The sequence below is a fragment of the Pelodiscus sinensis genome, chromosome 31, assembly GCF_049634645.1.
Source record: "Pelodiscus sinensis isolate JC-2024 chromosome 31, ASM4963464v1, whole genome shotgun sequence".
In the NCBI taxonomy this organism is placed as follows: domain Eukaryota; kingdom Metazoa; phylum Chordata; order Testudines; family Trionychidae; genus Pelodiscus; species Pelodiscus sinensis.
In genome coordinates this window covers 10,932,326-11,211,197 of record NC_134741.1, presented here as the reverse complement: position 1 = coordinate 11,211,197, position 278,872 = coordinate 10,932,326, and the positions used below count along the sequence as shown (strand labels likewise).

The window sequence follows — 278,872 nt, the reverse complement described above, 5'->3', positions numbered from 1 at the left end:
TCCCCCGCGGATTTCCCTACGACGACTGCTGAAATTTACATGCCCCTTCCAGAAAAGGGGCCAGTGTAGACGTAGCCACTATGTCTACACTGCACTGTTCTCCTGGAAAAACCTATGCAATTTCAAAACCCAATTTGTGTAGCTTTTTCTGGAAGAGGCTTTTCCGACATTTGGCCTGTTACACTGGGCTAGTCACACAAGGGAGGCAGCAGGCAGAGACGGCCCAATGCACCAGCCTCCCAGGGCAGGGGAGGCCAAGCCACAAGCCTCTAGAAGCTGCCTGGCCTGATTCATCTCCCTTCCCCAGGCTGGCACCTAGGGGCATTATCAGCTGATGTTACTTCCCTCTGTCATGTGGGAGTTGGGCTCATCCCAGGCACAGGCTGGTCAGCAGCAGCTGCACTTACATGGGCACCCAGGGGAGCGGCAATAAGAGAAGATCCTCTGCTTCTGAACCAGGGCCCTTTTGGAGGTTAATCAACCATGATAACCACTACAGCACAGAATCACACTTCAGGGGATGGAACTTGGCTGACTGTTCTGTTCCTAGCTCTTTCTAACACCCTGCTCTGCAGGGGAGGGGAATGCACCTTGTGAACACTCCACCTCTTGCTCTCATGGAAGCGACTAACCCGAGCTGCCAGCTCCTCATTTCCTCACCAGCCCCTTGAGATTTGTAGCTCAAAGCTGGAGCTGCTGTGGAAGGAGGTGAAGCTACAGAAGCTGACGGGACAATCAGCAGGCGGAGGGTTATCTTTTCCCCTCGCTGGGGCTCATGTGGCTAGAACTGAGGAGAAGAAAATCCTCTTCCCTTCTCCTCAGAAGATGGAAATTGCAGTTCCTTCTCTCTTTGGTTCTGCTAAAGCTGGACCCAGGAGCAGCCCACATTCTCCAGTTAGAGGGGCAAGCCCCATTCTACTCTTTACTGGCAGAGCTGGCCAGGGGGCTAAGTGAGTCCAGTACTTACTTTTCCCAAAAGCCAGCCACACTGGGGCAGAGAGCTGCTGGACACCAGCCCTCCTGGGCTAGGCAGTGGCAGGAGCACTGGAGGCAGGTTGCTGGTGGGGCAGAATTAGCTCCACTGGAAAAGTGCTTCCCCTGCACATGAGAGGTAGCAGGATTCACTCGCAGGGCCAGCCCCTTTCCTGCTGCCCCAACTCTTATTCCCACCATGCACTTTGTACAGGGGCCAAGGCTCCTGGCTGGGAGCCAGGACTCAGGACTCTTTTCCAAAATATATGAATCCCTCCTGTCCCCAATCCTCTGTTCTGCTCACACAGAAGGCACAATGATACACATAGTACATGCCAAGGGCCGCAACTTAAGTGTAGTTGTGTTATGCTTAAGAAAAGCACCCGGGATTTTTTTCAGAGGGATAAGGCAACATGCCACATTTATTGAACGTACATAGATTAATCAATATTTATCATATGCATATGACACATTACTCTCTCTCACACACACAAGCAGACTCCATCTTGTTGTTACCTAACATTGCTCCCCCTCACTGCACTGGTCAGGTGAGTTAGATGTGGGAGGGGTGGAGCTGGGCTTCTGCGGATCGGGATCCACGCTCTCATGTTGACAAGATGAAAACCTAGGTCCCTCTGCAAGACACCTCCTATTTATCCCTCTCATGCAGCCAATTAGTCATCGCCTCGCCCTTCCTAATGCTGCTTCAAAGAGAGTTCTTCCAAGAGCAGGCACTTACTGCTTGACTCTGTCTGTATGTCCAGTCTTCTTAATGAGCTCACTTTGCAGGTATTGTCTTGGGTCTGGCTCCCAGACCTTCTTCGCCCTTGCAACTGCTGCTGGAGGTGCTCCCCTTTCATTTTCCATTCACACCTCATTCATTTCAACAGGGCAATCAAGGAAAGGGGAGAGCTCAAAGGATGCACTTAAGGCTGTTTCTGTGGTGTCCCTGGCTTTCACCTTTGCTTCATGGGCAGAAAGTCACTGACTCAAAGCCAGACAGAAACAAAAAATCTTCTTTTATTGTGGCTCCCTTTGGAACCCACAAGGCAGTTCCAGGGCCTGCCCCCTAGTGCAGGGTGGCATGTGTATGCTGATTGTCAGGAGCACGAGAGAGACAGCTGGGCAGGTTAGGCTGAGATGGGAGGCCGCAGCACTGGGGTTGAGGCTCCTCAGTGGTGCCTTGGCAGGGACCAGGGCATGGCAGCCACATAGTCCAAGGCCAATGGCAGCACCTCCAGCTTCTGGGACATCTGTAGCCTTTGCTGCAAGGGGACACAAAACCAGGTAAGGTTCCCCCCTGATGCTCAAATCCCCCAAGACCCGGCAGCCCCAGCTTGCTCCAACACCTACCGTTCTCCCGCAGCCTCTCTCCTGGCCACACACAGCACTTCTTGGCGCTTCTCAAGCCAGGCCCTGCATGGAGCCACAAGGCAGGAACCAGCCCTTGGAGCTCGGCTTGCACCGGAACCGGCAGTTTCCCACCACGTCTCACTTGAGAAGAGGCGACTTGTTCCCCTCCCTCTCACCTCACGTCTCCCTTGTCTCTGTTCCCTTCAAAGGTCTCCTCCGCCTCAGGACCTGCCTCCTCAGGGCGCTGCCCCTCTGCCGGGAGTGGGAGACTCCACAGTCTCTGCACTTGGGCTGAGAAGTCTAATTGGGACTCGTCTGTTGATGGCGTTAGTCACCCCAATGGCCAGCCAGATCCATTCCGTAGCGCTGCCCGAGAGGGAGCTTTCCCAATCTCCACTGGTATTTCCTGGGGCTTTGTGTAGGGGGATTGGGCTTGGCCATTTTCTCTGCTGGAAATGCCTCTTCTTTGGAAAGCAGCTCCCAGGAGTTCATGGAACTTCTTCTTCTCAGCTTGGGAAAGGGACAAGCAAGGGGCGATGGGACAGAGGTTTATGTAATGATGACAGGGGTGCAGAAAGCAAATAAGAAAATATTTTTTCGTCTACTTAAGAACCAGGGTGACAGAATGAAACTGGTAAGTAACCAAGTTAAAAAGGAAACATTTTTGCACCCAGTGGAACTCCTTGCCAGACGATGTGGGGAAGGTAAAATCTACAAGAAGGTCCAAAAAAAGAATTGGATAATTTAATGCAGGGAAGGTCAATCAATGGAATTTAACCAGGATGGACAAGGCAGGTGTCCCTAGCTGGTGTATTCCAGAAGCTGGGAATGGGTGACAGGAGGGATCATTTAATAACTGTGTGAGGATTCCTTGGGAGGATGAAATAGTCTGCTGTTGTGAGACAGGATCTTGGGCTAGCTGGACAACTGGCATGGCCCAATCTGGCTGTTCTGATGTTCTGTTTGGTTTCTGTTCTTGTCCCCTCTGGGCAAGAGAGAATGGACTCCCTCCCCCAGCATCCTGAAGTGGACAGAAAATGGCCTGCAAAAGGTTTGTGTTGGTGAGCAAAAAAAGCTCATTTTACATGTCCCTGATGGTCTAGTGGTTAGGCACCAGGGCTCTCATTGCTGTGGCTTGGGTTCAATACCCAGTCAGGGAAACCAGCCTCAACTTCCAGGTAACAGCTTCCCTAGTCATTTTTCTCACCTCATTGCTACATATTACAGCAGCTGTGACCCAAGAGGTTAACTCAGGGACCCTTTCCCCCCCTCTCCCTCACTGCTAAGACAACACCTGCCATTTTCAGAAGGGGCCAAGCTGGGTGACTCTAACTGCCCCTCCCCTCTCCTGCATGGGCAGCGCTACAGGAATCTCCATGGTGCACACAAAACTAGCCCAGCACAGTGTTCAGTTTTGCTGTTGAAGGAGACAACACAGAACTGGCTCCAGCCCCCACTCAGTAACCTGGAGAAATGACCCACCAGGCCTGGGCCCCCCTGAGAGGCAACGATTCCCCACTGGCAAGGGCAGGGCCTCCCTCTGACACAGTCATGGAGCCTTCTGCCCCCGGTCCTGCCTCCCCCTTCACCCAGCTCTCACTGCTCGGTGCTGCCACGGAGGGGCCTCACTGCGACAGCCGCCTGGGCAGGTTCCTGCCACAGAGACACGTCCTAGAGCAGGACGGATGCTCAGACCAACACTGAGTGTTGCTCAGCGCTGGGGTGAGACAGGGAAGGGCAAAAGGGTCTAACGGTGCCTGCAGCCTTTCAGAACAGCCCCCAGCCCCACCCCCACGTCCCAGCCCTTCCCTCTGCCCCTGCTGGGCTCCGCTGGGCACTGCCTGGACTCAGGCCTCCCCAGTGCCAGCCTAAGGGCTCTGGAGAGGACAAGGCAGTTCCAGGGGCAGAGTCCGCTTGGCACATCTGGGTGGAGGGGGGGGGGGATGAAAGGACCGTGGGGGGGGGGGGGCAGCAGAGGGAACAACTCACCAGTTGCCCCGCCCCCCCAACCTTGTCAGTTTTATCCAGCGTCAGTGTCACATGATCTCTACCCCCGCCCAAGCCTCACCACGCTGCCCCGCAGTGATGTATCTGCCCACCCCCATGTGAAATGTCACCTGCTCCGCCTGCATCCTCCTGCCCACTTCACCTCAGCTGCTCCGAGTCCTCCTGCCCCGCCCGGCGAGTAACGGCTCCAACAGCTCCTTCAGAATTCGCGCCACAGAGTCAGACGCTCAGGTGGGCGGGGCAGGGAGCGGCTGGCGGGGCGCACTGTGTTCAGCCCGATGGGGCCTTTCCCCGGGGTGAGAGCGGAGCGGGGCCCGTGGCCTGATGGGGGTCCAAAGCGGGTCACAGCCCGTGTCAGAAGGGGGCAGCTGGGGGGGCACAGAGCGAGTCTGGTACCTGGGGGACAGGAAGGGGGAGGGGGTCGGATTGAAATGGAGTGACCCAGGCAGCAGGGCGCCCCGGGGGGACATAGTCACAGGGGCAGGGTGGGGGGGATGGAGCCAGAAGTCTCCAGGGCAAGGGGGGGGAACAGCAGCAGGGGAGGGGCAGCAGCTGGGAGGGGCAGAGTGGGGCTGAGTCTCAGTGGGGGGGGTGTGGCTCTGCCCTCGACCCCAGTGACCCAGTTCTGCCCTGTCGCTGGCACAGAACAGCCACGTACCCGCCCAGGCCCTGGCTGTGTCTGAGAACTGGGGGCAGCCACCCCCTGGGGTCACAGGGCCTGAGCTTGTGAGGCCAGAAGGGAAGGGAATGCAAGGGGCTGGAGCAGGCGTCTGTGGCCTCTCGAGTCCTGCCCTGGGAAACGGGGCAGCAAAGCAGAGAGCAGGCCCTTGGGGTGGGGTGGCCCTTATCACCCCTATTCTCCACCCCACCTGGGGCAGTAAAACAACCTGTCGGGGGTGGCTACCCCTGCCTTAGCTGCTGGGAGATACTGGTACCCAAATGGGTCCTGGCTCTGATGATCATTAATGATGGGGTGAGTCACGTGCCTCAGCAGCACCCCAGTATTATTGGGGGCAAAGGGGAACAGAATTTGATTGTGAAACATGAAGGGTAAATAGGGGGGAATTAATCCCGCTGCCCCTTCAGGGTCCCTCCCCAGTCCCAGCTCGCTGTAAGGGACACAGTCCTTCAGCTCCTGCTTACGCCTGTAAACGGGAGCGGTGCCGGCTTCTGGGTGCCTTAAGAAACCCCTGGCCCTGTAGCATCTGAGAGACTAGCAAAAAATCTGGAGAATGTCATGAGCTTTTGTGGCACAACCCACTGCCTCAGATGGCAAACCCAGAGCAGTGGGCAGTGCCCATGAAAACTTGTTGGTTTTTAAGCTTCTTTTAGTTACAGACTAACACGGCTCCCCCCTGAGACTTTTAAACAAGCAAGGTTCTGTGTGTCTGTAACTGCCTGGGAGTTTTCTTAGGTAGCTTGGTGCATTTCTGGGGTCTGACTTCTGTGGTGTTTTTTTCTTTCTTCATTTCCATCCAGCAAGTGTGATTGGCTCCCAGTTGTGCATCTTGCTTAGAGGGAAAAAACAAAACAAAAAAAACAAACAGCTGGAACAGGCTACGCTGCTTCCTCCATTTGATCAGGAAACAAAACCAACCCTCAGAGACGGGTTGCAGAGAGGCCATGGCTGCCGGGGACCTGGCCAGGAGCTTCCAGGATGAGGTAACGTGTCCCATCTGCCTGGAATTTTTCACAGACCCGGTGTCTATTGAGTGTGGGCACAACCACTGCCGGGCCTGCCTCAGCCAGTGCTGGGGGGAGTCGGAGCCCAAGTTCTCCTGCCCCCAGTGCAGAGTCACCATCCTGCAGAGACACTTGCGGCCCAACTACCAGCTGGGGAACCTGGTGGAGCTGGTGAAACGCCTGCAGCTCCCGGCGGGGCCAGAGCCCAAGGGGCAGCCAGGGTGCAAAAGACACCAGGAGGCCCTGAAGCTCTTCTGCCAGGAAGATCAAACCCCCATCTGTGTGGTGTGCGACAGGTCCCGGGAGCACCGCGCACACCCGGTGGTGCCCATCGAGGAGGCTGCTCAGGAGTACAAGGTAGGGACCAGGCTCTGCAGGGTGGGTCCTGGGGCTTGGTTCACACTGTGGTGTTAGGGCGACATGGGCAGCTCACATCAACCTAATTATGGCAGTGCTGATGCTACAGCCAGGGCTGTCCCCAAGAGGGTATGGGATCTAGGGCAAGACCCCCCCTCCCCTCCTGGATGGGATCTAGGGCAACCTCCTTTACCCCCCAGCTGCACCCTACCTCTGCTACCCTACCTCTGCAACCTACCTACCTCCCCCCAATCCCAATTCCTGCTCCACCCCATTGTCCCCTGACATGAACCAGGTGTCACTGGGTGGCTTGATGTGGAGCAACAGTAGGGGTTGGCCCCCATTCCTGCACTTGATGTGGTGGTGGGATCTGAAGTGGCCCAGCAGCCTGCTCTGCTCCGCTCCGTCGCCCTTCTCCATGGTACGGGAAAGTGAAGTAACCTGGACCTGGGTCGCTCTGCTACCACAGCGAAGCTGGGCACCACCATCTGGAAGACGATGGTGCAGTAGAGTTGGAGCAGGGACTTCCTCGGCATCCTGTCTGGAGCAGCCTCTGTTCCCGGCGGGCCCAGGAGCTGGAGCCAGCAGTGAAGTCCCATGTAGTCTGGTTAACTGGTGAAGCGTTAGGTTAACTGGACGTTTGATGGGTTAGCACGGATTTTACAGCCCTCGCTTGGCATGGTGCTGCGCTGGGTGAATGAATCACAGGCTGCCCAAGGGGGCGAGAACGCCGGGTTACCACAGCCCAGGAGCAGTTACAATTATAGGTCAGCTCCCCCAGACCCAGGGCTCCCTTGTCCCTCGCCGGTCTCCAGCCACATCACAGCCTCCTGCACGGGTAATGAGGCTGCTCTGGTGTGAGGCTTTTGCTGTGAGGGAGGCCCCCTGGGAGTCTGGGTGCACATGGGAGAGCAGAGTGGGGATCTGGTTCCGGGGATGGGTCTGGGTCCAGGGCACGGTGCAGTGAGGTTCCTGCCCCAGCTCCTCTCACCCTCTAGCTGGAGGGATCATTCAGAGGCTCCCCAGCCATTTCCCCTCTAGCCCATGTGTAGGGACGTGGCACCTGCGCTAACATACCAGGGCGGAGTTGCCCTGAGTGGCTGCAGTAGGCAGAGCCCCTGCTCAGAACTGGGCATCTCTGCTCCCAGGGTCCCTTTGGGGCTGGCAGAGCCGAGCGGCTGCCTCCTTCCAGGCCGGGTCCCTGCGTGTGCATACGGAAGGCCGGTGTGTATGGCACTCGCCGCCTGCCAGACAGGCAGATAACAGCTGTTTGTCGCCCTGGATGCCCTGCAGGAGAAACTCCAGGGAGCCCTGGGCCCGCTCAGGGAGCAGCTGGAGGAGGCCCTGGTGCTGAGAAGTGAAGAGGAGGAGAAAACCGCAGAGTGGCAGGTGGGCGTCTGGGTTAATCTCCCTGGCTACATCTACCCTTCAGGCTTCTTTTAGAAGAGCCTTTTTTTGGAAGAGATCTTCCAAGAAATCATCTTCTGAAAGAGAGCGTCTGCAAACAAAAGCACATCGAAAAAGCGATCTGCTTTTTCAAAAGAGAATGTCCAGACTGAATGGATGTTCTCTCATGTGTCAGCTGTGATTGCTATGGGCGGAGAGGCTACCAGGGCTTTTTCCTCTTCTTCTGAAAGAACTTCCTCTTCCCCGTCCACACATGCCTTTTTGTGAAAGCTCTTTTGCAAAAAGGCTTCTTCCACATAGAATAAGGATTACAAGTGCTGGGAAAAAACCCCTCTGTTCGTTCGATTTAATTTAGAAAGAATGCGATCACAGCGTGGATGTAACTGGAGGTTTTTTGGAAAAATGGCCGTTTTTCAAAAAAAAATCTCTCTGCAGCGTAGACGTAGTCTCTGAGCCCTTTCCCCAGCAGCGCTCCCAGGCATGAAGTAGCTGAAAGCTCCAGGATGAGGCTATGAACCTGTTCTGGTAAATCAAAACTAGCTGGGGTATGTCTGCACATGGTGCACTCGGCACCCCACAGCAGCGGGGACACCCCCTGAGTGAGCAGAGCTGGGGGCAGGTCAGAGTAAACCCAGGCAGAGCTTGGCCACTTCATAGCCTCTGTTGCCACATGGCCATCTCATCCCGGTCACCTTCTGCTGCTCCTGTTACTGTCCCAACGAGACATACAGAGGCAATAAGACAGAGAATACCTTATGGCCTTTGTATAAAACCATGGGATGCCCACAGCTTGAATCCTGCATACAGATATGGTTGCCTCATCTCAAAAAAGATCTCTTGGCACTGGAAGAGGTTCAGAAAAGGGGCAACAAAAACGATGAGGGGTTTGAAACAGGTCCCGTATCGAGAGATGAAAAAGACTGGGAATTTTGAGCTTAGAAAAGAGGAGACTAAGGGTGTGTCTAGACTACAGGGTTTTGTCAACAAAAGTGGACTTTTGTCGACAAAACTAAACCTGTGTCTACACTACCGCTGAGTTCTGTCAACATAACGTTGATAGAACTCAGCAGTTTTGTCGATGCTGGTAAACCTCATTTTACGAGGAATAACGCCTTCTGTCGACAGAGTTCTGTTGACAGAAGTCATTATTGCATCTAAACTGTCCTTTGCGTCCACGCTGTTATGTTGACAAAGCAGCTTGCTTTGTCGACAGAACTGAATGTAGTCTAGACACTCTTTGTCGACAGAAGCTTTGTCGACAGTATCTGTCGACAAAACTTCTGTCGACAAAAGCCTGTAGTCTAGACGTAACCTATGGTGGGATATGATAGAGGTCTATAAAATCATGAGTGATGTGGAGAAAGTGAGTAAGGAATAGTTATTTACTTGTTCCCATAACGTAGGAACATGGTGTCACCAAATAAATGAATAGGTAGCAGATTTAAAACAAACAAAAGGAAGTTTTTCTTCATGCAGCACACAGTTAACCTGTGGAACTCCTTGCCAGAGGATGCTGTGAAGAGCAGGACTTTAATAGGGTATAAAAAAGAACTAGATTGATTCATGGAGGTTAGGTCCATCAATCACTGTTAGCCAGGATGGGTAGGAATGGTGTGTCTAGCCTCTGTCAGAGCTGGGAATGGGTGACGAGAGGGATCACTGGATGGTTCTCTGTTCTGTTGACTCCCTCTGGGGCACTTGGCATTGGCCCCTGTCGGCAGAGAGGCCATTGGGCTAGATGGAGTTTAGGTCTGGCCCAGCCTGGTTGTTCTTATGTCCCCGGGCTTGTCTGTTGCTGGGAGATGAACCCAGGGGACAACACGTCCGTTCTGGTTCCCCTGCCTGTTACAGCGAGCTCCCCGCTGAGGGTGTAGGGTGTGACAGGGACACTGGCTGGTCGCTGGGCATATGGGCCTGGGGAGCATGGTAAGGCTGGGTGAGGCCAAAGCCAGCCCTGGCAATGCTGCGAGGGCCCAACACCCATGTGAGCCCCAGGACGGCACCCACGGGGCTGTTGGACCAGCCCTCGATGCTGAACATACAGCCCTGGGAGCAGGTTGTCAAGAATGAGCATTGCCCACACCCTGCTGTGACAGGTCCCTTGGGGGGCAGAGGAGAGAGTGTTCAGCCCTGTGCACCCTGTGGGCCCCCCCACCCTCCGGTACATCTCTCCTTTCCCTCGATTTCTTCCCTCCCCCCTGTGCCCATCCCATGTCGCCTGCTATAACAGTCTGCAGCTTTACCTAGCACCCTGGACAACCTCCCCACGGGACTGTCCCTGTTCGCTCTGAGCTAAAACCAGCCCTTTATGGTACATTTCCCAGACTTCACACTGTCCTCACAGTCCCTGCTTCACGGGCAGAGGCCCCGTTTGTAACTCGGCACTGGCCTGTGGGTTCCTCTCTCCTTTCCTTTCTCCAGAGGAAAGTGCAGGCGAAGCGGGAGACAATTGCCGGTGAATTTAACAAGCTGCACACGCTGCTGAAGGAGGAGGAGCGTGTGAAACCTCTTCTCGCCCTGGCATGGGTGCCCAGTGGGAAGGGGAGGCAAAGGGTCTCCCCTACCCACAGACCAATAATGGTCTGTGGGTGGGAAGCCCAGAAGCATCATGGCCTGGCTCTGCCCTTCCAGTTTAGGCCCTGCCCCTTCCAGAGAAGCCCAGGGACACTTCCAAAATTTAAGTGGGCCCCAGCCAAACATTATTGCCCACTCCTGAGAGAGTAAACTTGTTCTGTGGCCTCCTGACCGACAATATCAGGCCAAGGGTTCCCTCAGTTCCAGACGGTGCTGTTTGGGTGGGAGGGGAATCGTGGAGATCCAGGGGTGCCCTGCGAGATTGAATGTTTGGTGCAAAAATGATGCAGAGCTAAACCCATCCGTGCTGTGACTCCAGAGCATTGGCCTCAACCAGTCGCTAAACACAGATATAGGGGCGGGGTTGCTAGAAGGAAGAACCATTTAACTAAATTCCCATCTGACCTACAAACAATGAATTGAGTGCAAATGCAAACCAGTGCAGGAGGTTTTGCCACAGAATAGTGAAACCCGGGAGGGTGAATCTATTCTCTAGGGCTACGTCTACACTGGCCCCTTTTCCGGAAGGGGCATGTAAATTTCAGCAGTCGTCGTAGGGAAATCCGCGGGGGATTTAAATATCCCCCGCGGCATTTAAATAAAAATGTCCGCCGCTTTTTTCCGGCTTTTAAAAAAGCCGGAAAAGAGCGTCTAGACTGGCCCCGATCCTCCGGAAAAAGCACCCTTTTCCGGAGGCTCTTATTCCTACTTCAAAATAGGAATAAGAGCCTCCGGAAAAGGGCACTTTTTCCGGAGGATCAGGGCCAGTCTAGACGCTCTTTTCCGGCTTTTTTAAAAGCCGGAAAAAAGCGGCGGACATTTTTATTTAAATGCCGCGGGGGATATTTAAATCCCCCGCGGATTTCCCTACGACGACTGCTGAAATTTACATGCCCCTTCCGGAAAAGGGGCCAGTGTAGACGTAGCCTCTATGAACGGCTGATACCCAGATGGGGAATCGCTCCGGCTTCTGCCCCCGGTGTTCACACAGAGCATCAATTCTCTTTCTCCTTTCAGGATGTGAAAAGCACATTGAGCAGGTGCGTGTCCCGTTTTCGCTGCCCTCATATTCCTGGTGGGAGCCCTGCAGTGATGCAGAGCAGTTGCTGATGCTGGGACGTTTGCTTCCTAGGAGTGAAAACATGAAACTCCAGGAACCCGAAGCTGTTTGCACCGACCTGCAGCGCAAGTATAAAATTTGTCTTGATTTGAGGGAAACTCTGAACAGATTTGCAGGTGAGTGGAGCCCCTGGGACATCGAGCTGTTTGGTGCCGGGGGCTCTGGGCAGAGCCTGGGGCCCCAGGACACACGTGGACCTGGCTGGGAGCTGTGTGGTAGCTGGAGTCTGATGGGCTCAGTGCTGGGGAGTTTGCCTGCTGCTCACACCCACCTGTCACTGGGCCTGGGCACCTCAGCTGCTCAGGCAGGTTTGCAGAGGGGCTGGGGAATCGGGTGCTAATGGTTTATTGGCAGAACAATTCGATTTGAGGCTCAGTGAAACCGTTCCTGGCCCCAGGCTGAGTTTGCTGGCGAGTGTCCATGGTCAGAACCAGGTGCTGCCGTTTCCCTTCCAGCCTGTAGCCCAGAGGCTGGGACCCGGCTGGCACCCTCACATGTGACTTGCCCCACCTCCCACCTTCCTCATGCCCCCCTCCTTTCACCCCCACTGCTCCCTCCCCTCCCCTTTCCTTTTGTTTGCCCCTCCCTTCCCCCCTCTTGTGCCCTCTAGTCCCTGGAATGCACCTCTTTTCTTGCCCCCCCACCTCCTGATGCCCACCCCTCCCTCAGCCCCGTTTGTCCCTTGTACCTATCCCATTCCCACCCCTCCACTGACTGTCCTGCTGACATTATCTCTCCTCCACTCTGTCCCCACCCCGCCTACTCCTTCCTTCTCTTGCCCTGGGCCCCACCTAGGCCTCAGCATGAGCCCTTCCCTCGCCCCCCCGCCTGTGCCTGCCCCTGCCCCTTCCCTCAGATCCACCTTTCTCTTAGTTCTGCCCCTCCCCTCCTCTGCCTTCTGACTCCTGCACCGTCCCCTGCACCAATCCAGTACAGCCAACCCCTTTGTTCTCCCCTCCTCTGGCCCCCTAGCCCCATCTCTCCCAGCTGCCTGCCCCGTGCAAATCCCCTCCCTTGCCTTCCTTTGGGCCCCCTGATGTTTGCCCCTTCCCCTCCCTCCTCCTCTAGCTCATTGGTGCTCTCCCCTCCACTTTGGGTCCTGCCCCTCCACTCACCTTTCCTCTGCCCCCCCTTGTGCTCTCCCTTCTCCACACCCAACTCTGCCCCTCCTGTGTTCCCCTGTTCCCTTGTCCCCCTGGTGCCTGCCCTGCTCCTCTCTGCCCCTCTGCTCAGCCCCCTTCCTCCCGAGGGACTGCTCTCTCCCTTGCCCATCTCTGTTCTCCTGGCACCTGCCATACATGCCCCTCCCCCCCTTGATAACCACCCTCCCCTTGCTGCCCTTTTGCCTCCTGGGGTCCCCCCTATGCCTTTGTGATACCTGTTCTGCCCCTCATTTCTCTTTGTCTCCTTGTCACCTGCCCCGTCTCCCACCTCCTCCTTGCACCTGGTGCCACGTAAGGCCTGGAGAATGTGGGCAGGTGAGGAGAACGTGAGTCAGGAAGTGTCATTTCCCCTTCACTGCACACAGGAGCCTGGGGCACCCAATGACGTGACCAGGCAGAGAGACTGACCCACACACAAGGCAGCATTTCCTCATGCAGCGCAGTCGGCCGGCGGGGCTCTGCTGGGGGTGGGGTGAAGGCCAAAGTCACAACATGGCTCAGAAAGGGCAAGATCCATTCATGGAGGGTCGCTCCGCCAGTGTCTCTGAGCCAGGATGGGCAGGGATGTGCCAGCCTGATCTGAGTGTCCCTGACCTCTGTGCGCCGGATGCTGGGAGTGGGAGAGGTCTGGATTGGAGATGAGGAAAAATGATTTCCCTGGGTGGGTGGAGAAGCCCTGGGATGGGTTCCCTAGGAAGGGGGTGGAATCTCCATCCCTAGAGGTGTCTTTGTCCCAGCCAGGACTTGGTCAAGCCTGGTTGATTGTGTTGGGGTTGGTCCTGCCTTGGGCAGGGGGCTGGACATGATGACTCCTGAGGTCTCTTCCAGCTCTAGGATTCTATGACAGGGCAGGGATCACTAGACGATTCCCTCCTCTGCTCATTCCTTCTGGCTGCTCCAGGTGCTGCAGTGGCAGGAGGCAGGACACTGGGCAGAGGGACCAGGGGTCTGGCCCAATATGGATGATTTTGCATAAAAATTAATTATAATAACACAGTTAATACAGAAACTCCCCCAGACACTGGCCTGTCACACTGGTGATGTTGTGACACAACGACGTTGGCAATTAATGGATTTTAAAAGTCTTGGTGTCCTAGGAAATGTGGTGTGGGTTTTTTTCCACCCCCCCCTTTCCCCGCCCATGCGGTTCCCAGGCACAAAGCAGGGTGCTGGAGCAAAGTCTCTGAAACCCAGTCCCACACACCCATGTTCTGGCTGCTGCTGTTTCTGCGGCACTGTTCCCTCTACTGCTCTGTCCCCAATGGCCCGGCACCGACACCTTCTGCTGCCCCCTTCCCCAGTGACCTTAGCCCATCCCTCGAGGTCCCACCAGCTTGGGCAACAGCAGCTCTGAGTGGGGAACCTTGTGGCTAGTGCAGGCCGAGCACCCCAACCCCGCCCCTCCCGGCACACTGTCCCCAGAAGGGCTCAGCCCTGAGAGCTCCGTGACTGAAACCAGCCAGTCACTGAAACAAGCCAAAGGCTTCCTCTGGCCCAGGCAGCTCTGTCTGCATGGGAGAGAGGGGCCGGCAAACCCCTGGGCCACCCGCCCTCTCCTCACCAGCCCCCGGCAGCCCCACCCCTGCTCTCCAGCACAGGGCGGCTGGGGACGGCCAGGGCTTAAACTGTCACCGTAGAGGGGCTGGTCTCCAGCACGTTTGTTATTTTCCCAGCTGATGGGCTGAGCCCCGAGGTTCCAATTGAGTATGTATCTTAAAAAGAAAAAAAAACAAAACCTTAAAAACCAATGAGTGGTCCTGTAGCACCTGAGAAACCAACAAGAAATCCAGTCATCTCTCTTTTAGGCTGTAGGGTGCTGCAGAACTTTTTATGCCCAGGGCTGGGAACTGACAAGCGCCGTGGGTCCAGAGCTGAGCCCTGAGCAAGCCCCAGCACAGATTCCCCCGGGCAGGCCCAGCCCAGCTCTGCTGCTGCCCGTCACTCAGACACTAAAAGGGTCCCAACATTTCCTGACCCCACATGGCACCTCAGTGGTTTGTGCCCAGCCCCAGGCAGAACGGATCCCCAGCAGCCCAGCTCTGTGGGCCAGGCCCCAGGCAGGGCAGGCGTGTCCCTGGCAATACAGGCTGGGCCTGGCACCTCCCCGACCCGGCTTCTCATGGGGGGCTCCTTCAGATCCTGTTTACAAACTAGAACCAACCCCACTGCCACAGACAGCAGCCGGGAGAGCTCATCCAGGCCCTGCTGTCACACCTGCCCTGCGCGCTCAGGAGATTCAGCAGCTGCCCAGTGGATCAGCAGAGCGTTCACATGGCCACAGCCAGTGTCTCTCCTGGTTGTGCCTCAGTGCACGTCATAAAATGTATTTCACACACAGCTAGGAACAGTTGGAGGGAGCACTGGTGTACGCCCCCCGGAGTCCTAGGGAAACCCTGGCTGGAACCTGCCCCTCCCTTCACCATCCTCTGTCCTCATGGTGCCTGCTCCTCTTGCCCCCTTCTGCTCCGTCATCTGCCCCTCCCCTCACTCAGCATCAGCCTGTCCCCTCCCCCACCACTGACACCTTCCCCCCCCCCTGCCCTTTCTCCTCACTGTCTCCCCTTGGCCCCTGTTAGGCCTGATGCCTGCCCCTGCTACTGCCCCATTGCTGCCAGCCCACCTGCTCCTCCTCTGCCCCCTACCTTTAACCCCTCCCCTGGTACATCTCTAGCCTCCTGGCACCCACCCTGCTCTCGCCTTCCCACCCACTGAGGATCAAACCTTCCATCTCACCCTCATCTGCCCTGGTGACTTCTCCATCCCTGTCCCCAGCATTTGTCTCTGCCCCTTGGTGCTTCCCCTTTCTCCTCCTGCCCTGCCTCCCTCCCCTCAGCACAAGCCCCTTTCCTCTCCCCTACCCCCACCCTGGTACCTATCACCTCCCCTCACATTCCCTCCTCCTTCCCCTTAATTCTTCCCTGCCCCTCTGCCTCCCTCATCATGCACCCCTGGAGCCAGCCCCTCTGGTCACCTCGTCTCTGCCTCCCTGAGGCCCCTCTCTGCCTTCACTTCCATAGGAATCACAGAACTGGCAAGGACCTTGAGAGTCATCGAGTCCAGTCCCCTGTCCTCATGGCAGGACCAAGCACCATCCAGACCATCCCTGACAGGTGTGTGTCCAACCCGCTCTTCAATATCTCCAGGGATGGAGACTCCACAACCTCCCCAGGCAATTTATTCCAGTGTTTCACCACCCTGATGGGAAGGAAGTTTTTCCTTATGTCCAACCTAAACCTCCCTTGCTGCAGTGTAAGCCCATTGCTTCTTGTCCTGTTCTCAGAGGCCAAAGAGAACAACCCCCCCCCCCCTCGTGACACCCTTTTAGATACTTGAAAACTGCTACCATGTCCCCCCTCAATCTTCTCTTTTCCAAACTAATCAAGCCCAATTCCTTCAGCCTTGCCTCCTAGCTCATGTTCTCTCAACCTTTCATCATTCTTGTTGCTCTTCTCTGGACCTTCTCCAATTTCTCCACCTCTCTCCTGAAATGTGAAGCCCAGAACTGGACACAAGACTCCAGCTGAGGCCTGAGCAGAGCGGAAGGACAACTCGTGTCTCACTCACAGGATGACTGCCTGGTGTCTCTTCCCTGGCCCCCCCCCTTTGGGTCCTGTGGTGTAGGCCTCACCCCATCTCTGTCACACTGGTGCCCACATCTCCTCACCCCTCTTCCTCCCTAGGACTTGGCCTTCCCCATATCCCTTTGTCTGTGTACCTGTGCTCCTCTGCTCCCTTCCTCCCCCTGGTGTCCCCTCCCTCTCTGCCCTCCTTGCATCTGCCCCTCCCCCTCCACCCAGCCCTCCAGGGGACTGCCCCTTCCCTCACCTCTGTTCCCTTGTGCCTGCTCATCTTTCCCCACATTGGCCCTATGGTTGCTCCCTCTGCTCTGCCCCTCCCCCTCTGCCCCATCATCTGCCCCTCCCCTTTCCTAGCATTATCCTTGCCCCTCCCCCCACCAACAGCTTGCCATCCCTCCCCAGCTCCGTCCTGCCCTTTTCCCGCTCTCTCTCCTCCCAGGCAGAGGGTCCCTGACTCCCCTCAGAATCCCCCCCGTACAGGGCTTAATGGGGGGGGGGGGGGCAGGTCAATTTCCCTCTGACCTTAGAGACATGCCCCTGCTCCCGGCCCTGACTCTGTGACTCTCTCCCCAGTGGAGGTGACGCTGGATCCAGACACGGCAAACCCCTGGCTCGTCCTGTCTGAGGATCGGAAATGTGTGAGACTCAGAGACACGCACCAGGATCTGCTCGATATCCCCAAGAGATTTGATTATTGTGTGTTTGTGCTGGGTGCCAAGGGGTTTGCAGGCGGGAGGTGTTACTGGGAGGTGGAGGTGGGAGACAAGACAGGATGGACTCTGGGGGTTTGCAGGGAATCTGTGAGCAGGAAGGGGAAGGTCACACTCACACCTAAGAATGGATACTGGGTCATGTGGTTGAGGGACGGGGGATACAAGGCCTGCACCTCCTCCCCGACCCCCCTCCCCGTGAGCACCAAGCGTAGCCGGGTGGGGATTTTCCTGGACTACGAGGCGGGCGAGGTCTTGTTTTATAATGTGACTGACAGGTCCCATCTCTTCACCTTCACCGACACCTTCTCTGGGACGCTGTGCCCTTTCTTCAGTCCCTATCTCAACATTAGGGGCACCAACACTGCTCCCCTGACCATCTGCCCAGTGCCAGCAGAGGCGGGAGGGAATCCTTGGTAGTGACCCTGCAGCACTGACTGGCCCCTCCCAGCGCTGTGCCTCTTCCCTCAGGAGGCACAGCACTGCAGGTACCTGGATATTTTGTGCCAACTGGTCACTGCCCCTTTCCCTTTGCAACTGGAGCCTCCAATCAAAAACCAGGCACTTGGCAGCCCAACCCAGGCTGGGTGAATGGGACCTCCTGGCTGCAAGGAGCCCAGGCTGCCTTTCCTCCTACCCCGGGTTTGCTCCACCCCAGCACACGGTGAGGCTGGTAAGAAATGTGGCCTGACAGAGGGTGAGGTTTACTGCCCTCACCTCGCTCCATCTCCTGCCCCGGGAGAGCAAATGGTGGGAGACGGGGGAGGGGACTTTCATTCTTGTCAGTTTTCTAGTCCTGTGACATCTCAATGTCAAATATGAAAGAAAAAACATGTTCTAATTTAGAAACTGTTATTGTAACAAGGTGTTTGCACAAGAATTTTTCCCTTTTTTAAAAGAAAAATCTTCTTAAAAATGGAATTATTGAAGTTTAATTCTTCCCTCACATCTATATTGATGTGTGATGTGTTTACATTTGTATACATCCTTGGTATTTCAGCTGTGGCACTTCAAGAAATCCAAAACATTTCTCCGAACCCAATTCATTATTGCATTGTCAGACTGTTCAGTGAAAATGTCTGTGTGTAACAGCACAGGTGTTATAACCAGCACAGTGACACACGTATACAGTCAGCTGCTCCCTCATTCTCGTCTTGACCGTCTCTCTCTAGAAAGCAGGGCTTATCCACCCCATCCTGCACTGCACCTTTAAACATTCATAGATGAAAAACACCCAAAATGAATTAACCTCTCGATTTAGGTAATTTTATAACATTCTTTGGGCTTCTGGCTGCATTAATTCATGTGATTTTCAACTTTCTAGCTACAGATTACGGGTAATCAAGATATGGCCCCTTCTTGCCTGCGCCTGCATCAATTAACACCACTCAGTCCCCAACCTCACATCCTGTCTTCCTCACCTTAGAAATCTCTGCTGCAATATCCTCTTTTCAGTTTATTTTTCTGTAGAAATTTTATTTGCAGCAATGTACTGTCAGTGGCTGCTGTTGATTTTGGGGCAGCAGCGGGCTCTTCATGTCCTTCGTTACAAAGACACAATAAATGTAGTTTGGTAAAGAAACAGAAAAAGGATCCTGTGCTGGCAGGTAATGACACATAACATGGAGTTCCATGAACCATGCTTTCTTCCCAGCCATAAATCGATGGAAAGGATGATTCTTTTCTTGTCATACCATACCTTTAGGCTAGGTCTACATTGGCATGATCTTGTGCAAATACTCTTTAACACAAGAGTTTTTGCGTTAGAGTGTTTGCACAAGAGAGCATCTATATTGGTCTGGGATTCATCATAAGAACTGTGTGCTTTTGTTCAAAAGAGTGTCTATATTGGCGAGATGCCTTTGCGCAAAAGCAGAAGTCTGGAACCATTTTGAAGAGGGCAAAAGTGCACCAGCCCTTTCCAGGGGCACAGGCTGGCGCTCCTTTGAAACACATGCTTAAACCCTCCCTTGGGGGGGGGGGGGGTTGCTGCACTCCATGCCCAGGGCTAGGCAAGACTCCAGGCTGGACTGATGGGGACTGCTCCGTTACCTAGGGGTTTGGGCCATCCCTCCCTTGCACAGGCCTGCTGGTGGTTGGGGGCAGGAACTGTGGGGCGAGGGGGCCCTGGGTGCATGTGAGTGTGAGGGCAAAGGGCATCATGGGGGGGTGGGAAGCCCCCAAGGGAGCACGCACTCACCCTGCCTTATGTGATGGTTCCCCTGTGTTTCTGTGCACCCTTCTGCAGGTTGTCCATGCCATCTATGACATCCTGCTCCAGCGAGTCATCCGCTTACAGGACGTGGAGGCTACGGTGGCTGGCTTCGCTGCCCTGGAGTTCCCTAACTGTGGGGGAGCTCTGGATGCAACCCACATCCCCGTCCATGCCCCAGAGCATCGAGCAGCCCATTTTATAAACCAAAAGGGGTATTTCTCCATTGTACTCCAGGCCCTCATGAACCACTGTGGCCACTTCCTGGACATTTATGCGGGCTGGTCCAGCAGGGCACACAATGCCTGCATTCTACACAAGTCCGGCCTGTTTGGTAGGCTGGAGGTGGGCACTTTCTTCCCCCAGTGGGAATTTACTATTGGGGATGTGCCCATGCCCACATGTGTTGTGGGGGACATGGCCTATCCCCTGCTGCTCTGGTTAATGCAGGCCTCCACAGGGCAGACAGACCACAACCGGGCACGATTCAATGACCGCCTCAACCGGGCCTGCAACTTGGTCGAGTGTGCCTTCGGCCGTCTGAAAGCCTGGTTTTGCTGTTTGCTCACCTGTCTGGAGGTGAGTGAAGGGAATGTCCCCGAGGTAGTGGCCAAGTGCTGTGTGCTCCACAACATCGTGGAGTGGAAGGGGGAGGCCTTCCTGGCATGGATGGCAGGCGAGGGCCAAGCCTTTCAACAGTACCACACAGCTGCCATCCACCAGGCGCACCGTGATGGGGTGTATATCCGGGAGGCCCTGACAGAGATGTTTTCCCAGGCCCCATGGTAGGGTTACCTCTGGCTCCCTTGACATCTCCTTCCCATCACCAACCCTTCCCTCCTCTCCTCCCCATATCTCCCAATAAACAATGAACACAGGTTTTTTTGCAACACGTTTGCAACTTTTTATTTACAATGGATGGGGAGATGTAGGGTGGGAGGCAGGAGGAGGCTCTGAACTGGGAGGGGGGAGCTACTGCTGGGAGGGGTAGCCCCTGCAACTGCCTCTGCAGAGGCGGACCTGGACATGGGGGTCAGGCCGTGTCAGGGCAGGCAGCATGGGGAGGTGGGTAGGAGGGGCAGCAGCAGGAGGGGGAATTGTGGGCGCAAGAGGGGCAGCAGCAGGAGGGGGAATTGCAGGAGCAGGGGGCACAGGCATTGCTATGGGAGGGATGGCAGGTGCATGGGGCAATGCCATGCCGTAATGTATGGCATAATCGATGTGCATGGTGAGGACAGAGATGGCATCTGCCATGTGGACACATTGGGCCTGTAAGGGGCCCCAGGCCTGCTGGCACGACTCCAGGTCCACCTCCACACGTTTGACGACCTGCACGTGCTGCCAAAGAAGTTAGTCCCCCTGCTGGCTTGGTACTTGGGTGTGCTGCTGCTGTCACAGGCCTGGAGGGTCCCCCACTCCTCCTTGGTCCTGCTGCAGGGAACAGAGAAACGGATGGGTCAGCCAGGCAGCCCAGCCACCATCCCTGCCACCATCTCCACACCCCATGCCTTCCACCCCTGAGCCCACGTGACACCACAGTAGTGTGGCTTGGGCCCACTCAGTCGTGTCCCCCCCATGTTGTATGATTGATTGCATACAGGACCGCCCCTGGAATAGGGTCCTCCTCCATGTATTGTAACCACCATCCTGGCCCCTTGGAGGGATGGGGGAGAGAGAGAGAGTGTGTGTGTGTGTGAGAGAGAGAGAACCTGTGGAACTCCCTGATGGTAGAGGCTGTGAGGCTTTGAGCTAATCAATGGTGTTTGACAGGGAGAAAGATGAATCCCCACACAGTGCCTGGGAGCATATATGGTAGACATGGTCTGGGCTCTCAGATCCCCATCACATGGGATGTCTCCTAGACAGAACCAAGAGAGTGACTGGGAAGTGTAAAATCCTTGCAACAAAACTCAGGTGGGCCCTAGGGCTGGCCCGAGTGTTTTCCCCCTCCCCCTCCCATTTGCCCTCACACATGTAGCCCAGGGACATGTGTGGCTGCAGTGGGGACTTCCTTCATGGGGTCAGCCAAGGCACCGGGAGCAGGCGAGGGGCTCAGTGGGGGCCACGGTCACAGGGCTGTGATGCTGCAGTTTTACCAGGAGCAGCTGGCTGTGCCTCACAGCCAGGCATGGAACAGTGTGCTGTTCTGTGTGCTGCACCCTTGCGGAGGTGTGGGCTCTGGCCTGAGCCCCTGGGACCCTGGCTGATTCCAGCCAGCATCCACCCTTCCCCCCTGGTCCGGATGTGAGTGAGCAGCACGGTCCCAGGTGTGCCCTGGAGGTGTCTGCCGTGGCCATGTGCCATCCGGTCACCAGGCTGCACGTGGTTGCATGTGCTGCATACTGCTAATGCTACACCGCGTGTAGCTCACACTGCCTAAGTAACGCTCCCTTCCCCTCCTGCCTGGATGCCTGGCTTCCCCCAGCCCTTGTGAGTGCAAAGTGCAACACTCACCAGTGGATCCTTCCGCGTCCTCTGAGGACACACAGGAGACATCAGGGCTGCTGGAGAGGGCCTCCACCTGAACAGCTTCGCTGCTCTACTGGTCCTCCTCGTCCTCTGACCCACTGGGCAGCTGCTCCCCCACCATGCTGGGCCTGGTGATGAGGGGATCACCTGCAGGTGTCCACAGGAACCGAGGGTTTGTGGGGTGGTACCTGGCCCAGGATGCCATGGAGCCACTGGTAGTGGGGGCAGGTGTCCGTTCCTGCACCCTGGCCCTCGCTGGCCCAGACATAGCCCAGGCACAGCTCTTTGACCTTAGTCTGGACCTGCTCAAGGGTCCAGGCTCGATGACCCTGGTCAGAGAGCGCCTGGGCCATGCGGCGGAAAATGTCTGCATTGCACCAACGAGAGCGGGTGTCGTGTAGGGTCTCCTTGTCAGCCCACAGGTCCAGGAGGACCTTGACTTCCTCTGAGGACCAGGATGGGGTGTGTTGCTTCGTGTGCCTTGGGGCCTCCTGTGCTGGGGGTACAGGTGACTGTTCTCCCCCACCCGAGCGACCATCCTGGTCTGGTGGTCTGGTGGCTGTTTGGAGATGGAGAAGAAGCGCACAGCAGAGCTGGATGGCAGAGTTTGCAGAAGGGCTTCTGCCTCGTGGCCTCTGCAGGCTGCGTCTGCCTTTAAGGGGGCTCGGGTTACCATGAAGTCCGGGAGCTGCCTGCACCTACAAAACATTCAAGCGGCCACTGGAGCTTTTTTCTGTTTGGACAGCTCTTGCGCAAAATGCCTTGGCTGCCTGTCTATACTGGCCTCTTGCACAAGAATAGTTGAGCAAGACGGCTTAGTCCTGAGCGGGAGCATCAGAGTTCTTGCAAAAGCAGCACTGATTTCATACATTAGAACGTCAGTGTTCTTGCTCAAGAACTCGCGGCCAGTGTAGACAGGCAGCAAGTTTTTGCACAAAAGCAGCCACTTTTGTGCAAAATCATACCAATGTAGACATAGCCCCAAAGTGCAGCCATTCCCCGTTTCCTTCCAGCCCTGGCAGTGTCTGGCTCCCTGGGCACAGAAAGCTACAGCTCAGTGGGCAGAGGCTCTAACATGCAGATCTCCCCCAGCCGCTGGGGCTGTAGAGCTGGCCTTGAGGTTTGGCACAGTTGCAGGGAAAGAGAAATGCAGCAAACATTGATCATCTGGCTTGTAAACCCTTGCATCTCAGGATTTGGGTTGGAGTCCCCAGCCTCCTTTGCTTTAGTCTCTTACTGAGAGCATAGAATTAGAAGAGAGAATTCCTTTCCCCGCAGCAATCTGAGTTGGCCAAAGGGTTAGTAACAGAATATTTGCCCAAGTTTAAGTGTACAGGTCATTGTGTTTGTTTAAGATGCACCAGGTCATTGGTTCAAAGCCCAGCAGAAACACAAGCTCTTCAGGTGTTCCTATTGATAGGACAGGCATGTTCTACTCTGAGCCAGGGATTTCAGGGCTTGGATAAGCTTGCTTCCCTACTGAGGGTTATATAGAGGTATCTTACAAGCTCTGGTCCTAGGTGCTTTTGGAGGAGAGTTCTTCTTTTCAGTTCAGAAAAAGGAGACTGAGGGGGATATGATATAGGGGTATAAAATCATGAGTGGTGTGGACAGAGTTGTGACGGGAGTGGTGTGGACAGAGTTGTGACGGAGGGCCCACCCCCACACTCTCGGCCCCCGGAGCCGAGGCCCCGTACCCCGTGTGGCCGATCAGCTGGCGCCGGGAGGCCGGAGCGGCGTGGCAATGCAGGCTGCACAGCTGGGGGAAGCCGGCGCACATGCGCAGGGCGGCCCGGGCGATAGCCGGCGGGCGCTAGGACCCAGGGGCGGGAAGGCAGCCCAGGGAGGGGCCGACAGGACGCCGAGCGGGGAATTCAAAAGGGCGGTGGGAGGAACAGGCAGGGGGAGGACTGGGGAGAGCAGGGGAGTTTCTGCTCTCAGCCTCCTCCGCAGGGCGCACAAGGGACGCAGCAGGAGACTGTGCGGCGCCCAGAGCCCAGAACCCAGCACCTCAGGTGGACGGCTGGACCGGTGAGGAACGGGGCAGCGCAGAACGGGCCCGGACTGGTGGCGACTGCTGGGTGGCCCATTGGGGGACAGCGGCCCCGAGACCCGGGAGACGACCAGGGTGAACAGGGGAGTGGCGGGCTCAGCGGGAGCCGACAGCAGCAAGAGGACTGTGGAAACGGAGAGGTAGAGGCCGGGAGCAGGGGCGGCTCAGGACCTATCACGGCCAAGGCCCACGAACTGGGGGTGCCCCAGGACCCCTGAATCACAGACTTGGCTACACTGGTGGAGAATGTGGGCATTCCCCCGAGGGAGTTAGGGGGAGCGTAAGAGTAGCCTAGCGAGCACCCAAAAAAAAAAAAGAGAGAGAGAGGGGCACTGTATATATGTATAGACCCAAAGGGAGGGGTAGATTAAGGACAGCTCTGGGTACGGAGATGGATGCAGGGAAGCTGCTGGAATGGCTGGCCGACAACCAGCATCAACAACAGCAACAGCAAAAGCAGCTCCTCCAGCAAGTGGCGTAGCAACAGAAAGAACAGCAAAGGCTGGTAAGGGAGTTAATGGAGCAGCAGCAGGGCCAGATGGACCGGTGGCTCCAGCGAGGGGCAGTAGGAACCGGGGGCCCAACCGGGGCTACGGGCGAAGTAGCAGGTGTGGGTTTGGCCCTAGCTCTACCCCTGAGGTTGATGAAGATGACCCCGAGTGACGACCCATAAGCATTCCTCATAACTTTTGAGAGGGTGGCTACAGCGGCTAGGTGGCCGGAGGAAAACTGGGCGACCCTGTTAGCCCCGTACCTCACAGGTGCCGCGCAAGGGGCCTACCGGGGACTGTCGGCCCAGGACGCGCTGCACTACCATAAGGTAAAAGAGGCTATTTTAGATCAGGCAGGGATTACCCCGGAGACACACCGGCAGAGATTTAAGGCAGAGAGATACCAGCCGGGGGAGCGCCCCAGGGCCGTGGTACAGAGGCTCAAGGAGGCAGCTGTGCAGTGGCTAGAACCGGAGAGAAAATCTGCAACGCAAGTTGTAAAAATGATAGTGTTGGACCAGTTCTTGCAGATCCTGCCGCCGGACAGTCGCCTGTGGGTCCGCCGCCAACAACCTACCACCCTGGGGGAGGCAACCTCCATCCTGGAGAATTATATGGCGGCGGCAGGGGGAGAGGAGAAAACAGAGAGGGGCCCAGAGGGCTCTGGCGGCCGAGGAGAGCACGGAAGAGCCCGTACCACAAGGGCACGTGGATCCTGGGGCGTGCCGACTATACCGTGACAAAGATGGGGGGAGAACTCTACCACAGCACCACCTGGGCCCCGGAGAAAGAGCACCTGTCCCGGGAAAAGGAAACGGTCACCCTGAAACCCCCAGAAGCGCCAACCCGCGGCGCCTGCTTCGAGTGTGGACAGGAGGGGCACTTCCGCAGAGACTGCCCATTCATGGACTGTTCATACGGAAGGGCCTTGATGGCTGCCCAGCGGGCAAAGGGTCGTGACGACGGCAAGATTACTGTCCAGGTAGGCGTTGCGGACAAAGCGGTATGGGCCCTGGTGGACACAGGGTGCAACCAGACGATGGTACGGGAGGAGTTGCTGCCCCGGGAAGGGGCTGCGGGCCCTACAGTGGCGATGCAGTGCATTCATGGGGACGTGAAGCACTACCCTACACGGTGGGTCCCACTTACAGTTGGAAGCTGACCACAAAAGTGCCGGGTTGCCGTGGCCCCGAGCCTGGCTTACCCCGTAGTGCTCGGGCGGGACTGGCTGGGGCTACCGCAGCTTATCCAAGAATGCGGGAAGACACACCACACCCAGCAGGCGGGCGAGGAGACGGGGCGCGATGGAGAGCAGCCCACGCGGGAGGCCTGAGCCGGAGACGCGTCAAGCGACGGAGCTGGGAGAGAACACCCGGCGGACAACCCAGACTTCGTACGGAAGCAGTGCGAGGATGAATCCCTAAAGCACGCCTGGGAGCAAGCGGGGGCCGCACCAGGTCTGGCCAGGACAGGTGAGCAGGGACCTCGTTTTGAGGTAAGAGGTGAACGACTATATCAGGTACTCCCCCAGCCAGGCCGACAAGAGGAGGTGCGGCAGCTGCTGGTACCAACCCAGCGGCAGTGGCAGGTGCTGGAAGCAGCTCATGCCAATCCCTGGGCAGGGCACCTAGGGACCGAAAAGACACTGCAGTACATACTGCAGTGCTTCTACTGGCCAGGGGTTCACAAGGAGGCCAAAGACTTTTGTAATTCGTGCCCTGAGTGCCGAGTGGCCGGGAAGAACGTGGCACGGCCCCCCCTCGTACCCTTGCCAGTGGTGGACGTGCCATTTAGAAGGGTAGCATTAGACCTAGTGGGGCCCTTAGAGCGGTCGCGGAGGGGCAATCGCCATATTTTAGTATTGATAGACTATGCCACCCGCTACCCGGAGGCAGTCCCGCTCTGCAACACAAAGGCCTCGGTCCTAGCCGAGGAGCTGGTTAAGGTGTTCTCACGGGTAGGGTTACCCCAAGAGATACTAACAGACCAGGGAACGAACCTCACGGGGCGGGTCATGACAGAACTTTGCCATCTGCTAAAGGTGAAATGGCTCCGCACCTCCGTATACCACCCCCAAATGGATGGGTTGGTGGAGCATTTTAACAGGACACTTAAGGCCATGCTCAGGAAATTTGTAGACATAGACTCCCGGGACTGGAACCAGTTCCTCCCGGCCCTCCTGTTTGCAGTACGGGAGGTCCCCCCGGCCTCTACCGGGTTTTCCCCATTTGAGTTGCTCTACGGGAGACAGCCCCGGGGGATATTAGACCTAATCAAGGAGGAGTGGGAAGAGCAGGCCTCCAGAGTACAAGGGACGGTCCCATATATTTTGGAGCTGCGGGAGAAGCTGAAGGTGGTCAGAGAGCTTGCCCAGGAAAACCTCCGCAAGGCCCAAGCGAGACAAGCGCGCTACTACAACCGAGAGGCGCGAGTGCAGGTCTTCGCCCCGGGAGACAGGGTCCTGCTGCTGCTACCATCGGCAGAATCGAAGCTGCTAGCGAAGTGGCAAGGCTCCTATGAGATCATTCAGCAAGTGGGCCCGGTTGACTATGAGATCAAGCTCCCCGACCGGCGAAAGGGGGCCCAAATCTATCATGTCAACTTGTTAAAAGAATGGAAAGATCGAGAAGGCCTCATGGTCAGCCTGCAAAGGGTGGAGCCGGAATTGGGACCCTGGGGCGGCGATATTGAAGAAGTAGGGGCGGAGGCAGCCCTGGGAGCAGAGCTGACAGAGCCCCAGAAGGAGGGGATGAGGAACCTGCTGCGGGAGTTTGCAGCAGTACTGTCAACCCTGCCGGGGAAAACGACGATGGTCTACCACCATATCCAGACGCCGCCGGGACAAAAGGTTCGAGAGCCGCTCTGCCCATTACCGTGAAAGATGTGGGACTCAGCGCAAGATGAGGTAAACAAGATGTTACGGATGGGAGTCATACAAGAATCCAGCAGTGGCTGGCGAAGCCCCGTTGTGCTTGTCCCCAAGGAGGACGGGACCCTGCGATTCTGCATCGATTTTAGAAAGGTTAACGCCATCTCCCGACTGGATGCCTACCCAATGCCCCGGGTAGAGGGGTTACTGGAGAGGCTGGGGCAGGCGCAGTTTCTGTCAACGTTAGATCTGACCAAAGGATATTGGCAGATCCTCCTTACGCCTGCATCACAGGCAAAGACCGCCTTCGCCACACCGTCAGGACTATATCACTTCCTCATGATGCCCTTTGGGTTGAATGGAGCGGCGGCCACCTTCCAGAGGGTAATGGACAAGGTGCTGCAAGACCACCAGGCATACGCTGCCGCTTACGTTGATGACATTATCTTTAGCGCATCATGGGAAGAACATCTAAACCACAAACCGCATTAGAGGAGGCGCGGCTGACAGCTAACCCTAGCAAATGCACATTCGGCCAAGCAGAGGTGACGTACCTGGGGTATGTAGTAGGAAGGGGCTGCCTGAGACCGCAAGTAAACAAGGTGGAAGCGGTACAGAAGTACCGGGCACCGTCCACAAAGAAGCAAGTGCGGCAGTTCCTGGGCTTGGCTGGATACTACCGCAGGTTCATTCCGCAGTTCGCCACGAAGGCAGCCCCCCTAACAGACCTAACGAGAAAGGGCTACCCGGAAAGGGTAAAGTGGACGGCGCAATGCGAAGAGGCGTTCCAGCAGCTAAACAGAGCCTTGTCACGGCACCGGTATTGACGCAGCCGGACTTCACCAAACCCTTCATTGTACAGACAGACGCATCAAATATAGGGGTGGGGGCAGTCTTAGCCCAAGAACAAGGAGGGGGCGATAGGCCCATCGTATACCTGAGCCGCAAACTATTGCCAAGAGAGCAATGCTATTCCACCATAGAAAAGGAAGCCCTGGCCGTTAGGTGGGCTGTAGAAGCATTGAGATACTACCTCCTGGGCAATATGTTCCTCTTAGTGACAGACCATGCACCATTAACATGGATGCATAACATGAAAGAAGCTAATCCCCACATAATGAGATGGTACCTGTTTTTGCAGCAGTATTCATTCAAAATAGCGCACCAGGTGGGACGGGAACATACTAACATAGACTTTCTGTCCAGGTGCGCGGAGCAGGAGGAGACGAAAGAAACCAAGGGGGAGGGGTGTGATGGGGGGCCCACCCCCGCACTCTCGGCCCCGGAGCCGAGGCCCTGCACCCCGTGTGGCCGATCAGCTGGCGCCGGGAGGCCGGAGCGGCGCGGCAACGCAGACTGCAGAGCTGGGGGAAGCCGGCATGCGCAGGGTGGCCCGGGCGATAGCCGGCGGGCGCTAGGACCCAGGGGCGGGAAGGCGGCCCAGAGAGGGGCCAATAGGATGCCGAGCAGGGAATTCAAAAGGGCGGTGGGAGGGACAGGCAGGGGGAGGACTGGAGAGAGCAGGGGAGTTTCTGCTCTCAGCCTCCTCCGCAGGGCGCACGAGGGACGCAGCAGGAGACTGTGTGGCGCCCAGAGCCCAGAACCTCAGGTGGATGGCTGGACCGGTGAGGAACGGGGCGGCGCAGAACAGGCCCGGACTGGTGGCGACCACTGGGTAGCCCCGTTGGGGGACAGTGGCCCCGAGACCCGGGAGACGACCAGGGTGAACAGGGGAGCAGCGGGCTCAGCGGGAGCCGACAGCAGCAAGAGGACTGTGGAAACGGAGAGGTAGAGACCGGGAGCAGGGGCGGCTCAGGACCTATCACGGCCAGGGCTCACGAACTGGGGATGCCCCAGGACCCCTGAATCACAGACTCGGCTACAAGAGTGAATAAAGAAAAACTATTTACTTGTTCCCATAACATAAGAACTAGAGGACACCAAATGAAATTAATGGGAGGCAGGTTTAAAACTACTAATAGAAAGTTCTTCACAGTGCACAGTCAACCTGTGGAACTCCTTGCCCGAGGAGGCTGTGAAGGTTAGGACTGTAAGAGTTTAAAAAAGAGCTAGATAAATTCATGAAGATTAGGTCCATAAAAGGATATTAGCCAGGAGATAAGGAATGGTGCCCCTGGCCTCTGCTTGTCAAAGGCTGGAGAAGGATGGCAGTAGACAAATTGCTTGATCATGATCTTTGGTCCACCCCCTTTGGGGCACCTGGTACTGGCCACTGTCGGCAGACAGGATACTAAGCGAGATGGACCTTTGGTCTGACCCAGTATGGCCATTCTTATGTTAAAGTTTGACATGTGTTTGAAGCCTTTTCTGCAATCAGAGCTGTTATGAGGCAACTCTCTTGTATGTTTTATCTGATGGTTAGTAAGGCAGGAGCACCCACTAAAGCGTTCCCTGCAGTCAGAGCAGGTGAAGGGTCTCTCTCACGTATGGGTTCTCCTATGTCTAACAAGGTGTGAGCTTCTACTGAAGCTTTTCCCACAGTCAGTGCAGGTAAAGGGTTTCTCCCCTGTATGGGCTTTCGTATGTCTAACAAGGTGTGAGCTTCTACTGAAGCTTTTCCCACAGTCAGTGCAGGTAAAGGGTTTCTCCCCTGTATGGGCTTTCCTATGTGTAACAAGGTGTGAGCTTCTACTGAAGCTTTTCCCACAGTCAGTGCAGGTAAAGGGTTTCTCTCCTGTGTGGGTCCTTCTATGTCTAACAAGCTGTGTCTTCTGACTGAAGCACCTCCCGCAGTCAATGCAATTGAAAGGTTTCTCTCCTGTGTGAGTTCTCCTATGGAGAATAAGGTCTGATCTCCCGATAAAGCTTTTCCCACAGTCAGAGCAATTAAAAGGTTTCTCTCCTGTGTGTCTCCTCCTATGTGTAACAAGGTTTGACCTCTTCCTGAAGCTTTTCCCACAGTCAGAGCAATTGAAAGGTTCCTCCCCTGTGTGGGTCCTCTTATGGATAACAAGCTCTGAACTTGTACTAAAACTTTTCTCGCAGTCAGAGCAGTTGAAAGGTTTCTCTCCTGTGTGGGTTCTCCTATGTCTAACAAGGTGACACTTCTCATTGAAGCTTTTCCCACAGTCAAAGCAACTGAAAGGTTTCTCTCCTGCGTGGGTTCTCCTGTGTCTTACAAGGTGATCACTTCTACTGAAGCTTTTCCCACAGTCAAAGCAGTTATGGGGTGTCTCTCTTGTATGTATTTTCTGATGGTTCATAAAGTGTGAATGCTCACTGAGGCTTTTCCCAGAGTGAGAGCACTTAAAGAGCTTCTCTCTCATATGGGCTCTTCGATGTTCAATAAGAGTTTCACAGTCACTACAAATACAGGGTGAGTGTTGATGGGGGATTTTTTGTTGAACAGTTTCTGTATTTCTTTTCTCCCCTCTACTCCTGTGACTGGATTTACCCTGTCCCTCTCCTGGATGGTTTCCATGCTGCCTTTCTGGGCTATGCTGACTTTCGCAAGTCTCGCCTTGCTCATGTATCTGGGAAACATGCCCTTCAGGTCTTCCCAGTAACATCCCACATGGAGACACTTGCACCGATCTATTCTGCTGCACAAGATCAGGATTCTCAGTCAGCGTCCCATCACCTGTTGGGATAGAGAAATAATCCAGACAGGAGTTATTGTCTATGATGAGCTGAAAGAAAACTCTGAAAAAGGAACAGAAAAGGGGACACACGCTCAAATGATTGAATTATCATGAGCTTAGCCCCCCTTCACAACTCTTCCACAGAGGAGAGACCCCAGCCTTTCCCCACCCACCATGCTCTGGCTCAAGTTGAAGACAGGCTGAAGAGTCAGACAGACGTCATGAAAACACACAAGTTACCCCTGCTATAAGCTGGTTTCTGAGGCAATTTAACTGATTGCTCCCGTGTGTGGGTGCCACTGATGATCTCCCCTTCCTCACAGCACTGGTGATCTGGGACCTGCAACTCCTCTCGCTCCACCCAGGAGATCACATGAGTTTCAGAGACTGGAAATCCTGTTTGGAGAGCAGTTAATCAAGTGCTGATCTTGTTCATTAAGGTCTCTGCCATTGCTGCTTCCAGAGTCAGAATCTGAGTCACCCATCCAGAGAGGCTCCTTTCCCCACCTCGCAGAGACTGGGATCTGGCTAGTACAAGAGCCCAGAACACACACACCTGCAGTAAAGGTGCACCCCCCCACACGTTGAGAATGGCCCAGCTCTTTCCCCAAGGGAGCTGAGCGCTCTGCTGCACTCTCTAGGGTACAACTCAGCCCCCTCAAAGCCCATTCCATCCCCCCCATCCCTAGTATCTCAGAGCAGGACAGGAACACACTGCTCAGAAGGGGAGCTCTAGGGAGGGCTGGCAGGTCTGACACCAAGGCCCCCAGACAGGGCTCAGACTGTAGCGGCCACATGCCAGGTCACTAGGACTTGGGAGAGGAAGGACTAGCTCTAGCTCCCCAAGGCTCTGTCCACAAAGCTCCTGGCTGGGTGGCTGGGCTCCCCCTGCTCTTTGGCTCAGATTTTCTACTTGGGCCAGAAGGAGGCAGAGGAAGTTTTTTGAGCAGCTAAGTTCCCGTGGCTGCCCAGGGTGGCGCTAGGCTTCTCCAGCGACAAGCCAGGGTGGAGCTGGGCCGTGCTGCTTCTCTGATGCTTGTGGCTGTTACTCAGCTCCCCATCTGTAGCCTTGGTTCTACTCTGGGAAACCACACAAAGGCTGCTGCCGGCAGTCTGCCTCTTCTGGCGGGCCTGGCCTTTGATTTGGGGCTGCTCCAGGAAGGCACAGAATCTACCACATTTGCACCTTGTGACCACCTTCCCCTCAGCTTTGCCTCCACCCCTTCTTGGACCTGAATTTAGTGTTTGGAAGAGCCACCTGTGATGTGACCATGGAGATCATTGTGCTACCACTGTTACACAATCGCAAGAAACCTTGTGCGAAGCATGCTGTGTGCCGAGTCAATGGGAAAATTCTGATCTGATGACTATGATTATCTTGTTTATGTCCATTATTTTTTAACTAAAACAAGCCAGGCTTTGGCAGAATGGTGGAGCACTGGTACCAACTAACCAAGAAATCACATTCCTGAGCAGGAGGAGGGCAATCAACTCAACGCTCTCTGCAGTAACTGCAAACACACAGTCCTACCAAATAGCTCACTGACCCTTGTGCACATGAACAGGATGACGGGATAATGGATATGGATGTTTTGTTCAAACAAACAGGCAGAAGGCCAAAGGGGGTAGCAACAAATGGAATGCAACATGCATTTTGTTTGTGTCAATGTGAGAAGAGGGGAAAAGTCACAGGAGGGGCATGTTGATACTGGCTGAGGGGCAGTGTTCTAGCTGCTGACTGAGCTGGTACCATTATTGGGTTGAGACAAGTCTCACTATACCTGTGCCTGAGGAGCTGGGACACTAACACCCTGCTCCTTTCACAATAAACCTGGCCAAGTGCCTTAGCCTCTGAATGGAGCCTGGGTCTTTCTTAGCGGCAACCCTGTGGTATGCTGCATGGATAAGTTGCACGCCCTGCCAGTGCTGCTGGAATCAAAGCTCCAGAAAGAGCCACCCCGAATAAGCCATATCAACGCTCTGTGACGCTAGCAGCAATTCTAATGGCACTACAGTCGCTGAAGGAAGCAAAATTATCAATCACAGCACCACCTGGGAACTCTGGTGTAAATCAGGACCCCATTGTGCTATTGCAGTGCTCATATGGAGCTAAGCATCACCCCTCTTTAGTGCAGGTATCCTTCCCAGCCCTGAGAAACAGGGACACTTTATAAAAGCTAGTAAAAGAAATGACCACACATAGAGAGTCTAAGGGTATGTCTACACTACAGCGCTAATTCGAACTAACTTAGTTAGAATTAGTTAATTCGAACTAAGCTAATTCGAACTAACACGTCTAGAACTAAAAACTAGTTCGAATTAGCGTTTTGCTAATTCGAACTAGCATGTCCACATTAAGTGGACCCTGAACAGGGCTTAAGGATGGCCGGAAGCAGTGCCGACAGGGCATCAGAGGAGGACTTAGAGCGTGGAGATGCTGTCTCAGGCTAGCCGAGGGCTGTGCTTAAAGGGACCCGACCCCCACCCCGGACACACAGTTCTCAGGGGTGCCCCGCTTGAAAACCAGTCTTGGCTTGGAGTGCCCGGAGTGCCCACACTGGGCACATCACACCACTCGGCCATCAGCCCGGCTGCACTTGCCGCAGGCTGCCATCTGGGGAGAGGGGGCAATTGGGGGGCTGCAGGAGAGCTTCCACCCCCAGAAGCCCACAGAGCCAGCCCAGTCCTCCCCATCGGGGGCTCGTGCCCCATTCCTCCCTCACCTCCTGCCACTTACCCTTCCCTAGCCCCTCTTCTTGATGTACAAAATAAAGGACAATTGTGTTCAAAAATGGAATCTGTCTTTATTGAACAAAACTGGGGGAGACTGGGAAAAAGAGGTGGGAGAGGGGAAGAGAGGCTGGGAGAGGGGAGGGGAACTAAAATGATCAGGGGTTGGGAACAGGTCCCATATGAAGAGAGGCTAAAGAGACTGGGACTTCTCAGCTTAGAAAAGAGGTCTCTAAAAGCAGGAGTTGGGTGGAGAGGGTGCATACAGAAAAGTTCTTCATTAGTTCCCATAAAGAAGGACTAGAGGACACCAAAGGAAAGGAATGGGTAGCAGGCTTCAAACTAGTAACAGAAAGTTGTTCTTCACAAAGCAAAGAGTCAACCTGTGGAACTCCTTGCTGCAGGAGGCTGTGAAGGCTAGAACTAGAACAGAGTTTAAAGGGAAGTGAGATCAAGTCATGGAAGTGAGATCAAGTCATGGAGATCAAGTCCATGGAGTGGTATTAGCCAGGGGGTAGGAGTGGTGTCCCTGCCCAAAGTTTGTGGAAGGCCGGAGAGGGATGGCATGAGACAAACGGCTTGGTCACTGTCTTCGGTCCATCCCCTCCAGGGTCCCTAGGGTTGGCTGCTGTCAGCAGACAGGCTACTGGGCTAGATGGACCTTTGGTCTGACCCAGGACGGCCATTGTAAGCTCAGGGCTCAGGGTCGGGGGTCTCAGTGGACCCCCTTGATTTTCATGCACACCTGCTCCTGGGTGGCCAGGCTGGCAGCTCTCCTGCCCAAGCCGGCCACTTTCCTGTGCCTAGTGCGGAGATCGTGGACAAGGTCCACGATGTCCGCACTAGCCCAGGCGGGTGCCCGCCTCTTGCGGTCCCGGGCAAGCTCCCGGGAGCCGCCAGCCTGGTCCCGGGAAGAGGGGGAGGGCTGGGGGGCATCGGGTGGGTGGCTCAATCCGTGCCAGGTGCAGGGTCTGCTGGCTGGGTGCTGGCAGGCTTGCACCTGGCACGGGGACCGTAGCCAGCCCGTGCCCCTTTAAGGGGTCCGGGATCGGGAGGGGGGCATAGAGTTTCCCTGGTGTTGCCCAGAGTGGCCACCAGGGAAACCTGGGAAGCCTTAGCATCCCACTAGTTTGAATTAAGGGTCTACACAGCCCTTAATTCGAACTAGCTAGTTCGAATTAAATTCGAACTAGCGGAGTGCTAGTGTAGCGCCTATTAAAGTTAGTTCGAACTAACGTCCGTTAGTTCGAACTAACTTTGTAGTGTAGACATACCCTAAGAGACTTGATCAAGGTCACAGAGAAAGACTGTGACGGGCAGAGAACTGAATACAGGACTCCTGAGCATGAAGCCAGACATTCACACAGGAAGAAAAAGTCCCTACTCAAAGATATTTCACTCTAAAAACACAACACAGATGATGTGATTTATCTCCACTGCACACAGAGGCAAGTGAGCCCCAGAGAGAATGAAGCTGAACTTTTGAAAGGAAACCCAGCCTGTGCCTGAAATACAAGGGGAGCTCTGCTCATGTTTCTCTACTACAGAGCTACCTCCGACAAAATACTCGCAGAGCGTGAACTGCCTCAACCCCAGCATCCAGCCCCTCCCACTGGCAAGTACCAGTATGTCACAGAGATTAGTTACAGGCAGGGAAGGTCTCTGGGAACCGCACCCTCCTTCCAGTGGCTGAGCACACTGCCACGTGGGGACCCTGCAGCCACTAACAGCAGCCAGACCCAGACCCAGACCTCTGGTACCTGCTGTTCCTGCCTGAGCCCTTCTACTCACACCTCTGGTCAAGGCACAAGATGGGCAAGATGGGGGGAAGAGCAGTGAGACCTTAGATGTGGGAAGAGCCACATCATTGTTACACCCCTGAACCTGCTTTCCCTGGGAGGGGGTACAGAGGGAACAGTCTTTCACACAAAAGCCAGGATTATTATGGCAGATACTCCTGACATTGGGGGCAGAGGCAATAAATAACCCTGAACCAAACCCAACCCAGATGCTCCAGAGCCCACACAGCTGCTGTTACCCGAGGGGACAGGAATCCTTACTCAGCCAGTTCACAGCCTCATAATTCTCCTGCATCACATCCCTGTAGAGGGCTCTCTGGCCCGGGTCCAGCAGAGCCCATTCCTCCTCAGAGAAATACACAGCCACCTCTTTGAAGCTCACAGACTCCGCCACAGCCATTTCCTGTCCCTGGCTCTGCAGGCCAGGGGCTGAACTGGAGTCAGACATGGGTGTTCTGCAGCCTGGTAGGGGGAGAAGAGGAATTGGAGACATTTCAGAAGAGGCTTTAATCCTTTCCACGCCCCATTCTGCCCAGACTCTGTCCGTGGTGACACACATGCTACACTCTGCCATTGTGGGAAAAAGTTTTAGTCTAGATATTCCATAAACAGTGCACAGGAGTTAGATCCCAAATACACATTCATTTCTGTCTGTACCTGGCTTGAGTTACATTACTACGTCTGCAACGGTGGGATTTAGTTCTCAGCACCCAGTGTTTCTGATAAGCCACATATTCATCTGCGTGACCATGGACGTAGGTTAAATGTAGGCTGCTGTATTTAAAACCCTTAGTCTTAAAACTCGTGAAGTCATTCTGCCGCGCTACTCTGCACTAGTTAGGCCTCAGCTGGAGTACTGTGTCCAGTTCTGGGCGCCACATTTCAAGAAAGATGTGGAGAAATTGGAAAGGGTACAGAGAAGAGCGACAAGAATGATTAAAGGTCTAGAGAACATGACTTATGAAGCCAGGCTTCATGAACTGGGCTTGTTTAGTTTGGAAAAAAGAAGATTAAGAGGGGACATGATAGCGGATTTCAAATATCTAAAAGGGTTTCACAAGGAGGAAGGAGAAAATTTGTTCCTCTTGGTTTCTGAGGACAGGACAAGGAGTAATGGGCTAAAAGTGCAGGAAGGGAGGTTTAGATTGGACATTAGGAAAAAATTCCTGTCAGGGTGGTCAAATATTGGAATAAATTGCCAAGGGAGGTGGTGGAATCTCCCTCTCTGGAGATATTTAAGAACAGGTTAGATAGACATCTGTCAGGGATGGTGTAGACGGAGCTCGGTCCTGCCTTGAGGGCGGGAGGCTGGACTCGACCTCTCTAGGTCCCTTCCAGTCCTATGATTCAAGAACCCCATATTGAAACAGACTGAGCAGTGAAATCTGAGCCTGAAGGTTCTGTCCGTTGTGTGCTTTAACTTCACCCCTCTAGCATCACAAACCCATAGACCAGTGTTTCTCAAAGTGTCCGCAGGTCCCCATGCAGTGCCCCGTGGGTTGCCTCTCTGATCAGTGGGTGAGATTTAGGGCTGTGCTCGCCGTGGTCACTGGGTCTGGTTGGTAACTTCAATGACAATCCCATGAAGATGTTTTCACAGGAATTTTCTCATCATTTAAAGAATCTCCACCTGCAAACTCACCCTGTCTGAAAGCTCCCAGGGATTTTCTTCCTGCTCTCTCCAGTGCAGAGGGCAGCATGTCTGGTGGGGGAAGGGATAAGAGAGGTGAGATTCCAGGCTCTCCAATTTATAACAATGTCCCCACTCTGAACTCTGTGTTTCAATTGTATCAGAGACCAGACAGAGACAAACTCAGGTATTTACTATGAAAGAGTCTGAAACTTTTGTTTCCTCTCTCACTTGGGCACCTCCCAGCAATGGAGCCAATATCCCTGCAACCTCACACCCGTCCCAGGAGAGACAAGCTGTAAATGAGATTTACTCTTCCCTCCTCACCCACTCACACTTGCTTTCTCATTCACTTACAGACTCTTATCATAACCTGGAGCTGTGGTGGCGGAACACGTGGCCATCACAGTAACTTTAGCCATTTTGATCTCTGAATGGGAGGTTCAGAGTTTGAAAACGGCTGGCTCTATCTGCAAGTAGTTGGGTCTGTTCAATCAGTGTCTCTAAGGACAGCAGAGTGATGGGGCCGTCATTCTTTGTGTGTGAATTGAGGCAGGGGAAGGTTGGCTTCAGAGGCCAGATTCAATGGTCTCAGATACTTGAACCACTTTCCCCTCATCCATCCTTTGATGAAGGGATGGTTTGATGAGATAACATGATCTTGGTAACTAATTAACCATTCATTATCAGTGGGAAATAGGTCAATGGAGGGATGATAGGAATTACTATAGAGAACTTTCTGGGTGTCTGGCTGATGAGTCTTGCCCACATGCTCAGGGTTTAGCTGATCGCCATATTTGGGGTAGGGAAGGAATTTTCCTCCAGGGTAGATTGGCAGAGGCCCTGGAGGTTTTTCACCTTCCTCTGTAGCATGCGGTAGAGATCACAGCTGGAGGATTCTCTGCATCTTGGGGTCTTCAAAGTATTAGAAGGCTTCAATATCTGAGATATAGGTGAGAGGATTATTCTAGGAGGGGTGGGTGAGATTCTGTGGCCTGCACTGTGCAGGGGGTCAGACTAGATGATCATAATGGTCCCTTCTGACCTTAAAGTCTATGAGGTACCTTTGAACTGCCTCAGAGTCCCCGACAGCACAATCATTTGCTGAGAGAAACCTCTGACTTGTTCTTCCAGTTCAGGGGAAATCTCCTCTGGCAGCTGGAACTGCCCCGTCTCACACCTGGACAGAAACAATTCCATGTGATTGTATTTCATTTACTTCTGATAAGATCTGGCTAGTGAGTCTCAGCTCTAACAGGCTTGGAGTTAGAATCCTCTAATTTTCCCAGCCTGAGAGCAGGGGCAACACAGTCCATGGCCATGCAACCTTCCCCTGAAAGGCCCCATTGCTGTTCTTCACTTCTGGCCTGAGGAGACTGGCTGGGGGAGAAAAGGGGAATTGAGTCTTCATGGGCAACTCACTCCTTCGCCTCCAGGCACTGAGAGGCAAGAGGTTCTCAGGTGAAGGGCTAAAGGAATCTGTCCAATAGGGACTAGACAAAGACACCAGCTTCACCCTCCCCAGCTCCTTCCACACAGGTCTCCAAATAGCCCTCAGGTGGAACAGACTCTTGGTCCTTGCTGCCCTGGCCTGACTGTGCCCAGTGCCCAGCAGTGCCAGGCCCATGTTCCACCCCACAGTTCTGAGGTAGCCAGTCCAAGGGGAGGCGACAGCTCCAGGAAACACTTGAGGTCAGATTGTGCCCTGAATGGAGAATTCCAGAGTCTGCTTTGTGAGGGTGAGACTCTCAGAATTAAATAAATCAAAAATATTCGTATCTAACATCTGGCTGTAGAGACCTGTGGAGATGTGGTGCTAACATCAGATCCAAGCTTTTTCCCTGTGCTGTGCAGAGTGAGGGGAGTGAGAGCCACATACCTACTCAGGGTGCTTCTGACGTCCTAGAAAAAAAAACACAGAAAAGATTCTCAGCCCCATTGGACACACACAGAGTACCTCAGAGAAGGGATTTTGCAAACATGGGAAGAGAGCCCCTGCCCTGGCCCCAGGAAAATGGATCCCCTGAGAAAATGGGGCTTTACAATCTCTAGTAGCTTTGTGCCTGTAACTTTACAAAGCACAGCAATTACTCATATGGCAGCAATGCACATGGAGTTACACCCAGATCTGACAGCTGGACCTCAGCACTTGTGATTCAGGAGCCCGCATTCCCTGCTTGGGGAGCTGAGACGTTTCTCCCTCAGTCTCACCTTCAGGAATTCATTCGCTGGCTTCTGACACTTCCCCTCCAGCTCACTGATCCACTCGCTGATACGGGAAATCTGCACAGAGAGTTTCCTGACAGTGTCAGTCTGGAGCCTCCCAACCTCCTCGTCCAGCTTCTCCAGCTGGGCCAGCAGGAGTCGCTCTTGTTCCTCCAGGAACTGCTGCACCTGCTGAAACTCAGCCACAATCATCTGCCTCTCTGCTTGGGTCCATTTCTGTATGAAAACAGGGAAAGGGCTGGTCAGGGGCATAAAAGGAGCCCAGGGCCCTTTCATGGGGAGCTGAGTGCGTAGCAGGGAGAATTTCTTGGAAAACTGTAAAACGTGTGACATTTGACTCTACTTTGTGGTTACTAGGCAGAAGTAGCTCTCCCAGCATCTCCTTTGGCCCCCGTGTCCCTTTGAAAGGGATGTTCCCATGTCTGTCATGGGCAGCATCTTGTGTTATTCACGGGCTCTGGAAATTCAGACCCTGAACAGCATGAGGCAGGAGTCAGCACCACCCTGACAGAGATACCCAGGGAGGAAAAAGAAGGAAACATGTTAATGCACCAAGTGAGCAGAGAGCCTTTCAGGGGGACACTCAGCTCCTTTGGGGAGGATGTCTGGGAAAGCCACAAAGGCTGGACCCATGCAGGGCCACATTATGACTTTTGTGGGCCCTAGGCACTTTTGCCTTCATGGGCCCCTTCCTCCATAAAAAAAAATATATATATTAAAAATTATATTTTACGGCTACATTGGTATATAGATTAATATAATTCAGGCTGGATTATATTCGTCTTTATACCAACACAATCGAAGTATCTCTCTCGCTTATTGCAAAAAGTAAACTGTGCTGAGGCTAAGTGGGCCTCCTATCCGCCATCATTCAGTTGGCGTCTATGGCCGAGGCCATATTGGCCATACAGTTTACAGTCACTAAGCTTCTCACTATAGTACAAAATAATAGTGCATATATCAAAGCATTCTCTGTTTTGATTACTTAAAAGGAATGTATTATAAGTAATTTCATCAGTAAGTTATCATCTATTTAGGTTAGTGATGACCTTATATAAATAATTTATTAATTTTGCAAATACAGGATTGTTATTCACTAAATACCGGTGAATAAATTTGAATGGAATGAAGTGCACATGTATATTTCATTGTGTTTATATTGGGTGCTTAGTTATAACATTTTTAAAAAACCATTACATCTCAAATATACTCACCTTATTTCATAATTGATAAGTAGTTCCATAAAATTATTATATGTATACATGTGCAAGAAAGTATTCAGTAAAAATGCAAATGTGTATTACTGATGGAAATTCTGTTACGGTGTAATATCCGATTGTTGAGTTGAGCTCTTTCGATTTGAATTATTACAATTAATAATATAATAAAAACAATTAATTTTTTAAATACTGGTTTTTTTTGTATTTTAATAAACATTTTTGTGAGCTCTAAAAATGTTGTGGGCACAAGGTACTTATGCCTTCATGGCCCCTTCCACCACAATAATATCAATATTAAAAATTATTTTTGATATAACTTTAAATACTTCAACATTTTATTTTTTTCTGTTTTAGGCAAAATTTAATAGATTTTCATGGGCCCTAAAAGTTTCATTTTTTTCTGATGTGAGAAAAAGTTAGAACATTTTCTTTGACCCTAAAGTTCATTTTTTTTCCTTCTGATTTTAAAAGAAATTAAAACATTTTGTGGGCCCCTAAAAGTATCATGGGCCCTAGGCACTGTGCCTACTGTGACTAATGAATAAGTCAGCCCTGGACTCATGCACTGACATGGATGCTCAAGGCCTTTCTACACATGGATCTCATCCTGCAATCCACAATCCAGGATAAACACAAACAAGCCCAACCTCACCAAGGCCACACAGGAGTCTGCCTCCTAACACAGCCCTCCCACTGCCAGTCCCTGCTGGTCCATAGCCACAAGCACTTACCAGATACTCCTGGCGTTTCCCTTCTGCTGTTGTTTTCCTTCCCAGTACCTGATCTCTCTCTTCCCTCAGAGTCTTCAAATGGGCCTCCAATTTTTCCTGAAGAAACAGATATAAAAGCACAAGGGCAAACCCCATCAGATGTTGGGAGCCCATTTGTCTGCCTTTAAGAGAGTCCCTGTTTTGTGGAGCTCTGCCCCTATCCAGCAGGGACTCAGCCCTGGACATGGTTTTGTCCATAGAAAAAGACACAGGAGGAGACTGCGGATGCAGCAGGACACCTGCAAGGATGGGGAAAGGATCAGTGGTGGCACCGTTATAAAGAATGATGCAGGTGGATATTAGGGAGGTAAAAATGGTTAACAATACTAATCATGTAACCAATTACAATTTTATCAGTGACAGGAGTTTTTTAACCGGCTGACAGGCAGGGCTGATAGCAGAAATGGGCTCTCCTGGGCCAGGGATCTCTCTCGAGGTCTGCCTGGGGTGGCCACAAGGACTGCTGGCTGATGGGAACTCCCAGCAGTTGCAGACTGATGCTAGCTACCAGAGGGAAGCAGGCATTGGTGGGGCAATGGGGAGTTCAACCAATAACTAGCACCGATAATAAAAACACATTGGACAGCAACTCTGTACCTTGTATTCCTGGGCAGTTTCCTTTATGGGCAGCTCCCTGTGAGCCTGGGATCTGTCACACACCACACAGATGGGAGTTTGATCCTCTTCACAGAACAGCTTCAGAGCCTCCTGGTGCTCTGCACACACCCCATCCCATCTTGCTCTCTTTGCTGCCTGGAAACTCAGAGGCTTGGCTAGTTCCACCACATTTGCCAGCTGCTGATCAGGCCAGAAGGGTCCCTGCTGCTCAGTGTCTCTGCCTTGAGGACTGAGGGTGGCCTGGCAGAAATTGCGCCCACACTCCAGAGTGACAGGGGCTGTGAAATCCTCCAGACAGATCAGACGTGGTGCTTCCTCCTGAATACTTTCCATGGGGCTCTCTGCAGCCATGGCTGCCTCTGGGCTGGGGGACCGGGGCCGTGTCACTTCCCGGAGCTCAGCAATGGAGGGGCAGGTCTGGGGGTGGTGGCATGAGGCACCAGCACTGAGGATACAAAAAAAAATCAAAATTAAAAACAAAAAAAGCCCCAAAATCCCTGCCAGGGCCTCCCCTGGGCACCTGCCCCAACCAGAGCCCCCCCCTCGCCGTCTCTGCGCCCCTCAAATCCCCCCCGCACACTCTGCAGCCCCCTCACAGCCCCTCTGTGCGCCCCCAGCCCGCACCCAGCGCTACGGGCCCGCCGGGAGCATCAGGGAGTCCAACGGGCGCGCCCCGAGACCCAGAAGCAGCACAAGGACGGTGGGTCAGAGCCCCCCTCCCCAGCTCCCTCGCGCTGCGGCCTCCCCCGCAGCAAGTAACGGCGCCAACGGTCCCCCCCGAACGGCTCCCGCGGGGTGGGCGGGGAGTGAGGGGCGGGGACGGTCAGAATGGGGCGGGCGTGGTCAGACCGCGCATGCACAGCGGGTTTGTGACTCCGCTCACGGTCCAGCGCCCGGGGTTTAGCTCAGACCGCGAGCTGCCCGGCCACGCCCCAGTGCTTCGCCTGTGGGAGCCGGGCCGGGGCGAGATTCTACAGGCCCCGGGGCAGCCGCTCTGTGGGGGAAGCCTCCCACGGGACACCGGAGCGGCCCCAAACCAGCTGCTGCGCTGTGGAGAGCCCAGAGCCCCGCGCTAGGGCCAAGGGCGCTGCAGATGAGGAGCCAGCGCTCCTACCGCCGCAGTGCAACCCCCGCCTCCTCCATCGCCCCCAGCACGCCCCTGGCCCCAGCCAGAGCCCAACGGACCCCGCCCCCCACTGTGACGTTGCTTCCAACGCTCCTTGCTCTCGCTCCGATTGACAAGGGCTGTCACGCATCCGTGGCCGCATCATCAGTGACGTAATTGCCCCGCCCCTTGCTCTCCCGCCAGGGTGACGGGGATTCCTCTGGCCCAGCTGTCAGGCCGGGAGTGATGAAGCCACCCAGAGACACTGAGGGCGGGGCAGGGAGTCGGAAGGAGGCGGGGCCACGAACCAATGAGAGCGCGGAGCCCAGTGACGCGCCTGCGCGCTGCCGCCTGCCCCCCTCCGGCGCGAGACACAGACCCGCCTCTCCGGACACTGGGGCGGGAGCGCGCGGACTCGCCCGGGCTCGGGCCCCAGAACGTGTCACCTGCGGGGGGCGCCTGGTCCTGGGCTCTGTTTGCAGGACGCTAGGAACGGGTCACTGGGGATCCCTGTTTTGTTCCCTCCCTCTGGGGCACCCGCACTGGGCAGACAGGACACTGGGTTGGGGGGCCTTTGTCTGACCCGGCCTGGCTGCTACTGTGTGGGAGACCCGTAAAGTCATTAATATCGGCAGCGCTATGGACACTGAGGCTCCTTTAGAACGAGCCAGAGCAGCCTGAGCGCACGTCAGAATCAGGCCCCTGAACATGGATTCCAGCTGGAATAAGTGTTTGGCCTGAGAATTGCTTGTCAGTGGGCCTGGAGGGAGCAGATGCCAGCGAACCTCGATTTCACTGTCCATTCACAAGCTGAGGGAAAAATCTTTCCATTCATAAGAACTGAAAGTTCCACACAGGCCCAGGAAGAGCCAGGCGGCTTGAGAACTTGTTATCCTTGAAGGACTTTGACTTACTCTGTTTTGAGAGTCACATTAACAATTTGTGGTTTAATAATAAAGAATTTACTGTTTGAATCTCAGTGTCTGTCACTGAATAGTTACTGTCTGAGCCAAGTATTGCCTGCCCCTCCCCCTAGCATTTCCCACTTCTGTGAAAATCGAACATGGTAAAACTGCAAGTGAGAGCATGTAACTAGATCCATATAAATACTCAACTGTTACTTTATCTGTCAACATCAAACACAATGAATTCTGCACAAGATTCACTCTCGCTCCTTATAGGCACAGTTCTGGGAGCTGAGCAGCCCAGCCTGGTGAATTCTGGGGAACATGTGACACCCCAAAGACCCTTCACACCAGCCCAGGGGCAGGTGCCAGAGCCAGAGTGTGGGACATTTCTCATCCTCCAGGGCTGGGGTGTCTCCTGCTGGCTCTTCCCTTTCCAGGAAACAGCCTGAATCAGCTCCAGGGAGGGGAACAGCCAGTTGTTGCTGGAGGCAGGTAGAGCCTGAGCTCAGGAAATTGAAACTGATCCTCTTCCCCAACTCAGAGGGAGCCATGGCTGCAGCGAGCACAGTGGAAAGTCTCTGAAAGGAAGTAACTTGTCCTGTCTGCCTGGAGTATTTCACGGACCCGGTGATCACAGCCTGTGGGCACAATTTCTGCCGTGCCTGCCTCAGCTGGTGCAGAGAGGGACCCAGCCCAGCTAACCGCTGTCCACAGTGCAGGGCCCCTGTGCAGCAGGGACCCCTTGGGCCCAACAGGCAGCTGGCGAACGTGGTGGAACTCGTCAAACAGCTCAGTTTGCAGGTAATGAAGGGAGCTGGCAGGGGTGGGCTGTGCAGGGAGCACCAGGCAGTGCTGAAGCTGTTCTGGGAGGAGGATCAAGACCCATCTATGTGGTCTGCAGAGAGTCCTGGGTGCACCAAGCGCACACGGTGCTGCCCATCTGGCTAATTTCCCTGACTGTTCTCTGGCCCAGTGTGACTCAGCAACTGTGACAAAAGATGTTCTCTGGCCCAGTGTGACTCAGAGGCTGTGACAAAAGATGGTCTGGCCAGGGGGCAACAGAGGCCAAATTCCAAGTCTTTAAAGACACTGGATGTGAGAAACTTCTCGGAGATGCTCAGCGGAATCCTTCTGAACCTACCCCCCTCGCCCCGGGAGAAATGAGGGCCCATTACCGCATGGGAGGGGTATGGATCAGCAGCAGGCTGGCCTCTGGGAATGTGCTGCCTTCAGACAGGAAAAGTGGAGTTACAAGCTACTGTTGTTGTTACAGATTTGATGACTAGAATTTAATGTTATTACTTGTATTTGCATCACAGTTGCCATGTGAGATCCGGGCTCTGCACAAAACACAACCAGGGACAATTCCTGCCCTCAGCAGTTTACACTCTAGATAGACAAAAGTTGGGAAGGAAATTGAGGCCCAAGGGGAAGGGGAGAGAGAGAGAATCAGCCATGCAGTTAGTGGATAAGGTCTTTTTAGAACCTCAGTTTCTCCAGACACAGTTCATGATCCTAACCACCAAGCCATGCTGCCACCTTAGCCCCAGGGTTGAAACATGTTGGTTAGGTGAGAAAGATGCCCAGCAGAGAGCGGCGGTTTCCCACTGAGATGCTGAACTCCTGGGCTGCTCCAGGAGGGGTTAAACTCAGAGGCTACGTCTACACTGGCCCCTTTTCCGGAAGGGGCATGTAAATTTCAGCAGTCGTCGTAGGGAAATCCGCGGGGGATTTAAATATCCCCCGCGGCATTTAAATAAAAATGTCCGCCGCTTTTTTCCGGCTTTTAAAAAAGCTGGAAAAGAGCGTCTAGACTGGCCCTGATCCTCCGGAAAAAGTGCCCTTTTCCGGAGGCTCTTATTCCTATTTTGAAGTAGGAATAAGAGCCTCCGGAAAAGGGTGCTTTTTCCGGAGGATCGGGGCCAGTCTAGACGCTCTTTTCCGGCTTTTTTAAAAGCCGGAAAAAAGCGGCGGACATTTTTATTTAAATGCCGCGGGGGATATTTAAATCCCCCGCGGATTTCCCTACGACGACTGCTGAAATTTACATGCCCCTTCCGGAAAAGGGGCCAGTGTAGACGTAGCCAGAGGCTATGACTGGCACTAGAGCAGATCGCTCAGCTGAACACTGTGTGGGACCCAAGAACCTCGAGTTCACCCACAGCAGTGCTCCAGGCAGTGCAGGGCCACGCCAGACACCACTGGGAGCAGACTGGGTTGGAGCAAAACTACCCCCTGGCTGGAGCTGCCCGGTGCTACTCTGACCTGTGCCACGCAGCCTTTGGGAATCTCCAAGAATGCACTGCTGCCAGGAGCTGTACCAGGCACCGGGGCAGTGGGTACCTGCCCAGAGGGTGTTACCACTGCAGGCCAGCGCTGGGGCAAACCTCAGCCACCCTGAACAGAAATCAGCCTGTTTAATTAAGGGAGTCACAGACCCACCTGCAAAGCACAGGACATGCCCACGCCTGCCTGCCAGGCCTCCCCCACCTGCATTGGTCGGCCTCTGTGGGCCTGTCCCTGCCTCTGTCAGACCATCCCCACCTACCTTATTCTGTGTAGAGGTGCCGCCCTCTCCTGCCCCTACCCTCAGCCTCAGTCTCCTGAGCTATGGCTACACTGTAGCCATCTTCCAGAAAAGCTTATGCAAATGAAGCGCAGCGTGGAATATCGCCATGCTTCATTTGAATAATTAATTAGCATCCCCATTTGTGCAAGAGGCTTTTGCGCAAAAAGGAGCTGTGTAGACAGCAGATAGAGGCCGCAAAGTGGAGGGGGAAAAGAGGGTACTTGAAAGCGGCAGTGATGCACAGCTAGGCCTGGGATCAGCTGTGTGACGCTGCTGCTTTGAAACGCCAAGACAGCGTTCAAAGGGGCAGCACTGCTGAGCTGATCCCTGGCTCGGTGTTTCAAAGTGGCAGCGCTGCAAAGCTGATTCCAGGCTCAGCTGAGTGTCGCTGCGCGTGTGGAGCCCGGGGTCAGCTGGGGACTCCACAGCTGATCTCAAGTTCCACGTGGCATTTCAAAGCAGCAGTGCAGCATGGAGCCCAGGGTCAGCAGGGGACTCTGACTCCCACTGGGGACTCTTGTGCATTTCAAAGCTGGTACCCACCTGCAGCCCGGAGTCAGCGGGACTTCCTACTTGCCCTGGGCTGCACGCGGAGTTCTGCATTCCTCCTTTGAAACGTACTAGAACCCCAGCGGAAGCTCTTTTACATTTAAAAGGAGGAATGCAGAAGTGTCTATCAACTAATCAAGTGGTTGATGGAAATTCTATTGACTACTCGACTAGACAATTAACCACTAGTTAACATCCTGAGTTTCTCCATGATCTTGGGTGTGGAGAGGCCCTGAGCTTCCATGTCAGGGGATGAGTTAATGTCCAGCCCTGGTGGCTTTCCCAGAAATCATCCCCCAGTGACCAGCATGTCCCTGGCAAGGGCTGTCTGCTGGGTCTGTCATTTCCTGCACTAACGGGTTTGCTTCTGTGTACTCCCTGGCTATGTGTAGACTGGCCAGTTTTCCAGAAAATCAGCCGCTTTTCCAGAAAAACTTGCCAGCTGTCTACACTGGCCGCTTGAATTTCTGCAACAGCACTGACTTCCTACTTTAAGAAATCAGTGCTTTTTGCGGAAATACTATGCTGCTCCCATTCGGGCAAAAGTCCCTTTTGCGCAAAAGGGCCAGCTGAGATTTCTTTTTGCGCAAAAGCGCGTCTAGATTGGCCACGGACACTTTTCCACAAAAAGTGCTTTTGTGGAAAAGCATCCGTACCAACCTAGACGCTCTTTTCTGAAAATGCTTTTAACAGAAAACTTTTATGTTAAAAGCATTTCCGGAAAATCATGCCAGTCTAGACGTAGCCCCTGGGTATCTGCACCAGTGTGACGCCTCAGCCTAGTACCCATAGGATAGAGCCTCGTGTCAGAAATCTGTGGGTTTGCCAAGTCCTCCCTGCTGTGCACTCAGCTCCTCATGAAAGGGCCCTGGGCTCCATCCATGTCCCTGACCAGCCCTGTCCCGGTTTTCATACAGAAACAGACAGAAACCGAGAGGCAGAAGATTGTGGCCGAGTTTCAGCAGCTGCAGCAGTTCCTGGGGGAACAAGAGCGACTCCTGCTGGCCCGGCTGGATGAGGAGACTGGGAGGCTCCAGACTGACACTGAACTGGAAGAACAAGTCAGGGGTTTCTCCCAGAAAACCACTGTACTGTCGGAGACTCTGAGGGAGTTCACAAGTACCTAAAAGGGATGGGGGAGGGGACAGTGAGCTGGGAAATCAACAGCGGCAGCCTCGATCTTCCCTGCAGTGTAAACACACCTGGAGTGTGTCTCTGCTATAATGAAAACCCAGGTCTGTGTGTTAGAATTGGGAGTGTTGTGGGCAATATGGACTCATGAAATCTCACCTCTCTTCTCCCTTCCCCCACCAGACATGCTGCCCTCTGCACTGTAGGGATCAAGAGGAAAGTCCCTGGGAGCTTTCAGACAGGGTGAGGTTTCAAGTGGAGACTGAAAACACCTTCCTGAGCTTGTAGCTCAAGTCACCAACCAAACCCCCAGTGACCACGACAGGCAGAGCCCCAAACCTGCCCACTGAGCGGTGAGGAGCCCCAGGGGCATTGGGTCAGAAGGACGAGGGGCCGTGTCCTGACCCCCTTAAGCAATGGGATGGCCGGACCCCCCCCCCCCCCACTTCTCACTATGGGCACAGTTTGTAGGCAGGGTTTTTGCAGGCAGGGGCTGCACTTTGTGTCGGGGCAGCTGATCGGTGCAGCCCCTCCTTGGGCACCAGCCTCTGCCCTGTGCTGGCCCCTCCCAGTGACCCCACCCCAGATCCCCTTCCCCAGAGGCCCTGCACCCGGCCAGGCCAGAAGCCAGACCTGGGCTCTCCACATTGAGCCCGGCTGCCCTGAGGAGCCCTGGACCCTCCACCTGTCCTGGGGGTGACAAATGCTTAGGCCCTGCTCTCTGGGGTGAGGCAGCTCTTCCCCCGTGCTGCCCCCTCCCCTCTGTGCCCTGGGTGGGGGGTGGAGGCTGCAGCAGGGGAGGGAGTTTCCCTCTGGGGGATAAAGCTGGTACCTGCCTCCTCTGCCCTCTCCCCCCCCCCCCCCCCCCCACTGAACCCTCCTGCTCTGGGCCTGACCCTGAGGGTGGAGCAGCCCGAGTTGGGGGGTAGGAGGCTGCAGCCTCTGCACACAAATGAGAAGCTGATGAAGCGGGTCCCATTGCCCAGGCTGAGCCGCTACAGTGACAGCTCAGCTCAGTCTCAGGGCCCAGGGCAGAGGCAGCTCCCTGGGGCCCAGGCCTGTCCCAGCCACAACAGGGCTGCTGGGGAGGGTGAGAAATGGCCCCAGCCGCCCCCAGGGCTGAGCTCTGCCCCTCACGCCCTGATTCTCTCTCCCCAGTGACTGACTCTGGATCCAGACACGGCAAATCCCCAGCTCGTCCTGTCTGGGGACGGGAAACGTGTGAGATGGGAAGACACACGGCAGCCACTGCCCGACAACCCAGAGAGATTTGACACTTGGCCCTGTGTGCTGGGCCGTGAGGGGTTCACCTCGGGGAGACATTGCTGGGAGGTGGAGGTGGAGGTGGGGGATGGGCGAGACTGGGCTGTGGGGGTGGCCAGAGAGTCTGTGAGCAGGAAGGGAGGGATCAACATTAGCCCTGAGGGGGGGATCTGGGCTGTACAGCGGTGGGGGAGTCAGTTCCGGGCTCTCACCTTCCCTGAGAACCTCCTACCTCTGAGCCCCCCCCCCCCCCACAGGATCTGGGTTTGTCTGAACTGTGACCGGGGGCAGGTGACATTTATCGATGCTGGTGCCGAGGCCCCGATCTTCACTTTCCCTCCGGGCTCCCTCCCTGGGGAGAGAATCCAACCCTGGCTCTGGGTAGGGTGGAAATCCCAGCTCAGATTGTGTCCCTGAAATTAGCCTCTCTGGCTTCACACAACCCAGTCTCTGTGACCACACAGGACACCCCATTACCCAACCTCTGGCCCCTCATCTTTATGATGCCTGAAAGCTTCTCCCCCTCCCTCCCTGCAGCCCCAGAGATAGGAGAGGTAAGGAGAAGGCTCCTTTGGGCTGCTACAGGGGCAGAGGTGGGGATTGGGCAGAGGCTGAATTAACAGCTGGGCTGGGGACAGGTGGAGGTGGGGATGGTAGGATGCAGAATTAACCAATCAGGGTTTGGGGGGTGGGGGGAAGCTGGAAGCTGCGCAGCAACAGGGAACGATTTGTACCAGTCTGTGTCCTGAGATCTCACTGGGGTCTCCAGCCAGAGCTCCTGCCACAGTAGCCAAAGTCGCCTTCCCCTGTGACTGTGGGGCAGCCGGCAACACTTGTCACCAGTGTCCCCCTAAGTTTTTCCATCCCTGAGTGGAGTTAGTTTGGTCTTATGCACCAATACTGAAGTCATGGGCGCTTGTTGGGACGTGTGCCATGAACATTCATGTTTAAATATGAGTCTTGTTACTTCTGTACAAATAACTTTTTAATAAATGTTATTTGTTTCTATTCGGTTCATGTGGGTATTTCCCTTAAAATGGGCGTTTTCATTGAAGTTCCTTTGAAGAAATCTGCTGATAGATTTCCAAAACTGTGACATGTTCCAAAAAAAACCAAATCACTTTTGTCCAAGCCCTACATGTACCACAAAATGCAAGTCTCAGTTTCCTCTTCCCTGTTGAGGGCTTACTTTAATATTTGCTGCTATCTAAAGGTTATGTCTATACTGCAGAGCTATTTTGGGATACCAGAAGTATCCCAAAATAGCTATTCTGCATCTATTCAAGCAGCCCATTTTTTTTATTTCAAAATAAGGGGCAGGTTATTCCAACGTCCTGGTAACCCTCCTTCCACGAGTGTTAAGGGCATTTTGGAATAGTGAGTTATTTTGAAATTTGGTTCTGTGAATATAGCACCAAATTATGAAATAAGCTATTTCGAAATAGCCTCGAAATGCTACGCAATTTACTTAATGCATATTGCATAGCTTATTTCCAGCTAAGGATGCTCTATAGACACAGCCTAAATGTTTACAGGAGATCTGTACTGTGGTCAGGAAATTTGTCTTTAAAATAGTGCTTGTAATTTTACATAATACAGATCTATGACACGTACGTAACAGCACCCCCCAAGGTGATCCACAAACTCCTCTGATACAACGTAAGAACAGGGGCAAGATGCTGTTAATGTTGTACTATACGCGAGACACTTCCCAAAGGGTAACGTGTAGCATGTCACCCCTGGACTCCTGTAGCAGGAGGGCAAGACCACACTCCACCACAAGGAAATTCTGATGGGCCCACTGTGCTGGGCAACAACGGAGCTTGCACCTGGTGTGGCCTGGTCGTCTTGCTGGAGCTTGGCTTGTTTTGCAAGGTATTTACAGGCCCTAGGTCACCTCTTCAAAATGCTCGTTGAGGTAGAGCTGGAGGGAAACTGTTCTTTGTTTATTTGTTTCAACAGAGTTGAAAAATGCTGAGTTAGAAAAATAGCCTGTTCCTAGGTGGCTGAGAATCAGCTGAGCCACGTCCTCCATCCACGAGGTTTTTTTTTTACTCTCCTTGGCTCAGACACATCTCCTACTGAGGCCAGACTGAACGGTGGATATGGCATCAGTGGGACCTGAGTGGGGGCCGCCCCTTTTCCTCAAGTGTCTCTCACGAGAACACTCCACTGGCTATGGCTGTGTGAGAGGATCTATAATAAGCAATGACGTTGAGGAGCCTTTGGTCAAAACCAAACCTATAACGTGCTTTGGACAGAACCACGCCAGTGAAACACACACAGACGAGAACCCTCGTCCAGCCATCACTTGAAAGCTGGTTAGGCACAATAAGGTGCTGTCCGTACACCACAGACTCAGCCCTGGCCCCAAGTGCAGCCACCACATGGGTTTGACCCCCACTCTCCCACCCAGCCCACCACCTCCAACTTACTTTCCAAAGGAGGGGTTGCTGCACAGTGGTTCTGCTGAGGAGGCGGCGGGATTCAAATTCTTTGTGCACCCCCTGGAGGTAACTGAGGTTGCAGCCTGTCCCTGGGCTCAAGGGGAAACATTGTCATTGCCAGGCAAGGACAAAATCTGGCTCTCGTGGTGGAGGGAGGGTTTTGAGAAGTCTGGTTCATGTTTCTGGAAACTCCTGGGACCATCCCGGCTTTTACTCTTCACTAGAAGCTCAGAAGCACCTGATGAAGCTGGGTCCATTCTCCACTGCCACAGGGGTCAGAACAGGGAGTCAGGGGTCCCTCCTCTGCTCAGGGTCTGCTCAGAGAGGTCTGGGTCGAAGAGGTGACCAGTGGACGGGCCTGAGCCCAACCAAACCCACTGACACAAACTCCAATTAACCTCCAGATTCATCCACCAGGGTCACAAGATCAACCCAAACAACCCCCTGAGAGGAGCCATTGTCCTCTGCTTTCATTTACCCCACAGCAAACCCCTGTGCTGCTTCTCCTGCGTCTCTGGGGGCTCATCCTGCAGGACACATGGAGCTGGCAGGATTTCTCTGCTAGCAGCCAAGGGCGGGGCTGGGACACCCCCTCCCCTGAGCCCTCAGGAGTTTGCTTCCATGGAAGCCCAGGGAGCCCCAGGAGAGTCAGAGAAGGGAGCAGCTCCTTGTCCTGGGAGGGGTTTTCTGTTTCTCCTCCACATCAACTCACCGTGCTAAACCCCCGCAGAGAGCAGTACGGGAACGAAGAGTTGAGAGCTTGTGTGTGCAGCGTTGGAAGAAAAACAAGAGGTTCCATGTGACAAGGTGTGATGGGAAAATGGTGATTTGAAAAGGGAAAAGTGATGTTTGTGTGGCCGGATCAGAGATCCCCAAGGATTATTTTCAGATTAAAAAAAATGAAAGAAAAAGCAATTTGCAATGCAAAGGAAGCTCTTCTTGCTTCTGTACCTTGCTACAAGCTAGACCAGGGTCAGCAACCTTTTCGAGGTGGAATGTCAAAATCTGACTTATTCACCTCTATGGATGGGTCCAAGTGCCTTTGATAATTGTAAAGTCAATAAAAGTCCTACTTACAGCAGCTTCATTAATAAAGAAATTAAGACGCAGATCTTATCTTTCAGTAAAAAGTAAAACAATAGTCTGGTAGCACTTTAAAGACTAAGAAAACATATAGATCATATCATGAGCTTTTGTGGGCACAGCCCACTTCTTCAGATGACCGGTCGATCTGTGGCCTTGCTTTGCCTTGCCGACTTTTCTGATCTTGGGCTCGTGGTTTGATACTTTACACAGCACACAAGCCTCTGAGTGTTCAGTCATTAACCGGCTCCGGGATGGACATATGTGAAAATATCTGTTCACAAAGTAATGTCATCATCCCGTTTGGGGTAGTTTTGACCTTTTCCTGGCAAAAGGATCTTGCTTGCAACAGGAGAGTCCACAAAACGCGTCCAAACCTTCCCATGGCTTCACCAACGAACATTGCTGGGAAGCGGAAGGTCCTTGTGTGCATTGTCCATCTCCTCAAGCAGGACTTGGAACTGCCAATGCATCCAGGCAGATGGAGCAATAAGAAAATTCACCATCTTCACCCCGTAGCCATCCCATTTTTAAGCTCAGCATCAGAAATCTCATCACAATGATGTTCTTGGTGAATAATACAATGAAAATGTTCCGTTGGGTGGCCAATGGGCTCCTCAATGATCCTTAGAAATCCCTTCTGTTCTCCCACCATAGTAGGGCACCATCAGGTGTCAGAAAATATTTTTGTGATGTCATTTCCTCTTTCCTCAACAAGTTTGACAAACGTCTTTGCTGAATTGTCCCCTGTTGCGGTGCCAGGCATGGGCTTTAGACAGCACTGCTCTTCTCAAACTTTTCTAAGGCCCAGTGTCTCACAAGAACTGCTAACTGTGGTACATTGTTTATGTCCACGCACTCACCAAGCACAATACTGATACTGCTGCATCTTTTAATGCCACCGTCTGCTGTTTGTTAATATTTCCTGCCATTTCACCCATGCCACTCGCCCCAACCTGGCAGACAAAGGCAAGTCTTTTATTCTGGAGACAATTGTGTCTCTATTGGGCAAGCCATTGAACAAGCATCTGAACAGCCGGAAAAAAAAGTCTCTTTTATATAATTTCCGTCTGTAAATGGCTCTCCATGTTTTGCAACACAAAGTGCAATTTTGTAACTTCCCTCTGTGGCTTGATTTTTACTGACAAAGAAGTTAGTGAAGACGCTGCTTTGCTTTTCATACCTTGCAATGGGCCATTTGATTGACTCAGCCTTGTCTGCTTCATCCTTGACGTGTTTCTCATGCTCTGTCTGAAAATGTTCATGTGCTGAAAACAGTTGGAATTGGCTTCCTCTGGACAAGGGGAGGGGAAAGGTGCAAGGTAGAAAACAGAGACAAGGCAGCAGAAAAGAACATCCAGGAATGTCAGGGAGAGGCAGAGGTGGCAAAGTGGCAGCAGCATTTTCCACCATAACACTTCTGGAAAGGGGCAGCCCCAGAAGGCAGCTGGACTTTCTTTTCTCCTCCCACTTTGCACTGCCTTGTGTATGTTTGGCGGCGCTGTGGGTGGGTTCCAAGCACAGCTCCCTGTTGTGCAAAGACTTGGAGCTCCTGGTGGTCAGCCATGTTCCTCTTCCCTTGTTTTAGACCCGTTTGGCCACATTCACGGCCTATTCAGCAGAAGGCTGCCCTGGAATTCAGGGAGCAGCTAAAGTGATTTTGGTGGGATTTGACTCCATAACCTTTGAATGTTTGACCCACACTGAGCATCCCAGCTGAGGCATCTAGCACACTTTCTGTTGTGCCACAGAGTCCCACATGTTGTATTGGTCAGCATCTCCTCCCTCTGCTTTGTAGCAAGGTGATTGCTGGGGTAGAAGAAAGGGAAGAGCTGGGCCAGAGCCTGCTTGGCTGGGAACTGACCCCAGCCTGACTGCTTGGATAGCAGGTGGGGGTAGAATTGAAGAACAGAAAATCCCTTTTGTTCTCCTAGGCTACATCTCCAGTGCAACGGTCTTTTAAGATACCTGGAGTATTCCGAAATAGCCATCCTGCATCTTCACAGGAGGTCCGTTATTTCACGGTCGCTATTCTGACATCCCTGTAAACCTCGTTCTGTGAGGAGTAAGGGATGTTTTGGAATAGTGCCAGATTTTGCAATAAGCTATTTTGAAATAAGATCTGTAGTGCAGTGTAGACACACCCCTAGAATCAATCTGCCTGCTCTTTAGTTCAGCTATAGCTCAGTGAGAGAAAGAGACTTTTCCTGCGTAAGACCCTGGTGAAAGCTAAGAGTACGTCCATGCGGCAAGCTTATTTTGGAATAAACTATTCCAGAAGATATCTTCCAGAATGCACTTATTTCAAAATAGAGCATCCACACTACAGGGAAACCTCAAAATTAGCCCCGGGCTTCCCTAACGTGGACATGCTATCTCGAATTAGAGTCCCAGGAGGCAGTGGGGAGGAATAAGTGAAAATGACCCTGGGGAGAAGTTATTTTGACATAGCAGCAATGGACTGTCCACACATCCCCTCCCTTCTGAAATAGCTTTTTCTGAAGGGAGTTATTCCTCATGGAATGAGTGTTGCCAACATCAGAAAAAGGCCTCCATTATTTCAATTTTCTTTCAAAGTGACAGAATTGCTGTGTGGACTCAAGTAGGGTGTGTCTAGACTGGCAAGATTTTGTGCAAAAGTGGTCGCTTTTGCACAAAAACTTGCCAGCTGTCTACACTGGCCACTTGAATTTGCGCAAGAGCACTGACTTTGTAATGTACAAAATCAGTGCTTCTTGCACAAATACTTTGACACTCCCGCTTGGGAAAAAGCCCTCTTGCACAAGTGTTCTTGTGCAAGAGGGCCAGTGTAGACAGGGAAGGAATTTTTTGCGTAAGAAAGCCCAATGGCGAAAATGGCCGCTGGAGCTTTCTTGCGCAAAATCGCATCTATACTGGCCATGGATGCTTTTGCACAAAAGCATCCATGCCAATCTAGATGCTCTTTTGCGGTAATACTTTTAACAATACTTTTGTTGCAAGGGAAAGTAAAGTGCCTAAAGTGTCCTTCTGCTATGTATATTGGACAAACTTCTCAGACACTTTGCCAAAGAATTAATGGCCACAAATCAGACATCAGACATTTTCACTAGGAAAAAACTGTTTCCTTTCATTTTAACCAACCTACGCATAGTCTTAACGATCTTACTACATGTATCTTACTTCAAAGAGACTTTAACACCAGACTACAAAGAGAAATCTCTGAACTGTCATTCATGCTTAAATTTGACACTTTACGAATGGGCCTTAAAAAGATGCTAATTCCCTTACCCATTACAAAGATAGCTTCCACAATTATCACCCAGAGTATCATTATCTCATAGATACTATCCCCCTCCCCCCTTGCCCCGCTTCTGTTCTAAATCTGATTCGTCAGTGTTTGCTTTTTTTCCCATTGTATTCCTTTGGGATATATGGTCATGCCAATTCTCTTCCAGAATTTGATCTGAGGAAGTGGGTCTGGCCCACGAAAGCGCATCACCTAATAAACCATCTTGTTAGTCTTTAAACTGCTGCATAGTCCTGTCTTTTGTTAGGACAGGAGAGACAGCACCACACGCCCTTGTGATTTCTTGGGGGTGTCAGTGCCCAGAGAACCTGTGAGTACAACCTCTACAGCTCCTGCAGCCATGGAGAGTGACTCTCTCCTCCCTTGGGATGGGCAATGGAAACACATGGAGCAGCTGGAGAAAACTCCCAGAAAGTAGCCCCATGTCTAAGCTGGTCAAGGCACCTGCCAGGTACGGTGGTGGTGAGAGAGGCAGCCCCCTGGGGGGTGAAGGGTCCTCTGGCCCCATAGCTCCTGGTAGGGAGAAGTGGAGGGACCCCGATCCTATATTTCCTGTTGGGCAGGGGTGGAGGGACCCCAAGCCCTATAGATCCTGCCAGGAAGTACCCTGACCCCTTATCTCCTGATAGAGTTTTAGTTTTTCCCTGGCGGGACACTCCAGACATGAAGGATGCCAACGCACTGGCCCAGCCTGGGCTGGCAGTGATGGTTTTTACACATGCAGGGAAATGCCCCGGCTTCTCCCCCTCACAGAGCTGTTACCTCAGTTTGTGTGTTTATTGGTTGTGTGGAGGGGAAATGGTGAAGTAGTGTGTTATGAATCCTGATTAAACCAGACTAAGGCAGTTGATTCGAACCATCTATCTTAGTTCGAACCAAGGAAGTTTGCCAGTTGGAAGTTTCCCGCCTTTCCAAATTGTACATGGTACTAGTGCTCTGCACCCCATTCTAATTCTTTGCACTCGGTACCAAATGTTGTGCACACGGCCCGAATTGCTGTGCACTCGGCTCAAAATAGCTGCACACAGTTCAGAATGTTATGCACCCCACCCGCAAAAGAGTGCACTCAGCACCTTTGGAATCTTCCCACCGGAGAGTGCTTAAATACCCCAGTTCAGTAGCAGTTTGGGTTCCCTTTTTCTTGTTGGGTTCCTGATTGCGTTTGGTTCTGTAGAATGTCTCTCTGTGGTAGCGTGAATGGTAGAATGAGTGTGAGAGTGTGAGCATAGTCAGTGTAGTGTTTGTGTGAGTGTGGTGGGTTCTATTTTTGGGTTTTTTATGCCTGTGGAAAATTCCTGGGTGAAAACCATTTGGATCCCATTGGATTATTACCGGAGAGCGGAAGGCCTTCGACTTATAGTCCATATCCCATCCATCATCAAACCAGAGGGTCTCATCCTGAAGTGACATCGAGGGATCCCCTCACTGTTCCTCTGCCACGGCTTGCAACTAGCCAATGCATAAAGGTCGTGAGTGCCTCAGCTGTTCTAGGCCATGTGAATGTAATGTACAGTCCTATTGTTTAGGGGTCTTTACTATCTACTTTGTCTTCGGGGATAGGGAGGATTATAGAGTTATTGTTACATGCTGTTGTATATCTTAACTTTATAATATATGGTTTGGCCCTCAACTGAGACTCGAAGTTTTATTTGGAAAACCACGTGCCAATGATAGATACGGCCACGAGTAATCGGCCTCAGGCGATCCCTTCTTCTGGGACTTGGGATATTTACCATCTTCACTACAAGTCAGGGCGCGTCCAATTAGGGTTTTAAATTAATCATTACTGCATCCCAGGGTAACAGCAGGAGCTGTGCTCACAAATGGCCCTTTCAGAAAGGCGCCTCTTCTCTGACAGGACCACTAGCAACTCACTGTGATGTGGGCTCACTAGTCCAGATGCTTTGAGGTTTGGTCAAGGTGGCTGGTGGCTGGCATGGCACACTGAAACCCAGGGCAAAGAGGCAGCTGGAATCTCTTGCTGCCAGCACCTTGCCTCCAGCTTCTTCCCTGTCGGCAGCAGCCGCAGCCCCTTTTGGCCACTGTGAAGAGAGGCAGGAATGGGGCCAAGTAGCGAGTCAGGCTGAGGGGGGCAGGCAAAGCTCGTCTTGCCTTGCAGGGCCACTGGCAACAGATTCTCTCTTGTGCGCTGCTGAGGAGAAAAACACCCTGAGCAGGACCATAAAGACCAATTTAAAAGAGCATTTAGGGGGGGCACGAGTCAGAGCCTGGCAGCTTCTGGGATACAGAAGAGGCCTCCCGTGGACACCCATGGAACTGCTGGTTCAGGAAAAAGGCTGATTGGGGAGGGGTATTGGGAAGAAGGAAACCACAAGCCTGGAGCAAGTTCAGATGCTGCTGTGACTGGCACTGGCAAGGCAGGGCTCTGACTGCAATTGCTGGGACAGGAGAGCCAGCACCACATGCCATTGTGATTCCCTGGGGGTGTCCGTGCTCAGAGACCCTGAGGGTGCAACCTCTGCATCTCCTGCAGCCATGGAGAGAAGGTGCTTCTCACTTGTGGTTTCCTTCTTCCCAACACTCCTCCCCAATCAACCTTTTTCTGAACCAGCAGTTCCATGGGTGGCCAGGGGAGGCCTCTCCTGTGTCCCAGAAGGACCTGGGAAAATGTGAGCAAAGGCTGCACTAAGGCACCCCTGGTCCTTGAACCCAGGATCTCCTATTTACAAGGCAGGTGCTTTAGCCAGCTGAGCCATGGTGCACACAACACCTTTGCCTCCCAAAGTGTCTGTGGCTGAGATGCACAAAGGAAGATACAAGATCCCTGGGGTGGTCTTTGCTGGATGAACGTGCCTCAGGAAAGACACTGGAAGCGCAACAGACACACAAAAGGGGACGAGGGACAGTTACACGGCAGGTGGCGCAGCTCAGCCAGGGACCTTATCCACTCACAGAGCTTCCCAGCTTCTCCACCCCCCAAACCCCAGCAGGCAAACTGCCCCATGGGCCTCGCCCGCACCATGCTCAGGGCCTGGGGATTTTCTGTCACTTTGCCAGACCAAATAACTAAGCCTCCTCTGCCCCCGCTCTGGAGTCTCTGCCTCCCATGGGCCTTCTCATCCTCAGGCTCCACTTTGCCTGAAGACAGACCCTGCTCTGCTACAGCCACAGCCACCTTCTTCTGTCTGTATCTCACTCTTGGGCCTTCCAGAGCAAAATGTGCGCCTGTATTCTAACTTTGGTTTCCTGGACTTTTAGCATTCAGAACTGAACCTAACACCAGAATTTGCTAATGAGGGGTGTGAACAGCTTCTGTAGAGAGGGAAACAGCCACCATGGAGCAAATTTGCCAACTGTCTCAGAGAGAGGAAGTTCTTTGCCAGTGAGAGAAGACTAACCCTAGGTGGGACTTGAACCCACAACCCTGGCTTAGGAGGCCAGTGCCTTGTCCATTAGGCCACTGGGGCACACAAAAAAAACCTTCCCAGAGACAGAAATTCACTCTTCTAAATGGCCCATTTTCAACTTTTAGCTCCTGATGAAGCCTCTTTGAAGAAGCCAGATACACAGGAAGGGCTGATCACACCCCTCTGAAAATCAGCTTTCTATGGGTATCTGTAGCTGGCTCCAAATCAGAGATCTTGAGGTCTCGTCTCCCTCCTGAAACCAGGGAACTGTCTCCCACCACTGCAGCCTCCTGAGACTCTATGGCCGTGTCAGTACAGCAGGGGGAGCAACACTCACAGGCTCCAATGTGTCCCCCTGAGCAGCCTCTGATGTTCCCTGCTTGAGCCCCAGAACCAGCCCTGAGTCAGTGGGGGGAGGGGGAGCAGCTCACACATGCCAAGGGGTTGGCCAGGGGCAGGACATGAGCCCTGGGAGGCAGCAGTGACATCATAAGGGCCTTGTGCAGCACCTCAGCTCATTGGTTGGGAGGCAGTGACCTCACAGAGGGTCCATGGCAGCAGCCAGGTGGGACAGGCTACAGGGCTGGGGCATCTCAGAGACCCCCATGGCCTGGCTGCCTGGAGTCTCCTTTGTGAGGTTTCCCCTTGAGGGCAGAAGGGATTGAGGGTCCCATCTGGGAGTGTCTCTGTGGAGATTTCCCCTTTCCCCAGGCTGCAGTGGGAGGGGCTGGGGCAGGCAGGGTTTCAGAAGGAGCTGGCACTGAACCTCTGGGAGAGGCTAGAGAGAGGGCTGCAAACACATTGGCTATGTCTACATTGGCATCCCTTTCCGGAAAAGCGATGTTAATGAGACAAGTCGGAATTGCAAATCCATGGGGGATTTAAATCTCCCCCGCGGCATTTACATGGCTGACGCTTTTTTCCAGCTTGGGGATAAGCCGGAGAAAAGTGCCAGTCTAGACGCGATTCTCCGGAAAATAAGCCCTTTTCCGGAGGATTTCTTATTCCTACTTTCCTACTGCCTCCTTGTGGATGAGTTATTGCGCAAGAAGGCTTATTCCTCGTGGGGAGAGGAATAACTCTTGCGCAAGAAGCCCTGTTGTCTGATGCTATACTATAAATCTACTTGCGCAAAAACGTGCCTGCAGTGTAGACACTCTGCAAGATTTTGGGCAAGAACAGCTGCTCTTGCACAAAAAGCCTGCAGTACAGGCAGTCCCCAACTTACGTGGATCCGACTTACGTCGGATCCCTAGATACGAACGGGGTGAGGCAACTCCCGCACATGCGCAGCAGCATTCCCGGGGCTCGCTCACCTGGGTCCTAGGATCCTCCTCCTCCTCGGGCCGGCTCCGACTGGGGTCCTGGAGAGCTGCCGGGCAGAGGAAAAGTGCCTCCCCACGCCCGCTGCCCCCTCCCCTGAGCAACAGGCTGCCGAACAGACAAAAGCAGCCTCTCTGCCCCTCCTCCCCTCTATACATGCCAGCTCCCGGAGCGCAGCAGCGTCCCTGGGGCTCGCTCACCTGGGTCCTAGAATCCACCTTCTCCTCCTCTTCGGCCGGCTCCAACTGGCCTCTGCCTGCAGCAGCTGGCCACAGGGACAGGGATCCCGCAGAGCTGCCGGGCAGAGGAAAAGTGCCTCCCCACGCCCGCGGCCCCCCCCCCCCCCGCGGCCTCGCATCCTGCACGCCTCCCCTCTCCCCCCCTGCCAGCAACAGGCTGCCCCCTCCCCTGAGCAACAGGCTGCCGAACAGCAGACAAAAGCAGCCTCTCCGCCCCTCCTCCCCCTATACATGCTGGGCTCCCTGGGCAAACAAAGACTCCACCAAAACAAACAAAGTGCTGGCCTCATTGTGTTAGCAAAAAAAGGACCCTCCTCCTAGAACCCTGGGTGGTGTGTGGAAATAAAGCTATTAGCTCAAAGCATGGTGCAGAGCTGTTTGGTATTTGATGAGTTACTCCTTTAGTCCTGAGTTTGTCACAGGGACAGAAATAGATGTGAAATCTTCTGAACAGGGGAACAGACAGCAAAACAAACATTAGAGGGGAGTTAACCTTTCCCTATGCTATCCAAAACTAAAAAAAATGTTTGGCTAGAGTTTCCCCTACAATATGTACCAGTTCCGACTTACATACAAATTCAACTTAAGAACAAACCTACAGTCCCTATCTTATACGTAACCCGGGGACTGCCTGTATAGACGTAGCCCTGGAATATAGACATAGTCTGAGAGAGACAAGGAAAGGAAGTGGCCAGAGCCTCCCCGCAGCAGGCTGGCCTTCAACAGGCTGGGTGTATCTACAGAGCACCCTCACCTCAAAGTAAGCTGTGCAGTGTGAGCGGGCTAACCGAGACCCCAGGGGAAGGTCTGTGGGGAGTTTCCAAGGCAACAACAACAACAACAACGTTTCATATTGTACAGTCATCTGTCTCTGAAGGGATGCGAAATGCAGGGCTCAGGTGCAGGGAGCCAGGCCACATTCTCCTGCCTCAGTCTCAGTCCTGGCAGAAGCCTGGCTAAAGAGAGAAGAGGCCAATGCAAACAGCCCCATGGCAGCAAGGGAGTCAGTACATGTGTGGGTGGGCAGGGAGCTGGGGGCAGAGCTGGACTCTAACTCACTAGGGGTGTGTCCCATAGCTCAGAATAAGCGATACAATTGTGTAGCTTATTTCGAGTCAATTTTGAAATAGCTTATTTTGTAATTTGGCGCTGGCTGCACAGCACTTAGTTCCAAATAAATTGCTGTTCTGAAACATCCCTCACTCCTTGCGCCATGATGTTTGCAGGGATGTCGGAATAGCGAGCCCGTTATGGCTTGAAATAAGGGGCTTGCTCTTAAGACGTGTCCGTGTGATATGAGCTCCACATCCTAAACCTCCGAGCTAGCCGGCCCACGGGTCTCAGGCCCACAAGTAGCCCTTTCAGAAAGGAGCCTTGGGCAGCTCTGGAACAAGGTAGGTGAGGCAGTCACATCTCTCACGGGTAGGAGAGCTAGCTCAGCTGATAGAGCACTTACTTAGCATGCAAAATGCAGTGGGATCAATGCCCACGTTCTCCAGGTGCAGTTCAGTTCTTGTCTCTTATTTTCTCTGGCGGGGGCTCGGTAGCCCCCTCCCTCTTTCAACCTGCTCTCCTAAAAGAGACAAACCTGCCTCCCCTTTCTTTTCCCCCAGCAATTTACATGCTACAAAGCAGAGTGGAGATATCAAGTTTAGAAGTTCATCAGGCTCTGTGGTGCAATAGAAAGCATGTTGGACTTCTAAGCTGCAGGGAGGTGGTGTATGCCTACCTAGATATTCAAAAGTTGTTGAGCTTTTGTCCTGCCCCCCTCAGCTTGGCCTCCCTCCTCTGCCCCATTCCTGCCTCACTTCCTCCTTGGGCAAGTCACACAATGGAAGCAGCAGGAGCAGCCAGCCCCAAACGCCAGCTTCCGAGGGCAGGGGAGGTTGAGACACAAGTGTCCATCAGGTGCCTGGACTGACCCATCTGGCATCCCCAGGCTGGCACCAAGGGGCATTCTCAGCTGATGTCACCCCCTCTGTCGCATAGGAGTTGGGCTTATCCCAGGCACCGAGAGGAGCAGAAATAAGAGAAGACCCAGTGTTTCTGCCTGGCTTTGAACCAGGGACCTGTTGCATGTTAGACAAACATAAAAACCACTACACCACAGAAACACACGGCTGAGTATGGAACTTGTCTGACTGTTCTGTTCCCAGCTCTTTCTAACACCCTGCTCTGCGGGAGAGGGGAATGCACCTTGTGAACACTCCACCTCTTGTTCTTAGGGAAGCCACTAACCCAAGCTGCCAGCTCCTCATTTCCTCACCAGCCCCTTGAGATTTGTAGCTCAAAGCTGGAGCTGCTGTGGAAGGAGGTGAAGCTACAGAAGCTGACGGGACAATCAGCAGGCGGCGAGTTATTTTTTCTCCTCCCTGGGCTGATGTGGCTAGAACTGAGGAGAAGAAAATCCTCTTCCCTTCTCCTCAGAAGATGGAAATTGCAGTTGATTCTGTCTCTGGTTCTCCTAAAGCTGGACCCTACGACTAGACTTTTTCGTTCTAAAACCCTGGTGAAAACTGAGTGAATTGCTTGTAGGCTGAGAATGTGAATTAAAGAAGAGAATCACCCAGCATAGGGCTTGAACCCATGACCCCGAGTTTAAGAGTCACATGTGCTACCAACTGAGCTAGCCAGGCTGCATGCAAAAAGTTTCCTAATATCCCATCACAGCATAACAGGAGCCAAGTGTTTTCCACTGCCTGGCTCAAAGCTTTTTCTTGCCCCTAATGTGGGGTTCTGGTCTGTGGGGAGGTTCGAGCTCAAACCTCACTCTCATCACACCCACTTCTTTCCCCAAAAGGAACAGCCCCATTTCCATCTCTCCAGGGACAGGAGAAGGGCTCTGGCCTGTTCTCTGCAAAATGCTCAGCCTGTTTCATTTTCTGCAGGAACAAGTGGGATCCATGCGCCCTGTTCCCCAGTGACAAGTGAGTGTCCTCTTCCCCCTTTCCACAGATACAGCAGGCCAGGGGGCTATGAGCCTCCAGAGGCCCCTTCCTACTTGGCCTCCCACAAAGCTGGGTGAAAAGCTCCTAGATCCCAGCTCTCCTGGGCCAAGCCATGGCATAGGTAGCAGGATTCACTCCCATCTTCTCCTGCCTACGCCCTACAGCTGGGGCAGAACAGACATATTGGCCAGGCACCACTGGGGGCTGCCTTCCTCACCTCCCCCATACCCAGCAGCTTCTTGGCCAGCTCAGTCATGGGGCTGCTCTCTGGGACTTTTCTCCCAGTTCCTCCACCTGTTGCCATTGCCCATCCCAAAGCAGGGGGGACAAGAGTCACGATGGCGAAAATGGCAATCGGGGTTTGCTTGCACAAAACCGCGTCTAGATTGGCATGGATGCTTTGCCGCAAAAGGTGCGTCTATGACAATCTAGACACTCTTTTCTACAATGGAAAAACTTTTCTGTTAAAAGCATTTGTGGAAAATCATGCCAGTCTAGACGTAGCCAGTGTCTTCTCTTATTGCAGTTTCCCCTGATGCCCACAAAGCAGTTCCAGGGCCTGCCAGCTGGTGCAGAGATGAGCAGCATGTGTTCTGGCTTTCAGGAGCATTTGGGAGACAGCTAAACAGGTTAGGCTGAGATTGGAGGAGGCAGGGCTGGGGCTGAGACTTCTCAGTGATGCCTTTCCTGAGACCAGGTCGTTGCAGCCACACAGTCCAGGGTCCACCCTGAAAGTGCCACTGCTGTAGCTGTGCACCTTTGGGGCAGTGTGGCTGTGGCCTTTCCTGGAAGGAGACACAAAGACACATCATGTTCTGTCTCATGCCCAGGCCCCAGCCACCCCATTCCCCTTGCTTTCTTCCCACCCAGCACCCCCAGCTTCCTTTGACACCCTCCCTTGTTCCTGCTCCCCCACCCTGCTCTTTTATCCACGTTCCTTCTGCACCCTTTCTCCTGGCCACACACGGCTCCTTGTTACTTCTCAACCCAGGCCCTGCAAGGAGCTACCAGGCAGGAACCAGCCCTTGGAGCTCAGCTTGCACTGGATCTGGTAGTTTCCAACCACATCTCACCTGGGAAGAGGTGACTTGTTCTCCTTCCTTCTTACCTTACGTCTCCGCTCCCTTCAAAGGTCTCCGCTGCCTCGGGACCCACCTCCTCAGGGCGCTGCCCCTCTGCCACTGGGCTGGGAGTGGGAGACTCCACAGTCTCTGCACTTGGGCTGAGAAGTCTTACGGGGACTCATCTGTTGATGGGTTCGTCAGCCCAATGGCCAGCCGGATGCATTCCGTAGCGCTGCCCAAGAGGGAGCTTTACAAGTACCCAGTGTCCATTGGTATTTTCTGGGGCTCTGTGTAGGGGATTGGGCTTGGCCATCTTTTCCATGGGAAATGCCTCTTCTTTGGAACAGCAGCTCCCAGGAATTCATGGGACTTCTTCTTCTCAGCTTGGGAAAGGGACGACTCAGGGGCGATGGGACAGAGTTTTATGTAATAATGACAGTGGTACAGAAAGCAAATAAGAATTTTTTTCTCCTACTCAAGATCCCGGGTGACAGAATGAAATTGGTAAGTAACCAAGTTAAAAAGGAAGCATATTTGCACCCAGTGGAATTCCTTGCTGGAGGATGTTATGACGGTGAAATCTACAAGAAGGTCTAAAAAATAACTGGATAATTTAATGCAGGAAAGGTCAATCAATGGCATTTAACCAGGATGGACAGGGCAGGTGTCCCAAGCTGGTGTATTCTAGAAGCTAGGAATGGACAACAGGAAGGATCACTTAACAATTGTCTGTTCTGAGGTTTCCTACTGGGCAATGAAATCGGCTGCTGTCATGGGACAGGATCCCGGGCTAGATGGACAGCTGGCATGGCCCAGTCTGGCTGCTTTGATGTTCTGTTTGGTTTCTGTTCTTGTCCCCTGGGAAATGGAAAATGGACCCCTGTCCTGAAGGGGAAAGAAAATGGCCTGTGAAAGGCTAATGTAGGTAAAGAAAAAGGCATCTTTATGTGTCCCTGATGGTCTAGTGGTTAGGATTCAGCACTTTCGCTGCTGAGGCCTGGGTTTAATCCCCAGTCAGGGAAACCAGCATCAATTTTCACATGATAGTTGTTTACTCATTCATCTCATCTCATTGTTACAGCAGCTGTGGCCCAAGGGGTTCACTCAGGGCCCCTTTCCCGCCAAGACAGCACCTGCCATTTTCACAAGCCCTTCAGAAGGGCCAGAGCTGGTGACTCAAACGGTCCCTCCCCTCTCCCATGTGGGCAGCCCTGCAGGAAGCTCTGTGGCGCACACAGCACTAGCCCAGCACAGTGTCAGGTCCGCACAAGATCTATTGGTTTGCTTTTGTTGTTGGAGGAGACAACCCAGAACTGGCTCCAGCCCTCACTCAGTAACCTGGGGAAATGACCCACCAGGCCTGGGCCCCTCAGAGAGGCAACGATTCCCCACTGGACAGGGCAGAGCCTCCCTCTGACACAGTCATGGAGCCTTCTCCCCCTGGGCCTGCCTCCCCCTTCACTCAGCTCTCACTGCTTGGTGCTGCCAGGGAGGGGCCTCACTGCTGGAGCCGCCTGGGCAGGTTCCTGCCACAAAGACAGGTCCCAGAGCAGGATGGATGCTCAGACCGACACTGAGTGTTGCTCAGCGCTGGGGTGAGACAGGGAAGGACAAAAAGGTCTAACGGCACCTGCAGCCTTTCAGAACAGCCCCCGGCCCCACCCCAAGTACCAGCCCTTCCGTCTGCCCTCGCTGGGCTCCACTGGGCACTGCCTGGACTCAGGCCTCCCCAGTGCCAGCCAAAGGGCTCTGGAGAAGACAGGGCAGCTCCATGGGCAGAGTCCTGAGACCCTGGCTGGGCAGGGCTCATTAAGCAGCTGGGGAGGGCTGGGATGCTGCACAGCTTAGGGCTTTCATGGGCAATCACTTTTGATGGGGAACTGCTCCCAGGGCTGCACTTTTCCATGCTATTAATGGAGGAGGTGGGGGTCTGGGATGGAGGCTGGTGCAGACAGGAGCTTGGGGCAGAAGACTGGGGTGCAGGAACAGTTGCAGGGGGTGGGGTTGTGACCTGGGGCAGAGGGTTGGGGTGCAGGATCTGGGAGGGGTGTGGATTCAGGGGGGCAGAAGGTTTGGTTTATGTGGGGTACCATATAAGGATTGAGGGAAAGGAGGGCCTGGGGTGCGAGAGACAGGCTCTGGCTGGGAGAGTTACCTGGCTCACTCACGGCCAGCAGTTCAGCACATTTCTCAGGCAGCCTGGCCTGCCCCTGCACAGGCTCCCAACCTCCTTTATCCAATAAGCTGAGGGGCTGCAAAAGGCCCTTGTGATGTCACTGCCACACCCACCCCTGCCCTCCAGGGCTAATGTCCTGCCCCAGGCAGCCCCTTTGCATGGCTGAGCTGTTCCCAGGGGTGAAAGTGACACATTTCTTACAGGGACTGTTCTATTGGGCACCACTCCTTGTGCTGGGGGAGGCTCAAGGCAGAAACCAGGGGGGTTTCAGTGAAGCTACATGTGAATGGATCCATCTAGCAACCACTGCCAGCCACACGGACAGGGGGAGGTTTTTGTGCAAGCACAACATGCAGTGGAGACGTACTGGGAGAGAAGAAGCAGGCCCAAAGGGGGCAGTGCATCAGGTGCCAAAGTAGCTCAATGGGGAGTGCATTAGACTGAAGATTTAAAGGTCCCTTGTTCAATCCCAAGCTTTGGTAAAAGCCTTTGTTCTTGAGGCTTATCCCTTCTTTGGCTCTTCTGTGAAGAGCCCAGCAGTGCCTCCTGGAAGGGCCTTCTCTGCCCTGCCAGCAAGTCCTGCCCCTCCTCTGCCAGGGAAGGGAAAAGGAGCTCTCCTTAGAGCAGCATCAAGCCAGCCCCCTAAGAACACCTGCCCTTGTTCTGCCAGCTGAGCTATTGAAGCTCCTCTCTCCCTGCTGCTTTGTCCATCCTGGCAGGAACAGAATCTGGGACTCACCCAATCAGGCCGGTGCCCAGTAACCCCAGACAGACGTGCACATCCGCACGCTGGCAGCAGCTGTTGTGGGACTCTGCAAATCCATCACTAGCCCTAATTCCCCACATGCCAGGCAGCCCAAGGGAGGGCTCTGGGGTCTCAAGCAAACAGAGTCTCAGGTAGGTGGTGGAGGGGGGAGGCTCTCAGCAAACTGCACTCTCAGGGCACAGGGGGAGTTTGGGGTCTTGTTGCTGGGCCATGGGGTGAAGCAGCAAACCAGCCCCCTCCTGTGGGGCCTGTGAGTGTTGTAGAATCTGGGCCCTTCCACTTGGCAACAGCAAACAAAAGATCTGGGGGCCACACAGAGACATTAACTGTTGTCGCACTCACAGGTCGTGCCCATGCTGGGCCCCGGCAGCCCCCCAGCCAAAGGTCTGGGGGCCACACAGAGACCCTGCTGGGCTGAGCAGGAAGTGGCTGGGACTTCACTTTGTCTTTGCCTGTGGGCTTGGCTGTCTGCAGCCTGGGAACCTCCTGGCTCCTCAGACCACTGGTCTAGATGGAGCTTTACAGAAGTTGGAATAATGGAATTGCTGTGTAGACGCTCCCATTGTTATTGCAGTATAACAGCCGTTATAGATGCAGCCTAAGAGAAACCTTAAGCAAGCACATCTACGACGGCAGGGGAGACATCAAAATCAGTTCACTTCTCTCAACAGAAGGTGCCAGGAGTGGGATTTTAACCCACACTTCCATTTAGAAACCAGCACACCCCACTAGGGGAAAGACAGTAGCTTGAGTCTGGTGTTTCAGACCACTCAGCTATCCTGACACACATGCTGGTGTCTTCAACTGAAGTTTTCTTATATGTGTGAGTAGCTTAGGGTGGACAAAGGGGACCCTCTTTTTTACCATCTAACAGCTGCTCTACAGCACAGCTGGGTTTATCCACAGTCACCCTCACTCACCGGTGTGAGGTGTTTTGAAGGGAGCTTCTTGCATGAGTAATATGCAAATGAGGCTAAATGTGGAATATTGCCGAGCCTCATTTGCATAGCCACCATATTTGCGGAAGAAGCTCTTGCACCAGAAGGAGCTGTCTACACTGCCCTTTCTAGCACAACGAAAACCCTCTTGCGCAATGCTGTTACGCCGATTATTTTCAGGCCATCACAAGGGCCTTTTGCAGCCCCTCAGCTTATTGGACTAAACGAGGTTGGGAGGTGGTGACCTCATAGCGAGTCCATGACAGTGTCCAGGTGGGAAAGGCAGCAGGGCAGGGGCCCACTCAGAAATGCCCCCGACTTTGCTGCAGGGAATCTCCTTGCAATCTGTCCTTGAGGCCAGAGAGAGAATGAGGGTCCCAAGCACGAGTGTGAGGAGGAGCCTTGTTGGAGCCTTCTCCTTTCCCAGGATTGACTGACCTGGAAGACAGATGTCCCTGTGGAGAAGGGCAGTCACCAAGAGGTTTGGTGCTTGCATAGCAGAGGAATTAGCTCAAGTGGTAAAGCATTTGCTTAGCATGTGAGAGGCAGTAGGATTGATACATATGTTCTCCAATGGTGTGTGGTCCCTATTTTTTTCACAAGCAGAGACATCTAGAGGGCAAAGAGCCTCCAGTGGCCCCTCTCTCTTCCTATTCACTCATCTCAAAAGTCAGCCACGGCTTAGTTCCTAATCTGTAAACCTCACTGCATGAGGGATAACGCCTCTTCTGAAATATCTATTTTGCAATAGCCATAGTGTGGATGCTCCACTATTGCTATTTCAAAATATCTCCTGCCCAGGGCCATTCAAAGTCATTACTCCCCAGTGCCTCCTGGGGCTCTAAGTCGAGGTAGAGCAGCCACTGGCGGCTTCTTGTGCAACAACTCTTTTGCAGAATAGTTCTTGTGCAAAAGGTCTTGCACAAGAAAGCGTTCACACTGCCATGTGCTTTTGTGCAAGAGATGTGCTCTTCCGCAAGAGCATCCACGGCAGTGGACACTCTCTTGCGCAAGAAAGCACTGATGGTCATTTCAGATAGGGGCTTCTTGCACAAGAAATTAATGTTGCCTGCCAATACTGCCCTCTTGTGGAAGAGCTCTTGCACAAGAGGGTTTATTCCTCATGGGGAGAGGAATAATTATTCCGGAAGAAGACCTGTTTTCTGATGCTATACTGTAAATTTACTTGCACAAGAACATGCATGCAGTATAGACACTCTGCAAGTTTTTGTGCAAAATGCCTGCAGCGTAGACGTAACCCCAGAGATGGATTGCAGCAAAAATCTCCACCTGAGTGAAGGCATGGCCTAATGGTGCAATTAGTTAGATATCCACACTAACAGACCCACTGCTGGTAACTCACAGAGGCCCTTGTTGCCCTAGGAAGGGGTGTGGCCAAAACACAGGCCTCACTGTGATCAGGATTTGAACCTGTGCAGGGAAAGACTATTGGATTACAAGTCTAACACCTTATCCACTAGGCCATCACAGCTGTGTATAATGGGGGACTAGGGAAACTGGTAAATAATTCCAGTGCACAGTCCTAGTCACCTGCCATAGAATTCACACAGCAAACCATTTCAACAGCTGTGCAGAGGAGTTCTGGCTGTTCTCGTCTTAGGATGCCTTGGAGGTGAGTTCTGCTTCAAGGTCTTCTCTCCTCCTCCTTGGTCTTCCTTTCCCTTTTCCTTCCTCTTCTCTTCTCCCCTTTTCCTTCTTCTTGCTGGGCTCCTTCTTGGACCCCAGTTTATATAGAGAAACTCAATACTGCTTAGTTCTTCCTTAATCCATTATTTTAGTATAATTTCACTAACCAAACATAACATACTGTAACAGAATTACCTAACCAATCATACCCCACCGCCTTAGTTGATTTACACCTAGCAAAATCAATTATACAGCAGACAGAAACAGATCCAAACCAGACTATCACACAGACAAACAATAGGAAAGTGAGGACAAGAATCATAGAATGCCCATTGCACAACCACAACTATTGGTAAGCAGTCTTTTGCCAGACAAAATGCTGGTAATTACGTTTTCTCTACTCACCTTGAGATCTGTTTCCTGCCTGGTGACAGTGGGTGCCACTAGGATAAGACACTCTCTTCTCCCCCCCCCCCCCCAGCCTTGTGTAACACTATTTAAATGTCATATAGCTGGAATATGAGCATGTGACTCCAGGCTTTACAACTAATTGCTGCTGCTCTTCCATCTGGCTGCAGAAGAAGGCTTCAGTTTAGACCTAGGCTACGTCTACACTGGCCCCTTTTTCAAAAGGGGCATGCTAATTTTAAACTTCGGAATAGGGAAATCCACGGGGGATTTAAATATCCCCTGCGGGATTTAAATAAACATGGCTGCCACTTTTTTCCGGCTTGGGGAAAAGCCAGAAAAAAGCATCTAGACTGGCCCGATCCTCCAGAATAAAGCCCTATTCAAAGTAGGAATAAGAGATCCTCCGGAAGAGGGCTTTATTCCGGAGGATCGGGCCAGTCTAGACACTTTTTTCCGGCTTTTCCCCAAGCCGGAAAAAACCGGCGGACATCTTTATTTAAATCCCGTGGGGGATATTTAAATCTCCCGCGGATTTCCCTATTCCGAAGTTTAAAATTAGCATGCCCTTTTCGAAAAAGGGGCCAGTGTAGACGTAGCCCTACTGAATACCTACAGGCCTTCCAATAGGGTTACAGAAAAACCACAGTGCTACATAGGACCTTTCCAGGCCAAAGATAGCAGGATCCACAAGCACAGACAAATGGAGGTAAATACAACTACAAAGGGACTCAAACCCTTAATTTTTCAATTTGCAGTCAGACACTTTATCCTTTAGGCCACACACTCTTGTACAGGTTAGTATTGGACTTCTTGAAATGTGTAAGTAGGGAGTAGTCTCCCTAGTCCATCAGGTTTTATTATTTTCCTTGTTTGGGGGTTTAGAAATCACGTCTGAGCTGGTGAATTATTCTTATTTTGTGTAACTAAGGATTGCAGCCCAGGGATTTTTCCTGAATCTATGTTACTTCATAGCTATCTACCACCTAGGCTATCTCCATACTGCACCTCTCTTCTGCAAAAGTTCATACAAATGAAGTACTGATTAGCATATTGCCATGCTCATTTGCATAATTAATTGGGGTCTGTTTTTGCACAAGAGGCTTTTGCGCAAAGAGGAGCTGTGGTTCTTCCTGCCTCCTGTTTCCCCTGGCTCCAGCCTGGCCTTGGGCCTCTTTCCTGTCAACCCCATGGGGCCAGAGGAAATGCAGGGGGCCATTTCAGAGTCTGGTTGGGGGCTGTGACCTGTCCATGCCGTGATGGGGGAGGGGAGAGTGTCACACGGCTTCTACTAGAGCTGGTATTGAAATAAAAGGAAAAAATAAACAAGCAGCTGGGATGAGGCAACTGGAGGGAGCCAGGAGAGCAGAGGCAGCCTGAGAGCTGAGAGCCCCAGGTGCCCACCAAAAACATCAGCTGTTTGTCCCATGCTGCAAGGGGCAGCACTCAGGGCTCTTAACTTTGCAACCTGAGTTTAACTGTCAGTGGAATTTTCCTAGGCTGGTTGTTGCAAAACCCTCCTGCTTTAGATTTCTTGTCCTCAGGCTGGTGAGAAGAGATTTTTGTGCCTTCTTCTGGGTGTCTGGCGCCCACTGGCGTTTGGTCTGTCAGCCTGCTGGCTCAGATGTGTTAGGGCCCTGTAACCTACCAGCCTGGCTAGAGATGCAGGGGGCTGAGTTTGTGTTTCTTGCTGCTTCCCCTGATGCCCTCAGGTCTGGTCCCAGCAGCTGCCAGACTCTGCCTATTGCCCCCAGGCCTCTGCTAACCCATCCATTGGGTGTGAAGCTATTGCCTTGGGATCTGTCCGGGAGAGCGAGCAGCACAAGTGAGAGGCTGGCCCAAGATTCACTCAATCCATTTTTTTTTTTTTTTTTTTTTTTTGTGGATCTGCCCCTCCTGCACCCCTAGAGACATTGAAACAAAAAAAGACCCAGGAGAAGAACCCAGCTAATTTTCTTTTGCTGTGACATGAATGGATCTAGCTCAGGGGTCCTTCTGCATGTGAAGCACCCTTGTGCTCCTGGGTTCTTCTGCCTCTCACCTGCGATGCCATCCACCTGGGGGAGCACTTGCCCTGACACTTGTAGATGGGCCAACATGGACAAACCAGTGGCACTCAGGCACCCTTCAATAGCTCAGCTGGTAGAGTGGCAGACTGTAGTGTGTACTTAGCAAGTTATCCTTAGGTTGCACAGCAATTAACAAAAAGATTGTGGGTATGAGCTACCAATCGCATATCTTGGGCTGCATAGGCCTTGAGACCCCTCCCAGACTGATGGGGAATGGTTGCACTTTGGAATTCAAAGGTGTTGTCTGGGACCATAAATTAGAACGGTTTTAGAGACACTTTTCTTCTTTCAGAAGAGGCTTTTCTGACATTTGGCCCATCTACATGGGCCCAAATGTGCGGAAAACCTTCTCTTTGGGAAGATCCCTTATTCCTCCTAATACAATGAGGAATACAGGCCTTCAGAAAGAACACACCTACTGTTTTGGAAACTGATCTTAAAAAGTTGACCCATTCCATGGACACGGCAGAGTTTTTCCCAGATATAAAAGGTATCCTGGAAAAGATCGATAATTGGTATATAGCCAAGAAGGGAATTTGTCTTTTGTGGGGGTAACTAGCCACAAAAAGCACCATGGCTTAGCTGGCTAAAGTGCCTGCCTTATAAACAGGAAATCCTGGGTTCAAATCCCAGTGGTGCCTTGTTGCAGCCTTTGTCATGTTTTCCTGAATCCTTCTAGAATACAGAAGAGGCCTCCCCTGGTCACCCATGGAACTGCTGATTGGGGAGGGTTGGAAAGAAGGAAACCACAAGCCTGGAGCAGGTGCAGAGGCTGCTGTGACTGGCATTGGCAAGGCAGGGATCTTGCTGCAATTGCTGGGACAGCAGAGCCAGCGCCACACACACTTGTGATTCACTGGGGGTGCCAGTGCCCAGAGATCCTGCCAGGGATGCAAATGTAGACACATGAAATTGTAAATGAAACTGGGATTTAAATATCCTGCACTTCATTTGCATATTCACACACCAGTGCTATTTGAAAATACTTTATTTTGAAAATATAGTATTAAATATGAAATAAGCGTATCTCAACAGCGTTTTGTATTTCAAAATAAAGTATTTTGAACTACAAAATGCTGTTGGGATATGCTTATATCAGGAGACAACCCTTCCTCAGAAATAACCCATAAACCGCATTTTATAAGGATTAAGGGTGATTTTGAAGAAAGGGTTTTCTTTCGAAATAACTGCGTCTAGACAGCGCCTGTTCTTTTAAAATAGCATATTTTGAAATAGTGGCCAGACGTGATTATGCAAATCCCCACTTCATTTGCAATTTCACTCAGCTGAATTTGCATTTGTCTCTCAAAAGAGGAATGACGAGTAGACAAACCCTCACACAGGGGAGATGCAGAGATCAGAATTTCCCACCTCCCTCAGCTTGTTTGGCTCCTTTGCCCCATTTCCTGCCTCCCTCCCTGAGCTGACCCAGTGGCTGAAAGGGACAGCAGCTGCTGATTGGTCGGGGGTGGAGGGAGAAGATGGGCAAGACGACCCTGGAAGCAAGACGGACCAAGGTCCAACTCTTTCTGTGCCACTTGGCCTTAGATCCTAGCCACCCAGCATTCACTCTGATGAGGCCATTATCTGTGAAGGGGGAATTTTCACTGATAGTCTCCTCTGAGCTGGAATCTCAGCTGCCACAGGGTTCACTGGAAGGGGACAGCCCAGTAGGGACTGAAAACCACTGCTCTGGGTGATGTCTGAATTCACAACCTCAGCATGTCTCCTATGTGCACTGCCTTATAAGTACTGTGCATTGATCCACTGCGCCACTGGAGCAGATGTTTGAGAGTTTTCTCCAAAATCCTTACATTGAAAAAGTTAGCACAAAGTAGAACTGAGCAAGAGAGGCAAGAAGATCAATATTCAAGGATTTACACAAACCAACACTTCCCCCGTAGGAGCCATTGAGATTTGAACTCAGCTTGTAGGATTCAAACTCCTGAACCCTGCCCCTTACACTAGGGGACCAACACAACACTCTGTGCTTGAGGTTCTCAGCTGGTAGCTGGTACCCTACTGTCCTTGCTTTTTCCATTCAGCTGCTTCACCTCTCCAGACTCTGCCCCATTTGAACCAGGGATCTTTAGATCTTCAGTGTAATGTTTTCCCCACTGAGCTACTTTGGCTGTTGGATGTGGATTTCTCTGGCCTCTAATTCTCTATCTGGGATGTTTGGCAGCCGTGCTGCACAAAACAGACATCATCATGCCCTGCCCAGGAAGGCCAGACTGGCCTTTCTACAGCATCCCTCCCCCACAGCCTACATTCCCTCTAAGCCAGGCCTGGGCAATATAGGCCAGTGGGCTGGATCCAGCCCATGAAGCCACCCAATATGGCAGCAAGACCCCTCAGGCAGATTCCCTGCTTCCTCTGCCCCCCACACACAGCTGAGAGAAGGGGCTGCATGGCCCTTTGTTTTTCATAGCTGAAGCCCTGGCACATCCCAACAAGCTCTTATTCACCCAGCCATACAACCTGTGCTGCCCATGCAGGGAAGGAGCTGCCTGAGAATTGTGCTTGGCAGGTCTCCCCAGCCACAGCCTGCCTCTGGCACCCCAGCACCTCCACCTCCCTTCCCTCAACCCACTGGCACTCCCTGTGACAGAAAAGGGCAAAGACCAGACAGGTTTCATGACAAGGCTGGTTTCCCTGACTGGGAGCCGAACCCAGGCCACAGCAGTGAAAGGGCTGAATCCTAGCTACTAGACCATCAGGAAGACAAGCACCTGCACAGCTTGCTCAGCTACACTGGCTCTTCTAAGGCCACTTTCTGTCCCTTTCAGGATGTGGGTCCATTCTCAGTGAAGGCATGAGATGCCTACGTATTTTGCAGCTCCAGGTTCTACTAGAAGGTGCCTCCCAGCACTTTTCCCCTGACCTCATTCTCAGGGCTGGAGACGTGGACCTGCCCCGTGCATCGTTGGGGATGCCGCCTGCCCTTTGCTCCCTGGGCTGATGAAGCCCTACACAGGATAGCCCTAAAGCAAGGATCGTATCTCAGGCAGGCTCAGCAGGGCCCATATTGGTGTGGAGGAGCCTTCGGGTCCTTTAAAGAGAGATTCCGCTGTCTGCTCCCCTGGCTGGAGCTTGGCGAGTCGAACGTCCCCCAAGTGTCCTCCAGAATAATTGTGAGAACAAGGCGGAAACATTCCTGCCCCCCTGCGCAGCTGGCCTGATCACTCCAACCCTGCTGCTTCAGCCCCCTGCCAGTCTCATTCCTACTCTTCCCTGCCGCCCCATCTTTTAAGTGGCATACCGGGCAATGTTCTCATGATGATCTGACAACCCTTCAATGACGGGAATGCCCAGCCTCTTCTTCTTAGTCACCCAGCCTGCCTCTTTCTAGTACAAACTCCCTGTGACAAAGGCAGAGCTACAAGCAGCTCAAACTCTGTGGCATTTAAGAGCAGCCTCTGGAGTCATATCCTGCAGCTTTAAGCAGAGCTCCAGCATGAAATCCAGGGAGTTCAAACTCTCCCACTGCCTTGCCAGTCACAGTGGCCTCTGCAACCACTCCAGGCTTGTGGTTTCCTTCTTCTCAACATTCCTCCCCAATCAGCCTTTTCCTGAACCAGCAGTTCTATGGGTGGCCAGGGGAGGTCTTCTCTGTGTCTCAGAAGGACTTAGGAAAAAGTGAACAAAGACTACAACAAGGTACCACTGAGAGTTGCATCCTAGATCTCTTGTTCACAAGGCAGGTGCTTTAACCAGCTAAGCCATGGTGCCTTCCCTGGACAGGGCTATTCTGGTTTATGGTCCAGGACAACACTTTGGACTCAAAAAATGAGAAGTAACATTAGTTCAAACTAAGGGCTTTGGTTTGAACTACCGTGTCCAGGCACGCACTTACTGGTTCAAATCAGCTGTGATCTTGCTAATGAAGCAGGGGATATTTAAATCTCTGCTTCATTAGCAATTTTGGTCACCTACATTTGCATCTCTAGTGCGAACTAGGAAGCAAATGTAGACGTACCCAAGCAGCCCTCCAAACTGAGTCCATTAAATAACAGAATATTTAATTTCCATCATAAAGTGTAACAACGATTTCATTTCATGTAGCAATATGAATCATCATAGCTAGTTTGCTAAATCAAGAAGATGGACAATTTTGTTTTAGAACTCAAAGGACCAATTCCCGTAAGATACAAAATAGCTATGGAATGTGTTGCAGTGTTAATGTTCTTTTTATTTGATTTCATACTAAATATATGAAGTCATGTACCTTGTTAACTATCCCTTGATTCAGAATTTTTTCTTCATCAAATTATAAAACTATATTTAGCTAAGCTCTTTGTGAGTAACTGGCGCGTACCACAGTAGCACACATCTGCACAAGCGCAAAAAACCTCACTAGCGGTGCACATTATGGGTATGTCTACACTACAAAGTTAGTTCGAACTAACGGATGTTAGTTCGAACTAACTTTAATAGGTGCTACACTAGCGCTCCGCTAGTTCGAATTTGAATCGAACTAGCGGAGCGCTTAGTTCGAACTAGGTAAACCTCATTTTACGAGGACTAACGCCTAGTTCGAACTAGCTAGTTCGAACTAAGGGCTGTGTAGCCCTTTAGTTCGAACTAGTGGGAGGCTAGCCCTCCCCAGGTTTCCCTGGTGGCCACTCTGGCCAACACCAGGGAAACTCTATGCCCCCCTCCCGGCCCCGGACCCCTTAAAGGGGCACGGGCTGGCTACGGTGCCCGTGCCAGGTGCAAGCCTGCCAGCACCCAGCTAGCAGACCCTGCACCTGGCACGGCACAGAGCCACCCACCTGATGCCCCCCAGCCCACCCCCTCTTGCCGGGACCAGGCTGGCGGCTCCCGGGAGCTTGCCCTGGACCGCAAGAGGCGGGCACCTTCCTTGGCTAGTGCGGACATCGTGGACCTCGTCCACGATCTCCGCACTAGGCACAGGAAAGTGGCCGTCTAGGGCAGGAGAGCTGCCAGCCTAGCCACCCAGGACCAGGTGTGCATGAAAATCAAGGGGGTCCACTGAGACCCCCGACACTGAGCCCTGAGCTTACAATGGCCGTCCTGGGTCAGACCAAAGGTCCATCTAGCCCAGTAGCCTGTCTGCCAACAGCGGCCAACCCTAGGGATCCTGGAGGGGATGGACCGAAGACAATGACCAAGCCATTTGTCTCGTGCCATCCCTCTCCAGCCTTCCACAAACTTTGGGCAGGGACACCACTCCTACCCTCTGGCTAATAGGACTCCATGGACCCAACCACCATCACTTTATCTCACTTCCCTTTAAACTCTGTTCTAGTTGTAGCCTTCACAGCCTCCTGCAGCAAGGAGTTCCACAGGTTAACTATTTGCTTTGTCAACAACAACAACTTTCTCTTACTAGTTTGAAGCCTGCTACCCATTCCTTTCCTTTGGTGTCCTCTAGTCCTTCTTTATGGGAACTCAGGAAGAACTTTTCTGAATGCACCCTCTCCACCCAACCCCTGCTTTTAGAGACCTCTATCCTGTCCCCCCTCCGTCTCCTCTTTTCTAAGCTGAACAGTCCCAGTCTCTGTAGCCTTTCTTCATCTGGGACCTGTTCCCAACCCCTGATCATGTTAGTTGCCCTCCCCTCTCCCAGCCTTTCTCTTCCCCTCTCCCACCTCCTTTTCCCAGTCTCCCCCAGTTTTTTTTCAATAAAAACAGAGTCAATGTTGGAAGAAACGTTATCTTTATTTTGTACATCAATAAGAAGGGGGGCTAAGGAAGGGTAAGTGGAAGGAGGTGAGGGAGGAATGGGGTACGAGTCCCCGATGGGGAGGACTGGGCTGGCTCTGTGGGCTTCTGGGGGTGGAAGCTCTCCTGCAGCCCCCCAATTACTCCCTCTCCCCAGATGGCAGCCTGCGGCAAGTGCAGCCGGGCTGATGGCCGAGTGGTGTGATGTGCCCAGTGTGAGCACTCAGGGCACTCCAAGCCAGAACTTCTTTGCAAGCGGGGCACCCCTTAGAACTGTGTGTCCGGGGTGGGGGTCGGGACCCTTTAAGCGCAGCCCTCGGCTAGCCCGAGACAGCATCTCCATGCTCTAAGTCCTCCTTTTATGCCCTGCCGGCACTGCTTCCGGCCATCCTTAAGCCCTGTTCAGAGTCCACTCAATGTGGACTTGCTAGTTCGAACTAGCAAAACGCTAGTTCGAACTAGTTTTTAGTTCTAGATGCGTTAGTTCGAACTAGCTTAGTTCGAATTAACTAATTCGAACTAAGTTAGTTCGAACTAGCGCTGTAGTGTAGACATACCCTATGAAACTCTCTGCCCATTGGTAGCCGCTGGAACACCCTGAGAAAAGCAGCAGGAATGGGGCCAAGTGCAAGTCAGGCTGAGGGGGGCAGGCAAAACTCGTCTTGCCTTGCAGGGCCACAGAGAGCAGCATCTCTCTTGTATACTGCCACAGAAAAAAACATGCCTGAGAGAAACTTCGGCCTTAGACAGCTGCAGACACTTGCCAAAGTAGTTCAGTTGAGAGAGTGTTAGATGTAGATTTGAAGAGTCCTGGCTCAGTCCCTGGCTTTGGCAAAAGCCTCTCGAGATGGCTTAGTCTATTTTGGCATCTCTGGTAAGCAAACATCTGGGCTATGTCTACACTTTTGGGTTCCTGTGCAAGTTTTGCACAAGAACACATCCACTCTGCCATGTATGAGCTGTGCTTTTGTGCAAGTGCATCCATGGCGGTGTGGATGCTCTCTTGTGCAAGAACTTTCCAATGGCCATTTTAGCCATAGGGCTTTCTTGCACAAGAAACCCCTGCCGAGCGTCCACACTGCACTCTTGTGCAAGAGCCCCTGTGCAAGAGGGCTTACACCTGTTAAAAAAGAGCATAGATCTTGCACAAGAAGCCCTCTCTTACCACGCCGTACTTTAAATCTTCTTGCACAAGAGCAGGTGGGCAGCGTGGATGCTCTGCGGATTCTTGCACAAGAACAGCTATTCTTGAACAAGAACCCGCCCGTGTAGACAGATCTCTGCAGTCAGAGTTCAAAGGCTGTATCAAGAGGCCAGGAATGACGTTAAAGATGATATTTCAGGGTTAGAAACTGGAGAGGGGATTTTATGCCACCTCAGAGAGTGTTGACACAGTAGAACAGGGCTCTTGCCTTCGACTGCTCCCAGCTGTCATGAAATAAACACACGCTAGCTTTAGGGTTCAAGACAGACAAAACCAAATTAGTAACCCAGCTGTGGGGGAGGGGGTTGTCACAGATGGCAGGGAGTCACCCCTTACCAATACAAGCCCCTTCCTTACACTCAAATGCCTGAGATATTTATACCTTCTTACAAAGTCACAGTGGAAATTTACAGAGAAAAGAGAATGTAAGGCACTTTATCCTTAAATGGTAATCTCTGCTTGACCCGATAACAAATTGCAAGCAGTGCGATTTTGTTTAACAGCATTGTGGTTTCTTGCTCAACTTGCTTAGGAAGCTCGCTTCTGACACAGGACACCCTGTGTACGGTTCAGTCTTTGGCCAGGCTAGCGAGGCCTACCTCCACAGTATGTATTGGACATAAATATTTTACTTAATTTAAAATAAAGTTTGATCAACTAACATGAGAAAGTTAAAAGGTTTAATCTCTTTAATAATTTAAATGCAACTGCCCAGATGCAGTCCTAGCAAAATGGCTTGACTAATTACATAATTAACAGTAAGTTTCCATTAGCAACAGTAATCTACAGAAGGCTTGGAGAGGGCAGGGCTGTGATTGGCCAGGCCAGGCCTGAGCACCGCTGAGGGAATCCACTCAGGGGAAATTGCTGACAGCCCTTGACTGGAGACCTTTCCAAAACAGGCCACAAACCAGTCACACTGAGTACTTCAGCTGCCAATCCAGCCTGCAGGAAGCCTCATGAGCAAAACCCCTCAGATACCTGTGTGTAAGCCCAGGGCTGAGTGTGGCACAGGAAGAGCTGGGGTGAGGGGTTATACAGCCCAATCTCTCCAACCCAGAACAGATCCACCCGGTTCCAAAGAACCAGCCATGAATCCCTGGTCAATTTATACTTTAGATCTTACCCACAAGATCACAGTGGACCAATCCTTTAGAATCAAAAGGTTTATTAATAAAAGAAAGAAAAGGCTGAGAGTAAGGCTGTTAAGGAGAATACATTGTATACATCAATCAGCAAGTTCTTGATGCAGGATCTTAGCAGAGATGTTACAAACTGCTAGCATAAAAGTCTTTGGCATACATTGTATATCAGGATGAGTCAGAAATCCTTCCCGTGTCTCTGTACTTGGCAAGGCAGATGGAGCTCCCTCATGGCATTTGATATTCATTTCTGGTGTCTCCCAAGCTGGAGCTAGTTACATGGTCAAGTGACCTGTTTCATATGCCAACAGCCATTGTGCCCTGGCTGCTTTGCAGCTTTCCACACGCATTCCTCAGCTGTGTATTGGCCACCCTGAGACCCATTGTCCTTGGAGCCATACGCATTAGCATAGTAACTCATTGCACATTCCTTCCTCATGACAGGCAGTCCATACGCAGAATCAGCAGAGCCCATAGTCTTAACTTCCCATACAAACTCCAAACAAGTACATGAAAACCACACAGAATCAGCACAATATCAGCTATCATTTGACACCTCGCATCACCCAATCTGTACAAAATTTGGGGCAAACAGTTTCCCGTGAGTACAGCAATGATCTTAAGGTGAGTATGCTCACCTTAAAATCCAATAAAGTAACAGGGGCCTCAAGAAAGGGTTGGGGTCTTGAAGAAGGAACTAGGATGCAGAATCAGGAAGGTGTCTGGCCTGGGGGAAGGTGCAGTGTCTGGTCAGGAGAGAGGGTGCAAGAAAAAAGGAGGGTGTCAGTGCAAGCTGGGGGTGCTGGCTGCTGGGGAAAAGGGAATTGAGGAGATTGGGAGGGAGTGTCTGGGAAGGACAGCAAATATTAACTGGCTTTGGGATCCCTTGCAGCAACATCTCCAGCCACACTGTCCTCGTCACCCCAGAGGGAGGCTCTACTGCTGCAGCAGCAACCATACAGTCTAGGACCAGACACCGGACACCAGAGGCACCACTACTGCTCCCATTCAGTCCAAGGCTAGAGGTGTTGCTGCTGCAGCCACGCAGCCCAGAGGCACCCTTGACATGGCCATGTGGCCCCTGAGGCCAGCAGTGCAGTGGCAGCAGTGCCTCTAGTGCCGGCCTCAGGTTGGGTGGCAAAGACTCAGCCTAGCGCTGCCTCCTCTAGTGGCTACAAAGCATGAAGAGGGGGTGGGGCTAAGCTCCTTCCCCCTCAGTACATCTTCATTTGGAGGTGGGGCCTGGCACTGCCTTGTGGACAGGATCAAAGTCTTAGGAAGGCTGGAGAAAATTCTGCCAGAGAAAATTTTGCTCAACCCCACTATAGGGTTTCTTACCTGTGTTGGTTCAACTATATGCAACAAGGCTTGAACTCTCGCTATAGCATTTCCCAAAGTCAGAGCAGTTAAAGGATTTCTCTCCTGTGAGAGTTCTCACGGATAACAAGGTGTGACCCCTGACTGAAGCATTTCCTACAGTGAAAGCAGGTGAACAGCTTCTTCTGTATGGGTTTTTCTATGTCTAACAATGTATGACCGCCGACTGAAGTTTTTCCCACAATCAGAGCAGCTGAAGGGTTTCTCTCCTGTTTGGGCTCTTTCATGTTTAATAGGAGTTACACAGTCACTGCAAGCACAAGGTGAATGTTGATGGGGGATTCTCTTTTGAACAGTTTCTGTGTTTGTTTTCAACCTTCTGATCCTCTGACTGGATTTATCCTGTCCTGCTCCTGGATGGTTTCCCTGCTGCCTTTGTAGACTACGCTGACTCACAAGTCTCTCCTTGCTCAGGACTCTGAGAAACATGCCCTTCAGATCTTTCCACTAATACCCCACATGGAGCCATTTGCTCAGGTCCTTCCCCCTGAAGACTCCTCTCACTGTTCTCATTCAGCATCCCATCACCTTCTGGGATGGAGAGAGAAACCACACAGGAGTCATTCCCTGAGCTGAGCTGAAAGAAAAATTCTGAATGGTGAACAGAAAATGGTGGACAAACCCAAAGAATAGCTGGAAAGATTCAATAATCATGAGCTGAGTTCACCCTGCTCCCCCATAACTCTTTCCCCACCCAGCTCTCAGACTGGAGTTGAGACAGGCTGAAGGGCCAGTCAGACTTGATGAAAACACACACAATCAACATCTGCTATGAGAACACAAAAATAGGTTGAGTCAGTTTAGCTGATCTCACCTGTGTGGGAGTCACTGATGATCTCCCCTTCCTCAGAGCCTTGGAGATCCGGGATCTGCAGCTCTTCCCTTTGCTCCACCCAGGGGAGCGCATGAGCTTTGGAGATTGGAAATCCTATTTCGGGAGCAATTAACCAAGTGCTGATCTTGTTCATTAAGGTCTGTGCCATTCCTGCTTCCAAAGCCAGGATCTGAGTCTCCTACCCAGACAGGCTCCTTCCCCACCTTCCAGAGACTGGTCTCTGGCTGGTACAAGATCCCAGGAAAGACTAATTCCATCCTCCCCCTGCCCTACCACCATATTGGGAATAACCCAGCAGACTCCCATGGGGAACTGGGCGCTCTGCTACACTTTCCAGGATACAACTCAGTCTCCTTTAGCCTGTTCCATACTTGGGCAGGAGAGGAACACACTGCTCATAAGGGGAGAGCTCTAGGGCTTTCAGGAATGACAGACACCCCTAGCCAGGACTCAGATTTGAGCTGCCACATGAGGTCACTAGAGCTGGGAGGGAAAGGATCCAGCAGAGCTCTAGAGCCCTGTGGGTTCTGCCCACAGAGCTCTTAGCTTGGGGCTGGACTTGTCCTGCTCTTGGGCTCAGATGCTCTACTTGAGCCAGAAGGAGGCTGGGGAATTGTCTGATCAGGAGAATGAATCTTTGGTTGGCCACTTCAGGCCTTGCCTATGCTCCATATTCCTGATCCTGACTGACTGTGCCTGGGTGCCCACAACAGCTGTCAGCCCTGCAGACAGCCAGGGCAGTGCCGGCCTGTTCCTGTGGCCAGCCAAGGTAGAGACAGGCTGTGTTGCTTCTCTGCTGCTCATAGATGCTCCTGATGTTCAGCTCCTTCTGCAGCCTTGATTCAACTCTGCCAGCAGCAGCAACCCTCCTTTTGTGGCCAGTCGGGCCTGCCATTTGGTGCCCCTCTGGCTTGCACAGAATCTACCAGAGGCAGGGAAGGACTCTGAGTTGGCGCCTTCCTTCCAGGGGCTCAGCACAATAGCACAAGGGGCCCTGCAGACACAGAGGCTGTGTCTAGATTGGCTGATTTTCCGGAAAAAATGGCCACTTTTCCAGAAAAGCTAGCCAGCTGTCTACACTGGCCGCTTGAATTTCTGCAAAAGCACTGACTTCCTACTGTAAGAAATCAGTGCTTTTTGCGGAAATACTATGCTGCTCCCGTTTGGGCAAAAGTCCCTTTTGCACAAAACTTTTGCGCAAGAGGGTCAATGTAGACAGCTGAGTTTTATTTTGCGCAAAAAAGCCCCAATTGCGAAAATGGCAGACGGTTTTTTTGCGCAAAAGCGTGTCTAGATTGGTCATGGATGCTTTTCGGCAAAAAGTGGTTTTGCCGAAAAGCATCCGTGCCAATCTAGACACTTTTCTGAAAATGCTTTTCCGTTAAAAGCATTTCCGGAAAATCATCCCAGTCTAGACGTAGCCTAAGGGTGTGTGTAAACTACATGGCTCCGTCAATGGAGCCACGTAGATGAGGCTGATCGGCCAAGGGAATTGAAGCCGCGATTTAAACAATCGTGGCTGTTACGACGCATTCGGGTTTCCCTGAAAGCTGCCCCCCCTTAGTGGCACAAACAGACTCCACCAGCCAGTAGAATAGAGGGAGTTTATTGCGTCTCCAGGACACAGTAAAGCATAGATGTAATCGGGTTACAGGGCAGGCCTAGGATGCCTCAGCCCCCCTAGAGATGGGGGAGATTGGGCCCCTAAATTCCAGCCCCTTCCTTAGGCTGCCTCCATCATCCCCAACAGAAACTACTTGACTCTCCTCCAGCCCTGCCGTGCCGTGCCGCCAGGGCTGACTTCGCCCTCCTTCCTTTGTTCCACTCCCTGGGAGGTAACTGGTCACACAGATTCGGAGCCCCTTGCATAATAACTCACCCCCTACCATATAGTTTAGACGCACCCTAAGAGCAGCTGCACCCAGCCCTACAACTCTGGTACCTGCTGTTCCTGCCTGGGCCCTTCCACTGACACCTCCGGCCAAGGCACAACATGGGCATAATGGTGAGAACCACAATGAAACCTTGGCTGTGGGAAGAGCAGCACCACTATTATGTCGCTGGACCTCCTCTCACACAGGAGCCAGGATTACTGGGGCAGATACTGCTGATATTGAGGGTTCGGGCAATGAGGGACCCTGAACCAAACCCAGCTGCTCCAGAGCCCACCCAGCTTCTGTTACACAAGGGGACAGGAATCTTTACCCAGCCAGCTCACAGCCTCATAATTCTCCTGAATCACATCCCTGTAGAGGGCTCTCTGGCCCGGGTCCAGCAGAGCCCATTCCTCCTCAGAGAAATACACAGCCACCTCCTCGAAGCTCACCGGCTCCGCCACGGCCATTTCCTGTCTCTGGCTCTGCAGGCCAGAGGCTGAGCTGGAGTCAGACATGGGTGTTCCGCAGCCTGGCAGGGGGAGAAGGGGAATTGGAGACATTTCAGAAGGGGCTTTAATCCTTTCCACACCCCCATTCCACCCAGACTCTGTCCCTGGTGACATGTGCTAGATTCTGCCATTGTGGGCAAAAGCTTTCGTCTAGATATTCCATGAACAGGAGTTAGATCCCAAATCCACATTCATTTCTCTCTATACCTGACTTGAATTACAATATTACTGCATCTGCAACAATGGGATTTAGTTCTCAGCACCCAGCGTTTCTGATAACAAGCCACATATTCATCTGCCTGAACATGGACATAGGTTCAATGCAGGCTGCTGTATTAAAAACCCTTAGTCTTCATTCATGGATTTGCAGCACAAACTTTGCTCTCTCATCTGACAAAGAAGATAAAGCCTTTTCACAACAGAGCCAGTGAAATTACCACCACCATTCAGATACTCAGCGCACGCGTTTAATAAGTGTTTGCAGGATGAGATCTTAAGATTCATGGGATCAGAAGATATCTTTAATCATGAAATCGGACCCCCTGAGTGGCACAAGCCATTACATTCAGTCCAGTTACCCAGGCACAAAGCTCCATTTCCCCAAAGTGTATTTTCTAGAAAGTCCCCATGATTTGAAGACATCAAGGGATGGAGAATCCACCAGTTCTTTGCTCATTTCTTTCAGCAGCAAATCTTCTTCCCTATCAAACATTCATGCCTCTTTTCTAGCCTGAAATAGTCTGGCTTCAGCTGTCCCTTATTGGCTCTCACTGAGCCTTATCCACTCGAGAGCATGGGCAATACATTTTGATGGGGGGCCAAATGCAAAGTGGCTGAGAGCTGCACTCTTCCATGACATTAATGCAGGAAATGCAGGGTCTGGGATGGATGCTGGGACAAAGAGGAAGTTTGGGGCAAGGGTTTGGGATGCAAGACAGAGGGGTCTAAGAGGGAGTTTGGGTGAAGGAGGCAGGCTGTGATCTAGGACACTTGATTAGCCAACTATTCATTATGTAAATTAAAGTTACTTTAAATATCTAAGTGGTTGAGTGGACAAATAAGGGGCTGTGGGTTTCTGACCACAGAGAGTTCTTGCATTGATAGCTGCAGCAGGAGGACAGAGTTTGGGTATGCAGAGTGCGGGGCAGGAGTGGGGAGCAGAGATTAGGAGGGGAAGGGAGAGGTTGGGGTGTCAGAGGTAAGCTCTGAACAGGAGCCTTATCTGAGTGACTCCTGAGCAGAGGCCAAGCACCTCAGGCAGGCAGGGAGCCTGCTCGACCCTCTCAGACTGCAGGGCCATGTGAGTGTGTAAATATTTATGACCCAGAGGGGAAGGGGCACAGTGCTTTGTTTCTGGCCATAAACCAGTGAAGATTGTTCTGGGGGTGGAAGCAATGTCTGAACCCTTTCCTCCTCCCCTCTAGGCTCACAGTTTTTTTCTGAGTGGTTTGCAGATGGAGAGTGGCATCTGTGGGCTGGATCAAATGGCTTGGTCGGGTGGATCAGACACATGGACTCTATTTCGCCCAGACCCTTGGGAATCCAGCAGTTTCTTGCCTTGAACTACCTGATATAGTAGAAGCCTGGCAGCTCTCAGCCTTTCACCCTATTTATTGTTTGAAACCAACCCCATATTGAAACTGAGCAGTGAAATCTGAGCCTGAAGGTGCCGTCCTATGTGTGCTTTAGCTTCACCCCTTTAGCATCACAAACCCATAGACCAGTGTTTCTCCAGCTATGCACAGGCCCCCATACAGTGCCCCTGGGGCTCCTCACTGATCAGTGTCTGTGATTTAGGTCTGAGTCATGCTCGCCGTTGTTGGTAACTTTAATGAAAACCCCATGAAGATGTTTCCACAGTCTGTATGGGTTGCTCATCATAGGCACAAAGCAGTATATAACTGGCCCTTTAAGCAAGGCTACAAAGCAGTTTATAACTGCTGTAGCAGGGCACACCCCAGGTAGGGGGACCCGGGCCCACCCTACTCCACCAGGTCCCAGCCCAGGGCCCTGTGAGCAACCAGGTAACGGGTAACTCCCTCAGCAAGGCCATCCAGCCGAAACAAACCGAGGTTCTCAGGCCAGGAGGGGCAGCTCCCGCTCCTGCCCTGGGCCACTTCCTACCTGGATCCCCAGGCTTCCTTCCCCTGGGCTTGTCCAGCTGGCTGCAATCTCCAGGCCAGTGTCCCCTCGGCAGGTAGTCTCCAGGTGGCACCCACTCACCTCTGCCTTCCTCCCGGCCCCTCCTGGAGTCCCTGGCAACCACTGGGGAAGAGCTCCCTGCTCCAGTCCTTCTCCTTCGGTTGCCTCCCTCCAAGGAGCTCCTGCTTTCTCTGCAGTCAGCCCTCCACTAGCTTCCCCTAAGCAACCTGTGCTTCTCTATATATACCTGCCAGCTGGGCTCTCACTCCCCTAATGGATTCAGCTGGCTTCCACAAACCAATTGTGCTGGCCTAGATAGTTGCCAGCTGGGCTCTCACTGGCCCTAAACCGCTCCAGCTGGCCTCTTTCTTTCTAGCCCTGGCTCAGGGCCTGAGTCCTGGTCTTAAAGGGCCAGTGCAGGGCAGGCGCCCTGTCACACAATGTCTACACTGCAGGCTTCTTGCACAAGAAGATTTTTGCAGAAGGGATCTTCCACAAAAACGTCTTGTGCAAGAACGCGTCCACCTTGCAAAAGCGCATCGGAAGAGCAATGCGCTTTTGCGCAAGAGAGCATCCAGACTGCATGGACACTCTCTCGCAAGAAAGCTCTGATTGCTATTTACAGAATAGCCTGTGCTTTTTTCGAGTAGCACTTTTTGCACAAAAAACCCTGTTGCCCATCCACACACACCTTTTTGCACAAGAACTCTTGCACAAAAAGGAGTTATTCCTCATAGAAAGAGGAATAGCTATGCCACAAAAAGCCCTCTGTTCTGCCGATCTGCTGCACATTTTCTTGCGCAAAAATGCTCTTGACGTTAGGACGCTCCGTGCACTTTTGTAAAAACAGCAAATGCTGATCTGATAATCAGTTGACTAGTTGATTTCTACCCCCCCCCCATCAGACAGAGGCAGCAAAGGGGGGAAGAAGGGGTACTTGAAAGCGGCAGTGCCACACAGCTGAGCCTGGGATCAGCTGTGCAGCACTGCTGCTTTGAAACACCATGGCGGCGTTCAAAGGGGCAGCACTGCACAGCTGATCCCAGGCTCAGCTGTGTGGTGCAGTGTATGTGGAGCCTGGGGTCAGCTGAGGACTTCCCAGCTGAGCCGGCTCCACATGACATTTCAAAGCGGCAGCACAGCATGGAGCCCAGGGTCGGCGGGGGACTCTGACTCCCACTGGGGATTCTTGTGCATTTCAAAGCTGGTACCCACACGCAGCCCGGAGTCAGCGGGACTTCCCGCTAGCCCTGGGCTGCACGCGGAATTCTGCATTCCTCCTTTGAAATGTACAAGGAGGAATAGGGAAGTGTGTATCGACTAGTTAATGGAAAGTCCATCGACTACTTGACTAGTCAATTAATCGCTAGTTAACATCCTTAGTTTTGCCATGATCTTGGGTTGCTGGATTAGATTCATATCTGGACAGGCCCTGAGCTTCCATGTCAGGGGATGGTTTATATCCAACCTTTGTGGCTTTCCCATAAATCCTCCTCCAGTTACCTGAATGTCCCGGAGAAGGGCTGTCTGCTGGGTCTGCTCATTTCCTGTTAATGGTTTTACTTCTGTTTTCTCCCTGGGTATCTGTGTCAGTGTGGGGCCAAGCAGTGTTCCCAGTACACTGAGTGCTAGGGCAGCAGCTCAGGAGAGTTTCAGATGCTCCCCAGGTAATTGGCAGAATGTCAACAGCTAGGTGTTTCAGCTGGTGGTGCATATTTACACTTGCCTCAGTGCACATAGAAAAAATGTTCCACACATTGATGAAGAAGTTTAAAGAGAATCTGGGTTTTGAGTCCTGCCCCCTACTGCTCTGGATGTGAATTCCCAGAGCCCATGGATAGCAGAAGATGCTGCCCATGACAGACTCGGGGGTCTCCCTTTCAAGAGGGACATAGGGGCCAAAGGGAAAACTGACCCACAGAACAGAGTCAAATGTCAGAAATCTGAGGGTTTTCCAAGAAGTTCTCTTTGCTGCACACTCAGATCCCCATGAAAGGGCCCTGGGCTCCATCCATGTCCCTGACCAGCCCTTTCCCCATTTTCATACAGAAACAGACACAAGACGAGAGGGCGAAGATTGTGGCCGAGTTTCAGCAGCTGCAGCAGTTCCTGGAGGAACAAGAGCGACTCCTGCTGGACCAGCTGGAGCAGTTGGACGAGGAAACTGGGAGGCTCCAGACTGACACTGTCGGGAAACTCTCCGCACAGATTTCCCATCTCAGAGAGCGGATCGGTGAGCTGGAGGGGACGTGTCAGAAGCCAGCGAGTGAATTCGTGCAGGTGAGACTGAGGAAGAAACGTCCCAGCTCCCCACACAGGGAAGGGAGTCTTGTGTATCACAAGTGCTGGGGTCCAGCTGTCAGATCTGGGTGTAACTCGGAGTGCGTTGCTGCCATGTGAGTGACTGTTGTGCTTTGCAGAGTCACAGGCACAGAGCTATTAGAGATGGCAAAGCCCCATTTGCTCAGGGGATCCATGTTCCTGGGGCCAGGGCAGGGCCCCTTGTTCCCATGTTTGCAAAATTCTTTCACTGAGTCCCTTGTGTGTGCCCAATGGGACTGAGATTCTTTTCTCTCTCTCTCCTCCAGGATGTGAGAAGCACCTTTAGCAGGTAGGTGTCTCTCACTCCCCTCACACTGCACAGCGCAGGGATAGAGCTTGGAGCTGATGCTGGCACCATATCTCTCCAGGGCCCTGCAGCCAGATGGGAGGGAAAGGTCACAGGCTGGGCACAAATCTTTGATCAGCGTCAGCCTGCGGCTCTCCCCTGGCCCAGCAGACTCTGGAATTCCCCATTCAGGGCACAGTCTGACCTCAAGTGTTTCCTGGAGCTGTCACCTCCCTGGGGACTGGCTGCCTCAGGGCTGTGGGGTGGAACATGGGCCTGTCACTGCTGGGCACTGGGCACATTCAGTCCAGGGCAGCAGGGACCCAGAGTCTGTCCCACCCGAGGGCTGTTTGGAGACCTGTGGGAATGGGCTGGGGAGGGGGGAGCTGGTGTCTCAGTCTAGTCCCTAGTGGACAGATTCCTACAGCCCTTCCCCTGGGAACCTCCTGCCCCTCAGCGCCTGGAGGCCAAGGGGTGAGTTGGCTGTGGAGACTCAATTCCCCTTTTGTCTCCCAGCTGGTCTCCCCAGGCCAGAGCTGCAGACTGTTCATGGGACCTTTGAGGGGACGTTGCAGGGCCAAGGGCCCCTGCTCTCAGGCTGGGAAAACTGGAGGGATTCGAACTCCAGGCCCAGCAGAGCAGTGACTCACTGGCCAGAGTTGGAGAACTGAGTCACTCGGTGCAGTGTCCCCATGTGATGTTGTCTCTCCCCAGGTGTGAGACGGGGCTGTTCCAGCCGCCAGAGGAGATTTCTCCTGAATTGGACGAGCGAGTCAAACGACTGCGCTGTTGGAGATGCTGAGGCAGTTCACAGGTGCCAAGAAGGGATGGGGAGGGGAGAGTGAGTGAAGCGTCTGAGGCCATGGAAAGAGACCGATGGTGGTTATTTAGTTCCTCATTAGATTAAGCTTCTGTTGATTGTGAGGTGAGAATGGCACCCACTTGCCATCCCAGACACTCAGGTTGATTAATTGAAACTTATTTGTTCCAAAAGCTACTTTGTAATTACAGCTACTGTTAGAGCACAAAATGGCCGACACACAGACAGACACACGCCCAGCTCCGTGCTGCTCTCTGCAGAGACGCTGAGTACACAGACCCCACAGCTCACAGGTAGAGCCAGAAGTTCACAAACTCTGAACCGCTCGTGTCAAAGGGACCCAAGTGGGTGAAGTTCCTTTGAGGCCAAAGTCTTTGCAGGATCTGGGCCTGTAGTAAAATATAGTAAAGACTGTGTGCTTCTTCCCCCTTCCATTACTTAAGCTTGAAACAGCACATATCATTTAGCTAATTGCGCATGTTTTAGAAGCTGTAGTAAAAAGGGGAACGAGCTGTTTAGACCCATTTCTCAAGGACTGGATTACACGTATTACTTGAGTTAGGGAAATTTGCTAATTGCTATTGCTTAAGCTATACTGGTGGTTGTTACTGAGTGGAATAAAGTTGAAGTATGCTAACCAATAACGCTGCAACACGAAGCTAAGGTAACAAATCAAGACATGCCAAGTTAGATAAGAAAGTTAAAGAAAGTATAAAAAAGGATGCTTAGCCTACGCCCGAGGTCGGCTTTGCTTTGAGCACTGAGCTTCTTAGCCGAACCTTGGTTGCAACCAATAAAATTGAGTTGGACCCAGCCTAAAAGTGTGACTCTCTTCTGTGGGCAAATTGACTTAGCCTCCAGGGGACGAACCTTGCTATTTATGCAACAGGCCTAGGCTGTGACAAATGTCAGGAAGTGAATGAGCCAAACCCAGCGGAGTCTGCAGGGTGGGAGGGATGTTGAGGAGAAAGCGAATCTCTTCACAGATTGCCCTGGGGTGGCTGTGAGGCTGCAGGGATGTGGGTTCTATTGCTGGGAGAGGCCTGAGTGAGAGAGAAAGGAGGAGGCTTTAAACCTTTTTAACTCCATTAATTGCCTAGTTGAAGTCGAAGTAGCTTAATTTGGCTCTTAGAACCATAGAATCACAGAGCTGGAAGAGACATCAGGAGTCATCGAGTCCAGTTGCCTGCTCAAAGCAGGACCAACCCCAACTAAATTTTCCCAGCCAGGGCTTTGTCAAGCCAAGACTTAAAAATCTCTAGGGATGGAGATTCCACACCCTCCCTAGGGAACCCATCCCAGTGCTTCCCCACCCTCTTAGGGAAATCGTTTTTCCTAATCTCCAACCTAGACCTCCCCCACTACAACTTCTTGTTCTGTCATCTGTCACTATTAAGAACAGTCTCTCTCCAGCCTCTTTGGAACCGCCCCCCCCTTTCAGGAAGTTGAAGACAGCTATCAAATCCCCCCTCACTATTCTCTTCTGCATGCTAAACAAGCCCAAATCCCTCAGTGTATGTTTACATTTGCATTCTGTAGTAGGGGACCCAAAATTGGACACATTACTCCAGATGTGGCCTCACCAGAGCCAAATAAAGGGGAATAATTACTTCTCTAGATCTGCTAGGAATGCGCCTCCTAATGCAACCTAATATGTCATTAGCCTTCTTGGCCACCCTGTGGCCTCATATCCAGCTTCCCATCCACTGTAATCCCCACGTCTTTTGGCGCTGTCCACACAGCAGGAAGTGGAGAGAAGAGCACTCTCCCTCCGACTTTCCTTACTCCTTGTAAAAGCAGGTCTACCAGCATCTACAGAAGCCCCTCTCAGTTTGATTAGCAGTCCTCAGTTGATCGTTAATTGGAACCTGGGGAGATCAACAGTAGCAGCCTCAATCTTCTGTACAGTATAGATGCACCCAAGAGTGTCTCTGCTGTAACAAAAACCCAGGTCTCTGTGTTAGGATTTGGGATGTCGTGGGCAATATGGACTCGTGAAATCTCACCTCTCTTCTCCCTTCCCCCACCAGACACACTGCCCTCTGCACTGGACAGAGCAAGACGACCTTTCAGACAGGGTGAGGTTTCAAGTGGAGACTGAAAACACCTTCCTGAGCTTGTAGCTCAAATCACCAACCAAAACCCCAGCGACCACGACAGGCAGAGCCCCAAACCTGCCCACTAAATGGGGAGGAGCCCCAGGGACACTGGATCAGAAGGATGAGGGGCCGTGTCCTGCCCCCCTTTAGAAATGGGATGGTAAAATCCCCACCTTCCCCCCCCCACACACACACTTGCTATGGGCACAGTTTGTGGGCAGGGGGCTTTGCAGGCAGGGGCTGCGCTTTGTGTCGGGGCAGCTGATCAGTGCAGCCCCTCCTTGGGCACCAGCCTCTGCCCTGTGCTGGCCCCTCCCAGTGACCCCACCCCAGATCCCTTTCCCCAGAGGCCCTGCCCCCGGCCAGGCCAGAAGCCAAAGCTGGGCTCCCCGCATTGAGCCTGGCTGCCCTGAGGAGCCCTGGACCCTCCACTGCCGTGGGGGTGACTAATGCCCAGGCTCTGCTCTCTGGGGCGAGGTGGCTCTTCCCCCATGCTGCCCCCTCCCCTCTGTGCCCCGGGCGGGGGGTGGAGGCTGCAGCAGGGAGGGAGTTTCCCTCTGGGGGTTAAAGCTGGAACCTGCCTCCTCTGCTCCCACCCCCACTGAGCCCTCCTGCTGCCCCCAGGACTGAGCTTTGCCCCTCACACTCTGATTCTCTCTCCCCAGCGATGGTGACTCTGGATCCAGACATGGCGAATCCCCACCTCGTCCTGTCTGGGGATGGGAAACGTGTGAGATGGGAACGTGCACAGCAGCCACTGCCCGACACCCCAGAGAGATTCAACACTCGGCCCTGTGTGCTGGGCCGTGAGGGATTCACCTCGGGGAGACATTGCTGGGAGGTGGAGGTGGGGGATGGGCGACACTGGGCTGTGGGGGTGGCCAGAGAGTCTGTGAGCACTAAGGGACAAATCAGCCTGAGCCCTGACGGGGGGATCTGGGCTGTGGAGTGGTGGGGGGAGAGTCAGTTCCGGGCTCGCACCTGCCCTGTGACCCCGCTGCCCCGGAGCCCCCCCAGAAGGATCCGTGTTTGTCTGGACTGTGACCGGGGGCAGGTGAGATTTATCGATGCTGGTTCTGAGGCCCAGAACTTCACTTTCCTGCCGGGCTCCCTCCCTGGGGAAAGAATCCGACCCTGGCTGGGGGTGTGGTCAGCATCCCCACTCAGCCTGTGTCCCTGAAATCAGCCTCTCTAGCCTCACACAGCCCAGTCTCTGTGACCCTGGAGGACTCCCCTGTACCCAGCTCCTGGCTCTCTGTGACCTTGGAGGATTCCCCCCTACCTATCTCCTGGCTCCTCATTTCTATGATCCCTGAAAGCTCCTGCCCCTCCCTCTCCAGAGATTGGAAGGGTACAGAGAAAACCCCTTGAGAATGCAGATGAGGCAGAGGTGGGGGTTGGGCAGAGGAGGCACTAACAGCCGGGCTGGGGACAGGCAGAGGTGGGGGCTGGGCAGGGGTGGCACTAACTGCTGGGCTGAGGACAGGCAGAGGTGGGGGCTGGGCAGGGGGCATATCTAAGAGTCGGGCAGGGAACAGACTGACAGGAGGGGGGGAGGACACAGAATTAATCACTGATGGGTTGGGGAGAAGCTGGAAGCTCCACAAACGCAGGGAGTGGTTTGTACCCATCTGCCAGCCAGAGCTCCTGCTGCAGCAGCACAGTCACCTTCTTCCCCTGTGACTCTTGGGGAGCCGGTGACACTGACTGTCACACACAGAGTGCGGAGGAGGGTGAGGGATGTAGACAGACCAAACCCCTTCACACAGCCAACTCCAGCCATTGGAAACAGAAGATCACAAATTTAATTTAAGTCAGTCCAGGAGTTACCGCAACCCAAGTACCCTTGCCCTGCCCCGCCCTTTCTCTGAGGCTCTGCCCTTGCCCCACCTTTTTGCTGAGGTCTCACCCTCCTCACTCTGAACAGAAGGAGAGGAACAGAGTGACATCAGCGCCCCCTGCCTCTGTCTCCCCCACCCTGCACAACAAGCAGGAGGATCCCGGGGGCAACGCTGAGGCTCTGGGCAGGAGCAGCAGGGCACTTGGGGGAGGGGAGCTGACGTGCCAGCACTTGATAGGCTCCCAGCCAGACCAGTCAGGATCCCCTGTCAGAGCCTCCAAGCTCTACTGGTTGGTGACCGTCCCCCTCAAAATCACTGGGCATGAGGGGCTTTTATTATTATTTTATTTTTTAATCCTGAGGCCTGAGGGAGGCAGGAAAAGGGTTTGTTTAACCAGAGGGGAATAGAAGGAAAATGCAAATGAAAATAAAACAAGACTAAAGGGAAAGTCCTGGAGACATGGTGAAAATCTCCTTCCAGGCTGAAGCAAAATGCAGGACAATGTAGCACTTTAAAGACTAACAAGATGGTTTATTAGATGATGAGCTTTCGTGGGCCAGACCCACTTCCTCAGATCAAATAGTGGAAGAAAGTAGTCACAACCATATATACCAAAGGATACAATTAAAAAAATGAACAAATATGAAAAGGACAAATCACATTGCAGAACAGAAGGGGGATGCGGGGGGGTGTGGGAAGGGGGAGGAAGGAAGGTAAGTGTCTGTGAATTGCTGATATTAAAGGTAGGGAGAGTGGGATGTTTGTGAGTTAATGGTATTACAGGTGATAATTGGGGAAACTGTCTTGGTAATGGGTGAGAAAGTTCAAATTCTTGTTAAGTCCTTGTTGGCAAGTGTCGAATTTTAACATGAATGACAGTTCAGAGGATTCCCTTTCAAGTGCAGATGTAAAAGGTCTTTGTAGCAGAATGCAGGTGGCTAAGTCATTTAGAGAGTGTCCTTTCTGGTTAAAGTGGCAAGAAACTGTTTTCTCTTTGGGTACGTCTACACTACAGCGCTAGTTCGAACTAACTTAGTTCGAATTAGTAAATTCGAACTAAGCTAGTTCGAACTAACGCATCTAGAACTAAAAACTAGTTCGAACTAGCGTTTTGCTAGTTCGAACTAGCAAGTCCACATTGAGTGGACTCTGAACAGGGCTTAAGGATGGCCGGAAGCAGTGCCGGCAGGGCATCAGAGGAGGACTTAGAGCGTGGAGATGCTGTCTCAGGCTAGCCGAGGGCTGCGCTTAAAGGGTCCCGACCCCCACCCCGGACACACAGTTCTAAGGGGTGCCCCGCTTGCAAAGAAGTTCTGGCTTGGAGTGCCCTGAGTGCTCACACTGGGCACATCACACCACTCGGCCATCAGCCCGGCTGCACTTGCCACAGGCTGCCATCTGGGGAGAGGGAGTAATTGGGGGGCTGCAGGAGAGCTTCCACCCCCAGAAGCCCGCAGAGCCAGCCCAGTCCTCCCCATCGGGGGCTCGTACCCCATTCCTCCCTCACCTCCTTCCACTTACCCTTCCCTAGCCCCCCTTCTTATTGATGTACAAAATAAAGATAACGTTTCTTCCAACATTGACTCTGTCTTTATTGAACAAAACTGGGGGAGACTGGGAAAAGGAGGTGGGAGAGGGGAAGAGAAAGGCTGGGAGAGGGGAGGGCAACTAACATGATCAGGGGTTGGGAACAGGTCCCAGATGAAGAAAGGCTACAGAGACTGGGACTGTTCAGCTTAGAAAAGAGGAGACGGAGGGGGGACAGGATAGAGGTCTCTAAAAGCAGGGGTTGGGTGGAGAGGGTGCATTCAGAAAAGTTCTTCCTGAGTTCCCATAAAGACGGACTAGAGGACACCAAAGGAAAGGAATGGGTAGCAGGCTTCAAACTAGTAAGAGAAAGTTGTTGTTGTTGACAAAGCAAATAGTTAACCTGTGGAACTCCTTGCTGCAGGAGGCTGTGAAGGCTACAACTAGAACAGAGTTTAAAGGGAAGTGAGATAAAGTGATAGAGGTTGGGTTCATGGAGTCCTATTAGCCAGAGGGTAGGAGTGGTGTCCCTGCCCAAAGTTTGTGGAAGGCTGGAGAGGGATGGCACGAGACAAATGGCTTGGTCACTGTCTTCGGTCCATCCCCTCCAGGGTCCCTAGGGTTGGCCGCTGTCGGCAGACAGGCTACTGGGCTAGATGGACCTTTGGTCTGACCCAGGACGGCCATTGTAAGCTCAGGGCTCAGTGTCGGGGGTCTCAGTGGACCCCCTTGATTTTCATGCACACCTGGTCCTGGGTGGCCAGGCTGGCAGCTCTCCTGCCCTAGACAGCCACTTTCCTGTGCCTAGTGCGGAGATCGTGGACGAGGTCCACGATGTCCGCACTAGCCCAGGAAGGTGCCCGCCTCTTGCGGTCCAGGGCAAGCTCCCGGGAGCCGCCAGCCTGGTCCCGGCAAGAGGGGGAGGGCTGGGGGGCATCGGGTGGGTGGCTCTGTGCCGTGCCAGGTGCAGGGTCTGCTAGCTGGGTGCTGGCAGGCTTGCACCTGGCACGGGCACCGTAGCCAGCCCGTGCCCCTTTAAGGGGTCCGGGGCCGGGAGGGGGGCATAGAGTTTCCCTGGTGTTGGCCAGAGTGGCCACCAGGGAAACCTGGGGAGGGCTAGCCTCCCACTAGTTCGAACTAAAGGGCTACACAGCCCTTAGTTCGAACTAGCTAGTTCGAACTAGGCGTTAGTCCTCGTAAAATGAGGTTTACCTAGTTCGAACTAAGCGCTCCGCTAGTTCGATTCAAATTCGAACTAGCGGAGCGCTAGTGTAGCACCTATTAAAGTTAGTTCGAACTAACGTCCGTTAGTTCGAACTAACTTTGTAGTGTAGACATACCCTTTGTGATCTTGTCTGATATCTGTTTTGTGGGCATTAATCCTTTGGCGAAGTGTCTGAGATGTTTGTCCAATGTACATAGCAGACGGACACTTTCGGCACATGATAGCATAGATTATATTTCTGGATGCGCAGGAATATGTGTTCTTGATCTTATAACTCACTTGGTTAGGTCCAATAATGGTATCAGCAGAATGAATATGTGGACAAAGCTGGCAACGGGGTTTGTTGCAAGGGAAGGTACCAGGGTTGGTATTAGTGTGGTATGTCCTGTGGTGGTTGGTAAGAATCATCTTGAGGTTAGGTGGTTGTCTATAGGAGACTATGGGTCTGTCTCCCAGAGCCTCTTGGAGTATGGTATCCTGTTCCAGTATAGGCTGTAGTTTATTGATAATGTGTTGGACAGGTTTAAGTTGGGGGTTGTAGGTGATGACAAGTGGTGTTCTATTGTTGGTTTTCTTGGGTCTGTCTTGAAGTAGATGGTTTCTAGGTATTCGTCTGGCTCTTTCAATTTGCTTTTTTATTTCTCTGGGTGGGTAGTTGAGATTTATAAATGCTTGGTAGAGATCCTGAAGCTTCTGGTCTCTGTCAGTGGGGTTAGAGCAGATGCGGTTGTATCGAAGGGCTTGGCTATAGACGATGGATCGTGTGGTGTGTTCTGGATGGGAGCTGGATGCATGTAGGTAACTGTATGAGTCGGTGGGCTTTCTGTAGAGAGTGGTGTCTAATTTTCCATTGTTGATTTGTACGGTGGTGTCCAGGAAGTGGATCTCTCGTGTAGAATGGTCCAGGCTGAGATTGATGGTGGGGTGTAGGTTGTTGAAATCTCTGTGGAATATCTCCAGTGTTTCTTGGCCATGTGTCCAGATCATAAAGATGTCATCGATGTATCGTAGGTAGAGGAGGGGTGAAAGGGGACGGGAGTTGAGGAAACGTTGTTCTAGGTCAGCCATAAAGATGTTAGCATACTGTGGGGCCATGCGTGTACCCATGGCTGTGCCGCTGATCTGGAGGTTTTTTTTCCAGGCTGGGTTTTGAACCCTCCTTCTCAGGTCCTTTCACTGTCCAGCATCGGTGACTTACTGTAAATAAACTAGACAAGCAATTCTTGTTAGTGCCACTTCACTGTCCCAGCTGCAGCACCTGGAGGCAGAGGCCAGGGATTTGATGCCTGAGGGGGGGGGGCATCCCCGGAGTGCCCACAGGGAATATCTCACCCCTAGGAGGAGAGTTTGGGGTTTTCTGCACTGTGTCCCTGCCCAGCCTGGGCTCCTCTCTATCCTGCCCACACCTTATCAACCAGCAGCTCCTCCACAGGGCTCTGCAGGGAGGTGGCTGGTGCAGAAGGTGCAATCCAGGAAGGGTCCAAGGAGTTACAATGCTGAGTGTCATGGGGCCTAATTTTTAGGCCACTAGAAAATCCCAGGAAGAGACTGTGACCTGCACAGCTGAGTTAGGGGCTTAAACTCCCTAAGCAACGTGTGGGTGTCACCACACAAAAGCCAGCTCAGCAGGCAGGGCCCGGGGAGCCGTCTAAGCCAGCCAGGGGAGATGCTGACAGGAGGGGAGGGGTGCGCTAAGCCCTGCCCCTCTCACAGGGAGGTGCCTGAGTCTGGGCTGCAGGGGGCGCCAGTCCCTGCTTAGCAATCCACCCGCAGGAACCCAGCGCCGGGGTTGGAGGGCTCAGGCGCCTGAGGCATTTCTTGCCAGAATGAGGCAGGCACCTGCCTTGCCCCACATGCAGTGGGGAAGGGGGAGGGAGGGTTGGTGATTTCACCCCCTGGTTAGAGCCCCTGGCTAGAATGTGGCAGAGCCAGGCTCAGGGCTCCCTTCCAGCTGCTCCCAGCCACACAGCACGGCCCGTCCCCAGGCTGGGGGGTGGCTCTGTATTGAGACCTCATGCCCCAGCTATCCAGCGTGAGCCCCTCAAGCACTAACAGCCTTGAGGTGGGGGCGGGGGGGGGAGAAGCTTCCCCAGGGGAGGCTGGTTCCCTCCCTGGCCCATCTCAGCCACCCACGTCCCACCCCTGCTCCACCCCAGGCCCTGCCCCAGAGCCGCTCCAGGCCCTGCTCATCCCTGGTTAGCCCCACCGCTGCACCCTTCCTGCCCTGCCCCCATGAGTGCGGAGGTTGGGAAGGGACACAGCAAGGGGGTGGGGTCAAGGAGAGCTGAGGAGAGATGCGGGCGAGAGGGGGGAGTCTCTCAGGGTTGGGGATGTGCAGACAGGAGGGACATGACAAGTGAAGGGTGGGGGGTCCTGCGGGCAAGTGCTGGAGGAGAGGAGGGACACAGCGAGTGGTGGGGGAGGTGTCTCGCAGGTAAGGGCTGGATGACAGGAAGAACATGGTGAGCAGAGCTATCCCTTGGGGGGGGAGCATGGGACCCACCCTGCCTCTGTTCCACCTCCCCCTCCCCCATGCGCCACCCCTGCTCTGCCCCCTCACACCCCTTCTTCCCCTGCTCCATCTCTTTCCCTGTGCAACGCAAGTCAAAGAATTATCTGGGGCCTGGTGTGGGGTGGCAGCAGGGATTGTCCCCCTCTCCCCACACTCACCTCCGCTGTGGACCTGGAGCAGCCTGGGAGCCTGTTCCTCTCTGCCCCACCCCCACTCCCCTGGCCTAATGGGCTGAGCAGAGACCCTGCAAGTGCTGGGTGGGAGGGTCTATGGCCCTCAACAAGGAGTCACAGACAGGCCCCGCAGGGACTCTGGTCTGTCCTGTCGCCGGGGCAAGCCGGCCTCTGTGACTGATGCTTCCTCACACCACAGATCACCCCAACATTCAGGTTGTGCCCAGTCCCAAAGACCAGCCACTTACCCCAGGTCACTTGTGCGGTGCTGCGTGAATTAGGGGAGACATGCGAGGAAATTGTTAACACCGATGTTATACTCTTGCCAGGACTCAAAGTAGAAATGCCAGGGGGGGTATCTGCAAACACGCTGCTTTGCAAGTATCCTGTCGGTCCGTTTGTCTCCCCTTTGCCCTGGGAGCTCTGGGTCTGTCTGAATTTCATACTTGTGCTGTGCAGCTGGGCCCCACCCCCAGGCGGATCGGCATGAGCACGACCTCCCCCGCTTGGTGCTCCAGCCAGGGACATGGGGTGTGCCATAACCCCAGTGACATACCAGGGCCGACACCTGCTGAGCCAGCGAGCCAGGCAGGGGCCTGTGTGGTGAAGCTTCTGTTTGGGGACAGGAAGTACCAGCCTCATGGCAAAAGCACATAAAGGCACCTGCAGCCTCCCACTCCTGCTTCCTACCTCTGCAGTAACTTTGCTGCAAACCAACCTCTGGGGTGAGGCCCACGGGGTGGGCGAGGGTTTGTTTTTTTGGGGGGGCCAGAATGGGAGCAATGGGCCACCCATCCCCAGCACTGGCACAGGAACCTTTCCCGTGCATGGTGAGCAGCAACACCCAGAGCCCTTCCCCCAGCCGGACACTGCCTGGCAGGTGCCCTGTTCCGGGGCACGCTGGCCTAGGGTCCCCTTTGGACCCTCCTCCCCGCTGAGAGCCACAGCAACAAGGGCTGGTCAGTGCCCAGGGGTTCCTCTTCTGCTACGGCCACAGGACAGGCCTCTCTACTCCACACAGCAGGTCCAGTCCCAGACTGGGTTTGGACGAGAGAAGGGTGCCCCAGCCACGGCAGGTCCAGTTCTGAGCTGAGGCAGGGGAAGACACAACAGGTCTGGGAAGAGCATTCCTGCCTGGGCTCCAACCAGGCAGGGGCCTGGTAGGGCTGAGCATGGGCTTCTGTGGTAGGAAGGGGTGACCAGGCAATGGCAGGTGTCAGCTATGGCAGGATCAGGTGGACATGGCATGCCCAGGCTGCAGCTCAGTGCAGGCTAGGAGCCAGCAAGCCCTTCTTTTCTCCTTCTCTGCTAGAGGAAGGGAAAAGAAGCCTCCCCTTTGAGCTGGAATTGAACCAGCCCCCTCACAGGCACTTGCTACAGTCCTCTGCTCTGCCAGCTGAGCTATTGCAGGGCCTGGATAGGGCTGTGAAAGGGCCGTCACTGAGGCAGACATCTCGGCTACATCTAGCCTGGCATGATTTTCTGCAAATGCTTTTAACGGAAAAGGGTTACAGGAGGGGCTGGCACTGAACTTCTAGGAGAAGCAAGAGAGAGGGCTGCAAACAGCCGACAAGGATGGGATTTGAACCCAAGTGTGCAGAGCACAATGGATTCTCCAACTGCAGCTCAGTTCTTATCCCTTATTTTCACTGTCAGGGGCTCAGTAGCCCACCTGGCTCCTAAGCTCAGTTGGTGCTAGAGGCAGCCAGACAGTGTGAGCAGGATAGAGGGGGGGATTTGTGTATTTGGGGAAGGGCCCGGAGCCTTCACTCCCAGTCACGCACCTTGGCACAAAGACCAACGGCCCATGCACAAAGTGCATTGTGGGGAATAAGAGTTGGGGCAGCAGGAAAGGGGCCGGCACTTCAGCACCAGGGCATGGGCAGGAGAAGATGGGAGTGAATCCTGCTACCTCTGCCATGGCTTGGCCAGGAGGGCTGGGGTCTAGCAGCTTTTCATCCCAGCTTTGTGGGAGGCCAAGTAGGAAGGGGCCTCTGGAGGCTCATAGCCCCCTGGCCTGCTGTGTCTGTGGAAAGGGGGGCGAGGACACACACTTGTCACTGGGGAACAGGGCGCATGGATCCCACTCGTTCCTGCAGAAAATGAAACAGGCTGAGCATTTTGCAGAGAACAGGCCAGAGCCCTTCTCCTGTCCCTGGAGAGATGGAAATGGGGCCGTTCCTTGTGGGGAAAGAAGTGGGTGTGTTGGGCATGGGGTTCGAGTTCAAACCCCTCCACAGACCAGAACCCCACATTAGGGGCACGAAAGAGCCTTGAGTCAGGCAGTGGAGAACACTTGGCTCCTGTTATGCTGTGATGGGATATTAGGAAACTTTTTGCATGCAGCCCAGCTAGCTCAGTTGGTAGAGCATGTGACTCTTAAACTCGCGGTCATGGGTTCAAGCCCCATGCTGGGTGATGCCCTTCCTTAACTCACTTTCTCAGCCTACAAGCAATTTGCTCTCAGCTTTCACCAGGGTTTTAGAAAGCAAAAGTCTAGTCCTGGGGTCCAGATTTAGTAGAACCACAGAGAGAACCAACTGCAATTTCTATCTTCTGAGGAGAAGGGAAGAGGATTTTCTTCTCCTCAATTCCAGCCACATCAGCCCAGGGAGGAGAAAAAATAACCCTCCGCCAGCTGATTGTCCCCTGTCAGCTTCTGTAGCTTCACCTCCTTCCACAGCAGCTCCAGCTTTGAGCTACAAATCTCAAGGGGCTGGTGAGGAAATGAGGAGCTGGCAGCTCGGGTTAGTCGCCTCCATGAGAACAAGAGGTGAAGTGTTCACAAGGTGCATTCCCCTCTCCCGCAGAGCAGGGTGTTAGCAAGAGCTAGGAACAGAACTGTCGTCCAAGTTTCAGCCTTGGTGTGTGCTTCTGTGGTGTAGTGGTTATCACATTTGCTGAACAGGTAGAAGGTCCCTGGTTCAAAGCCAGGCAGAAACAGATGGTCTTCTCCTATTGCTGCGCCCCGGATATATGCAGCTCCTGCTACTCAGACTGTGCTTGGGATAAGCCCAACTCCCATGCAACGGGGGAAGGGGTGACATCAGCTGAGAATGCCCCTTGGTGCCAGTCTGGGGAAGCCAGATGGGTCAGGCCAGGCACCTGATGGACACTTGTGTCTCAGCCTCCCCTGCCCTTGGAAGCTGGCGTATGGGGCTGGCTCCTCCTGCTGCTTCCCTTGTGTGACTTGCCCAAGGAGGAAGTGAGGCAGGAATGGGGCAGAGGAGGGAGGCCAAGCTGAGGGGGGCAGGACAAAAGCTCAACATCTCAGTGGGACTCAGTAGGGTGAGCAGAGCCTCCCCCCTTTATTCTGCCAAAGCCTGTGGGGTGGGGCTGGCTGTGGGGAGGCAGAGTCTTCAAAATCCACCTTCTTTGGCTCCCTTTCCTGCAGGCTCCCTAGAGAGGGATTTTTGCCCCCTGCTGCGAGTCTGAAGACACCTGCCACCTGGCAGCTCTGTCTCGTGTTGGGCAGTCTGGGAGGGGCTGGGGCCCTGGCGTTGCAGGGTCAGGCTGCAGACAGCAACAAAGACTTCCAAGAGCAGAAAGCTGAAAATTCAGCATCAAACCTGCCCCTTGCTGTGGTCCTATAAGGTGACCTTGACCCTGCAGCGCTATTTCGGGGTACTAAGGCATCTGTAATATCTACCCTGCGTGTTAACAGTGCCCCCTTATTTTGAAATACAATGGGCTCGCTAGTCCAACATCCCTGTAAACCTCATTTCATGAGGAGGAAGGGACATTTCCGAACAGCAGGTTATTTCGAAATGTGGTGCTGTGTAAACACTGAAGCGTTTTTCAAAATAAGATGAAAATGACAACTTCTGTAGCTCAAAATGTTTACTATATGTCAACCCTCTGTCTACGCTGATCCCTAAACTTGAAATAAGATGCTACATCAGGGTTCTGTTTGCACGAGAGAGACAACGCTTTAGTCCAGAGAACACATCTGTTCTTCCACAAAATTTTTCAGAAGAGCAGACATGCTTTTTTGGCATCTCTGTGAACTTCATTTTATGAAGAAGGGATGTTCCAAAAAAGGGTTTTTCCCCCACATTTGGCCCAGTGTAGATAGGCAAAATGTCGAAAAAGCCTCTTCCGAAAAAAGAAGCAGAAAAAGCTATGCAAACTGGGGTTCACAAGTTACCGAGCTTTTTCAAAAGAACAGTGTAGCGTAGACATAGCTCGAATGTTGCACAGCACTGGTAGGAGAGATGGAGGGACAAAAGGGTCCATGGGCATCTGCAGCCTTTCAGAACAGCACTTGCCTCCACCCTTGCTCTGGTCTGCTGGACTAACGCTCATTCTAGTGTCAGCCTAAGGATTGGCTGTTGTGTAAAAGCTGCCCTGGAAATGAGGAAACAGCTAAAGCGACTCTGGTGGAATTTGAACCCCCAACCTTTGAATAACTGACCTGCATTAGTACACCATAGGCCAACAAGCTTTCCATTGCACCACAGAACACTAGCTTTGCTGTCTCTGGTATCTGCTTTGCAGTATGGCAATTGCTGGGGGAAAAGAAAGGGGAGCCAAGTCTGTCTCTTTTGGGAGAGCAAGTAGGAAGAGGGAGGGGCCACTGAGCCCCCTGACAGTGAAAACAATTGGGCTATGTCTACGCTGGCAGGTTTTTGTGCCAGAAATATGCAAATGAGGCTAAGTGTAACGGCATTGCGCAAGAGGGTTTTTCTTGTGCAAGAAGGGGCTGTGTAGATGCTCCTTCTGGCACAAGAGCCTCTTCCACAACAATGGTGGCTCATTAGAAATGCAAATGAGGCTCACCCACTCCCTTGGCCACTTGCCACTGCTCCTACCGGCCGCCCGCCAGCCACTCCCTCCAGCCACCCCATCCATGCTGCTGTGGGTGCCAGTGTCTCACCACACTGTGAAATCAGACCAGAGATGGACACTATCAGTAAACACTCATATCGGAAACGCCCCTCTGGATGCTGGGCCCACCAGAGCTGTGTGCCCCTGCCATCTGCCTGCTCCGTGGACATCTTCCCATTGCAGAGTGTGCGCCGAGCCAGACTGTGACTAGACAGCCCCTCTCTGGGCACCCAGGGGCTACCTCTACACTGCAGGCTTCTTGCTCAAGAATGGCCGTTCTTGCGCAAAAACTTGAGAAGCATCTACACTGCACGCGTGTTCTTGCACAAGTAAATTTATGGCAAAACATAGGAAAAGAGGGCTTCTTAGGCAAAAGTTATTCCTTTCCCCATGAGGAATAAATCCTCTTGTTCAAGAGCTCTTACACAAGAAGGTAGTATGAATGGGGAACAGGGCTTTTTGTGCAAGAAACCTCTGTGGCTAAAATGGTCATCAGAGATTTCTTGCACAAGAGAGCGTGCACACTGCCACAGACATTCTTGTGCAAAAGCACATGGCAGTGTGTACGTGCTAGTACACAAGACGTTTTGCGCAAGAACTCTTGCACAAAACAGTTCTTGTGTAATAGCCTGCGGGGTAGATGTAGCCAAGGGGTGTTTGAGTTTGTTACCAGCACTGAGCTTTGTACAACAGCCCAGGGAATACTGTGAAAAGCCAAAACCTTCCCATCCTGGGTGTCCCCAGCCAGCCAGCAAAGTGACACAAAGATTCCTGGCAGTGCTGGCTTTGAGTACTTTGAAACAAACCCCCACTGCTCTGGGGGGAAGGGACAGGGTGGACTGAGGTTCAGATTTACTTTTCTGGGGCTGCAGAACTAGTGGATTTTGTGGACCTGCTTAGCCTATTGGTTTCTAATCAAAAACCTGAACCACTCAGCCCTGATCTTAGCAGTGTCAGAGGGCCGGGGAAACTAGTAAATAATCCCAGTGGCCAGGCCTGATGACACCTGCCCCACAGAATTCACAAAGCAAACCTGGCTCCCTGAGCACAGGGGGAGTTGGGGGCTCATTGCTGAGTCATGGGGTGAAGCATCAAACCAGCCCCCTCCTGTGGGGCTGTGAGTGTTGCTGTCCCTACTGTACAGACAGGGCCATGGAGGCAGGGGAGATTCACTGAACAGGCCAAGGTCACTCAGTGAGTTAGAGCCAAGATCTGCCCCCAGCTCCCTGCCCCACCCACCGACGTGCTGACTCCCTCTCTGCCATGGGGCTGTTTGCATTGGCCTCTTCTCTCTGGAAAGGCTAGTGTAGGTCATCAAAGAGGACTATTTTATGTCCCCCTGGTGGTCTAGTGGTTAGGGTCTAGCACTCTCAGTGCGGTGGCTTGGGTTTGATTCCCACTCAGGGAAGCCTCCTGTAACTTTCACAAAACACATTTGTAGTCAATTTTCTTGCCACATGTTACAGCAGCTGAGACCCAAGAGGTTAACTCAGGGCCCCTTTCCCACCTCTCCTTCACTGCTAAAAAAAAGGGTCTAATGGTGCCAGCAGCCTTTCAAAACAGCCCCCAGCCCTTCCCTCCCCCTTGGCAGCAATATCCGTGCCCCAGATGGCCCCGGGCCTCATACACAGGTGGGGGGTCCTAGCACCCAATCCCACCTACCCCGAACACGTCCTGTCCGGTTCCAAGAAACCAGCCACAGATCCCTGGTCAATTTACCCCCTGGACCTTACCCACAAATCACGCTGGGCCAATCCTTTAGAATCTATATCTAAAGGTTTATTATCACAAGAAAGAAAAGCATGAGAGTAAGGTTGTTAAAGGATAGTACATTACATGCACCGAAACTCCCAGTCCTCGATGCAGGCTCTAGCAGAGATGTTACAGCTGCTGGTATAAAAGTTCTTGTTGCACATCCTAACATCAGGATGGGTTCACAGGTCTTCCAGGCTCTTCGATCCCTGCAGTGCTGCCTCTGGGATGAAGTGCTGAGCTGAGAACAAAATGGCATCGACCACATGGCCTCTTTATACCTCCTTCCTGGCCTCTTCTTGTATGCAGCAGGTCACCTGGTCAGAGGCCAACCTCTGTGTTTCCTGCTGGCTGCTCTCAGGTGACAGTCCCCATTCTTTGGGTGTGTCCTTGGCCCATCAAGTGCCATTGTCCTACAGGGCCTGGCTAATCAGCCTGTCCATAGCAATGCTTAACCACATTCAGAGAAATATTCAGCTTCCACACAGATTACAGATTCCTACCTACACACACAGACATTATACACTCACATAAATAGCGTACAAAAGATCAGCAAACAATAAGCTCCCATTCAGTACCCCACATGGCTCCCTTTTATACCAATTTCTGGGACCAACACCCCCACCTAGGGGTGCAGCAGCGATCTGGCTGCTTCTCTCCAATTCGGTAATGTGACAGGGGACACTTGGAGCTGAACTAGGTACCACTTCACCTGTAATCAAACACTCTACCACTGAGCTACACACCAATTACATCTGTTTGTTTGCATCCAGTGTTAGGAAATTAGCCGCTGGCAGCACATTCTACAGGAGCAGGTGGTGCCTTGCAGACATGGCTGGGGGAGGACGTCCCTCTATGGGGTCAGACATGTGTGGTGTCCCTCAACCTATGATCAGCATGACGTGTCACAATAGCGCATCATCCCCTGTGCTTCCGCCTGCCCTTTGTGTGTTGCAACCTCACAACACTCACCTGATGTTCACTCCTCGGTGCCCAAAGACATTTGGGAGGCCTCCTTCATCTGGGGGACCGGTTCCAGGGGGAGGGTCACAACGTTCCGTGAATCCTCATCCTCATCCTGGAGCTGCTGGTCATCTGGGTTGTCATCCTGAAGCTGCAGCTGCTGCTGCCCAGGTGTCTCCATCCCAGACTCCACAACTGTCCCTGGAGACAGGGTTCCCCAACCCCCAGGACTTGGTCCAGTTCCTCACAGTATGCACAGTGCTGCGGTGCTTCCCCAGTGCGGGAACTGCACTCACGGGTCCTCACATACCCCTGCAGCAATTCCTTGACCTTGGCTCTGACTTGGTCTGGGGAGGGGGTAGGTGGCCTTTCTTTGCTAGGCCATTAACCATTTGGCCATAAATATCCACATTCCTCCACCTCGACTGCCGGGCCTGCAGAGACTCCTCCTTAGACCACAGCTTTATCTCTGGCCTGGACCATGAGAGTACCCAGCACTTGCTGCCACTTGCTTGGTCCTGTGATGTGTTCCTGGAAGGGCCAGAGGGGTCTCTGGGGGCTTGTGCCTGTGACATGGCTCTCTAAGAGGCTGGAAGCGCTCCACTTAGCCGAACGGCCAAGAAACACTTTATGACAAAAAACATGAGGGTAGCTCTTGGTCTGTATCCCTGTGCCACACAGAGGCTATGTCTACTCTCGCGGCTTCTTGCGTGAGTAATATGCAAATGAGGCTAAGCTTGGAATATCGCTGAGCCTCATTTGCATACCTAATGAGCCACCATTTTTTTCAGAAGAGGCTCTTGTGCAAGAAGGAGCATCTACACTGCCCATTCTTGCACAAGAAAAACCCTCTTGAGCAATGCTGTTACACCTGTTACTTGACAGGAAGAACGGCATTTCGCAAGAAGGGTTTTCTTGCGCAAGAAGGGGCAGTGTAGACGCTCCTTCTTGAGCAAGAGCCTTTTCTGAAAAAAATGGTGGCTCATTCGGTATGCAAATGAGGCTCAGCGATATTCCATGCTTAGCTTCATTTGCATATTACTCGCGCAAGAAGCCACAAGTGTAGATTTAGCCACAGTGTCTGACAGCCACTTCCCGGCCTCTCCCTTTGCTGCTCTTGAGCTTAGCCCAAGAGCCAAGAAGCTGTACTCGCCCACACAGAAACCTCTGCTACTCCTATGCCACCCAATCCCTCACACCACAGAGAGCCACAGGGCTGTTTCTGCCCCAACATCACACCCCTTTCTCCCTCCCCACGATTTTAGCCAATCGGGCAAGAAGTTATGCTTTACCCCAGACCACATGGGCACCCTTTCGCCTCAAGTGCGCGTCATGGCAGATATGGACTTTCCTCACTAATTTTCACAGATGTGCTCAGCACAGGCATTGGTGGTATAGTGGTGAGCATAGCTGCCTTCCAGGCAGTTGACGTGGGTTTGATTCCCAGCCAATGCAATGTGGTGAAGTAGGAACATGATTCTCTGCAGAGGTTCTACTTTAACCATGGGGGGAAGGCCCAAGTGGGTCCTGCTGCCTCTCATCTTGGCCCCTACAGCTGACACCTAATGGGGACCCCCCTTGGGCTCTCAGGTTGGCCTCTGCTCTCCTGGCTTCCCCTTCATTGCTCAAAACTCTCTGTTGTGCTCCAGCTGTGCTGCTTTCAGGGCAAATCCCTTGTTAGGACCAATCACAATCTGGGGTCAGTGAGGGTCCCTCCCACCTGAGATGTGTGTTACACAAAAGTCTCTTGTTCCCTGCCCAGTTCTCAATAAGGGATGTAGAAACCAAATTCCATGGGGGTGCAGTGGTAGAGTGTTTGACAGCAGATCAAGTACCTCTTGGTTCAACCCCCCAAGTGGCCCCTTGGAAAAAATTCCTTCAGGTGAAAATGTTTTCCTTTCCAGTCCTATCACACTCTGACTTTACATTGCTTGAGGTTCTTGACATTAATAAGAACCCTTAATTCAGAGCTACTCAACTTTGGAAGCCCCGGAGGCCACAATGAATGGCATTTAACCATGATGGGCAGGGAAGGTGACCCTAGCTGGTGTATTCCAGGAGCTGTGACTGGAGGGATCACTTAATAACTGTCTGTCCTGAGGATTTCCTCAGGACAATGAAATTGGCTGCTGTTGTGAGACAGGATCCTGGGCTAGTTGAACAACTGGCATGGCCCAGTCTGGCTGTTCTGATGTTCTGTTTGGCTGTTCTTGTCCCCTCTGGGCAAGGGAGAATGGACCATCCCCCCATCCTGAAGTGGACAGAAAATAGCCTGTGAAAGGCTAGTGTGGGTGAGCAAAAAGGTATACTTCTTGGCTGTGTCTACACTGGGCCACTTATTCTGGAAAATCAGACGCTTTTCCAGAATAAACTGCGAGCTGTCTACACTGGCCCTTGAATTTCCGGAAAAGCAATGATGCTCTACTGTACAAAATCAGCCACTATTCCGGAAAAACTATTCTGCTCCCGCTCGGGCATAAGTCCTTATTCCGGAACACTGCTCCGGAAAAGGGCCAGTGTAGACAGCCCAGTAGTCTTTTCTGGAAAAAAGCCCTGATTGCGAAAATGGCGATCGGGGCTCTTTTCCGGAAAAGCGCGTCAACATTGGCCACAGACGCTTTTCCGGAAAAAGGGCTTTTCCAGAAAAGCAGCCTGCCAATGTAGACGCTCCTTTTCCGGAAAAACTGAAAACGGAATAGTATTCCGTTTTAAGCATTTCCGGAAATTCATGCCAGTGTAGATGCAGCCCTTGTGTCCCTGGTGGTCTAGTGGTTAGGCTACAGCACTCTCCCTGCTGTGGCCTGGATTTGATTCCCAGTCAGGGAAACCAGCCTGATGTTTCACATAGACACTGCCTAGGCATTTTTCTAACCTCACTGCCACATGTTACAGCAGCTGTGACCCAAGAGGTGACTTCAGGCTCCCTCTTCCTCGCTGCTAAGACAACACTTGCCATTTTCAGAAGGGGCAGAGCTGGGTGACTAACTGCCCCTACCCTCTCTTGCATGGGCAGCGCTACAGGAAGCTCCGTGGCGCACACAGAACTAGCCCAGCGTGCAGTCAGGTAGGCACAAGATCCATTGGTTCAGTTTTGTTATTGAAGGAGACAACACAGAACTGGCTGCAGCCCCCACTCAGTAACCTGGGGAAATGACCCACCAGGCCTGGGCCCCTCGGAGAGGCAACAATTCCCCACTGGCCAGGGCAGAGCCTCCCTCTTACATGTCCATGGAGTCTTCCCTTCCTCCCCCCCACCCTGCACCCAGGTACTGCCTCTTCCCTTTACTCGGCTCTCTCTGCTCGGTGCTGCCAGGGAGGGGCCTCACTGCGAGAGCCACCTGGGCAGGTTCCTGCCACAGAGACACGTCCCAGAGCAGGACGGATGCTCAGACCAACGCTGAGTGTTGCTCAGCGCTAGGGTGAGACAGGGAAGGACAAAAGGGTCTAAAGGCACCTGCAGCCTTTCAGAACAGCCCCTGGCCCCACCTGCAAATTCCAGCCTTTCCCTCCACCCTCCCTGGGCTCCCCTGGGCACTGCCTGGACTCAGGCCTTCCCGGTGCCAGCCTAAGGGCTCTGGGGAGACATGGCAGCTATGGGGCTGGGCTGTTGCACAGCTTAGAGCAGGGGTGGGCAATGAGTTTTCAAGGAGAACCACTCCCAGGGCTGCACTTTTCCATGCTATTAACGGAGGAGGTGGGGGTCTGGGATGCAGGTTGGTGCAGACAGGAGCTTGGGGCAGAGGACTGGGGTGCAGGAACGGTTGCAGCATGTTGGGTTGTGACCTAGGGCACAGGATTGGAGTGCAGGATTTGGGAGGGGTGTGGGTTCAGGAGGGGGGCAGAAAGTTTGGTTTACGTGGGGTACCAGTGGCTTGAGGGAAGGGAGGCTCTGGCTGGGAGACTTACCTGGCTCACTCCCGGCCAGCAGCTCAGCACATTTCTCAGGCAGCCTGCCCTGCCCCCACACAGGCTGCAGGGGCCATGTGGGTTGGTGAATAAGAGCCTGAGTGGAGGGGGGATGGTGCTTCATGTGGCCTGAAACCAGCCAATGGGATTGTGCAGTTGGGAGCATGTTAGACTGAAGATCTGAAAGTCCGTGGTTCAATCCCAGGCTTTGGCATGTGTTAATAGTGGCTAATAACCCCAAGTTAATGGCTTTGCTTAGAGCTGTCATTGCAAGCTACTCTGTAGGAGGACAGTTGAGCTATAGCCTGGGTATCTATCCTGCCAGGGGGAAGGTACAAGGGCTACACTTGCAGGAAATCAGGTGGCCTCCTAAGAAACACTCCCCTGTTGGCCTGGCTGGAAGATGGCACCACATGAGCATGTTGCTAGCACTGATGTGCCCCCCTGGGCTTGATGAGTGCTAGAGATGTCAGGCAGCTCTGTCTTCCCAGCCTGGGGCTGTCTGTCTAGGCCATGAACTCACATACATTGGCCCCTCCCTTTCTAGGGCAGGGCTCCTGCTGTTCCTTGGTTTACTCAGCCTGGAGTTGGGCTTATCCCAAGCAGCAGGAGCTGTGTTTACCTGGGGAGCCACAAATCAGAGCAGAACTCCCAGTTTCTGCTTGGCTTTGAACCAGGAGCCTTTTGCACATTAAACAAACACGATAACCACTACCCCACAGAAACATGCTTGTAGGCTTTTTCTGTACATAAACTTGGACAAATATTCTGTTACTAATTCTTTGGCCAAGGCAGAGCAAGGGAACAAGACCCCCCCCCCCCAATACTTCTCTAGACCCTTTCCTCCCAACACAGGGCGGGGGGGGGAGGGGGCTGTGTGCCTTGGGAGGAGTGACCCACATCATATCCTCAACATTTCTGCCCTTCATGGATAGACCTTTGGGGGCAGGCTCAGATGCTCCATCCTCTCAACTCCTATCATCCACTGGAGCAGGGCAGCCCCCAGGGGTAGGGCTGAGCCATAGGGTGCTGGGCAAGGGGCAGAGACTGCAGGAGCTGAGAGTTTCCCTAGAGCTCAGGGACCCATAATGAGGCACCAGGACCCGTCTCTCTCTCGGAAAGGCGCAGAAAGGGATTGACTGGGGATAGGGAGAGTGGCTGTCCGGTTGTGCAGCTTGTTGCCTGGTTAGGAGTGTGGCCAAAACTCAGATCTCGCTATGAGCAGGACTTGAACCTGCACAGGGAAACCCTATTGGATTTCTAGTCCAACACCTTAATCACTCAGCCATCACAGCTGCAAGCGCAGTAGTGCCCTGGGGCCAGAGAAACTGGTAAATAATCCCAGTGCCCAGGCCTGATGGCACCTGCCCCACAGAATTCACACAGCAAACCTGGCTCCCTGAGCACAGGAGGAGCTTGGGGGCTCCTTGCTGGGCCATGTGGTGAAGCATCAAACCAGCCCCCTCCTATGGGCCTGTGAGTGTTGCTGTCCCTGCTGAACAGACAGGGCCATGGAGGCAGAGAGAGGTTCACTGAATGGGCCAAGGTCACCCCGCGAGTTAGAGCCCAGCTCTGCCCCCAGCTCCCTGCCCCGCCCACGGACGTGCTGACTCCCTTGCTGCCAGGGGCTGTTTGCATTGGCCTCTTTTATTTACTTTTCTGCTGTGAGACATTGGGACAATTGGCCAGGGCGTCCCGCAGTTGCCATCTTCCTCTGTGCAGGTGCTGTCCAGAGCCCCGACTAGCAAACGCTGACACTGCTGTTAGGTCCAGACCAGAGGGGAGTGTTTAAGGGTTATTTCGGAAGAAGGGTTTTCTCCCAAAATAACTGCATCTAAACAGTGTTTTTTATTTCATAATAAAGTATTTTTAAACAGCGCCCATCCATGATTATGCAAATGCAGCACGGGATATTTAAATCCCAATTTAATTTACAATTTCAAATGTCTCCATTAGCATCACTCTCCTGAAGGAGACTGCAAGTGTAGACATGTCCTGTGTGCTGCAACCTCCCAGCACTCACCGGATGTTCCCTCCCCGCTGCCTGAAGATGTTTGGGAGTCCTCCTGTGTCTCCTGGCGCTGCAGGTCAGCAGCGTTGTCATCCTGAAGCTGCAGCTGCTGCTGCCCAGGTGTCTCCATCCCAGACTCCACAACTATCCTTGGAGACAGGGGCTCCTCACACCCCTGGATTCGGTCCAGTTCCTCACAGTATGCACAGTGCTGCGGTGCTTCCCCACAGCAGGACCTGCCCTCACGGGCCCTCACATACCCCTCCCGCAATTCGTTGACCTTGGGTCTGGCTTGGTCTAGTATGCAGGAGGGGGGAAGCAGCCTTTCTTTGTAAGGGCAACAGCCATTGGGCCATATGTTAGATAATTTCATGGAGGTTAGGTCCATAAAAGGCTATTAGCCAGGGGATAGAAATGGTGTCCTTGGCCTCTGTTTGTCAGAGGCTGTAGACGGATGGCATGAGACAAATTGCTTGATCGTTGTCTTTGGTTCACCCCCTCTGGGGCACCTGGTGCTGGCCACTGTCGGCAGACAGGCTACTGGGCTAGACGGACCTTTGGTCTGACCCAGTACGGCCGTTCTGATGTTTTTATGTTCATAAATGTGCACATTCCTCCGCCTGGACTGCCGGGCCTGCAGAGACTCCCCCTCAGATCACAGCTCCAAGAGGGTTTTTATCTCTGGCCCAGACAATGACAGTGGCCATGTTTCTGCCCCTTGCTTGGTCCTGTGACCAGGGCCAGATTAAGGCCTGGGCTAGCCGGGCAGCCGTCCTTTATAGCTGCCATCAGGCGCTGCGTGCCCGGCTCCCGGATTGTGGGCTGCAGTAGCTCCCAGCAGCCACCCAGCAGCGGCTGCCCGGGGTGGGGGGGGACATGCTTGGTAGCCGGGCTGGGTCAGGCACGTTCATCCTGCTGCCACCAGCTCCGCGTATGCGCCCTCCCCCAACCCGGGGCGCAATTGAACTGTCAGCCCGGGGCACCGGAATGGTGCAGTCCGGCCCTGCCTGTGATGTGTCCCTGGAGGGGTCTCTGGTGCTTGTGCCTGTGACATGGCTCTCCGGAAGGCAGAAGTGCTCCATCTTAGCCAAAGGACCCAGAAACAACACTTTATGGCAAAAAACACAAGGACGGCTCTTGGTCCTCATCCCCGGGCGACACAGAGTATTCAGAAGCCACTTCCCCACCTCTCCCTTGGCTGCTCTAGAGCTTAGCCCAAAGTCTGATAAACTCTACTCTCCCACCCAACAACCCCTGGGACTCCTCTCCCACCCAGTTCCTCACACCACGGAGAGTGCAGGGCAACCACTAGCCCAGCATCACCACTTCTGGTCTTTGCCTAATGGCCAAGAAGTTATGCTTTACCCAAACCACACAGGCACCCTCTTGCCTCTGGCTAGCCGCATGGCAGACATTGCCTTGCCTCACTAATTTTCCTAGCAGCTTTGCAAGCAGGCATTGGTGGTATAGTGGTAAGCATAGCTGCCTTCCAAGCAGTTGACTGGGGTTCGATTCCCAGCCAATGCACTGTAAAGAAGGATCATCAAAGTTCCTTCCTGAGGTTTTTTCACTTGAACCCTACATAAACAGGTCCTGCAGCTGTGGGCTGGCTCCCTCTCACCCTCTCCAAGAGCATGCACAGTAATATGGTTCTTCCCTCACATACCCCTGCCGCAATTCCTTGACCTTGGCTCTGACTTGGTCTAGGATGCGGGGGTAGAAAGGAGGTGGCCTTTCTTTGCTTGGCCATTCAGCCACAAATGTCCGCATTCCTCCACCTGGACTGCAGGGCCTGCAGAGACTCCTCCTCGGACCACAGCTCCAAGAGGGTCTTTAGCTGTGGCCCAGAACATGACAGTGCCTGGCATTTGCTGCCTCTTGCTTGATTTGATTCCCAGCCAATGCAAGGTGGGAAGGGAACAGGAAACCTCCTGGGGGAGATCTTATTTAACCCTGAACAACAGGCACAAGTGGGTCCCACAGCCAAGGGCTCCCTCTCACTGCTTTTCGTGGGGAACAGCTCAAACAAAACTAATTTGGCTATTGTGGGGTCTGCATGGGCTTGTATCTGTGACCTGGGCATTATTAGTGTCAAGTTCTAAATAGCTGAGCCAGCAGGCCCATGAGTAGCCCCACAATAGAGGGAAGAGAAGAGTTTTGCCTGCTATTGGGGAAAGCAGGCCAGGCCAAGGGCCTTTTAGCCACTGGGTCTGTGCAGGCTGGAGCCTTCTCCTACCAGTTCTCTGGCCTGTTTCCTGAAAAGCCTCAGCCTCTTGCCTGTTTCTGCTTCCCTGTCCATAGCAGGCAGCTAAAGGGAGGTGGAACAGTCACCACAGCAAACAACTCTGTGGCCAGCATAGGGCTTGAACGCATGATTTTAGCATTATCAGCACCATGCTCTAACCAACTTAGCTAGCCAGCCAACCAGAACACGGCTCACAAATGGCCCTTTCAGAAAGGCGCCTCCAGCAGCTGAAATCTGTCTCTGCAGCTGCCAAGGGCTCTTCTCTGATAGGGACACTAGTGACTCACTATGATGTGGGCTGGCTCAACCAGCTGGTTTGAGGTTTGGTCAAGGTGGCTGGCAGTCGATATGGCACACTGAGACTTAGGGCAAAGAGGCAGCCGGAATCTCTTGCTGCCAGCACCTTGCCTTCCAGCTTCTTCCCTGCCAGCAGCAGCCTCAGCCCCTTTCGGCCCCTGGGTCAGCCCAGGAAGGGAGGCGGGAATGGGGCCAAGTAGCAAGTCAGGCTGAGGGGGCAGGCAAAGCTCGTCTTGCCCTGCAGGACCAATGGCAACAGCTTCTCTCTTGTGCACTGCTGAGGAGAAAAACACCCTGAGTAGGACCATAAAGACCAATTTAAAAGAGAATTTAGAGGAGGGCACGAAGGGGGCAAGACTCAGAGCCTGGCAGCTTCTGGGACACAGGAGAGGCCTCCCCTGGCCACCCATGGAACTGCTGGTTCAGGAAAAGGCTGATTGGGGAGGAGAATTGGGAAGAAGGAAACCACAAGCCTGGAGCAGGTGCAGAGGCTGCTGTGACTGGCACTGGCAAGGCAGGGCTCTGACTGCAATTGCTGGGGCAGGAGAGCCAGCACCACACACCCTTGTGATTCACTGGGGGTGTCTGTGCTCAGAGAGCCTGAGGGTGCAACCTCTGCAGCTCCTGCAGCCATGGAGAGTGAGGGTCTGTGGGCATCAGGTGCTTCTCTCTTGTGGTTTCCTTCTTTCCAACACTCCTCCAATCAGCCTGTTCCTGAATCAGCAGTTCTATGGGTGGCCAGGGGAGGCCTCTTCTCTGTCCCAGAAGGACCTGGGAAAATGTGAGCAATGGCTGCAATAAGGTACCACTGGGAGTTGAACCCAAGCTTTTCGGTTTACAAGGTAAGTGCTTCAGCCAGCTGAACCATAGTGCCCTCCTCAGGTTGTTGGCTGAAACTGCTCTACTCTATGGTCCCAGACAACACCTTTGACTCTCAAAGTGCAGCAATTTCCTTTCAGCCCTGGCAGTGTCTGCAGCTGAGTTGCACAAAGGAAGATACAAGATCCCTGGTGGGGTCTTTGCCGGATGAACGTGCCTGAGGAAAGACACTGGAAGCGCAACAGACACACAAAAGGGGACGAGGGACAGTTTGAGTCACACACACGGCAGGTGGCGCAGCACAGCCAGGGACCTTATCCACTCACAGAGCTTCACAGCTTCTCCACCCCCCAAACCCCACCAGGCAAACTGCCCCACGGGCCTTGCCCGCACCATGCTCAGGGCCTGGGGATTTTCTGTCCATTTGCCAGACCAAATAACAAGCCCCACTGCTCTGGAGTCTCTGCCTCTCATGGGCCTTCTCATCCTCAGGCTCCACTTTGTCTCTAGACAGATGCTGCTCTGCCTGTCACTCGTGGGCCTTCTAGGGCAAAATGTGCCCCTTTGTTCTGACTTTGGATAGCTGCATCTTACACCAGCATTTGCTAGTGAGGGGTGTGAACAGCTTCTGTAGAGAGGGAAACAACCACTGTAGAGCAAACTTGCCAACTGTCTCTCAGAGGGGAAGAAAGGAAGAAGATAAGCTCTTTGTCAGTGACAGAGAACTGTCACCACAGGTGGGATTTGAACCTACAACCCCTGGCTTAGAAAGCCCATGCCTTGTCCATTAGGCCACTGGGGCATACAGAAAGCCATCACAAGGACAGAAATTCACCCTTCTAAATGTCCCTTCTTCAACTTTTAGCTCCTGATTAAGCCCCTTTTGAAGAAGCCAGATACACAGGAAGGGCTGATCACACCCCTATGAAAATCAGCTTTCCATGGGTCCTAGCAATGTGGCCCCCTGAGCAGCCTCTGATGTTCCCTGCTTGAGCCCCAGAACCAGCCCTGAGTGACGGGGCAGAGGGGGAGCAGCTCACACATGCCAAGGGGCTGGCCAGGGGCAGGATATGAGCCTGAAAGGAAGCAGTGACATCACAAGGGCCTTGTGCAGCCCCTCAGCTCGTTGGTTGGGAGGCAGTGACCTCACAGAGGGTCCATGGCAACGGCCAGGTGGGACAGGCTGCAGGGCTGGGGCATCTCAGAGACCCCCATGGCCTGGCTGCCTGGAATCTCCTTTGTGAGGTTTCCCCTTGAGGGCAGAAGGGATTGAGGGTCCCATCTGGGAGTGTCTCTGTGGAGATTTCCCCTTTCCCCAGGCTGCAGTGGGAGGGGCTGGGGCAGGCAGGGTACAGGAGGGGCTGGCACTGAACTTCTGGGAGATGCAAGAGAGAGGGCTGCAAACACATTGTGAGAATGGGATTTGAACAGTCTATCACCTTAATCACCTCTCAGGTGCAAGGGTTTGTTTCAAACCACCTGAAGTCAGTGCTTCAGGGAACCTTTGTGCCACTTGCTGACTGGCCAGGGACACCCAGAGCTGGAAGGTTTTGCCTTTTCACAATGTTCCCTGGATTGTTATACAAAGCTCAGTGCTGGTAACAAACCCAAACACCCCCTGGCTACATCTGCCCTGCAGGCTTCTTGCTCAAGAACTGTTTTCTGCAAAAGGTCTTGTGCAACAGTGTGTCCACACTGCCATGTGCTTTTGCACAAGAGAAGTACATTTCTGCAAGAGCTCCCATGGCAGTGTGGACGCTCTCCTGCGCAGGAAAGCTCTGATGGGCATTTTAGCTATAGGGCTTTCTTGAGCAAGAAACCCTTGTTGCCTGTTCACACTGCCTCCTTGTGGATGAGTGATTGCACAAGAGGGCTTATTCCTCGTGGGGAGAGGAATAACTTCTGTGCAAGAAGCCCTGTTGTCTGATGCTGAAGTATAAATTTACTATATATTTACTTGAGCAAAAATGTGCCTGCAGTGTAGACACTCTGCAAGATTTTGGGCAAGAACAGCTGCTCTTGCACAAAAAGCCTGCAGTATAGACGTAGCCCTGCACTGTAGACACAGTCTGAGAGAGACGAGGAAAGGAAGTGGCCAGAGCCTCCCCCCAGCAGGCTGGTCCTCAACAGGACGGGCACGTCTACACAGCACCCTCACCTCGAAGTAAGCTGTGCAATGTGAGCGGCTGCCAGGGCCCCCAGGGGAAGGTCTGTGAGGAGTTTCCAAGGCAACAACAACAACAACAAAGTTTCATAATCTACACTCATCTGTCTCTGGAGGGATGAGAAATGCAGGGCCCAGGTGCAGGGAGCCGGGTCACATTCTCCTGCCTGACAATCTCAGTCCTGGCTGAAGCCTGGTTGCCAAGAGAAGAGGCCAATGCAAACTGCCCCATGGTAGCAAGGGAGTCAGTGCGTGGAGCAGGGAGCTGGGGGCAGAGCTGTGCTCTAACTCACTAGGGGTGTGTCCCATAGCTCAGAATAAGCGATACAATTGTGTAGCTTATTTCAAGTCAATTTTGAAATAGCTTATTTTGTAATTTGGTGCTGGCTACACAGCACTTAGTTCCAAATAAATCGCTATTGCGAAATGTCCCTCACTCCTCCTGCCATGAGGTTTGCAGGGACGTCGGAATAGCAAGCCCGTTATGGTTTGAAACAAGGGGCTTGCTCTTAAGACACATCTGTGTGATAGGAGCACCATGTTCTAAACCTCCAAGCTAGCAGGCCCACAGGTGTCAGTCTCACAAGCAGCCCTTTCGGAAAGGAGCCTCGGGCAGCCGCAGGGATGTTGAGGGCTCTGGAACAAGATAGGTGAGGCATTTGCAGGCAGGGGAATCAGCTCGAGTGGTAGAGCGCTTGTTTAGCATGCACGAAGCAGTGGGGTTGCTGACTCTATTCTCCAAGTGCAGCTCAATTCTTAGCCCTTATTTTCACTGGGGGGGCTCAGTGGCCCCCTCCCTCTTTCTACCTGCTCTCCCAAAAGAGACAGATCTGGCTCCCCTTTCTTTTCCCCCAGCAATTGCCATGCTGCAAAGCAGAGGTGGAGATATCAAGCTCAGCAACTCATCAGGCTCTGTAGTGCAATGGAAAGCATATTGGACTTCTAAGTTACAGAAAACTGTTGTAAGCATAGCTAGACATTCAAAGGTTGTGGGTTCAAGTCCCACTAGAGTCACTTTAGCTGCATCCTCATTTCCAAGGCAGCTTTTATAGACCAGCAATCCTTAGGTTGACACAGGGGTGGGCTTGAATGCAGGCAGTTCCCAGCAGCAGGCCTGGCCCAGGTGGGGCGAGCATTGTTGGCCTGCACCACAGGGATGCAGGTGAGAAGGTGCTGCGGGAGCCGGGCTGCCCCTTAAATCTGCCATCAGGCACCCCACATTGGTTGGCGCTCTGGGCAGCTACCCGGCTTGCCCATGCCTCCGTCTACACCTGTCCAGCAGACCCCAGTGAGGGTGGAGGGGAGGGCTGGTTCTTGGGGTTGGGGCTGGGGGTTGTTCTGAAAGGCTGCAGGTGCCATTAGACTGTTTTGTCCCTCCCTGTCTCCTACTAGTGCTGAGCAACACTCAGGCTATGTCTGCACTTCACTGCTATTCTGGAAAAGGCCCTTCCATGAGCATTTTCTCCTCCCACTGGGAAAGGCAGCTGGGCAGGACCAGCCTGCAGCCCACGTCCCTTTCAGCCCCAGGTGCAGGAAGTAACAGAGAGGGGAGGAAAGTCCATGGCTAAAGCCTCCTCCCAGCAGGCTGAATGTGTGCATGATGAAGCCGCCTCCCAGCAGGGTGATGGCCTGTTCTCTGCAAAGTGCTCAGCTATTTCATTCCTTTGCAGGACAGAGTGGGATCCATGCCCCCTGTTCCTCACTTCCAGGGAGGAATGCAAATCCAGATGAGCAAAATTGCAAATGAAGCATGGATTTGAACTTCCTGAGCTTCATTTGCATAATTTCAAACACCAAGTCCAACTGAGACCCACTAAGTCAAACCCAGAGGCCACCCCCACCAGCACTTCATTGAAGCCTTTGCATTTCCATTCGTGCCACATTCTGGGTTTCTATTTTGTGGGGATTCCTAAAATTACTACAAACCCTAATGTGTTCCCGGGTCAATGCCTGTAAACCGGACAAACCCATCTCTCAACTGAAACAAGTTCTTACCTGCTGGCTGCGTCTAGATTGGCATGATTTTCCGGAAATGCTTTTTACGGAAAAGTTTTACGTTAAAAGCATTTTCGGAAAAGAGCGTCTAGGTTGGCATGGACGCTTTTCCGTAAAAGCACTTTTTGCGGAAAAGTGTCTGTGGCCAATCTAGACGTGCTTTTGCGCAAAAATGCCCCGATGGCCATTTTTGCGATCGGGGCTGTTTTGCGGGAAACAAATCGCAGCTGTCTACAGCGGCCCTTTTGCGCAAAAGTTTTGCGCAAAAGGGACTTTTGCCCGACCGGGAGCAGCATAGAATTTCCGCAAAAAGCACTGATTTCTTACAGTAGGAAGTCAGTGCTTTTGCAGAAATTCAAGCGGCCAATGTAGACAGCTGGCAAGATTTTCCAGAAAAGCGGCTGATTTTCTGGAAAAACTGGCCAGTCTAGACACAGCCGCTGTGTGTCTGGTTTCTGTTCCCATCAATTCAACAAGGGTGTGATCTGAATGCCCAGTGGCAGGTCCTTCATCTCCATGGGCTGGCCTGTGCAGAAGAACAAGAACCATGCCTAGTGGGAGAGGAATGGCGGCAATCAATCCTATGGAGTTTGATTTAGCAAGTCCAACAAAGACGCACTAAATCAAATTCAGAGGGTACCCCCACCAGTTTCCAGTACGTATGCTCTTTGCTCCCTTTGGGTTCCTGCGGTAGGGACACAGACAGGCTCACCTGAAGGAAACCAGCTCTAGCTATGTTTACACACACATAGGGTATGTTTACACTTGCACCCTCTTTCCAAAAAGGGATGCAAATGTAAAGACTCAAAACTGTAAATGAAGCCACCAGGGACACATACAATGGGCCTGCAGAAAAATGAAACAGCTGAGCACTTTGCAGAGAACAGGCCAGAGCTCTGTTGGGAGAGGCTCCATCATGCACAGACTCTGCTCAGGGCCAGACTGCTGGGAGGAGGCTCTAGCCATGGACTTTTCTCCCTTCTCTGTTACATCCTGCACCTGGAGCTGAAAGGGACGTGGGCTGCAGGCTGGACCTGCCCAGCTGCCTTCCCCAGTAGGAGCAGAAAATGCTTATTGGACGGCTCACACATTGTCCCCAATGCACTGGCCTGAGGGCCTGAATTCTTGCTGCCCCTGGGTGCATCCAAATGCCCTTCTGAAGGGGTGGGCTCCCCAGCTCACATCCCTCCTGTCACATAAAACTTGCAAACGGGGTTGATTTTCCTCCATCTCCCCTTGCTTGCTGCTGGGCTAAAAGAAATCCTGAAACCAGCCCCATCTCTTGTTACTGGAGAGATGGCCCTGTGCTGGGCTATGAGAAAGGATTCCAGTGATGCTCCTCGCAGCCCAGGAGAAGAAGAGGGCTCTGGGTGGAAGGAAACCAAGTAAAGCAGGTCCCAGTGGGCATGAACTGGGGCACCAGTTTGGCCCAGTTGAGTGAGGGGTGGTTGGTTCAGGTCCCATGGTATCAAGGGCAGCGCTCACAACTCGGAACCCTGGAATCTGAGGCCCCATTCCTGCCTTCCTTTCTGGGCTGACCCAGGGGCCGAAAGGGGCTGTGACTGTTGCTGACAGGGAAGAAGCTGGGAGGCAAGGTGCTGGCAGAAAGACATTCCGGCTGCCTCTTTGCCCTGGGTCTGCCGGCCGCCAGCCACCTTGACCAACCCTCAAACCAGCTGGACTAGCCAGCGCACATCACAGTGAGTCGCCAGTGGCCCTGTCAGAGAAGAGCCATTGGCAGCTGCAGAGAAGGCCCAGCAGCGGTCTCAGGTGCCTTTCTTGAAAGGGCCACTGGTGAATTGTATTTCTGTAGACCAGCAAGCTCAGTTGGTTAGAGTGTGGTGCTAATAACACTGAGGTCATGGGTTCAAGGCCCGTGCTGGCCACAGGGGTGTTTGGTTTGGTGACTTCCCTTCCTTTAGTTGCTTGCTATGGACAGAGAAGCAGAAACAAGCAAAAATGTGTGCTTTGCAGGTAGCAACGCAGAGATTGGGTAGGGGGTGGCTCCAGCCTGCACAGCCCCAGTGGCTAAAAGTGCCTTGGCCTGGCTTCCTGTCCCCAAAAGCAGGGGAACTGATGCCCAAATTCCTGCTGCTGCAGTGGCGGCATCAAGGCACCAGCTGGGGGGCAGGCTCTGGAGCCCAAGCCACACGGGGAGACTCAATATGACAGGGAGGCCTGGATCATATGTGCCCTGCACAGAGGGCTGCTGCTGGTGGCCTGCTTCAGTGGCCCACCAGCTCAAGTTCCCCTGAACCGGCTTCTCCCCCTGGAGCCATCCCCCAGCGCTGCTGAGGCCCCTGATATGAGGCAGTGGGACCATCAGAGGAAGGTGCCAGCCTTAGCCCTTCCTCCTAGCCTCCACTGCGTCTCAGGTCCTTTCTCCAGCCCCTCCCCAGTTCTACATTCCCCACATAAATACCAGAGAAAGAACAGGAAAAGTCCTATTTGTGTTACCAGCAGGGGAAGGGGAGAGGAAAGTGGGAAGGGGGTGTGTTGTGGGGTGGTTGGTCTGTACTGTGGGAGAAGGCACAGAGGGCAAAAAATGAGGAGTAACGTTGGTTAGAATCAGAGCCAGCCCGAGGTATTCTGGTGCCCTGGGCACAGGCACGCGGCGCTGCCCCTTGGCACACAGCACATGCGCGGCCTGGACATGGCTGCTGGAGTGCAGCCCGGAGCCCACCTCTAGGGTGCACAGTGCAAGCTCAGCCCAGTCTGGCCCAGTTGTCGCTGCTGGTGTGTGCGCTGGGCCATGTAAGGCCCCGCAGCCATGGGGGGAAGGGTGCTACTGGCCGGCACCACGGGGCCGGTGCTGCAGGAGCTGGGTGTGCAGTGCCTGATGCGCGCCCCTTACAGCTGCCATCAGGCCTCCTCCATCGGTTGGTGCCCGGCTCACCCATGCCTCTGTCTGGCCCTGGTTAGAACCAAGGGGATTGGTTTGAATGTGTCACTTTCACCCCTGGGAGCAGCTCAGCCATGCGAAGGGGCTGCCTGGGTCAGGACATTAACCCTGGAGGGCAGGGGTGGGTGTGGCAGTGACATCACAAGGGCCTTTTGCAGCCCCTCAGCTTATTGGCTAAAGGAGATTGGGAGGTGATGACCTCACAGAGAATCAATGATAATGGCCAGGTGGGACAGGCTGCAGGGCAGGGGCCATCTCAGAGACCCCCCCCCCCCCCATGGCTTTGCTGCAGGGAGTCTCCTTGAGAGTTGCCCTTGAGGCCTTTTTGGAGCCTTCTCCTTTTGCTCGACTAACTGACCTAGAAGGCAGACGTCCCTGTGGAGAAGGGAAGAGCCTCCAAGAAGGATGATTCTCTCATAGCAGGGGAATTAGCTCAAGTGGTAGAGTGCTCGCTTTGCATGTGAGAGGTAGTGGGCTTGATACCCACATTCTCCAGAGGTGGGGGCAAGCCCCATTCTCCTTATTACTGGCAGAGCCAGCCAGGGAGCTAAGTGGGTCCAGTAGCCCCACTTCCTACTTACTCTTCCCAAAAGCCAGCCACGCTGGGACAGAGAGCTGCTGGACACCAACCCTCCTGGGCCAGGCAGTGGCAGGAGCACTGGAGACAGGTTGCAGGTGGGGCAGAATTAGCTCCATGGGAAAAGTGATGCCCCTGTGCATGAGAGGAAGCAGGATTCACTCCCATCTTCTCCCACCTGCTTGCGGGGCCTGCCCTTTTCCTTCTGCCCCAACTCTTATTCCCACCATGCACTTTGTGCAGGGGCCAAGGCACCTGGCTGGGAGCCAGGACTCAGGACCCTTTCCCAAAATATACGAATCCTCCCCGCCCCCAATCCTCTGTTCTGCTCACACAGGAGCCACAATGATTCCCACAGCACGTGCCAAGGGCCGCAACTTAACTGTGGTTGTGTTATGCTTAAAAAAAGCACCTGGGATTTTTTTCAGAGGGAGAAGGCAACACACCACATTTATTGAACATACATACATTAATCAATGTTTATCATATGCATATGACACATCACACTCATGCACTCTCTCACACACACACAAGCACACTCCGTATAGTTCCGTGGTCACCAACAGGTCGATCGCGATCTAGTGGTCGATCGCGAGGCCTCGACCAGTCGCTCGTGAGGTGTCCTGTCTGCCCCGCCCCCATTTCCCCTCCACCTCCGAGAAGCCCCACTACTTACCTCAAGTGAAAATGGAGGTAGTGTCAACTTCCCAGGGATGGACAGAAGTCCTGCAGCTTAGCACCACTTCTGACAATTCCAGAAGCACATAGCAGGGGAATTAGCTCCAGTGTTAAAGTGCTCACTTAGCACGTGAGAGGCAGTGGGATTGATACCCATGTTCCTCAGTGGTGTGTGGTCCCTTTTTTTTTCACAGAGCCATCCAAAGGGCCAAGAGCCTCCAGTGGCCCCTCTCTCTTCCTACTCACTCACCCCAAAAGCCAGCCATGGCTAGTTCCAAATCAGTTAATCTCATTGCACGAGGGATAATGTCCCTCTACTGCTGCTATTTCAAAATAACTCCTGCCCAGAGCCATTTAAAGTTAGTATTCCCCAGTGCCTCCTGGGGATCTAAGTGGAGGTAGAGTGTCCACTGGTGGCTTCTTGTGCAACAATTCTTTTGTGGAATAGTTCTTTTGCAAAAGGTCTTGCACAAGAGAGGGTCCACAGTGCCATGTGCGTTTGTGCAAGAGCATCCATAGCACTGTGGACGCTCTCTTGCGCAAGAAAGCCCTGATGGCCATTTCAGATAGGGGCTTCTTGCGCAAGAAATTAATTAATTAATGTTGCCTGTCAACACTGCCCTCTTGTGGAAGAGCTCTTGCACAAGAGGGTTTATTCCTCATGGGGAGAGGAATAACTCTTCCGGAAGAAGCCCTGTTTTCAGATGCTGTACTGTAAATTTACTTGCGCAAGAACATGTGTGCAGTATAGACGCTCTGCAAGATTTTGTGCAAAAAGCCTGCAGTGTAGACGTAATCCCCGAGAGGGATTGCTGCAGAAATCTCCACCTGAGTGAAGACATGGCCTAATGGTGCAATTAGTTAGACGGTGACACTAGGCTATGTCTACACTCGCGGCTTCTTGCGCAAGTACAGCCGTTCTTGCTCAGGAATCTGCAGAGCATCCACACTGCCTGCCCACTCTTGCGTGAATAAATTTACAGTACGGCGTGGTAAGAGAGGGCTCCTTGTGCAAGAGCTATGCTCTGTATCTGGGCAACAGCAAACAAAAGGTCTGGGGGCCACATAGTCTCTCCCTTCGGGGGGGGGGGGTCTGTTAGTCTGTAGCTGTGACAGGTGAAAAACCAATGAATGGCTCTAGAATGAGAGAATCCTGCCTTGTGTCCGTGTTTGCTGTCCCAGAGAGCGGCCCTATGGCTAAGCTGGCCCAGGTACCTGCCAGGTACGGGGGAGGTAAGGGAGGCAGCCCCCAATGGTGCCTGGCCAATGTCTCTGCTCTTCCCACCATCCCTCCTTACGTAGCTGGAGTCAGCTTCCTGCAGTTGAGCTTGGCCATGCCCTCACAGCAAGACCAAAGGCAGCAAAGAGCAGACTTCTGGCCACTAGTCAGGTGCTTTCTGGTCTTACTTGGACTCACTAAATCGAACTCCAGAAGGTTGACAGCAGCCCTTCCTCCCCAGCTGGGTGTGGTTCTTGTTCTTCTGCACAGCCCAGCCCATGGAGACCACGGACCTGCCCATGGGCATCTAGATCACATCCTTGTTGAATGGATGGAAACAGAAACCAGACGCACACTAGGTTTGAGCTGGTTCCAGCTGTGGGAAGGGTTTGCCTGGTTTATGTGTATTGGTGCCAGAAAACATTAATAGTTTGTATTCTTTTAAAGCATGCACATACAACAGAAATCCAGGATGCAATAGAACTGGAGAAGTAATTGTTTCTATTGAAAGGAGATTTCCCAAGGGGGCACTCGGGTTTGAACCAAGGACCACTTGATCTGCAGTCAAACACTCTGCCACTGAGCTACACCCCCATGCAAAACAAATGCCTGCAGCCCCTGTTAGGCACTGGACAGGGAACATGAGGCTTTTGTGTGACACATCTCAGGTGGGACGGACCCCCCACTGACCCCAGACTGTGATGGACCATAACGAGAAATTTGTCTTGAACGCAGCAGAGCTGGGTCAGGACAGAGGTTATGTCTACACAGAAAAGTTAATTTGGAATAATGGCCATTTAGAATAACAATGCCAAAGTCTGTGCAGCAATTCCATTAATGTGAAAAATTCTGAAATATCAGACAGCTAAATTCCAACTTCTGCAAACCTCACTCTACGAGGAATAACGCCTGTACCCAATTAGCTATTTCAGAATAATGCGTGTGGAGATGCGCCACTTCCGCTACTTCAAAATGGCCCCTCCCTAGGCCCATTCTAAGTTATTTCTCCCAGGGCTCTAAATCGGTAGCTCGTCTGCATTAGGGGAGCCTGCCTCAGACTATTCTGAGGTTTCCCTGCAGTGTAGACGTGCTAGTTCAAAATAAGCTATTTTGGAATCACTATTCAAGAACAGCTCATTCCAAAATCAATGTGCCGTGTAGACGTAGCCAGAGAGTCCTGAGAGATGAAGCTGTTGGTGGAAGCCAGGAGAGCAGAAGCCAGTCTGAGACCTGAGTGTCCCAGGTGCCCCCCCCCCCAAGAAACTGTATATGTAGGTCCCATGGTGTAAGGGGCAGCACTCAAGACTCTGAATCTTGCAATGTGAGTTCAAGTCTCTGTGGGACCGGCTGGGGCTGGGCTGGTGGCTGTCAGTGCCTTGTGCTCTGTGGGTTTTACATTCCTTGTCCTGAGGTTCCCCAGGGGCAGTTTTACTCCTGTGCTGGGTGCTGGGTGCTTGATCCCCAGACTGATCAGACTTGTGGTCAGGTGCCTGATGCTCTCCCAGCTGTAGGGCAGGTCACCTGCTCAGCCCATGCTGGAGGCAGCCAGACAGTGTGAGCTGAACAGAGGGTGGGGAGGGGGGTTGTATATTTGGGGAAGGGTCCTGAGTCCTGGCTCCCAGCCATGCACTTTGGCACAAAGACCAACGGGCCCTGCACAAAGTGCATTGTGGGAATAAGAGTTGGGGCGGCAGGAAAGGGGCCGGCCCCTCAGCACCAGCGAACAGGCAGGAGAAGATGGGAGTGAATCCTCCTACCTCTTGTGTGCAAAGGGAGCACTAGCCCCTCTCCCAACACTCCCCTAGGCCCAGCGGCTCCGTGCCCTACTTGGTGGGTTTTTTCGGAGACCAGGGAGGAAGAGGGAGGGGTCTCTGGGTGCTCAGAGCCCCCGACTCTGCCTGTGAGAAGAAGGAAGGAGAACACCACAGACACTGAGGAATGTGGTTATTGATCCCACTGCCTCTCACATGCTAAGTGAGGGCTCTGCCCCCGGAGCTAATTCCCCCGGTTGTGAGCAGTTTCCCTGCCCCACCCACCACAGGTGGGCTACACGGGGCCAAATATTGGAAAAATCTCTTCCTCAAAAAGGATCCACAGATTTGCATTTCTTCTGCGGGAGGGGATGTTGGGGAGAGCACAGTCTAGATGTAGTCTAGACTCAGGGGCGATGGGACAGAGTTTCATATAATACTGACACGGGTGCAGAAAGCAATAAGAATTTTTTTTCTCCAACTCAAGATCATGGGTGACAGAATGAAACTGGTAAGTAGCCAAATTAAAAATAAATTAAAAAGAAGCATTTTTGTGCCCAGTGGAACTCCTTGCCAGAGGATGTTGTGAAGGTGAAATCTACAAGAAGGTCCAAAACAGAACTGGATAATTTAATGCAGGAAAGGTCAACCAATGGCATTTAACCAGGATGGACAGGGCAGGTGTCCCTAGCTTGTGTATTCTAGAAGCTAGGAATGGGCACCAGGAGGGATCACTTAACAATTGTCTGTCCCGAGGATTCCCACTGGGCAATGAAATTGTCTGCTGTTGTGAGACAGGGTCCTGGGCTAGTTGGGCAACTGGCATGGCCCAGTCTTGCTGTTATGATGTTCTGTTTGGTTTCTGTTCTTGTCCCCTCTGGGTAATAGAGACTGAACCCACATACCAAAGGGGACAGAAAGTGGCCTGTGAAAGGCTAGTGTAGGTAAGGGAAGACCCCTGTTTATGTGTCCCTGATGGTCTAGTGGCTAGGATTCAGCACTTTCACTACTGTGGCCTGTGTTCAATTCCCAGTCAGGGAAACCAGCCTCAGTTTTCACATGACAACTGTCCACTCATTCATCTTACCTCATTGTTACAGCAGCTGTGACCCAAGAGGTTCACTCAGGGCCCCTTTCCCACCTCTCCCTCACTGCCAAGGCAGCACCTGTCATTTTCACAAGCCCTTCAGAAGGGGCAGAGCTGGGTGACTCAAACTGCCCCTCCCCTCTCCCATGTGGGCAGCCCTGCAGGAAGCTCTGTGGCACACACGGCACAAGATCCATTGGTTCAGTTTGGTTGTTGAAGGAGACAACCCAGAACTGGCTCCAGCCCCCACTCAGTAATCTGGGGAAATGACGCACCAGGCCTGGGCCCCTCGGAGAGGCAACGATTCCCCACTGGCCAGGGCAGAGCCTCCCTCTGACACAGTCATGGAGCCTTCTCCCCCTGGTCCTGCCTCCCCCTTCACTCAGCTCTCACTGCTCGGTGCTGCCAGGGAGGGGCCTCACTGCTGGAGCCACCTGGGCAGGTTCCTGCCACAGAGACACGTCCCAGAGCAGGACGGATGCTCAGACCGACACTGAGTGTTGCTCAGCGCTGGGGTGAGACAGGGAAGGACAAAAGGGTCTAATGGCGCCTGCAGCCTTTCAGAACAGCCCCCGGCCCCACCCCAAGTACCAGCCTTTCCCTCCACCTTTGCTGGGTTCTGCTGGGCACTGTCTGACTCAGGCTTCCCCAGTGCTGTCCAGGGCTCATTAAGGAGCTGTGGGACTGGGCAGGGAAAGCATGGCGGGCTGGCTACAGATGGAGTTGTGGTTCGCATGGCAGCCGGCCAAGGAGTTAGGCTGGATTTCTGGATGTTCTTTACTGCACCCCTGTCTCTGTTCTCTGAGTCGCCCCTTTCCCGACCCCTGGCCCTGCCTGGCTTTGACTCCTGCCTGGCTGTCTCCCGCATGAGCTGAGCTCAGGGGCTGGGCTGGTGACCTGCTCCACTGACACCTCCGATCAGTCTGCTCTGTCACTCAGGGAGCAGCTGAGCAATTGTCCCCTTGGGTGGCATTCTCAGCCAGCCAATCAGCTTTGTGAGGAGTTCATGGAGGCGGGGCAAAGAGATCTCTTGTTAGGTCAGCAAGGAAGCAGCCAAGGCCCCACCCCCAGGGAGCCGGCTGGAGACCATGTGGAGGGAGCCGCTGCCTCTCCCCTGTGTAGCAGGAACTTTCCCAGTGGGGCAACTCTGCCCCCTGGAGCCTGTCTCCATCGCTTCTGTCACCGCCAGGCAATGGGAGCATGAGTGGACTCCCCAAGGGGTGCACGGTGAGAGACAGGGGGCTGGCGGCTCAGGGAGGGGTGGTCCCAGGAGGCAGAGGGGCACCTGTGACTCTCGCCTGGCAGCTGACACTCTGCTCCTTGCTTCCCTCCTGCTGCTTCACCTCTAAGGGCTTCTTTCTCCTTCCTTGTCCATAGCAGGCAGCTACACAAAGGCAAGTCACCAAACCTAACACCCCTGTGGCCAGCATGGGGCTTGCACCCATGACCTGGGCATGACCTGGGCATTATTAGCATCAAGCTCTAAACAGCTGAGCCAGCAGGCCCATGAGTGGCCCTTTGGGAAAGACCTCACAGGCAGCTGCAGGGACATCTCTGCTGCTGCCACGAGCTCATCTCTGATGGGGCCACGGGCAACTCACTGTGATGTGGGCTGGCTAGTCCAGAAGTCAGAGGAGCAGGAGCCTGGGTGGGTTCAGGGGGGCCTTGAGCAGGAGCAGGTTCCGAGGAGGGGCTGCTGGGCCACTCAAGCACGTGACCAGGTGGTTGGTAGCAGCGCTGGGGGCTGTGCACATGGTCCCAGTCTCCTGGACATATGGAGCCCCCCTCCTGCAGGGAGCCTTGGGCCAGCCACTGCAGCAGCAGGAATTTGGGCATCAGGTCACCCCACTGGGGACAATGGAAGGAAGAGAAGAGTTTTGCCTGCTTTTGGAGAAAGCCAACCAGGTCAAGGCCCTTTTAGCCTCTGGGTCTGTGCAGGCTGGAGCCTCCTCCTATCAGTTCTCTGGCCTGAGTCCTGCAACACTCTCAGCCTTTTGCTTGTTTTTGCTTCCCTGTCCATAGCAGGCAGCTAAAGCATGTGTTTGACAGGGACAGAAGTAGTCACCACAGCAAACAACTGTGTGGCCAACATGGCACTTGAACCCATAACCTTGGCGTTATTAGCACCACACTCTAATCAACTGAGCTAGCCGGCCTTCGGTAGTTGAGCTCACAAATGTCTCTGCAGCTGCCGAGGGCTCTTCTTTGACAGGGCCACTAGCAACTCATTGTGACGTTGGCTGGCTAGTCCAGCTAGTTTGAGGTTTGGTCAAGGTGGCTGGCGGCCGGCATGGCGCACTGAGACCCAGGGCAAAGAGGTAGTCAGAATCTCTTGCTGCCAGCATCTTGCCTCCCAGCTTCTTCCCTGTCAGCAGCAGCCGCAGCCCCTTTCAACCACTGGGTCAGCCTGTGAAGAGAGGCAGGAATGGGGCCAAGTAGCAAGTCAGGCTGAGGGGGGAAGGCAAAGCTCATCTTTCCTTGCAGGGCCACTGGCAACAGCTTCTCTATTGTGCACTGCTGAGGAGAAAAATGCCGAGAGAGACAAGAAAGACCAATTTAGAAGAGTGTTTAGAGGGGGGCACCTGTTAACGCCAGGGGGGCAAGAGTCAGAGCCTGGCAGCTCCTGGGGACCACAAGGGTAAGCAGCAAGCTCCAGGCAGGTTAAGTTTTAGGGCCCAGCCCATCTCAGCCAAACCATAGCATCAGACTGAGCTCCAGACACCCAGAACTCTCTCTTTGGGGAGCCTGCAGACAAGGAGCTCAAAGCTCATAAAGTGGGAGGGTTTTGCAACAACCAACCCAGCCCCAGCAAGTTCTACGGTGATTTGAACTCAGCTCACAGGATTCAGAGTCTGAGTGCTGCCCCTTACATCATGGAACCTACATGAGCCTGCAGTGACTCAATTAGGCTGAACTGGAGCCTCAGCACATGCCCACTGGGACCAGCTTTGCTTGTTTTCCTTCCACCCAGAGCCCCTTTCTCCTCCTGAGCTGCAAGGAGCATCCCTGGGACGCCCTGAGACAGGAACAGGACTCTGCCTCCCCATAACCAGCCCCACCCCACCCCACCCCACCCAACCGGCTTTGGCAGAACAAAGGGTGAGGGGGCCTACCTAGACTGCTCCCTTCTTACACACTTCAAAATGTCCATCCCTAAATAGGCCAACACTGTGTGGCCTAAAAGATCAGGCATCTGACTTTGGGTCAGAACACTAAGGGTTTGAGTCTCCTTGCAGTTGTGTTGATTGTGCTTGTGGGTCTTATACTTGGAAAGGTTCTGTAACAATATGGATCCAGCGGAAGACCTCTAGCTATTTGGCAAATATAAAGTAAAGCCTTCTGCAGCCAGACTGAAGAGTGGCAGCAATTAACTGTAGAGCTTGGGCTTGCATTCCATCTAAATGGTGTTTCAATAGGGTCACACTAGGCTATGAGAAGGGGCTTGGATCCTAATGACACCCACTGTCACCAAGGAAGAAACAGATCTGAAGGTGGGTGGAGAAAACTTAGTTAACAGCACTTTGTCTGGCAAAAAACTCCTTAGCAATAGTTGTGTTTGTGCAATTGGCATTCTTTGATTATCCTCCTCGCTTTCCTATTGTTTGTCTGTGTGTTCGCTGTCTGGATTGTAACTGTTTCTGTCTGCTGTATAATTAATTTTGCTGGGGGAAAATCAACAAAGGTGGTGCAGTATGATTGGTTAGGTAAATCGTAATAGTATGTTATCTTTGGTTAGTAAAATTATACTAAAATAATTGGTTAAGCAGGACTCAATTTTCACTCTATAAACTGGGGTCCAAGAAGGAGACCAGGGAGAAGAAGGAAAAGGGGAAACGAGAAGAGGAAGAAGGAGGGAAAGGGAAAGGAAGGAAGAAGACCAAGAAGGAGGAGAGAAGACCTGGAAGCAGAATTCACCTCCAAGGCAGCCTCAGACCAGAGCAGCCAGGACCCCTCTGCATGACTGTTGAAATGGTTTGCTGTGTGAATTCTGTCAGGTGACATCAGGCCTGGGCACTGCAATTATTTACCATTTTCCCTGAGGTGGTAGGACTCAGTGCTGTGATGGCTGAGTGGTTAACGCGTTAGACTAAAAATCTAATAATGCTTCCCTGTGCAGGTTCAAATCCTGCTCCCAGTGAGGTTTGTGTTTTGGTCACACCCATTCGTAGGGCAACAAGGTACTCAAGTCCTGAGACCCCGGAGAAGAACGTGCCTGGCGCAGCAGAAGGGACACCTGGGCTATGTCTACACTTGCAGCTTCTTGCATGAGCCTCATTTGCATAGCTAAGGAGCCACCATTTTTTTCAGAAGAGGCTCTTGCACCAGAAGGAGCGTCTACACTGCCCCTTCTTGTGCAAGAAAAACCCTCTTGCGCAACGCCGTTACACCTATTACTTTTCACTAAACACCATTATCAGACTACCCAGTGCACATTCCTACCTTCCTTTATGCACACAACATACATGGGGCTCTAATTACTGGCCACCTGCCTTTCACACAGATCATTGATCCTTGTGACTTTCAGGTACATTCACATGGCAGCTGTTTAAACATAATGTGCTTCTATTGCATGATCAGCACCAGAGTCTCCGGTTGTGTCTACACTGTGAGTTTTCTCAGCAAAAGATGTGCTAATGAGCAGTGCTTGCCAAGCAGCGGGGAGCTCTGCTCGCCAGCCACACGGTTTCGCATGGTTCTGCGCTCTGCGCACACGCAGATCGCTCTGCTCCAGCTCTTCTGGGATGTAATTACTTACATCCATGGGCGAGTAGATTACATTATTTGCAGAGCCCTGGTAATGAGGGTCTCAGTTACATGAGTCATGATCTAATTTGCATATTTTCTGACAAACTGGTTTTGTGCTGGGGTTGTTGTGCAAAAACAAGCAGCATGGAAGTTTTCTGTTTGTGCAAAACCCCCTTTTTCTGCAAGATCAGGAAACCTCTTTTTTGGGAGCATAAGAATCTTGTGGAAAAAGGGGGATTTGTGCAAAAAAATGTTCACACTGCTTGTTTTTGCACAACAATCCCATTGGCAGAAAATATGCAAATGAGATCAGGACTCATGCAATTGAGTTCCTCATTAACGTATTTTTTACAGAGAAAACTTCTAGTGTAGATGTAGCCTCTATCAGTTACCTATAGTGAGCCTGTTAGTGTCGACATCTAACTAATTGCATCATTAGGCCATGTCTTCACTCAGGTGGAGATCGCTACTGCAATCCATCTTCCAGAGCTTGATTTAGCAAGTCTAGCTAAGCCTCACTAAACCAAACCCCCAGGGCACCTCCTGCTCTTTGCTACTATCCTACTCCCACTGTGAGAGCACCATCAAGCTCAACTGAAGGTAAAACCAACTCAAGATACATGTTGAAGAATGGTGGGAAGAAAAGACACATTGACCTGGCAACAAGGAACCATTGGGAGTTGAACCCAGGATCTCCTGCTTACTAGAGAGGTGCTTTAGCCAACTAAGCCATGGTGCCCTCCTGGGAAGCAACCCTAAAACTGTTCTACTTTATGGTTCCAGACACCCCCTTCCCATTCCAAAGTGCAGCCATTCACCTCCAGCTCTTGCCATGACTCAAGGCCTGCACAGCCCAAGACATTTGATTGGCAGCTGGTACCCAAAACCTTTTTGTCAATTGTAGCAGCAGGCCCCAAAGGGGCAGACCCCAGGCAGCCACCTGGTCCTAATGCCAGGCCTGCAGCCAAGGGGAGGGAGAAGAATCTCTCCTTTCAGCTGAAGTTGAATTAGCAACCTACGGGCACTTGCTAAGCACCTACTACAGGCCTCTGCTCTGCCAGCTGAGCTATGGAAGGTGCCCAGGGCAGGCTGCTTTGCCCAGGTGGCCCTTGGACAAGTGCCAGGGCAAGAGCCCCCTGAAGGGGACGGCCTCCCAGGGGAGGGGCAGGAGAACCCAGCAGCACAGGGGTGTCACAGGCGCTTCACCTGCAGAAGGACCCTTGAGTGACACCAGGCAGAAACGCCGCATCTCACTCCCTGCAGCTCCCCTTGCTTCCCTGGCAAGCGCTGCCCCTTCTCCCACTGGCCTGGGCCTGGCCTCCCTCCCCCGTCCGGCACCACAGAAAGCCCCTTGGCGTGAGCCTGGGCAAGCTTAGGCCCTGGTCTCTGGGGCCAGCCGCCTTGTGGGTCAGAGCCCCCTACCCACAGTGCTACTCCAGGGGGCCTGGTTCCAGGACCTCCTAATCCCAGGGACTGGGGAGCTGGAGGCCTTTGCTCTGGAGCCTCAGAGCTCCCCCAGTGCCACCTGCCAGGAGGGGGAATCTCCCGCAGTGCCGGTGCGATGTAGGAACCTCTCCCAGGGCAGTGCCCCCAGCCCAGTCCCTGCCCCTTGCGGGGGCAGGTAAGAGATACCCCCTTCCCTTCTGCAGAGAGCAGCCCCCCCCAGGGGTATAGGGGGCGGATCTAGCCCAGGGCTGCTCCCAGCAGAGGGGGCTTTGATCCCAGCCTGGGTCCAGGGAAACTGCTCCCAGTTCCCAGCACGTGCAAGGTTGGGGGAGTGAGCAGATCAGCATTTGCAGATATTTACACTTATTTGAATAATGTGTATGCAGATATGCAGGGCTCGGCAATTAGGGCAATCTACCCACCCGTGGTGAGTAGATTTTAGCCCGGTGCGGTGCTCAGTGCAGTCTGCGCATGCACAGTGATATGTAAATAAAATGTTACCGGTCTGGCAAAGGTTTGTGAATGGTTTGTCCGTCCATGGTATAAACACTAAGGCTGGAAACACTGGCCTGATCCATGGGGGCTGGCCAAATGCAAGGCAGGGAAAACACTGGGTGAAGGGGGGGAGGGAATTTTCCCCACCAGGCCTTTGTCCCTCAGAATCCCTGGGGACGTTGGGTTTTGTCTTGTTTGGCTTCCCTTTTCCCTGCTTCCCTCCTCAATGTGGGGAGGGGGCATCTCTCGCCCTCATGGTGGGAAGCCCTGGCACAGAGATGGGACGGGCAGATGCTCTGAGAGTGAGTCCCTGGGCTGTTTGGGGAGAGACCTTTCTCATGTCTGATTTTCCTAATACCACCAGGATAGCGGAGTGGTTAAGGTGTTGGACTTAAGATCCAATGGATGTTTGTCTGCATTGGTTCAAACCCCACTTCTAGTAGCTTCCCTTCTTGGGTGAGATCTGGATGGTGTTTAGTCCTGCTGTGAGGCAGGGGGCTGGACTTTGTTCCTAAAGGTCCCATGGGCTATATCTGCACTGGCAGGTTCTTGTGCAAGAATGCATGCTGCTGTGTGAGCTGTACTTTTGTGCAAGAGCATCCATGGCAGTGTGGATGCTCTTTTGTGCAAGAAACCCCTGTCCTGAGCTCTTGCGCAAGAAGACTTACATCTGCTAGAAAAGAGAAGAGCTCTTGCGCAAGAAGCCCTTTCTTACCACACTTTACTGTAAAACTTCTTGCACAAGAGCGAGTGGGCAGTGTGGCCCTTCTTGCGCAATAACCTGCCAGTGTAGACACAGCCCACCAGTGTAGACATAGCCTTCCAGTTCTAGTCCCAGTTCTGATTGGCTGAGCAGGGGCCAGTCACAGGAATTTGTTGTTCTCCTTAAGTCCCAGCAAATGAGCCAGAACCAATCGACTGCTCAGGGAATTGTTCTGCTTCTCGCCAGTGGTTATCTCTGAGCAGCTCCTGAGTCTCTCTGTGTCCCGGTGCATCTAAACCACTGGCTGAGCCATCCCTAGGCTGGGCTGTGGGGCTGTAGCTCCTTTGAGACACTTTATTCTGATCCGTCAGGGTGTGAAACTCCAGATTAAGGGGGAGTTTCAGCATCAGGCTTCTGGGTCCTGTTCTTCAATCCCCACCCCACTCAGCTGCCCACCCCCAGCCTCTTCCAGCACAGCCTGCCCCACCTCCCCCCACAGGGCTTCTACAGGGGCCTCTGTCCCAGGGAGAATGGGGAGCCCCTGCCCCCGGCACCCACCCACCCTGCTTCTGCTCCCCCCAGAGAAGAGGATTCACCCGACATAAGTAAGTGCCTCTGTCCCCCCGACCCAAGCTGCTGGGTTCCCTCCTGTTTAGCTGCCTGGCCCCAGGTAAGGTCACATGAGACTGCTCATATCACCCCCTCAGCACGAAACCCTGGGCAGCCACCCTGCTCGCTCAGGTCTCAGGCTGGCAGGGCTTGCAGGGATACTGGGTTTGAATTACAAGGTGTCAGAGCAGCTATTAAAAAGCTCCTTCCTTGTCAGGGGCATTGTGCTTGTGGATTGGCTGTTTTTTGGATGACTGGTGCTTGCATATGCAGCTGGGCTTTAGCAAATCAGAATGGTGCAAGTCGTGAGCAACCCAGCGCCTCTGGAAATGGGAGTGGAGTAAAAAGTACAATATTGTCTATAAAAACCCAACTGGATTAAAAGTCAAAGAGTGACAAAAATAAATTACTTGAGTAAAGTAGAAATACCCAAAAAAGGTCTTGAGTAGTGTAATCAAGTATTTCTACTTAGTCACTTTCCACCTCTGCCTGGCAGGCACGGGTTCCTGGACCCAGCTGGTCCACAGACTGACAGTTTGTTACAGCTAACTTAAAGGAGCCCCAGGAACTGCAGTTTCAGGAAGAAACAGCAAGAGATTTTGATTGGGTGCCAGGTGCTCCACATGCTAATCAGGAGGCATATTTCTGTAAAAACGGACATGGGGCATATTCTAATATGCAGATTTCTAAATCTAGTGGAGTGTGTTTGAATGGGACAAGCACTTTGCTGAGATTATTTCTGTTCTTTAGTTTTCTAAGTTTTGTGTGAAAACATTCCCCATGAGGAGAAAGTGAATGCACATGAGTGTGAGTGTGTATCAAGGAGGGCTCTGATAAGACTGTGCTTTCGGCAATTGTTTCTATAGTTGGTAACTAAAGAAATGTAGCTGAAAATGTTTGGCCTTGGTAGCCATGAGGATGAGTGATAGTGTTCTCTTCTGAGCACGAAGTGAGCAGACAGTGTTGCTTTAATGTTGTTGTTGTCTGCTGTTGATGATTGTTCTTTCTTTCCTATTAGGAAACTAGAGGAAGAGAGCACAGGCTGAGTGGTTGGCTAATGTCAAAAAGTTCAAAGTTAGTTTTGAAGTAGGGAGCAACAGGTGCTTCACTTTATCATCCTGTTCTGGCTTTTCCTTAATTCCTGGTTTTATTTGTATTGCTCTGGTACTGATGCTGGGCTACATCTACATTGGCATGATTTTGTGCAAAAGCAAATGCTTTTGCGGTAAAACTTGCTGCCTGTCTCCACTGACGGGGAGTTCTTGCACAAGAACACTGACATTCTAATGAGTGAAATCAGGGATTCTTGCGCAAGAACTATGATGCTCCCGCTCAGGAATAAGCCTTCTTGCGCAACTGTTCTTGCACAAGAGGCCATGTAGACAGGCAACATGAATTTCTTGCGCAAGAAAGCCCTATGGTGAAAATGGCCATTAGGGCTTTCTTGCGCAAGAGAGCGTCTACACTGGCATGGATGCTCTTGCACAAAGGCACATGCCAGTGTAGATGCTCTCTTCTGGAAGAGTTTTTGCACAAGAACTCTTCCGCAAAGAGTGCCAGTGTAGACATAGCCTAAGAGTTTCCTCCCATGAGCAGAATGAATTTTGTGTTGTGCACCAGTACTGAGTTCATGTGGCTTGTTTTGGCACCCAAGTTATTAATAAATATCTTATAAACCTCTACCTTTTCCCTCTGCTGCCATATCTCCTCCCCTTGCTCCATCAGTTCCCCTGGTGCCTGCTGCCTCCAGCCCCCCACCATCCTCTGCCCTCCTGACTCCTGCCCTTCTCACTGCCCTCAGCCTTCCTGAGACATGCCCCCCTCCACCAGCCCTTCTCTCCCCCCTGTGCCCACTCCTCCAGTAGCCCCACTCTGATCAGCTGAGCTACCTCTCCTCATCTAACACCTCCCTCTCCATACTTGTTCTGCCTCTCTCCTCTGGTGCTGGCCTCTACCTGCAGGTGTCTGCCTTTCTGCTTCACCTCCAGAATCCCCTTGCACCTGCACCTTCCCTTAGCCCTGGACCTTCCTGGTTCCTTCCTCTTCCCTTACTGCCCTTTCCCCCTTTGCCCTCTTTTTTCCTGATGCCCACCCCCTCACCAGTCTCTGCTCCATTCCCCTCCTGTCCCTCTGTGCCCTCACACATGCTTTGCTCCATTCCCACCTTTCTCATGCCCACCCCTTCTTTTAAGCCTTCTCCCCAGCACCTCCCTTTCCAGTTCCCAATGCCCTCTCCTCTCCTCTCTCAGCATCACCCTGTCCCCCCTCCCACTGACACCTCCCCTCCTGCCCTTTTCCTCATTGTCTGCACTTGTCCCCTCCACCACATTAGTCTCTCCTGCACCCCAACCCCTTGGTGCCTTCCCCTTTCTTCTCCTGACCTGCCCCCCTCCCATCAGCACAAGCCCCTTCCTCTCCCACCCCCACCTTGCCTCACCTCGCCTCCCTTTTTCCTTCCCGTTTGCTGGGCTGGAGTCTGCTGCGATTGGACCCTGGGAGTCCCCACAGCCCGGGCTCCAGACTACGTGCCGGAGCCGGGCCACTCAGTGCTCGCAGCCCCGGACCATCACAAGATGATAGTCCCGCTTCTAGCGATGCTCTATGCCCCTGCGCCTTGCTCAGCGCATCTCCTGCTGAGGCGCGGCTTGGCTGTTTTTAAAAATGGCACTGCAACGCCAAGCCACGCGTTACCCCGCCCCCTCTGGCTCACCGTGTGTGACCCTGTCCCCGGTGCAGACCCGGCTCCTCCCAACACTGCCGCAAGGACTGTCAACTCCCCTTCCCCAGCCAGGGTCAGCTTGCTGGCCTCCTCGCCAGAGTCCCTAGGCCCGGTGGTGTCTTCTGGTGGGGCCGTAAGAGCTGGCAGTGCCCCTACTGGCTCGGGTGCAGAGCGCACGCGTATGCTTCCCTTCCATGCCGGGCCAGCAGAGTGGTGCCCCAGAAAGTGTGGTGCCCTACGCGACTGCATACTCCGCGTATGCCTAAGGACGGCCCTGGCAAGAACCTTTGTGCTAAAGAGTATTTGCACAAGATCATGCAAATGTAGACGTAGCCCTGATGTCTTCATGCTGTTCTCTCATCTGCTTCTGGGTCTATTTCCATGTGCTTCTCACACTGGAGTTAGCCAGCTTCTTGGATCAGCCTCATGGCTTGTCTCCCATCTGTTTCCTATTGGCCCTGGGGAAGGCAGAGACTAGCCACAGCCCAGTGTTAATTATCCCTTGGGTTAGTGTCTTTCTCCCATAACGTGTAGCTAAGATATGTTAGTAACTGGCAGGTGCTGCGGGGGCTCACCCCCGAACAGACTCACATGACCTCATATTGGTTCACAAGACAAAATTCACCCTGCTCCTGGAACAGGAACACTGACTAGTAGTGAGGCCCCTCCCTGGTACAACCAATCAGTGAGAGCTGAGTGAAATGGGGGAGGCAGGACCAGGGAGAGAAGGCTCCAGGACTGTGTGAGAGGGAGGCTCTGCCCTGGCCAGTGGGGAATTGTTGCCTCTGAGGGGCCCAAGCCTGGTGGGTCATTTCCCCAGGTTACTGAGTGGGGGCTGGAGCCAGTTATGTGTTGTCTCCTTCAACAACCAAACTGAACCAATGGATTACTTGCCAAGCACGTGCTACAGTCCTCCACTCTGCCAGCTGAGCTATCAAAGGGTGTTTGACTAATGGTGGCTGGTCCAGGTTGTCTCTTCTACAAGTCTCAGAGCATGTGCTCCCCCAAGTATATGGCATTGCTGATGAGGGGCAGAGGAGCACAGGAGCTGTCACAGGTACTTCACTTGCAGACAGACCCCCTGAGTGACACCTGAGCTAGATCCATCCACGTCACAGCAAAAGGAAGAAAGTTGGGTTCTTCTCATGTGTCTTCTTTGTTTCAGAGTCTCTAGGAGTGCGGTCGAGGCAGGTCCACAAAAAAACAAACCACTTGAATGAACCTTGGTCTACAAACACACAGAAACACCCCTGAGGGTTTCCTTGTCTCTACTTAAATGTTGACAAAAAATTTCTTACTAACTCCTTGGCCAACTCAGATTGCTGGGGGGTTAAAAAATTCTCTCTCCTTAATTCTGTGCCCTCAAGAAATGAGCAAATCGAAGAAGGCCAGGTCCCTTCCTGAGGACTCCAACCCAAACCCTAGGACCAAGGGATTTACAAGCCAGGTGATCAACATTTGCTGCACTTCTTCCTCCCCTCAACTGTGCCAAACCTCAAAGGCAACTCTACAGCCCCAGTGGCTGGGGGAGATGTGCATGTTAGAGCCTCTGCCCACTGAGCAGTAGCCATCTGTGTCCACAGAGCCAGACACTGCCAGGGCTGCAGGGAAATGGGGAATGGTGGCACTTTTGCAGTCAGTGATGTTGTCTGGGACCATAGAATAGAACAGTTTCACCAAACTCTGCAGTCAGTTGGCTAAAGCACCTGTCTAGTAAAGTGGAGATCCTGGGTTCAACTCCCAGTGTTACCTTTTGATGCCCTTTTATCACATTTTCCTATGTGTTTCTGGGTCACAGAAGAGGCCTCCCCTGGGCACTGGTAGAACTGCTGGTTCAGAAAAAGGCTGATTGGGAAGGAGTGTTGGAAAGAAGGAAACCACTGCTGCAGAGAAAAACATGCCTGAGAGAAGTGTTGGCCTTAGAAAGCTGCTAACAGTTGTCAAAGTAGCTCATTTGGGAGAGTGTTAAACTGAAGATTTGAAGGTCTCTGGTTCAATCGCTGGCTTTGGCAGAAGCCTCTCTCAATATGGCTTAGTCTATTTTGGCATCTCTCCATCTCATCTGGGCCATGTCTACACTTTTGGGTTCTTGCGCAAGAAGTTTTGTGCAAGAACATGTCCACACTGCCATGTGTGAGCTATGCTTTTGTGCAAGAGCATCCATGGTGGTGTGGATGCTTTCTTGTGCAAGAACTTTCCGATGGCCATTTTAACCATAGGGCTTTCTTGCGCAAGAAACCCCTGCCGAGCGTCCACACTGCCCTCTTGTGCAAGAGCCCCTGTGCAAGAGGATTTACACCTGTTTAAAAAAGAGCGCAGCTCTTGCACAAGAAGCCCTCTCTTACCATGCCGTACTGTAAATCTTCTTCCGCAAGAGCGGGCGGGCAGTGTGGACGCTCTGCAGATTCTTGCACAAGAACCCACCAGTGTAGACATAGCTCTGCAGTCAGAGTTCAAAGGCTGTATCAAGAGGCCGGGAATGACATAATAAAGACGATATTTCAGGGTTAGAAACTGGAGAGGGGATTTCATGCCACCTCAGAGATTGTTGACACAGTAGAACAGGGCACTTGGCTTCAGCTGCTCCCAGCTGTTGTGGAATAAACACATGCTAGCTTTAGGGTTCAAGACAGACAAAACTACCTTAATAACCCAGCTGGGGGGGGGGGGGTTGTCACAGACAACAGGGAGTCACTCCTTACCAATACAAGCCCCTTCCTCACACTCAAATGCCTGAGATATTTATACCTTCTTACAAAGTCACAGTGGAAATTTACGGAGAAAAGAGGAAGTAAGGCACTTTATCCTTAAATGGTACCCTCTGCTTGACCTGATAACAAATAGCAAGACGTTTGTTTGTTTAACAGGATTGTGGTTTCTTGCTCAACTTCCTTAGGAAACTCGCTTCTGACACAGGACGCACTGTATACGGTTCAGTCTTTGGCCAGGCTAGCGATGCCTACCTCCACATTCCCCCCCTTTGAGACTTTATAGTCTCTTTATCCGAAGATCAATCACTGAATAGACCGTGCTGTCTCGTCACCTGCTTTTGCCTCTTACGATTGTCCTTTTACCAGCATTAGGCTTTGTATTTCTTTGTCAATGTCTTCTTCCTTTTGCTGCATTTCCAGATACATAGGTTGAATTTATCGTGACATTGTAGGGCTAAGTGCCTTTGCGGTGGTTGTACATAATTTGGTTATTAAAACTTTTAAGCAATTCTATTGAACCTATTGCTTCATTTAATATTTGTATTTCATTTGATTCTACATTATCTTTCACATACAGTGCCACTCCACCATCCACCTGGCCTGCTCTATCCTTCCGATATATTTTATACCCCGGTATGATTGTGTCCCACAGATTTTCCTCATTCCACCAGGTTTCACTGATGCCTATTATGTCAATCTCCTTTAATACGAGGTACTCTAGTTCACCCATATTATTAATCAGACTCCTAGCATTTGTGTAGAAGCACTTTAAAAATTTGTCACTGCTTATTTGTCTTCCCTCCCTGATGCATTGGATTCCTTTATATGCAGTTGTTGTCTACTCTGGCCCATGGTTTGTCCTCTCCCCTCCTCTCTTTCTGACTACAGCTTAGAGAATCTCTATCAACAGATTCTCCTCTAAGAGAAGTCTCCATCTGATTTACGTGAGTCTCCGCACCAATCGGCTTTCCCTTATCTCTTAGTTTAAAAACTGCTCTATGGCCTTTTTAATGTTTAGTGCCAGAAGTCTGGTTTAGGTGGAGCCCATCCTTCCTGTATAGGTTCCCCCTCTCCCAAAAGTTTAGCTTAAACAATTTTTACACTAGTATTTTTTACTAAATTTTGATTGGGCCCAATTATTAATTTTGTTTTATTTAAAGTTACACTTTTGCTTTACTTAAAATATTTTTTATTTAAAAACAATATTCTGTGCACATTTGCAAAACATTAAAACACAAACCACCACAAAAACATTGTCATGACAGAGAACCACGGTGGTTGCTTTTTTTTTTTTAACCTGGTACCAGCGCTTTTTGATGTTTTGAAAGACAAAGAAAATATTTCTACCCCCGTGATGGTGGCACATTATATTTTAGAATATTTTACAGAGGTCTTTGCTAATTTTGATTAGCCTGCTGTTACTCAATGGTATGCTTCTGTTTTGCACACCAGTTTTAGAGGGTTTGAGTGGATTACTTTATTGTTCAATTATTAAGTTAAAGGTGGCATGTTTTAGTTTCCCTCTTGTACTGCTGATTAGGGTTTTTAACGTGTAAAGCTTCAAATTATTGTGATGAGAGAATTTACTGCTAGAAACTCTTTTTTAAAACAAGGCGTTTGCTAGTTACTATTCCAGCAATCAAATTTTTTTTCTAGAAAAGAATCATATACAATGTTACAAGCTTACTTATGGGGGACAGTGGGCCCCACATTCTTCTGAACTAAACAGGCAGTTAGTTATTCATACAACCTTGGATCTGAAAGCAAGCCAAAAGTGTATGATTTGTTTTCTTACAGAGCAAATTTAACCTTTAAGGGTGCAGCTTTTACAATACATTTACAATGTATTTATTCCATTCTGTTATGCAGTTAACCAGTTAAGTGTTAATAGAATTTCTTATCTCTTTTTTTTAGTAGATTTAACAAAGTGTCTATAGCCCAGGCATGTCCAAAGTCCGGCCCGCGGGCCAATTGCGGCCCGTGTTCCGGTTTAATACGGCCCCCCAGGTAATTTGGCAATATCTATCTTTTATGGCCCCCAACGAATCCATATGTATTGAGATGAATACATTGTAAAATCTCAGTTAATGTCAGTTGGTCTAAATCAGTTATAAATATATTTGGACACAACATGTATACTTGGTGTTATGTTCCTCTTCATATTTTTTGAACTTAAAAGTTGACAGACAACCTTTATTACCAATAATATGTAATGTACTTTACAATGTTCCTGACATATATTTCAGCTTCCTGGATTTTTTTTTCATCTGGCCTTCAGATATGAAAGGCAGAGTGATTTAACACCTGTTTAGATTTGTCATCCATGTGACGAAATGAAAAGTATGCCGTTTGCAATAAACTTTGCATAAAATAGTTAATTTGCATTTAATTTTAATGGTTCAAAGAATGTCAGGCAAAATGGTCGGCCCTCACGCATGTTCACTTCATCAAATCTGGCCCTCTTTGAAAAAAGTTTGGACACCCCTGCTGTAGCCAAATGTTTAAATTTGATTGTTTTAAAAGATTTCAATTGACTTTTTAATTTTTTGGGGGAGTCCTTTAGACTCCTTACCTGGGATTTATTTAAGAGCTTGGACGTTTTCTTATACCACTGCAGATTGGATTTCAAGGAACAGCCCATTTTTCTTGATTTGTTTTAAATGTAATTTAAGATTTTTTTTTATTTTTGTTTTTGTGCAAATCTTTTAGACTCCTAATTTGAAATTCAGTTTTCCTTTTAGACACCTCATACCAATTGAAAAAGGCATCCCATTGAACCTGGGGTATCTTAGATCCTCTGGATTCCAAGGCACCCTTCAAGTGCACTATTTTACCTATGTTAAAAGTACCTTTCACCAGAAATTGTCTAGATGAATCATTTTATGTGTACGCATCCCATTGATCCAGAAACCTGCAAGTTTTAGGAGAGCAATGCACATACATATAGTATGCTGGAGTCCCCTTAAGGGGGAACGGGAATCTCCTTTGACTGTCCAGTACCTATTCCCTCATCTACACAGGGAAACACAGGTACACTAGTGGGGAAGTCTGCACTGTCCATGCATCATCCCGCGATTTCTGTCGCCGAGGTGATCCTGACCCCCCGGTAACAGGATGTAGCTAGACACAGGGAGGGGTAAATGGAGTTAGTCACCACTGAGGCCTCATACCATCCAAGACTTTAACTGCTAGAGCTGGTTGCTCCTTTGCAGCGGGCAGCCAGGGTGGCTGATGGATGCCCCAGGAGTCTATCCTAAGGAGGTGACAAGACTCAATGGTCATTTCTCAGGAATCATGCATTCAGTCACCTACATTCACACACTCAACAAACGCATGATTTAACAACTGGACTTATATACCAGACTCTCCCTCCAGAATGTTCTTATTTCCAAATTCCTGACAGAACTGTGGGGGTTTTTTAAGCAGGCACACTGGTTTTAAACTGACCTGAGTTTAAAGGTTTGGATCCAGCAATTCCACCAAGCACCTGAAGCCAACCGGAAGCCCTCTACTGATTCTCAAAGTAGGGATTTAAAAGGCTCCTCACCTTGCTTGTGGTGCCTGGAGTTAGGTAGGGAGTGGCCCATGGTTTTTCCCGAGCGAAAAGCAGGATGTGTGGATCTGAGTCACAGCATCAGAACTGTTGTGGAATAAACACACCCTAGGTTTAGGGTTCAAGTCAGACAAAACCATTTTAATATCCCAGCTGGGGGTGGTGGTGTTGCAGATGGCAGGGAGTTACCCCTTACCGATACAAGCCTCTCCTCACACACAAACATTTGAGATATTTATACCTTCTTACAAAGTCACAGTGGAAATTTACAGAGAAAAGAGGAAGTAAGGCACTTTACTCTTAGATGACCCGATATACAGCAAGCAGTGCGATTTTTTGTTTGTTTGTTTAACAGCATTGTGGTTTCTTGCTCAACTTTCTTAGGAAGCTCCCTTCTGACACAGTATACACTGCATACAGTTCAGTCTTTGGCCAGGCTAGTGAGGCCTACCTCCACAGTATGTATTGGACATAAATATTTTACTTAATTTAAAATAAAGTTTGATCAACTAACATGAGAAATTTAAAAGGTTTAATCTCTTTAATAATTCAAATGCAACTGCCCAGATGCATCCCTAGCAAAATGGCTTGATTAATTATGTAATTAACAGTGAGTTTCCATTAGCAACAGTAATCTACAGAAGGTTTGGAGAGGGCAGGGCTGTGATTGGCCGGCCAGGCCTGAACACTGCTGAGGGAATGCACTCAAGGCAAATTGCTCAAAACCAGGACTGCTGACAGCCCTTGACTGGAGACCTTTCCAAAATAGGCCACAAACCAGTCACACTGAGCACTTCAGCTGCCAATCCAGCCTGCAGGAAGCCTCATGAGCAAAACACCTCAGATACCCCAGCTCTTTCTATGCCACAATAAGCCTTGGGCTTACACACAGGTGAGGGGTTATACAGCCCAACCTCTCCAACCCAGAACAGATGCATCCGGTTCCAAAGAACCAGCCATGAATTCCTGGTCAATTTATACTTTAGATCTTACTCACCAGATCACAGTGGACCAATCCTTTAGAATCTAAATGTTTATTAATAAAAGACAGAAAAGGTTGAGAGTAAGGCTGTTAAGGAGAATACATTATATACATCAATCAGCAAGTTCTTGTTGCAGTATCTTAGTGGAGATGTTACAAACTACTAGCATAAGTCTTTGGGGTACATCGTATGTCAGGATGGGTCAGCAATCCTTCCAGTGTCTCTGTCCTTAGAAAGACTACATCTGGGATAAGTAGCAAGACTGAAGACAAGATGGAGCCTCCCTCATGGCATTTGATATTCATTTCTGGTGTCTCCCAAGCTAAAGCTAGTTACATGATCAAGTGACCTGTTTCATATGCCAGCAGCCATTGTGCTCTGGCTGCTTTGCAGCTTTCCACACGCATTCTTCAGGTGTGTATTGGCCACCTTGAGAACTATTGTCTTTGGAGTTATACTGACTAGCATAGTCACTCATAGGACATTCCGCCCTCATGACAGGCAGTCCAGACACAGCATCAGCAGAGCCAATAGTCATAACTCCCCATGCAAACTCCAAACAAGTATACAAATACCATACACAGAATCACCACAATATCAGTTTTTGAATGACACCTCACATGGCCAACTTTGTACCAAATCTGGGGCAAACAGTCCCCCGTGATCACAGCAGTTATCTGTATGATCACCTTAAAATCCAATAACGTGACAGGGGCCTCAAGAAAGGGTTGGGGTCTTGAGGAAGGGTCTGGGATGCGGAAGCAGGCAGGTGTCTGGCCAGGGGGAAGATGCAATGTGTGGCCAAGAGAGAGGGTGCAAGAAAAAAGGAGGGTGTCAGTGCAAGCTGGGGGTGCTGGCTGCTGGGGGAAAGGGAATTGAGGTGATTGGGAGGGAGTGTCTGGGAAGGACAGCAAATATTACCTGGCTTTGGGCCCGCTTGCAGCAACATCTCCAGTCACACTGTCTTGGTCACCCCAGAGGGAGGCTCTACTGCTGCAGCAGCAGCCACACAGACTAGGACCAGCCCCAGACACCAGATGCATCACTACTGCACCCATTCAGTCCAGGGCTGGAGGTGTTGCTACTGCAGCCATGCAGCTCAGGAAAAGCCCCAGAGGCACCCCTGACATGGCCATGTGGTCCTGGAGGCCAGCAGTGCAGTGGCAGCAGTGCCTCTAGAGCCGGGCTCAGGTTGTGTGGCAAAGACTCAGCCTAGCACTGCCTCCTCTCTGGTGGCTACAAAGCACGAAGAGGGGATGGGGCTAAGCTCCTTCACCCTCAGCACATGCTCATTTTGAGATGGGGCCTGGCACTGCCTTGTGGACAGGATCAAAGTCTTAGGAAGGCTGGATTCTACTAACAGAAAATTTTGCTCACCCCCACTATAGGGTTTCTCACCTGTGTGGGATCAACTACATGCAAGAAGCCTTGAACTCTTGCTATAGCATATCCCAAAGTCAAAGCAGTTAAAGGATTTCTCTCCTGTGAGAGTTCTCATGGATAACAGGGTGTGACCTCTGACAAACATATTCTACAGTGAAAGCAGGTGAATAGCTTCTTCCATATGGGTTTTCCTATGTCTTACAAGGGTTGAGGTGTAACGGAAGCTTTTCCCACAATCAGAGCAGCTGAAGGGTTTCTCTCCTGTGTGGGCTCTCCTATGGCTAACAAGATATGACCTGTCACTGAAGCTTTTCCCACAGTCAGAGCAGCTGAAGGGTTTCTCTCCTGTGTGGACTCTCCTATGTCTAACAAGGTATGACCTGTGACTGAAGCTTTTCCCACAGTCAGAGCAGCTGAAGGGTTTCTCTCCCGTGTGAACTCTCATATGGATAACAAGGTGTGACCTCTGACTGAAGCTTTTCCCACAGTCAGAGCAGCTGAAAGGTTTCTCTCCTGTGTGAACTCTCCTATGGATAACAAGCTGTGACCGGTCATTGAATCTTTTCCCACAGTCAGAGCAGCTGAAGGGTTTCTCTCCCTTGTGAGCTCTCCTATGGATAACAAGGCATGACCTCCGACTGAAGCTTCTCCCACAGTCAGAGCAGCTGAAAGGTTTCTCCCCTGTGTGGGCTCTCCAATGGATAACAAGGTGAGACCTCTGACTGAAACTTTTCCTACAGTCAGAGCAGCTGAAGGGTTTCTCTCCTGTGTGGGCTCTCCTATGGATAACAAGCTGCGACCTCCGACTGAATCTTTTCCCACAGTCAGAGCAGTTGAAAGGTTTCTCTCCTGTGTGGGCTCTCCTATGGATAACAAGCTGTGACGTGTCACTGAAGCTTTTCCCACAGTCAGAGCAGCTGAAGGGTTTCTCGCCTGTGTGGGCTCTCCTATGGATAACAAGGTGTGACCTCTGACTGAAGCTTTTCCCACAGTCAGAGCAGCTGAAGTGTTTCTCTCCCGTGTGAACTCTCCTATGGATAACAAGCTGTGACCGGTCATTGAATCTTTTCCCACAATCAGAGCAGCTGAAGGGTTTCTCTCCCGTGTGAACTCTCCTATGGATAACAAGGCATGACCTCCGACTAAAGCTTTTTCCACAGTCAGAGCAGCTGAAAGGTTTCTCCCCTGTGTGGGCTCTCCTATGGATAACAAGGTGTGACCTCTGACTGAAACTTTTCCCACAGTCAGAGCAGCTGAAGGGTTTCTCTCCTGTGTGGGCTCTCCTATGGATAACAAGCTGTGACCTGTCACTGAAACTTTTCCCACAGTCAGAGCAGCTGAAAGGTTTCTCTCTTGTGTGGGCTCTTCTATGGATAACAAGCTGTGACCTTCGACTGAAGCTTTTCCCACAGTCAGAGCAGCTGAAAGGTTTCTCTCCAGTGTGGGCTCTCCTATGTCTAACAAGGTTTGACCTATGACTGAAGCTTTTCCCACAGTCAGAGCAGCTGAAGGGTTTCTCCCCTGTGTGGGCTCTCCTATGGGTAACAAGCTGTGACCTCCGACTGAAGCTTTTCCCACAGTCAGAGCAGCTGAAGGGTTTCTCTCCTGTGTGGGATCTCCTATGTCTAACAAAGTTTGACCGGTCATTGAATCTTTTCCCACAGTCAGAGCAGCTGAAGGGTTTCTCTCCTGTGTGGGTTCTTTCATGTTTAATAGGAGTTACACAGTCACTCCAAGCACAAGTTGAATGTTGATGGGGGATTTTCTTTTGAACAGTTTCTGTGTTTGTTTTCAACCTTCTGCTCCTCTGACTGAATTTATCCTGTCCTGCTTCTGGATGGTTTCCCTGTTGCCTTTGTAGACTACACTGACTCTCACGAGTCTCTCCTTGCTCAGGACTCTGAGAAACATGCCCTTCAGATCTTTCCACTAACACCCCACATGGAGCCATTCGCTCAGGTCCTTCCTCCTGAAGACTCCTCTCACTGTTCTCATTCAGCATGCCATCACCTGCTGGGATAGAGAGAGAAACCACACGGGAGTCTTTCCCTGTGCTGAGCTGAAATAAAAATTCTGAATGGTGAATAGAAAATGCGGGACAAGCCCAAAGAATGGTTGGAAACATACAATAATCATGAGCTGAGTTCACCCTGCACCCCCATAACTCTTTCCCCACCCAGCACTCTCAGCGTGGAGTTGAAGACAGGCTGAAGGGCCATTCAGACTTGATGAAAACACACAATCAACATCTGCTATGAGAACACAGAAATTGGTTTGAGTCAGTTTAGCTGATATCTCATCTGTGTGGGTGTCACTAATGATTTCCCCTCTCTCACAGCCTTGGAGATCCGGCATCTGCAGCTCTTCCCTTCGCACCACCCAGGAGAGCACATGAGCTTTGGAGACTGGAAATCCTATTTCGGGAGCAATTAACCAAGTACTGATCTTGTTCATTAAGGTCTGTGCCATTCCTGCTTCCAAAGCCAGGATCTGAGTCTCCTACCCAGACAGGCTCCTTCCCCACCTTCCAGAGACTGGTCTCTGGCTGGTACAAGATCCCAGGATACACTAATTCCATACTACCCCTGTACAACTACCATGTTGGGAATAGCCCAGCTGACTCCCATGGGGAACTGAGCGCTCTGCTGCACTCTTACAGGATACAACTCAGTCTCCTTTAGGGCCTGTTCCATACTTGGGCAGGAGAGGAACACACTGCTCATAAGGGGAGAGCTCTAGGACTTTCAGGACTGACAGACGCCCCTAGCCAGGACTCATATTTGAGCTGACACGTCAGGTCTCTAGGGCAGGGAGGGAAAGGATCCAGCAGAGATCTAGAGCCCTATGGGCTCTACCTACAAAGCTCTTGGCTGGGGGATGGAATTGCCCTGCTCTTGGGCTCAGGTGCTCTACTTGAGCCAGAAGGAGGCAGGGGAATTGTCTGATCAGGAAAATGAATCCTTGGCTGGCCACTTCAAGCCCTGCCTATGGTCCATACTCCTGATCCTGACTGACTGTGCCATGGTGAGCCCTGTCAGCTGCCCACAATAGCGGACAGTCCTGCTGACAGCCAGGGCAGTGCTGGCCTGTTCCTGTGGCCAGCCAAGGTGGAGACAGGTTGGGCTGCTTCTCTGCTGCTTTTAGATGCTCCTGCAGCTCAGCTCCCCTTCTGCAGCCTTGGTTCTACTCTGCCAGCAGCAGTAGCCCTCCTCTTGTGGCCAGTCGAGCCTGCCATTTTGTGCCCCTCTGGCTTGCACAGAATCTACCAGAGGAAGGGAAGGACTCTGAGTTGGTGCCTTCCTTCCAGGGACTCAGCACAATAGCACAAGGGGACCCTGCAGACGCTAAGAGCAGCTGCGCCCAGCCCCACAACTCTGGTACCTGCCTGGGCCCTTCCACTGACACCTCCGGCCAAGGCACAACATGGGCAAGAGGGTTGGAACCACAATGAGACCTTGGCTGTGGGAAGAGCAGCACCACTATTATGTCACCGAGTCACCTCTCACGCAGGAGCCAGGATTACTGGGGCACATACTGCTGATATTGGGGGTTTGGGCAATAAAGGACCCTGAACCAAACCCAACCCAGCTGCTCCAGAGCCCACCCAGCTTTTGTTACACAAGGGGACAGGAATCCTCACCCAGCCAGCTCACAGCCTCGTAATTCTCCTGCATCACATCCCTGTAGAGGGCTCTCTGGCCTGGGTCCAACAGAGCCCATTCCTCCTCAGAGAAATACACAGCCACCTCCTCGAAGCTCACTGGCTCCACCACGGCCATTTCCTGTCCCTGGCTCTGCAGGCCAGGGGCTGAGCTGGCATCAGACATGGGTGTTCTGTAGCCTGTCAGGAGGAGAAGGGGAATTGAAGACATTTCAAAAAGGGTTTTAATCCTTTCCACACCCAATTCTGCCCAGACTCTGTCCCTGGTGGAAAACATGCTGGACTCTATGCTGAGTCTGGATATTCCATAAACACCACACACAAGTTAGATCCGAAAGCCGTATTTATTTCTCTCAATACCTGGCTTGAGTTACATTACTTTGCCTGCAACAATGGATTCAGTTCTCAGCACCCAGTGTTTCTGCTAAACAAGCCACATATTCATCTGCCTGGACATGGACATAGATTTAATTTAATTTGGGCTGCAGTATTTATAATCCTTCATCTTCCTACATTGATTTGCAGCCCAAACTTTGGTTCTCTCATCTGACACAGACTTTATAAACTCTCTCCACAACAGAGAGGAAGTGAAGTTAATATGAGTATTCATATACATATTATTAAACACATGTGCTGAATGTTTACAGGAGAAGACCTTAAAATTCATGGATTCATGGCATCAGAAGATATCCTTAGCCATGCAGTCTGTCCACTCTGTGGCACAAGCCATTACACCTAGCCCAGCTACCCATGCACAAAGTTCTGTTTCCCCACAGCATATTTTGTAGAAAGTTGCCCAGTGTTGATATGAAGACATCAAGAGATGGAGAACCCATCAGTTCTTTGCTCATGTGTTTCAGCAGCTAATCCTCTTACCCATCAAATAGTTGTGCCTCTTCTCTAGCCTGAAATTCTCTGACTGCAGCTTTCAGTTATTGACTCTCACTGAACTGTATCCACTAGACCAGGGGTGGGCAATTCATTTTATTTGGGGGGGGGAGGGAGAGAGACTCCAAGATTTTGGAAAGTGGTTGAGAGCTGCACTCTTCCAAGACATTAAGTAGGAAATACAGTGTATGGGATGGATATTGGGAGAAGAAGGGAGCTATGGGTAAAGGGTTGGGATGCAGGAGTGAAAGAGGGTTCTGGGAAGGAGTTTGAGTGAAGAAGGCAGGTGTGATCTGGGGTACTGGATTAGCCAACTACTCATGAGATATTTAAAATAAAGTTAATTTAGAGAAGAAGCTAAGTGGACAAATAAGGGGATGAGGGTTACTTGGATGCAGGAAAAGAACAAAGAGTTTGGGTATGTGGAGTGGGAGGCAGGAGTGGGGGGGCAGAGAACTAGATGGGGAAGGGAGAGGTTGGGGTGCCAGAGGCAAGCTTTGGCCAGGAGACTTACCTGAGTGACTCCCGACCAGCAGCCAAGCACCTCTCTGAGGCAGGCAGGGAGCCTGCTCAACCCTCACACCGGCCACGGAGCCATGTGGGTGTGTGAATAACTATGAGCCGGAGCTGAGGGGGCACAGTGCTTCCTTTCTGGCCAGAAACCAGCCAATGAGATTGTCCTGGGGGTAGAAGCAGTGCCTGTAGCCTTCCCTCTTCACCTCTGGGCTCACCTTCACTTTGAGTGGCTTGCAGGTGGGAAGTGGCAAGCATGGAACTAGCCCATAGCTCGTTAAGCATCAGTGGGCCGCATCCGATGGCCTGGCGAGCTAGATAGGCTGTATTTTGCCCAGGCCTGCACTAGACTGAAGAGCCCTTGTGTATCCAGAAGTTTCTCGCCATGAACAAACTGATACTGTGGAAACCAGTCAGCTCTCAGCCTATTTATTGTTTGAAACCAACCCCATATTGAAACTGACTGAGCAGTGAAATCTGAGCCTGAAGGTGCCATCCGTTGTGTGCTTTAACTTCACCCATTTAGCATCACACCTTGTAGATCAGTGTTTCTCAAAGTGTCTGCAGGTCCCCATGCAGTGCCCCTGAGCTCCTCACTGATCACTGGGTGATTTAGGGCTGTGTGCACCGTGGTCACTGGGTTTGGTTGGTAACTTCAATGACAATCCCATGAAGATGTTTTCACAGGAATTTTCTCATCATTTAAAGAATTTCCACCAACAAACTCACCTTGTCTGAAAGCTCCCAGGGATTTTCCTCTTGCTCTCTCCAGTGCAGAGGGCAGAGTGTCTGGTGGGGGAAGGGATAAGAGAAGTGAGATTCCAGGCTCTCCTATTTATAATAATGTCCCCATTCTGAACTCTGCGTTTCAATTGTATCAGAGACCAGACAGACACACACTCAAATGTTTAGTATGAAAAGGTCTGAAACTTTCCGTGTCCTTTCTCGCTTGGGCACCTCCCAGCAATGGAGCCAACATCTCTGCAGCCACATCCCCGCCCCAGGAGACACAAACTGAAAGTGAGATTTACTTTTCCCTCCTCATCCCCTCCCACCTGGTTTCTCTCAGTCACTTACCACCTCTTGTCATAAGCTAGAGCTGCGCTGGGGGAAGATGTTGCCATGACATTAACTTTACCTATTTTGATCCCTTGACACCAACGGGAGGCTCAGAGTTTGTAAACCCCTGGCTCTATTTGCAAGCAGTTGACTCTGTTTGCTCAGTGCCTCTAAGGAGAGCAGCATGATGGGGCCGTCATTCTCCATGTGGGAATTGAGGCAGGGGATGGTTGGCTTCAGAGGCCAGATTCAATAGTTTCTAATAGTTAAACAACTTTCCCCTACTCCATCCCTTCTAGGTACCTTTGGATTCCCTCAGAGTCTCCGACAGCGCATATGTTTTCTGGGAGAAAGCATTAACTTGTTCTTTCAGTTCAGGGGAAATCTCTTCTGGCAGCTGGAACTGCCCCGTCTCACACCTGGACAGAAACAATTCAATGTGATTCTATTTCATTTACAGATGATAAGATTTGGCTAGTGAGTCTCAGTTCTAACAGGCCTGGAGTTAGAATTCCTTGAATTCCTCCAGCCTGAGAGCAGGGGCAACACAGTCCATGGCTATGCAACCTTCGTCCCACTGCTGTTCTTCACCTCTGGCCCGGAGAGACCAGCTGGGGACAAAAGTGGAATTGAGTTTCAATGGCTAATTCACTCTTTAGCTTCCAGGCAATGAGGGACAGGATGTTCCCAGGTGAGGGGCGGCAGGAATCTGCTTACTAGGAACCATACTGAGACACCAGCTTCTCCCTCCCCTGCTCCTTCCACACATGTCTCCAAACAGCCCTCAGATAGGACAGACTCTGGGTCCCTGCTGTCCTGGTCTAAATGTGCCCAGTGCCCAGCAGACACAGACCCATATTCCAGCCCCACAGTCCTGAGGCAGCCAGTCCCCAGGGAGGTGACAGCTCTAGGAAATATCTGAAGTCAAACTGTGCCCCTGAATGGGGAATTCCAGAGTCTGCTGTGCAAGGATGAGACCCTCAGAATTAAGTGAGTCAGAGACATTTCTATCCAACATCTGGCTATAGAGCCCTGGGGAGATGTTGAACCAACATCAGCTCCAAGCTCTTTCCCAGCGCTGTACAGTATGACAGGAGTGCGAGCCACCTACCTGCTCAATCTGTTTCTGACACCCTAGAGAAAAGAGACAGAAAAGAATCTCAGCTGCACTGGACACATACAAGGAAGGCATTTTGCAAATATGAGGAAAACACGCCCTGGCCTGGCCCCAGGGCCATAGATTTTGTGGGGAAAATCAAATAACTCCAATTGTGTCTAAGGGGGGACTGTGCAGAAATCAAAACTCTCTAAAAGAAAACTGCTGTAAGGGTTAAGTTTTCCAGACCTCTCTCCCTGTATCGGAGTGAAATCAAATTAACTCTAATCAAAGACCCTTACAAATGCCTCTCTCAAATTCATGGATACTCCTAGTCTGTCACAAATTATCATGTATACTCTTATCTTTGTCACAGTTTGCCTTGTAAGACTACTCACTCCACATTCTTATGTGCCTTTGTTTTGTAAAACTTACTTCTAGCACTCCTGGGGTGAACAGAAGTCTCAGAGTGCTTCTGCTGAGACTTTGATATGTTAAAGAAAAACAATCCACAACTGAACTGTCTAAGCATTCTGTATAAAGGATCCAAAAACCTGTAACTCAGGGCTGACTGCTATTGCTCTGCTGCCAGCTTGCATGCATGCATAATAAAGTTTTCCCTTCTAGATTTCTCTCCTGCCTCACTGATTTGATTTGACCTCCGGCCTCGAACCCTTCTGGGGGCTCTGTACCCCAGGGAAGTGAGATTTCCCCCTCAATTTGGTGTCAGAAGTGGGATGGCTTGGAACTCCAGTTGGAAAGGCTGACGACGGGGAACGGGAATGGACTACAGCGCGCATCTGAAGGGTAAGGGATCCATTTAAAATCCCCCAGTCCGCCTCCCTGTTCTCGTCACCAGCTGGACCGGCTGGCGGTAAGAGTCATCTTTTATTTAAAATTTTTTTGTTAAGAGGCTTGGGGGAAAATTTAAAACGAAAACACTGGATATAGCCAAATAGGGGTTGGATTTTGTTGTTGTTGCTGACTGATTGGTGGCGAGTCCAAGTGCATGGTTTTGAGTGAGTGAAGTCCAGAAGGGGACCGCAGCCGCACCAGTGCTGTCAGTGTCACTGAACAGCTACTGAAAGCAAGGGCGGTTTCCCCCGGCACATAAGGAGTGTGAGTGAAGCTGACAGTTTGTGTGGACTCCCACGCTATCCTTGGAGAAGGTAGTACTGTTGGGCTCCTGTGCTGTTCTTCGATAGGACAGTGCTAACATGGGTGGGATTGCTCCCTCAAGTCTGTCTCCGACTGAAGGGAAAGGTTTCTCACAGCCTGGGTCTCCCTTGTCTCAGATGATAAGAATTTACAGTCAGCTAGGTAAATTGCCGGCAGGTTTGAAACTAAGGAGACTTAAGGAATTAATGAACATTTGGAATGGCTATACTCAGGGGAATTCCCAGAATACATGGCCACTGGAGGGTAGTTTTGATTTAACTAAGCTTGCTTATCTTAGAGTTTTCCTCGAGGAAAAACATCCTAACCAGATGGAATATTGGTGCCTCTGGGAGGATGTGGCAGTAAAAAAAAAAAAAAAAAAAAAAAAAAAAAGAATCAGAGCATTATGGCTAGCCAAAAAGATTCTATTGAAATGCTGCAGCAAGAATTGGCTACTCTAAAGAAACAGCTTGATTCCCCAGATGTGCCATCTGCACCCCCACCCCCTTTGGACCCTTGTCAGCTGAACATTCTTTCCTGTTATCTCCCTGTTCTCTTGTAAACCTTATGGGATGTGACTTGTTGAGTAAATTGGGTGCAAACCTTCTCTGTAGAGAGGAAGGGATATTTGTTGACCTTTCCCCCCCCCCCCGTCAGGCTCCAAATTTGATGGCATTACTACTCTCAGAGGAATCTGATGAGACCTCAGGACATACACCTCTCCTGGAGCTCTCAGATGTCCCAGAGACATTGTGGGCAGCCCACGCAAATGAAGTAGGGTTGCTAGCCTCTACAACACCAGTGCAAATAACATACAGACACAACAAGCCTTTCCCAAGGGTACCCCTGTATCTATTGTCTAGGGAGGCACAAGAGGGCATTAAGCCTGTAATCTCTTCCCTCCTTGAACAAGGGATACTTGTTTATACAACTTCACCATGTAATACACCTATACCTGTGAAAAAGAAAATCTATAGATTTGTACAAGACCTTAGAGCCATTAATAAATTTGTAATCCCTAGATTTCCAGTAGTACCTAACCTGGTTTTCTGTAATAGATTTATGTTCTGCCTTCTTTTCTATTCCAGTGCATAAGAATTCCCAATTTCTCTTTTTGCCTTTTCCTTTCAGGGTCATCAATTAACCTGAACATGTTTTCCCCAAAGTTATTGTGAAAACCCTACTCTGTTTTCTCAGGGTTTTTTTTTTTAAAGCTGACCTTAATTCTCTCTCTCTTCCCTGCAGTTCTGTGTTGGTTCAGTATGTTAATGATGTGTTAATTGCTAGTAAAACTGAGGGAGGATGTAAAACTGATACCTCGTATGTTTTAAAGTGTCATGCTGAAAAGGCTCACAAGGCTTCCAAAGCCAAATTGCAAGTTGTAAAACAAAGAGTTCAGTACTTGGGACATTTACTTGCTGCAGGATATTGCAGACAATGGATTCCTAACTTTTCTGAACTCACCAGACCCCAGAATGTGAATCTGCTTTCCTTTCCCTTAAAACTCTTCTGCACAGTGGGCTTATCTAATTATAGCAAGACCTTTACTCTGTTTTGTCATGAACAGGATGGAATTGCAGCTGGAGTTCTCTGTCAACCCTTTTGGACCCACACCTCGTCCAGTAGCTTATTTTTCTGCAACACTGGACTCAGTAGCCCGTGGGTTTCCACCTTGCCTGATGGCAGTTGCAGCTACTGCTGACCTTACAGGTCCTTCATGCTGTCTCTGCTCTCTTACAGCAATACCGCACCCAGCACCTGTCTGTTCAGAGACAAACCCTGTATAAGAATGCTATCCTCTCTTCCCCAAATGTGGTAATTCAAAGATGTAAGATGTAATGTACTTAACCCAGCTACTCTTTCTCCTTTACCCTCTAATGGTAAAGCACATACCCATAACTGTGAAGAATTGCTTGAGCACTGCGTAAAACTTCCCCAAAAAAATTTGTCTGATCAACCGCTGGAAAATACAAATCTTGTATTGTATACTGATGGCTCATGTAAAAGAAATTTAGTTGGTAAAGTAGAGGCTGGATATGCAGTGGTCTCAGATAATGATGTTTTAGAGGCCTTTTCTCTTCCAGGAATCAAAATCAGCTCAGTCTGCTGAGCTCATCGCTTTAATTCATGCTTGCCTTTTAGCTTCCGGACAGTCTGCTGCCATTTATACTGATTCAAAGTATGCTTTCTCTGTCATGCCACAGAACAAATTTGGAAACAACAAGGTTTCCTTACCTCTTCTGGCTCCCCTATCTCTCATGGTCCCCTTATCTCCCAACTCCTTGATGCCATTCAGCTACCCACATCCCTCTCTATTACCCATTGCCCGGCCCACACAGGTGCCACTGATCCTGTTTCTCTGGGTAATGGGAGTGCTGATGCAGCAGCCAGACATGCAGCAGCACATGGACCTCTGACTCCCTTTCAGATTCTGGTCTCTCTTTCTCTCCCTGTTTCTTTGCAGGACCTGATAGAACTACAGCAAGCTGCTCAACCTGCAGAGAAAAACCTTTGGGAGAAAACAGGCTGCTCCTTATCCCCAGCTGGGATAATGATTGCACCTGATGGCTGCCCAGTCACCCCAAAAATCTCTCACACGGCAGCTTGCTCAGGTGTCTCATCAAATGACACACATGAGTAAAAGGGGGGTGGCTTCACAGATCCTAAAACAATGGTACACCCCAGGCGTGCACCTAGAAGCTGCAAGGGTATCTAATTCATATGTGATGTGTAAGCAGTTTAATGTTGCAGGAGGAGGAAAAAAAAAAACAGCTACAAGTGCCACCCCATAGCCAGAAGGACCATTTCAATTTTTGCAAGTACACTTTATTGAGCTTCCCAAGTGTATGAACTATCAGTATTGTCTTGTTATAGTATGCTTGTTTAGTGGCTGGATTGAAAGTGTTCCTTGCAGAAAAGCAGATGCTGTGACTGTAGCAAAGAAGTCACTAACTGAGATCATTCCTAGGTTTGGAATACCCTTACGAATTGATTCTGACAGAGGGAGCCACTTTACTGCATCCCTTATGATGGCCATCTGCAAGGCTTTAAATATCTCTCAACAGTTCCATACCCCATACCACCCACAGGCTAGCGGCCACACGGAAAGAAGAAACCTAGACATAAAACGACGGTTAGGAAAGGTCTGCGCTGACACTGGACTGAAGTGGCCAGAGGCCCTACCTTTAGTACTAATGCATCTTAGAAATACACCTAACAGAAAACACAATCTCACACCTTATGAAATAGCCCCACTGCCATGGGTTGGCCAAAGACTATCTCCCCCAAGAGTTGTAAAAAGCCTAAGTGAGGAGTTCGACTCCCTGACTGAGTATGTTATCCAACTAACTAAGCTTGCTTCTAGCTTGCACCTTCAGATGAAGGAAGCCCTCCCAGTACCTACTGATGTACCGTGCCACAACATCCAACCAGGCGACTACGTGTTCGTGAAGGAACATCGCAGAAAGAATTCCCTGACAGCCCGGTGGAAAGGACCGTTCCAATTGCTGCTCATCACCCACACAGCAGTAAAGATGAAGGAGTGCCCCTCGTGGATCCACGCAAGTCATGTACGCTGAACTGCAGATCCAACAGAGCTGATTGACCCCGTCACCCAGGACCCCTCCCCGGAGGAATCACCTGAGGACAAGGTTCAGCGGACCGAGGCGGCAGACTCTCAAACCAGACTGTCACCAAACCGGCCTCCACCAGGAGCTTCAAGATACAACCTGAGAGGTAGGACTGTGCCAGAAAAGACCTCCAGGTGAGCCTGGCGCCCTGTAGCTCTCACAAAGGGGAATCCATTCCAGTATTGAGTGAACTAAGAGTCTACGAAATCTCAAAGAGTGCCTGCAGAGGCAAGCCAAACAATACTAACTGATTAAGTTTAGTTAAAAGACTGCCTTGCTAGTTGCTAGCTAATTACTATATTATTATTATTATCCTTTCTACTTTAGAGATTTAAGATACTATAATAGGATGGAGATTGTTCTCCTTCTTTTAGTAGTCAGAATAGCCTTAGTATATAACTTTCCCCACCTTTATTGGGAAGCCCTGCAAAAGGTTGTGTCCCTCACCAATACAAGTGACTGTTGGATATGTGAACAGCTTATAAAAGGCTCTGAAGGCCTTTTACCATTACAGTTTATCCCAACTCCTGCCTCCCTGTGGACCAGACCCCTAAAATTCAGATTTACTGGTAGTCAGTACTCTACAGGAGAGCGGGAGTGGGTAGATGCCCAGAATGATAACACTGTACCAGAAGTACATAGTCATGGGGGAAACAGGCAGATTTGGCATAAAAATCTAATTGCCTCAGGAATTCCCCTAACTCAAGCATTACATCCATCAGGGACTATGTTTCCCTTATGTTTTGAAAACAAATTTGGCACTGGTAAAGATCTGGGGTGGATCCCAGAAAATACCTGCTATCGTAAAGTAAGGTTAAATCCAGGGAATGGGCAATGGGTCATTTACCCAGCAGATAAAGAAAACCTCCCTCTAAGGTGCAAATTACCCATCACCTTCCACATGACCACTACATATACCTATCCTCTGAACAACATTACTATCAAACCCATAAGTTTTAACTCCCCCTTGTGGGCAAATGAAACTCAAAATTGGTATAATCACTCCTTGTTCATAATTGTGGACAATGGAGCCGTATCTGCCAACTCCAGGAAGGCACCAGAATGCTCAAATGAGTCCCTAATCGATAGCACGGCCCTGGAACGGATTCATCTTGTCACCTTTTGTGCAAATAACCTGAGGCAGAGCCACAATGCCTCAGGATGGCCTCAGTTCCATAGGTGCTGTGATCCTCTCTATATAAAACAAGGCATAAGGATTGAAGGCACGTGGTATAGGGATAACATTTTAACTCTGATCCTCAGTGAGCCTGGTATGTTTTTCATATGTGGAAACTTTGCTTATAAGGCCTTACCACCTGGGTGGAAGGGCAGATGCATTATAGGCTACGTAGCCCCGGTAGCAGAATTAGTTAAAGATCTCCAGGCAGATACCATTACAAACCTAGGCAGTTTTGTACACAGAGTAAAGCGTGATACACCCAATGATATAAACCCATTAGTAGAACGGCCCACTCTTTTCCATTCCATTATACGTGCTATACTTCCAGTCTTGGGTGTTAATGAATTGGAACGTGCCATTCGCAACATCTCTAGGGTACTGGAACAGAGCTTTAATGCTACCTCAGAAGCTATCCAATCCCTAGAAAGGGAAATAAATTCTGTAGCAAAACTAGCCATTCAAAATTGACAAGCACTGGACTTACTCCTGGCTCAGCAAGGAGGAGTGTGTGCTATTGTTAACACCTCCTGCTGTTTCTATGTTGATAAATCAGGCATTATAGAACAAGATCTTTTGAAAATAAAGTCAGTAATCAAGGTGTTAAAAAGGACCGGTGAAATCCAAGAATGGGATCCCTTGAACTGGCTCCCAGATATTGGAGGGTGGTTTGGAGGAACCTTAAAAGCCTTGCTGAAATATCTGATAATCATTATTGTCATATTTGTGATAATATATGTGCTCATTAACTGTTGCATTACCTGCACCAAAGGTACTTTGAGACAGTGCAATAACATATCCCAAAGATATGCTCACAACCAAACCAGAGAGGTATTGAGGATGGAAAATTTGGGAGATGGGGATGGGCTAAGCATCCTAGCAGAAGAAGGATACCTAAGAATGTCCAGGATAAACTTTGAGTAATACTCCAATAGGAGTATTAAAGGGGGGAATTGTGGGGAAAATCAAATAACTCCAATTGTGTCTAAGGGGGGACTGTGCAGAAATCAAAACTCTCTAAAAGAAAACTGCTGTAAGGGTTAACTTTTCCAGACCTCTCTCTCTGTATCAGAGTGAAATCAAATTAACTCTAATCAAAGACCCTTACAAATGCCTCTCTCAAATTCATGGATACTCCTAGTCTGTCACAAATTATCACGTATACTCTTATCTTTGTCACAGTTTGCCTTGTAAGACTACTCACTCCACAATCTCATGTGCCTTTGTTTTGTAAAACTTACTTCTAGCACTCCTGGGGTGAACAGAAGTCTCAGAGTACTTCTGCTGAGACTTTGATATGTTGAAGAAAAACAATCCACAACTGAACTGTCTAAGCATTCTGTATAAAGGATCCAAAAACCTGTAACTCAGGGCTGACTGCTACTGCTCTGCTGCCAGCCTGCATGCATGCATAATAAAGTTTTCCCTTCTAGATTTCTCTCCTGCCTCACTGATTTGATTTGACCTCCAGCCTCGAACCCTTCTAAGGGCTCTGTACCCCAAGGGAGTGAGATTTCCCCCTCAATTCTGTGACCTAATGGGGCTTTCCCATCTCTAATAGCTCTGTGCCTGTGACTCTGCAAAGCACAACAGTCACTCACATGGCAGCAATGCACACGCCGAGTTACACCCAGATCGGATGGCTGGACCCCAGCACTTGTGCCTGCATAGTGGGTCTCCCTAGCTGAGGGGCAGAAGTTATGAGGTGTGGGAGAGGGGAGCTGTGAGGGGATGGGGGCAGGGCGAGAGGGGGAGGGATGAAGGAGGCAGGTGTCCAGTTTGGGACTGGAAGCCCCTGGCCCAACAGGCTCCTGGAGATGCCAGGCAGCGTCACTGGCCCAGGCTGTCAAACACCCAATTTGCAGCTCCACAGGCTCCCTACCAGCCCCTGTGCAGCCTATGTGGAAGTCCCTGGGTCGGCATGTCCAGCTCTTAGCGTTGGAGCAAATGGGGGGGGAGGAGATCAGCTGGGCCAGGGCAAGGCAAGAACCACTCTTGGGCAGCACGGTGAACAGGGTTGGCCACTGACCAGGTTCCCTAACTTTAATCCAAGCCCCTTCCCTTCTGCCTCCCCTCGCGCCCAGTTCCTCCAGTGCCTGGCTGGAACAGCTGCCCCACTGCCAGCCCTGCTGGTGCAGTCATGGGGCCAAGTGCAGGGGAATCCTCAGGTGTGGAGAGCAGATGGGGGCTGGATGCGGAGGCTGGAGTGCAGGGGCAGGAGAGAGGGATGGACCAGAGGATGTCTGTCTCGGGGGTGGAGTTACAGCTTCCCCTAGGATCCCCTCAATGTATTGTTCCCAGCATGGTATATCAATTGCGGGACATATTAATGTGGCTTGGGTTTTTTTTTTGGCAGGGGGGGGAGAGGAGGTGTCTTTCAATTGTGTTTTCAATTACAGGGTTTAATGTTGATAAGCTGAATTTCAGAAAACTAAAGACATCCCTGACAGCGATAACAACCGTGAAAAAATTGTACCAAAACACCTACATTGAGCCTGCCACTTGCAGAATCTAATTTCATTTATAGATGTGGTACAAGAAGAGTCAAATGACATCTAACAAAAGATGGCCAGGCCCACTTTTGCCAGATGCTAAGCACTATAAATTAAAATTGAACACTCAGCAATTGGAGCAAAAATGGTGGAAGCAGAATGCAAGCCACAGTTCATTAGGCCATGCCAGAAAGAATGGAACTCTGTGTTCATGGCTGTGGAGAGAATTCGGTGCATACTGAATGAACGAGGAGAAGGGTCCATAAGAAATGTGTTCCCTCAACTCCAAATTAGTATGTAAGGCACAGTTCTTCACTTTATGCTTTTCTTTTTGTTAAAAAAAAAAAAACAAAAACAAAAAAACGCTGATCCTTCAGGAAGGATGGGCTCCACCTAAACCAGAGTGGAACCAGACTGCTGGCACTAAACATTAAAAAGGCCGTAGAGCAGTTTTTAAACTACAAGATGGGGGAAAGCCGATTGGTGCGGAGATACACGTAAATCGGAGAGAAACTTCTCTTAGATGAGAATCCATTGATAGAGATTCTCTAAGCTGTAGTCAGAAAGAGAGGAGGGGAGAGCGCAAACCAAGTGCCAGAGCAGATAAACAACCACATACAAAGGAATCCAATGCATCAGGGAAGGGCAGACAAATAAGCAGTGGAAAATTTTTAAAGTGTTTGTACACAAATGCTAGGAGTCTGACTAATAAGATGGGTGAACTGGAGTACTTCATATTAAATGAGGAGATTGACATAATAGGCATCAGTGAAACCTGGTGGAATGAGGAAAATCTGTGGGACACAATCATACCGGGATATAAAATATATCGAAAGGATAGAGCAGGCCGGGTGGGTGGCGGAGTGGTACTGTATGTGAAAGACAATGTAGAATCAAATGAAATAAAAATATTAAGTGAATCAACATGTTCCATAGAATCGCTATGGATAGTAATTCTATGCTCCAATAGTAAGAAATTAGCAGTAGGGATATATTATCAACCACCTGACCAAGACAGCGATACGGATATGGAAATGCTGAGGGAGATTAGAGAGGCTACCAAAATAGAGAACTCTATAATAATGGGGGATTTTAATTACCCCCAGATTGACTGGATACATGTCACCTCAGGAAGAGAACCAGAGATAAAATTTCTCAATGGCTTAAATCACTGCTTCCTGGAGCAGCTGGTGCAGGAACCCACAAGGGGAGAGGCAATTCTCAATTTAGTCCTGAGTGGAGAGCAGGATCAGATCCAGGAAATAACCATTACAGGACCACTTGGGAATAGTGACCATAATATAATAACATTCAACCTTCCTGTGGCGGGAAGAACGCCTCAGCAGTCCAGCACCCTGGCATTTAATTTCAAAAAGGGGAATTACACAAAAATGAGGACGTTAGTTAAACAGAAATTAAAAGGCACAGTGACTAGAGACAAATCCCTGAAAGCTGCATGGAAACTTTTTAAAGACACCATAATAGAGGCCCAACTTAAATGTATACCCCAAATTAAAAAACATAGCAAGAGACCTAAAACAGTGTCACCGTGGCTTAACCACCATGTAAAGGAAGCAGTGAGGGACAAAAAGGTATCTTTTAAGAAGTGGAAGTCCAATCCTAGTGAGATAAATAGAAAGGAACATAAACACTGTCAAATCAAGTGTAAAACTGTAATAAGAAAAGCAAAAAAAGATTTTGAGGAACAGCTAGCCAAAAACTCAAAAAGAAATAAAATGTTTTTTAAGTACATTAGAAACAGAAAGCCTGTTAAAAAACCTGTGGGTCCCTGTAGATGATAGAGCTATAAAAGGAGCAATCAAGGACGATAAAGCCATTGCAGAGAAACTAAATGATTTCTTTGCTTCAGTCTTCACGGCTGAGGACGTTGGGGAGATTCCCGAATCTGCACCGTCCTTTGTGGGTGATGAATCTGAGGAACTGTCCCGGATTGAAATGTCATTAGAGGAGGTTTTGGAACAAATAGAAAAACTTAATGTTAACAAATCTCCGGGACTGGATGGCATTCATCCAAGGGTTCTAAAAGAACTCAAATGGGAAACTGCTGAGCTATTATCTGTGGATACTAACTTATCCTTTAAATCGGCTTCCGTACCTAATGACTGGAAGGTAGCCAACGTGACACCAATATTTAAAAAGGGCTCTAGAGGCGATCCTGGCAATTACAGACCGGTAAGTCTAACTTCAGTACCGGGCAAATTAGTCAAAACAATAGTAAAGAATAAAATTGTGAAGCATGTAGAAGAACATAATTTGTTGGACAAAAATCAGCATGGTTTCTGTAAAGGGAAATCCTATCTTACTAATCTATTACAGTTCTTTAAAGGGGTTAACAAGCATGCGGATAAGGGTGATCCAGTAGATATAGAATACTTGGATTTTCAGAAAGCCTTTGACACGGTCCCTCACCAAAGGCTCTTGTGTAAATTACATGGCCATGAGATAAGAGGGAAGATCCTTTCTTGGATTGAGAACTGGTTAAAAGACAGGAAACAAAGAGTAGGAACAAATGGTAAATTTTCAGATTGGAGAGGGGTAACTAGTGGTGTCCTCCAAGGGTGAGTCATCAGACCAATCCTTTTCAACTTATTCATAAATGATCTGGAGAAAGGGGTAAGCAGTGAGGTAGTAAAGTTTGCGGATGATACCAAACTGTTTAGGACAGTCAAGACAGAAGCAGACTGTGTGGGACTCCAAGAAGATCTCACCAAACTGAGTGATTGGGCGGCAAAATGGCAAATGAAATTTAATGTGAATAAGTGTAAAGTAATGCACATCGGGAAAAATAACCCCAACTATACGTACAGTATGATGGGGGCTAATTTGGCTATGACAAATCAGGAAAGGGATCTTGGAGTTATCATGGACAGTTCTCTGAAAACTTCCACACAGTGTGCAGCGGCAGTCAAAAAGGCAAATAGGATGCTAGGAATTATTAGGAAAGGGATAGAAAATAAGACCCAGAATATCTTACTGCCCCTGTACAAAACTATGGTATGCCCACATCTTGAATATTGTGTACAGCTGTGGTCTCCTCACCTCAAAAAAGATATTTTGGCCTTGGAAAGGGTTCATAAAAGGGCAACTAAAATGATTAGGGGTTTGGAATGGGTCCCATATGAGGAGAGGTTAAAGTGACTGGGACTTTTCAATTTAGAAAAGAGGTGACTGAGGAGGGATATGATAGAGGTCTATAAAATCATGAGTGGTGTGGAGAGGGCAGATAAAGAAAAGTTATTTATTAGTTCCCTAAATAGAAGAACTAGAGGACACCAAATGAAATTAATAGGTAGCAGGTTAAAACTAATAAAAGAAAGTTCTTCTTCACACAGCGTGTAGTCAACCTGTGGAACTCCTTGCCAGAGGAGGCTGTGAAGGCTAGGACTATAATAGAGTTTAAAGAGAAGCTAGATAATTTCATGGCGGTTAGGTCCATAAAAGGCTATTAGCCAGGGGATAAAATGGTGTCCTTGGCCTCTGTTTGTCAGAGGCTGGATAGAGGTGGCAGGAGACAAATGGCTTGATCATTGTCTTCGGTCCACCCTCTCTGGGGCACCTGGTGTTGGCCGCTGTCGGTGGACAGGATATTGGGCTAGAAGGACCTTTGGTCTGACCCAGTACGGCCGTTCTTATGTTCTTAAGTTATTCTGTATTTTTATTAACATTACGTATTAGCTGTTCGACAGGCTGAATCTAGCAGAGCTGGTTTTATTGGCAGAATATGCCATGGTTATGGGCCCATTGGTGAAAGCACTACATATTATGCAAGCACAGATAAGCACACTAATGGAATGGATGCTGCATAAATTATACCAACTTCAGGGGGTAGCAGAGTTTGTTTTTTTCACTTTATGCAGTACAGACTAACAGTCTGGTAGCACTTTATAGATTAACAAAACATATATGTGGTATCACGAGCTTTCGTGGGCACAGCCCACTTCAGATGACTGGAGCTTTGAGTTTAGGCTGTGCAGAGCCAAAATAAATACATCTGTACAGCCTAAACTCACAACTCTGGTCATCTGAAGTAATGGGCTGTGCCCACGAAAGCTCATAATCCCATCTATATGTTTTGTTTTCTATGAAGTGCTACCAGACCATTTGTTGCTTTTTAAGTTTAAATTATACTTGATGGTTTCAAAACTGCAAAGGAACAAGATGCCCTCTTGAGGCCACTGGTAGATGGACTTTAGTGCACCATTCAGAAATGTTTGGTGAAATAATTGAGGACCTGGAGCTAATAGCAACGGACATCTTGATGCCAAATATTAGGACCACTTGGAACACGCATGAAACTGGGATTAGAAAAGGTAAGACTGTCATTTTAGACAAATGAAACTACAAAGAAGTTTGATGGGTATTTGGCTTCTTCAGGAGAGACCATGGAGCTGCTGCACTCTTTTTCTATAATTAGGGAGCTGTGCACCAGGGCCAACAGACCTCTGTCTCCATCAGCTGCCTGTGAGAGATTCTTCCGTGTATGGACTCATTTTTTCATAGACAAGCAAGGACTAGTCAATTTGAAAAAAGATGCTCCTATGGTTGAACAAATATTTTGGAAATTCATCATTACAAAGGAAAAAAGCACACTGTGAATGTGGACAAAATAAATACATTTCTGTAATCTGACTTGTATTTAATTTGGCCCCTCTTCATCTTTATAAATGAAGGCAGTGACTATCGTTAAATTCCATCATTGAAAAATTTATAGTATATGTGTACATATAACACAGAATTATTATAAGTGTTTATATAGCGTGTGTGTGTTAGTGGTGACCTGCAAGAACTCGGGTGGTTAGGCATAGCGTTCCATAGGACAACTACTTTTTACTTTTGCATACTTAATTACAATTAAGATATGATACTTTTGAACTTTCACTGAAGTAGTTTTACAGAATATTACTTTGATTTGTACTTACATTTGTTTCAAAGTAGCAGGACTTTCAGTTGCATTGCACAGAGTAGTTACAGTACAAGGCATTGCATTTGCACAGAGAAAAACAATGAAAATAGGTTGCAGAGACGGGAGAGCAATTCTGTGAATCCCGGGAATAAGACAAGAGAAAAGTGATGAGACTCTGTCCTGTCTTTAGCTCCCTTTTTATATTTTAAACAACAACTTTCAAATGCAGCAAGCACAAACATACACTCAGGACAAGGCGAAGTGCGGGGGGGGGGTCTGCAGCAAGCACAAACATACACTCAGGACCAGGCGAAGTGCAGGGGGGGGGGGGGGTCTGCAGCCTCCTGAGCCTGCTCAGCACCTCCCAGGTGAATAAGGGATTAAAATAAATGTTGAAGCAAATAAAAAGGCCCCTCGTGCCTCATTCCCACTGGGGAAGCTGCTTTAACCCTCCTGCCCTGCACTTTTTCCCTGATGCCCACCCCCTCACCACTGTCTGCCCCTATTACCCTCATGCCCGTGCCCTCACACATGCCTTGCTCCATCCCCACCTTCCTCACACCCACCCCTCCTTTCGAGCCTTCTCCCAGCACCTCCCCCTCCCCCCTAACCCCCAATACCCTTCCCCTCTCCTCTCGCAGCATCACCCTGTCTCCCCTCCCACTAACACCACCCCGCCTGCCCTTTTCCTCAGTGTTTCCACTTGGGCATTTGTCCTCTTTCTCCTCCTAACCTCCCCTCAGACTTTGCTCTCGCTGTTCTAGAGTTTACCTGGCGCCCCTCCCCCCACCAGACCTGAGTCCACGTGGAGCCGCGATCCCCCTCGTGACACTCACAGCGCGCGGGCAAAGACGGTCAAGGGCTGCGCCAAAACAGCTGCGCATGCGCAGTGCCCGGGCAGGAGCCCACAGTGGCACCGCCTCTTAGGTGAGCATCCCCCGTCCCCCTCCGCGCGCAGCCCCGGGACCGCGCTGGGCAGAAGCCGGGACTGGCCCATGGGGGCATCTCTCGGCCTCGGCCCCTGCCCCGCAACAAAGGGCCGGTCCCAGCGCCCGCGCGCGCACCCGGCTCAGCCTCCCCGCGCAGCCACGTGGGGCCCAGAGCGAACCCTGCAACCCCAGCAGCGCGCGCCGGCCCCGCCCACCTCGGGACACGCCCCCGCTCCCAGCCCGGCAGGTAGGGAATCCCCCGGGTCGCTACACGCGCTGCACAAACCCCGCCCCACCTGCGAGCCAGCCCGGGCTCCGGGAACCGGAAGTAGCTTCTGGCGGTGAGGGGGGCGTGGCGAAGCAGCGCCCGGTCTGAGCTAAGCCCTGGCGCTGGAGTCTGACGGGCCGCCCCATTCTACTCCGCCGCGGTCGGGTTTTCGGCGGGTCCCGCCCATCGCTCCGCGCGCGGTCAGGGAAAGGGACCAGACTTCGCCGCGGTTACTGCACATGCGCCGCGCTCCCTGGGCCGGGAGCCGTTGTGAGGGGCCGTTGGGACCGTTACTCGCTGCGGGGCGAGGGACTGTGACCCGCCGTCCTGCGCTGCTGGTGGGTCCGGCGCTGGGTATCGGGGGCGGGTCCGGCTGGGCAATGCCCCCCCCCTTCGGGCTCTTGGCGCTTCCTGATGCTCGCCCTGGCCTGGGGGGGGGAGCTGAGTGGTGCCGGGCGCATAGCCGGGCTGTGAGGGGGCTGCAGAGTGTGCGGGGGGGGGGGGGGATTTGAACACAGGGTGGGAGGGGCCCGAGCCTGAGGGGCACAGCGCTGGGGCTTAGCTCTCGGTGTTGCAGAGTTTACCTGGCGCCCCTCTCCCGACCAGACCTGAGTCTGCCCAGAGTCTGAGTCCACGCGAAGCCGCCTCGGGACACTCACAGCGCGCGGACAGAGAGACTGGCAAGGACTAAGCCAGAAGCGCCGCGCATGCGCAGTGCCCGGGCAGGGGCCCACAGGGGCACCACCTCTCGAGTGAGCATCCCCCCGCCCCCCTCCGCTCGCCGCCCCGGGACCAACCAATCGCGCTGGGCGGAAGCCGGGACTGGCCCACGTGGGCATCTTTTGTCCCCCCCGCAACAAAGGGCCGGTCCCAGCGCTCCGCGCGCGCACCCGCCGCAGCTTCCCCCCGCCCGCGCATCCACGTGGGGCCCAGAGCGAACCCTGCATCCCCAGCAGCGCGCGCCGGCCCCGCCCACCTCGGGGCGCCCCCAGCTCCCAGCCCGGCAGGGAGGGGAGGGAATCTCCCGGGTCGCTACACGCGCTGCAAAAGCCCCGCCCCACCTGCGAGCCGGCCCGGGCTCCGAGAAGCGGAAGTAGCCTCCGGCCGGGGGGCGTGGCCAAGCAGCGCCCGGTCTGAGCTAAGCCCTGGCGCTGGAGTCTGATCGGAGTCACGGACCTACTGCGCATGCGCGGTCTGACGGGCCGCCCCATTCTACTCCGCCGCGGTCGGGTTTCCGGCGGGCAAGGAAAGGGACCAGACTTCGCCGCGGTTACTGCGCATGCGCTGCGCTCGCTGAGCCGGGAGCCGTTGTGAGGGGCCGTTGGGGTCGTTATTCGTGGCGGGGCGGGGGAGGTCGCATCCCGGCGTGAGGGAGTTGGGGGGACGGGCTGTGACCCGCTGTCCTGCGCTGCTGGTGGGTCTGGCGCTGGGTATCGGGGGGGCGGGTCCGGCTGGGCAATGGCCTCCCCCGCTGCTGCGTCGCCCCCTCTCTCTCTTGGGCTGTTGGCGCTTCCTGATGCTCGGAGGGGGGAGCTGGGTGGTACCGGGCGCACAGCGGAGCTGTGAGGGGGGGCTGCAGAGTGCGGGGGGGGGGATTTGAACACAGGGTGGGGAGGGGCCCTGTCCTGAGGGGCGCAGTTCTGACAGGGGCAGTTAGCGGGGGAGGCCCAATGGAGACCCTGCAGGGGGGGAGCGAAGCTTTTGGGCCTTTTTCGGTTTTTAATTTTGATGGGGTTTTTTTTTGCCCTCAGTGCCGGTACCTCACGGCTCCGCCCCCCTGGACCTGCCCCCCCTCTCCCCCCATTGCTGAGCTCAGGAATGTGACACGGCCCCGGTCCCCCAGCCCAGAGGCAGCCATGGCTGCAGAGAGCCCCGTGGAAAGTGTCCGGGAGGAAGCGCCGTGTCCCGTCTGTCTGGAGGATTTCACAGCCCCTGTCACTCTGGAGTGTGGGCACAATTTCTGCCAGGCCATCCTCAGCCCTGAAGGCAGAGACACTGAGCAGCAGGGACCCCTCTGGCCCAAACGGCAGCTGGTAAACATGGTGGAACTAGCCAAGCCGCTGAGTTTCCAGTCATCAAAGAAAGCAAGATGGGACGGGGTGTGCGGGGAGCACCAAGAGGCTCTGAAACTGTTCTGTGAAGAGGATCAAACTCCCATCCGTGTGGTGTGTGACAGATCCCAGGCTCACATGGCGGTACCCTTACAGGAAGCTGCCCAGGAGTACAAGGTACAGAGTGGCTGTCCAGTGTGATGGGAAATAACATTAGGTTTTAATTACAGGCTAATTTCACTGACTGTTACCAGACACAGATGTGAACCAACCAGTGTAAAGCAGTGGTCTCCAGCCTTTTTAAAGTATCACTTTTTGAATTTAAGTGCAATCTAGGATCTACCTCAAACCCAAATACCCTTGCACCACCTCCTATGTGACCCTTTTCCGAGGCCCCGTCTCTGCTCACTGCATCCCTTCTCCCTCCCCGATCCTTTTTCCCTTTCATCAGGCAGGGGCCGAGGGTTGGAGTGCAGGAGGGGGTTCACGCTCTGTAAGGGAGTTTGAGTTCAGGGGGCTTAGGGTTAGAGAAGAGACTTGGGGTGCGGGAGAGGTACATGACTAGGACAGGTTTTCAGGATACAGGCTCCAGCTGCACACTGCTTACCACAGGTGGCTCCTCTGTGGTGGTGCAGTGGGCTAAGGAAGGCTCACCCCTGCACCACTCTCAAAAGCATCCTACAGACTCCCTCTGTTTGTGGAGGTAGACTGCAGGGTGGGAGAAGGAAACAGCTCTGAGGCAAAGGGCAGGAGATGTGCAGCAGCAGGGAGAGGGGGCAGCTGAAATGCTGCACTTGATAGCCTCTTAGCCAAACCAGTCAAGATCACCTGTCAGAGGCTCCAAGATCTACCTGTGGATCCCGATCTGCTGGTTGGTGACCACTTCTGTAAAGCCTTCATGATCCAAGAGATGCAGTAAAAAGTAAATGTTCTGGCTTTGTGGCAACTTATGTCAAGTCTTTACAGATACCTGATGTAGGAATTGTTTCTCTGAGGCTCTAAATCCTGAAACCTGACTCTCACTGGTGGCGAGAGGGGTGTTTGCACAAGGGAAGGTGTTAATAATCAGAGAGGTTTAGATTACAGGAGCTACAGGCCACTCTGTCAGTCAGCTGCCTTGGGACTGGAGAAGAGGAGGTCACAAGCTGCTACTGATTGGATGAACAGGAATAATAATCTGTCATTTGCCTTATAGATCCGCAATGACATCTGGGCCCTGCACAATAACCAGCATGGGAAAGTCCCTGCTCTGAGCAGGTCACAGTCCAGTTAGACAAACTGTAGGAAGGGAAGGTGGGGCAGCAAGTTGCTCATAGTCGCCAAACACATCAGGGGTAGAGTTTGGTCCTGAACCCTGGTCCAATTGTTAGACTACACTGCTCCCTGTCCCTCAGCATCACTGGACAGTGATGAAGTGTGGCTATTAGGAGAGAAAGATGCCTTGATAAAGCCCTGGGCTCAGCAGGAAGAAGAGGTTTCCCACTGGGATGCTGAACTTTAGGGCTGCTCCGTGAGGGGTTAAACTCTGATGCAGCAGTTGGCAGTAGATGAGGTTGCTGGGCTGGATGCTGTGTTCAAACTGGTTAACTGATGAGCTAATGTTTATCGGTGCCAATTACAAGTTAAACTCCCCACTGCCTCTGAAGTGCCCACTTGTCTCTGGCAGCTTACGTCAGTCTGCAGTTGCTGGGCGTTCCCATTGGCCAGCAGTTCTTGTGGCCACCCTGGCAGACCTCACAAGAGATCCCTGGCCCCAGGAGAGACCATTTCCGCTACCAACCCTGCTTGTCAGCAGGTTAAAAAATACTGTCACTGATAAAATTGTAATCGGTTACTTGATTAGTATTGTTAACCACCTGCATCATTCTTTATGAAGGTGCCACCACTGATCTGTCCTCCACCCTCACAGGTATCCTGCTGCATCCGCAGTCTCCTCCTGTGTATTTTTCTATGGACAAAGCTATGTCCAGGGCTGAGTCCCTACTGGACAGGGGCAGAGCTCCACAAAACTGGGACTCTATTAAAGGTAGACAAATAGGCTCCCAACATCTAATGTGGTTTGCCCTCGTGCTTATTTCTGTTTCTCCAGGAAAATTTGGAGACTCATTTGAAGACTCTAAGGAAGGAGAGAGAAAAGCTGCTGAGAAGGAAAACAACAGCAGAAGGGAAAAGCCAGGAGTATCTGGTAAGTGCTTGCGGCTATGAACCAGCAGGGACTGGCAGTGGGAGAGCTGTGTTAGGAGGCAGACTCCTGTGTGGCCTTGGTGAGGTTGGGCTCGTTTGTGTTTCTCCTGGATCATGAATTGCTGGGTGAGATCCATGTGTAGAAAGGCCTTGAGCATCCATGTCAGTGCATGAGTTAATGTCCAACCTTTGTGGCTTCCCCAGACATCCTCCCCAGGTGAGCTGAATGTGCCCCTGAAGGACTGTCTGCTCACTTGGAGCATTTATATGTTTTCTTCTTTTTCCTCCATGGGTATCTGTCAGGCTGGTACTGAGTCCTGCCTCCTGGTGCTCTGGATATGAATTCCCAGAGTCCATGAAGAACAAAAGATGCTGCCCATGATGGACATGGAAACATCCCTTTCAGAAGGACACGGGGCAAAGGAGATCATAGAATCATAGGACTGGAAGGGACCTCAAGAGGTCATCAAGTCCAGCCCCCCGCCCTCAAGGCAGGACCAAGCTCCATCTACACCATCCCTGACAGATGTCTATCTAACCTGTTCTTAAATATCTCCAGAGAGGGAGATTCCACCACCTTCCTGGGCAATTTATTCCAATATTTGACCACCCTGACAGTTAGGAATTTTTTCCTAATGTCCAATCTAAACCTCCCCTGCTGCACTTTAAGCCCATTACTCCTGGTCCTGTCCTCAGAAACCAAGAGGAACAAGTTTTCTCCTTCCTCCTTGTGACACCCTTTTAGATATTTGAAAACCGCTATCATGTCCCCCCTTAATGTTCTTTTTTCCAAACTAAACAAGCCCAGTTCATGAAGCCTGGCTTCATAGGTCATGTTCTCTAGACCTTTAATCATTCTTGTCGCTCTTCTCTGTACCCTTTCCAATTTCTCCACATCTTTCTTGAAATGTGGCGCCCAGAACTGGACACAGTACTCCAGCTGAGGCCTAACTAGTGCAGAGTAGAGCGGCAGAATGACTTCACGAGTTTTGCTTACAACACACCTGTTGATACAACCTAGAATCATATTTGCTTTTTTTGCAACAGCATCACACTGTTCACTCATATTCAACTTGTGGTCCACTATGACCCCTAGATCCCTTTCTGCCATGCTCCTTCCTAGACAGTCGCTTCCCATCTTGTATGTATGCAACTGATTGTTCCTTCCTAAGTGGAGCACTTTGCATTTCTCTTTATTAAACCTCATCCTGTTTACCTATGACCATTTCTCTAACTTGCTAAGGTCATTTTGAATTATGTCCCTATCCTCCAAAGAAGTCGCAACCCCACCCAGTTTGGTATCATCTGCAAACTTAATAAGCGTACTCTCTATCCCAATATCTACATCATTGATGAAGATATTGAACAGTACTGGTCCCAAAACAGACCCTTGAGGAACTCCACTTGTTATCCCTTTCCAGCAGGATTTAGAACCGTTAACAACAACTCTCTGACTACGGTTATCCAGCCAATTATGCACCCACCTTATCGTGGCCCTATCTAAGTTATCTTTGCCTAGTTTATCAATAAGAATATCATGCAAGACCGTATCAAATGCCTTACTAAAGTCTAGGTATATGACATCCACCGCTTCTCCCTTATCCAGAAGGCTCGTTATCTTATCAAAGAAAGCTATCAGATTAGTTTGGCATGACTTGTTCTTCACAAACCCATGCTGGCTATTCCCTATCACTTTATTACCTTCCAAGTGTTTGCATATGATTTCCTTAATTACCTGCTCCATTATCTTCCCTGGGACAGACGTTAAACTGACCGGTCTATAGATTCCTGGGTTGTTCTTATTCCCCTTTTTATAGATGGGCACAATATTTGCCCTTTTCCAGTCTTCTGGAATCTCCCCTGTCTGCCATGATTTTTCAAAGATCATAGCTAAAGGCTCAGATACCTCCTCTATCAGCTCCTTGAGTATCCTGGGATGCATTTCATCAGGACCTGGTGACTTGCTGACATCTAACTTTCCTAAGTGATTTTTAACTTGTTCTTTGTGTATCCTATCTTCTAAACTTACCCTCTCTCTGCTTGTATTCACTACGTTAGGCACACCTCCAGACTTCTCGGTGAAGACCGAAACACAGAAGTCATTGAGCATCTCCGCCATTTCCAAGTTTCCTGTTACTGCTTCTCCCTCCTCGCTAAGCAGTGGGCCTACCCTGTCCTTGGTCTTCCTCTTGCTTTTTATGTATTTATAAAAGGTCTTCTTGTTTCCCTTTATGCCTGTAGCTAGTTTGATCTCATTTTGTGCCTTTGCCTTTCTAATCTTGCCCCTGCATTCCCGTGTTGCTTGCCTATATTCATCCTTTGTTAGTTGTCCTAGTTTCCATTTTTTATATGACTCCTTTTTTATTTTGAGATCGTGCAAGATCTCCTTGTTAAGCCAAGCTGGTCTTTTGCCATATTTTCTATCTTTCCTACACAGCGGAATTGTTTGCTTTTGGGCCCTTAACAACGTCCCTTTGAAATACTTCCAACTCTCCTCAGTTGTTTTTCCCTTCAGTCTTGCTTCCCATGGGACCTTACCTACAAGTTCTCTGAGCTTATCAAAATCTGCCTTCCTGAAATCCATTACCTCAATTGTGCTGGTCTCCCTTCTACCTTTCCTTAAGATCATGAACTCTATTATTTCGTGATCACTGTCCCCTATACTGTCTTCCACTTTCAAGTTCTCAACTAGTTCCTCCCTATTTGTTAAAACCAAATCCAGAACAGCTTCTCCTCTGGTAGCTTTTTCAACCTTCTGAAACAAAAAGTTGTCTCCAATGCAGTCCAGAAACTTATTGGATAGCCTGTGCCTCGCTGTGTTAGTTTCCCAACATATGTCTGAATAGTTGAAGTCCCCCATCACCACCAAATCTTGGGCTTTAGATAGTTTTGTTAATTGTTTAAAAAAGGCCTCATCCACCTCTTCCACCTGGCTAGGTGGCCTGTAGTAGACTCCTAGCATGATATCACCCTCGTTTTTTACCCCTTTTAGCTTAACCCAGAGACTCTCTACACAGCTATCTCCTACGTTCATCTCCACTTCAGTCCAAGTGTGTACATTTTTAATATACAAGGCAACCCCTCCTCCCTTTTTTCCCTGTCTGTCCTTCCTGAGCAAGCCGTACCCTTCCATACCAACATTCCAATCATGCGTCCCATCCCACCAGGTTTCTGTAATACCAATGATGATATAGTTGTATTTATTGGTTAGCAATTCCAGTTCTTCCTGCTTATTACCCATACTTCTCGCATTTGTATATAGGCATCTAAGATACTGATTTGATCTTGCCTCCCTGTTGTGCCCTGACCCTCCTTTCTCCTTGCCATTATAGGCCGTAGTCCCCCCCATTTCCAACCTATCTCCCAGTCCCGCACATGCAGCACTTACCTGTGGGCTTTGTTCACCTGCCCCCGACAAACCTAGTTGCTGGAAGAGACACATCTGCCTAGTAATCACAAAGAGTCAAATGTTGCAAATTTTAGGGTTTTCCAAGCAATTCTCCCTACTGCACACTCAGCTCCCCGTGAAAGGGCCGTGGGCTCCATCCATGCCCCTGACTAGCCCTTTCCCTGTTTTACACAGAAATGGACCCAAGACAAGAGGCAGATGATTGTGGCTGAGTTTCAGCAGCTGCTGCAGTTTCTGGAGGAACAAAAGCAGCGACTCCTAGCCCAGCTGGAGAAATTAGATGAAGAGATTGGAAGGTTCCAGATTGACACTGTCAGGAACCTCTCTGTGCAGATTTCCTGCATCAGCGAGGGGATTGGGGAGCTGGAGGGGACATGTCAGAAGCCAGCAAGTGAATTCCTGCAGGTGAGACTGGGGGACAAACATCCCAGCTCCTCACACAGCGAAGGGGGGCTCCTGAATCACAAGTGCTGGGTCCCAGTTGTCAGATCTCAGTGTATCACCTTGTGCATTGCTGCCATGTGAATGACTCTTGTGCTTTGTACAGTTACAGGCACAGATCTATTGGAGATGGCAAAGCCCCATTCGCTCAGGGGATCCATGTTCCTTGGGCTAGGGCAGGGCCTCTTCCCATGTTTGCAAAATCCCTTCTGTGAAGTCCCCTGTGTGTGTCCAGTGGGGCTGAGATTCTTTTCTGTGTCTTTTTTCTAGGTCATAAGAAGCACCCTGAGTAGGTACGTGGCTCTCACTCTCCTCACACTGCACAGAGCAGGGAAAAGGCTTGGAGGAGATGTTAGCACCACATCTCCCCAGAGCTCTACAGCCAGATGTTAGACATGAATATCTCTGATACATTTGATTCCGAAGGTCTCATCCTCGCACTTGACACTCTGGAATTCCCCATTCAGGGCACAGTCTGACCTGAAGTGTTTCTTAGAGCTGTCACCTCCTTGGGGATTGGTTGCCACAGGACTGTCACTGCTGGGCACTGAGCACATTCAGCCCAGGACAGCAGGGATCAAGAGTCTATCCCACTCGAGGGCTGTTTGGAGACCAGTGTGAAGGGAGCTGGGTTGAGGGGAGCGGGTGTCTCAGTGTAGTCCCTAGTGGACAGATTCCTTCAGCCCTTCACATGGGAACCTCCTGTCCCTCAGCTTCTGGAGGCCGAGTGAGTTGGCCATGGAGACTCTATTCTCCTTTACTCCCCAAGCCAGTCTCCCCAGGCCGGAAGTGAAGAACTGAAATGGGATCTTTGAGGGGAAGGTTGCATGGCCATGGCATGTGTTGTCCCTGCTCTCAGGCTGGGAGAATTGGAGGAATTCTAACTCCAGGCCTGTTAGAGCTGAGACTTACTAGCCAGAACTTATCAGCAGTAAACGACGTACAATCACATGGAATTGTTTCTGTCCAGGTGTAAGATGGGGCAATTCCACCTGCCAGAAGAGATTTCCCCTGAACTAGAAGAACAAGTCAGAGGTTTCTCCCAAAAAACGATTGCTCTATCAGAGACTCTGAGGGAGTTCAAAGGTACCTGGAAGGGATGGATGAGGGGAAAGCGGTTCAAGTATCTGAGACTATTGAACCTGGGCTTTGAAGCCAACCTTCCCCTGCCTCAGTTCCCATGTGAAGAATGACGACCCCATCATTCTGCTCTCCTTAGAGGCACTGAGCGAACAGACCCAACTGCCTGCAGATAGAGCCAGGGGTTTGCAAACTCTGAACCTCCCATTCAGAGATCAAAATGGCTAAAGTTACTGTGATGGCCACATGTTCTGCCACCACAGCTCCAGGTTATGGTAAGAGGCAGTAAGTGAATGAGCAACCTAGTGGGAGGGGGTGAGCAGGTAAATCTCATTTACAGCTTGTCTCTCCTGGGACAGGTGTGAGGCTGCAGGGATATTGGCTCCATTGCTGGGAGGTGCCCCAGTGAGAGGAAATGAAAGTTTCAGACTCTTTCATACTAAATACCTGAGTGTGAGTCTGATAGAAATGAAATGCAGAGTTCAGAGTGGGACATTGTTATAAATAGGAGAGCCTGGAATCTCACCTCTCTTATCTCTTCCCCCACTAGACACTCTGCCCTCTGCACTGGAGAGAGCAAGAGGAAAATGCCTTGGAGCTTTCAGACAAGGTAAGTTTGCTGGTGGAAATTCTTTGTGATGTGAGAATTCCTGTGAAAACATCTTCATGGGATTGTCATTGTTGTTACCAACCAAACCCAGCGACCACAGTGCACAAAGCCCTAAATCACCCAGTGATCAGTGAGGAGCCCCAGGGGTGCTGCATGGGGATCTGTGGACATTTGGAGAAACACTGGTCTATAGGTTTGTGATGCTAAAGGGGTGAAGTTAAATCAGAAAACGGACAGCACCTTCAGGCTCAGATTTCACTGCTCAGTTTCAATATGGGGTTGGTTTCAAACAATAAATAGGGTGCAAGGCTCTGACACCCAATCTCCCTCCTAGACCCCTCTATCTGTCTGGCATCCCAAACCGTTACCAGAAGCATCCTCCTTCTCTCAATGCCCATCCCGGATCCTCCATTTCGTGCATTTATGTCATGGAAAAGTGCAGCTCTCAGCCACTTTCTATTTCCCCCCTGAAAATTTGGCCCACCTCTTTGAATGGATACAGCTCAGTGAGAGCCAGTAATTGAAAGCTGATGCCAGACTATTTCAGACAAGAAAAGAGGCACAAATGTTTGATAGGGAAGCGGTTTAGCTGCTAAAACAATTGAACAAAGAATTGGTGGATTCTCCCATCTCTTGATGTCTTCAAATCACTGGGAGACTTTCTAGAAAATATACTATGGGGAAACAGAGCTTTGTGCCTGGGTAACCGGACTAAGTGTAATGGCTTGTGCCACAGAGGGGATCAGACTACATGACTGAGGATATCTTCTGATCCCATGAATCTTAAGATCTCATCCTGCAAACACTCAGCACAAGTGTTTAGTACTAAGCACGCGTATTTAATAATAACACCACCATTCAGATGCTTAACTTCACTGATTCTCTGTTGTGGAAAGGGTTTATAACGTCTCTGTGAGATGAGAGCAAAGTTTGTGCTGCAAATCTGTGAATGAAGACTAAGGATTTTAAATACAGCAGCCTGCATTTAACCTATGTCCATGTTCAGGCAGATGAATATGTGGCTTGTTATCAGAAACACTGGGTGCTGAGAACTGGATCCCATTGTTGTAGACATAGTAATCTTGTAACTCAAGCCAGGTACGGAGGGAAATGAATATGGATTTGGGATCTAAGCTGTTAATGGAATATCTAGAGTACAGCAGAACGCTTAGCTGCCCTGGGGAATGAGCTGGGCCATTCCCAAGGTGGGGGAGTGATGCATCTTTACTGCAGGTGAGTGTGTCCTGGGATCTTGTACCAGCCAGAGCCCAGTCTCTACAAGGTGGGGAAATGAGCCTCTGTGGGTGGGTGACTGAGATCTCAGCTCTGGAAGCAGTATTGGGAAAGACCTTAATGAACAAGATCAGCACTTGGTTTTTTTGCTCTCCAAACACGATTTCCAGTCTCTGAAACTGATGTGATCTCCTGGGTGGAGCGAGAGGAGGAGTTGTGGGTCCCAGATCCTCTGAGCTGTGAGGAAGGGGAGATCATCAGCAACACCCAGACAGGTGAGCAATCAGTTAAACTGACTCAGAAGCCAATTTCTGTCTCCTTATAACAGATGTAACTTGTGTGTTTTCATGAAGTCTGACTGACTGTTCAGCTTGTCTTCAACTCCAGTCAGAGTGTGGTGAGCGAGGAAAGGCTGGGTTCTCTTCTCTGTGGAAGGGTTGTGAAAGGAGGACAACGAACTCAGCTCATGATAATTTGACCATTATTTGAGCGTGTATCCCCTTTTCTATTCCACTTTTAGAGTTTCCTTTCAGTTCATCGTGGAGAATAACTCCTGTCTGGATCATTTCTCTATTCCAACAGGTGACGGGACACTGACTGAGAACCATGAAAAGAGTCTTCAGCAGCAAGGACTGGAGCAAGTGTCTCCATGTGGACTAATATTGAGACGATCTGAAGGATATGTTTTCCAGATACGTGAGCAAGGAGAGAGCTGTGAGAGTCAGCATAGCCCAAAAGAGCAGCAGGGAAACTATCTAGGAGAGGGACAGGCTAACTCCGGTAGCAGGACCACAGGGGAGAAAAGAAACACAGAAACCATTCAACAGGAAATCCCCCATCAACAGTCACCCTGCACGTGTAGTGACTGTGAAATTCTTCCTGAACATCAAAGGGTCCATACGGGAGAGAAGCCCTTCAAGTGCTCTGACTCTGGGAAAAGCTTCAGTGAGCACTCACACTTTACAAACCATCAGAAAATACATACAAGAGACACACCCCATAACTGCTCTGACTGTGGGAAAAATTTTAGTACAAACTCACAATTTGTTATCCATAGGATGGCTCACACAGGAGAGAAGCCTTTCAATTGCTCTGTGTGTGGGAAAAGCTTCAGTCAGAAGTCAAACCTTGTTACCCATAGGAGGACCCACACAGGAGAGAAACCCTTCAATTGCTCTGACTGCGGGAAAAACTTCAGTAGTAGCTCATACCTTGTTACCCATAGAAGGAGCCACACCGGGGAGAAACCTTTCAATTGCTCTGACTGCGAGAAAAGCTTCACTCAGATTTCACACCTTGTTAGACATAGGATGACCCACACAGGAGAGAAACCTTTCTATTGCTCTGACTGTGGGAAAAGCTTCACTAGAGGCTCACACCTTGTTACCCATAGGAGGATCCACACAGGAGAGAAACCCTTCTATTGCTCTGACTGTGGGAAAAGCTTCACTAGAGGCTCATACCTTGTTACCCATAGGAGGATCCACACAGGAGAGAAACCTTTCAATTGCTCTGACTGCGGGAAAAGCTTCAGTCACCGCACAAGCCTTTTAAACCATAAGAGGACCCACACAGGAAAGAAACTTTTCAGTTGCTCTGACAGTGGAAAAAGCTTCAGTCAGTTTTCCTGCGTTACTAGTCATCAGAATACATACAAGAGAGTCGCCTTATAAAATCTCTGATTGCAGAAAAGGCTTCAAACACAGGTCAGACTTTGTTAAAGATTAGACAGTCCGCAGAGGGGAGAAAACCATTAAGTTATTTTTACTGTGGGGAAAGCTTCAGTCAGAGCTCAAATCATCTTAGCCTTTGTAGGACCCACAGAGGGGAGAAACGTGTAACCCGAGTTCCCTTTAAGCTGCCCAGCCAGGTGGCCTCCTGGGGTACTGACCTGTCCACTGCCACTCACCTTTCTGCTCTCTGGGGCTTCTCACCACCCGGTCCTGCTGGGGCAGCTCCTCAGTCTCCCCTGGCCAAGGCCCCGAGCTGAGATTCCCGCCCCCACCCCTGCCTCTGAGCAGCGGTACAGATGCTGAACCTCTTCAGGTCTGAGGAGAGAGCAGTTTAGGGCCCAGCTTCCTGGGATAGCACTCCCCAAATGGGATCAAACCCCAAAGAATGGGGTAATCCCCATTTAGCAAAGAAAGGGGAATGCTCCCATAGGTATTGCTCCCATAGGTAGTAATTGTTTACACTAGGCTTGATAATAAGTAAAAGTGGTTTTATTAAGTATAAGCTGTAGGATTTAAGTGGTGATAAGTGAGAACAGGCAGAGCAAAGCAGATTACAAACTCAAAGGTAACAAATGCATCTGACAAAGTGGGTCTTTGCCCACAAAAGCTTATGCTCCAACACTTCAGTTAGTCTATAAGGTGCCACCGGACTCCTCGCCGCTTTTGCAGATTCAGACTAACACAGCTACCCCTCTGATAACTTATCAGAATGTTCATTGTATTTTAACCATATGCTAGCCTTTGCCACAAGCTCTGTGTGGAGTTTAAGCAATGACAGTGGTCAGTATTTCTCAGCAGTAGGGCTGGAGCAAAGGAAGGTGTGGGGGGGGGCATGACAGCTGCCCTGACACTGTGACATCTCCCCCTGCCCCCCAGAGATGCCCCTGTCTGCAGGTTTCTAGTCTCCCAGCCAAAGCCCTCCAGGCCAGATACAGCTGAGCTGGGCCAGCTACAGCCTGGCCACTGGGCTGCTATCTCAGTGCAGACATACCCAGAGCGATTCCTTTTGAGTTGGTGTCTCAGGGAGTCTCTCCACTTTCCAGCCCCCCCATGTGTGAGTGCTGCTCTCTGGGGGCAGGGCCGACCTGAGCCATTCTTGCACCCTGAGCAGCGGGCGCGTGCTGCATGCACGCTTCCGCCCAAGGGTGGCAACCTATGGGGGGCACCTGATGCGGCGTCCCTTACTCCTTCAATCAGGTGCCTCCATAGGTTGGTGCTCATGCGTTAATCTGGCCCTGGCTGAGGGTGCAAGTGCCAGGCTGAGCGGGGTGGGGATGGGGGCAAGAGTTTGTATTTGTTTCTCCTTTGCAAATAAAGCAGATGGTTAGTTTCTCCCACTCCTGAGCGCCACTTGTGGCTTCTTGCACAAGAAAACATACACGCTGCCATGTGTGTGCTGTGCTTTTGTGCAAGAGTGCCCATGGCAGTGTAGGCGCTCTCTTGCGCAAGAAAGCTCTGATGGCCATTTTAGCCATAGGGCTTTCTTGCACAAGAAATCCCTGCTGAGCGTCCACACTGCCCTCTTGTGTAAGAGCTCCTGTGGAAGAGGGCTTACACCTGTTAAAAAGGAGCATTGCGCAAGAAGCCCTCTCTTACCACGCCGTATTGTAATTTTCCTTGAGCAAGAGCAGGTGGGCAGTGTGGACACTTTGCGGATTCTTTCCCAAGAACGGCTGTACTTGCTCAAGAAGCTGTGAGTGTAGACATAGCGCGGGTGTCCTTTGTTCTGCAGTAACTGGCTCCCACCATCCCATGGCTGCTGCCGGAGATTCCCAGCTGGGAACCCCTCTCCTGGAGGCTGGGGCTTGGGCCATTCTATGCAGGAAACCCAGGGCTGGATTAAGGCATGGGCTAGCCGGGCAGCTGCCCGGGGTGCCTGATATAAGGGGTGCTGTGTGCCCCTTACAGCTAATAACTGCCAGCAGGCACCACACGCCCCTATTGCGAGCTGCAGCAGGTCTCACTAGCCACCCTGCAGTGGTCACCTGAGGTTAACCCCCGCAGCGCTGGCCAGCAGCACCCTTCCCCCCGCGGCTGCGGGGCCCTGCATGGCCAGGCTCAGCCTGCTCCTGGCAGCACCAGGCTGAGCACTAGCAGCGGTGGCTGGGCAAGGCACGTGCCTCCTGCCGCTGCCAGCTCCACGTGCCTTCTCCCACATTACGGGGGCGGGGGGGGGGGGGGAGAGCTGGGCCATGCATGTGCCCTTCCCCAACCCAGGGTGCTGGAATGGCTCGGTCTGGCCCCGAGGAAACCCCCTCCAAGGGGGAAGCAGGGATGTTGCTGTGGTGTCCCTGAGAACAGTCAACCCACTCATCTGTTGACCCAGTGGATAGCAGCCTGTGGCTCATTTCCCCTTCCTCACCTGGGCGGGGACACGGCTGGGAGTGAGGGTCTCCTGTTTCTCAGGGGGCTCTGACCAGTGGGCTGAGACCGGGCTTGGCAGAAATCTTTCCCAGAGACACACAGGCTGGAGAGATGTTTGTGGGGAAGCATTTTGTAAATGTCGATGGAGGTAAACTATTCTTGCAAGTGGGGGGTTTGACGCTTTCAAGTACAAATTTCCTCTGTCCTATTGTTTCTACTCTGTGGTGTTATCCCATTTGTCTGCCATGCAAAAGGTCTGTGTCAAACCCAGGCGGAAAGAGCCCCCCTCTTTCTCCATTCAATTCCTTCTCTGATCCCTCAGGCCCACTCCTGTCTCTCTCACAGCCCCAGCTACTTTGCTTTCTGCTCTGGTGTGTACCCTTCCCTGGCGCTATAATACCATGGGAAGGGATCCTTTGCCAGCTTCTTAACTAGTAGCTCATTCAGGGCATGTTTACACAGCAGGGCAAAAGTCAAACTAAGATGCACAACTTCAGCTACTTATTTGTGTAGCTGAAGTCAAAATAGCTTAACTTTCTTTTGGTGCCATTGACAGGAAGAGACCTTTCTCTTTGACTTCCCTTACTCTTCATGAAATGGGGGTTACTGGAGTGAGAGTAGGAAGTCTGCCAACTTGTACTTAATTGGAAATAACAGCTTGCTGTATAGACAGGCACTTTCTTTCCAAATAATACTCCAGTGTAGATATGCTCTAATTGTCCCATCACAGAGCTGATGCTGAAGGACAGGAAACTACAGAGTGCTGAAGGGGACTAATCAGATACTGAGGGGTTTTTCCCCTCCTCTTTTTTGGTTGGGGGAAATTGCTTCTGCTCTCCTACAAGGCTGGAAATGTCAGTTCATGTCCTCCCTCCTGGGTTCTACTAGAGAAATCAGAGACTTTTCCTATTTGAGAGCTGGAGAAAGCTAAGACTGAATTGCCTTGTATGCAGACTCTATAACTGAAGGGAGGGCATTGTCTAGTATAGGGCTTGAACCTATGACTCTGAAATTAAGAGTCACATATTCTACCAACTGAGCTAGCCACTCCGTGCGGTGTCCCTATTGCAATATCCTGTCACAGGATAGAGGATCAGAGTGTTCTCAAATGCTTGATTCAAGGCTCTGTCCTGTCCCCAATGGGGCGCTCTGGTCTGTGTGGGTAGGCCTAGGCACACTGGCCTCTTTTACCACAAGAATGGCCCCATTTCAGTCTCAGGTAACAGGAGTAGAGTCCGTAGCAGCAAGGAAAGGTTCCCTGAGTGAAACGAGGCAGAAATGCCATGTCTCACGTCCTGCAGCAACCCTTTCTGCCCTGGCAGGCACTGCCCTTTCTTGCACTGGCCTGGGCCTGGCCTTCCTCTCCTCCCAGCACCACAGAAAGCCCCTTCGCATGAGCCTGGAAAAGCTAGAGGCCGAGGCCTGTTGCCCCCGAGAGGCTTGTGCCTTGGCCTCCTCTGCCCATGGCGACCAGGTCTCCCAGCTGCCCCCTGTGCGCTGCTGGCCAAAGGAGGCAGCAAGGCAGGAGTGGGAAGAAACAAGTCCTGCTGAGGCCAACAGCACAGGCTTAAGTATCCAGCCCCAGCACAAAATCTTCAGTCTGGCCTATGTTGCTAACTCCTGCTCCTGCACAAGCTCAGAAGGGAGGAGGAAGCCCTGTTGCCTCAGGCCGGAGGAGGTGACAGGAGGCCTCCTCTCACAGCCTTACACTTTGCTTCCATGTCGGCTAGGGTTGCCAGGTATCCAGTTCTGAACCGGACTGTCCAGTATTTGAGCTTTCGGTTCGGGAAACAAACTCAGAAAAAGTAATTGAGGAAATACAAATGTCGGGTATTTTCTAAATAAGCTGGAATGTAGATTGTGAGGTATTGTCAAGTGAGTCCAATATTTCTGTTGGACCATCTGGCAACCCTAATGCCAGCAATCGCAGGGGCCAGGGAGCTCCCTGATTGGCCGCAGCCTCAGCCACTTCCTGCTCCATGGCCCAGGCCCAGGCAGTCCAGGTGGGTCTCTGTGGGGCCCCGAGACATTTTGTTTGCTGTTGTCCAGGTGCAGGGGGCCCAGATTCTGCAACACTCACAGGCGGGGGCTGGTTTGATGCTATTTTAGCGGGTTTGAGGTTAGGTCAAGGTGGCTGGCGGTCGACATGGCGCACTGAGACCCAGGGGAAACAAGCAGCTGGAATCTCTTGCTGCCAGCATCTTGCCTCCTAGCTTCTGCCATGTCAGCAGCAGCCACAGCCCCTTTCATCCACTGGATCAGCACGGGAAGGGAGGCAGGAATGGGGCCAAGCCATTCCATTCACAGTGCACTACATCATACCCTGCACGTGCAGGCTGCCTGCACACAGTATCCCAGCCTGCACATGCTAGCCGCCAGCCGCTGAGCACAGGCAGTGGCTCCGGCAGCGCCGAGGGCTTCATGTGCGGTGGCAGCTCACATTTTCCTAAGTCCTTCTGGGACACTGACGAGGCCTCCCCTGGCCACCCATGGAACTGCTGATTCAGGAAAATCCTGATTGGGGAGGATTGTTGGGAAGAAGGAAACCACAAGCCTGGAGTAGGTGCAGAGGCTGCTGTGACTAGCACTGGCAAGGCAGGGCTGTGACTGCAATTGCTGGGACAGGAGAGCCAGCACCACATGCCCTTGTGATTCCCTGGGGGTATCAGCACCTGGAGAGCCTGAGGGTGCAACCTCTGCAGCTCCTGCAGCCATGGAGAGTGAGGTTCTGTAGGCATCAGGTGCTTCTCACTTATGGGTTCCTTCTTTCCAACACTTCTCCAATCAGCCTTTGGGGAGAGGCTCTAGCATGCACATCTCCCTGCTAGGGCTGTAGAGTTGCCTTTGAGGTTTGGCACAGTTGAGGGGAGGGAGAAGTGCAGCAAACATTGATCATCTAGCTTGTAAATTCCTTGGTCCTAGGGTTTGGGGTTGGAGTCCCCCGGAGGGGACCTGGCTTTCTTCAATTTGTTCCCTTCCTGAGGGCACAGAATTAAGGAGAGAGAATTTCTTAACCCCACAGCAATTGGAGTTGGCCAAGGAGTTAGTGTCAATATTTAAGTGGAGGCAAGGAAACCCTCAGGGGTGTTTCTGTGTGTTTGCAGACCGAAGTTCATTCAAGTGGTTTATTTTTTTCTGGACCTGCCCAGAGCACCCCCTAGAGACTCTGAAACAAAGAAGACATATGAGAAGAACCCAGCTTTCTTCCTTTTGCTGTGAAATGGATGGATCTAGCTCAGGTTTTACTCAAGGGATCCGTCTGTTTGTGAAGTACCTGTGACAGCACCACTGCTCCTCAGCCCCTCATCAGCAATGCCATGTACTTGGGGGAGCAGTTGCCCCGAGACTTGTAGAAGGGACAACCTGGACCAGCCACAGTTAGTCAGGCTCCCTTTGATAGCTCAGCTGGCAGAGCAGCAGACTGTAGTGTGTGCTTGACAAGTGGTTCTTAGGTCGCTGGTTCAACTTCAGTTTGAAGGAATGATTGTTCTCCCTCTGGCCTGGCCTTAACAGAAAGCAACCAAGGTGGTTGTCTTGGGTCCATGTCTTCAGAGCCCTCCCCTTCAATTGACAAAAAGATTGTAGGTACAAGCTGCCAATTAAATTTCTTGGGCATGCAGGTTCTGTCCACACACAAAAGTTCTTTAGGAACAATGGCTGCTATTCCACAACAACAATGCAAGAGTCTACACAGCAATTCTGTTATTTTGAAATAATTCTGAAATAACGGCTTATTCCGACTTCTGCAAACCTCATTCTACGAAGAATAACACCTATTCCAATTAGCTATTTTAAGAAAAGGCCTGTGTAGATTTGCCATGGCTGATAGTTTGAAATAGCCCCTCCCTGGGGCCATTCTAAGTTATTCTTCCTGGGGCTCTAAATCGAGGTAGCTCGTCTACACTGGGGAGCCTGCCTCGGATTATTCTGAGGTTTCCCTGCAGTGTAGACGTGCTAGTTCGAAATAAGCTATTTTGGAATAACTATTCAAGAACAGCTTATTCCAAAATAAATGTTCAGTGTAGTCGTAGCCAGAAAGATGAAGCAGCAGGAGGGAAGCCAGGAGTCCAGAAGGCCAGCCTGAAAACTCTATTATTCCATATGGCTACACACAGAGATTTGTAGCTCAAAGCTGGAGCTGCTGTGGAAGGAGGTGAAGCTACAGAAGCTGACGGGGGACAATCAGTGGGCGGAGGGTTATTTTTTCTCCTCTCTGGGCTGATGTGGTGAGAACTGAAGAGAAGAAAATCCTCTTCCCTTCTCAGAGGATAGAAAGTACAGCTTGTTCCCCTCTTTCTGGTTCTACTAAAGCTGGACCCCAGGACTAGACTTTTTCTTTCTAAAACCCTGGTGAAAGCTGAATGAATTGCTTGTAGACTTAGAATGTGAGTTAAAGAACAGCATTACCTAGCATGGGGCTTGAACCCATGACCCTGAGATTAAAAGTTTCATGCTCTGCCAACTGAGCTACCCAGGCTCTATGCTGCAGTATTTCCCCATCACAGGGCCATCTCTCAAATGACAGGTAAAGAGGCCCATTGCAGGATTTCTTTTAGCGCAGCAGCAAGGGGAGATGGAGGAAAATCAACCCCCTTTCCAAGCTTTGTTCTCACGGCATCAAGTGTGCTGCAGAGAAAGCCCTTGTGCGTTAAAGGGCATTGGGGAGCCCAGAGCAGAGGAATCCCCTCAACACACGCAGTCCCAGCCCCCAGCCTCCTCCACATCCCGAATCCTGTGCCCTGACTTCTCTACCTTCCACATCCTCACCCCTTTCTTGCACAAGAGAGCATCCACACTGCCATGAGATCTCTTGCACAAAAGCACAGCGCGCACGTGGAAGTATGGATGTTTTCTTGCGCACAACTTGTTGCACAAGAACCCTTGCGCAAGATGTTCTTGCGCAAGAAGCCGCGAGTGTAGACATAGCCAATGGCAGCACCTCCAGCCTCTGGGAGGTCTGTATCCTTTGCTGCAAGGGGACACAAAACCAGGTAAGGTTCCCCTCCGATGCCCAGATCCCCCAAGACTCGGCAGCCCCAGCTTGCTCCAACACCTTCCGTTCTCCCCACCCTCTCTCCTGGTCACACACGGCACCTCTTGGTGCGTCTCAAGTCAGGCCCTGCAAGGAGCCACCGGGGCAGGAGCCAGCCCTTGGAGCTCGGCTTGTACCGGAACCAGCAGTTTCCCACCATGTCTCGCTTGAGAAGAGGTGACTTTTTTCCCTTCTTCTCACCTCACGTCTCCCTTGTCTCCGTTCCCTTCAAAGGTCTCCTCCACGTCAGGACCTGCCTCCTCATGGCACTGCCCCTCTGCCGCTGGGCTGGGAGTGGGAGATCCCACAGTCTGCATTTGGGCTGAGAAGTCTCACTGGGACTCATCTGTTGATGGGTTAGTCAGCCCGATGACCAGCTGGATCCATTCCGTAGTGCTGCCCGAGAGGGAACGTTCCCAATCTCCATTGGTGTTTCCTGGGGCTTTGTGTAGGGGATTGGGCTTGGCCATCTTCTCTGCTGGAAATGCCTCTTCTTTGGAAAGCAGCTCCCAGGAGTTCATGGAACTTCTTCTCAGCTTGGGAAAGGGACAAGCAAGGGGCGATGGGACAGGGGGTTATGTGATGATGACAGGGGTGCAGAATCTGGGAATGGAGGGATCACTCAATAACTGTCTGTCCTGAGGATTCCCTCGGGACAATGAAATTGGCTGCTGTTGTGAGACAGGATCCTGGGCTAGTTGGACAACTGGCATGGCCCATTCTGGCTGCTTTGATGTTCTATTTGGCTGTTAGTGTCCCCTCTGGGCAAGGGAGAATGGACCCTCCCCCCCACCCCGCCATCCTGAAGTGGATAGGAAATGACGTGAAAGGCTAGTGTAGGTGAGCAAAGACCTTAGTTTTCTGTTTCCCTGATGGTCTAGTGGTTAGGGTTCAGCACTCTCACTGCTGTGGCCTGGGTTTGATTCTGAGTCGGGGAAACCAGCTGTAACTTTTGCAAAACACGTCCCTAGTCAATTTTCTTGCCACGTTACAGCAGCTGAGACCCAAGAGGTTAACTCAGGGCCCCTTTCCCACTTCTCCCTCACTGCTAAAAAATTGGTCTAATGGCACCAGCAGCCTTCCAGAACAACCCCCCCACCCCCAAGTACCAGCCCTTCCCTCCCCCTTGGCTGGGCACTGTGTGGACTCAGGCCTCCCTGGTGCCAACCTAAGGGCTCTGGAGAGGACAGGGCAGCTCCAGGGGCAGAGTCCTTTTTTCTGCAGTAGTTCAAAACCAGACCCTTGGTTTGAACTAAAGTTACTCCTCATTTTTTGCCCTCTGTGCCTCCCTCCCCTCCCCGAACACACCCAACACACTCCCTTCCCACTTTCTTCTCTCAGTTCTCCTGCTGGTAACACAAACAGGACTTTGCCCTGTTGAAAGAACAAACTCTGGCTGTGTCTACATTGGCACCCTTTTCTGTAAAAGGAATGCTAATGAGACACTTCGGAATTGAAAATGCCGCAGGGGATTTAAATATCCCCCGCGGCATTTGCATGAACATGGCTGCCGCTTTTTTCTGGCTCGGGGTTTTGCCGGAGAAAAGCGCCAGTCTAGACGGGATCTTGCGGAAAATAAACCCTTTTCCGGAAGATCCCTTATTCCTACTATCAAGTAGGAATAAGTAAGGGCTAAGGCTGGCACCTTCCTCTGATGGTCCCACTGCCTCATGTCAGCAGTGCTGAGGGGTGGCTCCAGGAGGAGAAGCTGGTTCAGGGGAACTTGAGCTGCTGGGCCACTGAAGCAGGCCACCAGCAGCAGCCCTCTGTGCAGGGGACATATGCTCCAGGCCTCCTGGTTATATTGAGTCTCCCCGTGTGGCTTGGGCTCCAGAGCCTGCCCCCCAGCTGGTGCCTTGAGGTAGCCACTGCAGCAGCAGGAATTTGGGCATCAGTTCCCCTGCTTTTGGGGACAGGAAGCCAGGCCAAGGCCCTTTTAGCCACTGGGGCTGTGCAGGCTGGAGCCACCCCCTACCCAATCTCTGCATTGCTACCTGCAAAGCACATATTTTTGCTTGTTTCTGCTTCCCTGTCCATAGCAAGCAACTAAAGGAAGGGAAGTCACCAAACCAAACACCCCTGTGGCCAGCACGGGCCTTGAACCCATGACCTCAGTGTTATTAGCACCACACTCTAACCAACTGAGCTTGCTGGCCTACAGAAATGCAATTCACCAGTGGCCCTTTCAAGAAAGGCGCCTGAGACTGCTGCTGGGCCTTCTCTGCAGCTGCCAATGGCTCTTCTCTGATAGGGCCACTAGCGACTCATTCTCGTGTGCTGGCTAGTCCGGCTGGTTTGAGGGTTGGTCAAGGTGGCTGGTGGCTGGCAGACCCTTGACACCAACCACCCCTCACTCAACTGGGCCAAACTGGTGCCCCAGTTCATGCTCACTGGGACCTGTTTTACTTGGTTTCCTTCCACCCAGATCCCCCTTCTTCTCCTGGGCTGCGAGGAGCATCACAGGGATCGTTTCTCATATCCTAGCACAGGGCCATCTGTCCAGTGACAGGAGACGGGGCTGGTTTCAGGATTTCTTTTAGCGCAGCATCAAGCAAGAGGAGATGGAGGAAAATCAACCCCGTTTGCAAGCTTTGTGTGACAGGAGGGGTGTGAGCTGCGGAGCCTGCCCCCCAGAAGGTGCGTTTGATTGCACCCAGCGGCAGCAAGAATTCAGGCCCTCAGGCCAGTGCATTGGGGACAACGTGTGAGCCCTTCCATGAGCATTTTCTGCTCCCACTGAGGAAGGCAGCTGAACAGGACTGGCCTGCAGCCCACGTCCCTTTCAGCCCCAGGTGCAGGAGGTAACAGAGCGGGGAGGACAGTCCATGGCCAGAGCCTCCTACCAGCAGTCTGGCCCTGCGCAGAGTCTGTGCATGACGAAGTTCTCCCAGCAGGGCGATGGCCTGTTCTCTGCAAAGTGCTCAGCCTGTTTCATTCCTTTGCAGGAACGAGTGGGATCTATGCGCCCTCTTCCTCACTGACAGGAGTGTCTTCCTCCCTTGGTTTCACACAGGGTCTGTTCTCCTTCTAGGGAGGAATGCAAATCCAGATGAGTGAAATTGCAAATGAAACATGGATTTGAACTTCCTGAGCTTCATTTGCATAATTTCAAACACCAAATCCAAGTGAGACCCACTAAATCAAACGCAGAGGCCACTCCCACCAGCACTGCATTGAAGCCTTTGCATTTCCATTTGTGCCACATTCTGGGTCCTGCCCAGCTGCCTTCCCCAGTGGGAGGAGAAAATGCTCATGGAAGGGCTTTTTCCAGAGGAGCAGTGTAGTGTAGACATAGCCTGAGTGTTGCTCAGCACTAGTAGGAGACAGGGAGGGGCAAAACGGTCTAACGGCACCTGCAGCCTTTCAGAACAACCCCCAGCCCCAACCCCAAGGACCAGCCCTTCCCTCCACCCTCCCTGGGATCTGTTGGACAGGTCCTGACGCAGGCATGGGTGAGCCCGGTAGCTGCCCAGAATGCCAACCAATGTGGGATGCCTGATGGCAGATGCATCCCTTACAGCTGCCATCAGGTGTCGTGTGCCCAGCTCCCGCAGCACCTTCTTACCCGCATCCCTGTGGTGCAGGCCAGCAATGCTCTCCCACCACAGACGCAGGCCCCACACGGGCCAGGCCTGCTGCTGGGAATTGTTTGGATTCAAGCCCACCCCAGTGTCAGCCTAAGGATTGCTGGTCTATAAAAGCTGCCTTGGAAGTGAGGAAGCAGTTAAAGTGACTCTGATGGGACTTGAAACCACAACCTTTGAATATCTAAATAGGCTTACCCCACCTCCCTGCAACTTAGAAGTCCAACATACTTTCCACTGCACCACAGAGCCTGAAGGATTGCTGAGCTTGATATCTCCACTTTGCTTTGTAGCATGTAAATTGCTGGGGGAAAAGAAATGGGAGGTAGGTCTGTCTCTTTTAGGAGAGCAGGTAGAAAGAGGGAGGGGGCCACTGAGCCCCCGCCAGAGAAAATAAGAGATAAGAACTGACCTGCACCTGGAGAATGTGATCCCACTGCATCTTGCAAGCTAAGCAAGTGCTCTACCTGCTGAACTAGCTCTCCTACCTGTGAGAAGTGTATCTGCCTCACCTACCTTGTTCCAGAGCTGCCCAAGGCTCCTTTCTGAAAGGGCCACTTGTGGGACTGACACATGTGTGCCGGCTAGCTCAGAGGTTTATGACGTGGTGCTCATACCACACAGACGTGTCTTAAGAGCAAGCCCCTTGTTTCAAGCCATAACGGGCTCGCTATTCCGACGTCCCTGCAAACTTCATGGCACGAGGAGTGAGGGGCATTTCGGAATAGCAATTTATTTGGAAATAAGTGCTGTGTAGCCAGTGCTAAATTACAAAATAAACTATTTCAAAATTGACTCGAAATAAGCTACTTAATTACATCGCTTATTCTGAGCTATGGAACACACCCCTAGTGAGTTAGAGTCCAGCTCTGCCCCCAGCTCCCTGAGCACCCACCCACGTACTGACTCCCTCGCTGCCATGGGGCTGTTTGCATTGGCCTCTTCTTTCTGTAGCCAGGCTTCAGCCAGGACTGAGACCCAGGCAGGAGAATGTGATGCGGCTCCCTGCACCTGGGCCCTGTATTTCTCATCCCTTCAGAGACAGATGACTGTACATTATGAAATGTTGTTGTTGTTGCCTTGGAAACTCCCCACAGACCTTCCCCTGGGGGCCCTGGCAGCCGCTCACATTGCACAGCTTTCTTCAAGGTGAGGGTGCTGTGTAGATACAGCCAGCCTGTTGAGGACCAGCCTGCTGGGGGGAGGCTCTGGCCACTTCCTTTCCTTGTCTCTCTCAGACTGTGTCTACACTGCAGGGCTACTTCTACACTGCAGGCTTTTTGTGCAAGAGCAGCTGTTCTTGCCCAAAACCTTGCAGTGTTTACACTGCAGGCACATTTTTGCTCAAGTAAATTTATAGTTCAGCATCAGACAACAGGTCTTCTTGCGCAAGTTATTCCTCTCCCCATTGGGAATAAGCCCTCTTGCGCAATCACTCATCCACAAGGATTCAGTGTGAACAGGCAACAGGGGTCTCTTACTCAAGAAAGCCCTATGGCTAAAACGGCAATCAGAGCTTTCTTGGCAGGAGAGCGTCCACACTGCCATGGGCTCTCTTACAGAAAAGCACTTCTCTTGTGCAAAAGCATATGGCAGTGTGGACGCACTGTTACACAAGACCTTTTGCACAAGAATTCTTGCACAAAACAGTTCTTGAGCAAGAAGCCTGCAGGGTAGGTGTAGCCAGGGGGTGTCTGGGTTTGTTATGAGCACTGAGCTTTGTACAACAGCCCAGGGAACATTGTGAAAAGGCAAAACTTTCCCGTCCTGGGTGTCCCCGGCCAGCCAGCGAGTGGCACAAAGGTTCCTTGAAGCACTGACTTTAGCTGATTTGAAACAAACCCCTGCATCTGAGAGGTCATTAAGGCGATGGACTGTTCAAATCCCATTCTCACAATGTGCTTGCAGCCCTCTCTCTAGCCTCTCCCAGAGATTAAGTGCCAGCCCCTCCTGTAACCCTGCCTGCCCCAGCCCCTCCCACTGCAGCCTGGGGAAAGGGGAAATCTCCACAGAGACACTCCCAGATGGGACCCTCAATCCCTTCTGCCCTCAAGGGGAAACCTCACAAAGGAGACTCCAGGCAGCCAGGCCATGGGGGGGTCTCTGAGATTCCTGCAGCCTGTCCCACCTGGCTGTTGCCATGGTCCCTCTGTGAGGTCACTGCCTCCCAACCAATGAGCTGAGGTGCTGCACAAGGCCCTTGTGATGTCACTGCTGCCTCCCAGGGCTCATGTCCTGCCCCTTGGCATGTGTGAGCTGCTCCTCCCCCCCTCACTCAGGGCTGGTTCTGGGGCTCAAGCAGGGAACATCAGAGGATGCTCAGGGGGCCACATTGCTAGGCCAGGGGCCCTCCTGTGGGGCTGTGAGTGTTGCTGTCCCTGCTGTACAGACACGGCCATAGAGCCTCAGGAGGCTGCAGTGGTGGGAGACACTTCCCTGGTTTCGGGAGGGAGACGAGATGTCAAGGCCCATGACTCAGAGCCAGCTACCCATGCCCATGGAAAGCTGATATTCAGAGGGGTGTTGTGACGGGGCACTCGCGCCCCGCACCGAGAGTGCGCCGGGAGGCGCCGGGCGGTGGGACGGGGCACTCGCGCCCCGCACCGAGAGTGCGCCGGGAGGCGCCGGGCGGTGGGACGGGGCATTCGCGCCCCGCACCGAGAGTGCGCCGAGAGGCGCCGGGCGGTGGGACGGGGCACTCCCGCCCCGCGCGGAGGACGCGCCGGGAGGCGCCGGGCGGGTACATCGGGGGGCACACCGGCAGCCGGCACAGGGAGCGTCGGGGGGCAGCGTGCGCCGCCCAGCAGGGCCCAAGAAGAAGGGGCCGGGCAGGCGCCGAATGATGACGTCATAAGCGAGGGGCGGCCAGGAGGCGTCGCAGGGGAAGTGACGCAAGGGGGGAATGGAGCCGGCGGGGGATTTAAACCAAGGGCTGGCACGGTGGAGGGAAGCACGGTGGATGGAGCAAAGCGGGGAGAAACGGAGGGAGAGGTGAGACAGGAAGGGTCAAGGGAAGCGGGCCGGGAGGCCTGGTGGAGCAGGAAGCGGCCCAGGGCGGGGTCGTGGAGCCCGTGAGCGGGTGTGTTTTGGGGCGTTCCCCCATCCGCAAGGGAGGGACCACGGGTCCCTGCCTTTAGGGCCCTGGGCCGGGGTTCGGAGAGGGGGCGGGCCCGAACCCCCCTACTCCGCCAGCAGGCCGACCGGCTCGGGTGTAACGCGAGTGTGCGTGATAAAAGGGCCACCGGCCTTAAGTGTGACTTCTCAGGCTGAACTCTCTGTACCCCAATTAACTCAGAGTGGACTCTGGGGGTGAACCGGTTTACAGGTGTGATCAGCCCTTCCTGTGTATCTGGCTTCTTCAAAGGGGCTTAATCAGGATCTAAAAGTTGAAGAAGGGACATTTAGAAGGGTGAATTTCTTTCCCTGACAATGTTTTCTGTGTGCCCTGGTGGCCTAATGGACAAGGCATTGGCCTCCTAAGCCAGGATTGTGGGTTCACCTGGGTGACAGTTTCCTGTCACTGACAAGGAGTTTACTCTTCTCTCAGCAAGGATGCTCCACAGTGGCTGTCTCCCTCTCAGCAGAAGCTGTTCAGACCCCTCACTAGCAAATGCTGGTGTTAGGTGCAGCTCTGAGTGCTTAAAGCCCTGGTATTCGAAGTAAGAATGAAGGGGCATGTTTTGCTCTGGAAGGCCCAGGAGTGACATCCAGAGGGAGGTGGCTGTAGCAGAGCAGGGTCTGTCTGGAGACAAAGCGGAGCCTGGGGATGAGAAGGCCCATGAGAGACAGACTCCAGAGCTGTGGGGGACTCTGCACTCAGAGAACATAACATAAGAGCGGCAGTACTGGGGTCAGATCAAAGGTCCATCTAGCCCAGTAGCCTGTCTGCCTACAGTGGCCAGCACCAGGTGCCCCGGGGGGGGGGGGGGGGTGGGCCGAAGACAATGGTCAAGCGATTTGTCTCCTGCCATCCGTCTCCAGCCTCTGACAAACAGAGGCCAGGGACACCATTCCTACCCCCTGGCTACTAGCCTTTTATGGACCTAACCTCCATGAAATTATCTAACATATGGCCCAATGGCTGATGGCCTTGCAGAGAAAGGCCACTTCCCCCCTCCTGCATCCTAGACCAAGTCAGACCCAAAGTCAATGGCAGGGGTATGTGAGGGCAGGTCCTGCTCTGGGGAAGCACCGCAGCACTGTGCATGCTGTGAGAAACTGGACTGAATCCCAGGGCGTGGGGAGCCCCCTGTCTCCAGGGAGAGTTGTGGAGTCTGGGATGGAGACACCTGGGCAGCAGTGGCTGCAGCTTCAGGATGACAATGCTGCTGACCTGCAGCACCAGGGGATGCAGGAGGACTCCCAAACGTTTTCAGGCAGTGGGGAGGGAACATCAGGTGAGTGCTGGGAGGTTGCAACACCCAGGACATGTCTATAATTGCACCCTCTTTTAGGAGAGGGATGTAAATGGAGACATTTGAAATTGTAAATGAAACCAGGATTTAAATATCCTGCGCTACATTTGCATAATCACATCTGGGCGCTGTTTCAAAATACTTTACATTGAAATAAAAAACATAGTTTAGGTGCAGTTATTTGGGGAGAAAACCCTTCTTCCGAAATAACCCTTAAACACTCCCCTCTGGTCTGTACCTAACGGCAGCATCAGCGTTTGCTAGTCGGGGCTCTGGACAGCACCTGCACAGAGGGAGATGGCAACTGCGGGACACCCTGACCAACTGTCCCAATGTCTCACAGCAGAAAAGAAAACAAAAGAGGCCAATGCAAACATCCCCAGGGCAGCCAGGGAGTCAGCACGTCGGTGGGAGGGGCAGGGAGCTGGGGGCAGAGCTGGGCTCTAACTCCCTGGATGATCTTGGACTGTTCAGTGAACCTCTCCCCGTCTCCATGACCCTGTCTGTACAGCAGGGACAGCAACACTCACAGCCCCACAGGAGAGGGTTGGTTTGGTGCTTAACCCCACGGCCCAGCAAGGAGCCCCAAACTCCCCCAGTGTGCTGGGAGCCAGGTTTGCTGTGTGAATTCTGTGGGGCAGGCCTGGGCACTGGGATTAGTTACCAGTTTCCCTGGCCCTGGGGCACTGTTGAGCTCACAGCTGTGGTGGCTGAGTGGTTAAGGAGTTGGACTAGAAATCCAATAGGGTTTCCCTGTGCAGGTTCAAATCCTGCTCACAGTGAGGCCTGTGTTTTGGCCACACCGCTAACCACGGCAACAAGCTGTACAACCCCTGAGCCACTCTCCTGGTCCCCAGTCAATCCCTTTCTGCACCTTTCTGAGAGGGACACGGGGCATGGTGCCTCATTGTGGGTCCCTGAGCTCTAGGGAAACTCAGCTCCTGCAGCCTCTGCCCCTTGCCCAGCACCCCATGGCTCAGCCCTACCCCTGGGGGCTGCCCTGCTCCAGTGTGTGATAGGAGTTGAGTGAGAGGATGGAGCTTCTGCGCCTGCCCCCAAAGGTCCATCCATAAAATGTTGGGGATATGATGTGGGTCACTCCTCCCGAGGCACACAGCCCCCCACCCCCCACCCCGCCCTGTGTTGGGAGCAAAGGGTCTAAAGAAGTATTGCGGGGGGGGGGGTCTTGTTTCCTGCTCTTGCTCTGCCTCTTACCCCAAGGCCTTGGCCAAAGAATTAGTAACAGAATATTTGTCCAAATTTATGTACAGAAAAAAACTGACAAGCATGTTTCTGTGGGGTAGTGGTTATTGTGTTTGCTTAATGTGCAGAAGGCTCCTGCTTCAAAGCCAAGCAGAAACTGGGAAAAGGGGTTCTGCTCTTATTTGTGGCTCCCCAGGTAAACACAGCTCTTGCTGCTTGGGATAAGCCCAACTCCAGGCTGAGTAAACCAAGGAACAGCAGGAGCCCTGTCCCAGGAGGGGAGGGTCCAGTGTGTGTGAGGTTGTTGCCCAGACAGACAGCCCCAGGCTGGGAGGACAGAGCTGCCTGAAATCTCGGCTACACCTAGATTGGCATGATTTTCCGGAAATGCTTTTAATGGAAAAGTTTTTCGTTAAAAGCATTTTTGGAAAAGCGCGTCTAGACTGGCACGGACGCTTTTCCGCAAAAGCACTTTTTGCGGAAAAGCGTCCATAGCCAATCTAGACGCGCTTTTGCGCCAAAAAGCCCCGCTCGTTATTTTCTCAATCGGGGCTTTTTTGCGGAAAACAAATCTCAGCTGTCTACACTGGCCCTTTTGCGCAAAAGGGACTTTTTCCTGAACAGGAGCAGCATAGTATTTCCGCAAGAAGCACTGATTTCTTACAGTAGGAACTCAGTGCTTTTGGGGGAAATTCAAGTGGCCAGTTAGACCAGTTAGACTGCTGGCAAGTTTTTCTGAAAAAGCGGCTGATTTTTTGGAAAAACTGGCCCATCTAGACACAGTCCTCCTCAGGCAGGCACACAGGTGTTAACAACATGCTCATGCAGTGCCATGTTCCAGCCAAGCAGGAGTGTTTCTTGTGGTGTCACCTGATTCCCCCAAACTGTAGCCTTTGTACCTGCCCCCTGACAGGGCACAGCTCCAGGCTGCAGCTCAGTTTTTCTCCTGCAGGGCACCTGCCTGACAGCTCTAGCACTCCTCACACCCAGGGGGGTACATTGGTGCTAACAACCTGCTCATGTGGTGCCATCTCCCAGCAAGGCCAACAGGGAGTGTTTCTTAGGGTACCACCTGATTTCCTGCAAGTGTAGCCCTTGTACCTTCCCCCTGGCAGGATAGATACCCAAGCTGTAGCTCAACTTTCCTCCTATAGGGTAGCTTGTGATGACAGCTCTAAGCAAACCCACCAACCCGAAGTTATTAACCCGTATTAGCACATGCCAAAGCCTGGGATTGAACGAGGGACCTTCAGTTTCTCAGTCTAACACTCTTCCAACTGAGCTACTTCAGCTGTTACAAAAAGCCTGTCTGGCCTGTAATTCTCTGTCTGGGATGTTTGGCAGCCGGGCCGCATGTCGTCATGCCCTGCCCAGGAAGGCGAGACTGGCCTTTCCACAGCGCCCCTCCCCCACAGCCAGAGCCAAGGTTCCCTCTAAGCCAGGTCTGGGCAATACAGGCTAGCGGGCTGGATCCAGCCCATTAAGACACTCCCTGCTTGCCCCACCCCCACACACTGCTGAGAACAGGGACTGCTGGGCCGTTGGTGTCCCTGCTCCCAGCACAATCCAATTGGTTGGCTTCTGGCCACATGAAGCACCGTCCCCCCGCCACTCAGGGTCTTATTCATCAACCCAAATGCCCCTGCAGCCTGTGTGGGGGCAGGGCAGACAGGCTGCCTGAGAAATGTGCTGGGCTGCTGGCCAGGAGTGAGCCAGGTAAATCTCCCAGTCAGAGCCTGACTCTGGAACCCCAGCCCCTCCCTTCCCTAAACCCATTGGTACCCCACGTAAACCAAACCCTCTGCCCCCCCCGAACCCTCACCCCTCCCAGATCCTGCACCCCAAACCTCTGCCCCCGGTCACAACCCAACCCTCTGCAACCGTCCCTGCACGCCAGTCCTCTGCCCCAAGCTCCTGTCTGCACCAACCTGCATCCCAGACCCCTACCTCCTCCGTTAATAGCATGGAAACCTGCAGCGTTCCTGCACAGGGAGCGGTTCCCAGTTCTTCCCCACCCCTGCTCTAACCTGTGCAGCAGCCCAGCCCCACAACTGCTTAATGAGCCCTGCCCATCTAGGGGCTCAGGACTCTGCCCACGGAGCTGCCATGTCCTCTCCAGAGCCCTTACACAGGCACCGGGGAGGCCTGAGTCCAGGCAGTGCCCAGAGGAGCCCAGCAGAGGCAGGGGGAAGGTCTGGTACTTAGGGTGGGGCCGGGGGCTGTTCTGAAAGGCTCAGTGTCAGTCTGAGCATCCGTCCTGCTCTGGGACATGTCTCTGTGGCAGGAACCTGCCCAGGCGGCTCTCGCAGTGAGGCCCCTCCCTGGCAGCACCGAGCAGTGAGAGCTGAGTGAAGGCTCCATGACTGTGTCAGAGGGAGGCTCCAAGGGGCCCAGGCCTGGTGGGTCATTTCCCCATGTTACTGAGTGGGGCCTGGGGCCAGTTCTGGGTTGTCTCCTTCAACAACCAAACTGAACCAATGGATCTTGTGCCGACCTGACACTGCGCTGGGCTAGTGCTGTGTGTGCCATAGAGCTTCCTGTAGCGCTGCCCATGCAGGAGAGGGGAGGAGCAGTTTGAGTCACCCAGCTCAGCCCCTTCTGAAAATGGCAGGTACTGTCTTAGCAGTGAGGGAGAGGTGGGAAAGGTGCCATGAGTTAACCTCCTGGGTCACAGCTGCTGTAACATGTGGTGAGAAAAATGACTAGGGAGCAGTTATGTGAAAGTTGAGGACAGTTTCCCTGACTGGGAATTGAACTCAGGCCACAGCAGTGAGAGTGCTGGAGCCTAAGCACTAGACCACCAGGAACAAGCCACTTTGCTCACCTACACTAGTCATTCACAGGCCATTTTCTGTCCACTTCAGGATTGGAACAGCCAAAAAGAAAATCAAAGCAGCCAGACTGGGCCATGCCAGTTGTCCAACTAGCCCAGGATCCTGTCTCATGACAGCAGCCAATTGCATAGTCCCAAGGGAATCCTCAGGACAGATGGTTATTAAGTGATCCCTCCATTCCCAGCTTCTGGAATACACCAGCTAGGGACACCTGCCCTGTCCATCCTGGTTAAATGCCATAGATTGACCTTTCCTGAATTAAATTATCCAGTTCTGTTTTGGACCTTGTAGATTTCACCTTTGCAACATCTTCTGGCAAGGAGTTCCACTGGGCACAAAAATGCTTCCTTTTTAATTTGGTTACTTACCAGTTTCATTCTGTCACCCTGGTTCTAAGTAGGTGAAAAATAATTTCTTATTTGCTTTCTGCACCCCTGTCATCATTACATAAACCCCTGTCCCATCGCCCCTTGCTTGTCCGATTCCCAAGCTGTAAAGAAGAAGTTCCATGAACTCATGGGAGCTGCTTTCCAAAGAAGAGGCATTTCCAGCAGAGAAGATGCCAACCCCAATCCCCCTACACAGAGCCCCAGGAAATACCAATGGAGATTGGGAAAGCTCCCTTTCGGGCAGCACTACACAATGGATCCATCTAGCCATCGGGCTGACTAACCCATCAACAGATGAGTCCCAGAGAGACTTCTCAGCCCAAGTGCAGAGACTGTGGAGTCTCCCACTCCCAGCCCAGTGGCAGAGGGGCAGCGCCCTGAGGAGGTGGGTCCTGAGGCAGAGGAGACCTTTGAAGGGAACAGAGACAAGGGAGACATGAGGTAGAAGAAGGGGGAAAAGTCACCTCTTCTCAAGCGAGATGTGGTGGGAAACTGCTGGTTCCTGTGCAAGCCGAGCTCCGAGGGCTGGTTCCTGCCCCTGGGTCTCCTTGCAGGGCCTGGCTTGAGAAGCACCAAGAAGTGCCGTGTGTGGCCAGGAGAGAGGGTGGGGAGAACGGAAGGTGTTGGAGCAATCTGGGGCTGCCGGGTCTTGGGGGATCTGGGAATCGGGGGGAACCTTACCTGGGGCTGGAGGTGCTGTCATTGGCCTTGGACTATGTGGCTGCAATGCCCTGGTCCCTGCCAAGGCACCACTGAGGAGCCTCAACCCCAGCGCTGCCTCCTCCCATCTCAGCCTAACCTGCCTAGGGTTATGTCTACACTCGCGGCTTCTTGCACAAATAATATGCAAATGAGGCTAGGCGTGGAATATTGCCGAGCCTCATTTGCATACCTAATGAGCCACCATTTTTTTCAGAAGAGGCTCTTGTGCCAGAAGGAGCGTCTACACTGCCCCTTCTTGCGCAGGAAATACCTCTTGCACAATGCCGTTCTTCCTGAAAAGTAATAGGTGTAACGGCAATATGCAAGAGGGTTTTTCTTGCACCAGAAGGGACAGTGTAGACAGCTCCTTCTTGTGCAAGAGCCTCTTCCACAAAAATGGTGGCTCATTAGGTATGCAAATGAGGCTCAGCGATCTTCCATGCTTAGCCTCATTTGCATATTACGCAAGAAGCCGTGAGTGTAGACATAGCCTAGCTGTCTGCCCCGTTCTCCTGATGATCAGCATACACATACCACCCTGCACTAGGGGGCAAGCCCTGGGACTGTCTTGTGGGTACCAAAGGGAGCCGCAATAGGAGAAGATTTTTTGTTTCTGCCTGGCTTTGAGTCAGTGACTTTCTGCCCATTAAGCAAACATGAAAGCCACGACACCACAGAAACAGCCATAAGTGCATCTTCTTCGGTACTTTAATGTAGATAAATATTCTGTTACTAAAGGTCTGTCTGCACTTGATTACGCCTTCGAGAGAGGAATGCAAATGTAGACATCCAAAGTTGCAAATGAAGTGGAGATTTAAATATCCCGTGTTTCATTTGCATAATCGTGGACTGGCGCTATTGCGAAATAGCACTATTGCGAGAGAAAAAACGTGGATATTTCGAAGGAAAATCCTTCCCTCAAAACAACCCTTACTCCTCAAAACATGAGGTTTCTAAGGAGTAAAGAGTCTGAAGAGTTCAGGTGCCTTCGATGGAACGTTTGGAGCCCTGTGCCGGGACCGTTCACAGCCGCTCTGCGCACAGGCCCCAGCGCCTGGAGGGACACACCCAGTGAGATTCAGGGCTTTACCCTCCACCCTGCTAGATTTATTCCCCTCGCTCTGCGGGAGGGAAAGGCTAGAGCAGGGGTCTGGGGGGTGCCTGGCTCCAGGGGAGGGTTAGAGCCAGGAACCGGGTATTCAAACTTCTGACGTCTTTCCTTCCCTGTGGGTGGGCAGTGGGTGCATTGGTCAGATTTGGGGCTTCAAGTGTCTCTGCTCTGTGAGGACTGTGGGAGCTGGTGTTTGGTGGGGTGGGCAGGGAAAGGAAGGGATTCTGGGAAGCAGGATTCCTGGGTTTCTTTTCTAGCCAGGCCACCTCTTCCCCCCGTGCCTTTAACTCCACATTGTTTACTTGTATTTCAGTTAATTTCCTATGGGCAGTTTTGTTTGATTTGTTAACATTGTGAAGCCAATTTCTGCTGAGACATGTTTTAGTAGTTAAATTCCTGGACTGCCATTGCTCATTAAAAGTGCTGTCATATGGTTGGAAATGGGGAAAATATTGCATTTTATTAACATCAGCAGAACTGACTTACATAGGGCGTGTGTGTTGTGTAGTCTTGCCTTAATCTTTGTATTCACACCCATCAGTGTGAAAGAAGATATTTGCATATATATTTGCATATACAGACAACTGTGGATAATTCCCTGTAATATTATCACTCTCATATAACTTTGTATTAAGATCGTCTCCTTTTAGATATATCTCTAAGTGTTCTTCTAGAATCTCGGTAACATTTCTCCTATAACTTTGTATTAAGAGAAACTTTCCTTTTTAAGAAAAAAATGTCTTTTGAGCTCTCCCCTTTCCTTGATTGCCCTGTTGAAATGAATGAGGTGTGAATGGAGAATGAAAGGGGAGCACCTCCAGCAGCAGTTGCCAGGGTGGAGAGGGTCTGGGAGCCAGATCCAAGACAATACCTGTAAAGTGAACTCATTAAGAAGACTGGACAGACAGACTCCTTGGGAGTCAAGCAGCAAGTGCCTGTCCTTGGAAGAACTCTCTCTGACGCAGCATTAGGAAAGGCGAAGTGATGACTAATTGGCTGCATGGGAGGGATAAATAGGAAGTGTCTTGCAGAGCAACCCTGGGTTTTCGCCTTGTCAACATGGGAACATCGATCCGGATCAGCAGAATCCCGGCAGCACTTTTCCAATGGAGCTAATTCTACCCCACCTGCAACCTCTCTCCAGTGCTCCTACCACTGCCTGGCTCAGGAGGGCTGGTGTCCAGCAGTTCTCTGCCCCAGTGTAGCTGGCTTTTGGGGAGAGCAAGTAGGAAGTGAGAAGGGGGCTACTAGACCAGTAAAAAGCACATGGGGTCTAGTTCCATCACTGGAGAACATGAGCATTGATCCCACTACCTCTTGCACACAAAGTGAGCACTCTACCACTTGAGCTAATTCCACTGCTATGTTAGAGCTTGGGCCTTCTTGGAGGCTCTTCCCTTCTCCACAGGGATGTCTGTCTTCTAGTTCAGATAGTCAAGGGAAAGGAGAAGGCTCCAACAAGGCTCCTCCTCACACTCATGCTTGTGACCCTCATTCTCTCTGGCTTTAAGGGCAGATCTCAGGAAGGAGACTCTTTGTAGCAAAGTCTCTGAGAGGGCCCCTGCCCTGCAGCCTGTCCCACCTGGCTACTATCTGTGATGTCATCACTTCCCAACCTCCTTTAGCCAATAAGCTGAGGGGCTGCAACAGGCCCTTGTGATGTCACTGCCACACCCACCCCTGCCCTGAAGGGCTAATGTCCTGCCCCAGGCAGCCCCTTTGCATTTGTAGATTTGTAGAATAGTGATAGAAATGTAGCCGTGTTAGTCTGGGGTAGCTGAAGCAAAATGCAGGACAATGTAGCACTTTAAAGACTAACAAGATGGTTTATTAGATGATGAGCTTTCGTGGGCCAGACCCGGGACTGTTATATTTGGCACTATCCCTTGGGCAGGGGGAGGCTCAAGGAAGGAAGTGGCAGGAGGGGTTGTGATAGGACAGTACCTGTAAGAAATTACAGAGGAGAGTGGGAGGCTCAGGGAAGGGATTTGGGGGGCATATGGGTGAGGTAGGACTCAGAATACAGAAGTCAGGATTCAGGATGAGCACTGAGGGGATAAATGGGACTAGAATCCCAGCTCCCTCTGCTCTGGGCTCCCTGAGGCCTGTTATCAAACAAGGGATTTCTCTGCAGTGCACTGAGGAGAGAAACTCCTGAGAAGGTGACATGGACTGATCTAGGTGCAGACAACCAAGGGGGGGGGGGTGTTCAGTAAATCTACATGTGACTAGATCTGTCTAGCAGCCACCGGGGCAGGGTGCTTCATCCATGGCAGCAGTGACTCTGAGGAAGGGTTGGGGGCTAATCAGATGAACATGAGTGTCCAAGGCTGGGCAGAAATGGATGAGGGGATGTCACAGGCACTAACACATCAAGAGGTAGAGAGAGGCCCCTGCTGCACTTCCAGACATGCCACAGCCTGGATAGAACCAGGGATTTTAATCTAAGGCACTTGCCACTGAGCTGCTGCCAACAGGCCAGGGGAGGAAGGCCAGGACAAGGTCCTTTTAGCCACTGGGTCTGTGCAGGCTGGAGCCTCCTCCTACCAGATCTCTGGCCTGAGTCCTGCAAAGCCTCCAACAGGAGTCTGGGCCTGACTCATCTGGCTTCCCCAGGCTGGCACCCATGGGCATTCTCAGCTGATGTCACCCCCTCTGTCATGTGGGAGTTGGGCTCATCCTAGGCAGCAACACTTTCCTGGTTTCGGGAGGGAGACGAGACGTCAAGGCCCATGACTCGGAGCCAGCTACAGATGCCCATGGAAAGCTGATTTTCAGAGGGGTGTGATCAGTGCTTCCTGTGTATCTGGCTTCTTCAAAGGGGCTTAATTGGGACCTAAAAGTTGAAGAAGGGACATTTAGAAGGGTGAATTTCTGTCTCAAGAGCTGTTTTTTGTGTCCCCCAGTGGCTTAATGAATAGGGCACTGACCTCCTAAGCCAGGGATTGTGGGTTTAAGTCCCACCTGCGGTGGTTATTGCCTCTCACTAACAAAGAGCTTAACTTATTCTGCTCTCTGAGACAATTTGCAAGGATGCTCAACAGTGGTGGTTCTCTCTCTATAGAAGCTTTTCAGACCCCTCACTAGCAAATGCTGGTGTTAAGTGCAGATCTGAGTGCTAAAAGCTGAGGTGTCAGAGTGAAGGTGCACATTTCTCTCTAGAAGGGCCAGGAGTGACAGCCAGAGGGAGGTGGCTGTAGCAGAGCAGGGTCTGTCTGGAGACAAAGCGGAGCCTGAGGGTGAGAAGGCCCATGAGAGGCAGAGACTCCAGAGCAGTGGGGGAGGGGGCTAGTGATCTGGTCTGGCAAATGGCCAAAAAATCCCCAGGCCCTGAGCATGGTGTGGGCGAGGCCCAAGGGGCAGTTTGCCTGGTGGGGTTTGGGGGGTGGAAAGCTGTGAAGCTCTGTGAGTGGATAAGGTCCCTGGCTGAGCTGCGCCACCTGCCGTGTGTGTGACTCAAACTGTCCCTTGTCCCCTTTTATGTGTCTGTTGCACTTCCAGCATCTTTCCTCAGGCACATTCATCCGGCAAAGACCCCCCCAGGGATCTTGTATCTTCCTTTGTGCCACTCAGACACAGACACAGCACAAGGGTTTTCCTGCAGCCACCGGCCCCAGCCCCTCTCTCCAGGGAACTGCAGCCTCTCCGGCCAGGCAGCTGCTCCCAGCATTCAGGAGGCATCAGGCGGAGAAAAAACCGTCTGACACAGTGCTGCCCGGGAGGGGCCTCACTGCTAGTCGCTGTCACCAATATAGAAGGCGTGTGCCCGTTTGCTGGGGGGGAGAAGGGTCCCCTGACCCCATAGCTCCAAGTGGCGAGGGGTGGAGGGACATGGGACCCTATATCTTCTGATAGGAGGGACCCTGACCCCTTATCTCCTGATGCAGTTTCAGTTTTTCCCTGGCGGATGCTCCAGACATGAGGGATGCCAGCACACTGGCCCAGCCCAAGCCGGCAGTGATGGTTTTTACACATGCAGGGAAATGCCCCGGCTTCTTACCCTCATAGAGCTGCCGCCTCTCCGGGAGGCGGATGAACTGCAGGTGTGGGACAGCTCCCTGCCAGCAGGGACAGCAGCCAAGGCACCAAATATCGCTGGGTCTGCAACCAGTGTTGGGAACTGGGCAGGGAACAGGAGGATTTTGTGTCACACATGTCTCAGGTAGGACGGACCCTCACTGAGCCCAGACTGTGACTGGCCCTAGCCAGGAATGTGTCTGGGGATGGCTTGTGACACTCTAAGTCCATGTCTACACTGGGCGTAAGAGCGACGCTGCCACGGTCGATGTTCTGGGCTCTAGGGAAGACAGGCTGATTGGAACTGAGCTGTGCAGAGTCTTGTAAAGGGAACCGCAACTTCTCTGGGTATTTGTTGACTTTTATATGTGGGTTTATTAGAAGGGACCTTGTGGGCTCTGGAACAAGGTGGGTGGGGCAGGAAAAATGCTTACAGGTAGGGGAATTAGCTCAAGTGGTAGAGCACTCGCTTTGCATGTGAGAAGCAGTGCAATTGATACCCTCATTCTCCAGTAATAGATGTTTGCTGCTTCCTCCTTATTACAGGCAGAGCCAGCCAGGGGCTACTTCCCTCTTCCATAAGGCAAGGGGCTGCTTTCCACAGTGCAGGGGGTGTCATGTTTGCCTCACAGGGAGCAGTTTCTTGGCTAAAAGTCAGGCAGGCAAAGTCCAGCCTGTAACACCCAGTGGAGGGGATTCACCTGTCTGTGGAGGGCAGACTTGGGAACTTGGCTGCCAGCTGCTTAGCACATCCGGACACAGAAGAATCCCAAGATTTGGTTCTGCCAGGCTCCAGTTTCCCCTCTTCAGTTTCTTTTCAACTCCCTGCAAACTGCCTCCCAGCTGTGGGTGAGGCTGTGTGTGTGTGTGTGAAGCCAGCTGTGCTTTGGATGATTTTGTTAATTGTTTAAAAAGCCTCATGCACCTCTTCTGCCTGGGGAGGTTTCTCTAATAGATGCCTAGTGTGACATCACCCTGGGATTTTACCCCTTTAACCTCACCCAGAGACTCCCGGCAAGTACACTCCTGTGTCAAGTGTACGCATGTTTCATATCTAAGGAAACTCCTCCTCCCTTTTTCCTGCCAGTCCTTCCCGAGCAAGCTGTACCCTTCTGTGCCAATATTCCAATATAGTATTATCTCACCAAGTCCCTGTGATACCAACTTCTTCCTGCTTATTACCCATAGTCCTGTGTGTCTATACCAGCATCTAAGACACAGATTAGATTTTGCTTCCCAGTGGTCCCGCGTCCCTCCTTTATCTCTGCTGTTACAGCCCCTGCTCTCTCCCATTTCTGGCCCATCTCCCAGGTGTCCATGTTGTTCACTTCCTGTGGGCTTTGGGCACCTGCCCCCATCAAACCTAGTTTAAAGCCTCCTCACTAGGTTAGCCAGTCTGCACCCAAATACTCTTCCCTTCCTCGACAGGTGAACCCCGTCCCTGCTGAGCAGCCCTTCCTGCAACAGCATCCCATGGGCAAGGAAGCCAAAGCCCCCTGCCCATGCAGCTGTAGTTCTCTGTGCCCAGGGGGCCAGACACCACCTGGGCTCAATGGCAGGAGGGAAGTGGGGAATGGCTGCACGTTGGGAGTCAACACGTCTGGAACCACACACCTCTCCCCTCAGCCTTTTCCTGAACCAGCAGTTCCATGGGTGGCCAGGGGAGGCCTCTTCTGACACCCAGAAGGGCATAAGTAAATGTGAGCAAAGGTTACAACAAAACACCACTGGGAGTTGAACCCAGGATCTCCTGTTTAAGGAGTAGGTGCTTTAGCCAACTAAGCCATGATGCCTTCCTCCAAAGTCTTTTTAAAATGGCTGCAGCAGTAACTGAACCCAGGAGCTGCTGTTTATTAGGCAAGTGCTTTAGCCAGCTAAGCCAGGTGCCCTACTCAGACCCACCTCTAAACTGTTCTACTGCATGGTCCCAGACAACACCATTGTTTCACAAAGTTCGGCCATTCCCCATTTCCCTCCTGCCTTCCCACCCTGGTGGTGTCTGGCTCCCTGAGCACAAAAGGCTACAGATAAGTGGGCAGAGGCTCTAACATGCACATCTCCTCCAGCCGCTGGGACTATGGAGTTGCCTTTGAGGTTCTGCAGGGTTGGGGGAGGGTAAAATGCAGCAAACTTCTATTATCTGGCTTGTAAACACCTTGTTCTCAGGGTTTAGGTTGGAGTCCCCGGCTTCCTTCAGTTTGGTCCCTTCCTGAGGGCACAAAATTGACAACAGAGAATTCTTTTGCCCTACAGCAATCTCTGTTGGCCAAAGGGTTAGCAACCAAATATTTTCCCAAGTTTAAATGCAGAATCAGAAAACCCTACAAAGTGTGTTTCTGTGGTGTAGTGATTATCACATTTGCCTAACACTCCAAAGGTCCCTGGTTCAAAAACACAGGGTCTTCTCTTATCGCGGTTCCCCTTGGTGCCCACAATGCAGTACCAGGGCCTGTCCCCGGGTGCAGGAATGGGTGGCCTGTATGCTGGCTTTCAAGAGCATGTGGGAGACAGCTAAACAAGTTAGGCTGAGGAGGGAGGGTTGGGGCTGAGACTTCTCAGCAGTCCCTTACCAGGAACCAGGTAATTGCAGCCACCCAGTCCAGGGCCCACCCTCGAAGTGCAGCTGTGCACATGATGTCCTGCCTCATGCCCAGACCCCAGCCACCAAATTCCCCTCAATATCTTCCCACCCAGCACCCTCAACTTGCTTTGACACACTCCCTTGTTCCTGCTCCCTCTATCCTGGCCAGACACCCCACCCTGCTCCTTCATCCACGTTCCTTCTGCACGCTTTCTCCCGGCCACACGCAACTCCTTGGTGCTTCTCAAGCCAGGCCCTGCAAGGAGCCATCAGGCAGGAACCAGCCCTTGGAGCTCGGCTTGCACCGGATCTGGTAGTTTCCCACCACATCTCACCTGGGAAGAGGTGACTCGTTCCCCTTCCTTCTTACCTTACGTCTCCGTTCCCTTCAAAGGTCTCCGCTGCCTCAGGACCCACCTCCTCAGGGCGCTGCCCCTCTGCCACTGGGCTGGGAGTGGGAGACTCTACAGTCTCTGCACTTGGGCTGAGAAGTCTCACTGGGACTCGTCTGTTGATGGCGTTAGTCAGCCTGATGGCCAGCCGGGTCCATTCCGTAGCGCTGCCCGAGAGGGAGCTTTACAAGTGCCCAGTGTCCATTGGTATTTTCTGGGGCTCTGTGTAGGGGATTGGGCTTGGCCATCTTTTCCACGGGAAATGCCTCTTCTAAGAACAGCAGCTCCCAGGAGTTCATGGAACTTCTTCTTCTCAGCTTGGGAAAGGAATGACTAAGGGGCGATGGGACAGAGTTTTATGTAATGATGACAGGGGTACAGAAAGCAAGAAGAATTTTTTTCTCCTACTCAAGATCCCGGGTGACAGAATGAAACTGGTAAGTAACCAAATTAAAAATAAATCAAAAGGAAGCATTTTTGCACCCAGTAGAACTCCTTGCCAGAAGATGTTCTGAAGGTGAAATCTACAAGAAGGTCCAAAAAAGAACGGGATAATTTAATGCAGGAAAGGTCAATCAATGGCATTTAACCAGGATGGACAGGGAAGGTGTCCCTAGCTGGTGTATTCCGGAAGCTGAGAATGGGCAATGGAAATGGCTGCTGTCGTGAGACAGGATCCTGGGCTAGTTGGACAACTGGCATGGCCCAGTCTGGCTGTTCTGATGTTCTGTTTGGTTTCTGTTCTTGTCCTCTTTGGGCAATGGAAAATGGACCCTCATCCTGAAGGAGACAGAAAGTGGCCTGTGAAAGGCTAGTGTAGGTAAGGAAAGATGTCTATTTATGTGTCCCTGATGGTCTAGTGGCTAGGCTTCAGCACTGCCAGTACTGATGGCTGGGTTCAATTCCCAGTCACAGAAGCCAGCCTTGTTTTTCACATGCCAAGGTTCACTCAGGGCCCCTCTCCCTCACTGCCAAGAAAGCACCTGCCATTTTCAAAAGCCCTTCAGAAGGGGCAGAGCTGGGTGACTCAAACGGCCCCTTCCCCTCTCCCATGTGGGCAGCCCTGCAGGAAGCTCTGTGGCGCACACAGAACTAGCCTAGCGCAGTTTCAGGTTGGCACAAGATCCATTGGTTCAGTTTTGTTTTTGAAGGAGACAACCCAGAACTGGCTCCTGCCCCCACTCAGTAACCTGGGGAAATGACCCACCAGGCCTGGGCACCTTGGAGCCTCCCTCTGACACAGTCATGGAGCCCCCCCCCCGGTCCTGCCTCCCCCCTTCACTCAGCCCATTAAGCAGCTGTGGGGCTAGGCTGCTGCACAGCTTAGGGCAGGGGTGCGCAATGACTTTTGATGGGGAACCGCTCCCAGGGCTGCACTTTTCCATGCTATTAACGGAGGAGGTGGGGGTCTGGGATGCAGGTTGGTGCAGACAGGAACTTGGGGCAGAGGACCGAGGTGCAGGAACGGTTGCAGGGGGTTGGGTTGTGACCTGAGGCAGAGGATTGGGGTGCAGGATCTGGGAGGGGTGCGGTTTTGGGAGGGGGGCAGAGGCTTGCGTTTACATGGGGTACCAGTGGGTTGAAGGAAGGGAGGGGCTGGGGTGCAAGAGACAGGCTCTGGCTGAGAGAGTTACGTGGCTCATGGCCAGTAGCCCAGCACATTTCTCAGGTAGCTACTTCCCTGCCCCCACACAGGCTCCCAACCTCCATTAGCCAATAAGCTGAGGGGCTGCAAAAGGCCCTTGTGATGTCACTGCCACACACACCCCCTGCCCTCCAGGGCTAATGTTCTGCCCCAGGCAGCCCCTTTGCATGGGTGAGCTGCTCCCAGGGGTGAAAGTGACACATTTCTTACAGGGACTGACCTTGGGTGGGGGGAGGCTCCACACAGAAATGTGGGGGGTTTTAGTAAAGCTATGTGTGAATGGATCCATCTAGCAACCACTGGGAGCCACACGCACAGGAGTTTTTTGTGCAAGCACAAGATGCAGTGGAGAGACCAGAGTATCCCATTGAGAGAAAGAGAGTTGCTTGAGTCTGGCGCCTTAGACCACTCAGCCACTCTGACACATGCAGCTGAAGTTTTCTTATATGTGTGAGCTGCTCGGTGAGGCTAAGGGGGCCCCTCTCTTTCCCCATCTAACAGCTGCTCTGCAGCACAGCTGGGTTAATCCACACTCACCTTCACTCACCATTGTGAGGTGTTTTGCAGTGAGCTGACAAGAAGGCTATGTCTGTACTCATGGCTTCTTGCACAAGTAATATGCAAATGAGGCTAAATGTGGAATATCACCAAGCCTAATTTGCATAGTTAATGAGCCACCATATTTGCAGAAGAAGCTCTTGTGCCAGAAGGAGCTGTCTACACTGCCCCTTCTAGCGCAACGAAAACCCTCTTGTGGAATGCCGTTACACCGATTATTTTTAGGACATCACAAGGGCCTTTTGCAGCCCCTCAGCTTATTGGCCTAAATGAGATTGGGAGGCAGTGACCTCACAGAAAGTCCATGACAATGGCCAGGTGGGACAGGCTGCAGGGCAGGGGCCCTCTCAGAAATGCCCCCCAGACTTTGCTGCAGGGAGTCTCCTTTTTGAGATCTGCGCTTGAGGCCAGAGAGAAAATGAGGGTCACAAACAAGAGTGTGAGGAGGAGCCTCATTGGAGTGTTCTCCTTTCCCTCGACTAACTGACCTGGAAGACAGACATCCCCGTGGAGAAGGTCAGAGTCACCAAGAAATTTAGCATTTGCCTATCAGGGGAGTTAACTCAAGTGGTAGAATGCTTGCTTAGCCTGTGAGAGGCAGTGGGAATGATACCTGCATTCTCCAATGGTATGTGGTACCTATTTTTTTCACAAGCAGAGCCATTCAGAGGGCCAAGAGCCTCCAGTGGCCCCTCTCCTTTCCTACTCACTCACCCCAAAAGCCAGCCATGGCTTAGTTCCAAATCAGTAAATCTTATTGCACAAGGGATAAGGCCTCTTCCAAAATAGCTATTTTGAAATAGTGGTAGTGTGGATGCTCCACTGCTGCTATTTCAAAATAGCTCCTGCCCAGGGCCAATCAAAGTCATTACTCCCCAATGCCTCCTGGGGCTCTAAGTCGATGTAGAGCGGCCACTGGCAGTTTCTTGTGCAACAACTCTTTTGCGGAATAGTTCTTGTGCAAAAGGTCTTGCACAAGAGAGCATCCACACTGCCATGTGCTTTTGTGCAAGAGATGTGCTCTTCCGCAAGAGCATCCATAGCAATGTGGATGCTCTCTTGTGCAAGAAAGCGCTGATGGCCATTTCAGATAGGGGCTTCTTGTGCAAGAAATTCATGTTGCCTGTCGACACTGCCCTCTTGTGGAAGAGCTCTTGCACAAGAGGGTTTATTCCTCATTGGGAGAGGAATAATTCTTCTGGAAGAAGACCTGTTTTCTGATGCTGTACTGTAAATTTACTTGCACAAGAACATGCATGCAGTATAGACGCTCTGCAAGTTTTTGTGCAAAAAGCCTGCAGCATAGACATAACCCCCAAGATGGATTGCAGCAGAAATCTCCACCTGAGTGAAGACATGGCCTAATGGTGCAATTAGACATCAACACTAATAGTCCCACTGCTGGTAACTCACAGAGGCCCTTGTTGCCCTAGGAAGGGGTGTGGCCACAACAAAGAGCTTGTTGTAAGCAGGATTTGAACCTGTACCATGAAACCCTATTGGATTTCAAGTCCAATGCCTTAACCACTTGGCCATGACAGCTACATATAGCAGAGGATCAGAGAAATTGGTAAATAATTCCAGTGCGCAGACCTAACGTCACCTGCCATAGAATTCACACAGCAAACCATTTCAACAGCTGTGCAGAGGAGTTCTGGCTTTTATCATCTTAGGCTGCCTTGGAGGTGAGTCTGCTTCAAGGTCTTCTCTCCTCCTCCTTGGTCTTCCTTTCCCTTTTCCTTCCTCTTCTCTTCTCCCCTTTTCCTTCTTCTTGCTGGTCTCCTTCTTGGACCCCAGTTTATATAGAGAAACTCAATACTGCTTAGTTCTTCCTTAACCAATTCTTTTAGTATAATTTCACTAACCAAACATAACATACTGTAACAGAATTACCTAACCAATTAAACTCACCGCCTTAGTTGATTTATACCTAGCAAAATCAATTATACAGCAGACAGAAACAGATCCAAACCAGACATTGATCACACAGAAAAACAACAGGAAAGTGAGGACAACAATCATAGAATGCCCATTTCACAACCACAACTATTGGTAAGCAGTCTTTTGCCAGACAAAATGCTGTTAAGTTTTCTCTACTCACCGTGAGATCTGTTTCCTGCCTGATGACAGTGGGTGCCACTAGGATAAGACACCTCCCTCCACTCCCCAGCCATGTGTAACACTATTTAAATGTCATATAGCTGGAATATGAGCATGTGACTCCAGGCTTTACAACTAATTGCTCCATCTGGCTGCAGAAGAAGGCTTCAGTTTAGACCTACTGAATACGTACACAACTTCCAATAGGGTTACAGAAAAACCACAGTGCTACATAGGACCTTTCCAGGCCAAAGATAGCAGGATCCACAAGCACAGACAAATGGAGGTAAGTACAACTGCGAAGGGACTCACAACCTTAATCTTTTGATCCGAAGTCAGACACCTTATCCTTTAGGGCACACAGTCTTGTGTTGGCTATGATTGGACTTCCTGAAATCTGTAAGTAGGGAGTAGTCTCCCTAGTCCATCAGGTTTTATTATTTTCCTTGTTTGGGGGTTTAGAAATCACGTCTGAGCTGGTGAATTATTCTTATTTTGTGTAACTAAGGATTGCAGCCCAGGGATTTTTCCTGAATCTATGTTACTTCATGGCTCTCTACCACCTAGGCTATCTCCATACTGCACCTCTCTTCTGCAAAAGTACATACAAATGAAGTACTGATTAGCATATTGCCATGCTCATTTGCATAATTAATTGGGGTCTGTTTTTGCACAAGAGGCTTTTGCACAAGAGGATCTGTGTAGACTGGGGCTCTTCCTGCTTCCCCTGGCTCCAGGCTGGCTTTGGGCCTCTTTCCTGTCAACCCCATGGGGCCAGGGGAAATGCAGGGGGCTATTTCAGAGTCTGGTTGGGGGCTGTGACCTGTCCATGCAGTGATGGGAGAGGGAAGAGTGTCACATGGCTTCTACTAGAGCTGGAGGGAGGGAGCCAGGAGAGCAGCGGCAGCCTGAGAGCTGAGAGTCCCAGGTGCCCACCAAAAACATCAGCTGTTTGTCCCATGCTGCAAGGGGCAGCACTCAGGGCTCTGAACTTTGCAACCTGAGTTCAACTGTCAGTGGGATTTTCCTAGGCTGGTTGTTGCAAAGCCCTCCCGCTTTAGGTTTCTTGTTCTCAGGCTGGTGAGAAGAGATTTTTGTGCCTTCTTCTGGGTGTCTGGTGCCCACTGGCGCTCGGTCTCTCATCCGGCAGGCTCAGATGTGCTGGGGCCATGCCTGGCTAGAGATGCAGGGGGCTGAGTTTGTGTTTCTTGCTCCTTCCCCTGATGCCCTCAGGTCTGGTCCTGACCTGCCAGGCTCTGCTTATTGCCCCCTGACCTCTGCTAACCCATCCATTGGGTGTGGACCTATTGGGATCTGTCTGGGAGAGTGAGCAGCACAAATGAGAGGCTGGCCCAAGATTCACTCAGTCTGTTTGTTTTTTTGTGGATCTGCTTCTCCTGCACCCCTAGAGAAATTGGGTGTGTCTAGACTACTGAGTTTTGTCGACAAAAGTGGACTTCTGTCGACAAAACTATACCTGCGTCTACACTACCGCTGAGTTCTGTCGACATAATGTTGACAGAACTCAGCAGTTTTGTCGACGCTGGTAAACCTCATTTTACGAGGCATTACACCTTCTGTCGACAGAGTTCTGTGGACAGAAGGTGTTATTGCCTGTAGGGTTGCGTATAGACTACAGGGTTTTGTCGACAAAGCAGCTTGCTTTGTCGACAGAACTACAAAACCCTGTAGTCTAGACGTACCCATTGAAACACAGGAGAAGCAGCCAACTATTTTACTTTTGTTGTAACATGAATGGATCTAGCTCAGGGGTCCTTCTGCACGTGAAGCACCCCTCTGCTCCTGGGTTCTTCTGCCCCTCACCTGCGAAACCATCCACTTGGGGGAGCAATTGCCCTGACACTTGTAGTTGGGCCATCATGGACAAACCAGTGGCACTCAGGCACCTTTTGATAGCTCTGTAGAGTGGCAGACTGTAATGTGTGCTTAGCAAGTTATCCTTAGGTTGCACTGCAATTGACAAAAAGATTGTGGGTACGAGCTACCAATCACATTTCTTGGCCTGCACAGGCCTTGAGACACTTCCCAGACTGATGGGGAATGGCTGCACTTTGGAATTGAAAGGTGTTGTCTGGGACCATAAATTAGAACAGTTTTGGAGACTTTTCTTTTTTCAGAAAATGCTTTTCTGACATTTGGCTGGTCTACACGGGCCCAAATGTGGGGAAAATCTGCTCTTTGGGAAGAGCCCTTATTCCTAATAAAATGAGGAATACAGGGCTTCCGAAAGGACACACCCACTGTTTTGGAAACTGATCTCAAAAAGTTGACCCATTCAATGGACACGGCAGAGTTTTTCACAAATACAAAAGATATCCTGGAAAAGCTCGATATTTGGCATATAGCCAAGAAGGGTATCTGTATTGGAGGTGTAACCAAAGAGGGCACCATGGCTTAGCTAGCTAAAGCACCTGCCTTGTAAGAAGAAGATCCTGGGTTTAAATCCCAGTGATGCTTTGCTGTAGCTTTTGCTCATGTTTTCCTGCGTCCTTCTGGGGCCTCCCCTGGTCATCCGTGGAACTGCTGATTGGGGAGGGATATTGGGAAGAAGAAAAGCACAACCCTGGAGCGGGTGGAGAGGCTGCTGTGACTGGCACTGGCAAGGCAGGGCTCTGACTGCAATTGCTGAGACAGGAGAACCAGAGCCACACACCCTTGTGATTCCCTGGGGCTGTCAGCGCCCAGAGATCCTGCCAGGGCACGAAAGAGGGATTTAAATATGCTGCACTTCATTTGCATATTCGCACATCAGTGCTATTTGAAAATACTTTATTTTGAAAATATAGTATTAAATATGAAATAAGCGTATCTCAACAGCCTTTTGTATTTCAAAATAAAGTATTTTGAAATACAAAATGCTGTTGGGATATGCTTATATCAGGAGACAACGCTTCCTCAGAAATAACCCTTAAACCGCATTTTATAAGGATTAAGGGTGATTTTGAAAGAAGGGTTTTCTTTCGAAATAACTGCGTCTAGACAGCGCCTGTTCTTTTAAAATAGCGTGTTTTGAAATAGCAACCAGATGTGATTATGCAAATCCCCACTTTATTTGCAATTTCACTCAGCTGAATTTGCATTTGTCTCTCAAAAGAGGAATGATGAGTAGACAAACCCTCACAAAGGGGAGATGCAGAGATCAGAATTTCCTGCCTCCCTCAGCTTGTTTGGCTCCTTTGCCCCATTTCCTCCCTCCCTGCCTGAGCTGACCCAATGGCTGAAAGGGACAGCAGCTGCTGATTGGTCGGGGTGGAGGGAGAATATGGGCAAGAAGACCCTGGAAGCAAGACGGACCAAGGTCCAACTCTTTCTGTGCCACTCGGCCTTAGATCCTGGCCACCCAGCATTCACTCTGATGAGGCCATTATCTGTGAAGGGGGAATTTTCACTGATAGTCTCCTCTGAGCTGAAATCCCAGCTGCCACAGGATTTACTGGAAGGGGACAGCCCAGTAAGGACTGAAAACCACTGCTCTGGATGATGTTTGAATTCACAACCTCAGCATGTCTCCTATGCGCACTGCCTTATAAGTACTGTGCATTGATCCACTGCGCCACTGGAGCAGATGTTTGAGAGTTTTCTCCAAAATCCTTACATTGAAAAAGTTAGCACAAAGTAGAACTGAGCAAGAGAGGCAAGAAGATCAATATTCAAGGATTTACACAAACCAACACTTCCCCCGTAGGAGCCATTGAGATTTGAACTCAGCTTGTAGGATTCAAACTCCTGAACCCTGCCCCTTACACTAGGGGACCAACACAACACTCTGTGCTTGAGGTTCTCAGCTGGTAGCTGGTACCCTACTGTCCTTGCTTTTTCCATTCAGCTGCTTCACCTCTCCAGACCATGCCCCATTTGTATGCAGCCTCATGGGAATGAGCTGGCTCCCTCTCTGCAGAAGAAAGAGAAACATTACCCTGTCCCTCCTGCTTAGCTGGCTGGCCCTAGATAAGGTCACATGAGATTATCCAAATACATCCCCATTGCCACTGTCCCATATCTAGGGCCAGCAGTAGGTGGGCATTAATCAAAGAGGCAACAACTCACAGGAAGGAATCAGGTGATCTTGATTTATCTTTGCCAAGCTGTGGCCATACCCAGCAAGGTAAGGATCAAACACAGGAATAACACCAGCTCAGCAGATATGTTCCTGTCCTAAGTTGTCACATGCTAAAGCCTGGGATTGAACCAGGGATCTTTAGATCTTCAGTGTAATGTTTTCCCCACTGAGCTACTTTGGCTGTTGGATGTGGATTTCTCTGGCCTCAAATTCTCTATCTGGGATGTTTGGCAGCCGTGCTGCACAAAACAGACATCATCATGCCCTGCCCAGGAAGGCCAGACTGGCCTTTCTACAGCATCCCTCCCCCACAGCCTACATTCCCTCTAAGCCAGGCCTGGGCAATATAGGCCAGTGGGCTGGATCCAGCCCATGAAGCCACCCAATATGGCAGCAAGACCCCTCAGGCAGATACCCTGCTTCCCCTGCCCCCCACACACAGCTGAGAGAAGGGGCTGCATGGCCCTTTGTTTTTCACAGCTGAAGCCCTGGCACATCCCAACAAGCTCTTATTCACCCAGCCATACAACCTGTGCTGCCCATGCAGGGAAGGAGCTGCCTGAGAATTGTGCTTGGCAGGTCTCCCAGCCACAGCCTGCCTCTGGCACCCCAGCACCTCCACCTCCCTTCCCTCAACCCACTGGCACTCCCTGTGACAGAAAAGGGCAAAGACCAGACTGGTTTCATGACAAGGCTGGTTTCCCTGACTGGGAACCGAACCCAGGCCACAGCAGTGAAAGGGCTGAATCTTAGCTACTAGACCATCAGGAAGACAAGCACCTGCACAGCTTGCTCAGCTACACTGGCTCTTCTAAGGCCACTTTCTGTCCCTTTCAGGATGTGGGTCCATTCTCAGAGAAGGCGTGAGATGCCTACGTATTTTGCAGCTCCAGGTTCTACTAGAAGGTGCCTCCCAGCACTTTTCCCCTGACCTCATTCTCAGGGCTGGAGACGTGGACCTGCCCCGTGCATCGTTGGGGATGCCGCCTGCCCTTTGCTCCCTGGGCTGATGAAGCCCTACAAAGGATAGCCCTAAAGCAAGGATCGTATCTCAGGCAGGCTCAGCAGGGCCCGTATTGGTGTGGAGGAGCCTTCGGGTCCTTTAAAGAGAGATTCCGCTGTCTGCTCCCCTGGCTGGAGCTTGGCGAGTCGAACGTCCCCCAAGTGTCCTCCAGAATAATTGTGAGAACAAGGCGGAAACATTCCTGCCCCCCTGCACAGCTGGCCTGATCACTCCAACCCTGCTGCTTCAGCCCCCTGCCAGTCTCATTCCTACTCTTCCCTGCCGCCCCATCTTTTAAGTGGCATACCGGGCAATGTTCTCATGATGATCTGACAACCCTTCAATGACGGGAATGCCCAGCCTCTTCTTCTTAGTCACCCAGCCTGCCTCTTTCTAGTACAAACTCCCTGTGACAAAGGCAGAGTTACAAGCAGCTCAAACTCTGTGGCATTTAAGAGCAGCCTCTGGAGTCATATCCTGCAGCTTTAAGCAGAGCTCCAGCATGAAATCCAGGGAGTTCAAACTCTCCCACTGCCTTGCCAGTCACAGTGGCCTCTGCAACCACTCCAGGCTTGTGGTTTCCTTCTTCTCAACATTCCTCCCCAATCAGCCTTTTCCTGAACCAGCAGTTCTATGGGTGGCCAGGGGAGGTCTTCTCTGTGTCTCAGAAGGACTTAGGAAAATGTGAACAAAGACTACAACAAGGTACCACTGAGAGTTGCATCCTAGATCTCTTGTTCACAAGGCAGGTGCTTTAACCAGCTAAGCCATGGTGCCTTCCCTGGACAGGGCTGTTCTGGTTTATGGTCCAGGACAACACTTTGGACTCAAAAAATGAGGAGTAACATTAGTTCGAACCAAGGGCTTTGGTTTGAACTACCGCGTTGAGGCACGCAATTCCTGGTTCAAATCAGCTGTAATTTGGACTAGCGAGCCGGGTGAGATCTTGCTAATGAAGCAGGGGATATTTAAATCTCCGCTTCATTAGCAATTTTGGTCACCTACATTTGCATCTCTAGTGCGAACTAGGAAGCAAATGTAGACGTACCCAAACAGCCCTCCAAACTGAGCCCATTAAATAACAGAATATTTAATTTCCATCATAAAGTGTAACAACTATTTCATTTCATGTAGCAAAATGAATCATCATAGCTTGTTTGCTAAATCAAGATGGACAATTTTGTTTTATGCCTCAAAGGAACAATTCCCGTAAGATACAAAATAGCTATGGAATGTGTTGCAGTGTTAATGTTCTTTTTATTTGATTTCATACTAAATACACGAAGTCACGTACCTTGTTAACTATCCTTTGTTTCAGTATTTTTTCTTCTATCAAATTATAAAACTATATTTAGCTAAGCTCTTTGTGAGTAACTGGCAGGTACCACAGTAGCACACATCTGCACAAGCGCAAACAACCTCACTAGTGGCGCACATTGTGAAACTCACTTCACCCATTGGCAGCCGCAGTCCTTTCAGCCATTGGGACACCCTGAGAAAAGCAGCAGGAATGGGGTCAAGTGTGAGTCAGGCTGAGGGGGGCAGGCAAAACTCATCTTGCCTTGCAGGGCCTCAGAGAGCAGCATCTCTCTTGTATACTGCCACAGAAAAAAACATTCCTGAGAGAAGTGTTGGCCTTAGAAAACTGCAGGCAGTTGCCAAAGTAGTTCAGTAGAGAGAGTGTTAGACTGAAGATTTGAAGGGTCCTGGTTCAATCCCTGGCTTTGGCAGAAGCTTTTCTCGAGATGGCTTAGTCTGTTTTGGCAACTCTGGTAAGCAAACAACTGGGCTATGTCTACACTTTTGGGTTCTTGTGCAAGAAGTTTTGAGCAAGAACACGTCCACACTGCCTTGTGTGAGCTGTGCTTTTGTGCAAGAGCATACATGGCGGTGTGGATGCTCTCTTGTGCAAGAACTTTCCAATGGCCATTTTAGCCATAGGGCTTTCTTGCATAAGAAACCCCTGCCAAGCGTCCACACTGTCCTCTTATGCAAGAGCCCCTGTGCAAGAGAGCTTACACCTGTTAAAAAAGAGCACAGCTCTTGCACAAGAAACCCTCTCTTACCACACCATACTGTAAATCTTCTTGTGCAAGAGCAGGAGGGCAGCGTGGACGCTCTGCGGATTCTTGCACAAGAACAGCCATTCTTGCACAAGAACCCGCCAGTATAGACATAGCTCTACAGTCGAGTTCAAAGGCTGTATCAAGAGGCCGGGAATGAAATCATAAAGACGATATTTCAGGGTTAGAAACTGGAGAGGGGATTTTATACCACCTCAGAGATTGTTGACACAGTAGAACAGGGCTCTTGGCTTCAGCTGCTCCCAGCTGTTGTGGAATAAACACACGCTAGCTTTAGGGTTCAAGACAGACAAAACCACCTTAATAATCCAGCTTGGGGGGGGGGTTGTTACAGATGGAAGGGAGTCACCCCGTACCAATACAAGCCCCTTCCTCACACTCAAATGCCTGAGATATTTATACCTTCTTACAAAGTCACAGTGGAAATTTACAGAGAAAAGAGAATGTAAGGCACTTTATCCTTAAATGGTACTCTCTGCTTGACCCGATAAACAAAAAATCGCACTGTTTGCACTTTAACAGCATTGTGGTTTCTTGCTCAACTTGCTTAGGAAGCTCGCTTCTGATGCAGGACGCACGGTGTACGGTTCAATCTTTGGCCAGGCTAGCGAGGACTACCTCCACAGTATGTATTGGACTTAAATATTTTACTTAATTTAAAATAAAGTTTGATCAATTAACATGAGAAAGTTAAAAGGTTTAATCTCTTTAATAATTTAAATGCAACTACCCAGATGCAGACCTAGCAAAAAGGCTTGACTAATTATGTAATTAACAGTGAGTTTCCATTAGCAACAGTAATCTACAGAAGGTTTGCAGAGGGCAGGGCTGTGATTGGCCGGGTCGGGCCAGGCCAGGCCTAAGCACGGCTGAGGGAATCCACTCGGGAAATTGCTGACAGCCCTTGACTGAAGACCTTTCCAAAACAGGCCACAAACCAGTCACACTGAGCACTTCAGCTGCCAATCCAGCCTGCAGGAAGCCTCATGAGCAAAACCCCTCAGATACCTCAGCTCTTCCTATGCCACAATCAGCCCTGGGATTACACACAGGTGAGGGGTTATACAGCCCAATCTCTCCAACCCAGAACAGATCCACCCCATTCCAAAGAACCAGCCATGAATCCCTGGTCAATTTATACTTTAGATTTTACCCACAAGATCACAGTGGACCAATCCTTTAGAATCTAAAGGTTTATTAATAAAAGAAAGAAAAGGTTGAGAATAAGGCTGTTAAGGAGAATACATTGTATACATCAATCAGCAAGTTCTTGATGCAGAATCTTAGCAGAGATGTTACAAACTGCTAGCATAAAAGTCTTTGGCGCACATTGTATGTCAGGATGGGTCAGCAATCCTTCCAGTGTCTCTGTCCTTAGCAAGGCTGCATCTGAGATAAGTAGCAAGACTGAAGACAAGATAGAGCCCCCCTCATGGCATTTGATATTCATTTCTGGTGTCTCCCAAGCTGGAGCTAGTTACATGGTCAAGTGACCTGTTTCATATGCCAGCAGTAATTGTGCTCTGGCTGCTTTGCAGCTTTCCACACGCATTCCTCAGCTGTGTATTGGCCACCCTGAGAGCCATTGTCCTTGGAGCCATACGGATTAGCATAGTAACTCATTGCACATTCCTTCCTCATGACAGGCAGTCCATACACAGCGTCAGCAGAGCCCATAGTCATAACTCCCCATACAAACTCCAAACAAGTACATGAATACCACACATAGAATCAGCACAATATCAGCTTTCATTTGACACCTCGCATGGCCCACTCTATACAAAATTTGTGGCAAACAGTTTCCCGTGAGTATAGCAATGATCTTAAGGTGAGTATGCTCACCTTAAAATCCAATAAAGTGACAGGGGCCTCAAGAAAGGGTTGGGGTCTTGAAGAAGGATCTGGGATGCAGAAGCAGGCAGGTGTCTGGCCTGGGGGAAGGTGCAGTGTCTGGCCAGGAGAGAGGGTGCAAGAAAAAAGGAGGGTGTCAGTGCAAGCTGGGGGTCCTGGCTCCTGGAGGGAAGGGAATTGAGGAGATTGGGAGGGAGTGTCTGGGAAGGACAGCAAATATTACCTGGCTTTGGGACCCCTTGCAGCAACATCTCCAGCCACACTGTCCTGGTCACCCCGGAAGGAGGCTCTACTGCTGCAGCAGCAACCACACAGAATAGGACCAGCCCCGGACACCAGAGGTACCAATACTGCACCCATTCAGTCCATGGCTGGAGGTGTTGCTGCTACAGCCACGCAGCCCAGGAACAGCCCCAGAGGCACCCCTGATATGGCCATGTGGCCCTTGAGCCCAGCAGTGCAGTGGCAACAGTGCCTCTAGTGTTGGCCTCAGGTTGGGTGGCAAAGACTCATCTTAGCACTGCCTCCTCTCTAGTGGCCACAAAGCATGAAGAGGGGGTGGGGCTAAGCTCCTTCTCCCTCAGTACATCTTCATTTGGAGGTGGGGCCTGGCACTGCCTTGTGGACAAGATCAAAGTCTTAGGAAGGCTGGATTCTGCAAAAAGAGAAAATTTTGCTCACCCCCACTATAGTGCTTCTCACCTGTGTGGGTTCAACTATATGTAACAAGGCATGAACTCTCACTATAGCATTTCCCAAAGTCAGAGCAGTTAAAGGATTTCTCTCCTGTGAGAGTTCTCATAGATAACAAGGTGTGACCTCTGACTGCAGCATTTCCTACAGTGAGAGCAGGTGAATAGCTTCTTCCGTATGGGTTTTCCTATGTCTAACAAGGGTCGAGGTCTGACTGAAGCTTTTTCCACAGTCAGAGCAGCTGAAGGGTTTCTGTCCTGTGTGGGCTCTCCCATGTCTAACAAGATATGACCGCCGACTGAAGCTTTTCCCACAGTCAGAGCAGCTGAAGGGTTTCTCTCCTGTGTGGGCTCTCCTATGCCTAACAAGACTTGAGGCCTGACTGAAGTTTTTCCCACAATCAGAGCAGATGAAGGGTTTCTCTCCCGTGTGAACTCTCCTATGGATAACAAGCTGTGACCGGTTACTGAATCTTTTCCCACAGTCGGAGCAACTGAAGGGTTTCTCTCCTGTGTGGGCTCTCCTATGGATAACAAGGTGTGACCGGTGACTGAAGCTTTTCCCACAGTCAAAGCAGCTGAAGGGTTTCTCTCCCGTGTGAACTCTCCTGTGGATAACAAGATGTGACCTTCGACTGAAGCTTTTCCCACAGTCCGAGCAGCTGAAGGGTTTCTCCCCTGTGTGGGCTCTCCTATGGATAACAAGGGTTGAGGTATCACTGAAGCTTTTCCCACAGTCAGAGCAGCTGAAGGGTTTCTCTCCCGTGTGAACTCTCCTATGTCTAACAAGGTGTGACTTGAGACTGAAGCTTTTCCTACAGTCAGAGCAGCTGAAAGGTTTCTCTCCCGTGTGAACTCTCCTATGAATAGCAAGGTGTGACAGGTCATTGAATCTTTTCCCACAGTCAGAGCAACTGAAGGGTTTCTCCCCTGTGTAGGCTCTCCTATGGGTAACAAGGGTTGAGGTATTTCTGAAGTTTTTTCCACAGTCCGAGCAGCTGAAGGGTTTCTCTCCTGTTTGGGCTCTTTCATGCTTAATACGAGTTGCACTGTCACTGCAAGCACAAGGTGAATGTTGATGGGGGATTTTCTTTTGAACAGTTTCTGTGTTTGTTTTCAACCTTCTGATCCTCTGACTGGATTTATCCTGTCCTGCTCCTGGATGGTTTCCCTGCTGCCTTTGTAGACTACGCTGACTCTCACAAGTCTCTCCTTGCTCAGGACTCTGAGAAACATGCCCTTCAGATCTTTCCACTAATACCCCACATGGAGCCATTCGCTCAGGTCCTTCCTCCTGAAGACTCCTCTCACTGTTCTCATTCAGTATCCCATCACCTGCTGGGATGGAGAGAGAAACCACACAGGAGTCATTCCCTGTGCTGAGCTGAAAGAAAAATTCTGAATGGTGAACAGAAAATGGGGAACAAACCCAAAGAATGGCTGGAAAGATTCAATAATCATGAGCTGAGTTCACCCTGTTCCCCCATCACTCTTTCCCCACCCAGCACTCTCAGACTGGAGTTGAGACAGGCTGAAGGGCCAGTCAGACTTGATGATAACACACAACCAACATCTGTTATGCAAACACAGAAATTGGTCTGAGTCAGTTTAGCTGATTTCTCACCTGTGTGGGAGACACTGATGATCTCCCCTTCCTCACAGCCTTGGAGATCCGGGGTCTGCAGCTCTTCCCTTCGCTCCACCCAGGAAAGCACATGAGCTTTGGAGACTGGAAATCCTATTTCGGGAGCAATTAACCAAGTGCTGATCTTGTTCATTAAGGTCTGTGCCATTCCTGCTTCCAAAGCTAGGATCTGAGTCTCCTATCCAGACAGGCTCCTTCCCCACCTTCCAGAGACTGGTCTCTGGCTGGTACAAGATCCCAGGATACACTAATTCCATCCTCCCCCCACCCTACCACCATATTGGGAATAACCCAGCAGACTCCCATGGAGAACTGGGCGCTCTGCTGCACTCATAGACTCAGACTTTAAGGTCAGAAGGGACCATTATGATCATCTAGTCTGATCCCCTGCACAGTGCAGGCCACAAAATCTCACCCACCCCTCCTAGAATAATCCTCTCACCTATATCTCAGATATTGAAGCCTTCAAATACTTTGAAGACCCCAAGATGCAGAGAATCCTCTAGCTGTGATCTGTACCCCATGCTACAGAGGAAGGCGAAAAACCTCCAGGGCCTCTGCCAATCTACCCTGGAGGAAAATTCCTTCCCGACCCCAAATATGGCGATCAGCTAAACCCTGAGCATGTGGGCAAGACTCATCAGCCAGACACCCAGAAAGTTCTCTATAATAACTCCTATCATCCCTCCATTGACCTATTTCCCACTGATAATGAATGGTCAATTAGATACCAAGATCCTGTTATCCCATCAAACCATCCCCTTCATAAACCCATCTAGTTTAATCTTGAAACCAGATAGATCTTTTGCCCCCACTACTTCCCTTGGAAGGCCGTTCCAGAACTTCACTCCTCTAATGGTTAGAAACCTTTGTCTAATCTCAAGTCTAAACTTCCTACTAGCCAGCTTATATCCATTTGTTCTTGTGTCCACATTGGTATTAAACTTAAATAATTCCTCTCCCTCCCTGGTATTTATCCCTCTAATATATTTAAAAAGTGCAATCATGTCCCCCCTCAGCCTTCTTTTGGTTAAAGTAAACAAGCCAAGCTCCTTGAGTCTCCTTTCATAAGACAGGTTTTCCATTCCTCGGATCATCCTAGTGGCCCTTCTTTGTACCTGTTCCAGTTTGAATTCATCCTTCTTAAACATGGGAGACCAGAACTGCACACAGTATTCCAAATGGGGTCTCACCAATGCCTTGTATAATGGCACTAACACCTCCTTATCCCTACTGGAAATACCTCGCCTAATACATCCCAAGATCGTATTAGCCTTTTTCACGGCCATGTCACAATGGCGGCTCATAGTCATTCTATAATCAACCAGGACTCCGAGGTCCTTCTCCTCCTCCGTTACTTCCAACTGATGTGTCCCCAGCTTGTAACTAAAATTCTTGTTATTAATCCCTAAATGCATAACCTTACACTTCTCACTATTAAATTTCATCCTATTGCTATCACTCCAATTTACAAGATCATCCAGATCTTCCTGTATGATATCCCGATCCTTTTCTGAATTGGCAATAGCTCCCAACTGTGTGTCATCTGCAAATTTTATTAGGACACTTCCACTTTTGGTGCCAAAATCAGCAATTAAAAGATTAAATAAAATTGGCCCCAAAACTGATCCCTGAGGAACTCCGCTAGTAACCTTCCTCCAACCTGACAGTTCACCTTTCAGTATGACCCGCTGTAATCTCCCCTTTAACCAGTTGCTTATCCACCTCTCAACTTTCATATTAATCCCTATCTTTTCCAATTTAATCAATAATTCCCCATGTGGTACTGTATCAAATGCCTTACTAAATTCAAGGTAGATTAGATCCACTGCATTTCCTTTATCTAAAAAATCTGTTACTTTCTCAAAAAAGGAAATCAGGTTGGTTTGGCACAATCTACCTTTTGTAAAACCATGTTGTAATTTGTCCCAATTGCCATTAGCCTCAATGTCTCTAACTACTTTCTCCTTCAAAATTTTTTCCAGGATCTTACATACTAGAGATGTCAAACTAACAGGCCTATAGTTACCCGGATCGCTTTTTTTCCCCTTTCTTAAAAATCGGAACTATATTAGTACATGGTACAACCTCTGAGTTTAGAGATGTATTAAAATTTTTTGCTAATGGAGTTGCAAGTTCATGTGCCAGTTCCTTTAATATTCTTGGATGAAGATTATCTGGGCCCCCCGATTTACTCCCATTAAGCTGTTCAAGTTTGGCTTTTACCTCGGATATGGTAATATCTACCTCCATATCTTTAGTCCCATTTGTTAAGTTACCATTATCCCTAAGCTCTTCATTAGCCTCATTAAAGACTGAAGCAAAGTATTTGTTCAAATATTGGGCTATTCCTAGATTATCCTTAACCTCCACTCCATCCTTAGTAATTAGCGGTCCTACTTCTTTTGTTTTTTTCCTATTTATATGGCTATAAAACCTTTTACTATTGGTTTTAATTCCCTTTGCAAGGTCCAACTCTACGTGACTTTTAGCCTCTCTCACTTTATCCCTACATGCTCTAACCTCAATAAGGTAGCTTTCTTTACTGATCCCTCCCATTTTCCACTCCTTATATGCTTTCTGCTTTTTCTTAATCACCTCTCTGAGATGCTTGCTCATCCAGCTTGGTCTAACACACCTGCCTATAAATTTCTTCCCTTTTCTAGGGATACAGGCTTCTGACAGCTTCTGCAACTTTAACTTAAAATAATTCCAGGTCTCCTCCACTTTAAGATCCATAATTTCTTTAGTCCAATCAACTTCCCTAACTAATTTCCTTAATTTACTAAAGTTAGCCCTTTTGAAATCAAAAACCCTAGTCTCAGATTTATTTTTGTTTATCCTTCCATTTAATTTAAACTGAATTAGCTCATGATCACTTGAGCCAAGGTTGTCTCCTACAACCATTTCATCTATGAGGTCCTCGCTACTCACCAAAACCAAATCTAAAACAGCATCCCCCCTTGTTGAAGCAAAATGCAGGACAATGTAGCACTTTAAAGACTAACAAGATGGTTTATTAGATGATGAGCTTTCGTGGGCCTGACCCACTTCCTCAGATCAAATAGTGGAAGAAAGTAGTCACAACCATATATACCAAAGGATACAATTAAAAAAAATGAACAAATATGAAAAGGACAAATCACATTGCAGAACAGAAGGGGGATGCGGGGGGGTGGGAAGGGGGAGGAAGGAAGGTAAGTGTCTGTGAATTGCTGATATTAAAGGTAGGGAGAGTGGGATGTTTGTGAGTTAATGGTATTACAGGTGATAATTGGGGAAACTGTCTTGGTAATGGGTGAGAAAGTTCAAAGTCTTGTTAAGTCCTTGTTGACAAGTGTCGAATTTTAACATGAATGACAGTTCAGAGGATTCCCTTTCAAGTGCAGATGTAAAAGGTCTTTGTAGCAGAATGCAGGTGGCTAAGTCATTTAGAGAGTGTCCTTTCTGGTTAAAGTGGCAAGAAACTGTTTTCTCTTTGTGATCTTGTCTGATATCTGTTTTGTGGGCATTAATCCTTTGGCGAAGTGTCTGAGATGTTTGTCCAATGTACATAGCAGCCAACCAACCAACCCTTGTTGGTTCAGCAACTACTTGATGAAGAAATTCATCAGCTATCACATCTAGGAAAATCTGAGCCCTATTATTATTACTAGCACTTGTTCTCCAGTCTATATGTGGAAAGTTGAAATCTCCCAGGATTACACAGTTTCTATGAGTATTTACTTCATTAAAAACATTAAAGAGGTCTCTATCCATATCCAAATTGGATCCTGGTGGTCTATAACACACTCCAAGCACTATCCCAGGGGAGGATCTGATAGTTTTCTTCCCCAATGTGATTTCTGCCCAACGGACTCTGTCTTCTCCATTCCATCACTTTTTATTTCTTTACAATCTTCCTCATCTTTGATATACAATGTGACTCTACCACCTTTATTTCTGTCTTTCCTAAACAGCACATACCCTTTAATACCTGTACTCCAGTCATGCCTAGTATTCCACCATGTTTCTGTTATTCCTATAACATCTGGTTTCACTTCCTGGACCAATAGCTCTAGTTCCTCCTTTTTGTTACCTAGGCTCCTCACATTGGTGTACAAACATCTTAATTTTTGCTGTTTGGCCTCATTCACATTCTTTACCCAATTTGGCACAGACATTATACCTCCAATATGACCTATTAGACTAGTATCCACCCCACCCTTCCTCATTCAATTTGCAGGATACAACTCAGTCTCCCTTAGGGCCTGTTCCATACTTGGGCAGGAGAGTAACACACTGCTCATAAGGGGAGAGCTCTAGGATTTTCAGGAATAACAGATACCCCTAGCCAGGACTCAGATTTGAGCTGCCACATGAGGTCACTAGGGCTGGGAGGGAAAGGATCCAGCAGAGATCTAGAGCCCTATGGGCTCTGCCCACAGAGCTCTTAGCTTGGGGCTGGACTTGTCCTGCTCTTGGGCTCAGATGCTCTACTTGAGCCAGAAGGAGGCAGGGGAATTGTCTGATCAGGAGAATGAATCCTTAGTTGGCCACTTCAGGCCCTGCCTATGCTCCATATTCCTGATCCTGACTGACTGTGCCTGGGTGCCCACAACAGCTGTCAGCCCTGCAGACAGCCAGGGCAGTGCCGGCCTGTTCCTGTGGCCAGCCAAGGTGGAGACAGGCTGGGCTTCTTCTCTGCTGCTCATAGATGCTCCTGCTGTTCAGCTCCTTCTGCAGCCTTGGTTCGACTCTGCCAGCAGCAGCAACCCTCCTTTTGTGGCCAGTCGGGCCTGCCATTTGGTGCCCCCCTGGCTTGCACAGAATCTACCAGACGCAGGGAAGGACTCTGAGTTGGTGCCTTCCTTCCAGGGGCTCAGCACAATAACACAAGGGGCCCTGCAGACACAGAGGCTGTGTCTAGAGTGGCCAGTTTTTCCCGGATAATCAGCCACTTTTCCAGAAAAACTAGCCAGCTGTCTACACTGGCCGCATGAATTTCCACAAAAGCACTGACTTCCTACTGTAAGAAATCAGTGCTTTTTGCGGAAATACTATGCTGCTCCCGTTCGGGCAAAAGTCCCTTTTGCACAAAAGTTGTGCGCAAAAGGGTCAATGGAGACAGCTGAGTTTTGTTTTGCGCAAAAAAGCCCCGATCGCGAAAATGGCAATCAGGGCTTTTTTGTGCAAAAGCGCGTCTAGATTGGCCACGGATGCTTTTCCGCAAAAAGCGTCCGTGCCAATCTAGACACTTTTCCGAAAATGCTTTTAACGGAAAACTTTTCTGTTAAAAGCATTTCCGGAAAATCATGCCAGTCTAGATGTAACCTAAGGGTGTGTCTAAACTACATGGCTCTGTCAATGGAGACATGTAGATGAGGCTGATCGGCAAAGGGAAATGAAGCCACAATTTTAACAATCACGGATTCATTTAAATTTCAATGGCTGCCCCGCTCTGCTGATCAACTGCTTGTCAGCAGATCGGGGCAGTCTAGATGCTCCCCTGTTGACAGGAAAGCCCTTTGTCGACCTCCCCGGTAAACCTCATCCCACGAGGCATAACGGGGAGGTCGACAAAGGGCTTGCTTGTCAACAGGGGAGCATCTAGACTGCCCTGATCTGCTGACAAACAGCTGATCAGCAGAGCGGGGCAGCCATTGAAATTTAAATGAAACCGCTGTGACATAGTGTGGGTACCTTGTTGGTTGCTATGCTGGGCGGTGGGCTGTGGGTGACCCCCTGGCTGCTGTCTGTAGCACAGCCCAGCAGGGTAGGGGGTGAGTTATTATGCAAGGGGCGCCGAACCTGTCTGACCAGTTACCTCCCAGGGAGTGTAACTAAAGAAGGAGAGCGAAGTCAGCCCTGGCAGGGGGGCAGGGCTGGAGGAGAGTCAAGTAGTTTCTGTTGGGGATGATGGAGGCAGCCTAGGGAAGGAACTGGAATTTAGGAGCCCAATCTCCCCCATCTCTAGGGGGGCTGAGGCATCCTAGGCCTGCCCTGTAACCCGATTACATCTATGCTGTACTGTATCCTGGAGACACAATAAACTCCCTCTATTCTACTGGCTGGTGGAGTCTGTTTGTGCCACTAAGGGGGGGCAGCAGTCGGGGAAACGCCGATGCGTCGTAACAGCTGCGATTGTTTAAATCGCGGCTTCATTTCCCTCTGCCTATCAGCCTCATCTACATGGCTCCGTCGATGGAGCCATGTAGTTTAGACGCACCCTAAGAGCAGCTGCACCCAGCCCTACAACTCTGGTACCTGCCGTTCCTGCCTGGGCCCTTCCACTGACACCTCCGGCCAAGGCACAACATGGGCATGATGGTGGGAACCACAAAGAGACCTTGGCTGTGAGAAGAGCAGCACCGCTATTATGTCACCGAACCTCCTCTCACACAGGAGCCAGGATTACTGGGGCAATGAGGGACCCTGAACCAAACCCAACCCAGCTGCTCCAGAGCCCACCCAGCTTTTGTTACACAAGGGGACAGGAATCCTCACCCAGCCAGCTCACAGCCTCGTAATTCTCCTGCATCACATCCCTGTAGAGGGCTCTCTGGCCCGGGTCCAGCAGAGCCCATTCCTCTTCAGAGAAATACACAGCCACCTCCTCGAAGATCACCGGCTCCGCCACGGACATTTCCTGTCCCTGGCTCTGCAGGCCAGGGGCTGAGCTGGAGTCAGACATGGGTGTTCTGCAGCCTGGCAGGGGGAGAAGGGGAATTGGAGACATTTCAGAAGGGGCTTTAATCCTTTCCACACCCCCATTCCACTCAGACTCTGTCCCTGGTGACACATCTGCTAGATTCTGCCATTGTGGGCAAAAGCTTTCATCTAGATATTCCATGAACAGGAGTTAGATCCCAAATCCACATTCATTTCTCTCTGTACCTGACTTGAATTACAACATTACTGCATCTGCAACAATGGGATTTAGTTCTCAGCACCCAGCGTTTCTGATAACAAGCCACATATTCATCTGCCTGAACATGGACATAGGTTAAATGCAGGCTGCTGTATTTAAAACCCTTAGTCTTCATTCATGGATTTGCAGCACAAACTTTGCTCTCTTATCTGACAAAGACAATATAAAGCCTTTTCACAACAGAGTCAGTGAAATTACCACCACCATTCAAATACTTATTAAATACGTGCGCTGAGTGTTTGCAGGATGAGATCTTAAGATTCATGGGATCAGAAGATATCCTTAATCATGAAGTCGGACCCCCTGAGTGGCACAAGCCATTACACTCAGTCCAGTTATCCAGGCACAAAGCTCCATTTCGTTTAGAGAACATGACCTATGAAGCCAGGCTTCATGAACTGGGCTTGTTTAGTTTGGAAAAAAGAAGATTAAGGGGGGACATGATAGCGGTTTTCAAATATCTAAAAGGGTGTCACAAGGAGGAAGGCGAAAATTTGTTCCTCTTGGTTTCTGAGAACAGGACAAGGAGTAATGGGCTTAAAGTGCAGCAGGGGAGGTTTAGATTGGACATTAGGAAAAAATTCCTAACTGTCAGGGTGGTCAAATATTGGAATAAATTGCCAAGGGAGGTGGTGGAATCTCCCTCTCTGGAGATATTTAAGAACAGGTTAGAGAGACATTGTCAGGGATGGTGTAGACGGAGCTTGATCCTGCCTTTAGGGCGGGGGGCTGGACTCGATGACCTCTCAAGGTCCCTTCCAGTCCTATTATTCTATGATTCCCCAAAGTGTATTTTCTAGAAAGTCCCCATGATTTGAAGACATCAAGAAATGGAGAATCCACCAGTTCTTTGCTCATTTGTTTCAGCAGCAAATCTTCTTCCCTATCAAACATTCGTGCCTCTTTTCTAGCCTGAAATAGTCTGCCTTCAGCTGTCCCTTATTGGCTCTCACTGAGCCTTATCCACACGAGAGCATGGGTGATTCAATTTGATGGGGGGCCAAATGCAAAGTGGCTGAGAGCTGCACTCTTCCATGACATTAATGCAGGAAATGCAGAGTTTGGGATGGATGCTGGGACAAAGAGGAAGTTTGGGGCAAGGATTTGGGATGCAAGACAAGATAGAGGGGTCTAAGAGGGAGTTTGGGTGAAGGAGGCAGGCTGTGATCTAGGATACTGGATTAGCCAACTATTCATTATGTAAATTAAAGTTACTTTAAATATCTAAGTGGTTGAGTGGACAAATAAGGGGCTGTGGGTTTCTGACCACAGAGAGCTCTTGCATTGATAGCTGCAGCAGGAGGACAGAGTTTGGGTATGCAGAGTGCGGGGCAGGAGTGGGGAGCAGAGATTAGGAGGGGAAGGGAGAGGTTGGGGTGTCAGAGGTAAGCTCTGAACAGGAGCCTTATCTGAGTGACTCCTGAGCAGAGGCCAAGCACCTCAGGCAGGCAGGGAGCCTGCTCGACCCTCTCACAGACTGCAGGGCCCTGTGGGTGTGTAAATACTTATGACCCAGAGGGGAAGGGGCGCAGTGCTTTGTTTCTGGCCATAAACCAGCGAATAAGATTGTTCTGGGGGTGGAAGCAATGTCTGAACCCTTTCCTCCTCCCTTCTAGGCTCACAGTTTTTTTCTGAGTGGCTTGCAGATGGAGAGTGGCATCTGTGGGCTGGATCAAATGGCTTGGTCGGGTGGATCAGACCCATGGACTGTATTTTGCCCAGGCCTGCACTAGACGCAACAGCCCTTGGGAATCCAGCAGTTTCTTGCCTTGAACTACCTGATATAGTAGAAGCCTGGCAGCTCTCAGCCTTTCACCCTATTTATTGTTTGAAACCAATCCCATATTGAAACTGAGTAGTGAAATCTGAGCCTGAAGGCGTCATTCTTTGTGTGCTTTAACTTCACCCCTTTAGCATCACAAACCCATAGACCAGTGTTTCTCCAACTATCCACAGGCCCCCATACAGTGCCCCGGGGCTCCTCACTGATCAGTGTATGTGATTTAGGTCTGCGTCCACTATGGTCGCCGTTGTTGGTAACTTTATTGAAAACCCCATGAAGATGTTTCCACTGGAATTTTTTCATCATTTAAAGCCTCTCCACCTGCACACTCACCTTGTCTGAGAGCTCCCAGGGATTTTCCTCTTGCTGTCTCCAGTGCAGAGGGCAGAGTGTCTGGTGGGGGAAGGGATAAGAGAGGTGAGATTCCAGGCTCTCCTGTTTATAACAATGTCCCTATGCTGAACTCTGCATTTCAATTGTATCAGAGACCAGACAGAGACAATCACATTGAATTGTTTCAGGAATTTAATATGAAAGTCTAAACTTTCATTTCCTCTCTCACTCGGGCACCTCCCAGCTATGGAGCCAACATCCCTGCAGCCTCACACCTGTCCCAGGAGAGAGAAGCTGTAAATGAGATTTACTCTTCTCTCCTCACCCCCTCCCACTTGGTTTCTCATTCACTTACTGCTTCTTATCATAACCTGGAGCTGTGGTGGTGGGACACATTGCCATCACAGTAACTTTGGCCATTTTGATCTCTGAATGGGAGGTTCAGAGTTTGCAGATCCCTGGATTTATCTGCAAGCAGTTGGGTCTGTTCGCTCAGTGTCTCTGCTGTCCTTAGAGTGATGGGGCCGTCATTCTCCATGTGGGAATTGAGGCAGGGGAAGGTTGGCTTCAGAGGCCAGATTCAATGATCTCAGATACTTGAACCACTTTCCTCTCATCCATCCCTTCTAGGTACCTTTGAACTGCCTCAGAGTCTCCGACAGAGCAATCGTTTTCAGGGAGAAACCTCTGACTTGTTCTTCCAGTTCAGGAGAAATCTCCTCTGGCAGCTGGAACTGCCCCATCTCACACCTGGACAGAAACAATTCAATGTGATTGTATTTCATTTACTGCTGATAAGTTCTGGCTAGTAAGTCTCAGCTCTAATAGGCCTGGAGTTAGAATTCCTGCAATTCTCCCAGGCTGAGAGCAGGGACAACATATCCCATGGCCATGAAACCTTCCCCTGAAAGGCCCCACTGCAGTTCTTCAGTTCTGGCCTGGGGAGACTGTCTGGGGGACAAAAGGGGAATTGAGTCTTCATGGCCAACTCACTCCTTGGCCTCCAGACACTGAAAGACAAGAGGTTCCCAGGTGAAAGGGTGAAGCAATCTGTCCACTAGGGACTAAAATGAGACACCAGCTCCTCCCTCCCCAGCTCCTTCCACACAGGTCTCCAAACAGCCCTCAGTTGGGACAGACTCTTGGTCCTTGCTGCCATGGGCTGACTGTGCCCAGTGCCCAGCAGCAACAAGCCCATGTTCCACACCACAGTCCTGAGGTAGCCAGTCCCCAGGGAGGGGACAGCTCCAGGAAACACTTGAGGTCAGACTGTTCCCTGAATGGGGAATCCCAGAGTCTGCTGTGAAAGGGTGAGACTCTCAGAATTCAATGCGTCAGAGATATTCGTATCTAACTTCTGCCTCTTAGAGCCCTGGGGAGATGTGGTGCTAACATCAGCTCCAAGCTCTTTCCCTGAGCTGTGCAGCGTGAGGGGAGTGAGAGCCACATACCTACTTAGGGTGCTTCTGATGTCCTAGAAAAAAAAAGACACAGAAAAGACTCTCAGCCCCATTGGACACACACACAGGGGACCTCAGGGAAGGGATTTTGCAAACATGGGAAGAGAGCCCCTGCCCTGGAGTTACACCCAGATCTGACAGCTGGACCTCAGCACTTGTGATATAGGAGCCTCCCTTCCCTGTGTGGAGAGCTGGGACCTTTCTCCCTCAGTCTCACCTGCAGGAATTCACTCGCTGGCTTCTGAGACATCCCCTCCCGCTCACTGATCCGGGAAATTTGCACAGAGAGTTTCCTGACAGTGTCAGTCTGGAGCCTCCCAATCTCCTCATCCAGCTTCTTCAGCTGGGCCAGCAGGAGTCTCTCTTGTTCCTCTAGGAACTGCTGCAGCTGCTGAAACTCAGCCACAATCATCTGCCTCTCTGCTTGGGTCCATTTCTGTATGAAAGCAGGGAAAGGGCTGGTCAGGGGCATGAATGGAGCCCAGGGCCCTTTCATGGAGAGCTGAGTGCGCAGCAGAGAGAATTTCTTGGAAAAGCCTAAAATGTGACACATTTGACTCTACTTTGTGGTTACTAGGCAGAGGTGGCTCTCCCAGCATCTCCTTTGGGCCCTGTGTCCCTCTGAAAGGGATGTTCCTATGTCTGTCATGGGCAGCAACTTTTATTATTCATGGGCTCTGGAAATTCAGACCCTGAGCAGCACGAGGCAGGACTCAGCACCAGCCTGACAGAGATAACCAGGAAGGAAAAAGAAGAAAACATGTTAGTACACCAAGTGATCAGACAGCCCTTCAGGGGGACATTCAGCTCACTTGGGGAGGATGTCTGGGAAAACCACAAAGACTGGACATTAACTCATGCACTGACATGGAAGCTCAGGGCCTGTCTACACATGGATCTCACCCAGCAATTCACCATCCAGGAGAAACACAAACAAGCCCAACATTACCAAGGCCAAACAGGAGTCTGCCTCCTAACAGCCCTCCCACGGCCAGTCCCTGCTAGTTCAAACCGCAGGCACCTACCAGATACTCCTGGCGTTTCCCTTCTGCTGTTGTTCTCCTTCTCAGCAGCTTCTCTCTCTCCTCCCTCAGAGTCTTCAAATGAGTCTCCAATTTTTCCTGAAGAAACAGATATAAGCACGAGGGCAAACCCCATTAGATGTTGAGAGCCCATTTATCTGCCTTTAAGAGAGTCCCAGTTTTGTGGATCTCTGCCTTTGTCCAGCAGGGACTCAGCCCTGGACTTGGTTGTGTCCATAGAAAAAGACACAAGAAGCGACTGAGGATGCAGCAGGACACCTACGAGGGTAGGGGAAGGATCAGTGGTGGCACCTTTATAAAGAATGATGCAGGTGGGGAATAGGGAGGTAAAAATGCTTAACAATACTAATCATGTAACTGATTACAATTTTATCAGTAAAAGGAGTTTTTTAACCTGCTGACAGGTAGGGCTGGTAGCAGAAATGGGCTCTCCTGGGCCGGGGATCTCTCGCGAGGTCTGCCGGGGGTGGCCACAAGGACTGCTGGCTAATGGGAACTCCCAGCAGCTGCAGACTGATGTTAGCTGCCAGAGGGAAGCAGGCACTGCTGGGGCAGTGGGGAGTTTAACCAGTAACTAGCACTGATAAGCATTAGCTCTTCAGTTAACCAGTTTGAACTCTTGCTACAATCCAGTTGACTCCTAGTTGTGTCTGGCATGGACCTGCACTTCCTGAAGTTCTGCTATGGGTGGACTGAAGGCGCTCGGGGCCCCACACAGCATGCAGCCCAGCAACCTTATCTAGTGCAGACAGCTGCATTGGAGTTTAACCCCTCATACAGAACCTCAGAAGTTCGGCATCTCTATTAGAAACCTTCACTCCCTGCTGGACATAGGGCTTTATCAAGGCATCTTTCCCTCCTAAACGGCCACACTTCATCACTGTTCAGTGATGCTGAGGGGCAGGGAGCAGTGTAAGTCTAACAGGGTATGGGGCTAAACTCTATCCCTGATGTGCCTGGCGACTATGAGCGACTAGGTGCTGCCCCACCTTCACTTCCCACAGTCTGTCTAACTGGACTGTGACCTGCTCAGAGAAGGAACTTTCCCTTGCTGGATGTTGTGCAGGTCTCAGCTGCCATTGCAGGTCTATAAGGCCAATGACAGATTGTTCCACCGATCAATAACAGCTTGTAACCTCCTCTTCTCCAGTCCCAAAGCAGCTCACTGATAGAGTGGCCTGTACCTCCTGTGATCTAAACCTCTCTGATTGTTAACACCTTCCCTTGTGCAAACACCCCTCCTCTTACCAGTGAGGGCGGGGTTTCAGGATTCACAGCCCCAGAGAAACATTTCACACATCGGGTATCTTGACGTAAGTTGCCACAAAGCCAGAGCATTTACTTTTTACAGCATCTCTTGTAGGCTTTACTGAGCTGTGTCACAATGGTGCCCAGTAACTGTTAGTGAAATAATGCTGTAATTAAAACACACTGGACATTAACTCTGTACCTTGTACTCCTGGGCAGCTTCCTGTATGGGCACCACCGTGTGAGCCTGGGATCTGTCATACACCACACAGATGGGAGTTTGATTCTCTTCACAGAACCACTTCAGAGCCTCCTGGTGCTCCCCGTACACCCCATCAAATCTTGCTCTCTCTGCTGCCTGGAAACTCAGTGGCTTGGGTAGTTCCATCACATTTGCCAGCTGCCAGTTAGGTCGGAGGGGTCCCTGCTGCTCAGTGTCTCTGCCCTGAGGGCTGAGGGGGGCCTGGCAGGAATTGTGCCCACACTCCAGAGTGACAGGGGCTGTGAAATCCTCCAGACAGATGGGATGCGGCGCTTCCTCCCAGACACTTTCCACGGGGCTTTCTGCAGCCATGGCTGCCTCTGGGCTGGGGGACTGGGGCAGTGTCACTTCCCTGACCTCAGCAATAAAGGGGCAGGTCCAGGGATGTGAGGCACCAGCACTGAGGATTAAAAAAAAAAATAATCAAAATTAAAAAACGAAAAAGCCCCAAAAGCTTCGCTCAACCCCCACCGCCAGGGCCTCCCCTGGGCCCCTCATTCACTTGCCCCAGCCAGACCCCCGTCTCTGCGCCCCTCAGGGCAGGGCCCCTCCTCACCCTGTGTTAATATCTCCGCCCCCCGCACACTCTGCAGACCCCTCGCAGCCCCTCTGTGCACCCCCGGTCCGCCCTGAGCCCGGCGGGAGAATCAGGAAGCCCGATGGAGGGACGGCGGGGGGGGGGGGGGGCGATGCCTAACGCCGCCTCCCCCCGTCGCTCACGCCGGGCCGCCCCCTCCGCGCTGGGCTAACCCCGCAGCAAGTAACGGCGCCAACGGCTCCTCACAACGGGTCCTGCCTCAGTGCGCGCGGCGCGTGACGTTAGTGCGGATGCCGGGCAATGAACAAGGGCTGAGCGGGGCGGGGACGCACTAAAATCCGGCTGCGGGGTGTAGAATGGAGCGGGCGCGGTCAGACCGCGCATGCGCAGCGGGCTAGTGACTCCGCTCAGAGTCCCGCGCCCGGGGTTTAGCTCAGCCCGCGAGCTGCCCGGCCACGCCCCCAACGCCGCGGGGCCCCACGTGGCTTCCGCGTCTGGGAGCCAGGCCGGGGCGAGATTCTCCAGGCCCCGGGGCAGCCGCTCCCCGCGTGTCTGTGCCGAGAGCAGCTCCCCTGGGGCGGGCACCGGCTCTGCGGGGGGAGCCTCCCGCGGGACAGCGGAGCGGCCCCGAACCAGCTGCTGCGCTGGGGGCCCGGAGGGGGGAGGGTCCAGAGCCCCGCGCTGGGGCCAAGGGCGCTGCAGATTGCGAGCCCGCGCTGCGAACGGGCTGCGGGTCCCCCCCGCACAGACCGACCCGGGCAGAGAGGATCGCGCGGCGCTTGGGGGGGGGTAGGAGTGGGGATCGGGAGAATCGAGCGCAAGGGAACGTGCCGCCTCTGCAAAGGGAACTTGTATCCCCCTAATTTCCCCCTCCAACCTCCCTCTCCCGAGGTGTCCCCCCCGCAGTCTCGTTCCCTTGTAGCGGCCCCCGCCGCAGTGCAACCCCTGCCCCTCCCCCCGCCTCCTCCTGCGCCCCCAGCACGCCCCGTGGCAGCCACTGGCTCCCGCAGGAGCCCAACGGACCCCGCCCCCCACTGTGGTCCCTTGGGCTCTTGCTCTCGCTCCGACTGACAAAGGTTCCCCGGGCTGTCACGCTCCAGTGAAGCAAAATTGCCCCCTCCCCACCGTGGCCGCGTCATCAGTGACGTAAAATGCTCCGCCCTTTGCTCTCCCGCCTGGTGACGGGAATTCCCCGGCCCCGCTGTCCCGCCGGGAGTGACTGGGCCGCCCAGAGCCGCCGAGCGCGGGGGCCAGGGACTCGGAAGGGGGCGGGGCCGGGGCTCCACCAACCAATGAGAGCGCGGTGGCTCAGTGACGCGCCTGCCCCCACCTCTGGCGCGAGACACGGACACGCCTCTCGGGCCAGTGGGACGGGAGCGCGCGGACTCGGCGGGGCCCGGGCCGCAGAACGTGTCACCTGAACGTTCCACCCAGGCCCAGGAGGAGCCGGGCTGCTTGAGAACTTCCTGTCCTTGTGGGGCCTCGGCTTGGCCTGTGGAGAGTCACAGCCACAGTTTGTGGTTTAATAATAAAGATTTTCCTGTTTGAATCTCAGTGTCTGTCACTGAATAAAAACCAGGACTGTGCAGCACTTTAAAGACTAACAAGATGGTTTATTAGATGATGAGCTTTTGTGGGCCAGACCCACTTCCTCAGATCAAATAGTGGAAGAAAATAGTCACAACCATATATACCAAAGGACACAATTTAAAAAAAATGGGACTACCTATAGATAACCACCTAACCTCAAGATGATTCTTACCAACATGCACAGGACATACCACACTAATACCAACCCTGGTACCTTCCCTTGCAACAAACCCCGTTGCCAGCTTTGTCCACATATTCACTCTGCTGATACCATTATTGAACCTAACCAAGTGAGTTATAAGATCAAGAACACATATTCCTGCGCATCCAGAAATATAATTTATGCTATCATGTGCCAAAAGTGTCCGTCTGCTATGTACGCTGGACAAACATCTCAGACACTTCGCCAAAGGATCAATGCCCAAAACAGATATTAGACAGGATCACAAAGAAAAAACAGTTTCTTGCCATTTCAACCAGAAAGGACACTGTCTCAACGACTTAATTACCTGCATCCTGCTTCAAAAGCCTTTTAAATCTGCACTTGAAAGGGAATCCTCTTAACTGTCATTCATGCTAAAATTTGACACTCTATGCGTGGGTCTCAACAAAGACACTAACTATTTTACCCATTACAAAGATAGCTTCCCCAATTATCACCTCTAATACCATTAGCTCAAAGACATTTACCTTTCCCCACCTCTAATACCATTAGCTCACAGACATTTACCTTCCCCCCCCCCCCGCATCCCCCTTCTGTTCTGAAATGTGATTTGTCCTTTTCATATGTGTTCATTTTTTAAAATTGTATCCTTTAGTATATATGGTTGTGACTATTTTCTTCCACTATTTGATCTGAGGAAGTGGGTCTGGCCCACAAAAGCTCATTATCTAATAAACCATCTTATTAGTCTTTAAAGTGCTACATAGTCCTGTATTTTGTTTCAGCTACACCAGTCTAACACGGCTACATTTCTATCACTATGTCACTGAATAGTTATTGTCTGAGCCGAGTATTGCCTGCCCCTCCCCCTAGCATTTCCCACCGCTGTGAAAATCGAGCATGGTAAAACTGCAACTGGGAGCATGTAACTAGATCCATATAAATACTCAACTGTTACTTTATCTGTCAACATCAGACATCAAACAATGAATTCTGCACAAGATTCACTCTCGCTCCTTATTGGCACAGTTCTGGGAACTGAGCAGCCCAGCCTGGTGGATTCTGGGGAACATGTGATGCCCCAGAGACTCGCCACACCAGATCAGAGGTAGGTGCTAGAGCCAGAGTGTGGGACATTGATCACCAAAGCCTCAGGGCTGGGATGTCTCCTGCTGGCTCTTCCCCTTCCAGGAAATAGCCTGAGTCAGCTCCACAGAGGAGAACAGCCCATTGTTGCTGGAGGCAGGTAGAGCCTGAGCGCAGGAAATCGAAACTGATCCTCTTCCCCAGCCCAGAGGGAGCCATGGCCGCAGTGAGCACTGTGGAAAGTCTCAGAATCAAAGTGACTTGTCCTGTTTGCCTGGAGTATTTCACGGATCCGGTGGTCACAGCCTGTGGGCACAATTTCTGTCGCGCCTGCCTCAGCCAGTGCTGGGAGGGACCCGGCCCAACTAACCTCTGCCCACAGTGCAGGGACCCTGTGCAGCAAGGACCTCTCCCGCCCAACAGGCAGCTGGCGAACGTGGTGGAACTAGTCAAACAGCTCAGTTTGCAGGTAATGAAGGGAGCGGGCATGGGCAGGATGTGTGGGGAGCACCAGGAAGTGCTGAAGCTGTTCTGTGAGGAGGATCAAGCCCCATCTGTGTAGTCTGCAGAGAGTCCTGGGGGCAGCAAGCGCACACGGTGCTGCCCATCTTCTGGGGAATTACTCTGAGTTTGAGTCACTGACTAATTTCCCTGACTGTTCTATGGCCCAGTGCGACTCACCAACCAGCTGAAGCCTGCCTGGCTCAGGAGAGGGTGGGACAAAAGAAATGCTCTGGTGGGGGGGGGGGGGGGGGGGAACGGCGGGCCAAATTCCAAGTCTTTAAAGACACCTGATGTGAGAAACTTCTCTGAGATGCTCAGCGGAATCCTTCTGAAACCAGCCCTCTAGGGGGGAAATGAGAGCCTGTTACTGAATGGGAGGGATATGGATCAGTGGCAGGCTGGCTATGGGAATGTGCTGTCTTCAGACTGGAGAAGGGAGGTTACAAGCTGCTGTTGTTGTTACAAATGTGATGACTAGAATTTAATGTTATTACTTGTGTTTGCATCACAGTATCCCTTACAGGCCCCACATGAGATCCAGGCTCTGCACAAAACAAAACCAGGGACAATCCCTGCCCTGAGCTGTTTACAGTCTAGATAGACAAACGTTGGGAAGGAAAACTGAGGTACAAAGCAGGGGGAGAGGGGGTGAAAGAGAGGAAGAAAGGTGAATGAGCTAGGAGGTTAGTAGCTGATGTCAGTCTAGAACTATCCCCCCAATTTTTCCAGGTACATTTTATGATCCTAACCAATAGGCCATGCTGCCACCTCAGGTGCAGGGTTGAAACATATTTATTAGGAGAGAAAGATGCCCAGTAAGTTGAGGCAGTTTCCCACTGGGATGCTGAACTCCTGGACTGTGTCTAGACTGAAAAACTTGCCTGCTGTCTACATTGGCTGCTTGAATTTCTGCAAAAGCACTGACGATCTCATGTAAGATTGTCAGTGCATTTGCGGAAAAACTATGCTGCTCTTGTTCAGGCAAAAGTCTTTTTCCGAAAGACTTTTGCGCAAAAGGTCCAATGTAGACAGCAGAGATTTCCTTTCCGCAAAAAAGCCCGATCACGAAAATGGCAATCAGGGCTTTTTTGCGGAAAAGCGCATCTAGATTGGCCACGGACGCTTTTTCGCAAAAAGTGCTTTTGTGGAAAAGCATCCTGCCAATCTAGATGCTCTTTTCCAAAAATGCTTTTAACGGAAAACTTTTCCGTTAAAAGCATTTCCGGAAAATCATGCCAGTGTAGACGTAGCCTGTGTGGGACCATGAGCACCTTGAGTCCACCTTCAACAGGGTTCCAGGCAGCGCAGGACCGTGCTGGGATCTGACTCGGTTGGAGCAAAACTACCCCCAGGCTGGAGCTGCCCGGTGCCAGTCTGACCTGTGCCAGGCAGCCTTTGGGAATCTCCCAGAATGCACTGCTGCCAGGAGCTGTACCAGGCACTGCGGCAGTGGGTACCTGCCCCGAGGGTATTACCACTGCAGGGCAACACTGGGGCAAACCCCAGCCACCCTGAACAGAAATCAGTGTGTTTAATTAAGGGAATTACTGACCCATCCCCAGAGCACAGGACATGCCCACGCCTGTCTGCTGGGCCTCCCCCACCTGCATTGGTCAGCCTCTGTGGGCCTGTCCCTGCCTCTGTCAGACCATCCCCACCTACATCATTCTGTGTGGAGGTGCCACCCCCTCCTGCCCCCACCCTCACAGGTGTCCTGCTGCAGCCTCAGTCTCCTCAGCTAAGGCTACACTGTAGCCTTCTTCTGGAAAAACTTATACAACTGAAGCACAGTGTGGAATATCGCTGTGCTTCATTTGCATAATTAATTAGCATCCGCTTTTGCACAAGAGGCTTTTGCGCAAAAAGGAGCTGTGTAGATAGCAGATAGAGGCAGCAAAGTGCGGGGGGGGGGGGGGGAAAGGGGGACTTAAAAGCAGCAGAGATGCACAGCTAGGCCTGGTTTGAAACACCAAGGCAGCGTTCAAAGGGGCAGCACTGCTGAGCTCATCCCTGGCTCGGTGTTTCAAAGTGGCAGTGCTGCATAGCTGATTCCAGGCTCAGCTGAGCATCGCTGCGCATGTGGAGCCCGGGGTCAGCTGAGGACTCCTCAGCTGATCTCGGGTTCTACGTGGCATTTCAAAGCAGCAGTGCAGCATGGAGCAGAGGACTCTGACTCCCGCTGGGGACTCTTGTGTATTTCAAAGCTGGCACCCACCTGCAGCCCGGAGTCAGCGGGACTTCCCACCTGCCCTGGGCTGCATGCGGAGTTCTGCATTCCTCTTCTGAAATGTACTAGAACCGCAGCGGGAGCTCTTTTACATTTAACAGGAGGAATGCAGGAGTGCCTATCAACTAATCGAGTGGTCGATGGAAATTCCATCGACTACTCAACTAGACAATTAACCACTAGTTAACCACTAGTTAGCATCCTGAGTTTCTCCATGATCTTGGTGGTCCTTGTGGACAGGCCCTGAACTTCCATGGCAGGGGATAAGTTAATGTCCAGCCCTGGTGGCTTTCCCAGAAATCCTCCGCCAGCGGAAACATGGAAACATCTCTTTCAGAGGGATACAGGGGCCAAAGGGGAAACCGAGACGCCTCAGCCTAGTACCCATAGGGTGGAGCCAAGTGTCAGAAATCTGTTGGTTTGCTAAGTTCTCCCTGCTGCGCACTCAGCTCCTCATGAAAGGGCCCCGGGCTCCATCCATGTCCCCGACCAGCCCGTTCCCTGTTTTCACACAGAAACAGACACAAGTCGAGAGGCAGAAGATTGTGGCCGAGTTTCAGCAGTTGCCGCAGTTCCTGGGGAAACAAAAGCGACTCCTGCTGGCCCAGCTGGAGAAGCTGGACGAGGAGACTGGGAGGCTCCAGACTGACACTGAACTGGAAGAACAAGTCAGGTGTTTCTCCCAGAAAACCACTGTGCTGTCAGAGACTCTGAGGGAGTTCACAGGTACCTAGAAGGAATTGGGGAGGGGAGAGTCAATAAAGCATCTGAGGGGAAACAGTGATCTACAGAAACGCCCCTCTGTTCAATTAGCTGTTTTAACTCAACTGCTAATTCAAATCCTGGGAGATCGACAGCAGCAGCCTCGATCTTCTCTGCAGTGTAGACATGCCCCAAAGCTACTTCTAGACTGCCATGATTTTCCGGAAATGCTTTTAACAGAAAAGTTTTCTGTTAAAAGCATTTTTGGAAAAGAGTGTCTAGATTGGCACGGATGCTTTTCCTCAAGAGCACTTTTTGCAGAAAAGTGTCTGTGGCCAATCTAGATGCGCTTTTCCGCAAAAAAGCCCCGATCACCATTTTTGAGATTGGGGCTTTTTTGTGCAAAACAAATCTGAGCTGTCTACAGAAAGTTTTGCGCAAAAGGGACTTTTGCCTGAATGAGAGCAGCACGTTATTTCCGCAAAAAGCACTGATTTCTTACAGTAGGAAGTCAGTGCTTTTGCGGAAATTCAAGCGGCCAGTGTAAACAGCTGGCAAGTTTTTCCAGAAATAGGCTAATTTTCCGGAAAAACTGGCGAGTCTAGACACAGCCCAAGTGTGTGTCTGCTATAATGAAAACCCAGGTCTGTGTGTTAGTATTGGGGATGTTGTGCACAATATGGACTTGTGAAATCTCACCTCTCTTACTCCTTCCCCCACCAGACAAGCTGCCCTCTGTCCTGGAAGGAGGAGGAGGGAACTTCCTGGGAGCTTTCAGACAGGGTGAGGTTTTAAATGGAGACTGAAAACACCTTCCTGAGCTTGTAGCTCAAGTCACCAACCAAACCCCCAGCGACCATGACAGGCAGAGCCCCAAACCTGGCCACTGAGCGGTGAGGAGCCCCAGGGGCGGTGGATCAGAAGGACAAGGGGGCATGTCCTTTAAGAAATGGGATGGTTGGACTCCTCCACACATTTTAATATTGGCACAGTTTGCGGGCAGGGGACTTTGCAGGCAGGGGCTGCGCTTCGTGTCGGGGCAGCTGATCAGCGCAGCCCCTCCTTGGGCACCAGCCTCTGCCCTGTGCTGGCCCCTCCCAGAGACCCCACCCCAGATCCTCTTCCCCAGAGGCCCTGCCCCCGGCCAGGCCAGAAGCCAGAGCTGGGCTTCCCCCATTGAGCCCGGCTGCCCTGAAGAGCCCTGGACCCTCCACTGCCCTGGGGGTGACTAATGCCCAGGCCCTGCTCTCTGGGGTGAGGCGGCTCTTCCCCCGCGCTGCTCCCTCCCTTCTGTGCCCTGGGCAGGGGGTGGAGGCTGCAGCAGGGGAGGGAGTTTCCCTCTGGGGGGTTAAAGCTGGTACCTGCCTCCTCTGTCCCCCTCCCCCACTGGACCCTCCTGCTCTAGGCCTGGCCCTGGGGATGGAGCAGCCCGAGCTGGGGGCAGGAGGCTGCAGCCTCTGCACACAAATGAGAAGCTAATGAAGCGGGTCCCATTGCCCAGGCTGAGGCCCAGTGACAGCTCGGCTTAGTCTCAGGCTAGGTCTTCACTACATTTTTTTTTCTTCAAAAAAGGTATGGAAACTGTGCTCTGCAATTTGTGCACATTTTTCCGATTGTTTTTTTGGAAAATGTTTTTCTGAAATTTGGCCTCCTACACGGAATGAAATGAGGAATGCAGGTCTTCCAAGAGAATGCATCTGCTCTTCCAACAAAAGTGTCAGAAGAGCAGACCTGTTTTCTGGATGCATCAGAGATAGAAAAACTCCATAGTCTAGACATAGCCTAGGGACCCACGTCAGAGGCAACTCCCTGGGGCCCAGGCCTGTCCCAGATACAACAGGGCTGCTGGGGAGGGTGAGAAATGGCCCCCGCTGCCCCCAGGGCTGAGCTCTGCCCCTCACACCCTGATTCTCTCTCCCCAGCAATGGTGACTCTGGATCCAGACACGGCAAATCCTGACCTCGTCCTGTCTGAGGATTGGAAAAGTGTGAAATGGGAACGTACATGTCAGCCACTGCTCGACAACCCGGAGAGATTTGACTCTGTGTACTGTGTGCTAGGTTGTGAGGGGTTCACCTTGGGGAGACATTGCTGGGAGGTGGAGTCTGGGGATAGGAAAGATTGGGCTGTGGGGGTGGCCAGAGAGTCTGTAATCAGGAAGGGACGGATCAGTCGTAGCCCTGAGGGGGGGATCTGGGCTGTACAGTGGTGGGGGGGTTTCTTCCAGGCTCTCACTGACCCTGAGGTGACCCCACTGCAACTGAGCACTCCCCACAGGATCCGGGTTTGTCTGGACTGTGACCGGGGGCAGGTGACTTTTATCGATGCTGATGCTGAGGCCCCAATCTTCACTTTCCCGCCGGGCTCCCTCCCTGAGGAGAGAATCCGACCGTGGTTCTGGGTGGGGTTTAAATCCCAGCTCTGACTGTCCCTGAGATCAGCCTCTCTAGGCCTCACGCCGCCCAGTCTCTAGAACCTTGGAGTCCCATCTGCCTAGCCCCTGCTCCTCATCTCTATGACGTATGGAAGCTGCTCCCCTCCATCCCTGCAAGAGAAGACCCCCTCGGGCTCCAGGAGGAGCAGAGGAGCAAAGGTGGGGGCTGGGCAGGGGCAGAACTAACAGCCGGGCGGGGGACAGGCAGAGGTTGTAACAAGATGATTTTTCGGTAGCCGTATTGGAAAGCCTGTAGCTATTTGGTAGGTCTAGACTACCGCCTTCTTCTGCAGCCAGACTGAAGAGCAGCAGCCATTAGTTGTAAAGCCAGGAACCACATGCTCACATTCTGTCTAAATTTTATGCTATTACCAATAGTTGTGGTTGTGGAATCCTCATTCTATGATTCTTGTGCTCACTTTCCTATTGTTTGTCTGTGTGGCATCTGTCTGGTTTGTATCGGTTTCTTTGTGCTATATAGTTAATTTTGCTAGGTGAAAATCAACCAAGGTGGTAGAGTGTGATTGGTTAGGCAATTCTGTTACCATATGTTATTATTGGTTAGTAAAATTATACTAAAATAATTGGTTAAGGTGAGCAGGACTCAGATTTCACTATATAAACTGGGGTCCAAGAAGGAGACAAGCAAGTAAAAGTAATAGAAGCAAAAGGACAGAAGAAGAAAGGGAAAAAGCAAGAAAAGCAAAAGGGAAACAAGAACAGAGAGGAACACCCAGAAGAAGGGGGAAGACCTGGAAGACGAATTCCCCTCCAAGATATGGCGTCTAAGATGCGGTGGGCAAACATTTTTTGCTTTGGGCCACATCTGAAGGGCTGTGGCCTCAAGCAGAAGGGTCAAGATACTTCCCTGCTTCCCCATCCACAGACTATGATTGGTCTGGAGGTGGGGGAGAGCATAAAGTCTTTGTCCCCCCACAGAGGTTCCCCTAGGGGCCCATTTCCCGGTTCGGGAGGAGACTTCACACACGCTCCCTTCTGCCCCCAGGCCAATCAGGGCTTGGGGGCAGGGGAGCATGCAAAGACTCCTCCCATCCTGCCAGGAGCATGTGGTGCTTCTAAGCGCTGCACGCTCCTGACATGGGGAGGAAACTTCATGTGCTTCCCCCATCCCCAAGTCCTGATTGGCCTGGGGGCGGGGGAGTGGCAGGGACTCTGTGGGCCGAATCAACCCACTTGGTGGGCTGTATCTGGCCCACAGGGGCCCTTTTGCCCACCCCAACCTAAGACCAGAACTGCCAGGATTCTGCTGCACGACCGCGACATGTAGCAGCTAAGATCCAGAGTGACTGACCTTGCCTGGCCAACAGGGGAAGTCTGCCTGCCTGACACTGTATTCTGCTTGCTTGAGAATTGTCAATAAATAGAGGATAAGGATATTATTCTGTAAGGCTCTTTCAGTGGCAAAAGATCCTGCAAATCCGCAGGAAGTTCCACCCGTCACCCTGAGTGGGTGTGTAAATAAACAGGGTTGCACCTTTATCACATTATTGGATTTTAAGGGGAGCAGCCAGATCACTGCTGCGCCCACAGCGGGGTATTTGCCCCAAAGTCTGTACAAAGGGGGCCATGTGAGGTGTCAAATAAAAGCTTCTGTTTTACTGAGTCTATGTGTGCTCTTCATGTGCTTGTATGATCTCTGTATGCGGAGTTATGAATATGCTCTCTGTGCTGGTATTGGGCCTGGACTGCCTGTCATGAGGAAGGAATGACCAATGAATGATGATGCTAACTAGCACAACCGTAAGCACAATGGCTCTCAAGATGCCCAATACACACCTGAGGAATGCATCTGGGAACATGCAAACCAGCCAGGGCATAATGGATGCCAGTATGTGAAACAGACAGCTGGCAGTATGTGTTGTAGATATAGATCTTGTTGTTATAGTAACTGAGTTAGGTCACTTGGCCTTGTTCTAGTTAGTTCTGTGCTCTGCAATAAAATGGACACTAGCAACTACTCAAGCTCTCTGTATTTCCACTGATCTTAGTTTCAGTTTGCACTGTGTAGCTGTCAGTTCTTACCCCCACCTTCCAGAACAGCCAAAAAAATGTTTGTTTTCTTACATTGACTTCTACTTTTTTGTTCCTGGAGGCAGCACAGGTATCCTACCCTTGTTGCCACTTGTTATGTTGTGTGGAGTTTCACAGAATAGGAAGAAATCAGTGGAAATACAGAGAACTTGAGTAGGTGCTAGTGTTAGTAATTGCCTATGGAAATACAGCTCACAAGTGGCCCTTTCAAGAAAGGTGCCTCAGAAAGTTGCAGGGATGTCTCTGCAGGTGCCAAGGGCTCTTCTCTGACAGGGCCACTAGCGACTCACTGTGATGTGGGCTGGCTAGTCCAGCTGGTTTGAGGTTTGGTCAAGGTGGCTGGCAGTCGACATGGCGCACTGAGACCCAGGGGAAACCAGCAGCTGGAATCTCTTGCTGCCAGCATCTTGCTACCCAGCTTCTGCCCAGTCAGCAGCAGCCACAGCCCCTTTCGACCACTGGATCAGCAGGGAAAGGGAGGCAGGAATGGGGCCACGCCATTCCGCTCACAGCGCACATCATATCCTGCACGTGCAGGCTGCCTGCACACAGTATCCCAGCCTGCACATGCTAACAGCCGGCCGCTGAGCCCAGGGAGTGGCTCCGGCAGCGGTGAGGGCTTCACATTTTCCTAGGTTCTCCTGGGATACAGAAGAGGCCTCCCCTGGCCACCCATGGAACTGCTGGTTCAGGAAAAGGCTGATTGGGGAGGAGCATTGGGAAGAAGGAAACCACAAGCCTGGAGCAGGTACAGAGGCTGCTGTGACTGGCACAGCAGGGCTCTGACTGAAATTGCCAGAATTTCTTGCACCAAAGACCCCTACAGCTACAATGGCCATTAGAGCTTTCTTGCACAATGTGCTCTTTATAAGGAGATAAACCAACTCATAGTGTAGCAGGAAATGAAACCAGTTTCCTGCTTGAGTAAGAATGTAGATATATATTTCACTTGTGAAAGGGTCAAGCAGGCAAGTAGGAAGTGTAACCCGCCTATTGTTAAGCAAGTGAATAAATGTAACAAACAACTGTAACCTCAGAGTCAGCAGGTTTGCATAGTGCAGCTAACCTTATTTGGAGATAAACCTGACTTCCAAGGATATTAGAAGCAAAATAAGGTAACCAATCATGTTAAGGCACATAAACCAGGAAGGATGTTAACCCTATAAGACCCCTTGCTTACCTGATGCTAGGGGTCGGCTTTGCTTTGAGCACTGGGCTCCTTAGCCGAACCTTGCTTGCAAGCAATAAAATTGAGTTGGACCCAGCCTGAAAGTGTGACTCTCTTCTGTGGGCAAATTAGACTAGCCTCCAGGGGACGAACCTTGCAAATTTATGCAACAATAGAGCAGAACAGTACCTTGAACCATCCCTGGCAGATTTGCCCCAGACTCCTAGGTAATCCCCTCTTGGGTTGAGCTCACAGCTGTGGGTTTAGGAGGCCAATGCTCAAACCACTGACCTATTCCTCCCTTTTGGGCCAAAGCACATGGCCGTGTGGATGTGCTCTTGAGCAAGAGCAGTTCTTGGGCCAGAAGTCTGCAGTGTAGATGAGGTCTAAAGTTGTTCAATGTGCCCCAGGCCTGGAATTGTGCTGCAGCTGCCTCCCTCGCTACTGTCGCTGGCTCCGTGTGCACTGGCTTTCTGTATGGGTGCTGGCAGGGGGTGGGAGGTGGCGGGTACCGATGGGTAATGGGTGCCAAGGCACATACAGAGAAGCCAGAGCCTGCATCTCTGCAAGTGACCTCACTGTGCACACCTCAGCCAAGGAGTTAGTAACAGAATTTTTCTCCACATTTATGTACTGGAGAAGAGTCTCTCACAGCTGTGGTGGCCGAGTGGTTAAGGTGTTGGATTAAAAATCCAATAGGGTTTCCCTGTGCAGGTTCAAATCTTGCTCACAGCGAGGCCTGTGTTTTGGCCGCACCCCTCACCAGGGCAACAAGCTGTACAACCCCTGAGATGCTCTCCCAGTCTGCCGCTGTCAGAGCGATGCCTGGGACGGTGCCTTGTGCTGCGGTCTCAGGCAAACTCTCTGGTCCTGCCCCTTCCCCACCACTGCATGGCTCAGCCCTATTCCTGGGGGCTGCTCTGCTCTGGAGTGTGACTGGAGCTGGGTGAGAGGTTGGGGAGTCTGGGCCTGTCCCCAAAGGTCCATCCATACAGGGAAGGTGACGTGGGTCACCCCTCCTGCATCACCAAGCCCCTGCCACCTTCCCAGTGTTGGGAGCAAAGGTCTAGAGAAGTAGCGGGGGGGGGGGGGGGGGGTGTCTTATTCCCTGCTCTTGCTCGGCCTTTTCCCCCAAAGCATTGGCCAAGAGTTAGTAGCAGACTATTTGTCCAAATTTAAGTCCAGCAGAACTTTTCCTAGGTGTTTCTGTGCTGTCGTGGTTATCGTCTTTGTCTAGGACACAAAAGGCCCCTGGTTGAAACGCAGGCTCTTCCCTTATTGCAGCTCCCCTGGGTGCCCAGGTAAGTGCAGCTGCTGCTGCCTGGGATGAGCCCAACTCCCACATGACAGAGGGGGTGACATCAGCTGAGAATGCCCATGGGTGCCAGCCTGGGGAAGCCCGATGAGTCAGGCCAGGCACCTGTTGGAGGCTTTGCAGGAAGGAAAGGTAGGAGGAGGCTCGAGCCTGCACAGACCAGTGGCTGAAAGGGCCTTGTCCTGGCCTTCCTCCCCTGACCTGTCAGCAGAAGCTCAGGGGCAAGTGCCTTAGATTAAAATCCCTGGTTCTATCCAGGCTGTGGCATGTCTGGAAGCGCAGCAGGGGCCTCTCTCTACCTCTTGATGTGCTAGTGCCTGTGACGTCCCCTCATCCATTTCTGCCCAGCCTCGGACACTCATGTTCATCTGATTAGCCCCCAACCCTTCCTCAGAGTCACTGCTGCCTTGGCTGAAGCCCCGTGATGGATCTAGTCACATGTAGATATATTGAACACCCCCCTCTCTTGGTTGCCTGCACCCAGATCAGTCTAATAAATAATTATTAGAGATTGCCTATCTCCTAGAACTGGAAGGGACCTTAAAAAGTCATCAAACCCTGTCCCCTGCCTTCACAGCAGGACCAAGTACCATTCCTGACAAATTTTTGCCTCAAATGGCCTCTGCAAGGATTGAACTCACAACCCTGGGTTTAGTAGGCCAATACTCAAAACACTGAACTATCCCTCCCACCATTTTGGCATTTCAGGGGTTTCTCTCCACAGTGCCCTGCAGAGAAAGCCCTTGGTCCTGCTGTCAAGGCAGGGGACTGTACTTGTACTTAATGACCTTTCAAGGTCTCTTCCAGCTCTAGGAGACAGGCAATCTCCATTAATTATTATACGGGGAGATGGAGGGAATTCAACCCCCCCTTTGGAAGCTTTGTTCTCATGGCACCAAGTATGACAAGAGGGGTGTGAACTGGGGAGGGTGCCCCCCCACCCAGAAGGGAATTTGGGTGCCCCCGGGGGCAACAAGAATTCAGGCCCTCAGGGCCAGTGCATTGGGGACAATCTGTGAGCCCTTGCATGAGCATTCTCTCCTCCCACTGGGGAAGGCAACTGGGCAGGACCAGCCTGCAGCCCACGTCCCTTTCAGCCCCAGGTGCAGGAGGTAACAGAGAGGGGAGGAAAGTCCATGGCCAGAGTCTCCTCCCAGCAGTCTGGCCCTGCGCAGAGTCTGTGCATGATGGAGCCTCCCCCAGCAGGAATCTGGCCTGTTCTCTGCAAAATGCTCAGCCTGTTTCATTCCTTTGCAGGAACGAGTGGGATCCATGCGCCCTGTTCCCCAGTGACAAGTGTGTGTCCTCTCCCCCCTTTCCACAGACACAGCAGGCCAGGGGGTCATGCACCTGCAGTGGCCCCTTCCTACGTGGCCTCCTACAAAGCCAGGATGAAAAGCTGTTGGGTCCCAGCCCTCCTGGGCCAGGCCGTGGCAGGAGCACTGACTGGAGACAGGTTCCAGGTGGAGCAGAATTAGCTCAAATGGAAAAGTGTAGCTGACCCAGTGGCCAAAAGGGGCTGCACCTGCTGCTGGCAGGGAAGAAGCTGGGAGGGAAAGTGCTGGCAGCAAGAGATTCCTGCTGTCTCTTTGCCCTGGGTCTCAGTGCGCCATGCCGGCTGCCAGCCACCTTGACCAAACCTCAAACCCGCTGGACTAGCCAGCCCACGTCACAGTGAGTCGCTAGTGGCCCTGTCAGAGAAGAGCCATTGGCAGCTGCAGAGATATCCCAGTGGTCTGCGGTGCCTTTCTTGAAAGGGCCACTTGTGAGCTATATGTACATAGATGGGCTAGCTCAGTTGGTTAGTGTGTGGTGCTAATAATGCCAAGGTTGTGGGTTCAAGCCCTATGCTGGCCACAGGGTTGTTTGGTTTGGTGACTTGCTGAGTTTTGTTGTTAAAGGAGACAACACAGAACTGGCTCCAGCCCCCACTCAGTAACCTGGGGAAATGACCCACCAGGCCTGGGCCCCTCAGAGAGGCAACGATTCCCCACTGGCCAGGGCAGAGCCTCCTTCTCACACAGTTATGGAGCCTCCTCCCCCTTCACTCAGCTCTCACTGCTCGGTGCTGCCACGGAGGGGCCTCACTGCGAGAGCCACCTGGGCAGGTTCCTGCCACAGAGACACGTCCCAGAGCAGGACGGATGCTCAGACCGACACTGAGTGTTGCTCAGTGCTGGGGTGAGACAGGGAAGGAAAAAAGGGTCTAACGGCGCCTGCAGCCTTTCAGAACAGCCCCCGGCCCCATCCCAAGTACCAACCCTGCTCAGGATCCCCAAGGGCACTGACACAGACTCCCTGGCACAGGACAATCCCAGGCCTCGGTTCTGCCGGCCAGAGTTTTCCCCTCTTCTCTTTCCTGTCAGCTCCCTGTAAAACACCTCACAACGGTAGATGAGGGTGAGTGTGGATAAACCCAGCTGTGCTGTAGAGCAGCTGTTAGGTGGGGAAAGAGAGGTGCTCCTGCTGCTGCCCCGAGCAACTCACACACGTAAGAAAACTGCGGTTGAATGTCTTTACACAGTTGTCAGGATGGCTGAGTGGTCTAAGGTGCCAGACTCAAGGTTCTGTCTTTCCCTCAGTTGGGTGTTCTGGTCTCCAAATGGAGGCGTGGTTTCAAATCCCACTCCTGACATATCTTCCTTTTTATAGCTAGAGAAATGATCTCATTTCAATGACTCCCCTGGCATTGCAGGATCCCTTGCTCAGCATTTCTCTCAGGCTGCATCTACACAGCAGCGTTCCTAGGGAATAATGGTCATTACACTGCAATAACAATGGAAGCGTCTACACAGCAATTCCATTATTCCGACTTCTGTAACGCTCCATCCAGACCAGTGGTCTGAGGAGCCAGGAGGTTTCCAGGCTGCAGACAGACAAGCCCACAGGCAAAGACAAAGTGGAGTCGTTGGGACTTCAGCCCAGCAGGGTCTCTGTGTGGCTCCCAGACCTTTTGTTTCCCATTTCCAGGGGCACACATTCAGCAACACTCACAGGCCCCACAGCAGGGGACTGGTTTGATGCTTCACCCCACGGCCTAGCAACGAGCCCCCAAACTTCCCCTGTTCTAAGAGCCCGGTTTGCTGTGTGAATTTTGTGTGGCAGGTGACATCAGGCCTGGGCATTGGGATTATCTGCCAGTTCCCCTGGCCCTGTGGCTTTGCTGTCTTCACATCTGTGATGGCCAAGTGGTCAAGGTGTTGATCTAGAAATCCAATAGGGTTTCCCTAAAAAAGTTCTAAGCCTGCTCATAACGAGGCCTGTGCTTTGGTCACTCCCCCTGCTAGTGTAACTCTTCTGCCAGGTAGTGTTGGCAGCAGCCAGGGCTGGGTTCGATGTCTAGGGGTTTCTCTTCGTTCATCTCACACAAAACTGGCTTGAGCCCCCACCCAGCAGCCTGGGAAATCCATCCCCTCCCCCCTGAGTACCTCGAGGAGGCGATGCTTCCCCACTCGCCAGCACAGAGTCTGAATGTAGAAAAGAAAGTTTTAATGAAAGAGGGTGAGAAGTAACGTGGCATTCACCTGGGAAAATAACACAAGCAGGGTTCAGAACCAACCCACAAATAAGTCTCGGCTCAAGTGGCTTGAGCAATGTCCTTTGCCAGCAATGTAAGTCCAGCCATGTACGTGTCCCACTCACATGCCCAAACTTTCTCTATACCCCACTCACAGTTGCTGCCCTTGCTCAGGGCAGATAAGAGCTCAGGAATGATTTTCAGAGTTCACCTCCCACTCTTGGAGGGAGTGGGCATAGAAGGCATCTCACCCACTCTGCTGGCCACCCGCCACTGCTCCTACTGGCTTACCGCCAGCTACTCCCACCAGCTATCCTGCTGGCCACCTGCCACTGTTCCTACTGGCCACCCACCAACTACCTTTTCTTGCCCCTTGTCACTGTTCACCCTGCTGGCTGCTTGCTCCTGCCAGCTGCTGCTTCTACAATGGGGATGGGTCTGGCTCTGGGCTAAACCCAGTGATTTCTGCTCTTTGTCAGTTTCCTTGGTGATTTCAGCTCTTGGCCCCCCACTTAGGCTGGACAAAAGATTCCAGCCCCCACTGGAATAATATTTCAAAATAACAAAGAGATTCCTTAAGGAGTCTGTTCTAGGTCTATCATTAGAATGGGTAGTGGGGGAGGGAGAGGCAGAATGAACCCGTCTCATAGCTCATGGCTGGAGGACATGTGGGCTGCTGGTTCATGCTCCTTCCCCCCACACCCAGAGTCCACTCCACTTGAGTCTGGAAGGGGAAGGCTCGTCCACCCCAGACTTTTTTCAATGACAGTGTCTCTCCTGCAAGCACTGGTGTCATATTTTACAATTCCTACAGTTAGAGATAAAATGGTTTGTGACCCCACGACAGCCAAATTAGTTACAATACTCCACATTCCATTCTCACAACTGATCCTCCATCAGGCCTACAGCACTGGCTGAACTGGATTTACATAGCCACAGCCCGGATTCCTTTCCCAGCCCAGCATGAGCTGTATTTACAAATCAACAGTTGATTATCTTGCAGGGCTACACAACTGAAGGAGTGTCCCCACACCTAGGACTGCTCTCCCCTTTCAGCTGGCTGTATTGGAAACAGTGGTTCAGACCTTGTTTACTTCTGCAGTGTAGACATACCATGAATGAGTGGGGGTGATACAGAGGGAGCAGCTCAAACATGCCAAAGGGTTGGCCAGTAGCGGACATGAGCTCTGCGAGGCAGCAGTGACATCACAAGGGCCTTGGGCAGCAACTCAGCTCATTGGTTGGGAGGCAGTGACCTCACAGAGGGTCCATGACAACAGCCTGGTGGGACGGCAATCTGAGACTACACACTACAGGGTGTTTGAGCTGCTCCCCATGAAAAGCGGTGAGAGGGAGCCCTTGGCTGTGGGACCCACTTGTGCCTGTTGTTCAGGGTTAAATAAGATCTCCCCCAGGAGGTTGCCTGTTCCCTTTCCACCTTGCATTGGCTGGGAATCAAATCAAGCAAGGGGCAGCAAATGCCAGGCACCCGTCATTGTCTGGGCCACAGATAAAGACCCTCTTGGAGCTGTGATCTGAGGAGGAGTCTCTGCAGGCCCTGTAGTCCATGCGGAGGAATGTGGACATGTATTGCCAAATGGCTGATGGCCTTGCAAAGAAAGGCCACCTCCCTCCTACTCCCACATTCTAGACCAAGTCAGAGCCAAGGTCAAGGAATTGAATCAGGGGTATGTTAGGGAAGCACCCTTTACTGTGCATACTCTCAGGGTGAAAAGTGGTGAGGTGCAGCCTACAGCTGCAGGACCCATTAGTGCCTGTTTTTTCAGGGTTAAAGTAAAACCTCAACATAGTGCATTGGCTGGGAATTGAACCCAGGTCAACTGTTGGGAAGGCAACTATGCTCACCACTATACCACCAATGCCTGTGCAAACAGCCATTTGCAAAACTAGTGAGGGAAACTCATATCTGCCATGACACGAGGTGGAGGTGAGAGGGTGCTTGTGTGCTTTGGGTAAAGCCTAACTTCTTGGCCGTTTGGCTAAGATCAGGAGTGGTGATGCTGGGGTAGTGGCTGCCCTGCACTCTCCGCGGTGTGAGGAGCCGGGTGGAAAAGGAGTCCCAGAGGTTGTTGGGTGGGAGAGTAGAGTTTGTCAGACTTAGGGCTAAGCTCTAGAGCAGCCAAGGGGGAAGTGGCTTCTGGATACTCTGTATGGCCCGGGAATCAGGACCAAGAGCTGTTCTCGTGTTTGTTGCTGTAAAATGTTTTCTCGGTTGTTTGCCTAAGATCGAGCGCTTCTGCCTTCTGGAGAGCCATGTCACAGGCACAAGCCTCCAGAGACCCCTTCAGGGACACATTACAGGACCAAGCAAGGGGCAGCAAATGCCAGGCACTGTCATTGTCTGGGCCAGAGATAAAGTCCCTCTTGGAGCTGTGATCCCAGGAGGAGTCCCTGCAGTCCAGGCGGAGGAATGCGGATATTTATGGCCGAATGGCTGATGGCCTTGCAAAGAAAGGCCACCTCCCACCCTGCATCCTAGACCAAGTCAGAGCCAAGGTTAAGGAATTGCAGGAGGGGTATATGGGGCCCCATGAGGGCAGGTCCCGCTCTGGGGAAGCACCGCAGCACTGTGCATACTGTGAGGAACTGGACTGAATCCTGAGGTGTGGGGAGCCTCTGTCTCCAGGGATAGTTGTGGAGTCTGGGATGGAGACACCTGGGCAGCAGCAGCTGCAGCTTCAAGATGATGACGCTGATGACCTGCTGCTCCAGGACGAGGAGGAGGATTCCAGAAGCTTTGTGACCTTCGCCCTGGAGCCGGTCCCCCAGACGCAGGAGGACTCCCAAACGTCTTCAGACAGCAGGGACGGAACATCAGGTGAGTGCTGGAGGTTGCAACACACAAGACATGTCTATACTTGCACCCTCTTTCCAGAGACGGATGCAAATTGAGACATTCAAAATTGTAAATGAAACCAGGATTTAAATATCCCGTGCTACATTTGTATAATTGCGTCCGGGCGATATTTCAAAATACTTTATTTTGAAATAAAAAACACTGTTTAGATGCAGTTATTTTGGGAGAAAACCCTTCTTCCGAAATAACTCTTAAACATTCCCCTCTGGTCTGGACCTAACAGCAGTGTCAGCGTTTGCTAGTCAGGGCTCAGGACAGCACCTGCACAGAGGGAGATGGCAACTGCGGGATGCCCTGGCTAACTGTGCCAATGTCTCACAGCAGAAAAGAAAACAGAAGAGGCCAATGCAAACAGCCCCTGGCAGAGAGGGAGTCAGCACATCAGTGGGTGGGGCAGGGAGCAGAGCTGGGCTCTAACTCACTGGGTGACCGTGGCCCATTCAGTGAACCTCTCCCTGTCTCCGTGGCCCTGTCTGTACAGCAGGGACAGCAACACTCACAGGCCCACAGGAGGGGGCTGGTTTGTTGCTTCACCCCATGGCTCAGCAACAAGCCCCCCAAACTCTCCCTGTGCTCAGTGAATTCTGTGGGGCAGGTGCTGTCAGGCCTGGGCACTGGAATTATTTATCAGTTTCCCTGGCCCTGGGGCAATGCCATGTTCACAGCTGTGATGGCCGAGTGGTTAAGACGTTGGATTAGAAAGCCAATAGGGTTTCCCTGCACAGCTTCAAATCCTGCTCACAACGAGGCCTGAGTTTCTAAGACAACCCCAACCAAGGCAACAAGCTTCACAACCCCTGAAACACTCTCCCTAGTCAATGCCTTTCTGAGAGGGGCATGGTGCCTCATTATGGGTCCCTGAGTTCTAGAGAAACTCTCAGCTCCTGCATCCCCTGCCCTGTGCCCAGCACTCCATGGCTCATCCCTGCCCCTGAAGGCTGCACTGCTCCAGTGTGTGATAGGAGTTGAGTGAGAGGATGGGGTGTCTGGACCTGCCCCCAAAGGTCCATCCATAAAATGTTGGGGATATGATGTGGGTCACTCCTCCCCAGGCAGACAGCTCCCCCTGCTCTCCCACTGTTGGGAACAATGATCTAGAGAAGTACTGCAGGGGGGGCTTGTGTTCCCTGCTCTTGCTCTGCCTCTTCCCCCAAGGCCTTGGCCAAAGAATTGATAACAGAATATTTGTGAAAGTTTCTGTGGGTAGTGGTTACCATGTTTGCTTAAGATGTATCTTCTTTAGAGCTCTTAGGCCTGAGTCCAGGCAGTGCCCGGGAAGGGCTGGGATGTGGGGGTGGGGCCGGGGGCTGTTCTGAAAGGCTCAGTGTCGGTCTGAGCATCCGTCCTGCTCTGGGACGTGTCTCTGTGGCAGGAACCTGCCCAGGCGGCTCTCGCAGTGAGGCCCCTCCCTGGCAGCACCGAGCAGTGAGAGCTGAGTGAAGGGGGAGGCAGGCCCAGGGGGAGAAGGCTCCATGACTGTGTCAGAGGGAGGCTCTGCCCTGGCCAGTGGGGAATCGTTGCCTCTCCGAGGGGCCCAGGCCTGGTGGGTCATTTCCCCAGGTTACTGAGTGGGGGCTGGAGCCAGTTCTGGGTTGTCTCCTTCAACAACCAAACTGAACCAATGGATCTTGTGCGCTGGGCTAGTGCTGTGTGTGCCACAGAGCTTCCTGCAGGGCTGCCCACATGGGAGAGGGGAGGGGCAGTTTGAGTCACCCAGCTCTGCCTCTTCTGAAAATGGCAAGTGTTGTCTTAGCAGTGAGGGAGAGGTGGGAAGGAGCCTGAAGTAACCTCTTGGGTCACAGCTGCTGTAACATGTGACAATGAGGTGAGAAAAACGACTAGGGAGCTGTTATGTGAAAGTTGAGGTTGGCTTCCCTGACTGGGAATCAAAACCAGGCCACAGCAGTGAGAAGGCTAGAGCCTAACCACTAGACCACCAGGGACACATGAAATATATTTCTTTGCTCACATGCACTAGCCTTTCATAGGTCATTTCCTGTCCACTTCAGGATGGCGGGGTCAGGGGGTCCATTCTCCCTTGCCCAGAGGGGACAAGAACAGCCAAACAGAGCATCAAAGCAACCAGACTGGGCCATGCCAGTTGTCCAACTAGCCCAGGATCCCGTCTCAAGACAGCAGCCAATTTCATTGTCCCAAGGGAATCCTCAGGACAGACAGTTATTAAGTGATCCCTCCCATTGCCCATTCCCAGCTTCTGGAATACACCAGCTAGGGACACCTGCCCTGTCCATCCTGGTTAAATGTCATTGATTGTGGCCCCCAGGGATTTCCAAAGTTGAGAACCCTGCTTTAAGGGTTCTTATTAATGTCAAGAACCTCAAACAATGTAAAGCCACAGTGTGATGGAACTGGAAAGGAAAATATTCCCACTAGAAGGAATTTCTTCCAAGGGGGAATCTTGGAGTTGAACGAAGGACCACTTGATGTGCAGTTAAACACTCTACCACTGGGATACACCCCCATAGAAGCAAGCTACTGCACACAGTATTGGGAACTGAGCAGGAAACAAGATGCTTTTCCATAACACACATCTCAGGTGGGAGGGACCCTCGCTGACCTCAGATTGTGACTGGTCCTAACAAGGGATTTGCCCTGGAAGCAGCAGAGCTGGGGCAGGACAGAGAGGCCTGAGCAATGAGGGGGCTGGAGGGAAAACAGGAGAACAGAGGCCAGCCTGAGCACTGAGAGACCCAGGTGCCACCCTTGGGTGTCAGCTGTAGGTGCTATGGTATAAGGGGCATTGTGGGATTAAAAGTTGGGGCAGCAGGAAAGGGGCCGGCCCCTCAGCACCAGCGAGCAGGTGGGAGAAGATGGGAGTGAATCCTGCTTCCTCTCATGGGCAAAGGCAGCACTTTTCCAATGGAGCTAATTCTGCCCCACCTGCAACCTGCCTCCAGTGCTCCTGCCACTTCCTGGCCCAGGAGGGCTGGTGTCCAGCAGCTCTCTGCCCCAACATTGCTGGATTTTGGGGAGAGCAAGTAGAAAGTCTGGGGGAGGTGCTACTGGAGCCACTTAGCCCCCTGGCTGACTCTGATGATAAAAAGAAAAATTGGGATTTTCCTCCTTATTGGAGAAGGGGGGCATCAATCCCACTATCTCTTGCATGCAAAGAAAGCAGTTTGAGCTAACTCCCCTGCTATACTAGCAGGGGCTTTCTTGGAAGCTCTTACCTTCTCCACAGAAACATCGGCCTTCTAGGTCAATTAGTTGTGAGAAAAAAGAAGGCTCCAAAAAGGCCACAAGGGCAACTCTCAAGGAGACTCCCTGCAGCAAAGCCATGGGGGGGGGGGGGGGGGGGGGGGGGGGGGGGGCTCTGAGATGGCCCCTGCCCTGCAGCTGGTCCCACCTGGCCATTGTCATGGACTCTCTGTGAGGTCATCACCTCCCAACCTCCTTTAGCCAATAAGCTGAGGGGGCTGCAAAAGGTCCTTGTGATGTCACTGCCACACCCACCCCTGCCCTCCAGGGCTAATGTCCTGCCCTAGCAACCCCTTTGCATGGCTGAGCTGCTCCCAGGGGTGAAAGTGACACATTTCTTACAGGGACTGTTCTATTGGGCACCACCCCTTGGGCGGGGGGAGGCAGGGAGTTACAGGCACATCGCTTGCTCCCAGAGCACTGGGACGACCATGGAGCAGGACTCTGTGGCCAGTTTGTGGTATCCAGGGGTTCAGAGTGGGAGTCAGAGCCCTGCCTTGCTTGTGCCAGTCACAGCAACCTCTGCACTGGTTCCAGCCTTATGGTTTCCTTCTTCCCAATGTTCCTCCCCAGTCAGGATTTTCCTGAACCAGTAGTTCCATGGGTGGCCAGGGGAGGCCTCTTCTGTGTTCCAGAAGGACATAGGAAAATGGGAGCAAAGACAACAACAAGGCATCAAGGGGAGTTGAATCCAGGATTTCCCATATATGAGGAAGGTGTTTTAGCCAGTTGAGCCATGGTACCCTACATAGCTGGGTTTATATTATTGAGTTTTTCCAGGATACCTCTCGTGTCCTGGAAAAACTCTGCAGCATCCAGGGAATTGGTCCCCTTTTTCAGATCACTGTCCAAAAAAGTGGGCATGTTTTTTTGGAAGGCCTGTATTCCTCATTTTATAAGGGATCTTCCGAAAGAGGAGGTTTTCCCCACATTTGGGCCCGTGTAGATGGGCCAAATTTCAGAAAAGCCTCTTCTGAAAAAAGAAAAGTGTCTCTAAAACTGTTCTAATTTATGGTTGCAGATAACATCTTTAAATTACAAAGTGCAGCCATTCCCCATTTCCCTCCAGCCTTCCAGGGTCTCAAGGCCTGTGCAGCCCAAGAAACGTGATTGGCAACTGGTACCCAGAATCTTATTGTCGATTGAGTGCAGGGCTCTGAAAACATGGACTCAAGGGAATGAGCTTGTGCAAAGGGTGGGCTCTAGGGAAAAGGCTCTCTTCTTCAAGCCAGAGTCAAAGCAGCAACCTAACAATGGCTTACCAAGCACACACTACACCTTTCCACACTACCAGCTGAGCTATCAAAAGGGATCTGAGAAATGCTGGTTTGTTCAGACCGGTCCTTCTACAAGTGTCAGGGGACATGCTACCCCAAGTGGACGGCATCATAGATGAGGGTCAGAATAACCCAGCAGTACAGAGGTTGTCACAGGTACTTCTCATGCAGAAAGAACCTGGAGTGAAATCTGAGCTAGATCACAAGGAAAGAAAGTTGGGTTCTTCTCACGTTTCTTTTTTGTTCCAGAGTCTCTAGGGGAGCAGGTGGGGCAGAGCCATGAAAAACAAACCACTTGAGTGAACCTTGGTCTAGCCTCTCACTTGTGCCGCTTGCTCTCCCAGACAATTCCTATGCCCAAGGCAATAGCTCCACAACCAAGATGTATTGAGTTGATTTCCCTCAGCCTAGAGCCAGTGCAGGGAGTAGAACAGGTTTCTTCACCTTTCTCGGAAGCAGGGAACACACATTCTCTGAGGCTCCGTCCTGAGACTCCCTCCCTTTAGTGCCAGGGAGCACTAGGCAGAGTCTGGCAGCTGCTGGGAACAGACGTGAGAACATCAGCAAGAAACACAAACTCAGCCCTCTGCGTCTCTAGCCAGGCTGGTAGGTTCCATGGCCCCAGCACATCCCAGCCTCCTGCTGAGCCAGCCAGACAAGACACCAAGTGCCACTGGGCATTAGACACCCAGCAGGAGGCACGAAATTCTCTTCTCACCAGCCTGAGAACAAGGAAGCTAAAGCACATGGAATGGGAGGGTTTTGCAGCAACCAGCCAATGAAGGTCCCACTGAAATTTAAACTCAGATTGCAGGATTCAGAGTCCTGAATGCTGCCCATACACCATGGGACCAACAACAAGCCTTAAAAGCTAAGCGGCCCAGGGCCAAACTGGAGTTAGGGGCAGCAGGAGGCAGGAAGAGTCCCAGTCTACACAGCTACTTTTTGTGCAAAAATGGACCCTAATTAATTGTGCAACTAAAGCATGGCAATATGCTAATCAGTGCTTCATTTCCATATGCTTTTGTGGAAGAGAGGTGCAGTATAGAGATAGCCTAGGTGGTAGATAGCCACGAAGAGACATAGACTCAGGAAAAATCCCTGTGCTGCAATCCTTAGTTACACCAATTAAAAATAATTCACCAGTTCAGACATGATTTGTAACCCCTCACACAAGGAAAATAATAAAACTGGATGGACTCTCTAGACTACTCCCTACTTCTCCCACTGGCCTGGGCCTGGCCTCCCTCCCCCGCCCAGCACCACAGAAACCCCTTTGGCATGAGCCTGGGCAAGCTTAGGCCCTGGGCTCTGGGGCCAGCTCCCTTGTGGGTCAGAGCCCCCTACCCACAGTGTTACTCCAGGGGGCCTGGTTCCAGGGTCTCCTAATCCCAGGGACTGGGGGGCTGGAGGCCTTTGCCCTGGAGCCTCAGAGCTCCCCCAGTGCCACCTGCCAGGAGGGGGAATCTCTCGCAGGGCCGGTGCGATGTAGGAACCTCTCCCAGGGCAGTGCCCCCAGCCCAGTCCCTGCCCCTTGCGGGGGCAGGTAAGAGAAACCGCCCTCCCCTTCCCCAGAAAGCAGCCCCCCTGGGCTGTAGGGGGCAGATCTGGCCCTGGGCTGCTCCCAGCAGAGGGGGCTTTGATCCCAGCCTGGGTCCAGGGAAACTGCTCCCAGTTCCCAGCACATGCGAGGTTGGGGGAGTGAGCAGACCAGTGTTTGCAGATATTTACACTTATTTGCATAATGCATATGCAGGGCTCGGCAATTAGGGCAATCTGCCCGCCCGTGGTGAGTAGATTTTAGCCCGGTGCGGCGCTCAGTGCAGTCTGTGCATGTGCAGTGATATGTAAATATAATGTTACTGGTCTGGCAAAGGTTTGTGAATGGTTTGTCTGTCCATGGTATAAACACAAAGTCTGGAAACACTGGCCAGATCCATGGGGGCTGGCCGAATGCAAGGCAGGGAAAACACTACGTGAAGGGGGGGGGGATATTTTCCCCACCAGGCCTTTGTCCCTCGAAATCCCTGGGGACGTTGGGTTTTGTCTCATTTGCTTTCCCGTTTCCCTGCTTCCCTCCTCGCTGTGGGGAGGGGGCGGCTCTCGCCCTCGCGGTGGGAAGCCCTGGCACAGAGATGGGATGGGCAGATGTGCTGAGAGGGAGTCCCTGGGCTGTTTGGAGAGAGAACTTTCTCATGCCTGCTCTCCCCAATGCCACCAGGATGGCTGAGTGGTTAAGGCACTGGACTTAAGATCCAATAGACATTTGCCTGTGTGGGTTCAAACCCCACTTCTGGTAGCTTCCCTTCTTTGGTGATACATTGATCTGGATGGTGTTTAGTCCTGCTATGACGTGAGGGACTGGATTTAATCTCTGAAGGTCCCATGGGCTATATCAGCCCTGGCAGGTTCTTGTGCAAGAATGCATGCTGCTGTGCGTGAGCTGTACTTTCATGCAAGAGCATCCATGGCAGTGTGGATACTCTCTTGTGCAAGAAACCTCTGTCCTGAGCTCTTGTGCAAGAAGACTTACACCTGTTAGAAAAGAGAAGAGCTCTTGCGCAAGAAGCCCTTTCTTACTACACTTTACTATAAAACTTCTTGCACAAGAGCGAGTGGGCAGTGTGGCCCTTCTTGTGCAATAACCCACCAGTGTAGACACAGCCTACCAGTGCAGACATAGCCTTCCAGTTCTAGTCCCAGTTCTGATTGGCTGAGCAGGGGACAATCACAGGGAGGAGACTCAGGACTTTGTTGTTCTCCTTAAGTCCCAGCAAATGAGCCAGAACCAATCGTCTGCTCGGGGAATTGTTCTGCTTCTCACCAGTGGTTGTCTCTGAGCAACTTCTGAGTCTCTCTGTGTCCCACTGGCTGAGCCATCCCTAGGCTGGGATGTGGGGCTGTAGCTCCTTTGAGACACGTTATTCTGATCCGTCAGGGTGTGAAACTCCAGACTGAGGGGGAGTTTCAGCATCAGGCTTCTGGGTCCTGTTCTTCAGTCCTCACCCCCCTCAGTCACCCACCCCCAGCCTCTTCCAGCACAGTCTGCCCCACCTCCCCCCACAGGCCTTCTACAGCTGTCCCAGGGAGAATGGGGAGCTCCTACCCCAGCACCCACCCACCCTGCTGTTGCTCCCACCAGAGCAGAGGATTCATCCGACACAAGTAAGTGCCTCTGTCCCCCCGACCCCGGATGCTGGGTTCCCTCCTGTTTAGCTGCCTGGCCTCAGGTAAGGTCACATGACACTGCTCATATCACCCCCCTCAGGTCTCAGGCTGGCAGGGCCTACAGGGATACTGGGTTTGAATGACAAGGTGTTGGAGCAGCTATTAAAAGGCTTCTTCCTTGGCAGGGGCATTGTGCTTGTGGATTGGCTATTTCTTGGATGACTGGTGCTTGCACATGCAGCTGGGCTTTAGCAAATCAGAATGATGCAAGTTGTGAGTAACCCAGAGCCTCTGGAAATGGGAGTGGAGTAAAAAGTACAATATTGTCTAAAAAACCGAACTTGATTAAAAGTCAAATTGTGACAAATATAAATTACTTGAGTAAAGTACAAATTACCAAAAAAGGTCTTGAGTAGTGTAATCAATTATTTCTACTTAGTCACTTTCCACCTCAGCCCAGCGGGGGGGGGGGGGGGTTCCTGGACCCAGCTGGTCCGCAGAATGGAAGGCTAGGTCTACATTGGCACCCTTTTCCGGAAAAGGGATGCTAATGAGACAAGTTGGAATTGCAAATGCCGCCAGGATTTAAATTTTCCCTGCGGCATTTCCATGAACATGGCTGCCGCTTTTTTCCAGCTCGGGGCTTTTTTCTAGACAGGGATCTTTCGGAAAATAAAGCCTTTTCCGGAAGATCCCTTATTCCTGATTTTAAGGGTGGACCCTGGACTGAGTGGCTGCAATGACCTGGTCTCAGGCAAGGCACCACTGAGAAGTCTCAGGCCCAGCCCTGCCTCCTCCAGTCTCAGCCTAACTCTCGTCCCCCCTCCCTTGGGATGGGCAATGGCAACAAGTGGAGGAGCTGGGAGAGAAGTCCCAGAGAGCAGCCCCATGACTAAGCTGGCCAAGCAGCTGCTGGGTATGGGGGAGGTGAGGGAGGCAGCCCCCAGTGGTGCCTGGCCAATGTGTCTGCTATTCCTGCCATCCCTCCCTACGTAGCTGGAGTTAGCCATGTCCCCACAGCAGGAAGCCAAAGGGGGCAAAGAGCAGAAGTGCTGGAAGCTGGTGGGGGTGGCCTCTGGGTTTGATTTAGTGAGTCTTAGTTGGACTTGCTAAATCAAATGCTGTAAGTTCGATTGTGGCCATTCATCCCAAGCTGGACGTGGTCCTTGTTCTTCTGCAGGACACGGCCAAAGGAGAGTAAGGACGAGCCAATGGGCATCCAGATCAGATCATACCCTTGTTGAATGGATGGAAACAGAAACCAGACACACACAGAGCCGGTTTGAATTGGTTCCAGCTTAGGGACGGGTTTGTCTGGTTTATGTGCATTGGCACTAGAGCACGTGAGGGGTTTGTGGTCATTTGAAAAATCCCTGTTCAATAGAAATCCAAAGTGTGACACACCTGGAGATGTAAAAGTTTCATTTAAATTGATGAGCTTTTAAAGGGGGCACTTGTTACACCCCCAGAGCAACCATGTGTTTGCATCCAGCGTTGGGAACGGAACAGGAAACGAGGCTCTTGTGTGACTCACATCTCAGGTGGGAGGGACCCTCACTGACCCCAGAGTGTGACTGGTCCTAACAAGGGATTTGCCCTGAAAGCAGCAGAGCTGGGGCAGGACAGGGAGTCCTGGGAGATGAAGCAGCTGGAGGGAGCCAGGAGAGCAGAGGCCAGCCTGAGAGCTGAGAGTCAGAGGTGCCCACTCCACTTCTGCACTACAGGTCCCACGGTGTAAAGGGCAGCACTCAAGACTCTAAATCCTGCAATCTGAGTTCAAGTCTCAATGAGAGTTGTTGGGGCTCAGCTGGTTGTTACAAGGTTCAGGTGCTTTGGGTTCCATGCACTGAGGTTCAATAGAGAGAGTTTTGTTCCTCTTGCTGGGTGTCTGAGGCCCCTTGGAGCTCCATCTCCAGACTGAGCGGGCAGGAAGGGCCTGATGCCATCACAGCTGCAGGGCAGGTCACCCACCTGGCCCCTGAGCTCAGCCTGTGCTGGAGGCAGCCAGAAAGTGAGAGCGGGTGAGAGGAGGGATTGGGGGAAGGGTCCTGAGTCCTGGCTCCCAGCAATGCACCTTGGCACAAAGACCAATGGCCCCTGCACAAAGTGCATTGTGGGAATAAGAGTTGGGGCAGCAGGAAAGGGGCCGGCCCCTCAGTACCAGGGTGCAGGCAGGAGAAGATGGGAGTGAATCCTGCTACCTCTGCCATGGCTTAGCCCGGGAGGGCTGGGGTCTAGCAATTTTTCACCCCAGCTTTGTGGGAGGCCAAGTAGGAAGGGGCCACTGCAGGTGCACAACCCCCTGGCCTGGTGTGTCTGTGGGAAGGGTTCAAGCCCCTTGCTGGGTGAAGCCCTTCTTTAACTCACATTCTCAGTTTGCAAACAATTCACCTTCAGCTTTCACCAGGGTTTTAGAAAGAAAAAGTCTAGTCCTGGGGTCCAGCTTTAGTAGAACCAGAGAGAAAACCAACTGCAATTTCCATCTTCTGAGGAGAAGGGAAGAGGATTTTCTTCTCCTCAGTTCTAGCCACATCAGCCCAGGGAGGAGAAAAAATAACCCTCCGCCCGCTTATAGTCCCCCGTCAGCTTCTGTAGCTTCACCTCCTTCCACAGCAGCTCCAGCTTTGAGATACAAATCTCAAGGGGCTGGTGAGGAAATGAGGAGCTGGCAGCTCGGGTGAGTCGCTTCCATGAGAACAAGAGGTGGAGTGTTCACAAGGTGCAGAGCAGGGTGCTAGAAAGTTTTGAAATTTGCGTAGCTTTTTGCAGAACAACAGTGCAGTGTAGACATAGCCTGAGTGTTGCTCAGCACTAGTAGGAGACAGGGAGGGACAAAACGATCTAACGGCACCTGCAGCCTTTCAGAACAACCCCCAAACCCAACCCCAAGAACCAGCCCTTTCCTCCACCCTCACTGGGGTCTGATGGGAACTGTCTGGACTCAAACCTACCCCGGTTTCACCCTAAGGATTCCCTGGTCTGTAAAAGCTGCGTCCTAGAAATGAAAAAGCAGCTAAAGTGACACTTGAACCCACAACTTTTGAATAGCTAGCTGGGCTCACATGAATTGCTGTAGCTTAAAAGTCCAACATGCTTTTCATTGCACCACAGAGCCTGGTATCACCGCTCTCTGCTTGGCAGCATGGTAATTGCTGGGGGAAAAGAAAGGGGAGCCAGGTCTGCCTCTTTTGGGAGAGCAGGTAGGAAGAGGAACGGGGCCATTGAGCCCCTGATAGTGAAAATAAGAAATGAGAACAAAGCTACAGTTGGAGAATGTGGGTAGCGATCCCACTGTTTCTCGCATGCTCAGCAAGCGCTCTACCAATTGAACTAATTTCCCTGCCCGTGAAAGACTCTGCTACCTCACCTACCTTGTTCCAGAGCCCGTAATGTCCCTGCAGCAAAAAAACTTCAGGACCAGACATCAAAGAGAAACTGCTGAGCTACACTTCATCTTCAAGTTTGACACAATCAACTCTGGATTTAACAAAGACTGTGAATGGCTTGCTAACTAGAAAAGCAGCTTCTTCTCTCTTAGAATTCACATCTCCAGATCAGCTGCTAGAAGTGGGCCTCATCCTCCTTGACTGGATCCACCTCGTCATCTCCAGCCTGATTCTGGCCTGCATATTTATACCTGCCTCTGGATATTTCCACTATATGCATCTGACGAAGTGGGTCTTTGCCCACAAAAGCTTATGCTCCTACACTTCAGTTAGTCTATAAGGTGCCACAGGACTCCTCGCTGCTATAACGTCCCTGTGGCTGCCTAAGGCTTCTTTCTGAAAGGGCCACTTGTTAGACTGATACCTGTGGGCTGGCAAGGTCAGAGGTTTAGGACGTGATGCTCATATCACACAGACGCATCTTAAGAGCAAGGCCCTTATTTCAAACCATAATGGGCTCGCTATTCCGACATCCCTGCAAACCTCATGGCGTGAGGAGTGAGGGATCGGAATTATGATTTATTTGGAAATAAGTGCTGTGTAGCCAGCGCCAAAATACAAAATAAGCTATTTCAAAATTGACTTGAAATAAGCTACCCAATTGTATCGCTTATTCTGAGCTATGGGATGCACCCTAGTGAGTTAGGGTGTGTCTAGACTACAGAGTTTTGTCGACAGAAGTGGACTTTTGTCGACAAAACTATACCTGCATCTACACTACCGCTGAGTTCTGTCGACAAAACGTCAACAGAACTCAGCAGTTTTGTCGACGCTGGTAAACCTCATTTTACGAGGAATAACGCCTTTTGTCGACAGAGTTCTGTCGACAGAAGGTGTTATTGCATCTAGGGTTGTGTCTAGACTACAGGGTTTTGTCGACAAAGCAGCTTGCTTTTTCGACAGAACTGAATGTAGTCTAGACGCTCTTTGTCGACAGAAGCTTTGTCGACAGAATCTGTCAACAAAAGCCTGTAGTCTAGACGTACCCTTAGAGCCCAGCTCTGTCCCCAGCTTCCTGCCCACCCACAATGAGCTGAGGTGCTGCAAAAGTTCCCTGGGAGCAGGATTTTTCCCATCAGTGGAGAATGTGGGTATCAATCCCACTGCCTCTCGCATGCTAAACAAGTGCTCTAGTGCTTGAGCTAATTCCCTTGCTGTAGCAACAGAGCCCCTCTTGGAGGCTCTTCCCTTCTCCACAGGAACGTCTGTCTTCTAGGTCAGTTAGTCAAGGGAAAGGCGAAAACTCCAAGGAGGCTCCTCCTCACACTCGTGCTTGTGACCTTCATTCTCTCTCCGGCCTCAAGGGCAGATCTCCAGAAGGAGACTCCCTGCAGCAAAGCCATGGGGGGCTCTGAGACTCCCTGCAGCAAAGTCTCTGAGGTTTCTGCTGCCCTGCAGCCTGTCCCACCTGGCCATTGTCATGGACTCTCTGTGAGGTCATCACCTCCCAACCTCCTTTAGCCACTAAGCTGAGGGGCTGCGAAAGGCCCTTGTGATGTCACTGCCACACCCACCCTTGCCCTCCAGGGCTAATGTCCTGCCCCAGGCAGCCCCTTTGCATGGCCGAGCTGCTCCCAGGGGTGAAAGTGACAAATTTCTTACAGGGACTATTCTATTGGGCACAACCCCTTGGGCTGGGGGAGGCTTAAGACAGGAAGTTGGGGGAGGGGTTGTGATAGGACAGTACCTGTAAGAAATTACAGTGTGGAGTGGAGTGTGGGAGGCTCAAGGCAGGGATCTGGGGATTGTGTGTTGGGGGTGGGGCTCAGGGCAGGGGTGAGGATGTGGAAGGGTAGAGAAGTCAGGGCACAGGATTAGGTATGTGGGGGGGGGGGCTTGGGGCTGGGATTGTGTGTGTGTGTTGAGGGGATCAATGGGTCTAGAATCCCAGCTCCCTCTGCTCCGGGCTCCCTGAGGCCCTTTAACACACAAGGGCTTTCTCTGCAGTGCACTGAGGAGAGGAACCCCTGAGCCAGTGATGCCGCTTTGCCCAGGTTGGCAGGGACAGAAAGCAGGCCGGGTGCCCAGTAACCCCAGACAGATGTGCACATCTGCATGTGAGCAGCAGCTTTTGTGGGACTCTAGAAATCTCCCCCTAGATCTAATTCCCCACGTGCCCGGCACCAGTCAAAGCCAGGGCTCCGGGGTCTCAAGCAGAACACAGCGGGAGGTGGATACGTGTCTATTTGAGGCAAGTTCCTCACTCCCACGTCCCAGACACGTACTGTGGCACAAAGACCAACGGTCCCTCCACAAAGTGTGTCACAGGGATAAGTGTTAGCCCGGGAACAAGTACAGCCCTGCAGAAGAGACACCCCTGGTATGGAGCCAACAAGCCCAGGAGCCGCACAACTCAGGATCCCCAGGCACACTGACACAGACTCCCTGGCACAGGACAATCCCAAGCCTCAGTTCTGCTGGCCAGCAGTTTCCCCTCTTCCGTTTCTTGTCAGCTCCCTGCAAAACACCTCACAAGGGTGAGTGGGGATAAACCCAGCTGTGCTGTAGAGTGGCTGTTAGGTGGGGAAAGAGAGGAGCCCCCTCGACCTCCCCGAGCAACTCACACATGTAAGAAAACTGCATTTGAGGTGTTTGTATGGGTGTCAGGATTGCAGAGTGGTTTAAGATGCCAGACTGAAGGACCTGTCTTTCTATTTGTTGTGTGTTCTAGTCTCCAAATGGAGGTGTGGGTTCCAATCCCACTCCTGGCACATCCTCTGTTTTATATTTAGAGAGGTGACCTCATTTCCCCATCTCCCCTGACATTGTAGGAGCCCTTCCTCAGCATTTCTCTTAGGCTGCATCTACACAGCAGTGTTACTTGGGCATAACGGCCATTACATTGCAATAACAATGGGAGTGTCTACACAGCAATTCCATTATTCTGACGTCTGTAACGCTCCATCCAGACCAGTGGTCTGAGGAGCCAGGAGGTTTCCAGGCTGCAGACAGACAAGCCCACAGGCAAAGACAAAGCAAAGTACCAGCCACTTCCTGCTTAGCCCTGCAGGGTCTCTGTGTGGCCCCCAGATCTTTTGTTTGTCATTCCCCAGGTGCAGGGGGCCAGATTCAGCAACACTCACAGGCCCCACAGGAGGAGGCTGGTTTGATGCTTCACCCCACGGCCCAGCAATGAGCCCCCAAACTCCCCCTGTGCTCGGGGAGCCAGGTTTGCCATGTGAATTGTGTGGGGGCAGGTAACATCAGGCCTGGGCACTGGGATTATTTACCAGTTTCCCTGGGGGCCCTGCTGTTTTCACAGCACAAATATCTTTCCCATCACCCCTTAGTCGTCCCTTTCCCAAGCTGAGAAGAAGAAGTTCCATGAACTCCTGGGAGCTGCTGTTCCAAAGAAGAGGCAATTCCTGTGGAAAAGATGGCCAAGCCCAATCCCTTACACAGAGCCCCAGAAAATACCAATGGACACTGGGCACTTGTAAAGCTCCCTCTCGGGCAGCGCTACGGAATGGATCCGGCTGGCCATTGGGCTGACTAATGCCATCAACAGACAAGTCCCCGTGAGACTTCTCAGCCCACGTGCAGAGACTGTGGAGTCTCCCACTCCCAGCCCAGTGGCAGAGGGGCAGCGCCCTGAGGAGACGGGTCCCGAGGCAGGGGAGACCTTTGAGGGGAACGGAGACGTAAGGTAAGAAGGAAGGAGAACAAGTCACCTCTTCTCAGGTGAGATGTGGTGGGAAACTACCAGATCCGGTGCAAGCTGAGCTCCAAGGGCTGGTTCCTCCTCCTGGTGGCTCCTTGCAGGGCCTGGCTTGAGAAGCACCAAGGAGTCGTGTGTGGCCAGGAGAAAGGGTGCAGAAGGAACGTGGATGAAGGAGCAGGGCGGCGGAGCAGGAAGAAGGGAGGGTGTCAAAGGAAGCTGGGGGTGCTGGGTGGGAAGAAAGTGAGGGGAACGGGGTGGCTGGGGTCTGGTCATGAGGTGGGACATTATGTGGCTTTGTGTCCACTTGCACCAAAGGCGACAGCCACACTGCCCCGAAGGTGCACAGCCACAGTAGTGGCACTTCCAGGGTGGGCCCTGGACTGTGTGGCCGCAATGACCTGGTCTCAGGCAAGGCACCGCTGAGAAGTCTCAGCCCCAGCCCTGCATCCTCCTATCTCAGCTTAACTTGTTTAGCTGCCTCCCACACGCTCCTGAAAGCCAGCACACAGGCTGCCCAACTCTGCACCAGGGGGCAGGCCCTGGAACTGCTTTGTGGGCACCCAGGGGAACCGCAATAAGAGAAGACGCTGTGTTTCTGCCTCGTTTTGTACCAGGGACTTTTTGCGTGCGAGACAGCTGTGATAACCACTACACCACAGAAACACACTTAACAGTGTTTTCTGCTACTGCACTTAAGCTTGGGCAAATATTCGGTTCCTAACCCTTTGTCCAACAGAGATTGCTGCAGGGCAAAGGAATTCTCTGTTGTCAATTTTGTGCCCTCAGGAAGGGACCAAACTGAAGGACGCCGGGCCCCAGCCTGGGGACTCCAACCTAAACCCTGAGACCAAGGGGTTTGCAAGACAGATGATCAACATTTGCTCCATTTTGCCCTCCCCAAACCTTGCAAAACCTCAGAGGCAACTCTGCAGTCCAGGGCTGGGGGAAATGTGCATGTTAGAACCTCTGCCCACTGAGCTGTAGCTTTCTGTGCCCAGGGAGCCAGACACCAGCAGGGTGGGAAGGCAGGAGGGAAATGCGGAATGGCCGAACTTTGAGAGACAATGATGTTGTCTGGGATCATACAGTAGAACAGTTTAGAGATAGGTCTGAGTAGGGCACAGTGGCGTAGCTGGCTAAAGCACTTGCCTAATAAACAGCAGCTCCTCAGTTCAGTTACTTATGCCTTTCCGGGACACAGAAGAGGCCTCCCCTGGCCACCCATGGAACTGTGGGTTCAGGAAAAGGCTGACTGGAGAGGTATGTGGGGAAGAAGGAAACCACAAGCCCCAAGAGGTTTCTCCCTGACAGGTGAGAAGCTCATGATGCCCACGTACCCTGACTCTCCATGGCTGCAGGAGCTGCCGAGGTTGCACCCTCAGACTCTCTAGATGTTGATACCCCCAGGGAATCACAAGGGCACTTGGCACTGGCTCTCCAGTCCCAGCAATTGCAGTCAGAGCTCTGCCTTGCCAGTGCCAGTCACAGAAGCCTCTGCACCCGCTCCAGGCTTGTGGTTTCCTTCTTCCCAACACTCCTCCCCAATCAGCCTTTTCCTGAACTAGCAGTTCCATGGGTGGCCACGTCTGTGTCCCAGCAGGGCATAGGAAAATGTGAGCAAAGGCCACAAGGCACCACTGGAAGTTGAACCCAGGATCTCCTGTTTATGAGACAGGTGCTTTAGCTAACTAAGCCATGGTGCCCTCATCCAAGCTCTTTTTAAAATGGCTCTTTATGTTTCCACACAACACTTTTGACTCCCAAAATGTAGCCATTCCCCATTTCCCTCCAGCCATAGCGCCCAGGCCATGTCTGGCCACCTGGGCACAGAAAGCTACAGCTCCATCTGCAGGGGGCTTTGGCTTCCTTGCCCATGGGATGCTGTGGCAGGAAAGGCTGCTCAGCAGGGATGGGGTTCACCTGTGGAGGAAGGGAAGAGTATTTGGGTGCAGACTGGCTAACCTAGTGAGGAGGCTTTAAACTAGGTTTGATGGGGGCAGGTGCCCAAACCCCACATGTAAGTGAACAACATGGACACCTGGGGGATGGGCCAGAAATGGGAGGGAGCAGGGGCTGTAACTGCAGAGATAAAGGAGGGACGTGGGACCACTGGGAAACAAAATCTAATCTGTGTCTTAGGTGCTGGTACAGATACACAGGACTATGGGTAATAGGCAGGAAGAAGTTGGTATCACCGGGACTTGGTGGGATAATACAAGACTGGAATTTTGGCACAGAAGGGTTCAGATTGTTCAGTAAAGGTAGGCAGAGAAAAAGGGAGGAGGAGTTTCCATAGATATGAAACATGCGAACACTTGGCCTGAGGCAGAGATGGACACACACTCAGCCTCACCCACAGCCGGAAGGCAGTTTGCAGGGAGCTGAAAAGAAACAGAAGAGGGGAAACTGGAGCCTGGCAGAACCAAGTCTTGGGATTCTTCTGTGCCCAGATGTGCTAAGCATCTGGCAGCCAAGCTCCCAATTGCTGGTCTGTTCCTGCTATCCACAGGCAGGCCAATCCCCTCCTCTGGGTGTTACAGGCTGGACTTTGCCTGCCTGACGTTTAGCCAGGGAACTGCTCCCTGTACTGTGGAAACCAGCTCATTGCCTTATAGGAAGAGGGAAGGAGCCGTTAGAAGCACTTAGCCCCTGGCTCGCTCTGTCTGTGATAAAAAGGAACAAAGGTTTATAACTGAAGAATGTGGGTATCCATCCCACTGCCTCTTGCATGCAAAGTGAGCACTCTACCACTTGAGCTAATTCCCCCATCTGTGTGCACTTTTCCTGCCCCCACCCACCTTGTTCCAGAGTCCACAACATCCCTTCTGATAAACCCTCATATAAAACTCAGCAAATATCCAGAGAAATTGCGGTTCCCTTTACAAGAGTCTGCACAGCTCAGTTCCAATCAGCCGGTCTTCCCTAGAGCCCGGAACATCGACCGCGGCAGCGTCGCTCTTACGCCCAGTGTAGACACGGCCTTAGAGTGTCACAAACCAGCCCCGGGCACATTCCTGGCTAGGACCAGTCACAGTCTGGGCTTAGTG

The 278,872-nt window shown here is 51.7% G+C and overlaps 6 protein-coding genes and 21 non-coding genes across 49 annotated transcripts; 17 read left to right on the top strand and 10 right to left on the bottom strand.

Moving 5' to 3' along the window:
* Positions 1 to 5,658: 5,658 nt before the first annotated feature.
* On the top strand, positions 5,659 to 17,417 carry LOC142821504 (zinc finger protein RFP-like). Its single transcript, XM_075912639.1, has 5 exons — positions 5,659 to 6,372; positions 7,666 to 7,761; positions 11,371 to 11,393; positions 11,486 to 11,589; positions 16,788 to 17,417. The coding sequence occupies exons 1-5, from the start codon at positions 5,956 to 5,958 to the stop codon at positions 17,342 to 17,344; spliced, it is 1,197 nt and encodes a 398-aa protein (XP_075768754.1). The 5' UTR covers positions 5,659 to 5,955; the 3' UTR covers positions 17,345 to 17,417.
* Positions 17,418 to 28,906: 11,489 nt separating this feature from the next.
* On the bottom strand, positions 28,907 to 42,907 carry LOC142821497 (zinc finger protein RFP-like). 6 transcript variants are annotated; one of them, XM_075912611.1, is made up of 11 exons: positions 42,728 to 42,907; positions 41,593 to 42,058; positions 40,957 to 41,052; positions 38,991 to 39,221; positions 38,659 to 38,681; positions 37,844 to 37,959; positions 37,638 to 37,721; positions 36,792 to 36,851; positions 35,411 to 35,611; positions 30,861 to 31,016; positions 28,907 to 30,619 (listed from the first exon to the last, which is right to left on the bottom strand). In XM_075912611.1, exons 1-7 carry the CDS (start codon positions 42,754 to 42,756, stop codon positions 37,705 to 37,707), a joined length of 978 nt encoding a protein of 325 aa, XP_075768726.1. In that variant the 5' UTR covers positions 42,757 to 42,907; the 3' UTR covers positions 28,907 to 30,619; positions 30,861 to 31,016; positions 35,411 to 35,611; positions 36,792 to 36,851; positions 37,638 to 37,704. The 6 variants fall into 6 exon arrangements, with proteins under 6 accessions (XP_075768726.1, XP_075768725.1, XP_075768727.1 ...); XM_075912610.1 differs by having other exon boundaries at positions 36,792 to 37,721; XM_075912612.1 differs by having other exon boundaries at positions 36,792 to 37,721; positions 42,238 to 42,791.
* Positions 42,908 to 49,036: 6,129 nt separating this feature from the next.
* Positions 49,037 to 50,149, top strand: LOC142821479 (butyrophilin subfamily 1 member A1-like; the record flags this gene model as incomplete). Its single annotated transcript, XM_075912479.1, has 1 exon — positions 49,037 to 50,149. A coding segment is annotated over one exon (519 nt), but the record flags the coding sequence as incomplete, so codon positions are not given.
* A 9,164-nt stretch (positions 50,150 to 59,313) lies between these two features.
* Positions 59,314 to 59,385, bottom strand: TRNAR-CCU (transfer RNA arginine (anticodon CCU)). Its single transcript has one exon. It is a non-coding gene; the product is annotated as a tRNA-Arg (tRNA).
* Positions 59,386 to 65,849: 6,464 nt separating this feature from the next.
* Positions 65,850 to 65,921, top strand: TRNAE-UUC (transfer RNA glutamic acid (anticodon UUC)). The gene has a single exon. It is a non-coding gene; the product is annotated as a tRNA-Glu (tRNA).
* Positions 65,922 to 73,470: 7,549 nt separating this feature from the next.
* On the top strand, positions 73,471 to 73,544 carry TRNAI-UAU (transfer RNA isoleucine (anticodon UAU)). The gene has a single exon. It is a non-coding gene; the product is annotated as a tRNA-Ile (tRNA).
* A 29,283-nt stretch (positions 73,545 to 102,827) lies between these two features.
* Positions 102,828 to 102,900, top strand: TRNAK-CUU (transfer RNA lysine (anticodon CUU)). The gene has a single exon. It is a non-coding gene; the product is annotated as a tRNA-Lys (tRNA).
* A 10,243-nt stretch (positions 102,901 to 113,143) lies between these two features.
* TRNAS-AGA (transfer RNA serine (anticodon AGA)) lies at positions 113,144 to 113,225 on the bottom strand. The gene has a single exon. It is a non-coding gene; the product is annotated as a tRNA-Ser (tRNA).
* Positions 113,226 to 115,396: 2,171 nt separating this feature from the next.
* TRNAG-UCC (transfer RNA glycine (anticodon UCC)) lies at positions 115,397 to 115,468 on the top strand. Its single transcript has one exon. It is a non-coding gene; the product is annotated as a tRNA-Gly (tRNA).
* A 4,906-nt stretch (positions 115,469 to 120,374) lies between these two features.
* On the top strand, positions 120,375 to 120,480 carry TRNAR-UCU (transfer RNA arginine (anticodon UCU)). The gene is made up of 2 exons: positions 120,375 to 120,411; positions 120,445 to 120,480. It is a non-coding gene; the product is annotated as a tRNA-Arg (tRNA).
* Positions 120,481 to 127,359: 6,879 nt separating this feature from the next.
* On the bottom strand, positions 127,360 to 127,431 carry TRNAC-GCA (transfer RNA cysteine (anticodon GCA)). The gene has a single exon. It is a non-coding gene; the product is annotated as a tRNA-Cys (tRNA).
* A 2,126-nt stretch (positions 127,432 to 129,557) lies between these two features.
* TRNAE-UUC (transfer RNA glutamic acid (anticodon UUC)) lies at positions 129,558 to 129,629 on the top strand. Its single transcript has one exon. It is a non-coding gene; the product is annotated as a tRNA-Glu (tRNA).
* Positions 129,630 to 131,757: 2,128 nt separating this feature from the next.
* On the bottom strand, positions 131,758 to 131,831 carry TRNAI-AAU (transfer RNA isoleucine (anticodon AAU)). Its single transcript has one exon. It is a non-coding gene; the product is annotated as a tRNA-Ile (tRNA).
* A 1,900-nt stretch (positions 131,832 to 133,731) lies between these two features.
* TRNAF-AAA (transfer RNA phenylalanine (anticodon AAA)) lies at positions 133,732 to 133,813 on the top strand. The gene has a single exon. It is a non-coding gene; the product is annotated as a tRNA-Phe (tRNA).
* Positions 133,814 to 138,509: 4,696 nt separating this feature from the next.
* Positions 138,510 to 138,725, top strand: LOC142821669 (small nucleolar RNA U3). Its single transcript, XR_012898357.1, has one exon. It is a non-coding gene; the product is annotated as a small nucleolar RNA U3 (small nucleolar RNA).
* Positions 138,726 to 147,672: 8,947 nt separating this feature from the next.
* Positions 147,673 to 242,649, bottom strand: LOC142821483 (uncharacterized). Of its 12 annotated transcripts, none has more exons than XM_075912493.1 (10): positions 242,544 to 242,649; positions 240,821 to 241,280; positions 239,353 to 239,448; positions 238,545 to 238,763; positions 238,319 to 238,341; positions 237,502 to 237,617; positions 236,868 to 236,927; positions 234,328 to 234,528; positions 227,821 to 227,934; positions 224,348 to 227,534 (listed from the first exon to the last, which is right to left on the bottom strand). In XM_075912493.1, exons 1-10 carry the CDS (start codon positions 242,555 to 242,557, stop codon positions 226,342 to 226,344), a joined length of 2,496 nt encoding a protein of 831 aa, XP_075768608.1. In that variant the 5' UTR covers positions 242,558 to 242,649; the 3' UTR covers positions 224,348 to 226,341. The 12 variants fall into 12 exon arrangements, with proteins under 12 accessions (XP_075768600.1, XP_075768601.1, XP_075768604.1 ...); XM_075912494.1 differs by having other exon boundaries at positions 224,348 to 227,531; XM_075912485.1 differs by lacking the exons at positions 224,348 to 227,534; positions 227,821 to 227,934; positions 234,328 to 234,528; positions 236,868 to 236,927 and adding exons at positions 147,673 to 151,036; positions 152,664 to 152,864; positions 154,815 to 154,874.
* Positions 170,898 to 205,939, top strand: LOC142821493 (uncharacterized). Of its 7 annotated transcripts, none has more exons than XR_012898248.1 (10): positions 170,899 to 171,155; positions 172,569 to 173,045; positions 174,958 to 175,053; positions 178,636 to 178,866; positions 179,173 to 179,195; positions 179,873 to 179,988; positions 180,533 to 180,592; positions 181,996 to 182,100; positions 182,408 to 197,058; positions 197,864 to 205,939. XR_012898248.1 is itself a non-coding variant. In XM_075912557.1 (10 exons), the coding sequence occupies exons 1-9, from the start codon at positions 171,057 to 171,059 to the stop codon at positions 183,496 to 183,498; spliced, it is 2,298 nt and encodes a 765-aa protein (XP_075768672.1). In that variant the 5' UTR covers positions 170,899 to 171,056; the 3' UTR covers positions 183,499 to 183,531; positions 191,189 to 205,939. The 7 variants fall into 7 exon arrangements, 6 of the variants coding, with proteins under 6 accessions (XP_075768674.1, XP_075768672.1, XP_075768671.1 ...); XM_075912557.1 differs by having other exon boundaries at positions 182,408 to 183,531; positions 191,189 to 205,939; XM_075912556.1 differs by having other exon boundaries at positions 182,408 to 205,939.
* Positions 190,327 to 190,399, bottom strand: TRNAK-UUU (transfer RNA lysine (anticodon UUU)). The gene has a single exon. It is a non-coding gene; the product is annotated as a tRNA-Lys (tRNA).
* TRNAS-AGA (transfer RNA serine (anticodon AGA)) lies at positions 199,654 to 199,735 on the top strand. The gene has a single exon. It is a non-coding gene; the product is annotated as a tRNA-Ser (tRNA).
* TRNAL-GAG (transfer RNA leucine (anticodon GAG)) lies at positions 201,376 to 201,448 on the bottom strand. The gene has a single exon. It is a non-coding gene; the product is annotated as a tRNA-Leu (tRNA).
* Positions 215,846 to 215,927, bottom strand: TRNAS-UGA (transfer RNA serine (anticodon UGA)). Its single transcript has one exon. It is a non-coding gene; the product is annotated as a tRNA-Ser (tRNA).
* Positions 223,227 to 223,299, top strand: TRNAF-GAA (transfer RNA phenylalanine (anticodon GAA)). The gene has a single exon. It is a non-coding gene; the product is annotated as a tRNA-Phe (tRNA).
* A 1,274-nt stretch (positions 242,650 to 243,923) lies between the features above and the next one.
* On the top strand, positions 243,924 to 251,748 carry LOC102451063 (zinc finger protein RFP-like). Its single transcript, XM_075912646.1, has 4 exons — positions 243,924 to 244,726; positions 247,504 to 247,714; positions 248,414 to 248,473; positions 249,613 to 251,748. Exons 1-4 carry the CDS (start codon positions 244,475 to 244,477, stop codon positions 250,113 to 250,115), a joined length of 1,026 nt encoding a protein of 341 aa, XP_075768761.1. The 5' UTR covers positions 243,924 to 244,474; the 3' UTR covers positions 250,116 to 251,748.
* Positions 251,749 to 253,997: 2,249 nt separating this feature from the next.
* TRNAF-AAA (transfer RNA phenylalanine (anticodon AAA)) lies at positions 253,998 to 254,079 on the top strand. The gene has a single exon. It is a non-coding gene; the product is annotated as a tRNA-Phe (tRNA).
* Positions 254,080 to 257,185: 3,106 nt separating this feature from the next.
* On the top strand, positions 257,186 to 257,294 carry TRNAL-CAA (transfer RNA leucine (anticodon CAA)). The gene is made up of 2 exons: positions 257,186 to 257,223; positions 257,249 to 257,294. It is a non-coding gene; the product is annotated as a tRNA-Leu (tRNA).
* A 2,693-nt stretch (positions 257,295 to 259,987) lies between these two features.
* Positions 259,988 to 260,059, bottom strand: TRNAG-UCC (transfer RNA glycine (anticodon UCC)). The gene has a single exon. It is a non-coding gene; the product is annotated as a tRNA-Gly (tRNA).
* A 7,707-nt stretch (positions 260,060 to 267,766) lies between these two features.
* Positions 267,767 to 267,849, top strand: TRNAL-UAA (transfer RNA leucine (anticodon UAA)). The gene has a single exon. It is a non-coding gene; the product is annotated as a tRNA-Leu (tRNA).
* The last annotated feature ends 11,023 nt before the right edge of the window (positions 267,850 to 278,872 follow it).

What these genes read in the sequence shown, in the direction of transcription:
- LOC142821504 (XM_075912639.1), top strand. Translation starts at nt 5,956, where the DNA reads ATGGCTGCCGGGGACCTGGCCAGGAGCTTCCAGGATGAGGTAACGTGT. An exon ending in AGAAAACCGCAGAGTGGCAG is followed by an intron (nt 7,762 to 11,370) that starts GTGGGCGTCTGG and finishes TTCTCCTTTCAG; the next exon opens with GATGTGAAAAGCACATTGAG. An exon ending in AACTCTGAACAGATTTGCAG is followed by an intron (nt 11,590 to 16,787) that starts GTGAGTGGAGCC and finishes CTCTCTCCCCAG; the next exon opens with TGGAGGTGACGCTGGATCCA.
- LOC142821497 (XM_075912607.1), bottom strand. Translation starts at nt 36,849, where the DNA reads ATGCTGCCCTCTGCACTGGAGAGAGCAGGAAGAAAATCCCTGGGAGCT. An exon ending in CCTGGGAGCTTTCAGACAGG is followed by an intron (nt 35,612 to 36,791) that starts GTGAGTTTGCAG and finishes TCCCCCTACCAG; the next exon opens with GCTGCAGAACACCCATGTCT. An exon ending in GAAACCAGCTTATAGCAGGG is followed by an intron (nt 30,620 to 30,860) that starts GTAACTTGTGTG and finishes CTATCCCAACAG; the next exon opens with GTGATGGGACGCTGACTGAG.
- LOC142821493 (XM_075912557.1), top strand. Translation starts at nt 171,057, where the DNA reads ATGCGCCGCGCTCCCTGGGCCGGGAGCCGTTGTGAGGGGCCGTTGGGA. An exon ending in ATAAGAAGCACCCTGAGTAG is followed by an intron (nt 179,196 to 179,872) that starts GTACGTGGCTCT and finishes GTTTCTGTCCAG; the next exon opens with GTGTAAGATGGGGCAATTCC. An exon ending in CATCAGCAACACCCAGACAG is followed by an intron (nt 182,101 to 182,407) that starts GTGAGCAATCAG and finishes CTATTCCAACAG; the next exon opens with GTGACGGGACACTGACTGAG.
- LOC142821483 (XM_075912485.1), bottom strand. An exon ending in ATCAGAAGCACCCTAAGTAG is followed by an intron (nt 237,618 to 238,318) that starts GTATGTGGCTCT and finishes GTTTCTGTCCAG; the next exon opens with GTGTGAGATGGGGCAGTTCC. An exon ending in CGAGGCTGTGAGCTGGCTGG is followed by an intron (nt 151,037 to 152,663) that starts GTGAGGATTCCT and finishes TCTCTATCCCAG; the next exon opens with CAGGTGATGGCATGCTGAAT.
- LOC102451063 (XM_075912646.1), top strand. Translation starts at nt 244,475, where the DNA reads ATGGCCGCAGTGAGCACTGTGGAAAGTCTCAGAATCAAAGTGACTTGT. An exon ending in TCAAACAGCTCAGTTTGCAG is followed by an intron (nt 244,727 to 247,503) that starts GTAATGAAGGGA and finishes GTTTTCACACAG; the next exon opens with AAACAGACACAAGTCGAGAG. An exon ending in GACTCTGAGGGAGTTCACAG is followed by an intron (nt 247,715 to 248,413) that starts GTACCTAGAAGG and finishes TTCCCCCACCAG; the next exon opens with ACAAGCTGCCCTCTGTCCTG.